At 41.0% G+C, this 288,358-nt stretch overlaps 5 protein-coding genes and 1 long non-coding RNA gene across 10 annotated transcripts in view; 3 read left to right on the plus strand and 3 right to left on the minus strand.

Annotated features, from left to right (window-relative positions):
• Positions 1-670: 670 nt before the first annotated feature.
• Positions 671-12,717, minus strand: LOC129199048 (uncharacterized). Its single transcript, XR_008574573.1, has 6 exons — positions 11,877-12,717; positions 11,575-11,697; positions 7,781-8,821; positions 1,537-1,613; positions 831-974; positions 671-745 (listed from the first exon to the last, which is right to left on the minus strand). It is a non-coding gene; the product is annotated as an uncharacterized LOC129199048 (long non-coding RNA).
• A 157-nt stretch (positions 12,718-12,874) lies between these two features.
• Positions 12,875-51,847, plus strand: PTAR1 (protein prenyltransferase alpha subunit repeat containing 1). Its single transcript, XM_054808762.1, has 7 exons — positions 12,875-12,998; positions 19,659-19,828; positions 27,217-27,283; positions 33,233-33,337; positions 37,223-37,436; positions 41,722-42,035; positions 42,606-51,847. Exons 1-7 carry the CDS (start codon positions 12,913-12,915, stop codon positions 42,952-42,954), a joined length of 1,305 nt encoding a protein of 434 aa, XP_054664737.1. The 5' UTR covers positions 12,875-12,912; the 3' UTR covers positions 42,955-51,847.
• Positions 51,848-67,137: 15,290 nt separating this feature from the next.
• On the plus strand, positions 67,138-175,632 carry APBA1 (amyloid beta precursor protein binding family A member 1). 2 transcript variants are annotated; one of them, XM_054808758.1, is made up of 13 exons: positions 67,138-67,283; positions 128,814-130,015; positions 140,916-141,017; positions 144,488-144,527; positions 148,111-148,256; positions 153,070-153,102; positions 154,196-154,282; positions 155,197-155,382; positions 158,851-159,030; positions 159,835-160,047; positions 170,066-170,185; positions 170,842-170,982; positions 172,280-175,632. In XM_054808758.1, the coding sequence occupies exons 2-13, from the start codon at positions 128,867-128,869 to the stop codon at positions 172,349-172,351; spliced, it is 2,469 nt and encodes an 822-aa protein (XP_054664733.1). In that variant the 5' UTR covers positions 67,138-67,283; positions 128,814-128,866; the 3' UTR covers positions 172,352-175,632. The 2 variants fall into 2 exon arrangements, with proteins under 2 accessions (XP_054664733.1, XP_054664734.1); XM_054808759.1 differs by lacking the exon at positions 153,070-153,102.
• A 6,065-nt stretch (positions 175,633-181,697) lies between these two features.
• On the minus strand, positions 181,698-213,259 carry ENTREP1 (endosomal transmembrane epsin interactor 1). Of its 2 annotated transcripts, XM_054808760.1 has the most exons (11): positions 212,510-213,259; positions 209,738-209,794; positions 199,638-199,748; positions 197,686-197,814; positions 196,837-196,944; positions 196,598-196,716; positions 192,123-192,252; positions 191,433-191,508; positions 186,076-186,225; positions 183,958-184,247; positions 181,698-182,860 (listed from the first exon to the last, which is right to left on the minus strand). In XM_054808760.1, the coding sequence occupies exons 1-11, from the start codon at positions 213,206-213,208 to the stop codon at positions 182,654-182,656; spliced, it is 2,076 nt and encodes a 691-aa protein (XP_054664735.1). In that variant the 5' UTR covers positions 213,209-213,259; the 3' UTR covers positions 181,698-182,653. The 2 variants fall into 2 exon arrangements, with proteins under 2 accessions (XP_054664735.1, XP_054664736.1); XM_054808761.1 differs by lacking the exon at positions 183,958-184,247.
• A 45,440-nt stretch (positions 213,260-258,699) lies between these two features.
• Positions 258,700-265,659, minus strand: LOC129199047 (riboflavin kinase-like). Of its 2 annotated transcripts, none has more exons than XM_054808766.1 (4): positions 264,050-265,659; positions 263,426-263,577; positions 262,017-262,119; positions 258,700-261,409 (listed from the first exon to the last, which is right to left on the minus strand). In XM_054808766.1, the coding sequence occupies exons 1-4, from the start codon at positions 264,054-264,056 to the stop codon at positions 261,279-261,281; spliced, it is 393 nt and encodes a 130-aa protein (XP_054664741.1). In that variant the 5' UTR covers positions 264,057-265,659; the 3' UTR covers positions 258,700-261,278. The 2 variants fall into 2 exon arrangements, with proteins under 2 accessions (XP_054664741.1, XP_054664740.1); XM_054808765.1 differs by having other exon boundaries at positions 265,331-265,648.
• A 19,329-nt stretch (positions 265,660-284,988) lies between these two features.
• Positions 284,989-288,358, plus strand: part of GCNT1 (glucosaminyl (N-acetyl) transferase 1) — a 10,987-nt gene continuing 7,617 nt past the window's right edge. Inside the window, exon 1 of one of the 2 annotated variants that reach the window (XM_054808763.1) lies at positions 284,989-285,128. The gene's annotated coding sequence lies outside the window, so the exon portion shown is untranslated. The remainder of the gene's footprint in view (positions 285,129-288,358) is intronic. The other variant, XM_054808764.1, reaches the window with a different exon arrangement.

A 288,358-nucleotide genomic window follows, 5' to 3' on the forward strand; every position in this document is an offset into this window, starting at 1 on the left:
CCTCCCAACCCGCACGCACAAGCAGAACAAGACAAGGAATTCATTCCCCACTTCCCACGGGCAGGCAGGTGTTCAGCCATCCCCAGGGTAGCAGGGCTCCATCCCATGTAATGGTGACTTGGGAAGACAAACGCCATCACACAGAAATTGATACTGTGCAAGACTCCTAGCTACCGTGCCAGGCACCCAGTTACCACTCCAGGCTCCCAGCTGCCCAGCCTCTCAGCCCACCCCCCAGTTATATATAGAACATGACATCATATGGCATGGAATATCCCTTTGGTCAGTTTGGGTCAGCTGCCCTGGCTGTGTCCCCTCCCAGCTTCTTGGGTGCCCCCCGCCTTCTCCTTAGCAGGGCAGTATGAGAAGCTGAAAAGTCCTTGACTGATTGGCAACAACTAAAATGTCAGTGTGTTATCAACATTATTCTTATCCTAAATCCAAAACACGGCACTACATCAGCTGCCAGGAAGAAAATTAACTCTCTCCCTGCGGAAACCAGGACACCTTGGCCAACACAATAAAGTTACTACTTTGTCATGTTTCAGGGACAGGGCTGTAGCATGTGTTCTTTCTTTTTTAAGCACAACAGGAAAAAAAAAGAGAAGAGAAACTGACAGGTATATTCCAAGTGTCCTCATTTATAACAGCTGTAGTCTTTCATCACAATCTGGATCTTTAAAGTATGAGTTTGCGTTAAGCTTTGTGTTACTGTTTAGCCCTTCCGTGTCTTCGTTCTTTATATCTGGAATAAAATGACTAAGAATATTCTCACAGAATTTTCATTTTATTAAAGCCAGAAAACATAGGCTTATTATTGCTTTCAATACCTGCAGGCCTTGGGCATGAGCAAGGGCTCCTGTAAAACTGTTTTGGTCTCTGTCAACATTGAGCAGAACTCATCTACAGGAGGCATTTAAATCCAGAAACACGGAACTTGTCTTCTTGTTAGCAGCAGGGCTCCCTAGGTACCTCTAAGAGCATTCAGACATTAAAATAAGGTTAGGAATAGAAAACCATTGAAAGAAAATAAAGCAGGGTACTGTGTTCGGAAAGGCAAAGAAGTTCTTGCTTCTAATATATAATCTTGCAGAAATGTTTTAACGAGCAACGTTCCTGGTCATGTTGTGAACCCATGTCACTGTAAGTCAATGAAAGAAATTGTCTACATACTGTTTGGCTAAATTATCATTAAAAAGCAGTAACAACTGAATTTTACATATAGTAACAGTACAGATATTTATCCTTGCCAGGATAACTGCCTATGACATGAAATACGGTTGTTCAAGTAAGGATACACAGCCAGAATGCAATGCCAGGCAATACTAAGCAATAGAAATGTAAAAGCTATGCTGTATATTTAATGCTGCTTCTCCATAACATTTGAGGATAAAACACTAGGCCACTGTCCAGTGAATGTATAACTTCTGAATACACGAAAAGTGACGGAAGTGTCCTTAGTTAGCCAGGTTTTTTAACTTATATTTGCTTCTGGCAACATTTTGACTGTGTATTAAAGAAACTAATCATACCTACCTGTGACTTCTTGAAAGTTGGGACTCAGAGTGCAGCAGCACTGTGTAAGAGACATTTTGAAGCAAGATGCTTTCCATCTGAAAAAAAAATAAATCCAAGTAACATTATTTTTACAACTGCAGCTCTTTATTTGGGTTGACAATCAGGCTTGATTTCTTATCTGTTTAGTGAGTGATAAGCTAGTAAGGTTGTTATACCTTGCACAAAAAAAATTTACATGCTAGTAATTCTCCATTCTAATAGCCAATCAAGAACTGGAAAATTACTTTATATATGGTGTGAACGAACTGGGAAAAAAGTCTGTTTTCTTAGTATTCTACTCATTGCCTACGGGACTACAGGTTGAAAAGTTTCAATATATGCAGAGCTACCAAGAGAATGTACATTTCACATATGTAGCTCCTCACATTTGCTTTACATGCATGCAAAACAAACTGTAAGATTTATATCGGAAGCAGTTCATTTTTGTGCACATTTGCAGAAGCTTTGCCAGCACATTTCAGATATTTTCATTCTATTGGAGCCTACTATTACAAGCACTGCTAGTCTCTTATTGAAGAGAGAATGACACCTTACATTCTTGCAGCATGAGTTAACCATGCATTTTCATGCTGAACTGTGTTTCATGAGAATACTTGAGATGAGATGCTTATACTCTATCTAAGAAGCACTGCTTACCTCCACAGACATATAATTTCAGATGCTAAATATGATTCCTATTATCTACAAAGTTTTAAATATAAAATTCTGTCAATACAAGAACTCTAAGAAATCACAAGTACTGGCATGAGCTAAAAGATTTAAGAGGTAAGATTTAAGGGTTACAGTTAAGCAGGGCCAAATATCTGAACTTCAGAGAAGGAAGAAAAAGGTGTTTCCTTTGAAAGATAAGAGTGAGACTCTCATCTATATGTTGTCCCAAAACTGGGGTTTCGTTTACCAGGTGTGCAATATGCCAATAAACACACAGAGCAGAATTATTTTATTGCATATTTGCGTAAATATGGGTGTCTGTCCCAAGACAGCACACCGAATCTACAAATCAATGGTCATTTATACACTTAATATTAATGTATTCATGTTTCTACTATTGTATTATTATGTATTATTTATCATTATATGGTTAATAAACCTTTGCCTCCTATGTAAATTAGCGTGCATGCCTAATAGTTCTTTCGAGTCGGTGGTGTAACTAGGGTTGGTGGTCCATGAGTCGGTGCGCACGGTCTCCCCTGTTGGAATTATCTTTCCCCTTAATTTCCTCCTCCTTTGGAATCCTCAGTGATTCTTCAAGGTTTGTTGGTAAAACTAGCAATATATCAGTTACACTTCTACCTTTTGACAATCACATCCTACTTGTGATAGGATAGCCCACCGAGAGCCTATGGGTCAGGATTAAAGGGAGGGCTGGGGCAGGGGACATCATAGTGGGGGTCTGCTACAGGCCACCTTACCAGGGAGACCAAACATATGAAGCTCTCTATAGGCAGATAGGAGTGGCCTCACACTCACAAGCCCTGGTCCTTATGGGGGACTTCAACCACCCCGACATCTGCTGGAGGGACAACGTAGCAGAGCGCAAGCAATCCAGGAAGTTCCTGGAATGTGTCGATGACAACTTTCTCCTCCAAGTGACAGAGAAGCCCATGAAGAGAGGTGTCACGCTGGACCTTATTCTCACCAATAAGGAGGGCCTGGTAGGGGACGTCAGCCTCAAGGGCAGCCTTGGCTGCAGTGACCACAAAATGGTGGAATTCAGGATCCTCAGGGCAGCGAGGAGGGTGTGCAGCAAGCTCACTACCCTGGCCTTCAGAAGAGCAGACTTTGGCCTCTTCAGGGATCTGCTTGGTAGAATACCATGGGACAAAGCCCTGGCAGGAAGAGGGGCCTAAGACAGCTGGCTAATATTCAAGGGTCACCTCCTCCAAGCTCAGGAGTGATGCATCCTGACAAAGAGGAAGTCAAGCAAAAACACCAAGAGGCCCCCATGGATGAACAAGGAGCTCCTGGGCAAAGCCAAACAAAAAAAGGAAGCCTACAGAGGGTGGAAGCAAGGGCAGGTAGCCTGGGAAGAATACAGAGAAACTGTCCGAGCAGCCAGGGAGCAGGTTAGGAAAGCCAAAGCCCTGACAGAAATTAGTCTGGCTGGGGATGTCAAGGACAACAAATAAAGCTTCTATAGGTATGTCAGTGATAAAAGGAGGATGAGGGAAAATGTGGGTCCCCTCCGGAATGAAATGGGTGACCTGGTTACCCAGGATATGGGGAAGGCTGAGGTGGTCAATGACTTCTTTGCCTCAGTCTTCACTGGCAAATGCTTGAGCCACACTGCCCAGGTCGCAGAAGGCAGGGACTGGGAGAAGGCAGAACCGCCCACTGTAGGAGAAGATCAGGTTCGAGAATATCTGAGGAACCTGAAGGTGCACAAGTCCATGGGACCTGATGAGATGCATCCGTGGGTCTTGAGGGAACTGGCAGATGAAGTGGCCAGGCCACTCTCCATCATATTTGAGAAGTCCTGGCAGTCTGGTGAAGTTCCCACTGACTGGAAGAGGGGAAACATAACCCCCATTTTTAAGACGGGTAGAAAGGAAGACCCAGGGAACTACAGGCCGGTCAGTCTCACCTCTGTGCCTGGCAAGATTATGGAGCAGACCCTCCTGGAGACTATGGTCAGGCACGTGGAAAATAAGGAGGTGATTGGTGACAGCCAACACGGCTTCACTAGGGGCAAATCGTGCCTGACAAACTTGGTGGCCTTCTATGATGGGGTTACAGCACTGGTGGATAAGGGAAGGGCAGCTGACGTCATCTACCTGGACTTGTGCAAAGCATTTGACACTGTCCCACACAACATCCTTGTCTCTAAATTGGAGAGACATGGATTCGATGGATGGACCACTCGGTGGATAAGGAATTGGCTGGATGGTCGCACTCAAAGAGTTGTGGTCAACAGCTCAATGTCCAAGTGGAGAATGGTGACGAGTGGTGTCCCTCAGGGGTTGGTACTGGGACTGGCACTGTTCAACATCTTTGTCGGCAACATGGACAGCGGGATCAAGTGCACCCTCAGCAAGTTTGACGACGACACTAAGCTGTGTGCTGTGGTCGACATGCTGGAGGGAAGGGATGCCATCCAGAGGGACCTTGACAGGCTGCAGAGGTGGGCCCGTGCGAACCACATGAAGTTCAACAAGGCCAAGTGCAAGGTCCTGCACGTGGGTCGGTGCAATCCCAAGCACGACTATAGGCTGGGCGAGGAATGGATTGAAAGCAGCCCTGAGGAGAAGGACTTGGGGGTATTGATTGATGAGAAGCTCAACATGAGCCGGCAGTGTGCACTTGCAGCCCAGAAAGCCAACCGTGTCCTGGGCTGCATCAAAAGAGGCGTGACCAGCAGGTTGAGGGAGGTGATCCTGCCCCTCTACTCCACTCTTGTGAGACCCCACCTGGAGTACTGTGTCCAGCTCTGGGGGCCCCAGTACAGGAGAGATATCGAGCTGTTGGAGTGAGTCCAGAGGAGGGCCACGAAGCTGATCAGAGGGCTGGAGCACCTCTCCTATGAGGACAGGCTGAGAGAGTTGGGATTGTTCAGCCTGGAGAAAAGAAGGCTCCGGGGAGATCTAATTGCAGCTTACCAGTACCCGAAGGGGCCTACAGGAAAGCTGGTGAGGGACTGTTTATCAGGGAGTGCAGTGACAGGACAAGGGGTAATGGGTTTAAGCTGAAGGAGGGTCGATTTAGATTAGATGTCAGAAAGAAATTCTTTACTGTTAGAGTGGTGAGGCACTGGAACAGGTTGCCCAGAGAGGTTGTGGATGCCCCATCCCTGGAAGTGTTTAAGACCAGGTTGGATGGGGCTTTGGGCAACGTGGTCTAGTGGAGGGTGTCCCTGCCCATGGCAGGGGGGTTGGAACTAGATGGTCTTTGAGGTCCCTTCCAACCCAAACCATTCTATGATTCTATGATTCTATGATTATCAGACACAGGTACATTATTTAGATATTTCTTGTCTGGCCTTAGACCAGCAGGGGTAGGGCTACCCAATGGACTTTTGCAGCAGCATGACAACTTGATTCACATCACATTTTACATTTGGGTTTACTGTAACATATCCAGTTCTCTGAATGCTTACTTCCTCCCATCTGTTTACCATTAAACAGCATTGAGATTGGGAAAAACACCCTAGGATGAGGAAGAAATTGAGAAAGTACACAGGTGGACTGCTAGTACCAGTTTGGACTAAGAGAACACATTCAGTAGCACTGGGATAGACTAGCATTAGGCTTTGTGGGTAAGGCAAGGATTAAGATTAAAAATACTTAACACACAAATTCAGAAGAATTTAAACTACCAGATCTTAATGAAAATAAATACAGTTTGATTTTAAGAAAAAATGTGACAATACTTAACGTATTAGGAACACTTTCACCATATTAAATAGGTATTAATAAAACACAAGTAGATGTTTTTATGAATTTAACATTTTTTTCTTAAGGTTACTCTAGAATTAAAATCAATGCAGCTTCATTTGTTAGGTAATTTCATAATATGCAACAAAAGAGAATGAATAATTCAGCATATGTGAGATGGTATTTTCTTGGCACAGAAAGTGTAAATTGCATTTACTTCTAATAAGAAAAGAATTAATTTGGAGAAACACAGACAACCTAACATCCACAAATGAAGTCCATTATACCCAAACTGTAGAAAGTATGGGATGTTTCTCAGACACCTTTTATCCAAAATTGTTCTGCACATTTCAGTGTGAGGTTTGCTTCCATTCCTTTCTCTTTCATCCACTTGAGTACCATGTTTGCACCATCCCTCAATGATGCTGTTTCCACTAGCCCACTGATGTTATTCAGGCACATGATGAACTAAGCCACAACACGACTAGTGGCCAGTCACTGGTGGGGTTCCCCACGGCTCAATTTTAGGGCCAGTTCTTTTCAATGTTTTCATAAACAACTTGAAGGTAGGACTAGAAGGTGTTGTGAGCAAGTTTGCAGATGACACCAAATTGGGAGGAGCTGTTGATTCCGTTGAGGGTGGAGAGGCCTTGCAGAGTGATCTGGACAGAATGGAGAACTGGACAATCACCAACCACATGAGGTTTAACAAGGGCAAGTGGCGGATTCTGCACCTGGGAAGGGGCAACCCTGGCTATACACACAGACTGGGCGATGAGACGCTGGAGACCAGCCATGCTGAAAGGGACTTGAGGGTCTTGGTTGACAGCAAGTTGAAGAGGAGTCAGCAGGGTGCCCAGCCTGCCAGGAAGGCCAACTGTTTCCTACTGTGCATCAAGCACAGCATTGCTAGCCGGTCTAGGGAAGTGATTGTCCCACTCTACACTGCGCTGGTGCAGCCTCACCTCGAGCACTGCGTGCAGTTTTGGGTGCCACAGTACAAAAGGGACATAAAACTATTGGAGAGTATCCAAAGGAGGTCAACCAAGATGGTGAAGGGTCTAGAGGGGAAGATGTATGAGGAGAGGCTGAAGTCCCTTGGTTTGTTCAGCCTAGAGAAGAGGAGACTGAGGGGAGACCTCATCGCGGCCTACAGCTTCCTCACAAGGGGGAGCGAAGGGGCAGGCACTGATCTCCTCCCTCTGGTGACTAGTGATAACCCGAGGGAATGGAATGAAGCTGCGACGGGGGAGATTTAGGTTGGCTATCAGGAAAAGGTTCTTCACTGAGAGGGTGGTCAGGCACTGGAACAGGCTCCCCAGGGAAGTGGCCACAGCACCGAGCTTGACTGAGTTCAAGAAGCGCCTGGATAACACTCTCAGTCATATGCTCTGATTTGGCTGGTCCTGTGTGGAACCAAGAGTTGGACTCGATGATCCTTATGGGTCCCTTCCATCTCAGGATATTCTATGATTCTACAAGTCTACATTCCTTACAATGTTTTAAAAAATTATAATAATATGTAATTTATTGCATTAAAACATAGTATTAGAATATTAAAATTTGATTCAATAATAACTTACAATAATTTTTTCATATGGATTAGTTCCTTGCAGCAAAACCAGAAGTAATGACAATATCGGAGCACCACTGCAACAATGTCACAGGAGAATTACTGAGAGGAGTCATCATTGTGCAGTTAACCAAAAGGGTTTATTAAACAATGATTAAATGATGATTACACAGCGGTCAAACGCTCTGCTACTTACGCTATGTCACATAGTTAGCTTGTATACAATATACTTTTAGATCAAATATAGAATGTCACTTACCTTGCTGTAGACATTAGATGCTGGGTAAGGGATCTTTCAGCCTTGAGGGGGAACTTGAGAGGCATCCCTACTTAAGGGGAGATCAGCCCATTGCCATGCAGGGGAGCTCGATGGGCTCCAATGGCTGCACATATTTGTAGCGTAAAATGATTGGCACGTAGTCAAACTCCCCCTTGGTCTATGTATGTGCAGGTGTGCAACTGTAGCACTTTTTAGTTCCATCTAGTTCCAGCTCAGGCAGGTATTGTGGTTTTGGCTCAGAGCATTAGTCCCTGATAAGATGAGACTCAGCACAAGTTCACAAGGTTTGCACAACAGGCCTATTTCTGTGATGCCCAAACCAAAGCACTGTTCAGTCAGTATGACTGCCGTCATGGCCAAGAAGGCCAATGGTATCCTGGGGAGCATAAAGAAGAATGTGGCCAGCAGGTCATGGGAGGTTATCCTCCCCCTCTACTCTGCCCTGGAGAGGCCACATCTGGAGTTCTGTGTCCAGTTCTGGGCTCCTTAGTTCAAGACAGGGAACTACTGGAGAGTGTCCAGTGGAGGGCTACAAGGATGATTAGGGGAGTGGAGCATCTCTCCTGTGAGGAAAGGCTGAGAGAGCTGGGTCTGTTTAGCCTGGAGAAGAGAAGACTGGGAGGGGATCTCATCAACACTTATAAATATCTAGAGGGTGGATGTCTAGAGGAAGGGGCTGGACTCTTCTCAGTGGTGCCCAGTGACGGGACAAGGGACAACAGGCACAGACTGGAACACAGGAAGTTCCATCTGAACATGAGGAAAAACTTCTTTACTCTGAGGGTGACAGAGCACTGGAACAGGCTGCCCAGAGAGGTCATGGAGTCTCCTTCTCTGGAGATATTCAGCACCTGCCTGGACGCGATCCTGTGCAACCTGCTCTAGGTGATCCTGCATTAGCAGGGGGCTTGGACTAGATGATCTCCTGAGGTCCCTTCCAACCCCCAGCATTCTGTGATTCTGTGATTGTGTGAGTGTACTCATCACAAACAGATGGTGACAATCTTTCTCTTTGGTAGCCTGAAAAGCAAATATATGCAGAACTAATATGAATATAACTCTACATATATACATTGTATTTTTTTATGTTAAAGAAACATCGCTGAAAAATCTGAAGACTGATGCTTTCTGTTTTATGAAAAAATGTGGTTTGCCTTCCTGCATCTGTATCATAGCTATCAAATTCCCATACAATCTTTATAACAGCAAAGCAAGGACAGCAGTGATGCAATTCTCCTCCTGCTGGCTGTGCATTGTGGCCTATTTAGAAAAATCATCTTACATTTGGGAAACCACTAAGATTGATATGCCCATTTTTCTGTGCATTTGTTTCCAGCCTCCCAAAGCTGAGAACAATTAGTATTAACTGTGAGGGGTTTTCACACAAAATATGATACTTAAATCAATAGCATTAAGGCAATGGGACTTGTCCATAAAGCTGTAACAAATTACAATAGGTGAGGGGCACAGAAAAAAAACAAGATCATCATGCATATTTTTCAAAGGTGGCCATGAAGATGTTAACAATTATATTTCACACCTGGTGAACTGGATCTAAATAGAAAGATTCTAACCTTTTAGTTATTTATTAATGCAAGTTTAATGTAATAGAAGTTTGTTATATCACTTTAGATAGCTACAAGGATATACTATTCTGTACTCATCACAGAAGAATTACCTCAGTGAAATAGTTTCCAAGATTTTTGGCACCTCCCCAGATGTCATAGGAATGGATTACCTAGGAAATTTCTTTTCTGCGGATAACATAAATATAATTCTCAGATTATGTGATTATGGTGTATTTTCTACAGTTTATTCTTATGCCCTATGTGAAATTTAACAAAAGAATATTTTCTGAAATAATTTATTATAATTACACCACAATTACAACAAGTAAGCATGCTTGGCTAACAACTCAATAATCACTTCTAAAAGCTAGTGTACACTATCATGTGCAATATTAATACCAATGCCTGCCTTATAAGCTTTGATGATGTATATCTAAGGTACACAATTTAATTATTTTATTATGCTATTTAAATAAGAATAGAAATTTAATATTCGATCCTCTTCAAAAACATGCATGAAGTAAAATACAGTGTATTGTCAGTTAATTGCACTATTCTAAATGTCTACTTTTGCAACTTATAAGTACATAAGTAGCTTTGTAAAAATTTTCGGTACTTTCAGAACAGAACTTTGCATTGTTATGACTGATTTTCACTTGTACCCAATACTAAAACTCAAAAACCAAACAAACAAAACCCAGCCAAAAATTAAGACTTTTAATCCATTCAGTAAATCTGGCATGATTAATGACATTTCAAAGATGTTCCTTTTAGGCCTAATTCACCAAAATCTCTTTATAGAATTCAAACTTCATATATAGCTGCAAGTATTTCATTCATTGTGTTACCTGAATGAAGTTAAATTTGCTGCTTTTAACAACTTTGAAGCAAACCTGTACACTGAACAAATTGCACAGGACAAAGTGAGAATGCAGTAAGCCTGAAAAGGTATGCCGCCACCTCTGTGAAACTGGCTTATTCCTTCTGAGCAAGGCAATTGGACAAAAATTCTAGGTTATGCCGAACATAACAATCAAAGCTATTTTGAAAAAACAATTTGGATTTTTCAGCTAAAAGTATCTCTCAGTGCCCACCAAGACTCGTAATACATTTCCTCGTATTTTTACTTATTTGACATCCAGAATGCATCAGCTTACTTCAGTAATTTCAGACACCATACATCATAAAACAGTGTCTATACAGTCTGTAAGGTGGATGAAAACCTCAAACAGCACAGCCATATAGCCCTGTTATCTGAAACCAGCATTATTTAGTCTGAATTTTTCCACTTAATATATGGGCTATTAAGAAGCGCCCATAAAATCTCCCATATCTAATTAGTTTTCTAATTTGGAGTTTAACAGACTGAAGTTTCAAATAAATCAGTGGAGGCCCACATTTGTGAAAGACTACAATCTTTTAATACAACAATCACATTTCAAGTGCCATATGAATTTAAAGGCTCTTATCTTCTCCTTATTTACACAAAAAATTTTACTGAGTTGAAGCTCAAAGCAGAATTAAAGCATCATTCATTTTCTCGACAAATGAAACAGAGCGGGCCAATTCTTCAATATTTTGAAGATGGTATTTTAGACCTATTGCATGCTATTACATCCTCTTTTTTTCTGGGCATGCACTGGAATAAAAAGAACTACTGAAAGGGAGAAAAAAAACCCAAAACTATGTGAATTCAATGTTTATACAGTTATTGTAATAAATTACTTTCTCAGAATCCTAAAGAAGCTTTGGCAAGTATGCTGCCCTGGAGCCAAATGGAGCTGTCAACACAAAGCATGCAGCATCTCTTTTGATTGCAAAGGCATTCAGTTCAGAATTCCACAATTACGGTGGCTTGCCATCTGACAGCACCAAGAGATCCTCACTTAGGTTATCTAAGTAAATTAGTCTTGTAACAAAGTAGCCAGTCTACTGGCAGAAGGTAATATTATAATGGCGCAGGGAGGGGGGGAAGTGACAGGAATTGGGAATGCAGGAAATCCTGGATTCTAGTTCCTGGGTATGTGCTCTACGTAACTTCCAATCAGAGGTATACAAGTCTAAACTTGCATTCATACTAAGTGAAAATAAAAATAAAACATGCATATAGAAAAATATTGCAGCAGGGTTAAAGAGACATTGATAAACACCAGAATATTATTACAGGAAATATATAGGAAACAACATAAAAAAGCAAGAAGTTACCTTACAGCAGTCAGTAGTGAAAAAGGTCTCCAACACATCCTTTTCAGCTTTTAACACCAAGCTTCAATCTGTGTCATTTGGGATTCCTTGCAGACATCACCTCCGTGTTTCTATTGGTCATATCTAAACGAACATGACATAATTTAACTACCAAAAAGGCAAGAGCCAACATGAAACATACATCTGCTTTAAGGTTAGTTTATTTACAAATCCAGTAAAAAATCGGCCACTTCAGCACGTGAGAACACATTTAGTGTTTCTCTAAGGGACATCCACCTTCTTGTTTGCTCTTTTATATATACCTTTGATTGAGCTCTTTTTCTCTCCAGATTCTCTCTCCTCTTTTTTTCTGAGGAATATACAGCAGGTCTACCAGGCTTTCTGGGTGATGGTGAAGGTAACAGATGATGATGACAACATTGCAAGTTTTCAAGTGAGAGATAACTAAATGATGCATCCTTAATGCTTTGTAAAACAACTTGTTTTGGAATATTAACTGAACCAGTCATGGTTCAGAATTATAATCGGCTCTTCACATCCAGCCTGCAGATAAGTGTGCTCACCTCTCTTCACAGTCAGGGGAAGCCGTACACGCATGCTTATCTTTTAAAGCTATGTGGCTTAATACCTAGCATGAGTATTACAATAACCGTATAAACTGCTACTTTCGTATATAAACTGTCACTATTGCTTTTGCTTGTTTATCTGTCAAATAAGGGAACGGAAGAAGGAAAGTAAGTGCAATCTGAGTTCCATAGGAAAACCACGGCTGAGGAGATGCTTGCCCTCAGTCAGATTTAAGCGTGTTGGAGCCACTTCAGAGGCTCCCAGCCCCGCCCGGCCTCTCTGAACTGCACCGGGAGACGCTTTGCCAGACCCCGACAGGTGAGACGCCGAAGGCGGGCTCGGCTCCGGCTGACGAGGAGGAGGATGAGGAGGTGTAAGGACCACGCCCTCCCAAATGCGGCTACCGGCCACCAGGTCGCCCCGCGTTCCCCGGCAGAAGAGGCCCGCCGACGCCTCCTCCGCCCCTGCGCTCCAGAACGAGTGTCACCCCTCGAGGAAGATCCCTCCACCTGAGCAAACGACCGGGGCCATTTTACAGCCGCCTCCTCCCCCCGCCGCCCTCAGCTCCTGGAGCCTGGCCAGGGCCCTTCCTGCGGGTGAAGCAGGACCGCCGCCGTCCCAAGCCCGCCGGGAAACAGCTGAGGCGAGCGGGAGGCCGGGCCGCTGCCGCCCCGCCCCGCCGCCCGCGCGTTACCCGCGGCTCCCCGCGGGCCGCTGACCCGGAAGCGCTCTGCCCGCCCGGCGCGGCAGGGCCGGCTGCGGAGGCGGAAGATGGCCGAGTCGCCGGAGGAGGTGGCGGTGCTGGTGCAGCGGGTGGTAAAGGACATCCGCAACGCCTTCCAGCGGAACCCCCACATGTGAGTGGGGCGGAGGCTGGGGCCGGGCCGGACCGGGAGCGCTGCCCGCCCTCAGCCCCGTGCATGCTCCTGGGCCGGCGGCGGCCCCGCTCCTTCGCCGGCGGACGGGGGTGCGGGGTCCCCGGAGGGGGCGCGGAGGGCCGCCCGGTGCGCAGCGGTGCCCGTCAGGGCCGGGTGCCGGGCCCGAGGTCAAGCCGTGAGGCACCGCGGGGACCGGGAGGGTTTTCCCACCCGCCGCAGGGGCTTCGGAGCGGCACCTCCCCGGGGCGTGCCCGTTTGCGAGCGGGAGGGCCGGCGCCGGGCGGCTTCGCTGGCATCTGTGCTTCATCGGGGCAGGTCGCTGATGCCACATGTCTTCTGTGTTCTCCTGCTGCCTCCTCTTCTGCATAACGCCGCGTACCTGCGCCGGCAGTTCGAGCAACTTCTGGGCGCCCGTGTGGCCCGTGGGGCCGGGCTGCGGCAGCACCCCTGCCGCTGGTGAGCCGTGCGGCGGCTTGTCAGCCTGCGGGCCAAAAACGCCCTCCTCAGTAAAAAGTACTTAGTTGTGGAAACCGGCAAGGACTCTTGGAAGCAATGAATATCTTTGTAAAGACAAGTCCTTAAATGAACTCTGTTTGGAGGTTTGGCAATGTTAAGCTCATAGCGTAGCCGAGCTGGCATTGACCTTTTTCCGCGGGTGGGTCAGGTGTGCCGAGCCCCGCTGAAGGCAGCGAGGTCTGTGCGTGTCTGAGCAGAGCGGTAGTGCTGGTAGAAGCAAATTCAGCATTGAAGACTATTGAATTGCACCCTCCTACCAACAGCACGGTTTCATGAATGCCACCTTCAAATCTGTATTTGTTAATTGAAGTGCCAGTTCTTTCCATTATTTGTTGTTTTGAAGGAGACAAAGTTGTTGCTATCTTGTGAGAATCAGGTTTATCTAGCAATCTGGGGGTCAGATAGTCTGCATTCTATTTCCAATTTCATTGCTCACCAGCCCTGAGACCCTGATTAAAGTACCTCCCATATTTCTGTTTCCTTCCCCATCCTTTGCTGTTTTAAGACACAAACTGTTTAGGGAAGCATCTTTCTATCTATGTCAACTCCATATTGGTTATGGCAAATGAGGTAGCACATAATGGATAACTACTTTATAATGTAAGTACGGTGTATTTGTGTCGTTCAGAAACGCTGCAGTCTCTGAGGTGGTGGCCTATTAATCTGTTCCAGAAAAGCTAAGCAACTGTGTAGGAGAATTTTACGGGCAGTTGATTTGTCTCTTCGCTTAAAAGAAAGGATTAGAATGAATGCCCTCATGCTTCTATAAATGTAGTAAGCAACTTGGGTGGGTGGCCAGGTTTTAAAATACAGCATATGGATGCTGTCTAAAGAACTGTGTTTTGCCATGAAGCTTCATTTTTAGGTCATGAGGCATAATGTGCTGTAAACAGCCAGTATCTGTGAATGAATGTTCTGATTCTTCTTAGTCCCTACTCCTTTGCTGGAATTGTTTATTGGTAACAAACATCGAGCTTGTGTTTTTGAAGAATATGCTGCTGTTGCCACTTTCTTTCATAGATGCAATCTCAGAGATGTAAGTAGGCTACAAGGGTTGTGTGCTCTGAGACTGATGCACTGTGTCATGCTTTAAGTGAGGAAGCACAACCTACTGCTAGTTTAACCCCTAACATAGAAAAAGCGGCAAGTCTGTCTGCTAGATTTCTGAACTTCAGTACCTGAAATGGGACTACGCGTGTCCAGTGTGAACTGTGAGCCATTTGGTACGATGCCTCTTTGCCTTTAGAGCACCAGGTTGCAGCCATGCTGGCCAGACATTTTTGTGTATCTCAGTGACATCTTGTCTTCCTTCCTGGTGGCCAAGACAGTCATAACCAACTGCCATCCATGACAGATGTTATCCTTTTGAATTGAGCAGCCTGTTCGTGTCATAGATCCAGGTTTGAATTCTTTTACATGGCATCTGCCTGGCTTCTCTGAAAATAAGGGATCTGCAAGGTTAATAATGTTTCTATTCACATCTCGTATTTGTGTCCCTTACTCACCTCTCTTTCAGCATTTGTTGTCCCTTGTCTTTGACTGTTTGTTCGCTTACCCGCTTTGTATCTGTCAGAATGGGTGTTTTGTTGTGGCAGGTTGGTGTTTTTGTAGGTTTTGAAGGGAGTATGATCAACACTAAAAGCATGTAAAAATAGTAGAATGCTGGATTGTTGGTTTTTTGGTGTTTTTTTTTTGCTTTAAATTAAATTAGCAGCAAAACTGTACATCTTTTTATGCCAAGCTTACTTACAACTAAATATACAACACGAAATTCCTTTTGCCTTGCCTGGCTGGTAGCTCCATTTTCTTCAGTTGGATAACTGTCAGCATGCTGGTCTTCAATTTTGTAAGGCTATAGAATTCACTGGAAAATATTTTTACCTAGTCCTACAAGCATAGGTCCTGATAAAGTCATATACATGAGCTATCCCACTAGAACTGAATAGATCACCAACAGTAAGCAGATGAATGTATACTTTCTTTTTGAACTTTGCTGTTCTTCTGCACATGAAGTTAAACAGAAATAGACTCACTTGTCAAAAAGGTACATGACTTTGGGCGTAATTGGAAAGATGAACTCTTATATGGTAGCTCAGCATTTGTGTGCAAAATCTGAGGATGCTATTTATGGTTTGCCAGGCATTGTTTATGTCACTGTAGCTCAGATAATTTTTTCTGTCTCAATTTATCACATTCGTAATGTAGTAAAAATACCACACTTTGTTAGATTTGAAACTCTGAATCAAGGTTCTTCCTGGTGTGATTGCAAATTTAACTGCAGGTGATTCAGAAAGAAACATGCTTCCCTAAGTCTTTACTATAGCCAATGTCTTGCCAATGTTCTTTTTGTTTGATTGTTTAATACCTTTGTGCAGCATTGATACTTCCAAATATACCAATAGTAAGTAAAAATAATTTGCTTGTAATACTAGTGAGAGGATTCGTAAGTGTAGAATTTTGTTATTGCAGCAGAAGTTTCCAAATCAAGTGGAGATTAATGTGAGAAGAAACAAAAGGAAACTCCTAGAGAGTAAGTGTGTCATGTTTATAGCTTCTTTAGAAACAAGTCTTGGCTAGAAGCACTTTGGATTAAAGTAATAAATTACTGTTCTTCCATTTATGAAAGAATTCGGTTGTACCACTAAGATAATGACTAATCACAACATGCAAATTAATTTATTTGAAATTCTAAAAGAGAATCATGTATATGATGCACTGCACAATAAAGAAAAAAGTTTCAGCTCTTGGATTTAGGCCCCCTTTTCCTTGCCTTTCAAATGTTGTAAATATGTTAGCCATGTAGTTGTTTCATGAGACTTATTTTAATGTAAAAATATATACTTTTCAAATGTCCATGCTCTGGATTGTCTTCCAGTATTAAAAGTTGTTTATAATTACAGAAATATTCAAGTACTCAGATCTGGTTTTATTGTTAGTAGAATCATAGTTTCACTGTCCACTGATTGTACCTCATTCAGATCTCCCAGCCATTATTTAATATCCTGTATGTAATTCTTTGGGGAGAGTTTGGGTTATTTTAAAGATGATCTTCCAGAAAAAAAAATAAGATGAGGCCCATTCACATGGGGCACCTAAAGCTGAAGACCCATCACAGTAGCATCACAAGAAATCCCTCTTGCCCTAGCAGTACTGTGGTTTTGTGAAAGAGGGAACTTTTTTGTATCATCATAGTTTTAAAAGTTTAAAGTAGGTTGGCTAGGGTTTATTTTGGGGAGGTCCATTGAATGGCTGAGTCAACAGACTGAGGCTCTTGAAGCAGGTCCTGCAATGGCTTGTCAGTACTGTTCTGCCATGACTGAGGTTTGTACATCTTCTCTGGTCTCAACACAGATTGAAGCAGCTCTGTAATGGCTGCAAACTTTATGACAACCCAGCTAAAATCTGGTTGCTTCCACAGTGTATTTTAGGAATGTGAACTAGTGTGGTATCCTGTAAATACAGAGATAATTCATACAGCTTTTGGAATGTGACTGTGGTGCTTACTTTGAGGAAAATAAATGTAAAAGCACCAAGTAACTCATAAAATTCAAGAGACAATATCAGAGAACGGGGAAACCTAGGGAAATAAATTAAATCTAACTTTCATAGTAGATGGTACTTCTGATAGTATAAAATATCGACAAACAGCAGCCTTCAATTGGTGCCTCCTTCAGCATTGTGAGCAGCTTGCACCTCTCACTTGACCTGAGCGTAGGTGTCCTGCAGTGAGTTTGGGCAATCCTGTCATATGAACAGGCATGTCTTCTGTCACATGGCTAGGGGTGGTTTGCATGACATGAATGATTCTTCAGTCACTTCCTTTTATAAGCGCTAATGCAGTGGTGCCTGCACGTGAGTCCTGCTGCAGAAGCTTTTTTGGATTACATGATGGAGCAGAGACTGCAGGCGTTCTCAAGCAGTGTCTCTTGGACTGACAGACCTGCCCCATTCCTTAGTCCTGCAGATCTGACGGACCTTCAGGAGCAGAAATAGATGGTTATTTGAATGATTTGTTTTGGCAGCAAGATAGGCACCCGCTTTAGATAAATCTCATGGTATTTTGCATTGTGAATTCTGTTCCTTCTCAAGAACTGAATGCAACATATGATTTCTGAACCACACGTAAAAAACAGTACTGAGGTGTTGGAGACAACACTTCTGCCAAATGACAAGCCCTGGTTTGTGTCTTAGTGAAAACTGAGTAGTTACCAGATAAACCATTTTTTATGTTGCACTGTATCTTGGTGAGTTTCATTATGCAGTGGTCTAGTCATCTGCTGATTTCAGCTAGCTGAGTGTGTTCTGGAGTTGGGGTGTTTCAGGCTGACTTGTCAGCTCTGGGCAAACTCTACTTGTCTGTCATTTTGGCATGTTTAAAGTAGTGTTATGAAACTTAGCTCACCTGAGTCAGACTTCTTGTAAGAAGTGAAGGTGTGGATGTATGGTTTGGGGTTTTTGGGTTGTTTTCCCTTCTCCTTGCTGTTTTCCTTTTGTGTACTGTTTGTAGGCATCAACTGGTAAATTCTTGTGGTAATTCACTGAGTTAATTAGCAAAGCTGTGGGTGACTGCATCTTGATTGCAGGTGGGGACTTGTATGGCCTTATATGCAAGGCCAGGAAAAGTTTGGCCAAGGACTAGATATAACATTCATAAAAGAAAGGAGCCAGCAGTAAATACAAACTTCAGGCTGCAAGGTACCATGTTGAAAGAAGCAGACTGTGATGTTGGTTTAGGTGTAATCTGATCAGCTCCTGAAGAGTCAGTGGAGCAGCAGGTAAGAGGATCTTGCTTTTATATCCATGGCTTGCAATTGGTGGGATAGGAAAATGCTGATTTTCCTCTCTGCTCTCAGGGATGAGTAAGGGACCTGGGTTTGTGTTTGGAGACAGAGCCAAGTGATTAGCAAATACGTTACCTTGAGTTATTTGTGACTTGTGATGTATAGAAGACTAAATCCATTTTTTGAATAAGCAAATATTTTCTTAAATAAGCACATGGTGTCGCTCTTGATTAGTAATAATCCAGTGAGGACACAGAACTAAATTTGTACACTCAGATTGTCCAGTAACTAAATTAGTTTAAGATAATTGAGTTGAGGTTGTGGGGTTGACACTTGGAGTGTATCTGTAGACCTTGTATTGAGAAAATGTAAGGTGGAGAATTCACTTTCTGTCTGAGATCACAAGAGATTTTTTTTTTCCCCTGCCTGAGCTCTGACAGTCTCCCTCCTCACAACAAAATTTTCCACTAAACAAGAGTTGGTGGAAAAATTGTGCATAATGGAAAGTATAAAATAATGTGGCTTTCTGTTGAAATCAGTGTAAATGCTTGACAACCTGCAAGGTACACTTGGGCAGCTTTGGGTCAGTCAGGTGCCTGTGCTGGTTAATGTGTTTTGTTTCCCTTGCAGTAGCAATTGTTACAGGTCCATCACATCCCCAGCACAAAGTGAGGGGTGCTTGTGTTAATTCAGCTGGATTAACTGCTTAGGTGATAATCTAAAAATACAAAGAAAGGGACCTTCTTTGTTTAGGATCTTTGAGAAAATCTAATAAAACTTTTCTGATTATCTTAAGGTGAGAAGAGCCAGAATCACCAAAATGAATCTTCCTAGAGAACATTTAAAGTGTTTTGAATTCATAATGGTTTGTCTAATCATGGGTATTACTTCCAGAGTCTTCAGCAAGTCTTAAAATATTTATGATTTTCTATAACTGTAGCATTGGGGAACTAATACAAAATTTTTGTAGTGACTCTTAACTCAAAACCACGACTGGTTTTTATATTGCATCTGAATAAATTGTACAGAGGTAAAATACATTTACTTTTTTGTACAATTTACATCTTTATTCATGCCTTAAAGCACATTTGAATCATTTATTTGCTGTGTTTATATACAGAGTAAGTTTTGCAGAGGATGTCTTTCCTCTGCATTTTATCATACCGGCACTCCAGCAACAATCAAGAAGGTGAATTGAAGATAGTGAGTGGAGGTTTTGGTAAAAACAGGGAAAAAGATGATGGACTGACTGGGTGGGAAGCATTACTAGCCTGCTCTATTGAGAAAAATAATTGCCATTTACTAGAAATAAGTTTAATTATATTTCTTTTTTTTTTTAAAGAGATGAAATTGGATTAATACCCTGCCCTGAAGCCAGATATAACCGGAGCCCTATCATCCTGGTGGAAAACAAGCTTGGTGTTGAGAGTTGGTGTGTCAAGTTTCTTTTGCCATATGTCCACAATAAACTTCTCCTCTACAGACAAAGAAAACAATGGCTGAACAAAGATGGTGAGTTACACAGTTAGAGAATAGTATTTTACGTGATTCTTAATGCACATTTTTTTTATTTACCATAGAATCATTTAGTTTGGAAAAGACCCTTAAGGTCATCGAGTCCAGCCGTTAACCCAGCACTGCCAAGTCCGCCACTAAACCATGTCCCTAAGCACCACATCTACACATCTTTTAAATATGACCAGGAATGGTCACTCAGCCACTTCCCTGGGCAGCCTGTTCAACAGGTTGACAAACCTTTCAAGTGAAGAAATTTTTCCTAATATCCAACCTAAACCTCCCCTGGCACAACTTGAGGCCATTTTCTCTTGTCCTATCACTTGTTACAAGAGACCAACACCCACATGGCTACAACCTCCTTTCAGGTAGTTGTAGAGAGTGAGAAGTTCTCCCCTCAGCCTCCCCTTCTCCAGGCTAAACAACCCCAGGTCCCTCAGCCGCTCCTCACAAGACTTGTGCTCTAGACCCTTCACCAACTTTGTTGTCCTTCTCTGGACATGCTCCAGCACCTCAATGTCCTTTTTGCAGTGAGGGGCCCAAAACTGAGCAAAGGACTTGAGGTGCAACCTCACCGGTGCCGAGTACAGGAGGATGATCACTTCCCTCATCCTGTGGCCACACTATTTCTGATACAAGCCAGGATGCTGTTGGCCTTCTTGGCCACCAGAGCACACTGCTGGCTCACATTCAGCCGGCTGTCAGCCAGGACTCCCAGATCCTTTTCTGCCGGGCAGCTTTCCAGCCACTGTTCTGCAAGCCTGTAGCGCTGCATGGGGTTGTTGTGACCCAAGTGCAGGACCCGGCACTGAGCCTTGTTGAACCTCATGCAGTTGGCCCTCAACCCATCGAGCCAGCCTGTGCAGATCCCTTTGTAGAGCCTTCCTGCCCTCAAGCAAATCAACACTTCCACACAACTTGGTATCGTCTGCAAACTTACTGAGGGTGCGCTTGGTCCCCTGGTCCCGATCATTTACCTTTTCTGAGACCACACTGGCCCTTCTTAAAGCCAGTTTAACCTGTTCTGAAAGAACTGAGTGTTATACTGGGGGGGAAGGGCAGGCTTTGGATTGTGCATCTTGGCAACCTAAACAAGTTGTAGGGTTGCTTAGTTGAAAATGTAAATCGTTTTTCCCTCATCCAAGCTGAAAGGGTTAGAGGGAGATGACTTATTCTCATGAGTGATTTAGAGAAGTGATGTTAGTCTTTACAGAACCAATTTTGTCCTGCTTTCCTGAGTCAGGAGGAAGACTGTGGTGATGTGTGGATCCAAAATAAGAAACAAGTGCAGTGTTTTTCAGACATAGGGGTACTAGAAATCATTAGTCTATACAACTTGGTAATTGTAATTTGGTTTTGGTTTGGTTTTTGGTTTGTTTTATTTGCATGAAAAATACTTCAGTATATGTTGTCTATTTTGGGGTTTTTAAAGAATTATAAACAGATGTGACATGAGAGATACTTGGCTGCTTACAAAGTGTCCTGTTCAGTGTAAGAATTAAAAAGACTAACTGTAGTTTAAGGAACTAATTTTTTTGTTCATTGTTTCAAGTCTCATCTAAATAGCAGTCAGCATAAAAAATGTTCTTACTCTAGGCTTAGCTTAGTGTGTTATTTCTGGCATTTGTTCCTGTTCTTTTTGAGGCTTCTTTCTAGTATCCTCTGTCTGCTGTGGCATTTTTAACACTTTTGTGTCCCAGAAGGAGGGATATCTTTTCTATTGAAGAACACCTAGTGACCATTCATATAATTCAGATATTTAGTATCTCACAGGGACCTGGGTTTCAGTTTGGGGCTCTTACCATATTTTTTTCTTTTTTCTGTTTGCATGAAACTAACCCAATCCATAAAACACTGGCTGTGTCCATTGTGCTTTAGAATGACTGTCTCAGACTATGTTCCCCTCCTGAAACATACCCAACAGCCACCATCCGTTGGGTTGTGCTGACTGCAGCTATAGCAAAGGCAGTCTCCTTGGTCGCTTGATGAAGTTAAGTTAAATAATTATGAAATTATATTAATTATGAATTGAGTTAAATAATTATGTTTTAAATAGTGGGATGCTAGCAGACATCTGATGGTGACTGCAGCATTTCATTGTTGTATAACTAACGTGCTATCTTGAACAGATAGGTTTTGAGAGTAGGTCTATGCAGATCAGGAAAAGAGGTCTGGTTAGTAACAAGTCACCATGCAGACAAAAACTTGTTGTTTCAAGCCAAAACACAAACTCTTGCACTGGGAGGCTGGAGAGCACTGATAGCTGTTAGCTCAAGGGCAGCTGGCGCTCATGTGTGAATGAAGTAGGGTGCCCGCACTGTGCCGTCCTGGTGCTTTGTTGCAGTGACACTGTGGCACGTGCCTATCCTGCCAGGACAGTACGGTGCGCTGGCTGCTTGGAGAGTGTCTCTGCTTCCCTCCCAGATGAAGCCTCGCAGAACCCTTTCTCTGAAAATGCAGATCATAAAACTCTGTCGGTAATTACCGGAGTGGCATGAAGTTTACATTACTGCCTGTTTGTTGAGACTTGTTTGGTTTTCTTCTTTTAAAAACAAAACTCCATTCTCTTTTGTTTCTTCAGTTACAAAAATCAGTGTAAAATGTGTGAGAAGTGATCTACAGCATTTTCATGTCTATTAAGGTTTTGTGTCATCACTGTAAAACATGATCAGGACCTCACCATTTTAATAACCTGTTTGTAAAGCAAGGCACAGCTTATATAGTTTAGTATGTTTTACCATAATTGAATTCACATTTGATAGGAAATTTTAGGAGAAAATGAACTGCAGTGGTGGAGGGAATGAAGGCGGAAGCCTTTCCCATGTGGACTTTCAGAATTGTCTCTAATGTGGCATAAGTAGGCATACTCTAGTGAGATGTCATGTTTTCTGTACCTCAAGGTATTTTCCTCCAAATTCCTTTTTGCAGACAAAAGTGCGTGCTTGGAATTTGGCCAGGTAGTTGTGTTCTTCTGAATGCAGAGAAGGGATAATTGGTTTATTACTGCTGCAAAACTCATTTGCATAGTGTATTGATGCTTGTAATAAACAGTGATTGCAAATGTAGTCTCTTGTTACCTCTTTTGTTGCTCGAATTACTGTAAGCCATTTTAAATAGAACAGAGAAGAAAAACAGAGTGCTAATTCAAGTGTCTGCTTTCAGATGTGTTGTCTGATATTTTTTTGGCAGGATCCTGGAAGAAGGAAGTGCTGTTTATTTATGGTTTCTTTTGGATACTTGAGTAAGATAGCATCTTGGAATCACAAATCATGACTACTTCTCTTCTTGTTATTCTAAAATTAGGATTTGTAAACTGGAACAATAAGTTTGTATCCTTTCTCCAATATTTTTTTAAATCATGCAGTTCATATTATTTGTATTATCACAAAATGGTTTTCAGAAATTGCTACAAACTTCTCTTTTTATGCAAAATATTGTTGTGCGTACTCCCACAATATCCTTTCCATAAATCTGTGTTTCCACTTTTACAACACTCTTCTGAAAAGTACATCTTAGTGTAATACACCTATTAAAAAATCTGGATACAGCCATCTTTAAAAAGAAAATGAGCTAAAACCAGTCATATTTATCATTTTGTACATTAAAGTCTCCCCAGCTGCAAATATGTATGCTGTGATTACCTATGATGCTATAGTTTAAAATGTATCTAGAAGAAAATAATTTTAAATTGTAAATAAAACGTTAGTTTGTTACTGACACAGAGGGAACTAGCTGGCAACTACTATCATTGTGTGCCAGATCTGTCGTAAGACTTTCTGTTGAAAAGTGGCTCAGAGGTTACTAAAATTGTCTCATTTGACATCTCTGGCTCAGAATCCACGTTTCATGAAATCTTAATCTGTTACTTGTTAATATATAAATATTAATCACAGCCCTTTTTTGAGAAAATGCTGACGCGTGTGCTTACTCTGCAGCAAAAGTCCTGGAGTGTTTCTCTAGTGCTGCTGTACCTGTTATTGCAGATCTGGATGTAGGAAATACGCTCGACTTGGGGTTTGCTTGTAACCTGGATCTTGCTGAGCTGAGAGCACTTGTAGGAGCAATGTTTGTGCCACATAGCAGACTTCTGCATTATAGGTTTACAATTGGACTTGATCTTAAGGGTTTTGCCAACCTAAATGATTCTATTCTATTGTTGCACAAAGCATCAAACAATATCGACATGAAAGAACTGAGTATTGCTTTGAAGCTTCCCTTTTGTCTGCTCTTTTACTTTGATAATGTTCAGGATACAGTGAACATCTGTAACAGGAAAATGGGCAAAATGGTAGACAAGCTTCTGTTTGTTGGGTGCGATTTGATGCCATTTCAGACCTTGACATTACCAGAATAGTCATGTTAACTGGAAATCATGACTTAGTAGGATAAACAGACTATATTCTTCTAAGTGGGATCATGTAGACTCTGAAAACTATTTCTAAAAAGTATTTAAAAGACTGAACTAGGCTGTAATAAGCTTTTGCTTAATGTGTCTTGTCAACTTTAGCATATATGGTGGTAGTACTTAGTAATTACTAAAACCATTATTGTATTTATCTCTAATTTTCTTCTTATCCTGCGCTGCAGTTTCATTTACCTTTCCCTTCTACAGCAAACACCTTTTCTTCCTGTAACAAATGAAGAAGTTCTGCGGACAGATCTCCTTTATTGCACAGTCCTGTTGGATCAATACTTACCATGGTTGAGCATTGAAGCCTTTAGATGCAGTCCACTGACATCTTGGCAAAGTGATAAGCAACCGAAAATAAAATTCACCATGGGAAGTGTCAATCAACATGGATTTGGTGCTCTGAACTCTTCATAATATGTTTCAAAAGTTACACTAAGCCAGCAATTTGCTGGCAGTCTAGATTAAATATAACTTAAAGCAAGTTTAAAATATATGTGATTCTTTTATTTAGGGCAGAAGCTAAAGTTTTTATTAAAGTTTTTTCTGTTTGGGGTTTTTCGGGGAGGGGGGTTTGGTGGTGCTTTTCTGGTTTTGTTTTTTTTTTTGTAAATAATCACCAGTTGGAGAGAAAGTTGGCTGGATGGGTTAAAAATGCAATTAACTGAATAAAGGTATTTAGCCTTCCTTTGTGTTAGCAACAAAGCTAGTACTTCCTGATATTATTTTTTCCTTGAAGACACTCAGTTGCCATGTGAATTTGACGTAAAGAAGATTTATGTTACCGTGGAAAAGTTATTATTAGCTCTTGACCTATTGCATTTTGAAAGGCAGTTTGTGTTGTTTATGACACAAAGCAATAATAGCAGAATAATTAGCATTTAATTATGTATATTCATTATATGTAAAATTGAGAGGCTTTAAAAATATAGAATCTTTTGAGAAGGTAAAATAGAAGGTCTAGGTGAAACAATGACAGCTCACAATTTTAACTATAGATCTGTGTAACTGGTGTTTTGTTAAATGTTGCTAATGACGTTTTTGAATGTGAAATTGAAGCAGTAGCTAGCAAAACACTTAGTAGGTGTTTAATTTTACATATGTGAGTAATCTTGGATATTTCAATTGGGCGATTCATCTGTCTAAAATTAAATAGGTATTGAAGTACTTTGCTGGTTCAGGGACTGGGTAAATCAAAGAAAAAGCTTTGTACATTTAGGTAGCAGCTTAGGAAGAAGTTTTGTGTGTATGAGAAATTTTCATTCCCTGGCAACACAGAGTGGTTTAAAAGTAAATCTTTAATTAAATGGAAAAAAAAAATCTCAACTAAAACCCATGAAAATAGAAAGTTAAGTTAGTTCCTTGAGCTAATTTTCAAAATATCACCATAACAGCTTAGTGCAAAATTGGCAGAGTACGCTAAAGAATCCCATCCCTCCCCTGCATTATATGATGATGTAACATGTTCTTCATAAGCAGGAATGTCATGGTAAACACAGAATTACTTTGTTGGACATAAATGAACAAGCAGTCATATAACAATATACAAAGGTATTCCACTTTTTGACCCATTTAAATATTAACATCTCTCAAAGTCTTGGTTCAAAGATACTTGAAGCCATGTTCCTTTGCATTTTGAATTAATATGTTCCATTATTTTTACATTTCATCAGTGACTTTTTAAAATTTCATTTTACGGTTGTATTAGCTGCACTAACCAGAGATCTAGTTCCATGAAAGACCCTCTTTTCCCTTTTCCTTTTTTTCCTTGAAAAGTAATAAAGTGCCTCTTATTTGCTGGAAATCACCTGGAGTACAATCTACTTAGTATGTTAAATGCAGGGTGATTAGGAGAGCATGTAGCCAAACTTATGCAGGCTTTTACTGCCAAGAAGTCATCTTTAGTTTTGAAGCAAGTTTTTTCTTACTCAACTGCAAAATTACCATGCAAATTTAAGAATTGTGATTGCAGGACAGGTTAACAGATCTGATGCTGTGTCTCTTGAGAGCAGAGGTTAAGGAAGCCAATGCAGTGACAGTCTTTAGTATCTCAAGCTTAAGATGGATCCCCACTGTTACCCTGGTGGGACTCAAACTGCTCAAGTGGTGTAGTGGAGTGCAAAGGGAAGGGATTCAGCTAGGTTAGAATGAAATTACTCTTCCATTCTCAGCAACTGTATACCTCAGTCTTGATGTTACAATGTGGTTAAAAATAAGTGTACTACATAAATCTGCAGTCTGTGCAGTGCTTAAACTTGGGGATGCAAACAAGTGTTCTGTTTGTTGTTTTTTTAGTGAACTAGTTTTAAAACCTCAGTCTGAAGCAAGGCTGTCACTTCAAAATGTGTTTAAGTGTTCTCTGTGCAGTTAGATAGTGGAGTTATTTTGTGATCTGAATTCATGGTTATGGTGTTTCATTTTCCTAGCTACAGGGGTTTTTTTTATAGTATGTGGTGGGGATTTTTTTGTAACAGTATAGTAAATGGCAGCCATCTGCAGCTCAGACTTGTACTGAAATAGTAGGGTATAATTTTAATGTTACTATCTTACTTAAAAATTGTTGGATTTTCTTTGAAGAATTCTCTGTTTATGATATATACACTGTGTCTCAAATCACTAAATACTCAAGGATTCTATGTAATCACTGTCCCTTGCTGAGGCCATACTGTCTGTTTGATTATAGCAGTACAGGTAGAGGTCAGAAATTTCCAGCTGCAATCATCTTAGATGTTAGCAAGACAGAAGTGCATTATTTTAAATTATGAAAAGGGAGCATATGGCAGATTTTTCTCCCTCTTTAAGCTAGCATTTCTTCTGGAATGAGGCAGAGCAGTGTTTTGCAGAGGTGAGCATCCATAGGTACAGCAGCCTGCAGAGGAGGGACTTTGAGGAAGGAAGGGGAGTAAGGGAGGGCAGAGAGAACAGTGCTATGTGTGTAACGTTACTAACCCTTACATGTCTTGTTCAATCGTTTCAGAGCTGATAGATATCACGTGTACCCTGCTGCTGCTGAATCCTGACTTCACTACTGCTTGGAACGTGAGGTATGTTGCACTTGGTGAATGACATAAGAAAGACCTGGGCTTTTTGTGTGAATCAGCTATGAGCTTTGCTTTAAGTAGTAATTAGTGACACCGCAAGAGCTTTTCAGCTAAGGAGTGCTGAAAGAATGTTAAAAATCTCTTTTACACTGTATGCCTTGCAGATAGTTTCAGACTGCCTTTTTTTTCTTTTTTTTTTTTTTTGGTAGTGCAGGCTAAAGATTACACTGCTGCATGTGAAGGCATGCATTTGGCCCACATTTTTGGGGGATACAAGTCCTATTGAATGCCACTCCTCCTGTCAGCTAAGGAATGCCATTTATAACCTTTAGATTGGCATATCCTTTTCACTGAATCATGTAGTGCCCAACTGATGTCTGCTGTCTGTCTTCGCTGTTTTCATTTTATCCCTCTTCGAATATTATACCTGAGTCCTTTTGAAATAACAGTTCAACTTGTAGCCATTACCAGTGCAGCCCATCAAAGCTGAATAGCCCTCAATAGATACACTGCAAAAGAAGGGAAGGAAGGCAGTTACCCTTTATTCTGGACACATTCTCCCCCACCCTGCTCCTTTCTTGCACCTGTTGGGATTAGTCTAGCTTCACCATTGGTCATACTGCAGCTCCTGCCCAGGAGTCATTGTGGAAGAGGAGCAGGAATTTACCTCCGTGCCCTTAATGGAGCCCAGAAGCAACAGTTCTTCACAACCCTGTAATGTGATAATTTTTGTGTAGATCTTGGGGCTGGAGAAATACTCTCTTTCTGCTGCCTAGGTAAGACTGGAGACAGTGTTAAAGCAATAGTTTTAGAAGGGCTGGAGGTCTGACAGAAAATTAGTGTCTAGGAGGGCTCATTAAAAATAGGCCTTTTGTAGTTAAGATGCATTATTGTAGTAGGAAAAATTAACAGAATGACCTAGAAAGATGATGTCTGCAGGTAGCTGTCAGCCCTAGATATGGTAGATGCTGTGCTTCCCCCCCCACCTCTCCCCCCTCTTTCACTGCTGGTGTAGTTCTGAAGGATTCTGCTGTGATCTGTATCTTTCTAGCATCTCGGGTCTAAGAAAGGGGGATGAAAGTGATAGCAAAGGGCTTACTGTCATGAAAATGTATAGCTTGAATAGCTTTCAAGTGATAAAATGGAATTAGGAGCGTCTATAAGTACTAGAGCTACTACAGTAATGTAATCTTGTGGTACTTAAAACTGAATTCAGGTTTTTGTTCTAGGTTTTGTGGAAATATTTTTAATGCAAATACATGATCTTTATCAGTCTTGCACTTTTTTTTTCTGCCTGATGGCTGAAAGAATTTGTGCTTATGTACATGAGAGGAGTAGTTCAAAGTTGTAAATGGAATTTAAAATATTAAGGAATGTGGATGAGGATTGTTTTCTCTTTTATGATGTTTATGGTTTACCAAAGTATACTAATTACTACAGAAGGTGGCATTACTCCCCAGATTCTTGGCCAGTGGCCTGGTTGGCAGTCTGTTTTTGAAGCTCCATTTCACATTCAGAGAGAAGCTATTGTAATATCAGGCAGCCTGTAGCTGTGGAGTTTATCACCGAGCGTGCTGTAGCCAAGGGACCAATTTGCTGAATCTGACCCTATGTTGTTTTAGGCTGCTGCTGTGAGTTTGCTCTTTTGAAGGGTAGGCACTTAATTGGCACATTTCAGCTTCTCTCCTACTCTGTAAAATTCCCACTTCAGTAAATTACAGGTCAAGATAGCCAGACATGTGGCATATACAGTCACAATAGTAGAGGACAGAGTGTGTTCTGCACAAATGCTGAAGGTAAATCATTCTGAGCTCGTATAAGCTGGGATCTAAATGTGTGGGACTTGCACTCTGCTTGCAGAGCATGATGGATCTGCCATGGGATGACTGTTTTCTTCTTGCTCAGAGGGTGTTCTTTGCAGCAGATTCATCTTCTGTTCTCCACACACAAATTAGCCGCTTTATTTTAAGTGGGAAGAAGCGTCATAGGCTCTAAGTAGCCTAAAACCTAAGATATGTAATAGCTATTTACTGAATAGCAGCCCTGCACATAGGTTCCTGTAGAATGTAATGACTTTTTAGGCTGCGATAATCCCTTTTTCCTATGTTGAATTCTCTGCTGAGAGCTTCAGAGACAGCGGTTGACTCGATAGCATTGAATTTGAAGATATAGGAAGAGGGTTGTTTGAGAGTGGGAAGAGGAAATCTCTTCCTTGGAAATGAGACAGGACTTGCCAGAGCAAGAAAACTGGAGTGGCAGTGTGGAAGGCTAATGAGCAATTGAGCTCAGCTGACAATCATAGAAGGTTGTATCTGGTTAACTGTCGTGGTTTTACCCCAGCTGGCAGCCAAGCACCATGCAGCCACTGGCTCACTCCCCCCTTGGGATGAGGGAGAGAATCAGAAGAGTGAAAGTGAGAAAACTCCTGGGTTGAGATAAAGACGGTTTAATAAGTAAAGCAAAAACTATGCACAAGCAAAGCAAGACAAGGAATTCATTCCCTACTTCCCATGGGCAGGCAGGTGTTCAGCCATCCCCAGGGCAGCAGGGATCCATCACACCTAAGAGGGACATGGGAAGACAAACACCATCACTCCAAACACTGCCACCCCCACACACACACTTCCTCTTCCTCAAGCCCCTTACAAGCTGAGCATGATGTCCTATGGTATGGAGTATCCCTTTGGTCAGTTCGGGTCAGCTGTGCTGTCTGTGTCCGCTCCCAACTTCTTGTGCACTCCCAGCCATCCCACTGGCAAGGCCATGTGAGAAGCAGAAAAGACCTTGGCTCTGTGCAAGCACTGCTAAACAACGACAGACATCTCTGTATAACAAAAACGTCTCTGTTATCAACACTGCCTCCAGCACAAATCCAAAACATAGCCCCATACTACTACTGTGAAGAAAATTAACTCTCAGCTGAAACCAGGACATTAACAAAGCATGGGAGAACATAAAACTTGAAATGTCTTACCTGCTAGGAGGAGATAGATAATCTGTCTTGACTTTGGAGCTGTTCTAAACAATTGTAATATGCCTGCAAAGGTTTGTCTTTTATTTATTTTAATTAGAAATGACTGGAAAGGTACAGAAGGACAGGGTTTATAACCTAAACCATTAACAAGAGGTAATTGTATGGTGTAGGAAGGCAGGCTGAAGAATAGATGTGTGTCACTTCTTAGAACTGAGGGAAATCTCTGTTATACTGAATGGGCAGCAAGACATCTCCTGTTAACTGAAATTATGATTATCCTGTGTTTTTAGAAGTTAAAAAGTCTTCCAAGTTAAAATGACCAAAATCTGTATGTAAGTGATTGTAAAGGATTTGTCATACGTGTTTTTGTTCTTGCCAGTATACTTGCTGATATGTACAATTCTTTGAAAGTCAAAAGACATTAGGTAACAAGATGCTGTGAAAAGTCAAACTTTTTCCTATGAGTTATCAATGACTTCAAAGGTGTCAGCAAAAACATGAGATAAGTCACGATCATTTCTGATTATCTTTTATGGGAGCTAGAATTCTGAAGGCTGAAAAATCAGCTATGGTCCACATGGCAGAAAAGCGAGCTAGAAATATATCCCAAGTTGGATGTTTGCTGATAGAGCTTGAAAGAGGTTGCTTTAGGAGTATATGATACTTTATTCATACTTGTGATTGAAGTTCCTTACTTGTGAATGGGAGGATTTCTGATTTGAAAATCTATGAAGCTAAAAACTGCTTTTCTACCACAGCAGTGAAAGTGAATCTTGTCTGTAATGTTCCTCAACTTTGCAAAAGAGTAAATTTACTTTAAGAGTAAATATGGGTGAGTCTACTTATTTACAGTTAATGCTTTAATAAAGAAAGAGCAATTTCTTCACCAGGAGTTTAGATTTTGGGAAGTAGGTGGCCTGGTAATCTAAATCTTTGTTAAATATCTACAGACATTTGTTTTGAGTGTTAGACTGATCTAGGCTGCTTTTTCATTGTCCATATGTGGTGATTTTTACCAAAATGTCACCTTTTGTGTTGCAGTAATGGGGCGATTATTATTGACATTTTCTGAATCTTGCTCTTGTCTGCTTTGCAAAAGTCAACGCACTGGCACCGAGCAGCCTGGTCAGTCTGCCGCTCCTGGCTGGTATACCTGGATTTCCTGCTGAGCACCTGCTAAAAGCATCCAGTCTGAAGCACGCTGGTATTTGATTCAGATATCAAACAAATGCTATCCCAGTAGCTGTGTTTCTGATCTCTGCAGGCAGTTGTCTACTGACTTCACTAAATATCAGGAGCGAAACTTCCTAAAGGATTTATTCAGCTGTTGGTTCAGTAGCAAAAGAAGGTTCTAGGCTAGTGCCTAGAGGTATACATCTCACCATTTTTCTTGAATTTGAAACAATGTTGCTTGCTGTTAATGTTGCCATATTGTCTTCTGACTGTGGGTATACAGTTCAGTTAAAGCAACACAAAGCCAATGTAGCACGTGGAATCAGTTTCCTACTGAAAACTTCCAAAACAGACAGAAAATGACAGTAAGTGCTTACACTAAAGGAATAAATATGTCAATTTGTTTGTGAGCGTCAGGCCATAACTTTAAAACCACATTATGTGTTCTGTGTCAGACTGAGAAGTTTTACTTTCTTGCTGGATAGCAGCTTTTCTTCAGAGTGTATTTCTTCCCTGTGCCCTTCCCCCCTCTTTTTGGTCAGAAAATCAATCATCTGCCCTTCGGCTACTGCTTGTTGGCTTGCTGAACCTGGGGTTGTTATGATGGACCATAAATTATTAAAAAAAACCCAACCAAAAAACCAAACTAAAAACCCCCCATAACCCAAACAAAAACAACAACAAAAAAACCCCCCAAAAACCCACACCAAACCCATTGCCTTTGCTTCTTGTACTCTGTTTTGAATTGTTACTTCTGGAGGTTCTGGGAAGTGCATGTTTCCTGCCTGCAAATGGTAACTTTGGAATTAGTGTATCTCTACTTCAAAGCCACCATCTACTAGATTGGAGAATAGGCTATGGAGACTAATGCCCTGGGAGTAACCAGTGTTGAGGTGATGTCTACAAACGCATTCAGGACAGGCAGTAAGAGTTAGAAAGCCAGAAAGAAAAATAGGTAGTGGGGCAGGGAATTCTGTGTAAAGAAGGCGAGAAAGATAAAGATGAACTTTCACCTTTGCTGTGTGTCGGAGGTACTCACAGAAGGGTTATGCTGGATGAACACTAAGTTTTATTAGGGCAAATTATTCTATTTTTTTTAAAACCAGTACTTGTTTTACACGTAAGTAAATTTAGCAATTTCAACCTTTCTATTAAGTTTGACAAACATTCTACACACCTTTTTCTAAATCTAGAGATCCTTGATACTGTATCTTGAGCTCTATTTAAAAACTAAAAGTGGGAGGCTCATGGCGGGAGGCTGTGTGGAAAAGTAGCTGTATCTTCAGATGTACAGAATGATCTAAGGGTTTAATGTCAAGAAGGAGTGTTTAGTTGTATATGTAACCCTATTGGCAGCCCTTGTATCAAAGAAAAATAAAAAAGTTGCTTGTGTTATTAAGATGCTTTTCGAGTGTGCAGATAAAAGCAACATTATTCTCAACAGGCATTACATATAGCTCAAACTCCTTGGCTTTCTGATTAGTCACAGAAAATGTGATGGAGAGTCACACTCAAATTGATTCGGTGATTTCTGGGTAGATTTGGGAACCAGTGGGTTGTATGTGTTCAGATTAAGATAAAGTTTTTTAATCTGGATTTATTTTTTTGGGTCTGGTTGAATAGGGTGCACACATATATAGCAGAGTGGGATGCGGTAATCCACCAAAGGCTTTTTAAATTCTTGTAGTTTGACAGTGAAGTTCCATTATGATATGAAGGAAATGCCATGCTATTTGTTATTGGGATTTGTGTTCTGTTTTCAGGTTACTACTTTTATTCATACAAATTTATTTTATCTTTTGTAGGAAAGAATTAATACTGTCTGGCACTTTAAATCCACTTAAAGATTTGCATCTTGGAAAACTGGCGTTAACCAAGTTTCCAAAGAGTCCAGAAACATGGATTCATAGGTTTGTTTCCCTTGCCTTCTGTTGCCTTCCCAAACTTAAATGTTTTTCCTAGTTCGTTTGTTTGGGTTTTTTTTCCCTGTGCTTGGATTAAGGAGAGCCATAGATGAAGGAGGACATCTAGAAATATAGTAGAATCTTTGAGCCAGTCATTGTAAAATACCGTGCTTCGGCTTTTGAAGATACCTGCCTGTATTTTATACTGAGAATTAAAATCATATGCATCCTTTTTGCTGCATATATTTTAATAAACTTTGGAGGTGGGATAAATTTTCCTAAAGGTTTATCATGTCTTGCAGCACCTAAAATTCTCAACCTGAGAATTCTGATTTCATCAATAGTAAGTATTTGAGCATTGTGGATTTTTCCCTCTTTCCCTCCTCCAACTTACTACTATTTGCTTGTCTACAGGCATTTCAGAGAAGAATCTGTACAAGCTAATCTTTATAACCAAAGTTGGGTTCTTTTCCATTCCAATACTGGTCTTTTTCTTTGGTGAATTTCTTTTTATCATTTCTAACTTAAGCAATGTCATCAAGTCACCATGACTAAATATTAAAATAACAGAGCACACTTTTGGAAAAGATAACTCCAGAATTACTCAAACACACAAAGCTAACCATCTCAGTGATGACTGAATGTACATAAAATGCCCATAGCATAGCTAAGTGAAGTATAGATCCATTGTTCAAATTTGTTTTAAAAAAAAAAATAAAAAAATCTTGATGTGTGTGATACTTTTTTGTATGATGTATTTTCACAGGATAACTCAACTCATCCTTTTATAGACAGCCTTAACAGGATTTGAATGTAACACATCAGAAAGCAGTTTGTAATGTTTGCATTTCACATGTCCAGCATTATGACAACTGTAAAGTCGATACCCCATTAGGGGATTCATACTGTGTCAAAAACATCCAAAAATTCATGTTATCAGTACGCTTGAAGATCTATTTATGAGGGAGTTGTTGGTAAATTCTTCTTTGAGTGCATGAGCTGAAAATTCTCAGTTAACCTACAATATAATACCTGGAATATTCCTAGGCGTTTTGTAATTTATAAGCATCTACTTAATTTCTGTTAATTTCTTTGTTAGTAGCATTGATATAGCAACAACACTGATTAATTTCTGCAGTGTTGGATTTTAATTTTGTTGTTCTTCAACTACTGTTCGTCATCTCCATGCTACTGACTTATCCTGCTTGATTGCTTTGTTTGAAGCGAAAGGAGTATGTAGAAATAGAGGGGAAAAAATCCTGCAGTTTTTCATGGTTTAGCCTTTCCTACACAGTAGCTAACACTGGAAAACTAAGATTTTTTTGCATGTAACTAGTGCTGAACCTGATGCTATCCATATCATTATGATGATCAATACATTTTAATGACATTAGTCAGCATGGTAGGTTCTTAATAAATATTTACATATTAATTTTTTTTGTTTCTACAACTTCTGTGCAATCTTACAGTAAGAGTATTTTAATAGTGTTATAATTTGTTCTTCTTTCTCAATTTGCCTAAACCAGAAAAGTGTATTTGAGATTGATTGTACAAATGTTTGACTTGGATGTGCTGACCGTAATTGATACATGTTAGAAAATAAGATGTGCAAAAATTTTCTTTCTGCATCAGCATAGTGACTAATCTTGTGTTTTCTGTTCTGCCATGATACCAAATTTCGAACAGAAGTGCAAAAAATAGAATAGGGCGATTATAAAATTCAGTGAAGGATATTCAATTTTTTTCTTACATATGGCAGATACACTCACTAAAGATAGGAAAATGCCTGTCATACATTTTGCCATATGGCCTTTTGCTATACATTTTGGGGCTATTAAGATAGATCTTGTGCATATACAGTCAGTATATATTGATTGCACAGTTTTCACGGAATAATCTTATGTTCATTTGTGGTAATTCCAGGAACTATAATAGTAATAGTAGAAGGAACATGCATACAGTAACAGAAGAAATTGAATTTCTTTTCTCCAAATTTATTGGAGAAAATGTTCTTGTAAAAACCTCCAAAATAATACCATAATGTTCAACAGGTACCAAAAATACATTTTTAAATTTTCTGAGGTTGTGCTTGTCTATCTTTCCTCCCGTGCAAAAAATCTAGAAAGTAGCTCAGGTTTCATTTTACAATTTTTTTCTTCTGTTGTAGCCACAGATACTGTAAAGTATGTGGGTTTTTTTCTCATGCATCTATACATATAACTTATCTGAATTCCTTATTTTATAAAACATCCTCATTTTAAGAAACTGAGATAATTTTAGGATCAAAATAATTTTTTTATGATTTTACTCAGAAGTCAATATTAATAAAGTAAGTATTTATCTTTTGTTAAAGGAATGGCTCTCGTTCTGCTTTTGAGCCTAGACATTTTTAGAATTTGCCATTTCTTGCAAATCCGACTGAAATGAAAAAAATACTAGATGGTGATGTTTGGATTAAAGACATTTTAAAAAATAAGCAAAAATGAAGTCTTCAAAATCACTACATTTCATAAAATAAAGTTGCACAACAGTCAAAGAGTATGGTTTGTTTGGCTGTACATACTTAGTTAAAACAAATGTTATGTAGGAAGCCAGTGTATTGACACTGCCTTCAGTCCACTGCTTGTGATTGCTGCTGAGAAACGCAGTAAGTTTAAAAATTGCATTCTTAATATATTATCTTTAATATTGTCTTCTAGTAGTTTAAATCTGTGTTTTAAAATAACTCAGAGGAAAAGACACAGTGTAAATTAAAAAATACCACTCAACAAGAATATTATAAATAGTTTCAAATGAGAGAAAAAACAGATGGATTACCAAATACTTTTTTAACATTGGTCAGATTATCCATTTTTTATTTTTATATATATATATGCAATTTTACATATGAATTGCAGAACAGAATTATCTTTTTAAAGAAAAATAATTTTTATTTTTATTTTATTGATTGATTTCTTTTAACCAGGAGTGACACCTTTCTGCAAGTAGAGCAGTTAATTGGTTTTGGAACCGATGAGAGGCAGTACAAAACAGAAGAACCTCTGTGTCACAGACCAGAGGATGTCCAGCTTCCCAGAGCATTCCACATGGGCCCATTGCAATTCTCTTGACACGTACTGCTATGTGGAAGTCTACACATCTGTGATCTTTTTTTGTAGAACCCTTTTGTGTAGGGTCTGCAGATGCACGTTTTCTGCAGCATTGAGGATACCTCTCAAAATACTCATTGAAAAATACTGCTAAAATACTACTAGAAGTCAGTCCACAGTAAAATTAAAAAGCCATGTAGGAATCTGTGCTTATCTCAGTCACTTCAAATCAAATATGTATAATTAGCAATAAAACATTTGGTTTGGTTATACCTATAGCCTTTGAAATAGTGAGTCTTTTGCACTTTCTGCTGGTGATGTACAGAAACTAATTGGGCTTACTGTGTGTGGTACTGACAAATGTGAAAAATACTCACAAAGCACAGTTAATTTTTTTTATTTAATAACTTTTTTCTGCCTCATTTTGGATACTTTATTTTAGTTCTATACAAGTCTCTGAAAGAGGAGCTTATTAGAAATCTCATGCAGAGAGTTCTTGCATTTTTTTCATAAATTTGCTGTTTCCTTCTGTTTCCTTTTATTGTGCTGTGAGTAACCACGACCACTTACAGTGAGCGAACAAATACAGCCAGAGTTTGGAGTGTGATCATAAAGTCATAGCTTTCACTATGGGACGAGTTCAGATGGTTATGTTTACTACTTTCTTATTCATCATCTAGTTACAGCGTAGTTTGGCTAACTGAAATATCAGAAAGGCTCGATTGATTTATATAAATGCAAAAACCATTTTTTTCTCATAAAATTTCTCTCTCACCATTAACACTGTACATCGTTTAACTAGACGATGGGTGCTGCAACAACTAATTCAGGAAAACTCCTTGCCCAGTCCTGTGACTAAAGGAAACTTGGGAGCAGCACCTGTGGAGAGAATTCACCGACTAGTGCAGGAGGAAATGAATGTCTGCTCTGAAGCTGCTGGGAGATATCCAAGCAACTACAATGCCTGGTCCCATCGCATCTGGGTTTTACAGCATTTGGGAAACCTGACTGTCAAGGTCAGTCATACAATAGTGAATAAAGTCTTAAAATTTCCTTGTCTGAAAAAAAAAAAAAAATACTGGTTTGCCAAGCAGATCCTATGACATAGATGGAAAGCACCATATTAAGTTAGCACAGGTAGCTAAGAGTGTTTTTAAAAAACAAGCAACATATTGCAGTGAGTATGTTTTGCATTTTATTTGCCAGTGTAGGCAGGTTCTGCTTTGCAGAAAAGAATTTTCTTGTCCATGTACAGAGTTCTGTGTGTCTGTTGGTACTTGTTATCAATGAACTTCTGGGACTGCGTGAGCTGAAATAAAGAAGGGGCAACTGAGAATAATTCTTCTAGCACTAATCTTGAATTTCCTAACAGAGAACGAGTTAATACATGACAGGTATTATTTTGATAATGTGATATCTTGTTTCAGTACCCTTATTCAGCTTATCTGTGGTTTCAGAATTTTGAATGATTACGTAAAGACAGCAGGAATTTCAGAGAAAGCATATTAGTGCTTGTAACTAGCTTCTTCAGCTCCAACAGTATCTTTTGACAGCATTTAAACTGAGGGCTGATCGAGCTATTTCAGCTCCAGCAGGGACATCGTACGCAGTGGCGAGTATTTCGGATCACAAGGTAGTATCTAAAACATTGAAACTTGCGGCAAACTTAATTAGTTAACATTGTATGGTTTAAAATTATGTTGGCAGCTTTGTAATGCTGTGGTTTCTGAGCTGTTAGGTGAATACCTCGTGAATATTAGGCTGCTATAGTGATACGCTTTTAATGGCAGCAGCTGCATTTTGAGGGAGAAATTTAGTGGAGGTTACTGAGTCTGTGTAGATGTTATTTTTATGTCTTATGGGCCAGTTACTGCTAAGTGATGGATGTTATTCTGCTGATGTTTCCTGTTAATTGTCACCCAAGAAACTTTAAAAATAGCTGTACGAGATTGATAGTAAACAACAAGAGTGTTCCAGGCTTCATGAAGGAGACAGCCCAAAATTTGGACTCATCTGCCTGGGAAGTTTGTATGAAAAGGTAGTTGTGTAAAAGTCAGAAGAATTACAGGATTGTGACAGATGGAAGGTTAGAAGTTAGGGATAGAGGCCTATATTAATAAGAAATGGGGTCTTTCACCTAAGTCTTTTATAGCTTTATGAAAAAGAAGGGGGGAAAAGTTACCACTGTTAATTACAACGCAAATAATTTTGTGCTTTACTCCACAGTAGTTTGAAGATCAGGATAACCCCTGAGTGTTTTTCCACTTGCTATTCCTTATTAATTTCAATAAACAGAAAGAATTGCTTTGTGATAGAAATAACTCTTCTCAGAGCTGGAGTCATTCTGGTAGGTTTATCCATTAGCAGTTGTCAATGCTTTGTGTCACAAAGCATACATGTGAAGGAACTATTTTAAATTTGTTTGATCACTCCCAAGCCTGCCATCCCGGTTCCCCTACTGGTCGTCTTTTTAGGCTGATTAGTAAAGAAGTGATAGTTTTCTCTGGTTTTGTCCAACTGGCTTTTGTTACCTCTAACAAAATTTCACTGGTGCTGCTGTTCCTCAAGCAGTGTGTTTAACCCATTGGGAAATCTCCATGTTGACTCTAGTTTGTGGTTTGTTTTTTTTTTCATGACACGACCAATGTGTCTCTTCAGATGGCGTAGCAGTAGGTGTTTGGGATGCAGAAAAATTAGGAAAAAGTGTGGAACATAAAAGATACCAAGAATCTTCAGATAAAATTTGTGTCTAGGTAACTTTAAAAGGCAGAATTAGTAATTATTTGCAAGATGTGATGTGAGTGGGGGGGGAAAGGGGAAAAAAGCTAATACAAAGGAGGACAGGGAAAAAGCAGACATTATAGATTTTCACAAAAATATACAGATTGTTTTCTCGCTTGATATTTTGTACCTTCAGTCATTTGTGTGTTTGAATATCTGAAAATAATGGTAAATTTCACCAAGATGTAAGACTGGAACTGTGCTGAAAAGATTAGCAGATGAAATGGTCACTGTGATGCTCCAGCCATTTAGTTCTTGCAAGGTTGCCTGAAATTAGAGTACCCTATATTATGGAAGGCCATGTCTGCTATAATACAAGCTTTGCCTGTAGTTTGAGGTAGCTTTTATTACAGTGTACAAGGAAATAGAGGCCCAGAAACATAATGTACATGTTGTATTATCATTGAAATAAGATTTCTCAAAACATGTTTATCATTTATGAAACTGTTGGCCTGCTTTAGAGGACTCAAGGGGGTCATAGGGTTTAGGGCTTTTTCCTTTGGCTTGGTAATCATAATGCTTCTGCAGACTGAATCTCAGTTCAAATTCTGGGAAAAAAATATAAAATACTAGAGGAGAAAGTTTTGGCTCTGTAGGAAGATTTTCTCACACTGTATACATGTTTCTTCCTTCTTACACTAGACAGTAAAAACCATTATCTTGTTTGAATATAGAAATCCCAGTTTGTTTTTCCTGCAGAATTTGAACTACATTAGCAAGTTTACATAGTGTTTGAATAGTTTCATTAATATCAATTAAGGATTTGTCAGGAAGAGATTGTTCTAAACCAATCTAATCTTTCTGGTATTGGAGTGTAGGCCCAGAGGTTGAGGCAAAGGTCACCTGTTCTGGAGTGGGATGCCAGTTCCATGGTACTCAGCTTACCACCGAAGGTAGAAGAGGGACCTTTGTGAGAAGTTGTCAAGAGTAGCAGGGGGGAGGTGTTCTCGTACAATTTCTTTTTTGCTTCTGTTTGCTTTGTGCAGGGAGTTAAAACGCATGATTACAATGTTCCCCTGTAATTTTGTAGCTTATAAACATGTCAGGTAAATGAATCAGATTATTCCAAGATCTAAGTTAGACATAATTTATGTAGTATCAGTTCCAGCTGAATAAAGACTGGTCTGATTTTTCTGATGTTGTCCTTTAGCCTTATGTTGTTTCAAATAGGCTTTTGAATTTCAATGTTCAGAAATTTAAAACAGTAAGCTCAATTCTGCTGAGAAGAGAGAAGCTGGTCTTCTGGTTTAAAGTGCAGGACTGGAGATGGGGAGTTTCAGCTCCCTTAAGAGTTCCATGTGGGGGCTGTTATTTAATAGTGCCCTTCAGTTTGCTGATCTGTTAAAGGAAGATGATGCTGGTAGCTCTTGCCAAGACCTAAAAAAGTGTGTTGAGAATCTCAGGTAGAAGATACTAGTTACACTGTTTGTATTTGCTCAAACAGTTGCACCACAAAAAAGGTGTATAACTGGCCTTGTGCATTTCCATGGTTTTCTTCATGGGAGGCTGTTCCTCTTGTGCTGCAGGAGAAAAAAAAAGACTTGTGCCTATGAAAGTTGCTTTGCATCAGCTGGGCCTGTTAAGTGGCATAGGTAGCTTAGAAAAAGAGATTAAAAGCAAGAACATACCGGTAAGGTTATATCCAAAGTCTTTAGAAGTAAATGAAAAAGGTAGTTTTGATCTTTGTTCCTCCTCTGGAGTTTAAACTCTCCAATGTGAGGTGTTAAAGCCTTTAAAGAAATACAACCATTAGTTCTAATAGAGAAAGTAAAGTAAAAGAAGCTTTGCCCAGTAGTCCAACTCACCCATATTACTGGAAATGAATTTTGAAGGTTTAAAAACATTCAGAATTTAGAGAAAATTCATAGGTGCCATCAGTGTTACAAATACAGCTGCAGTCACTGATATAAGTATTTATCACAGTTATTGTGAAAGCCTTTCTGGGAGTTTACCAGTTACCAAGTCAAGCAACTTAATTATGGACAAATAGTTTTGTATTGCACAGGCTCTAGGATTTGGAACATAATGTTAGTGGTTGACATTATTTCCTGGAAAATGACTGTGTAAATTACTTTAAATCTTTTTTTTTTTTTAAAGCAACTCAACCTACACTCTGACACGAGGCAAAATACTTCTAACTAATATCTATGTAGTTTGGTGTACTCTCTACATCTGCCTCCTCTAGTCTTTATTCCTAGCTGTTTTGAGATTTTTAAACCAATGCTTATTTCTCATCATGAGTTGTTTGGGGTTTTTTTCCCTCATGTTATGCAAAAGTTTCTGGGACACCTCTGTTTTCAGAGTTTGGAAGAAGTATAATTTCTTTTGTGCAGAGGTGCCAAGATACTCATCAGCATACAGTGGAAAAGGCTTGGTGAATATTTTATTTTTCTCTGTATGTTCTTAAACTATTACCACAGTGGGTGAAATCCCCAGAGGAAGGGTTACCTTAACACAGAAACAGTGGTGGTGAATTCCTCCTTTATACTGGTTAATAGCTGTCACCGCTTTTTGTTTCAGATTCTCCTTGATGAACTTTCATCCACTAAATATTGGGTGTCCATGCATGTTTCTGACCATAGTGGATTTCACTACCGCCAGTTTTTACTCAAGTCCTTGATAGGCAGAACTGTGACTGACAATAATGTACTGGTACTAAATCAAATGGTAAATGAGCAAAACCCTAGCCTTGAAAAGGAGGAGAGTGCAGGGGCAGAAGCCGCCTTTGTGGAGGAGCAGAGTGTGGATCTCCCCCGCTGTTTAGAGGAAGAGCTGGAGCTCTGCACTGAACTGATTGATAATTACCCTGGGCATGAAACGCTGTGGTGTCATAGGTAAGAGGACTTGGTCAAAAGAGTGTCCTTCTGATTTGTGGGTTGTTCTTTGCCTGATGTTTCCAGACAACTTGTTCTGATTTTTTTAAAAGGTACCACTCAATAAAAGATTTCTAAGCTGGTGTCTTAAGCCTTTGGAAAACATTCAAGAGCATAATCAGAGCTATTGAATGGAAAATTAGACTGGGCTTAAGTATCTTCTTGACATAAGTGCCACTTGTCCTGATAGTTTGTGCAAGAGACACAAACTACTGTTAATCATCCTCCTCGTACTTAAAATGTTTGAAGGGCAAAAGATGAGCAAAAGATAGACAGAAGATGGATCAGCTGCAGAAAACCTCTGCTTTGCCAGCTGGGTGTATGTGCCTGACTAGGTAACAGCAGATTTGCCAAAGTTACACTGGGCCCTTTTTTGTAGTGTGTGAGCAGTGACAGCAGATTTTGTGTCTGTCTGTGGGGGAATCTGGTGGGATGGCAAATGAACTGAAGCAGTTCAGCGGCAACAGCAGATTATTTTCAGTATATGACTTTTTCTTTCCTTTTTTTCCCTTCCTTCCTTTTCCTCTGAAGAAGGCGTGTGTTCTACCTTCAGCACCACCTAAGCAACAAACTTCCTCTTCTGAGTGCGGTGCTACCATCTGTGAACAACCGTGATGAAACTCTGAATAATTCCCACCACAGTCCTGCAACAAGTCACATGGTACAACCTATGGATGTCGATGGTTCAAATGAATCCAGCAGCAAACAAGGTTATACCCAAGTAACAAAACGCCTGAAGCGTGCTCCTCTGCAGGACTCTCTTGGTCCAGAGATGGAATACAGGTTCATTGATAAAGTATTAACAACCTGTAGGGATGTGGACCAAGCCAGGTTTGCTACTGCTTATAGGAAATGGTTAGTTACTTTTTTAGGTCAGTGAAAGAAGAGTTTAAAACCTTCAGGGGTTCTTCTTGTAGTGCAATACTCTCTTTTCAGACACAAGTGCATGTCTTGGTTGCAAGTGTTAGCTAACCATGTGTTTCTCACTCTTAATGGTCAGTCCTAAAGTTCATATTCAGAGTAGAAGTCTGTCATTTTATTTATTAAAGAACTGGCATACCTTTTTAGTAAGCAAATGCAGTTTGTTCTTTAATCTTTTTAAGAAATCACTCTGTGTCAGCTTCCTACTATGCCATTTTCTTATTTTTATAAACTGCTGCATTAAGGTGGACTCTGAATCATTTGGCTTAAAAAAAAAAAGTCTGAAATGCTTTCGAAGGAGAGTGGAAAAAGAATAGGAGGATCTGTTAGTATCAGCTAAACCTGTTTCCAGGTTATTCCTCTTTACTATAGTGGCATCTTCCTAATACCTTATTGGTTTCAGACAATATTTGGTGAGTGCTATTACTTTTGTATTAGCCACTTGTGTTAGGACACCAGACTGCAGTGTTTCTTTCTCAAGACTCCAGTCACATGGAGCCATGCCTTTTACTATTGTAACTGGGGTTTTGTTTGCTGATTAGTTGTCACATGAGTTTGATAGGGAAGTCTATGAAGTCAAAAATCCTGAAAAGCAGATACAGGAAAATGTGACAGAAAATAGTTCAAACACACATTCACAGTCACAGTCAGAGCTATATTTGGAAATACTTTTCTTAGAACAGACTACCTTCATTTCCTACTTGGTATTTATTTATTTATTTTATCTCAACAATCCAAAATTAATGACACTTGATACACATTTCTGAATGTATTATGTACACTACAGAATCTCAGCCTGCTAAATCACACATTGGTAACTTGTACTTAACCAAGACCATGCAAGTCCAATAGATGATGGAGTAATAAGTATTTCTTCTGACTGGTCATTGAGACTATACAATTTAAAAAAAAAAAAAGGCGGGAGCTATCTCTTCACTTTTGCTCTTTTGCAGAGCTTCAATCTTTGGTGGTTGGTTTGGTTTTTTTTCCTTTTGACTCTTCTTTAAGAGCACTTCTCCAGCCGTACTTCTCTGTTTACATAACTGTAAATTTTAAGGGAATTTGAAACACATTTCTATTCCATTGAAATCAGACGTGAATGGTTTATTTTGTCATTTCCTTAGAACTTGTCTATATAAGGGATTTTTTACACTAATGGAATTGTGCTGGTCCAAAGACCCAGGGGAAAAATATTGTACAACTGTAGAAGAAGTTTGTACAATGGCAACGTCGCCTCTGTTCGAAACAGACTATTCACTAAGGGGATTAGATTTTCAAGCTAGAGTCTTCGCCAAAATTGCTGTATATTTCTCCTGCCCAAAGTGCCTCCTGACTGTGATAAGTTTCAAGCTGCTATTTTGTTGGGCAGAGAGCAACAATGAGGGAGGAAAAAACCCAAACAGGTAGCCTGCTCAAAAGGTAACATTTGGAAAGAAAAAAGGCACTTGAAACATGTGGAATTCCAACAGTTCTAAATAATTTGATGTATGGGGGTTACTTTTGCATTTCAAAATGAAAATAGATCACCTCTGGTCTTAGTATGTTCATAACTCATTTCAGGCACAGAGTAGCTAACAGACATTTCTAAATGTATACTCTTCTGTTCACAGTAGTGAGATAAGACTGACCTAGGCTTGAGCATCTCCATGGCAAAGCTTTGCTTCAGTGGGCATCCACACCTGCCTTTCTATTGCTAGAGACATATTATGTGGCCATTTGTTTTGAGGTGCTTTGGGATGCTGTCTTTGGCGGTTTTAGTTGCAGAAGAACATGATTGATGTGTGAAGGAAGTGTGGGAATGGCTCTAAGCATAATTTTGTCAAAAGATGTTATCTCTCTGACCACTGAGAAATGGGTAGGTTCAGGTACTAACTGGAGTCTGAGCTTAAGAACTTTTACCCATCCCAGAGGAGCTGATGTTTTTTGAGTATGAAAGATGCATTAAAGCATGGTGTAGTAGCCTGGGTCAGCTTGATTAACAATATCCCATTAATGACTAGAATGAACCTGGAAAGTGTGAAGTCAGCCGGCAATCTATTAAGGATCACATTCTTGGTCCCAGATTAGTTAGTTAATAACATAGTTGTGTGTTCTGTTTCTGTGTGGCAAAAAGTACTTGTTCATGGGAAGAATATTAGTAGCAGGAGCAGACTGGGAAGTGGGAGTGTGATAAGAAATATTTCTTGAACTGTGGAAAGGAAGAGATGTTCTCTTCTTGCACTGGAACGATTGGAGTTTTTAGAAGAAAATATTTTTATTAGAATCTGACTTGAAACCTATTACATATTTCTTCCAGACTATAATCTGGAGTCTTAGTTGGCTTTCTTAGAGCTCTGTTGTGGAAGTACTGTGCTATTGAATTTGACAATCTTTCAATCATAAGCACTTAAGATCAAACAGCTGCCCTCATATTACATATGTGCAGTTCCTATTCATGTCAGCATGAGTTACGTGTGCTTGTAAGAAGACAAGATTTGGTCCTATGTAACTGAACAGAGTTGCATTGTATTTTCATACTTGGAAAACATTGAGAGCTCTGATTAGAGATGGTGCTGATATTTTTACTTGTACAAAACACTGATGGCTCTAGTATGACTCTTTAAGTGTAGGTTTTTGAAGCCTACACCCGATAGAAATACTTCCCCCCACACCTTTTTTTTTTAATCCACTGAGAATAGTTACATTTAGAAATGTTTGCAGACCAGACTCTGCCACAGAGAAAACTGAACAATAAAAGTGAAACAAGTTGTATCTTCTTCTTTGAAAGAAATGGCAACAATAAGCTGTCAAAATCAAGCTTTAATTTTTTCATGGTAACAATATAAATTATATGAAAGAAGGAAATACATGACTAAGTTACTTCAACCCATCAATGTCCTGAAGCCTCTTACATTAAATAATTGAAGAGATACTTCCAACAAATTACATTAAGCTCACAAATGTGTGATGTTCTGTAACTATGATCTTTGGAACATACCTGTCTAACCATTTGATATTACTGCAGAGTCCTATTTGGGCACTGTTTGAAAAAGAAGAGAGGCTTCAGGGCCTTGGTAGTTAACCAAGGTATAAAGGTTACTGAGTACAACTACTTTAAGTAATGTATTTTAGTCATTTTGTGTTTCAGAGGTCAGAGAATTGTAATGTAGTCAATGAACATTCTTGTGGAGAAAATGTCCAACAGAAGCTGCAGAATAAAAGGCTCTCACTCTCTGAAGTTCCTTCAAATACAAAATCAAACTTTGTACTTCTGTAAAGTCTTCATATAAAGTTCAGCATCTTTACTGATTTTTATCTTCTGCTGTAGTATGTGTCATTTGAATTGATGCAAATTCTTTTTGTTCACTTGATTAGTCTTTGTAGAAATTTCTTTGTGCTAGAAACAAAAGGTTTTGAGGAGCAAATGTAATTTGAAACTACAGAAATTAGAATAGAAGGAATCACATTCTTAAGGGGTTGAATTCTCTGCTGCTAAATACATTAACTGTTTTTTCATTGACATTCAGTTTATCTTGTGTGTTACTGTCACTGGAGCAACACATGCAGCATTAAAGATAGCTACAATAACAAACTTGTATAAAGTTATTATTGGAATGCTTTGCTATAGCTGCTCTGATTAATACTTGTTAATCTACTCATGCCTGCATATTAGTGTTTTGTTGACTTCTTACATATTCTTTATACAATCAATTTTTGTGTCATTTAAATAGGGGGAAAATAAATTGTCAGTTTATACAGTTTGATTAATTACCTTATATAGAACTTTGTTTTAAGACAAATATGCAAAGTAGTAATACAGTGAGAAAGCTTAGATTCTGTCTTATAATCAAAATTTCTGGCATTTCCAGTTTTGTGTTAGCGCTGCTTAATTAGAATGTGTAGCTAGTCTTTATGCACAGGAGTGAGATTGTTCCTAAGTAGATAATTAACAAATTTTTAAAGCAGTACTGTATAATGTGGATGAGCAGAAATGAAGGGTTTTTGAAAGGCTTGCTGCATAGCCAGACTCAACTAGCGTACTTTTTCAGAATAACATATAATAGAATGAACAAAATGTGACTACCAGGAGAATAATTTAAGTGGCAAGTCTTCAGAGATTTGATGATTAAATTTTTGGCCAAGGTTGTTAGCTTACTTTTGTTTTGCCTTCTGTGAGGGAAGAATGTTCCTTAGGTTTTTGGGGTTTTTGGGGGTTTTTTTTTGTAATTTAGTAGTAAGTGAGCTGTTGCACTTATAGCCGGGGGTGGGGGGGGACACGACACATGGACCCTCACAATTCCCGAGTTGTATCTTCTAGAGCAATTTTGGAAGAAGAAGCAGTGAAGTGAAATGTAGATGTGACTTTTAAATTGCATGTTTGTCCTGTACTCATTTGGTGACAAGAGGTCTTTACAGTTAGATCTTACTGTTTTATTAATGTCAGATATAAAGGAAAGACAGTAACTCACCTATTCTGAAATGCACTTAACATTGAAATCAGTTTCAAAGGAAGTTCAGGGTCCCTGTCTAAGATTATTTTCCCTTCCTCCCCCCCGCCCATGTGCTCAGAGGTGTGTTTCCTTCCCAACCTCTTCTCTGTTCTTCCAGCCAGCAAAGAAGAATGTAGCAAAGCATTGGTGAGGTGGCCTCATTTTGTGTTTAAATAACTCTGACTACCTCCCCAAAGTGCTCTGATTGATGTCCTTAAGTGGAGTTCATCAGGATCATTTTTTTTGGAACCTCATGCTAGGCCTGCATCCTCTTTCAGAGGTGAAAAGCAAGAGCTTTATCTATGAAGCCATCAGTTTCCCCAGGAGAGTTTAAAGGAGAAAAGGAAAAAAAAAAAAGTAAAAATCATCTTGTAGTTTGTAGTTAAAGTTGGGAAAACTACAATTAGTGTAAACTTTCATGAGTCTTCCTCTGAAGAAGCAATGTATTGCTGAAAAATGGAGGAAATATGTGCTTCCAAGAAATTCCTTGTAGAGAGTTTATGCTTTTGAATTATAGACCTGACACTTTCTAGTGGCTTTTACTCAGCGAGTAGTGTAACTTCTCAGGGCATAGTCTATTGTAGTGAATTAGGGTACATTTTTACAGTTTATAATTACTGATTTTAAAAAAAAAAAAAGCTAAACGTGTAATAACTGGCTTTTAAATTTTTTTTGTCTAGCATAGTGTTTTATATCTACCCACAAGCTAATACTGTACCTAATGATTCACACTAGACCTTACCATCTCATCTGCATCATATTGTTATTCTATGTCTTAAATTGCTGTTGCAGTCTTGTAGGAAGCTCCTGACAGTTGCTGGGTTTCTTCTCTGAGTTCCCTAGTACTATTCAGTAAGATATTAAGTATCTCACAAAGACATATGCTGTAATGATGGGGAAGCTTTTTACAGTAGCTGTGTTGATGCACTATGTATCTTAGATCTATTTTTTTAAAAAACTTTTGTTAGGAGTCTGATTACTTGCAAAAGCTTTTAGTTGTAGATAGCTGGCAGACACTTACGTACAATGCAACTATTCTGAAAAGCAGAACTCTGAACTGAAGACTAGTTTATTAAGCGTCTTTATCTGCACCATCTGGAACCTGCTGTTAATCCTACTGTATAGATGGAGGTGGGGAGAAACCACGTGGGGGGGGTGCATATTTTCTTCATGGGACAGTTTCTGAACAGAATATAATTATGGTGAAACAAAGAACTTTTCTTGGATGAGGAATTCCTGTAAATTCGTTGTGAATAAAATTATTAAATTGGTACATCATTAATACAGTAAGATTTCCTGAATGGCTGCATAGAATGAGTAGCTAATTATTTTTTTTTAATAGAGTATTGCCTGTTATTGAAAAATCACGTAAATGATACAAGGTACCAGAACTTGTTTTTACAAGACAAAATACATTTATACCTACTGTGTTCATTCCTTTTTGTTCCAGTTTTTGTGTTTTGAAGTGGCTACATTTAAAACTGGATAGTCATCTTGTAAAGTGGGCTTGGGAATATCATCTTTAAGGTTATGTAATAGAAATAGTAGATGTCTTAAATGGTTTTAAGTAGCATTAAGAGCCACGGTAGTGACAGCACTACAGTGTTTAAGTGAGCCATTAAACACTGATTTTTGTAACACCGAGGTACATGGAAAAATATTTAATTCTCATAGCTTTCATATTAGGCAGAAATACAGTTGGTTTTAAACATAGTATTTTGCAATATTTTTTTCTATGAAAAATTCTCAGACACATAGTTGTGACCATTGTAAATTTATGTAGACTTCCAATGCAGATAAATGTTAAGTTTTGTAGCAGAAAGAATAAAATGATGACAGGACAGTAAGACACTGGAAAGTAGTCTGATAAATGACCAATGTTCTACAGGACAGTGAATGTAAAGCATTGTTTGTTTTTCACTGGTCTTACTTTGTCACAGGATTAATTCCTTTCAGAGGGGGATTGTTTTTTCTTTTTTTATCAATGTGAATAAATTATCTATATTTATTCTCCCACAATAAGTGTGCATGTATGCATGGGTGGATGGATGGATGGCAGAACTGTATTTATGTAACGTCCCGTGAAAAAGGCAAAAAATAGCCATATGCAGGAGATTTTTATGTAACACTGGTGATCTGTGAAGAGAACTCTTCCATGGAAGCCCTGTCCTAAGTCTGAGTCTAGCAGGATCATTGCTAATGTCAGGGGTTTTGCTGAAAGCACTGAGACTCTGTGCTTCCCCTCTCTGGCTTAGTCTGCCTTACTTTCATGATCCTCGGGCAAATATATGCATACACAAACCAAATTATTAGTGGTGGTTTATTCCAAGTACTTGTAGGGAGTGTTTGAGACAGCGAGAGGGTTTGTGAAGTTCTGCAAGCTGGGAGAGCTGGGAGGTGCTCAGCCAGTGTCCTACCTGAGGGATACCTTTCAGGAGTCCTCCAGGAAGGAAGACAGGCATATTTTGGGTGAAGTGCTTTAGAGTCATGAGAGGCTGGGAAAAGTATGCCAGACACAAACTAGCAACTGAAATTGGTATTTGAATACAAACAACAAGTAGTCTTCAGTACTTTATTTTCAATATTTTTCTCATGTTCTTTTTATAAAAATGAATCACATAAAAAATATTTTCAAAATTACTAATAATTTTTAATGCCTTCTGATTTTGAATTATTGGATTTGAAAGCTATCCTTGAAGGGCTTAATTTTATTGGAAAATACTAGCACATTTCCTCTCTCCTAGACAAAGTAATTCATTCCAAATGTTCTAAAATGAGCATGTAAAATCACAGGGCATTACTGAAAATATAGCTCATCATCTTAAATGCAAAACTGAAAGCAAAACTGAAAGACATGTTCTGCTCATACAGGTTCAGGGTTTTTTTCATTTTATCTTAGCTGCTAGGGCACAAAGTTGTAGGGAAATTTGTAGGGAAGCCCTGAGTAGATATGTGCAATCTTGATTTACTTAATTGAGGGGGGAGTTCATTAAATCAGAAAGCTTAGTATGAGCAAGTAATAAACCCTCCAGGGTCCTTGTACAGAAATAATTTGCAGGATCTGGTTATTAGTTTGTTTCTGATCTGAGTGCTTGATTTTTACATCTGTTAAAATGAGTGACAAAATTCCCACTGACGTAGCTGACAGGATCAGGCCATGCTGTGGAGACGTAGCTTTGACATTTGTAGTGTGATGGGTTGTAAGTGACTGCTTTGTCTTTTGCAAATGGTCGTGTTTATGACTTCAAGGGAAAAAGCAGTTGGGGTAGTGTATTTTCATTAGCACTGTGGTTGAGGAGGAACTAAGGTTGTGGAATATTACAGGTTTGAAAGGACAGCTGGAGAGAAATATGGGTACTACGGGGTATCAATAGCTTCCTTTTTTTCCCCTCCTTCTTTCCTTCCTCCTTGCCCTCCTCCACCTGCTTTTTTTTTTTTTTGCCTCTTTCCTTTTTTTTTCCCCTCTTGTAGTGGAAAAAAGTTTCATACAATATACCTGTGTGCAAACCAGGGTAACACACTAGTTTGGGAGGTATTGCCTATCAATAGCATATAGGTCAATGCCTGAGTTTTATGCAAGATATTTAGGGATGAATAGTAAGCTTTTATGGGCCATGTGATAATAGATGCAATATTGAAAGGAGAAAGTCTTAATAAATAGTGAATGGCTTAAGTTTTACTGTTCTCCAAGCGTGCTATATACTTTATGGTACAACAAAAAACTGCACGTTTGCCACCTTGTCATCTCACAAATGCTTATAGCTAGGTAACAGCTGATTTCGTTTTTTAAATGCATCTACTTAATGTTGATTTGAGATATTCTACAATTATTTTTTGATATGAAGTACTAGATAATTTTCTCCACACCTTTAATCCATCTTCAGCGGAACCTAGCCAGGTATAGATTTTCATGGTTATAAATCTAGTTTTGCTGTGAAGGGAAGTTGAAATTCTGCCATATAAAATATTTGGTTTTCAGATGTCTAGTTAGAAACATAGGAGGGCATCCTAGCACTGCTTTCCAGTTGTGCACACTGAGTTTTACCTTGTTTATCTCAAATATTTTGTATTGCATGTTAATGAAACTTTTACATACCCTATTAGTACAAAATATATTTTAAAAAAAAAAAAAAGAGCACCCCATCAGTCCTAACTATTCCATGCAGATTTCTTCCAGACTTCACAGGTACAATTTTAGTGGTGGTGGTTGGTAAATAGATATCTTTTTTTTTTCCCCACTTATTTATCATCAGATTTGGTTTTATATGTATTAGTGACAGAATGGACTAAGCACAGCTGTAAGTTATTGTATTTCTGTAGAAAATGCAAAACAGTGTAAAATGGTTTTTGTTAAATGTTGGCAGTTTTTAAATAAACTTTTCGTCTCCTAAAGTGTCTGTTTTCTGTGACAACATATTTACCCTGGACTCCAATTTCATTGTTTACCAACATATTTTCCCCCCTCTTGCCCCTCTTGCCCCTCTCCGTAATGGCAGCAGATTTAATTTATGGTCTACTTAAACATCAACAGTTAAGACTGTTTCAAATGCATTCCTACATCTTTTGTTCAAGCTTAGTTTATGAACGGATGGAGATGAACAGCAGCTCTTCTGTCTAAGAAATTTCTTCCAGGCAGTAGCTGTCTGTGCTGTCTAGAGCTGCAGGACTTGGACAGCTGAATGATGCTCACGTTTCTGTTACTTCTTTAAGTTTCAGCATGATGTTCAGTGACATGCTTGCCTTTTTTATAGTGTGGAATCAACTGGAATAGCTTATGCTATTTTTTCCAGGGTCCGTACAATTTCTGTGCTGTTATAATTGAAAGGAAAACATTTTGCAGATTTTAAAAGCAGATAAATGCCCTCTTATGTTCAAAAAATACACTTTGTTTGATAATATATGAGACTACCTGAAGAAGAATCCTCAGATGACCCCTAATGTGAAGTGGCTGAAAAGATGCTTGAGGTATGCTCATTGTTTTTGTAAACTTTCTAATAATTTGAATACATATGCTTTAACACCTGGATCCACAGTACCAAGGTTTTAGATCTGCAGTTAAGCTCCTCGCATAGCACTCTACTTCATATGATGTTTTGTGCTTTCATTTATTAAAAAATTTTCATTGTTTATCGAAACTGACTTACATGTTAAGGTATCCTTCATAGACTTGAGTTAATGCTCCAGTAAATTTGCTTCCAGTCCTTGTATATAAGTGCAATCAACAGGTTTCTAAAAAGCTTTCATTATAGGCTGGTGTCCAAATAATTCTGATGTTAATACAATTTAAATACTTAATTTAACAATTTGTTAAATTATTAAATATTATTGTAAAAAATTATTAAAAGAATGTGTGGTTGGGTTTTATCATCTAAGCAATGACTACATTAAGATATTTCACTGTAACAGCATATGTAAAAATTCTTCAACTAAAGTTAGTTGTGTATTTTAGATATATTATGGTGCTTGACTGGAATCGTAGGTCAAATAATTCTCAGGTTTACTTAAATGTTTCTTGGATTTGTCTTGTCATCCTGGTATCTTGTTCATCAGATACACATGCAAAGTAATGAGCTAGCAACACATATGAAAATAAATGAAAAATGTGTTTGCATGGTCATTATCCTCTACTTGCACTTTGTAATATTTATTTGTTCTCTGGTATAGGGCTTCAAATCTTCCACTGTTTTCCAGTTCCAATAAATATAAAAGTTCTCCAGCTACTATTAAGCATATGAAGAGCACTAGAACCCCTTTGCTGAATGCCAGAGGACAGTGGTGGCATTGTCTGGGTTTTTTGAGAGCTATGGAGCATCTGGCTGTTGCCCTGCAGTCTGTTTGGGGTTGCTACACCTTTGCACAGCCAGCCATGGATTCGCTGCTTCCTTTGTAACTGAACACTTGAAGCACCTTTGAGAACTACTTTTTTGCGGTAACTAGTAAAGTCAAAAAAAGATGAAGTGGAAATGTTATGTCAAGAAATAGCTCAGCAGAGAGGGGCAAGTTGGTGGGGCACAGTGTGAAAAAAGCGCAACAGAAGCAGTTTTGTTGTTTGGCTAAGTCTTACTGTTACCTACATGAGATGTACCTGACATGCAGACATGTTGACAAGCTAGGAAAGCAGTGTCGAAGGGAAGACGGCAGCCTTCTGAGAGCAAGCATGTTTTGACATTTGAAGTGGAGCGTTCACAAAGGAAGTTTTCTATTTTACTGTGGGAAAGCTTTTTTTTTTTCTTGCTTATATTCTCAACTCTGACATGCCCTATAGTATCAGTATTTATTTTGTCAAAGTAACCTTTCCTGGTGGCTCAAAAGACACTGTGGGTAAAGATTTTTAGCTGCAGAACCCATGGGGTTTCAAAGGTCTTGCTTTCTTTCTCTTGCTTGTTTAAACACAAGTATTAATCTGCCTGGCGCCTCCATCTGACTGGAAAAAGTGATGCCACTGAAGGTGTGCACAGTGATTGCCATGGCAATTAGCAGTTACCAGTTGGAGTCAAATAGGAGGGAGGAAGATAAAGATTGGGGATTGGAACTAGGTGGTCTTTTAAGTCCCTTCCACCCCAAACCATTCTATGAAAGATCAGTCCAGCTGTTTATTGTCATTATCCACCTGAAAGCTAAGAGCATGCATGTTTAGTTAAACACATACAGGCATGAAGCAAAGTAAAACTGTAAGGCATCCCAGTTCTGCAATGTCACTTCAGGTTAGCGTATCTGTGTATGCGTGTTTAGCTGCATGGGAGGTGACTGTGTTTTCTAGCCAGGGAGATTTATCAGACCTGCGAACAAATCAGTGGAGTCATGAAAATTTAGTAGCCACTGATAGTCTGTTGACCTTAATTTCTGTATTCATTGAGGTGGCTTCACTACTGAAGGGCAAAATGACATTTTCTGAGGAAAAGGGAAATAAGAACCTTCCTCTCCGTGTGTAACTGCTGTCTACAGCGTACTGTCTGGTGCTGTTTTGCAGGTGACCAGCCCCTTTTGTACCCCTTGCTGCATACCACTGCTTTGTTCCTCCCCGTCCCCACTCCTGCATGTTCCTTCATCAGTCTGCTCCACTGACCCCTCAGGCATCCTGGATCTTTGGGTTTGCATCCTCTGATTTCCAGTTTACCTGTGGTTTCTTAATAACCCATCAATTAGTGTGACTGATGAGGTCTGTTTATTGCCTTTGTCCGTTAGTTCATCTGTTGCGTTCTGTATATTCCTGTTTATGGCTTCCCCTTTCCTTGTTATCCCTTTCAGTATTGAAGGTCCTTGACCAGACACCCTTGAGAGAGCAGAGTCTCTCTCCTTCTACGTACCCTTGCACAAACAAGTTTCCCTCTCTTTGGGAAAGTCGAAAACCTTGCTTCAGTGTAATTTATTGTAGCCCATGATGGCTTTATTCTTAACTTTCTGAAGCCTTTTCACATTAACTGGAAATGTAAAAGCTTTCAAAAAACCTTAAAAAGGAATAGATTTATTGGTTCCTACAGTCGCGCCAAACACAGCCTATTCAGTTTAGCAGTGCTTGACTTGAATTAATACAGAAATTAAAGTATGCTTCCAGCTGCTCCATCTGTGATTGCACCATCTTACAGGAAAAACTGCTTTAATTGAGGAATTGGAGAGGAGAGTGGGTGGCAGAGGTGAGAAATAATTTCTTAGGGGCTAGAGTGGAGATGGAAAGGAAACAACATGCACTATAAATAGATCAATTCCCTTGCAAGACTTCACGTCTCTCAGTGGTAGTTCTTCAATTATAACAGCCCAAACCTTGTGTGAGAAAAAAATACTTGCATTAATGAAGTGGATGCCACCTGGTTAGGAACAGGGATGCAGACTTTAAATGCTCATTGGTATGCAGCAGGGCAAAGCTGACCACACTGACTCATAGTGAGGAACTGGAAAATTAACTAGGAAAATGTCAGTTCTTTGCTATCCCTGCTACTTACGAGCACATGGGTTTGCTACTGCAGACTTACCAGCACATGGGTGAAACTCTCAGATCATCCATGGGAGACAGTAGAAAGTAGCACTGGAACAACCTGTCGATGACTCTGGACACTGAGGAGAGAGAAAGGAAGGTACATATCTTCATCCCTCTCTAATTAGAGCTTTCCATAAGGAAAGCAAAAATATAAAGCATATTTTCCCTTAAACCCAGAGGGCAAAGGAGGGGATGAGGAGAAGACTGCTGAATTATTTAGGTCTTTATGTCACATTGAATGTAAGGACGACTCACTACCCCAAAGGAGAGTAATCACACAGCATGAGAAACCTGCTTTACCACTGCAGGGAGTGCGCCAACACACATGCTTGTCGGAAGATCTCAAGCCTGATCTGTCCCTTCTGTGAAGGATAAAAGCTACTTTATGCCGAGTGTTTCTGGGAGTCTGGCTATGTCAGTGAAGTTGAGCCTTCCTTACACCTCCCTGTGTGGTAATGAGTTTGCAAGATATAGTCATACTTTTTTTTCTTTCCCTTTGTTCTTCCTGGAATATGTGTTTTTTGTCTTTTTTTTCCTCCCCCCCCACCCCCCTCCCCCGGAGTGCCAAAGGTTCAATAGGAGGAATAAGGAGTATGTCTCCACTCAGGCAAAGAAGGTAACTGTGTTTGAATATACGTGGGAGTTAGACGTGCTAAGCAGTATGGTGTGCCACAAAACAGGAGTGATTTGTTGTTTGTATTTGTGTTTTGAGGAATCTGTAGGAGAAGGACGGGATTTAATCTGTGTTCTTGTGTTTAGCACCTCGCTGCTGTGACTTTCATTCAGAAGAGTTTAAGTCACATTGTGTGTTGTGAAAGGGTTTGTTAGTTATACTAAAGCAGGTTATTAATGACCAAAGGTAATGGAAAAAGAGAAAGGAAACAAAGCTCTTCAGTCCTATAGGTATTGATCCTCAGAGTGCCAGCACTTAATAGTAAGTGTTTTGATAGTCAATATTGCCATGGGAGTCTACAAACTACCCGTGCTTGATAGTCAACATACCATCAGGGAGTCTACAATCTGCTTACTTCATATTGGAATGAATGGGATTTTGATATTTGATATACGGGATTTGATATTTTGTTTAAGGACAATGAACCTAGCTATTAGTGCTTTAATTCCACATTTTGTAGTTACATAGGTTATCAACACAGTAAGCTAAAGTCTAAAGCTGAGAAACAAACCATTAATTTTGATTCTGCTTTGAAAAACTGGAGGCCTTCGTATGCAGAACACTTAATGATATACATCACATTTTACATAGTCCTTCTAATGTTCAGCACAAAATTCCTTTTCAGTGGCAGTGCTCTGCATTGCTCAGCATGCCACTGCACCTACTAGGGACCCAAAAACCAAGGAATACTCAGTGTGCATATATTTAACAAAATGCAAATTGGTTAATGCACTGTCGCACAAAAATCCTGTGGAAGAGGCATCTGGGACACAGCTCTTTGGTGTGGCTCTTAGCACTTGAAGGAGATAAATTCAGTCTGCATGGAAAATTTTTATTCCAGATGGGGCGTTCTTTGTATTCCTATGTTTTTCCAATAATACAAGAATATATATGCATGTATATATACATTTGGGGATTTTTAGTTTCTAAATTCCACAGAAAACAGTAGATGGAAAAAGCTTAGACTAATGAGTAGCAGGAGCACTTTTTACTAAGCCTGCAATGTTGTAACTGCAGCAAAGAATCCATGGCATTTTTGTGATATACCACATATGAACCACGGTATTCAGTTTTAGTATCGATACTTTTTGTGTGAACATATTGCATATAGAAAGAACTTTTAATAGGTTAACTGTTTAAACTCCTACCTACCACAGTCTGCTTCAAAAACTGCTGGTGAAATTAATTTCTGCACATACTGTTTTCACCGCAGCCTTTACTCAGGAAGGTGTCTAACAGCAGAAGTTCTGGCTTCAAACATCATTTGCCTTTTGGTGTCACTAGTTACATCGTAACAGTTAAAATGCAAGTGGTTTACAAATAGCCGAGTTTTGCTATGCGTTAATTGTCTATGAAGCACATACTTTTCAATGTGGATCAACATAAAGCAATAATACTATAAGTCAATAAAACCAGGCTTTATTTTAATAAAAGTTAATCTGAAAAAAAAAAAGTGCTTCCTTCCGTGTTCATTCTTTTAACATACTTCAATTTATTCTTACGGTGACATATGGTAAAACCATGACAACACAAAATGACAAGAGAAGTCAAATGTCAGACTACCTTCAGCTAAAATTAAGCTAAAGTAAAAGGAAGAGAGTACACATAATCCTAGCAGTTGGCTACATCTTTACAGCAAGGCTAACATAGTTCCTTTAAAACAATGCTGTCAATATTTTAAATTTGTCTGTACTGATTTGGAAGCATGTCTGTCTCCTGTAACTCTCTTAAGAGAAAGAGAAATGTAGATCTAGGATCTTTGCTTCCTCTTGTCTTCTTTTTTGTGGAAAAAATGGTTATATGTGGACATAGATTTATGTACTGTGTTGGGTTTGCATGGCAAGGTTTTGGTAGCGGGGGGGCTACAGGGGTGGCTTCTGGGAGAAGCTGCTAGAAGCTCCCCCTGTGTCTGACAGAGCCAATGCCAGCCGGCTCCAAGACGGGCCCGCCGCTGGCCAAGGCCAAGCCAATCAGCGCCTCTGTGATAACATATTTAAGAAGAAGAAAAACACTTAGAGAGAGTGAGCTTTTGCAGCCGGAGAGAGGAGTGAGAAGATGTAAGAAACTCTGCAGACACCAAGGTCAGTGCAGATGGAGGGGGAGGAGGAGCTCCAGGTGCCACAGCAGAGATCCCCCTGCAGCCCGTGGTGAAGGCCATGGTGAGGCAGGCTGTCCCCCTGCAGCCCATGGAGGAAGGATGAGGGGGTGTAGAGATTCCACCTGCAGCCCGTGGAGGACCCCACGCCGGAGCAGGTGGAGGCACCTGAAGGAGGCTGTGGCCCGTGGGAAGCCCACGCTGGAGGAAGTTCCTGGCTGGACCTGTGGACCTGTGGAGAGGGGAGCCCACGCCAGGGCAGGTTTGCTGGCAGGACTTGTGACCCCGTGGGGGATCCCCACGCTGGAGCAGTTTGCTCCTGAAGGTCTGCACCCCGTGAGAGGGACCCCACGCTGGAGCAGGGGAACGATGAGAGGAGTCCTCCCCCTGAGGATGAAGAAGCGGCAGAAGCACCGTGAGATGAACTGACTGTAACCCCCATTCCCCGTCCCCCTGTGCCGCTGAGGGGGGGGAAGGTTGAAACCGGGAGTGAAGTCGAGCCCGGGAAGATGGGAGGGGTGGGGGGGGAGGTGTTTCAAGAGTTGATTTTATTTCTCATTCCTCTACTCTGTTTTGCCTAGTAATAAACTAGATGAATTCCCTCTCTAAGTTTGGTCTGTTTTGCTCGTGACAACAATTAGTGAGTGATCTCTCCCTGTCCTTATCTCGACCTACAAGCATTTCGTTATGCCTTTTCTCCCCTGTTTAGTGAATGAGGGGAGTGAGAGAGCGGCTCTGGTGGGCACCTGGCCTTCAGCCAGGGTCAACCCACCACATGTACCTATGTACATATTTTCAGCCAGGATGAAATTTCCTCTCCAAAGTAAACAAAGATCCCATTTCTTTAGCAAAAGCCATAAGGCTGCCTTTTACCTTAACTTGGTTCATATGCTAATGCCAGAGCATTTCTCACCCAGCTGTCCACTGACCCCTTTCACTCACTTGTACTGCCACTCCCTCCACCTCTCCAAATGACAGTTGTCCCTAAACCTGACCCAGCAATCCTACTTTGCCAAAAAAAAAAAAAAAAAAAAAAGCCAGTGGAGAGGAACTGTGCATGAAATATATCACCCTTCACATCCACTGGAATTTACATCTCGCTTGTTGCTGCCATCTACCACTTGGTGACTAGAGTTTATGCTTAGTCCTCCATTAAGGGAAGCTTTTCCAAATGGAGGGTATAAAAGGATCTTTCTATACTGAATGTAGCAGACAGATCTGAACTTGATCTAAACAAGCAGGCAGCCTTCTGGGTTTAATTTACTCTGACAAGGAGGATGCTCTATTTTCAGCACACAGAGTAACACATTTCACATTTAGAATTTGACTTATCTTTATGCTTCACCATCACCTTAAAAACTGTGTTATAACAGACTTCAGATACGTTAATAGCTCTTATAAGTTGAATGATGCAAATATTAGTGTAAACACAAATTTAGACAGACCATTGTTTTTCATTTAGTCTGTTCCTTCTGTATTCTCAGAAAACATGAAGACTATTTCAGCTTTCCACAAGGCTTTATTATCCAATTCTACTCATCACTAAATCCCACAAATATCCCTGACTTCATCTATGACAGCTTCTCTTGTGCTGGATCTACTAATTCTCATATATTTCAGTTGCTTCATATTTCAGTAAAAACTGATGACTTTTTTATTCTTGTATTTGCACCTGTGGTCTGAATGCAGGCCCACACCTGGATGATTTCCTCATGGATTTGGAGTAAGTTAGGCTGGGCTCGGCTTTTGGTTTTGCTTTTATGTATTCACTGAGCTTCAGACAAGACACTGACTCCCTCGGACATATATTACATGTCTCCAATCAGCAAGGCACAGATATCACAAATTATCATGAGACTGACACTTGGAAAGGGATCGTGCACAATTAGTGGCCACTTAAAAAAAAAAAATTAAAAAAAAATTCAATTTCACTGGCACTTCCCTTTCAAACAGCATTTAAAGGAGCGCTTCCAGTCCTGACAGGCAGCGTGGTGAGGCCTAAGGTGTAAACAGTTGCAAAGTGGTCAAACAGCAGGTATGATATAGTGTGATATATTTTTTTGCATGGGCTAGCTACAGCTGCAACATTTATGTGCTTCAAAGAAGAAACGGTAAAAGATCACACCTGGTATCTGTCACGAGCTTCATCTTGAACAAATAAGACTCACAGCGTGTTCTGAAAGCCCCCACATGCAAGTGATCTGCAGGATCCAGTAGATCACTTGCAGAAGGGCGCTTGCGCCTCTGGGGATCCTTCACTGGGAGTACCTCCTTTCGCTGTCTCTTGGACCCCTTGGGGCTACCACTGCAAGTGCCTCAGCTGAGGTTCTTCCCAATTGCTGAAATGCAAAAGCAAAGCTATCATGAAAGATAGGGGTGTCAAGTCATTAATTTAAAACCTGACATTGCAGGCAGGAGGCTATGGATTAAAAAACCAGACCTGAGCCTAATTCTAGCCCAGTTTTGCCAAGCAGTTGGGCTGCTGCCATGGCTGGTTTCTACAGCATCACATGCAGAGCTAGAAGTACCTGACTTCAGGAACTGGCCCACCAGTGAGGGTACCATTTGGCTTGTCACTGAAGTGACAAAAAAATCCCTATTGAGGAAACCAATCCAGTTGCCCAATTAATGTTAGAGCTGTTCAGTTTTTTTCACATTCTGTAGAGCAAGCACTCCTACTGTCCGTGCTCCCTGCAAGTGTCTTTGGCAAGGGGCTTTGCCCACTTCACCAACAGGTGGAATGGGCACTGACCCTGCCAAGTCCCACACTTCTTTCAGCCTTGCAGACCATGCACCGCAGCTGCCTTCTCCAAATTAGGCTTTAAACACTCATGTCCCTCTTCCTGATACACCTCAGAAGCTGCACTGTAATGGAAAGATGAAATGGAGGTGAAGCTATTGGCAAAATCACACTGCTAAAGACACACAGCCCAGAATGTCTCATTTAACTCTGCAGAGTTGCTGTTGTCATTTGGGTGGACTGACAAGGTTCTACCTCCATCTGCTACTAAGTCTTAGACGAGGAAGAGCAAGGGAGTATTGAATTGTCCCATCCATTGTGTAGATCTTATAAGCAGGTAAATTAATGTATAAAACCATCAGTGGAGCTATTCAGTGCACTTCGGCATTGTGCCTCAGAGATTGCTGAGGGAAATAATTCAGGTCTGAAAAGAAAGGCCTGGAAAATGGGAAGTCAAAGCAAGACAAGTGACATTGAAATGTCCTTGCCAATAAGCTTAACACAGAAGGTTTTATTCAGAAGGAAAATGCTTGTGTCACACAAGTTTTTGGTGAGGGCAAAGAGAAGTAATTTTCAGCAAGACCTTATTTCTTACCCTTTGCCTGAAAAAAGCCTTCATGCACCACAGGCCCAGGGAGACAATAGCAATGCCTGAGGTCCCAAACCTCCACTCCTGGTTCCAGCACAATCCTGGTTCCAAACAATCGGGATGCTGCCAGCAGGTCATCCCCTCAAAATCCCGGGTATGAAGGTAGCTGAGGAAGAGCGTAAGGTAAGGTAAATCAAGTCAGTCTTCTCCGGGCTCCCTGTGCTCCCTTTCCCACTGTTTGCACCTGCTGGCACCTGTGACCTACTACAGATCTATCAGGGTAAAACTACAAGGGCAGCTGACATGTTTAATTTAACCCTTTTATTCCCTCTGAGAGGTTCCTGATGTGTAAGTTTTGCTAGACATTCCCTTGTGCACCTGTATGAAAACTATTAAAAATCTCAGCTGGGTGTATGAAGTGCAAGATACTCTCCAAATTCATTCTGTTCAAGGCTGCTCAGAAGAAGCAGCCAAAGCAGTTTAAAGTCAGGTATTTTACACAAATAAATTATTCAATCTGATTATAAAGTAAGGTACTTTATACTCACTACCCAAATACTTCTTCCGACTGTTATATCTGAAAACCACATTTTATTTTCCATCACTGTGGTCACTAAAAGTCCTAGGAAGTTCATATCATAGTCTGAATGTACGTTATTATCTATAATACAGAGAAGGTTTTCTCAAATTTTCTTTAAACTGTTACAGCTTTTAAAAAAAAATACAGTTTTGGTTTATTTGACTGTTCTATATAAAGAGCCACTATCAGCTTTACAGCTTATCTATGCTTATGTCTCAAAAAACTGCCTAAACAGTATGAAAAAGTAACTGATTCACTAGTGAAGAGGAAGAGTGAAATGAAATTCTCTACAGTGTGTAAAAAAGGGCATAGTAAATTGAAAGTGACCTTCAAGTGGATTATACTCCCTTAGCATATTTCCAAACTTTCAAAATTGCTCCTTCAATGTTTTGCTGCTGATTTCTTAAATAGTACCACATATCAAATTATCCGTATGGCTGATCCCTGTCTGATTATTTGTTCCCTTTTATTATACATCAATCTTTCAGAATTTTTTTTTTTATATCTTTGGGATCTTATTTATTTTGCAATTAAATCTATTGCCTAGTATTCTGGAGGGCACGGTAGGTTTGCTTCATTATACCCTGAAGAGCTTTCTCCTTGCCAGCTGTCTATTTAAGGCCTCCTCATAGACGAGGTTGCATTCTTTATAATTTAAATTAATTAAATATTTAGTATATGGCCCCTCAGGCAAAGTAAATGTTTCAAAGCATAACTAGTGATACACTGTCCCTTCAGATCATTGTAACATTAGAAAAGGGACAACCTGGTTGTTTTTACAGGCTATGGGTCAGCAGGCTATGATAATTACAACCCAATGGAAGTGAAGTTTTCTATTCTAGTATATGGGATGCCTGCTCCAAAGCTTGGCCAATAAGATGATGGGAATCATCAGAAAATAAGATTTGTAGGAATCTGCATTGAACTTTCTGGAAGCAATGATTAATGCTTGAAACAGCACTAGCCGGTTTCAAGGGGTGTTGAATCCCAATTAATTAAAGGCTATATTGCTGGTGTGTCATAAGACATAATCAAAGAAAAGGAAGAAGAAGAAGCATTTACAGAATAAAGCCTTTGAGATCTTCCAGTACTCCCTTAAAGACTCCACCTATTCAAGTGAGAAAGAAAATGCCAGGCATCCTCTTTGTTCACTTGCCTAATGTGCAGGAGTGCTTGAAGATATGTTAAGGTACCATTCCCCGACAGGAAATCACGTTATGAAGGAAAACGCCTGTGGAACCTAGGCATTTGTTGTGCTGCTAATGAGTGACAGACTGCATGCAGACACCGGCAGCGAAATTTTATGGGTATGTCATGTCACATGGGAAATAAGAATAGTTGACAATAGTGTGACTTCTAGGCTTGAAAGCCATGTATCTGACTCTGTACTCCTGACTTAGCTATTTCAGACCAAGCTAATCAAGAAGATAAGCTGCTTGAGTCTAGGAGATTTTATTCATAAAACCACCTTCCTCCAGTTCGTTGATCCAGTATCAGAATTTGAAACATTTCCATTTCTGAAACCCACCTACTTCAGCACCAGTAAGCACCTCAGAAACAGCCCACGCTCTTCTAGCAGCAGATACTTCACACACCACTGGAGTCAGAGATTAATGCTTTTTGACATATAAAAGCTGTAATCCCACGCTTTCAGACAGTAAAAAGCATTCATTTCTGTCCCTTATGGTTCTTGAACTATCTGACCTTAAAACTATGTCAAGCTTGCCCGGGTCTTTTCAGCCTGCGAGAGCTGTTTTGCTGTTGGCCCAAGGTTGAAAGTAGCAAGTCACAGACCCCAAATCATTGCAGTGTCCAATTCCTGAAAATACATACAAGCTGACTAATGTGGTAAAAAGTGCCTGAGCTGCCATGGCCAAGGCTTTTATCTAGGCTAATGGATATATAAATAGAGGTGGAATGCAGACATGCTGAATCCAATTAATGTACTTTATAGAGCGTAGGGGTTTTTTTCCTGAAAAGAGAAACCTTCAGCATAACTTTTTCCCCTTTGAAATATTCAGCCCCAGCTAACGAGATATCTGTGTGAAATCTGGGCCAGGCTCTTCCCCATGAGATAGATGCTTTGCCGATACCCACACAGCAGCTAGTGCCAAATGACCCTAAAATATTGCGAGAATAAAGGCAGACTGTGGCGTTGAGCAGATTTAGAAACCCTGTACGACTCAGTCCACGGAGCCCAGAGGAGCTCTGTGTGTACGCGGGGAACCAGGGCTTTCTAAAATCTGGCAATTTCCATCTGTGTTGCTACCTTCACGGCAGCGCTGAGCGGCAGGTGTAATCACAGGCCATCCGCGAGGCAGCAAGGCTGGGCTCAGCTGGTGTGGGACTTCTGGGAAGAAAGGCCTGTTTACACCCATTGTCCCCTAAGATAAGCATGTCTTGGTCACCGGGGAGGGACTGAGCCTCAAAAGCCATGGTAACATGGGATGATGCAAATGCTTGTCTTTGACTTGAAATACCGGGTGGGGAGGGGCAGAATGATATACAATGAAAAGTTGGTTCAGTGTACATAGCACTATTTACACAGCAAGAGTGTCTGAATATGCCAGGAGATGGGTGATCTGCATTTGTTACAGAGTACCACAATGACTTAGAAAACTGTCACCCTCGCAAGGTTATCGTGTAATGTGCAGCAGATTGTGTAGATTCATCCACAGCATTACTTCATTTCACAGATGTTACAGATTAGTCTTAGTGCTCGTGATACCAGGTTTTTGGTCAAATTTTATTTACTGTTTTTAAACGTGAACTGGTCCATTTTAAAAGGGCAGTTTACATTTGTCCAGGAGGTTAGTTTCATGTAAGTGTGGTTTTGCAAAACTCAAAACTGTTTCCTCATTTTCAGAAAGAGCTAGAACAAAACTGTGTTACATAAATGAAAGCTTTACCTCAAAAGCAAACAGAGAGCTATTTCTAGCATTTTAATTGCAAACATTGAAAGAGAAAAAAAATGACTAAATAATGATGGTCAGATTGAAAACATGTAAGAGCCTGAAGGTCAATGCTAATGCAGCATACTAATACTGTTGCATTAGCAGTAGCATCTCTTCAGGTTCACGGACAACTTGTGCACCTGAAGACCTGTCATGATGGGGTAAAATGGAGCTCCGGAAGAAAAATGCATTTAGGATATGGAACTTTTCTTGGATCTATTTTAGCAGTCATGAAGACTGCTATTATTAGTCTTTCGACATTGTAAGAACGTAACGGACTAACACAGGTCGGGAGGGACCTCTAGGGGTCATCTGGTCAAGTCTCCCTCTTAAAGCAGGGCAAATTTACACCCCATCCAGGCCCAACTGCTTCATTTTTTTTTGAGAGGACGGACAGAAAGAAGGAATTTAATCACAAGTAAAGTGTTGTACCTAATGTATCTATCCAGGAATCAATAGTTTTGGAAGTCTCTCAGACTCATTCTATACACCCTAAATTGTGGTAACCTGGGGCCATACCAGGGCCGTATATCCAGGCAACAGAAAAGAAGAAGGAACAGAGATCATCTCCGGGTTTTGTTATTTTCAATACAAAAGTCACCAGGTTGGAAGACATCTCCAAGATAGGAGAGAAAAATGTCAATAAATAGAAACTATTAGCAAAGGAGGGAAAAAAAGGAAGTCTTGCAATGTATTAAAAATAGAGGAAAGGATTTTGGTAGCAGTTGTCTAAGCAACAAAAGTCACTGCATTTTCTTAACTTCTTCCCTCTTTTTCAACAATATTTTTAATAGTCTTATTTTCAAAGTCTTCATTTGTGGTGTACTGCAGCATTTTAGCTAGGATATAAAAGTACAGCTGCGCTTACAGAGTGGCTGAACCATATCGTTGTAGAGCAATAGGTGCTACCCTATTTCTAAGACCCAGAAAGTCTCTTTCAGGTTTCTTTTTGGAAGGGGAAAACCAGCATTATATTCCAAACTAATACCATGTTATAATAGTAATTAATTACAAGCCTGTATATGTACAGAAGACTTATGATAGTTTGCAGTGGGATATGCCTAAACACTTTGCAGATGTTTATCACATTCTTTGAAGAGATAAATTCACAATACTGTCAAAATGTACCAATTTAGGTTGCAAATACTACAATTTTGCATTAGTTGTTAGGCATCTTAAAGTCTCCTACCCTTTTTTAAATGGAAAACTGATATCAATCTGGCTGTGGGGAAAAAAAACGTGTATTTCTTCTGACAGTTTATTTTGGTTATGACTGTCCTGCCATATTGATTTAAATACCATAAAATGCAAGGCACTACCTTGAAGAATTTAGAATTTTGTTGCTACGTGTGGAATCACTAGAGGCAGTGAAGTACGGGAAGCAGCAGCTCGGAGAAGCAGTTACAAGTTGCAATAGCTATTATAGCCTGGGCTATAGATGCAACATAAACTAATACTATGTTTATATATGCGAACACGGGAGTAAGTAGCCCTCTTTCAGGACAGAAGCACCGGTAAGAACTTTATAGCAAGAAGATAAGCGTCCATACAGCCTGCCTGCACGCTTTGGTTAGGTGTGCAGCACCACAGCCTTTGCAGCTATTTCAGAGCCGCGGAGGATGCCCAAGGCCTTGGTACCCTCGCACCTTGCAGCTCCGCGGCGGGAGCCTGCTCCGCTCTCCTGGGGCAAGCCAAGGCTGTGGGCCCGTGTGGCAGGGAAGGTGAGAAGGGAAGGTTCGTGACCTGCTGGGCCTCCCTCGCTCTGTACTACCCACGCAAGAGCTGGCGTGCCAAGAGGGTGCTGAGCGTTTGATCGGGGGACACTTCTGCACCGCCCGAAAGCCGCGCTCCTCGCTGCCGGGCACCCTCCCGGCCGCAGCGCTCTGCCCCGCCCGAGGGGCCGCGCCGCAGCCAGCCGGGGCAGCTCAGGGCCTTACCCGCCTCGGGCCGCCATCCCCCGCCGCGGCTCCCCGTGCCGTCCGGGCCGGGGGGCTCCCGGCGGCGGAGACAGCGCGGCGCGGCCGGCGCGTGACGCGAGAGGGCGGGGCGGGGCGGCGGGAGGGGGCGGGCCGGGCGGTGCTGGCGGCGGCGGCAGGAGGAAGATGGTGGCGGCGGGAGGAGCAGCAGGCTGCCGGGCTTTCCGCCCTCCGCTGCGCTGCCGCCCCCGCCGGAGCCGCCCTGCCTGCTAAGGAGCCGGCGCGGACCCGCACCAGGTGCGGAGGGGCCGCGGCCGCGAGCGGGAGTTGGGGTTCGTCTCTCCCCCCCGCCCCCCCCCGCCGCCGTTGGGTGGCGGGGAGGCCGGCGGGCCGACGGGCGGGGTGGGTGCCCGGCCGGGGCGGGGGGGGAGGGCAACCCGCTCCCACCTTCGCGGCGCCTACCGGCAGCGGGGGGCTGCGGCCGGGGGTCTGCGGCGGGCGGCGGGCTGCGTCGCTCCGTGTGCGCCTGCATGGTGTGCGGCATCGCCGGGCGAGAGCGGCGGCCCTGCACCTGCCCCGCGCTGCGGGGAGCCGCATCGGCGCCTACGTGGATGCCTCGATTCCAGCCGCCGGCGGGCAACTGCGTGCTTTCGCTTATTTTATTGATTTAATTATTTAACGTTGGTGGGACACGCGTGGAATAATAGTGCGCGGAGCTGTGCGTACCCTAGTGCACTGGTTTGCTGGTTTTGATATTTTTTTTTTTAATTATTTTTTCCCACCCCGCATCTATTCAGTGGTGAAAAGGGAAAGGAGAAATGGGGCCGGGGGGGGAGGGGATGTGGAGATTTTGCAATCGCCGATCGAGTGGTCACGGTCGCAGCAGGACGGGGAGCGAAGCCCTTTCCTGCAGGAGGTGCTGCCGGGCTCTTTGGCCGCGTCCCGTTTTGCAAAAGGGAACCCACGGGGCCTGGATCTTCCCGTCCTCTCTGTGGGGTGCAGCGAGTTGCTTGTTCTGCTCTCCATCCCTGGGCTGGGGGGGGAGGTGACATCTGCTACCATCACGTACTGGTTTCAGGAAAGGGAAGGCGTCTTGATCTTCCCGGAAAAGCAGTCTGATAAAACGATTGCCTAAATCACAGTCGTGGTCAGTGCAGCCGCATGGGCTGCATCTGCTTTCTGGAAAAATCAGTGTTAATAGGAGCGATTTACCAAGACTCGTTTTATTGCCACGGTCGATAAATCTGCCTTTTAAGAGAGACGGGAACTTGGGCCTAGGCTTGAAAACTACATCTTCTTGCCTTCCCCTGTCGTAGCCTTTTTGGGCTGTGGAATTACAGTTTGCTTTAGAGAGCGCGTTGCAGATCCGGCTGTTTTCATAGCTGCTGAGAAACGAGAAAGCAGAGATGTTTTCCTGAGTCTGCATATATTAAGAGTGAGCTAATGTGGGTGTAGGGCAGATCGGACATGTAGCATTTTTCTTCTCTTTGACCTGCATCACGTTAGGCCAGCTGATGAGGGTACACCCAGGTGGCTGCAATTTTGTGTGTGTTCTGCTACTGTGGCCCCTGGGTCCCGACCAGTTTGCCCTGGAAAATATTCCAGTCACAGTGCTCCAGGTTCTGCTGCATTGCTGTCAAAATCTGGACCAGCTGCACCTGCCTTTGCAGCCCGTGGCTGGAACAAGCACGTGATGCCTGATTTTTCCCAAACACTGAGGGTGCCATAGAATGCGCTTATTCTCTAGTTGCTACATTTTAGTAGTATGCAGGTAGCTAAAAGTGGGGTACATTTTTACCTTTTGCTCTAAGGGGGGCGGGGGGGAGGGAAAGGGTGGACTGCCCAGAAACACTGGGAGTGAAGGAGAACAGTTACCATTGTATTCAGTGCATTTGTGTCTATTTATACTGAAGAGTTAAGTGTCCAGTAAATAATAATGGAAGACCACAGGAAACTCTGCAAAAGCAGAAAATTGAGCATGCTAATGCACCTTGGGACGGATGTTGTGGATGTCCAATGAGTGAAACGTAAACCTGAGTGAAAGACAGCTTGCCCTCATTGGACAATGTGATCTGAGATTGAGATCTATGAGCTTTTAGGCCAAACTGATTTCTACAAACTAATGGCAGTTCAAGGTTGGCTGTATGGTATGAACTGTATAATTCATTGGTCTAAGTTTTCTTGGACATTTCTAGTTGTAGCTTGAAGAGATAAATTTACCTTACATTAATGCATTGTCCTCACTTAAAATAGCAATTTTTCTGGCTACTGTGCTGTCTTCTAACAGATGCAAGGCCAGCCTTTTGGAAAGTTATTAAAATAAAGATATTCACAGATTAGCCCTTTGGTTATAAAATGCAGGAATACTGGGAAGGTGGTTTGGTACATCTAGGTAGGTAGAAAAGATAGTTTTGGTGTGTTGGAGGGGAGGGAGAGACACCAAAGCTTTTTAGTATAATTCTTTTTGGTTACTTAATAGAAAATAATTTTCATAATTTCTTGAGTTAATAAGTTTGCAATTCCTTACATGTTGGGAAGAGTGTAAATGCATTCCCATTTTTTTTTATTTGCTAAAACTGTCTTCATGTGTTTAAACTGTAGGAAGTAATTCTTTGGAAGAGATTTTGTGATACTGGATGTAGTGGCTTGGGGGATGCCAGAGATTAAAATCTTGGGGTGGTCCATCGTGCCCTTATTGCTGCGGGGCAGGGAGAGTGGATGTGGATTTTTGGAGATAAGCCTTGAACATCTTGTTTGCTCTATGTGGATGTAAAGACTCCATAATGCTTTGAAATCAGGGACTGCTAATTTTGAGCCTACAGGCTGTGTCATCTATCTAATAAGCAACACTAATCAGAAACCCGAATTCTTTGCATATGAGATTTGAATGGATTTTAACTGGACCAGGAGTTGGCTTCTGACTTCTTTGATACCATTTTAAGCCAAAGTCGTATACAGTGCTTGCACTTTTAACCTTAAAAAGCCTGCAATATGAGGATTTTGTGCATCTTTGAAACGTCGTTAACCTTTTCTTTTCATAAGCAGTGCCTACCAGCACAAGAGCTGACATGAAAGACAGGGGGGTGCAAAGAAATGGAATCTCCTGTTCACCTGCTTATTTTGTATTTTTAACAGGCCAGCGTGGGTAATCATTTGCAGTGGTTTTGTTGTTTGGCTTTAAGTTGTCTCAGTGTGCAGTAGTGTTCATGGCAGACAAAATCAGGAAAATCGAACAGTAAATCCAAAAAAGATAGCTGGGAAAATAGATGCTGTGTTGGTTCTGTGGTGTTACTGCATGTGTATGAGTTCAGGGTTAGAATCCAATCCATGTTAAAAGAAATTATAAAATGAACTTCAGAGTCATCGAATAGACAAAACAAAGGAAAAATCAAACAGAGAGCTAGAACTTGCCTCTCATGGCCTAGATACTTCAGACCAGATTCAGCATTTTTTCCATCAGCACATGAATTGTCTGCCATTGATTGTAGTTGTTCTGGGTTTATATGAGATTCTGAATTAGAAGAATCAGGCCTTTTCTCTTATGCTCAAAAAATTATTATTATTATTATATTACTAATATTGATAAAAACAACCAGAGGTTCTTCAGATAGTTTAATACATGTTGTCCGTAGGCAGTGCAGCTTGATTAATTGAAGCTTAACTTTGAACAATATCCTATTACTGTAGATTTAAGTCAAGCCTCAATGTTCCAGTAATGCATTTTTAAATGTGTTTTTCTGGTTTCACAGAAGATGAAGATTCCTGCTTAATGAGAGATCTAGTAAGCAACCCTCTGCTCATTTATTTCTAATAGATTGCATGTGATACATATTGTACAGGGGTTAAAGGTTTTTGGAAAACAGATTGATTGGTTTTGCTTCATAGTATTGATTGGTTTGATAAGCCAGCTGCTCAGAGCAGTGTGATAGTATTTTTCTGTTTCCACTGCATGACACTGTGCTGTCCCAAAAGGGCTGCGTGTTGCTTTACTGAAGGGGCCCAAGGAAACATCTTTATTTGCTGCTTTCACGTACGCGGGCATATAATGATGATAATACGTGTCCTAATTCTGAAGAAATAAATATAGGAGCAGCATGAAGGGTGCCTGACAGCTGTGGATGGCAGAGGACTTAGGTGAGGATACTGCAGGACCATTATTTTTTTTTTAAACATGTACTCTTCCCCATGCTGTCCAACATGTTCTTTGATTATCTATGTGGTCTGTCAAATCTTGCTCATAAGCCAGCAATTAAACATTACTTGCTTCTTTCGTTTTTTAACGAGCACTTCCATAAAAATTACTTTCTGTAAGAAGATGACCACCTTGTCACCAGTCTGAGGAAAATGTGAGAGTAGGGAGTGAGAGACTTCATTAAAAGTCTGTAGGTGAATGTGACAGATAAGCAGCATGTCCTTGGAATTTGGGCTGATTCCTTTTAGTGGTAATTTCTTTTTTCAACTAATTAAACTCTTCTGAACCTCTGTGGCACTCTTGTTGTGCATCAAGAGCATCCCTGCTGAATTTGATATTCAAACTTTCAGCTTTAAAAGATGAGCACAGATCAGGAAAACACCAGGACAGTAGAGCCATGGAGTCTACAAAACTTGGCCATCTGCTACCAAGATCGATTGAGCAACTACCCTAAATTAACTGACTGTTGCTTTATTTTTTCCACACTGGGGAGGTATATCCGGGGAAGAACTGCCTTTCTATATATGTGTGGTTGAGGTACTGGTTTGATATCTAGGAGATACAGGTTTAGCACCTTTGTATTGATCTGTATAAATAATTTTGTTTCTCTGCAATTATTTTCATTTTTGTACATAAAAGAAAAGGTTTCTGATCATTCCTTTTCTGGTGGTCATTCAGAATTTTTTTTTTTTCTTGTAAATATCCACTCAAAAATTGGTGGGTGTTTGGGTGGGCAAGAGCTTACGGGCTGAGTATAACAAGGTATTTTCAAACAGAAGGAGGAGGAAAAAAAATCAGAACATAATGGAAGATTTAAAACATACACGAGTATGACTTTTTTTCCCTAACATATGCTTAGGTTTTATTCATGGATTTTTATTTTTTTCAAAATTTATTCTGATATATGAGTTGCAAGTCTTGCTGACAGTGTTACTGTTGCTCTGTATTTACATAGTGTCTATTCTGATGAGACATGTTTGAAGTCTTGTTGCTTTGAAAGTCTTAAATATAACTCTTCTTTAGATTAAATAAATTTAAATTAGAAAAACATTTTTTTTTTAAAAAAATTGAGAGTAATATCTAAAAAAGCTTTCACCAGAGCAGGAGGAGGAAGCAGAGGGTAAAAGCTCTTGCTCTAGGTCTTCCCTAGGCTATGGTAGGCAGAATGCTTTAACTTACATTCTTCAAATCCAAAAAGAACAGGCAAAACCAGTAGTTTTCTATATGTTGGCTGTCTCAGGTGAATAGTGGGAGGGTGGGTACCGCCTGCATTTTTGGAAGAGGAAACGGGCACGTTTTGTGTGATGTGAGTGGGGAGCCGAGGGGTTTTTTCTTCTCTTTCCTTAACAGCTTTCTCACACCAGCTTTTTTATGATCACAGAGTAACTTGAGTTGGAAAGGATCCCTAAATGCCATCTGATCAAAGCTCCGCTCTATTCGGGCGACCAAGGCGAGGGCTGCACGTGGCGTGTTTGTAGCCCTTGGCTTAACTAAAGCGTGAAGCTCTGGACCCGGAGCGCCGCGCCGCGCCTCTCGTGGGTTTCCAGCACCAGAGTGTGCAGGGGGCTCTGCTCACCGCGCCGGCGGGATGGGGCACGGCTGCCGGAAGCGAGCCTTCCTCCCACCTGCCCTCCTCCTCCTCTGCCGGCTGAGCTGCTCGCTCTGCCGCTGCTGCTGGGGAGTGTTGGGGCGAAGAGCATCTGCCGCGCGAGGGAAACGGCGAGGACCTCCTGGTGGGTGCTGGTTTCTAAATCTGTCTTACCGTGGTCGCTCCACGCAGGAAAGGGCTGAAATACGGGTGTATTTGCTGTGTTAGCTTATCCAGTGACCTGATAATTTTTATTCTCTTAAAAAGAATATTTGAGATGATCAAAACGGAGAAAAGTAACCTCCGGAAGTTTAGAAAACGTTTTTTGTGTGTGTGTGTTAAATTATGTTGCAACAGTTGAAAAATTAGAGCACTATTTTTTAAAAATGAAAGCTTTATTAACCAGCATTCCTACTAATTACATGCTGTGCAGTTACGTTTTACCTAATGAAGAAAATCTCCCGTAGTAACTTTGTGGTGAGCTGACAGAAACTTGTGTTTAAATAAAAGAGTCAGAGTAAAATGTAATTCCATTGCATTTTCACTGGGCATCTTACATACCCTTTCTGTGAACTTTACGTGTATTTCTGATGTCCACAGCTGCTGTTGTACCTTTTGTCTTGGAGCAATAAATAGGGATGAACTCAGAGTTCTGCTCTCGCTCAAGAATTGTCTTCTCTTGCTGATAAATGATTAATGTAATCCACTTATGAGATTGCTATGACATCATTCAGATTTTGGCATGCTTAATTTTATTTCATAACAATGAGAAAATCCCAAAGTCCTTGAAAGCTTTTTCGTGGAGGACTGTGCTAGGGCTGCGAGAGGAGTGTGGGAGAGATGTTTGGGCTTGATGCCTTCTGGGCAAGGAGCTGGGCATCGGCCCGAGGGGACAGCACCGTACTTGGTAACTTTGGCTCTGCGTTAGCTTCAACATCCTGGCTTTAGACTGTTAACTACAGCCTTGTGATAATTAGTCCGATTGTTTTCGCCCTAGTTTAAAGTCTTGTCCAAGTCAGGCAGTTTTAATGGGTTGTATTTTTGCGTGGGGTACCCTTTGGACCATACCGAATTTTGGAATCAGCAGTTTTAGTTGCAGTTAAAGTGGAGTAAGTGACTTAACCCTCTGTCACATATCTTCTTATTTCTTTACCTAAGAAAACTGTAAAAACCGAATGCCTTTATTTCAGCTTAGGTCAAGCTGCTTTTGAATGCAAATTTAAAGGTGATTAAGGCTACAGAAAACACATCTATGTTTTAGGAGTTACACACATTTAATGCTTCGATACACAATACATCGAAACATGTACTGGATTCAAATCTAACTACTTCATTAAATAGAACTTGTATTTCCAGTTAGCTACGGACTTGATTATTTCTGCTTTTGCAGCCAAGGTATCTCAGCCTCCTGAACAAAATTTTTGTCTCAGGGAAAGCCAAATAAGTAAGCTGGGAGGAGAAGAGAAGAATAAATTGATTAGCATGTCTATAAGCTGCATGCATCACTACTTATTTTAGCTAAAAAGCAGTCTCAGTAATGTGTCAGGTAACTCTTTGGGTTACGTTGGCTATTGCAGGTGATGGGGAGCATCACCTGATGTCTTCTGCTGCGCTGGTTGTGAGGGTGCCTGTGTCACTGGGATCCAGTTAGCCATCGTCAACCAGGAATAACAAAACATTTTCCAGAGGAAATCTGGTTCTCTGTCAGACCCCCCTCAGGATAACTTACCCTTGATAGCCAACAGAAGCATTTTGAACTGAATGGCAAGGTGGAAATACAGTTGCATGAAAAGTAAGTATTGAAGGCACAATCCTAGCTTCAATAGAGATAATATTTGTATAGTCAGTTTTCAAAAAAGTAGTAAGTTATCTGCCCCAAAAATGGTAGCCTTTTGGTGATTCTCTAGGAATTAAAACTGCAGTGAACAGCCTTTTTATGCATGGAGCAAAGGCAATTTTTATATGTCATATTTTTGGTATGCAAAGTCATTTTTTATTGACAATACTTTTTCTTCAGCATCTGTATCCATGAATATGATGACTTATTAGGTAGAGGGCCAAAGATATTTTTGATATTTTTTTTTTCTTTCCAGTATATAACTGTGGTGCAACCTGAGCGGTTCACAACTCAATTTTGATCAGCAGTGTTAAACTATGATATGTCTTAGCTATGGTTTTGTAAGCAGTGGTATCCACAGGCACTGTGGTGCAGGTTTGTATACATGTACTAGATACGCTCTGGATAACAGAAGAGCACAAACAACACTAAGGTAAGAGCTCCTTTTTTATTAAGAAACAACACATCATTTATTTGGAAAAGGAAGACTTTTTCAGCTGCCTGTCCAAGAGTCTTGTGTTTTCAGATGGCAGAGTGTGTGATTTTAGGACCATTGGACATTGGGAACCCTGAGGGATGTGTACTGCACTTTTGTAGGTTTCTTACACCCGAAACCAGAGGGTGAAATTACCAGGAAGGATTTCATACGGTGGGGTTGAATAATTCAGGGCTTCTTGTGATGTGAGGAAGAGGAAGACAAGACACTTTTTCAGTCAGTTAAGATACTTTTAAAGTCAGTCTGGTGATTTTTATAATCATATGAACTGCAAGGACTTAATGACAGTACACGAAGAAGCTGTTATTCCATTTTCATGATATTCTGTGTCTCAGTTATTAATGTTTAGTGGGTCAAAAAATCAGACACACACCCCTTAGAGGCTAACCTCCTCCAACCAGGTGCACATCTGCTGTCGCTGTATTTACTCCACCAACAGGACTTTCCCTCTCTCCAATGTACGACAGGAATTCTGTGGCTTCCTGGCGTTTCGCAGTGTCTCACATGGTTATTACAGCGTAGTAGCATACAAAGCTTGGTGGCGTCTTTTCTGTGTTGTCTTTTCAGATGTAGTGAGGTGCTGAATAGTGGCCATACCTGATAATCCGGATAAAACTCACTGCTTTGGTGGCTCTGAGAAGAATCCAGCAAAGTCTTTGGGTGGATTTCGTTGGTCTTCACCTGGCACTAGTCGGGGAGAGAAGACAAGTTTGCAAATACAGAGTCATCAAATTTTTCAAGTATGAACTGGTGTGCCGTGAAGTCACCTGTAATCAAACTTGCCTGAGACTTTCAGTTGTGCAGAGTTCTGTGTTCACCCTGGTCGAACTAGCCCTTCCCGAAGCCTCGCAAGCGGTGTGGCAGTACAGCTTTGTAAATGGTTTCAAGATCAAGACCAAATTTTACCATTAGTTTTGACTAAAGTAGTTGGAGCAGTGGTTACACTTTGGTAGGTAAGTAATTATCAACATAGGATTTTCCTGTCATGGCTCTTTAAAAATTACATCCTGTTTGGAGGAGAGGGGAAGGGAAGAGACTGTAACTGGAGCATCCATCTGGTGCATTTTGATGACATAGCTTGTTAGTGAGTTGAGTTATCTCATACTTGCTGTAACCAAGTCAATGCCAAATACATAACAAGGACTTAGCATACAGTATAAAAAGGACCTGCTGTTGTAGCTGAATATTGTATATTCAGACTGTTATAATTTCTGAAGTTTGTTTGTTCTTGTATGCTTGTTTACTAACTGAATCTTTTGAAAACAGCTTAAGATCCCATGGCCACAGCTGTTTAAGAACAATGCTTGTGAAATATGAGCTTTTTTACCAAGAGGAAGGAATCCCTCTAAAGATCTCCACCATGCTTTTATTATCCAAAGAGCAAATCTTCTGGCTGCCATCCTGTCTAAAGAGAAAATGTATGGATCAACATGTTAAGCTTCAAGGGTGCAAATCTGGAAGCCATCTTCTGCTGAGGAGAGACTAAAGCCTTAGAGGTTTAGGCTTTTGTTCTGTTGCTCATCATTTGTGATACACTTTCCCTACCTGCAGTGAGGATTCTGAATTCTCTTTTATGGGCTCCAAGATCTGTTCTTGCTGATGTTTGTAGCTTACTAAGCACTGACAAAGAGAACTTGTGAGATTTGTGACACTTTCAGTTGTGAGGAGGCATATGAGTGTCAGAAGCAAACATGGAGTGAAAATATACCAATTTCAGTGCATTTTATGAGATGGCAGTGGTATTGTTGCCAGTTGTTGTCTGGGGACTCAGGATGGTAGCAGTGCTTTTATTTGTGTTTCCAGGATTATCTTTATGATTGCAGATTCTTCACTCTTAGCCCCAGGTACCTCAGAGGAAACCTTCCCGTGTGCTAGTTATATATTTTTTTTTTTTCCTATCCCTAAGTGTAGCATGTGAAAATTGAATTCCTTCTTCTAAGGCATAGCAGTGTCATCCTTCAGCTCCATCTGCATGTGCACCATGCTTGTGACAAGGCCTGGAAGGTAATCTCAGGTACACATTTTATTTTGCATCTGGTGTGTATCTGTTCTAGTTTTGCTGTGAGTACTGTGTATTTTAAATGCCTTTGAATTGTATGTGGTGAAGATTTAATCCTCTTCTTTTTTTTTCTCTTCCATCCCATCTGTATCTGGTGTGTAAGTTATGTCATCGTGTTTTCCACTTGTTTGTCTTTGTTCTGAGGAGGCTGATTCTTCTTCTAAATGTAGCCTCATTCATGAGTTCCCAGTGCATGTGACATATTCCCCAAGGAAGGGCAATGATGCAATAGTGGATCTGCGAGGGACCGAAGTTAGAAAAAATGCCTTTGCAAAGGATCTGATGAACCTGTGGAGGACACGTGGGGGAGAGAGTTGAGAGAGTTTGTGTCTGGGTGTGCATTTAATCTAGAAACATATGTTTCAGAAAAAACCCCCACCCTTTATCTCTTGGAAATTATAGGAGAATTGTGGACTGGGTCAATGGGAAGAGCTTAAAAATTGGCATATGCTTCACCATTGTGATAGAAAGAGCTTCACAGTCCACAGTTTGGATCTGGTGGCCCACAGCATCCAAATAAATCTTTGTCGCTTCATGCTAAAGACTTGGCAGTGGGTGGTTGCTGTTCTACATAGCTTTGATACTCCAGACTGGGGGAAAGTCTTTGCATTTTCTGTGGCTTAATGAATTTACAGTCAAAGAAATATTTTTTTCTCAATTTTATGTTTGTTTTTTTAATAATGCTGAATATCTTGTCGGGATGATATCTGTATGTTCGTGAATTAAGTTGGCATTTGGTTTTCTTGTACCACACTAACAAAGATGCTCAGTGAATTACAGAAAGACCTCATTGTGACAGGCATAGACACAGTTTCTCTTGTAATTACCTGCATACCAAGTACATGGCGTTTCTGTAGTGTTGGGCTAGCAAAGGAAATTACCCTGTTGTTGCTGCTCTGGTTGTACATTGCTTTATAGGAGGGTTTGTGTGGTTTTATTGATGCATTAGGCACAGATGCATTCCTGGGTTGCAAAAGCAAACTTTCTCTATTTTTCTTGGTAAACCTTATGCTGTCAAGAAAAGAATTACAGTAATTTTGAGCACAAATTGGGTTATTAATCTACCGTGTGAAAATTACATTTGGTTTCAACATGAATAAAACCAATTTTTTTGTTGTTGTTCAACTCTTTGAATTGAGACATGACAGAAGTCTGAGGTTAGTGGTTTTGAATGTATCTTGTGAGAAAAAGATTTTGCTCTTCTGATTTTTGACATATTGAAGAGAGACAGCAAGGGCAAGGAATACAGGGACTGAGTTAAGGGTAATGTTAGAATCGTCATAGCAAGTTTTCAGTGTTTGAGCTTAACTTACCATTGAAGCGCTTTGCTTTAAAAGAACCAATAAACTTCTGATCTCTGCCATCGCTGTGTGTCTCTTACAGTGTGGGTTGTTTGTCTTGAAATAAATAACACAAGGAAGTTCGAAGGGTAGGAATGATTCCTGCTAATTGGAGAGGGCTGAAATGTTATCTCTGTTTTGTTAATAAAGGCGAATGATCTTATTTCCTAACGGAAAAGCCTGGCAGAAGCAACATGAAATAAAGCCATGTATGGTAAGGAGGACCTAACTGTGAATGATGGGGTGAGATGCAGAACGGAGAACTAAGCTTTGGAAAAAACATCTCAACACTGAGGTCTACTGGACTGTGAAATAGTCTCCCAGGGAGTGAGGGAAGATACATTTTTGGAGAAGTAAATAGTGGTGCAAGGGCTTCAACTATACCGTAGGGAGCAATCCTCCACTGGAATAATCTCTTTCTGAGGGATTTTGACATGGCTTTGGTTTTCATCCTTGAAACTGATATAAGCAGATTTCCTTGTCTTCTTTTGTTTGTTTGTTTTGTCACCAAATGTAGTTTTCTGATATTGTTTTTTTCCATGAGAACAACATTTGGTGATGTGGTAAATTATCTTCCATTTTAGTTTTGCCCTTGAAGCAGCACTCCATTACTCATTCAATGGTCCATTGTTTTAGGTCGATAATTAGAGTTTGATTAAAATATAGTAAAGGTTCATACGTTTGATCCTTGCAAAGGAAGACCAGAAGTTGTTGGTGAGTTAGTATCACAGGTGATCATAGTGTAATTGCATATGGTCATGCTTTGTAGTGATTCTTTTTATTCCTTTGCAAGTGAGTGGAATGCTTCTAACAAGTGCACCCTGTATTGATGGGTCTATCTTTGATGTAATTCCAAACATGACCACAACTTGTGCTACTTGTCTTTCCTTCTTAAAAAATACAGGGAAAGTAAAATCTGTAGAAAAATCAACTTAAATTGTAAGGATCAGATAGATGCACAGCGCAATATAGGCGCTGGGTAAAAAGAGATTAAGAAAAATGGTAGCAAGTGCCCTCAATATAATAATGTCCAGTGTGGCAAGGGGGCTAGTTAATTTTTTTTTAAAGTGGTAAAACAAAGAAGGATGTTTGGGAGTTAAAGTTGTTGGAAGAAAATAATTCTAAATGCTAGGAGAAACTGTGATAATAATGCTGAATTAACTGAAAGACTGCTAGGGAATATGTTTGGAAATTATTTATAGGATTTGGGAGTTAATATAGACCAACAAAGAGGTTTTTTAGTCCTGATTGTTAGAATATTTTCCTTCCAGGGAGAGTATGATTTCTTGCTGAGGTGTCTTTGGTTGCCACAGCTGGCTATCAAAAGGTGATGTGTGTTTGTACAAAACTTTTACTTGTTGGAAAGATGAAGTAGATACTATGATTGCAAGATGCCTTGAGCTATTTCAGAACCCCATCTCGCTTTCCCACAGGCGGTTCAAGTGGTTCCACTGTAGCCCTGAGGATTCTCATTGTTGCTTCTCTCCAAATCTTGTTTCCCATGCTCTTAAAAATCTGGCATTGTGGAAAATACTCATTAGTAATTGAAGACTGATTAACATTATTTCTGTAGACTATTGCCGTCTCTGTAATCATCCTGAATTTTGTGATGTTCTTTATCATATACCCCCATTTACTCTCACACTGATGCCTTCAGCATGCAAAGCAGGCAGTGCCGCCTGTTGAGCAATGGCAACAATCTCCAATAAAGAAGTTTCTATAAGATGTATACAGCAGATACTCTGATGTATTTTATCTCTTCAAGATTTTTGTCCTGCTTTTGAAAGCTGTGTGAAATCCATTAATTTGCCAGACCTCTCCGGACCTTTTGACCTGGAAAAACGGTGAAGTAGAATGGAGAAGGCACTGTGGTCCCCGTGGCCATGTGCTGGGCATGGGTTGCTCTCTCTGGTGAGGTGACCCAAAAGACTGCTGCAGCGATGGTTTCTGATGTGGAAGCCAGGTCAGTGAAACAGACAAGTTACCCGCTGTACTGGTGGTCTGCCTGTCACTTGTGCTTCACGACTGCTGTACTTTTCCTGTGTTGTATTAATAGTTTGAGGAGTTTGAAGACACACCACAGCTTTGAGGAGTTTGAAGGCATGCCAGAAAAACTGCCAGGGAATTGTCAACATTTGGTTTTGGTTTTTGTTTCTAAGTGTAATGATAAATTGCTGATGTTGCTGTGTATATAACCCAGATCAGAAGTCATTGAGAGTGTGGTGGAACGGTAGGGCAGCTCAGGTGCAGAGTTTTGTGACTTCCAGGAACCTACTAAGGTATAGAATAACATTATCTTTTCGATAAATACAGAACATGTAACTAAACAACTAGTGCCTGATGCCTGGGGCTTGTTATTACGGCAATTCGCAGACTTCCATGACTTTTGGCTAAATTCAGTGAAGCTTGTGCAAAGGTTTAACTTGTATGTGTATCATGTCAAAAGTGCTACAAATATCTGGAAATGAAAAATACTTCCCAGTGCCCTTGTACTTGTTTCTTCGTAAGTAAATCTACCCCCCCCCCCAAAAAAAAAAAAAAAAGGTGACATTGCTGCTTCAGTGTTGGGGGAGTAAGGGTAGAAGTAATGAAGTGACAGTCCTCTCTGCATGTGGGAGATGACCTTTTTTGTTTAAAGTAGCACTTAGTTTATTTTGATAGTAGTTATTACCTTGCATGCTTCTGCTTACATTTTGACTAACTGCTTGCTGGAATAGCTCCTAGAAATGCCCCACAGAGATGAGCACGCTGGTGTTTTCCAGGCAATGACTAGGCTATCAGCGTGGCATTGAGGCGGCCCTGGAGAGCAGCTGAGGCTATGCTTTTGAGCCACGACATCCAAAAATCTCTGAAGTGGAAATTAGTGAAAGTGAAGGGTATTATGAACAGCGTTCTTTCTGAATTCATCTGTATCTTCCCTAAGTGGGATTTTCTTCCTGGGGAAGGCTTGCAAATCCTTAGGAATTTGAAGTAGTACATGAGTAGGAAATAGAAAATACCTGAGAGACTCAAAGATCCTTTGACTTAGTAGGTCTCACTGATCAGCTTCTAGCATAATTAGCCAAGTCCCAAACAATGATTTTTCACTTGCTCCAGAAATGTAGAAGAAACAGTATTTTTCATGAGGAAAAAACAGTCTAGGGGCATCTGATTTAAATCTTTGTAGCTCAGCTATAATCCCATCAGTGACACAAAGCTGTATTCAATTTTGTGGAGTTACATTTATTTAGAATCAACTGGAGGTCTATCCTTAGTATTTAATCCATTTGTTTGTTACTGTCAAAGGCTTACTTGAGAACTAAGCTGAGGTGGCACTGAGGAGTTGTGGACATCTCTGGAGGATATGCCCATATGCCATTTGGAAGCAATTTTGCTAAATAAGTTTCCACATTGCTGCTTTTTTTTTTTTTTTTGGTACTCTTCTTAAACAAACTGTTTAAGTAACTTTCCTCCCCCCCATTGTAAGCTGTATACCATACTCTGATCAGGCTTGCAGTCTTTTTATATTCAGAACGGCTCAGTTGATTAATGACTTTTTCAGCTTTTTGATGAGCTCAAAAGCAAAGATAACTTTTAAACTTTTGTACACTTGCTTGTAGCTGGGGAAAACATACACCCCAAAAAATCTGTAAGAGAACAAACATGCTGAATAAGTAGACTGTTTCCTATATAGTGCTCTTATCCAAATCTTTCTTCAGGCAACGTGACTTTATTACTCTTCTGTTTCTTTTCCTCATGTTGGTCATTTTGATTCTGTTCTTGCTGGAAGAATTTGCTTCTTTGGTTTTGGTTGGGGTTTTTTGGGGGGGTTTTTTATGTTAGGACACCTATTGGACAATATAGTGAAAACAAACAAACAGAACCCAACAACAACAAAAAACCCCATACCGCAAACCCAGAAACGAGTCAATTTGGACTCTGGGCAGCTGTTTCAAGCCAATTTTTGGTGTTAATAACTATTTTTTTTGTTATGAGCAACTAAAAACTGGTCTCCTCTAATGTACGGGTTTATGAAGCTTGAAGGAATTAAAAAAAAAAAAAATTGTTTCCTAGCCAGATCATATTTATGGGAAGGTAGACAGGGTGAAAAATGTATTCTAAATCAATAATTATATCGTAGTTTCCACATTAAAGACTGAGGTGGTTTAAATTGCCTGCCTTTAACAATGTGGTTGCATTTCTTTAGATGATGCACAGAACCTTCCAAAAGCTTTTAATTATTGTTTTCTTTGTTTATTTCCAAGTTTCCACACAATCTAGTCAGTGTTTCTGGCATTAATGAGCGTCGTGAGAGTTTCTCGTGTGGGATACTTCAGTCGTTTGTCCACAGTGACTCCAATCCTGAAGTAAATCAAGCAGGAGCATCATTTATCAAAGAAATGGTTGCTAAGTAGGTGGATTCTGTACACTGGGAAGGAGCTAAACTTTTGGGTAATATGATGTTTGGATGTTTTTACAGAAGCTCTTATATTAAACTTGCAGTTGATAAGGTTACAACAGACAAATGGATTATCTTCCCTTGTATGACTTGTAACTGCATTGCATACCTCCTCTACTGCCCAGGCTTCAGCACCTGGCAGGCGAAGGCGAGACGCCTTCTGATCACTGCTACACTGGTATAAAACTGTGTCAGCTCCAGGTGTTTTAAAATTTAAAGCCTTTTCAGTTTCTTATATAATTCAAAGCAGCAGGCTGTCTGGACTACTCACTTTCACTATACAGTTAGTTTATATTTGAAGATGCTTGAAAGTGAATTTAGAAAACCTGGCACAAGAGTGGCTAGCACAGCTTTTCTCAGGGAATGGGCACAATCCCTTCCCCCACCAGAGTCCAAATGGCCATTTTATGTCCTGTGCATGTCCCATGCAGAACCCTTGTGTGGCTCTAGAATATGGCTTCCTTGTGGCTTTTTGCCATGGGATTTTGGGCTGTATTTGGTAATCTGTAGCAAGTTGATTGCGTAGCATCATGGAGAGGCTGTGAAAGGGATGGGCAGGTCTTCTGGATGGCATCAGGGCCACCCTATAAGTGACAGGTGGGTGCACAGTTTTAATCATGGATGTGAAAGTACTGCTATTGGGAAGAGCTTCCAGGAGCGGATCTGGGAGCTGGCTCTGGTCCAAAGCCAGGACTGCTTAAGTGAGGAGAGTCTGGCACTGGGGATCTGTGCGATGCCCTAAAGACATCTTGCGTAGCAAAGTGCCACAGGACTGCGATTCCCCCGGTGCTTTGCAGAAGAAAACCCATAAGGAATTACACAAGCACGAGGACACATGGAACCTGATTTCCACAGGATCCGTAAGGCTTTCATAAGTCTGCCTTTCTTTTGCTGCTCTGTTGCTTTCTTGTCCCACTCCCTGTATCCTTACTACACACCTCCCAGGAAAGCCAGGAAATAGGTCAAGAAGCAGAAGAGGGTGAAGCTTAAAGGAAGTCCATTATCTTTGAGTCTCTTATAAAATAAATTTAAAATTGGCCAGTGGCTAAAAAAATTAAGGATGAGAAATAAAGAAATGTTTAATCACTTTAAAGTATTGTTCTTGGATTATTAACCTAATAAAAGAGCCTACCTTCCAGGCTGTTTAATCATAGAGGGTTTTTTCCAGCGTAATATTATGTATAGGTTGTAAATCTTACAAGCTTGTGTGGTGCTTTGTTTTCTTTTTGGTAAACGGTAACTGAAAATCAGCAACATAATATATTAAATCTTTTATGAAGCTTTAATTATGTCTATGCATTTCTGTTTGAGTAATATTAACTTGTATAAAAACATTATCTATACTTCACATACGTTATAGCCTTTCCACAAGACTACTCACGTATGGATAAAATAACATTCATCTGGTTTTTATTTTATAAGAAGTTCTTTCTTGGTTGTGGCGTTGGTGAAGGCTTGTGTTTGATTGGGTTTTTTATGGGTCTTCAAAGAGTTGATGCTATATGATGTACAGAATTTGGATTCATCTATTTAAAAATAAATTTTAAATGTTTTGCTTTTAAAAAAGAAAATTTATTTTGTAATTCTGAATACACTGTGTATCAGACCATGACTACTACTTTTTCCTTTTTTTACTTCCCTTTTTCCTTCTTGCAGACACTTGAGTTATGATTAATTGAATGAACATTTATGGAGGGACTTTATTAGAAAGCTTATATCACTTTTCTTATTTTCAGCACTTGTCATTTTGCAGTTGCAGTGATCTTTCATAAAAAGATCATGCAGTTAATAGTAATATTTTTATTTGCGCAAACCGTTTTTTACAAATACATAAGCTCTTCAGGACAGTGTTTTCTCTTACTTTAGAAGAAATGTAGAAATTTGTGATAATCAGACTTTTTCTTTTTTAAAGTGTTTTCTTTTGACATTTTTCAATAAGCATTTGAAATAATTTTGAATCCCTGCCATCAGTAGTGGTTGTGCCACTACTGCTGTACAATGAAAAATAGTGGGTTAGGGAGAGGAAAACTCATCCAGATTTGCTGGACAGTAGGCTGATATTGTGTATATCTGCCATGAAACAGAATTTAAGCCACCAAAATTAATGTATTAGCATAGCTTAGTGGAAAGTGATAGCATTTAGACTTCTTTTTGTATTTTATTTTCTGTCTTGGACATTATTATCTGAATTGACAAATGAAAATAGAACGGACATTTTTTATTCTCAGCAGCGTGATGATAACTGGGTGTGTCTCTTGCCAGCATTTTTATCCACCTCACGACAATAAGCCAGCACAATGTCTCCACGGGTATCCTTTCCCTACAATACCATGCTGTTTTCACTTTGTGTGTCTGATTACTCAGGTAGACAGACTATGAAAGAACTCTGCCATATTGGAAAGTATGCAGGTGCTATGGAGGATAGTTACTTTTTTGGGGTGTGTGGTTTTTGGGGTTTTTTTGTCAGGTTTTGTTTTGTTGGGAGTTTAATGCTAAACTTATTGAATACTGAGCTTGTCTGGATCTCAGAAGATTTTAATTTCTTTAATTTTCTAGCCTGTGTTTTGTCCTTCTACTCAATTTCCCGTTATTCTTTCCCAGTTGATAAATTTTCATTTAGAAGTTAATCGCTATTAATTCCACTTCAGCAGGAAACATACGAGTGCCAAACAATAGTTCCACTCCATCTTTGTAGGAACAGATAACCGTCTGCCTTCAAGCACGTATATATGTATATTCTGTTGCTGTTAGTGTTGCAATTCCTGTTTGATTTGAGGAATGACTCGCCGGTTTCTCGGATGCCTCTCTCAGGGGATGCTGTTCAGTGTTGTTCACAGAGGAGGTGGTACTTCATTACATCTCAGAAGTCAGGAAAGCCCTTTGGTGGTATCGCACACTGGCGCTCTCTAAGCACCGGGGTTTTTACTGCCGGAGTGCAAAGCCAGGTGTGTATGCTATGGTGGGGTTTGCTGCCTGGACCTGAGCTGAGGCATTTTGTCCCTGTTTTCTCACATCTTCCGTGGGTGAAAACTTGTTGGTTAGCAGTGGAAGAAGGCATTTTTAACCTGCTGCTCGTTATTGTGAATTAGTGTTTGTTCTGTGAAGTGCTTGCGTACTGAAGTAATGGGAGCTCTGTGTGGTGTTATAGTGAAAGAGTGATTCAGTCTGTGGGCGTTTTAAAACAGGATGCATCACATGCGTCACCTTTAGTGTTGTGCAGAACTACATGGGCCTTGCGTTAGTTCCACACGCTGCTGTCAGAGGTTGTGAACTATGGAACAAGGTTAAGTAGCTTAAGGAGATGCATGTGTTCTTTGTCAATGCTGAATCAAGAGGTTTAGTTTGAAAAGCTGGTTAAAGGTGTAAGAAGGAATCTAATCATACTAAGTTACTCTTTTTTCCTTTTTTTAAGAGTTTTAAAGATTGATTTTTGTTTTATCAATGTACGATTTTCTTAATCTTGCCTACTACATTTTTAATTCTACTTCCTGAGGGAGAATTGTTCAAAGAGTGTGACTGTTTTGATGATTTATTATTTTGGCAATGTTTTTAATTTTTTTTCCTCTGGTAAGTGTGAGGCACAAAGGTATTATTGTCCTACAAGTCTAGTCAACTTTATTGGGGTGATTTTTTTTTTTAAATTTTAAATTTAGTATTTTTCTTCTCTTTGCAGAAGGTTTCCTGGTACACTTCTGGTCTAGTTTGTTTATTTGTTTCAGTGGCAATGGGAAGCGGCTGGGTAAATTCCATTTCGTGCTTCCTGTGAGATTCATTGTAAGACATATGCAAACCACAGAGAAGAATCTAGTAACCCATTGTTGAAATCGAAACCTGCATCAAGGTGGATTTTGCAGGATTTTATCGGTAGTGCTCAACATTTTCATTAGGGGTGTGAAAAGGAGAGCAGAGAGGTGGCAGTTTGGGGGGACCCACCAGGGTGTTGGAGGACAGAAAAACCATCGCAATGAGTCTTTGGAGAGGGAGGTGCTTTTCAGCAGGGACCAGAGCACGGTGCACGGTACCGCGGTGAGGGAGCAGCTGGGTAAGTAGCAGGTCTGCGGAAACCTCCGTGGGGGTTGTAGCTAATGATAGCATAAGATGGGTTGTCAGTGGCGTATTGTTACTGAAAGGCAGTTGCCGTACTGAGAGAACAGGACTAAAGCCTGAGGAGAGGCACGCAGGGTGCCCGGTGAGGGCTCAGGTGATGTATCCTGTTTGGCACGCTGTGCTGGAGAGAGCTGGAGAGAGTTTGGAGGAGAGTACTGGAAGTCTATAGGTGGATCGGCAAGACCGGGAAGAGCGAATCCCCACTATGAAGTGGGCATTGTTTAGGCCAAAGAGAGGGTCCGTACAGGGCCCCAAAAATAGCTGCGGTAAAGAGGCAGCAGGCAGTCTGTGCTTGGTTTGGCAGGATTGGGTGTAACTAACCAGCTTCCATCGAAACGGTAGAGTCAGGTGGTATCTTGGGAAGACTTCCCCAAGAATAAGAATATCGAAACACTCAAATCTGACCAAGTAACCATGGATGCTTGGAGGCCTTTGAGAATGGGTTAAATACATGTCAGGAATGTCATCAGTGTCACTGGTGCTGACTTCAGGGACAGGGACTTTGATATCATTGTGTCAGACAGCACCTCAAGATACGTCTCAGTGATTGCAGAGGTTTTGGTATGCTGTCACATAGCTGTGCGGTTTGATTGTTTTTGTAGACACAGGGGTAAAGTCAATCCACTACCCACTGGAGGGAGCTTAAACATGCTCCCTCCCCACCCCCACCCCCCACCTCAGCTTGCTATTATAAAGAAGTAGAGAAATTTGCACAAGCCTCCATTTTCCTTTTTTTTCTCCCAGCAGTACCCTTGCTGGTTAGTTACATCCAAATTTGGAAGAAGAATAGAGATCTCAAAAATAAAGCAAGCCATTCATTTTTGATGAAGCTGATGATCAGATAATGGGAAAATTCATTGACTTTCTTCTCTGAGAAGATGACAAACTGAACACACATATATATAAATTTGGCAATCACCACCAGTTGACTAGACAGTTTTGTGTATTGGCAACTATTGCTTGTGTAGCTCTGGACTCAATGTAGATTGTTCTATTTCTTGTCTGATCAGGATTTCTTCAGGCGTTAGAATTAACTTTCTTATAGTAGTAATAGGAGGTGGTTTAGAAAACAAAGAATAGAAAGCCGTGGGGATTTGAGCTTCTTTTGAGTTGTCTGAGCAACATAATTGTTTTAATTTATGAAGCAGTAATCCCAAGTGTTCAAGGAAAGAGTACATCCATCACAATACTCATGTATATAATTTTATGGCTACCTTTATAGGTCTTGACTCCATCCATTATTTTTTCCTTTGTATTGATTAGATTTCATATGTAATCTGTAGCAGGCAAGATAAGAACCATGTATGTGTTTGAGACAATATCAGTGGCTTTGTCAAAATTGTAACCCATGATTTCCAATATATAATTTAGATGCTGAGCTGAAATCTTATGACGTATACCGAGGAAGCATCTGACAACAGAGTCTGTTTACAGTTCATGGTTTTGAGTGAGGGCTGAAAACCCAGTATAATGGCTGCTTGTTTACTGGTGTTTTAATTTGTATTCTATATTGAATGCTAGCTGTCTTGCATGTTGGTTAGAAATTGTAACGCATCTGAGTATCCTCTTTACACAGGTAATCTGTAGGTGGAACGGAAGGAGTCTGGCTTTCTTGCTTTTCAAGTAGATGTGAAATCTCAGAAAGCTCAGATCAGCTGAGCCTCTGTCTGTCAGAATCTGAAGGCTCTACACTTGTCTATACATGTGAAGTATTTTCACCTGACATGGATCCTGTGTGGTTGGTAGTCTGACAAGAAGCTTTGATTTACGGTAGAGCATGGATTGGGTTAGGACACATGAGCTGTGGTTATGGCTTGTTTCCTGCCTGTTTCCTTGTTTGCTTTGAGTGCAAGTTCTGTGATGCAATTTAAAAGGAGAGTAGATGTTTGCAAATTAATGATGTCAAAGCCACAACATCAGCCTGGAGTAGTCAGTTCTGCAGGCTGATGTTGCCGTTGCTCAGTTTTCTTGGGTGTTGTCTCTAAAACCAGCTCTGCTCTCTCTTTTTGCATACTGAGTGATTCTACCTTAGGGAAAATGTCCAAGGTAATTCCCAGAGGAAATGAAGAAATTTGAAAGAGATTGACTTCATGCGAAATACTGTCATATCTCTAAGTAATTGAGAATAGCAGTATAATTTGGTTCATGTCACAAATAGAACAGTATGCCTGAGAGAACACAAATGGAAATTGCTTATGCAGGAAGGGAGAGTGAACTGCAATATGTTGGCTCCTATTCTGCAGATACAATCCACAAATCCATTCTGCTCAGATTCTCGTGCTATGCCTGCCTCTGTAGTATTACAGAAAGCCTCAGTATAAACGAATGGGTAACTTAATTAGCTTATCTCAGCATTTCTGTATGTTGAATTTCAATCCAAACTGTACCATGGCACATCTTGCTGCCTGGTGTGGTATAAAGTTTCTAAGGCTTTCAGAGGGAACGGTGTAGTTAAATTTATGAAAGTGTTTCAAATTGGAATTAAGTTTCTTTGACAGTACAAAAGCAAAACAATAATATGTCAAATCAAAACAAAGTAAACAAGTGCTAAAAATGAGCAATCAGGAATTATTCTGCTTCAAATACAACTGTTTTCCATCTTTTTTTTTCTTTTTTTTCTTGGGTTTTTTTTTTTTTTTAGTTTTACGTGGTTAGTGACTACACAGAAGTGATCTGTACTGTCTGTGTTCAAGAAATCAAATTTTAATCTGGAAGGATTTGCATGGCTGTTCTGTCATCTTTGAAAGGTCAGGCGGATCGGGAAAGGTCCCCCTCAAATTGAAAAAGGCAAACATTGCACCCATCTTCAAAGGAAAATGTCAATCATGAAAACTACAGTCTGATTAGCCTCACTTCTATCCCTGGTAAAATGTTGGAGTGAGTCCCTTTGGAACGCATTTCTGGGCACATGAGGGAGGAGTCAGTCATCAGGAGCAGTCAGCACAGATTGACCATGGGTAGATCGTGCCTGACCCACGTGGTTGTTTTCTGTGATAAAATGACCAGGTTTGCAAACAATGGTAGAGCAGTGGATGTTACTTACCTTGACTCTAGCAAGATTTTGACTCTGTCTCCTAAAATACTCTTGTATCCAACTGGGACATTACAGTCCGGGAGGGAGGACAACCAGATGGGTAAAAAACTGGATGGTTGGGCTCAGAGGTCGTGGTTAATGGATCATGTGCTGTCTAGAGGCCAATATCAAGAGGGCCATCAGAGAGCTGTGTCCTGGGACCTGTGCTGTTCAGCATCTCCCTCACTGACCCAGAGGAGAGGACAAAAGGCACTCTATAAATTTTAGCAAATGACACCGTACTGGGGGGACCAGTCGATATGTTGCAGCGCAGAGCTGCTCTTCAGAGGAACTGAACAACAAAGGCCTGATGAAATTTCAAAAGGACAAAGGCTGAGCCCTGCTCCAGGGATGGCAGAGCCCCTGGCAGTGACACAGGATTGGACAAAAGGAGGCGGAGAACAGCTCTGCAGAGACCATGAACTACCCTGTGCCAGTGTGGTGGGTTTGACCTTGGCTGGCTGCCCACCCAGCTGCTCTCACATTCCCCCTCCTCAACAGAACAGGGAGAGAAAATAAGATGAAAAATCTCATGGGCTGAGATAAAGAATAGGAAAATCACTTACCAATTACTATCATGGGTAAAACAGACTTGACTTCAGGAAAATTAATTTAATTTTTTACCAATTTAAAATAGAGTGGGATGGTGAGAAACGAAGACAAAATGAAACCACTTTTCCCCTACCCCCTTCTTCCTAAGCTCAACTTCACTCCTTCATTCATGACTCCTCTACCTTCTCCCTGCCCTGTGCAGTGCAGGGGGATGGGGAATGGGTGTTTGCGGTTAGTTGTGGGGTCCCTTCCATGGGATACAGTCCTTCATGAATTTCTCTGTTACATGGCATGGGGCAGCCCTAGGTCTCTTCTCACAGAGGCAAACCCTGCGGCCCCCCTGCTACCAACACCTTGCCACATAAACCCGATACGGTCAGTCATGGCCACTTCCAGCCAGGTCTAAAACCCATGAAAACAATCTTTTGCGCACCAAAACCTCAGCCAGTTGGGAAAGCACATGGCGTTGCTGCTCAGACTTACTTAAGAGAGTGGCTGCTGGAAGGGAGACGAAACAAAGGAGACGTGGCTGGAGGTGCACTGTTGGAAGGAGATGACCCACACTTGTCCAACATCACTCCCAAGGGACTGCAGCTCCCAAGCACCCCAGACTGGGGTGTCCCAAGAGATCACAGGTCTTGGAGGACCCACACCAGGGCAGGGACACCCCTGACAGACTGCAGCCCATGGATGAACTCAAGCTGCAGTGGAGGAAATGAGTTAGAAGCAAGCAGCAGCAGAGGAAGGCGAGTAGGAAGCAAGAAGCAGCAGAAGGAAACCAGACAACACTGGCCCCAACCTCCTGTGTTGCCTGTTGCTTGATCATAGGAATTGGGAGGGACTAAGTGTAAGATGGTGAAAACAAGAGAAGTTGAGACTGAGAAGGGGGAGGAAAAGGTGTTGGACTGAAGTTAAGCCTGCAGAAGAGAGAGGAAAAGTACTTCCCTAAGTGTTTAACTGTTTGCTTTTTTCTCAATACCCAAATCAATAATCACAAGTTTGTGTTAATTGGCATAGGTGACATGAAGTAAAATTCCCTGAGTGAAGATCGTTTTGCCAGCGATGGTGCCATAGCTGATGTGTGCTGCAACTGCTGAAAAGCCAGTTTGTGATACACCTTTTATTAGTGGAGAACTATGTTGTATGTTGTGAAAATGTTGATCATCTAAATGCCAGTCAGTTCAGTGTAAGCTATATACAATTACACAGTGTTACTGTAGCATTTTTTGCAAAAATCTAACAAAACTGCACTGATTTAAAAAAGTCCACAAGAATAGTTCTACAGTGTTAGTACAGTCCATTGTCCAAGTGTCCTGTTTCTAGCCATGGATGCTTTGGAAAAAAAGTATAAAATCAGGGAAAGTGTCTTGTGATGCTTTCTCAACCTCATAGCATTTCAAGAACTTCCTCATTCAGAAGTACAGAGTTATCTTTTCAAAACAAAGAGAGGGAAACTTATCTAGAAATACCATCCTACAGCAATTCGGTGTGTTTTTACCAGTGTCTGATGTCTAAGATAATCCCTTACATAAAATTTTGTGTTTTAAGAAAAGCTAGGGTTGCAGGGTTTTTTGTTGCTTCCACTAGAACTCTGATTTGAAAGCCACTGCAGAACAAACTTGTTATCTCCTGTCTAGATTTTATTTTTGCCTCTTTGTCCTTTTAACAACATTATCCTTCAGTTTACAAATGTTGGGGGTTTTTACTTCCAAATTCTCAGATTTTTATTTTGTTAAGATGAAGTTCAGCTCTTCTAGACTCTTCTTGAACTAGGAAGCTTGTCCTAATTATATTCTTGTGCATTGCCTCTGTGCCTGTTTGTTGTTTCTGACTGAGATTTCAGCTGAGGTCTGAATGAGGTCTTGTGGTTCGGTTGTGAGTTTGCTTGATTTGCTGCTTGAATTCTGATCTCAATTCCTGGGAACTCCAAATGGAAGCAATCCTGGGTTCCACAAACCAAGAGAGCCCTCTGTATTGAATATATGTAACTATTTCCCTCTGGCTAATACGTGAGGGAGTGTATTTACTGCCCTCTTGGTCCTTGAAGATGTATTTACAGCATTTAAAATGGATACCTAATTTTCGAGCACTAAATCAATCTTAAGATGCACTAGTCTAGAGGGCATTAGAAGAATTTTAAAATATGCAAAAAACAAGCAGTCTAAATGATGAAATCAATGCAATTAGATATTTGATTCCTCTAAATTGTATCTTTACCTTGATTATCCTGGCCTTATAGGTTTTCATATTTCATTATGTTTATTTTTTTGCAAATTATGTACTCCTCTTCTCTTTGTGCCTAGTAGCCTTTATCTGAAATTTAAATTTTGATCCTTTGGGGTTTTTGTTGAATGTTGAACTTGTACATAAAATATAGAACAGAATGGCAAAACAACACTTGCATTCAGAAAAACAGTCCTCAGTGTATTTCTGAAGTTAGAGCCAAGGAGGAGAAAGCAAGAAACTTTGACGGCACTTTTCACAATGCTGTATTTAAGCTGTTTCACATTAAAAATATTTCAGACTAAATCCCTGCTGTTAAAGTACCTTTTCAGTCTTCCCAGGACACCTCTGAAAAGTATGTTGTGAAGACGTACTTAAAATAAGCTGGAAAAAAATAGAATTTGGTTTTGCCAATGTGTTTGTATTTACCTCATGTAGAGCTAGATGCCATGCAGGGTAAGATTCATACCTTTTTGGACTCTTGAATCAAAGGGAAGACTACAAGAACAGATCCTTCTGTGCATACACGGAGATTTGCTTGTTTGTAGCATGGGCTGTGGGGTCCATTTGCATGATTGATGTCATTGGGGCTGGAGTTTGCAGATTGAGGTTATTTTGTCACTCAGCTGCATTTAAGAAACGTGAAATGGATAGGCTTCACTTTCTAAGTTTTCCCATATGGCACGGTTGTCTAGACACTGCACTCATTTAGCCTGCTAGTGTGCCTGCAACTTTTCATCCTAAATAATTAAAATTTAAGTTGTTTTCCATACATCCATGTGCATTCAGCTCTGGGGCTGTCTGCTGAGAAAGCTGACATGTGGATGACAACCTGTTGTTTGTACCTTGAAGAGTCGTATGCCATCACTGGGGACAGCCCACAAGTTTGCCTTGTGAAATTGTAGTCTGTGTTTCAGGAAGCCAGCTGCTCGCTATGGTTCCACCAAAGTCCAGTCCCTTGGGATTACGTAGTTAACTGAGAAGCTGGTACACATACCTCACGTGGAGCATGGGGAACAAACAAGAGGAGCTGGAGACGTGTGTGTGCCTGCAAGGCTATGATGTTATTGGCATTACAGAGACGTGGTGGGACAGCTCCTATGACTGGAGTGTTGGGATGGAAGGGTACAGGCTCTTTAGGAAGGACAGGCAGGGCAGGCAAGGAGGGGGCGTCACCCTCTACGTCAGTGACCAGCTGAAGTGCATGGAGCTCCACCTGGGGATGGATGAGGAGCCCACTGAGAGTCTATGGGTCAGGATTAAAGGGAGGGCTGGGGCAGGGGACATCATAGTGGGGGTCTGCTACAGGCCACCTTACCAGGGAGACCAAGCAGATGAAGCTCTCTATAGGCAGATAGGAGTGGCCTCACACTCACAAGCCCTGGTCCTTATGGGGGACTTCAACCACCCCGACATCTGCTGGAGGGACAACACAGCAGAGCGCAAGCAATCCAGGAAGTTCCTGGAATGTGTTGATGACAACTTTCTCCTCCAAGTGACAGAGAAGCCCATGAAGAGAGGTGTCACGCTGGACCTTATTCTCACCAATAAGGAGGGCCTGGTAGGGGACGTCAGCCTCAAGGGCAGCCTTGGCTGCAGTGACCACAAAATGGTGGAATTCAGGATCCTCAGGGCAGCGAGGAGGGTGTGCAGCAAGCTCACTACCCTGGCCTTCAGAAGAGCAGACTTTGGCCTCTTCAGGGATCTGCTTGGTAGAATACCATGGGACAAAGCCCTGGCAGGAAGAGGGGCCTAAGACAGCTGGCTAATATTCAAGGGTCACCTCCTCCAAGCTCAGGAGTGATGCATCCTGACAAAGAGGAAGTCAAGCAAAAACACCAAGAGGCCCCCATGGATGAACAAGGAGCTCCTGGGCAAAGCCAAACAAAAAAAGGAAGCCTACAGAGGGTGGAAGCAAGGGCAGGTAGCCTGGGAAGAATACAGAGAAACTGTCCGAGCAGCCAGGGAGCAGGTTAGGAAAGCCAAAGCCCTGACAGAAATTAGTCTGGCCAGGGATGTCAAGGACAACAAGAAAAGCTTCTATAGGTATGTCAGTGATAAAAGGAGGACGAGGGAAAATGTGGGTTCCCCTCCGGGATGAAATGGGTGACCTGGTTACCCAGGATATGGGGAAGGCTGAGGTGGTCAATGACTTCTTTGCCTCAGTCTTCACTGGCAAATGCTTGAGCCACACTGCCCAGGTCGCAGAAGGCAGGGATTGGGAGAAGGCAGAACCGCCCACTGTAGGAGAAGATCAGGTTCGAGAATATCTGAGGAACCTGAAGGTGCACAAGTCCATGGGACCTGATGAGATGCATCCGTGGGTCTTGAGGGAACTGGCGGATGAAGTGGCCAGGCCAGTCTCCATCATATTTGAGAAGTCCTGGCAGTCTGGCGAAGTTCCCACTGACTGGAAGAGGGGAAACATAACCCCCATTTTTAAGAAGGGTAGAAAGGAAGACCTAGGGAACTACAGGCCGGTCAGTCTCACCTCTGTGCCTGGCAAGATTATGGAGCAGACCCTCCTGGAGACTATGGTCAGGCACGTGGAAAATAAGGAGGTGATTGGTGACAGCCAACACGGCTTCACTAGGGGCAAATCATGCCTGACAAACTTGGTGGCCTTCTATGATGGGGTTACAGCACTGGTGGATAAGGGAAGGGCAGCTGACGTCATCTACCTGGACTTGTGCAAAGCATTTGACACTGTCCCACACAACATCCTTGTCTCTAAATTGGAGAGACATGGATTCGATGGATGGACCACATGGTGGATAAGGAATTGGCTGGATGGTCGCACTCAAAGAGTTGTGGTCAACAGCTCAATGTCCAAGTGGAGAATGGTGACGAGTGGTGTTCCTCTGGGGTCGGTACTAGGACTGGCACTGTTCAACATCTTTGTCGGCGACATGGACAGTGGGATCGAGTGCACCCTCAGCAAGTTTGCTGATGACACCAAGCTGTGTGGTGCAGTCAGACTGGAGGGAAGGCATGCCATCCAGAGGGACCTTGGCAGGCTGCAGAGGTGGGCCCGTGCGAACCGCATGAAGTTCAACAAGGCCAAGTGCCAGGTCCTGCACGTGGGTCGGTGCAATCCCAAGCACGACTATAGGCTGGGTGAGGAATGGATTGAAAGCAGCCCTGAGGAGAAGGACTTGGGGGTATTGATTGATGAGAAGCTCAGCATGACCCGGCAGTGTGCACTTGCAGCCCAGCAAGCCAACCGTGTCCTGGGCTGCATCAAAAGCAGTGTGACCAGCAGGTTGAGGGAGGTGATTCTCTCCCTCTACTCTGCTCTTGTGAGACCCCACCTGGAGTACTGCCTCCAGCTCTGGGGGCCCCAGTACAAGAAAGACATTGAGCTGTTGGAGCGAGTCCAGAGGAGGGCCACGAAGCTGATCAGAGGGCTGGAGCACCTTTCCTATGAGGACAGGCTGAGAGAGTTGGGGTTGTTTAGCCTGGAGAAGAGAAGGCTCTGGGGAGACCTTATAGCAGCCTTCCAGTACCCGAAGGGGCCTACAGGAAAGATGGTGAGGGACTGTTTACAAGGGCATGGAGTGATAGGACAAGGCGTAATGGCCTTAAGCTGAAGGAGGGTCGATTTAGATTAGATGTCAGAAAGAAATTCTTTACTGTGAGGGTGGTGAGGCACTGGAACAGGTTGCCCAGAGAGGCTGTGGATGCCCCATCCCTGGAAGTGTTTAAGACCAGGTTGGATGGGGCTTTGGGCAATGTGGTCTAGTGGAGGGTGTCCCTGCCCATGGCAGGGGGGTTGGAACTAGCTGATCTTTAAGGTCCCTTCCAACCCAAACCTTTCTATGATTCTATAAAAATCTGATCCTTTTTTCCAGGAACAAACTCTCTTAAGCTTGCCTCCTGCACTGTCCATGGAATTAGAGAATAAATTGCTTAAAGCAGGTGATGTTAATCCTTGATAAAATTCAACAAAGTTGAATTGGGCCATTATTTTGAGGCCAGCATCTGTGAGTTTATAGGTTTTTAAATCCTATGTCTTTACAGTCTATTAAAAAACACTACATAGTTTTCAAGTGGCATTGTTAGTGCAAAACTTAGGTTTGGAAGGTTTTTGAGCCTTTACTTTTTGTTACCCCACTCTGCTGAGTTGAGTGGGCTTAATAAAATGCCATTATTGAATTCTGCCAGAAAGATTTCCCGTTTTCATGTCATTTTTTCAAGCAGTTTTTTAAAGGAAAAAGAACTGGGACTTTAAATATTTTGTAACAGGTGACAAAGCCTGCAGCCACTCTTCTAGCTCTCATTGAAGCCACTGGCAGTTTTTCTTGCAAAGTACTTTCAAGATTAGATAGGCAGCATATGTGGATTAAGGGGATCAGTCTGTGTCTTGGCCTGTGAGCCTTCTGAAGAGAATCTGGGTCTGCCCTGCGGTGGGAGTGGAACTGCCATGCTGTGAAACTGCTGAATTGCTTTCTGCCCTTAGAAGTGCTTCCCGTAATATGTAGAGACGTTTACAAGGAATCTGACCTCTTCCTGTCCATTCGCTTCAGCGAGGCTACAGCAAATGGGACTGCCCAAGCAGTCCTACGCCATATAAACTGAGAAATTCTGTGCTTTTGCTGAAAAATTTAGCATAAATTTCAAACAAAAAGCTGTTCCACTGCAGCTTGCTGCCAGCTGTTTAATACTTGGAGGACCTTACGATCTTGCATCACAAAATGGAACTGAACTCACTCCATTTGTGACACCTCTTCACTATCTTATAAGTATACCTGATTTCAAGTGCTGTCCAGTTCGATTTAAAGAAAATAAAATAATCCTATTCCTAACCTCTTGCATTTCTGTCAGGATGTACAGAGAATTTGGTGATACATTATACAGTTAAATTCACAGTCCCTATTTATAGATATTTAAATCCGTCAGCTGCAGTATGCCTGATTTAACTTGCAGTGAAAAATTCACATCACATACAATTAATGTGCTTGAGATATGCTTGATTTAATTACTGCTGTTGCATGTGCTTATGTACCAAGTAGGCATTTCTCATAAATTCTCCCAGATTATTATCTTCAGGAGATTTGTTACAGAATGACATTGTTTCTGTATGTATGAACTGAGTGTTTTAAGTAGACTGGCCTTGTTTTAAGCTTTATTTTTGTCCCTGCTACAAAAATAAAACAGATGAAGGAAATAGGGTGTAACTGTTCCCTATGCTTATAGAAATTGTGTCTTAAAAAATTTGTTTCTCTTCCTCTTCCCAACTGTATTTCATGTTGCCAGTGCTGTGTCATTTTAGGACTCCTCTGTGATGCATCTTCCAGAATTCACTACAAATAAGCACTGATTAATTTTTACTGCAGTCTAAGTAACTTGATAAATTTTTGTGTCATGCTATCTGCTTGTTGTAGATAGGGAAACTAAAGGAGAGATTTTATGTGTATGCCCACTGTCAGGAAGGGATTAGATGGAAATCAAGAATTTTTGACTGCTAGCTATGTTCTTGGAGCATCCCTTTCTGTCTCAGTACAAAAAATAATCAAAATATTACAAACTTGAAGCAGTGGCACAAGGTTTATCACAGAAATTGCTTGAGCATTGCAGCTACCTGTTTCTTTATTAGTATTAGTGGAGAAAACTGGATTCTTCAAAAACACTTTTCTAGTGGCAATTGGTAGAAATACTCCATATTTGTTAATACTTTTTTTATTTAATGATTTTTTAACCCATAATAATGTAAGTCAAACTGATTTTGATTTAGCTTGGTAGGAATGCAGTGCCTTGCTTGCATGTCAGGTTTATAGAGCAGGTACAGTCTTGTCTGTATTTGGTTTAATACTACACTGTTAGAGGAAAACAGATCATGCTGTATCCGCCAGCCTGAGGGAGGTGAGGGGGCTGCTGCTCCATGGCCCCATGTCCATCCAGTAGCAAGGCTGAGCCTGTGTTCCCAGTACGCATGCCGCACATGTGAACACCACACCTACACCTAGACACAGAGCTGGATCAGACGCAAGCACAGACAGCACCAGAGGCCTCATCCTGCTCCTCTCTTGCAGGGAAGGACTGGGTCCTCTAGTGAGTCCCATATATGTTAGGCCCAACACTGTTTAATATCTTCTTAAGTGATCTGGTTGATGGGATCAAGTACACCCTGATGAATTTTGCTGATGATACCAACCTGAGTGGGGACGTAGACACTTTGGAAGGGACAGCTGCCCTGCAGGAAGACCTGGATAGTCTGGAAGAGTGGGTTAACAAGAACCTTATGAAGTTCAGCAAGGACAAGTGTAAGGTCTTCACCTTGGGAAAACATAATTCTGGAATGCAGCACAGGTTGGGATCCAGCTCTGTGGAAATGGATTTGGGGGTTCTGGTGGACAACAAGCTCAACATGAGTGAACAGTGTGCTGCTGCGGCAAAGAAAGCCAACAGAGTGCTGGGTTGCACCAGCAGAGATAAAGAAGTCATCCCACTGAGTGCTTGTTGGGCCACACCTGGAATACTGTGTTCAGTTTTGGTCCCTGCTATAGAAAAAAGATGTGGACAGGCTGGAGAGTGTCCAGAGAAGGGCCACTACAATGATCAAAGGACTGGGAAGCCTGCCATACGAGGAAGGGCTAAGAGAACTGGGTTTGTACAGCCTTGAGAAAAGAAGGCTTAGGGGAGACCTCATCGGCATGTTTGAGTACTCAAAGGGTGGCTACAAAGAGGATGGAGACTCTCTTTTTACCAGGAGTCACATGGAAAAGACTAGGGGTAATGGGTGTGAGTTACTCCTTGGGGAGATTCCAATGAAACACAAGAGGAAAGTTTTTCACAATGAGAACAATCAGCCATTGCAGTAATATCCCCAGGGAAATGATGGATACCCCAACATTGGACGCTTTAAGATTCAGGTAGACGGGGTGCTGGGCCATCTTGTCTAAACCACGCTTTTGTCTAGATGGAGTTTTTGGCAAGAAAGGTTGGACCAGGTGATCCTTGAGGTCCCTTCCAACCTGGTAGGGTTGCACTTAGACCCCCATGCACACATGCACATCAAGTAGACAGTCCCTCACACAGGAACAAGTTAGAAAGGCATTTAATAAGAAAATAGGACAGGCTGTGCTGGTCAGGCACAGGCTATGGCCAAACAAGCATACCGACCAGCCCGCTGTTCATATACAACCAGACCTTTTTATCCCCTTTCTATCTTCCCACACTCGTTCCTCTCCAGATCACCTAAATCCATCCCTTTTCCTGTCTTTGGTTCCTCCCCTAAACTTGCTGTAATGAGTCCTGTGCAATCCTCATAATGTGTCCCATACCCCTGGACAGCAGCCCCACTTAGTCCAAAAGGTGATCCAGAGGGCTGCTCCCAGTGACTCGTCTTGGTGGATTTCACACCTGGACATGGGGGCTGATGGTCTCCTGGGTCAGCTCTGGGAGGGGCCCAGACAGGGTGTTCATTCTTCTGGAGCCTGTGGGTTGGGTTCCCATCTGCAATTGTGTGCCCCTGTGCTCCTCTGGGCTGGTGGAGATGGGTCTTGGGTGGGCTGATGGCTCCTGGGATGGGCCTGGGGGCAGCTGGGGCAGCATATTACTTGAGCTTCACCCCTGCCATTGTCTCTGTGCTGCTTCATAGGTAAGATTTTATAACCTCACTCATACATCCTATAAGAACATCAGAAATAATTGCTATGTAGATACATTTCTGTTCCTGCCAAGGTTTGACACTCCTCCCTTTAGACTGGAGACTTGAGACTTAGCTGATGTGAACTATTAAGATGTTTTTTGATTAATGAATGTTCCTAAGAGGAAATAGGTAGAGCAGCAAAATAGTATATGCAAAATAATCTATACTCCATGCAATCAAATGTATCAATTTACAATTTTATAATGATACACAATGCAGATTCTAAGGAATCATGTATGTGATTACTACTAAATTACAGTTTTCTAAGTACTCAGGTGTAAATCTATTTCCTGCCCCCATCCCCCCTGCCCAAATGGAGAGTCCAGCAGGGGATTTCCTCCAACCTCTTTGTGGACTTGAACCTGCATGTCAGCATTACTACCATCTGTAGGTGTCCACATATGTACCATTAGAAGAAATTTTCCTTTTTTTCTCAACTTGATTTGGCATTTTATCCTCTATTTAGTATTTTATTCTACATTTTTTCTGAGTTTGTGTCCAGCTTTTCATTAGCCTTGTACCTCCTTGTCTCTGCCAAAACTCCTCCCTAGTAAACAGCCCTCTCATAATTACTTTTTTGACATCAGTCCCAGTTTTGCTACATTCATACCCAAATTTCAGGCATTGTAAGCCTTATGAACAGGATTGCCTCAGTGTGGGTGGCTTGGCAGCCCAGAATTCACCTATCATTACCATCTCAGACTTTTTGGATTTGGTTTACATTTTCCAGTTACTAGGTATAATTATTCTATTTTAGTCCTAGATCTCTACCTGGATCTAATTCATCAGGTTCTTACCATGTGCTGGAGCACATGCCAGAGCAGCAGGGTAACTTGTTTTTCACACTTCTGCCATGGGCTGCCATGGTTCCTTACTTAGGGCCTTATTACTGTATGCTCCAGTTTGACTTCTTACTCACAATTTCTCCTTTACATACAATCTTTTTCTCCTTTACATACAATCATTTCTTACCGAAGTCTTTCTGTTTAATTTACTTGGAAATAAATTAGTATCTTGGTGAAACATGTAGAGCTGAATCACTTGATTTTCTTGCTTTAAGAAAGCCTATAAAAGTTTTAATGAGCAAGAAAAGCTTACTGCTGTGAAATCTACATATCACTAATGTGGATGTATAGGGTCAGAAGGTTTTTCTAGACATGAATCTAATTGATTCCTCTGTATATAGGTATGATGAATCACTTAATTCTTGATTAGATTTTTTTCTAATATTTTCTTAGGTCTCCAGATAAGGATACAAGAGATTCTACGGCCTCCAAAGTAATCAGTTTTAAAACTTCATTATCCTTAAAGATACAATGGTATGTTTGTTTTGTTTGTTTGCTTTTGGGGTTTTTTGTTTGTTTTGTTTTGTTTTGTCTCCTAAAATCTGATCTCAGTTTTTTTAGTTGTCTTTTTAGGCTGATTTCCCCCCACCCCAGGGACTAAACAAACTCATTTCCTTCGTTTTTTTTTCTCAGAGACCTTGTATTCTAAGCATCTTGTAATTAATTATTTGTTCTTCTCTGGTGCCTCTCCTAAGTCCATTATTTTTACCCTGTCACATTCAGAATCCTGCTGTTCTTACAATGCTAAACTTCATTGTTTTGTGATTGTGACACAATTATCACATCTTGATTTTCAACACTAATTTCTTCATATTTAGTCAGAATAAAATGTCCTTTCCTGGTAACCTTCTCAACTTTCTTAAGCTGCAAAGATCCTTGCATACTTCTAATAACTGTGTTGTATCACTTTCTCACCCAGTGCCTGAGTTAATGAATTCTTGTATTTTACCATCATAGGCTGTATTTTGGGTAGTTGAGATAACTGGGTAAGAAAAAATGTCTGTATTTGCTTCAAAATTTGAGAATCTGTTTCACCTATAATATTGCCTTTGTTGTTTTCTTCCCTGCTTTTCATCTTAACTTCAGTCCACTCTTCTATCTTTTCTTGAATTTCAGAATAAATGCGCTATTCCTGAAATACAATATACGATCTCATTGCTCTTTTCTCTTTGCCATGGTTGTCCTTCCTGAAGAAGCTGTCACCTTCTGTGTTACTATTCGAACTGAGTTTGGTTGCATCATAGAGTTTAATGGTGCTGGATGGGACATACTGCAGAACTTCTCAGTTGGTTTGGTATTTCGGGCATTTGTGTGGACATCGTTGGTGTTTAAGGAACTGTCTTTTGACATTCTGTCTTTGTTTCTTCCATAATCCTATTGCAATTTCCATCTGCTTCCTAGAATCTAGTTCTAAGATAAATTTACTCTTGTCTTAATCTGTAAGGGCTTTTCCCATTAGTTCCTGCAAAAACAAGTGTAATGCCTTTTTGCTGTTGCTGAGCTAGTATTCTGAACAGCTCCTCCATCTCTGCGGTTTTGGGACATCCTTCATTTGCCAAACAGGTGCTCTCAGTCGAGAAAATTAAAACCTTTCTGCAGATGCTGTTTGTGCAGCCATGTGTTCATTTCCAATTATGCATCTGCCCCTGCTTAGGTCTTTACACCTGACTAGGGGATTGAAGAGGGAGCCACCTGTGTCTTTGACTACTTCAGCAGTCTCCTGGAATCTAAATATTTCTGATCTGCTACAGCCATATCTGACAATGTCATTAGTACTAGGTGACTAGGTAGCATGGGGCAGGAGCGTCCCCAAAGGGGACAGTAGAAAGGTAATTAAACTCTTTGAAGCAAACAGTCTTTTAATATTACGGAGCAGAACGCTACAGGTTTGTTTGGAAGTCAGCACTCTCTTATTAAGAAAGTCATGCAGTATTTAAGCTTCCTAAGTCACTTTTGAAAGTGAGCCTTGGGCAGTAGCGTTCACATGGGTGCTTCTGAATGTGTCTGTGGTCTTCAGCCATGTTTCAGAGCATGACTGCAGAGGAAATTCCATTACCTTTATGTTCTCAGCCTGTGCTCTGCAGATTAATTGGGTGGTTGCTGAGCTTGCTTTTTTTGTCCACCTGCTTGAATTGCAGAGACCTGACACATTTCTGCAATGAGATATTTGCAGACAGGATCATATCCAGGGATCTGTCAATCTGTTTGGTGCAAGAGTTACTAGCATGTTACTCTGAGGTGTCCTAGAAACCATATTTTACCAACTGAAGCCTTTTGGAAGTGCTTTGTTTGTTTGTTTTTATTGTTTGTTTTTCTTCTTGCTGAAATAATGTGTAGTCACAGAATAATTACCTCTTGTTGCATAAAGAAGTGCAGAAACATAGAACTGTTTAGGAAAGGATTGGAAGGAGAAGCTCATTTCCTCTTGCAAACTGGGTAACTTATTTCTGAAAATTTAGTATACTGGCTTAACCGGACCAGGTACCACGTATTGGAATAAGGACAAGTATGTGGGTTTTAGTCAAGGAGATTGCTAGTTTGCTCCAGTTGCATGAATATATCAATGAAGTTGCACCAGTGATTCTTTACACTGTTAATGAAAAGACACTCAAAACATAACAATTTACATGAAAATAATTTTTCATAAACATGTTGGCCTTTACAAACTACAAAGTGGTTTGTAAAAAAAAAAAATGTTACAACAAAAGTCAGGTATAATACATTATTTAGTTTAATTGAGATATTCTTGAATAGCTCATCAGATTTGGACATCAGCTTGGTGTTTTCTATAATCTGATGTTCTTTACAAGAAAAACTGAACTGAAGTTAGGTTTTTGGACTTCTGTGGAATTCTATGCCTAGCTCCATAGCATGTCAAGAAACTTTTACTCAGTAGTCAGTATATTATCTCTAGCTTGAGTGTAACCTGTTAGTTTTGTCAGTATTAACTTGCTGGGACAAAAATATCATCTCTGGTATTTTCAGTAATGCCATCTATTTTTAAAAAATCCTATCAGTAAGAAATTAGTAAGTGTTTCTGTTGGTGATGATGTCTGTTTTTAGCACAGTGTATGATGCCTTCGATTCAGCAGTTTACTTAACTGATATAAAACTTTGCAGTTTTCATAGAAGGATAAATCTGGGCTTTAAATTATTATTTAATTTTGAATTCTGATAGTTCTTTCTGACCATTTGACTTCTTTTTGCAATTCCATTAAGGTAACACCATATGTTGCCATCTGAGGCACCTGAAGGTCACTAGTACCATAGAGCAGCCCAAAAGATTTTGAAAGTACTAAAGATCATGGTATTTGTGTTTTGCTTATCAAAAAATCTAGAGAAACCTTCTATTAAAAAAACACAAAGCGATTCTGCATGGAAGTACTCCCACCTATGATAAAATGGCCTGGAGGCGAGAATGTTTATGAAACTTGCAAGGACCACAGGAGTTTGTGGCTGCTCAACTATGCTGCTTTTGAATATATTATAGTAAGAAGGCACAATGGCTTTACCTTTTTCATTGTCCTACATTGGGTACAAAGGTGTCACACTTTGTGTTTGAGAGTCTTGTGACAGAGACTGTCTTCAGAGCTGAAAGTATACAAAAGTGTAAGCAAACCGTACTCTATTTAGTTTTTATTTAAAACAAGCCCTTACAGACAAAAGTATAGATAAGGATTTTGAGGATTTATATTGCTGATGTTAGTATTGTATAATAAGGTAGGTGAGGTGATTTCAGAAGGTTTTTCTAATTTATTCCTACAATGCAGTCTGTAAAATGTGTTTTTCACTGGCAAGATAGTTGGAGGATTGAAAAAAAAAACCCCAACACACCTCTCAAATCACAATTCTGTTGATATCCTTATATCATTTTTACAAATACCACCTGTGTTTACTGGTACTGAAGAAATTTAAAAGGAAAAAAAAAGAATCTTTCGAGTATTTTCCCCACCCTACTACCCTTTCCTATAATTTTAAGTCATATGCCTGGCTAGCAGTCTCAGATCTAGATGTATGTTTTTGTATGTATGTTTTTGTACCTCCCATGAGGTACAGACCTTCAGGAATGGATTGCTCCAGCAAAGGTCTCCACAGGCTGCCACTCCTGCCAGAAAAGCTGCTTCTTTCCATGGTCTGCCAGGGAATGTCTGCTCCGGCATCTGGGGCACCTCTTCCCTTCCTTCTCCACCAACCTTGGTGTCTGCAGGACTGTCTCTCACACATCTCTCGCTCTTCTCTGCCATGCAGCGTTTTTTACCCTTTCCTAACAGGTTTTCCCAGAGGTGCTGCCATCTTGGCTGCAGGGCCGGTTGGAGCCAGCTGGAACCGGCCGTGTCCAGCACAGGGCAGCCCCGCAGCTCCTGCTGCCAGCACCTGGGTACTGCAGCCCGTGCAGAGCAACTGTGGTAGTTACTTCAGGGGGGGCAAAGCGAGGCGGATTCTTTGTCTTAAAGTATGACTCAAATTTGGCAAGTGTTTGTACTGTGAAGCTTGGAGCCAGTTATGGCAACATGTAGCCTTAGGTTCGCGTAGAGGATGCGGCGTGGGTGATTGTTGGTGTTCGCCAGGAGAGAGCAGTGCAGCTTGCCTGGGACTCCAGGCACAGGCTTTTCGTGTGCTGACAGGAGAAACGCAGGCCTTCAGACAAAAAGGGTAGAAAGTGTGATTTATTGAAGAAAATACAACTAAAAACTCACCTTGGTGTGAAATCTGGGGAGGCTAAAGAGCTTGCAGATGGTCCTTCAACACCATCATCAGAGGGCTTAGGTTTGTGGTTGGCAGTGCCCCTACGGCAGCAGGTGCTACCAGTGTCTTTCCGGACATGGACTTCCCGTTCTCCCCGCTGCCTGGCTATGCTCTCACAGAAGGGACCCATCTTTCCCCATATGTGTACACACATGGGAGGAATTGCCTGGCATATGACCAAGGGAATGATTTTTTTGAGGGGAGGATGAGGTGGGACAGATATAGTTTGTTTCCACATTTCTTTAATACTGTTGAGAAGTTTGGATTCCTTCGGGCAAAACAGGCAGCAAAGCATTAGAGTCGCAGGTGCATTTTCTAAAATGCAGGAGCAGGTCTGAGGTGAGAAAGACCTGGGCGATGATGCTACAGAGCCTGATACCAGCAAAACCAACCCCTCTGGGACCTATGGGGCATGTGTAGGGGCGGGATTTGGCTGTGCTTCCCATGGCTGAGAGCCAAGGGAGCTGTCGTACTGTCGCTGCTCGGCCGCCTTTGGCTGCTGTGTTTTGTAGTCCCTCAGATGCTGTCATTCCCTGTGTGGTCTCAACCAACACCCTCTGTCTTATTTTCCTTTAATGTTTTCTGGTGGTTTAGTTCTTCACAGTATGTGTGGATTATCAATCTTGAGCTTGTTGACTCTGCTTTGTTGTGCCTTGAGTTGGACTGGTGGTGTGCTGGGTTGACCCTGGCTGAAGGCCAGGTGCCCACCAGAGCTGCTCTCTCACTCCCCTCATTCACTAAACAGGGGAGAAAAGGCATAACGAAATGCTTGTAGGTTGAGATAAGGACAGGGAGAGATCACTCACTAATTGTTGTCACGAGCAAACCAGACCAAACTTAGAGAGGGAATTAATCTAATTTATTACTAGGCAAAACAGAGTAGAGGAATGAGAAAATAAAATCAACTCTTAAAACACCTCCCCCTACCCCTCCCATCTTCCCGGGCTCAACTTCACTCCTGGCTCCAACCTTCCCCCGCCTCAGTGGCACAGGGGGACAGGGAATGGGGGTTACGGTCAGTTCATCACATGGTGTTTCTGCCGCTTCTTCATCCTCAGGGGGAGGACTCCTCTCATCGTTCCCCTGCTCCAGCATGGAGTCCCTCTCACGGGGTGCAGACCTTCAGGAGCAGACTGCTCCAGCGTGGGATCCCCCATGGAATCACAAGTCCTGCCAGCAAAACTGCCCTGGCGTGGGCTCCCCTCTTCATGGGTCCACAGGTCCGGCCAGGAACTTGCTCCAGCGTGGGCTTCCCACGGGCCGCAGCCTCCTTCAGGTGCCTCCACCTGCTCTGGCGTGGGGTCCTCCACGGGCTGCAGGTGGAATCTCTACACCCCCTCATCCTTCCTCCATGGGCTGCAGGGGGACAGCCTGCTTCACCATGGTCTTCACCACGGGCTGCAGGGGGATCTCTGCTCCGGCGCCTGGAGCTCCTCCTCCCCCTCCATCTGCACTGACCTTGGTGTCTGCAGAGTTTCTTACATCTTCTCAGTCCTCTCTCTGGCTGCAGAAGCTCTCTCTCTCTAAGTGTTTTCCTTCTTCTTAAATATGTTATCACAGAGGCGCTGATTGGCTTGGCCTTGGCCGGCAGCGGGCCCGTCTTGGAGCCGGCTGGCATTGGCTCTATCAGACACAGGGGGAGCTTCTAGCAGCTTCTCACAGAAGCCACCCCTGTAGCCCCCCCGCTACCAAAACCTTGCCACACAAACCCAACGGAGGTGGGTTTGCTGATTTTTATTTTTTGTTTTGGTTTTTTTTTTCCCATTTTTTGTAATATTCAGGTATCCTGGATGAGCCATTTAAAATGTTTGTCTGCATGCTGTTACTCCTGTAAGCTGAAAAATAAATCTATATTTTGGCTTCTCAGCATGTTTGGTTACCTGAATTATGATCGGTATTGTTATTCCCAAACCATGCGGAATTAAATATTGTAGTACAAAGAATTAATTGTTTTTCCTTTGACCCTTCAGGAAGGAAAGAGATTTTCTGTGTTCTTTTTTATAATGTAGCAGTTTTTCTGTCACTAAAGTGATTTTTTTCTGTTAGGTTTTTGCTGTTAGGTTAGGTTTATGTATTTTGTATTTTCTCTCAACTTTGCTACAGCGGTTATTTGCGTAAGATGTATCTTCCTTTGCACATGCAAAGCAATGCTCTTGTGTGTTCTGATGTATTTGGAATCGTATGCAGAGTTGGGAAACTTGCTTTGCTGCTGTTATTTAGGTCCATTTCTATACTGGATAAAAGAATTCAGGTCATAGTTTATCTGCACAGTTTTCTATTGCTGAACTTTTTCTAGCTTCCAGTGTTTCCATTTATGGTTACACACTGTCCCCTCAAGAAAAAAATCAGCCTAACGTGTTAATTTGCAATCTCCTCGATGACTTTGCACAGTGGTATAACTGATACGGAATGTTTGCTACTTGCTTCCAGACTGTCTGATTTAAATACTTGTTATTTGGTTTATATACTTTGGCATCATAACCAGGGGTGCAAAAACCTATTGCCAGATTCTCCAGTCCAGTTTGAGCTATGTGAGGAAAAGCTATTTTTACCTTTTGGAGTTTTTGTAACCTGCTTTTAAGAGGAAGGTTTTGAATGCTTACCTCTGCCTTGGAGTTTGGTGGCGGTGTGCCTGCTTCTGTCGTATTTCTCATGTTTGTGGTTGTGAGTAGTTTACAGTTAAATATGCTGGGTTTGCAAAGACATGCCCAGAGAGCAGCATGGCAGGGCACCAGGAGATTCTTCTCCGTGTGCGTGTTAGAGGTTCTGTGATATTGGAGTTCGTTTCTCTGTTGCATCTTTGCTCCATGAAATCCCTAGTTGGAAAGTTTGTAGGAAAAACTGAATGGTCTGTTCCACTTCAGTGGAACTGCTTTCGAGGAGTCAGGACATGACATCATTTGATCCATTCCCCCTCTCTGATCCATTGTGTCCTGCAGCTTTTCCTGTATGTGTTGGAGTGCTTATCTCATTGGATTAAAATAGCCTTCTGATGTCAAATGGTTTGACCAGTGCTTTCCAAATGCCTGTTATGTACTCGTTGTCTTTTGGTTTGTGCATTTGCCTTCCAGCCTGATCTAAGGTTTACACATGTATGCTTTGGTTCATGTAGATTGGACCTGCTGCCTACCTCCACTTTGGGGGTCATAATCTCTTACAGTGTGTGACGTGGTTGGTATATAGATGTTTGAACCAAATTTCATACTGAGCTTTACAATAGCTGAATGTAAGTCAAAGAGTAAAGAATTTAATTTTATACAGAACATCTTATTTTCTTTGTTACTGGAGATAATTCTGAAAATGTGACTCAGAAGGGAATAGGTCACATAAGTTTTGGAATTTAGGTTTTCTTTTGATAAATATAATTCTACAAACAATTTACATCAGAAATGTCTGTATTTGCAAGGGTCATTCCTACATATTAGCAGAAATTACAGGCAAATCTTGTGTTGACTGTTCCTGGTCTGAATACAGGTTGATACATTGGTCCATTTTTTCTTGAAAGAGGTTTACACATTTAAGAGTCCCTCTTGTCATGCAGGTAGCATATAAAAAATATCTTTCCAGTGGATGGAGAAGCCAGTCTGCAGGCTTGAAAATAGGGCTTTTGTCTCTGATAGAGAAGTAGAAGCTGCATCTTTTTAGGGAGGAATAACCCCAAGCACCAGCACAGGTTAGGGGTCGACCTGCTGGGAAGCAGCACTGCAGAGAAGGACCTGGGAGTCCTGGTGGACAACAGGCTCTCCATAAGTCAGCAATGTGCCCTTGTGGCCAAGGAGGCCAATGGTATCCTGGGGTGCATTAAGAAGAGTGTGGCCAGCAGGTCAAGGGAGGTTATCCTCCCCCTCTACTCTGCCCTGGTGAGGGCACATCTAGAATATTGTGTCCAGTTCTGGGCTCCCCAGTTCAAGAAAGACAAGGAACTACTGGAGAGAGTCCAGCGGAGGGTTACAAAGATGATTAGGGGACTTGAACATCTCTCATACGAGGAAAGGCTGAGAGAGCTGGGTCTGTTTAGCCTGGAGAAGAGAAAACTGAGAGGGGATCTCATCAACACTTATAAATATCTAAAGGCTGGATGTCTAGAGGAAGGGGCCAGACTCTTCTCAGTGGTGCCCAGCGCCAGGACAAGGGGCAATGGGCACAAACCAGAACACAGGAAGTTTTGTTTGAACATGAGAAAAAACTTCTTTATTCTGACGGTGACTGAGCACTGGAACAGGCTGCCCAGACAGATTGTGGAGTGTCCATCCTTGGAGATATGCAAAACCCACCTGGATGCGATCCTGTGCCACCTGCTCTAGGTGATCCTGCATTAGCAGGGGGTTGGACTAGATGATCTCCTGAGGTCCCTGCCAACCCCTACCATTCTGTTCTGTGATCTTCAGTATTGAACTTAGTATTAGCTCATTTTTTAGAGAATCACAGAATAGTTTGGGTTGGAAGGGACCTTTAAAGATGATCTAGTCCAACCCCCCATGTTGTCACAAGGATCACATAACCTGGGGACTTGACCTGTGAACAGTGTTACCTTGTTCATATTGCCAGATGACACACTACTGTAATCTTGGCTGACAAAAAGTGAGATCTGCTTAGCTTAAAGCAGCTCTCCGTGTGCATTTGTTAGCTCAAAACCACACACAAAAGAGAAAAAGGATTCGAACACTGCTTTAAAAAAGTAAGCGCTATTAAAAAAGAGATCATCTTTGTCAAGTCTTAAGTAATATTGACAGAAAACGCTGTCATTAGCCCTAATCTGCTTCACGGACAAGTCTTTTCTACTTTTGCCTTTTCTGGTGTTTGGTTGTTTCCTTAAGCGTTTGGTCTTTTTGCAAAGCTACTTGGGATAACTTGTGTTAAAAGCAAAGTATTTTGCTTTTGAGCATTCATCTAGTGGTGGATGTTTTTCTTTTGGAAAGGTGCGGCCTTAGATTATTTTGGCAGGACCTGGAGTGGAATTTCTGACTCCTCTTCATGCAAGAAGTACCACGGTAAGAATAAGAGATGCAACAGTTGAAACTCATGGGAAAACATTCTTGACCATGGAATGTTTTTCAAAATCCATTGATGTCCACCAGTGATTGTTAAGTCAGGATGACTCTGGCAGGTTAATGAAGAGAGTTTTGAGAGGGAGTTTTGAGTGGCACGGTTTCACCTCATGGCAAAGCATCATCAATTGTTTCAATTTCTGCCCAACGAGCCCTGCTGCTTCATTCTGCCTAAAGATATGGGAGGGGTGTGTGAGCGAGAGAGTGATGGAGGAAGTGGTGCGGTTGGTTCAGAGATTAATTTTGTCTGTTGGACATTACTGCATTTCCTTAGTTTTATGGTTCCTTGAAGCAGTTTTTCAGTGGTTCAAAGGTAAGTTTACTTACAGAAGTGCAGTGTTGAGAGGTGTTAGATCAGACCTTTTTGCAAATTACAATGTCTTATTAAGGCTTGCAGGTGTTTCTTTGAGAATTGCCCCAATGCTGCTCTGAGAGGCATCATTTTTTGCTTGTACAAGTGGAAGATTCGTTAGACTGTGCTGCAGCCTGATCTTGCCAGCACCATTAGTCATTTTAGGGCATAGTGTGAGTATGCTTAGGAGCCTGTAAAAAACCCAACAGGTAGACAGAATTGCTGTACAATTACAGGATGAATTTTTTGGCCTGTAATATGTAGGACGTTAGGCAAGATGGTTTACTGGTCCACTTGGTCCTAAGAAAAAAATCTCTGTGCATGTGTGCAGCCTAGCGCTTACCTTTCAAGAGTGACAGCATAAGAGAATTAACTCAGAATGTAGTTTTGTTCTTCAAGTAGTGAAAAGTCCCTTCTTGACAATAACTGAAGTGTTACATTGGTACAACTGGCACACTGTACTGTTGTACCCTGTGTGTTTGCTTGGCAAGGTTTTGGTAGTGGTGGGGCTACAGGGGCGCCTTCTGTGAGAAGCTGCTAGAAGCTTCCTCCATGTCTGACAGAGCCAATGCCAGCTAGCTCCATGACAGACCTGCAACTGGCCAAGGCCAAGCCCATCAGCAACAGTGGTAGTGCCTCTGGGATAACGTATTTAAGAATGGGGGGGAAACTGCTGTGGCAACAGCAGCCAGAGAGAAAGGAGTGGGCATATGTGAGAGGAACAGCCCTGCAGACACCAAGGTCAGTGCAGGAGGGGAGGAGGAGCTCCAGGTGCCGGAGCAGAGATCCCCCTGCAGCCCATGGTGAAGACCATGGTGAGGCAGGCTGTCCCCCTGCAGCCCATGGAGGTCCACAGTGGAGCAGAATCCATCTGCAGCCTGTGGAGGACCCCACACCGGAGCAGGTGGAGACACCTGAAGGAGGCTGTGACCCTGTGGGAAGCCCACGCTGGAGCAGGCTGCTGGCAGGGCCTGTGGCCCCATGGAGAGAGGAGCCCATGCTGGAGCAGGTTTGCTGGCAGGACTTGTGACCCCATGGGGGACCCACGCTGGAGCAGTCTGCTCCTGAAGGACTGCACCCCGTGCAAGGGACCCATGCTGGAGCAGTTCGTGAAGAACTGCAGCCCGTGGGAAATTGGTGGAGGACTGTCTCCTGTGGAAGGGACCCCATGCTGGAGCAGAGGAAGAGTGTGAGGAGCGGCAGAGACACTGTGTGATGAACTGACCACAACCCCCGTTCCCTGTCCCCCTGTGCTGCTGGTGGGGAGAAGGTAGAGAAATGGGGAGTGAAGTCGAGCCTGGGAAGAAGGGAGGGGGAGGTGTTTTAAGATTTGGTTTTATTTGTCATTATCCTACGCTGTTTCAATTGGCAATAAATTAATTAATTTCCCTGAGACAAGTCTGTTTTGCCTGTGATGGTAATTGGTGAGTGATCTCTCTGTCCTTATCTTGACCCACGCACCTTTCATCGTACTTTTCTCCCCATGTCCTGTTGAGGAGGGGAGTGATAGAGCAGCTTTGGTGAGCACCTAGTGTCCAGCCCAGATCAACCCACCACACCCTGGTACCTAAAAGAATCTATTAATAGCATCTTCAGCTGTGGTTACACGAAAGTTACAGTCTTTTGCTTAGGAAACATTGCATGCGTGCAAAGATATTGGAGCTGCAGTTTCACTTAACACTTACAGTTTAAAATAACAGTAATTCAGAAGTGTGTTTTTAACTGAATTAGGTTAATGTGATTCTTTGAAATTTTTCAGTGCCACCAGATAGATCTTAGCTAATGTCTAATGATCCCATACAATGTAATTCAGAATATATTCAGGAGTAAAAAATGGAATTTCTAAATACCCTTTAAAGAAGTTAGATGCCAGTTTTCCCTCTTGGTTTTTTTTCCCCAAGATTTCTTATTTTTCTTTGTAGCTTATGTAGTTTTGTTATGATTCTTAATGCATTTAAAAAAATATTTTTAAAGGTGAAAAATATCAGGACACATGCAAAGAAAACGAAAGCAAAATATGACCATGGATTTAATAATAAACAAGTGTCTTTGATTCTCATGTCTTATTTATGCAAGAGTGAGAAGTACAAACACTAATGTGAAAAGTAAAGAAGAATTTAGATTAAACAATCCAACAATATACCACTGGCAAGGTTTTAAAACTGAATGCTAAATCTTCAGCTAGATTACTTGCAGCTATTTGAATGAGAGATAATTGCAGAAGGCACTATTATGAAGCAATTCTTGCTTTGTTCATATACCTTGTGTGTTGTATTCCCCTTCTTTTCTGCTGCCCCTCCAGCCTTCCTTTTTGCCTTAAGTTCTTCTGTCTTTTGGTCCTCTGAATGTTTTTTTTCCCCAAGCTCATACTTACTTTTGTGAACAGGCAAATGATATGAACAAATGAGGAATTTGTTGGTAAGGTCAATTCTGATGTTTCAGTTATCATAGTAATGCATATTTTTCCCTTATTGAACATAAGGGAAAAATTCTTCCCTGTAAGGCTGATGGAAAACCAGAACAGGTTGCCCAGAAAGATTGTGGCATAACCCATCTGGTTTCAAGGTTTGGCCAGACAAAGCCATGACCAACATGGTCTGGTATTGGCATTAGTTCCACTTTGAGGAGTTTTGGTCTGGTTGATCTCCAGTAGTCACTTCCAATCAACGTTTTTCTGACACTATGAGTTTGTGAGACCTATCTGTGCAAGCAGGTACCAAAATATACTGGTTTCTCAAATATTTCATCTTTGTCCATAATGTTTTTGCCTTTTCTTTATCTTCCCCATCCCACTAGTGAAAAAGCACCTGAGAGAAAATATTCTCATGTGATTAAAAGAGTGAACATAAGTTAGCAATTAAGATTGATATTATCAAACAAATGTTTCTGTGGAACTCCTCTGGGGCTGTCCCAAGCTTAGCTGCAGCCTGAGTGGATCTATAGGACGAAACGTTTGGTACCAAGGATCTAATGTACAGCCTTACCCATATTTGAGGAGTGTCATAGCATGTTAGCTCTGGACTGGTCCTGTGCCTGAGTGCTCACCAGCAGATGGAACAAATTAGGTGCACTTCTGGATCTCTTTTCAGCCAACTGATTGTTGTTTGAAAGAAATCCACTATGTGATCTCCAGGTCTGCTCTGCAGTGTGTGCTGAAGTGCAGTGTGGACCATCAGAAGTTGCCCTTCAACAGTGTACTTTGGATCTAAACTAAAATGCTAATGTAGACCCACTCTGAGAAACTGGCTCTGACAAGTATAGGTGACAATGTATTCACTCTTCCAAGCTGCGGATTTTTTTTTTTGTGCTCCTCCCCTTGCTTTCCTCACCCCTTTTTTCCCAGACTTTTTTTCTGCTAGAATTGATGAGAGTCGGAAGTTCAGAGACTTTCAGAAGAGCCAAAACCCCGCTCATAGGTCTGAAAGAACAAACAGTGTTTTCCCAGGACCGACTGTGATTTTTTTAAATTGTGTGCCTGCTTGAATCAAATTTTTGAAACATTACTTCAGCTCGAAGTGACTCACTTTTAGTTCCAGAGCTTGAATGTTGTGTGTTTGAGCTCAGGATCTGCACCAGTAACTGCCTACAGAAACTGACCTGTTCGAAAGTCTTGAAACTTGGCCGTGCTAAGTGCCTACTGTTGACCTGCTGCTTTTGTACATAAACATTGTTTTATTCAGGTAACTGATTTGACATCTGTAGAAGGGTGCGGCAGAAGAACATTTTGGACTAGTTTTCAATAGCTATTCTAACAATGCCAGACTCCCAGAAGACTGTAAGGAAACTTATTTTGTGCTAATATTTTAAAAGGTAAAGTGAATGACTGGGTAATTGTAGCATGGCAGCTTAACATCAGTCCTGTGTAGGATAATGGAATGGATGTTGAGGACTGACAAACTTTGAAAACTGCAGGTCTTTCTAAATGGTTTATGCCATCGTTCAAGAGCTTAGGGTTTCATAAATGGTTTGCGCTTTTTAGGAAATCGGATTTACTGATCATCATGGGGTTTTATGACTTTTATACCACTAAAAGCTTTACTTGTCCAGAGAAGTACATGTAATTTAGTACCAACAGTAGCCATTTGCCTGACTGATTTGAAACGTAGTGTTGAATTCTGTAGTAAAACGCTAATCTTAACATAATCCTGTAGCAACGTACAGAGCCCTGAGAAATATATATTCTTTATTATTTTCATCACTTTTAAAAATCCACCTCCATATTTAAAGTTACTTCAGTGGCTTCCTACCTTCATTTTAAAGCATGTTTGCAAGAGAGAGATCACATCCTCAGTACTTTTTGTCCTGACTTAAAGAAATTAAAACCAAAATGATTCTGTAGTATAGCAAAGAAAAGGGAAATTAGTATGTGCATGCTTGTAAGGTCAGTTATGCAAAGTTAGATATTTGAAGAGAGGTCTAAACTGTTCCTTTGCCTGATGCATAGCAGAGACCAGACCAGCATGGCTTTTAATTTGAGTTAAGTAACACTAGAGAATAGAGCCTTAAATACCACACTTAGCTTGTATTTCAGAAGAGAAAAACATTCTGTTGTAGGAGGGATGATCCTTCCTTGAAAAGAAATAAAAAGATAAAGCAGAATAACTTTAAATATACCATTCCCTGGCATTACAGAATCCTTCTTATCTAGGTTTCATGGAACATTTAAGGGGCAACTTACTTTCTCTTTATAAAATGTAATAAAGCAAAATAATTAGGGCTCCCATTTCCTGGAGAGAAAGGGTCATGAGTGTCTTTGAAATACATTGCTTTAATAATAACTTCTGAGGACAAGTGAAAGCAGCCATTGACTCTCAGACTGTCTGCAAGCAAAAAGGAAGAAAATGTTGATAGATGAAGACCTAAATATTTTAATTACTTCAAGTATTGAAACATTGCAAGATCGTACTGTTCTTCTTGTAAGTTTACTCATGTGAAATGTATTTTACCTTACAACTGCCCTTTGTAGTTGCTGCTTTTCTCTGCTATAATTCCACTACTTGTATGTCTTTATAATATAAAAATATTTGATAAGGTTAAGAATGCATAATAAAAATATTTTAAATGGAATATACTCTTCTACTAAAATCTAAGTATTGCTATATAAAAAGAGAAGACAGTTATGTACTTTTACATAAATGTGAGCTATGTGAAGTTTTTTTTTAAAGTCAGTTCTGTTTGGAAGGGAGACAAAAGCACTGTGGGCGCAGGGGGAACTAATAATTTAAAAAGGACAACTACCACCCTACGTGTAATTAGAAAATCTTTTATTTATGTTTGGTTTAACTTATGACTGCATCTTTAGATGCTGTTACACTATATCCTTTTTTCTCTTTGTTTATATGTATTGCTTGACTTGGACTGGTTTGCATGGAGGTTCTAGCTGTAAATATTGCATAGGGGTGTGAAAAGTGTGCTTGCGGGACTCCCCTCAATTTTCTTTATTTTCTTCTGAACTGTCTCCTGTGTAATTGTGTTCTGGTAAGTTTGTTTTCTTAGTGGGTAGAGACTGGCAAGTGTATGGAAAGCTTTGTGGTTTTGACAGAATGCATCTGGACTTGATTTTTGTGATCTGGCAGTAGTGCGTGATCTGGTTAGCATCAACAGACATTCTTTTCTTAACCTGATGGGAACCCTGTGGCTGCAGCAAGGCATTGCTCCCATTTCACTTGCTGAGACTGTAATTTCTGAGCAAGCTGCCATTTGAGGGACAGATCTGAGGATCCTGAGCTGTGTACAGTGCAATTACTAATACTCTTCAAGTTCTGTTCTGAGCTGCAGATGTGGAGAAATGCCAGCCTTCATTAGGGTTTAATTATGTCTGGAGAACAGATTTCATGTATAGTTGCCTTGGAGCAACTAGTTCCACTAACAGAAATGTGCTTGTGCTGAAAAGTAGCTCTCAGGAAGATCTTCCTCAGTGCAGAGAAAAGAAAGCGATGCTGATGTCCTCCCTGTTTGAATAACTAACCCCTCTCTCATCAGCTCTGGGGAGGAGCACAGTGTGTATCTTGCTTCCTAAATCACTGAAAGTGCAGAAATTGTTCATGTTTCGGGCTAGAAAAAAAGTTTTCTGTTAGGGAGCCTGGAACAGGCAGACAGGTCCGGTGAGGCCAGTCAAATGCGTTTTGGTGCTGGTCTAGCCAGACAGGCCTCTTGCAGCTGAAGATCTGGTGTGTGGTGCCTAGTGGTGCAGCTACCCGGGTGCTGGCAAGTGGCCACGGCACTTCAGAAGATCGTAGCAGCGGAAGATGTGCTTGGGAATTTTTTTCTAATAACTTAGGACTATGGGAAGTAAAGGTATCACAAACTTCCATATGGTTTTGGAGAGGACTTTGGGGCTGTCTTTACACTATAGCACTGTAACAAAGTTGTAAATCTGTGAGAAAATGAAAGTGGCAAATCAGTTTTCCTTCAAGCGTTTGGAAACTCGTGAGCTGGTCTGTGAAGCTTTGGGATTTTTTTTTTTTTTTTTTGATGTGGACTGAATCAGCAGCTTGTCCTTGAAACAGAAGAAGTAAAAAGATCTGCAGGTGTTACTAGAACTTCACGGCTGGAGATGAGATTGGGCTGACTATGTGGGCTAACACGGTAACAGAAAACACTGTAGAAGAGAAAACTGCCCATGTAGGGGGGAGAAAAAAGTTAATCTGCTGTAACCTACATCTGTTTATTCCTACTTCTTCCTCCTTTGCACCTGTTGATTTGTTCCATAATTTTTGTTTCTTGTGATTCCCACTCCCCCCCCCCCCCCCGCCCCGAATTAAAGTTATACAGATACAAGCTCAAATCTATTGAAGTAGCATTTCATTCCAGGAATATTGCAGCTTGAAACCACTAAGATTTTATCTTTTTTTTGGTTTTTTTGTTTGGTGGGTTTTTGTGGGGTTTTTTTTGGTTGGTTGGGTTTTTTTACTTTGTAAGTTTTTAGCTGTGACTAAACCTTTAAAAGAAATCTCTTTGTTAGTGGGATTTCACTGTTCCTCCACAAGGTTTTGATAGCCTTTGGCTTTTCCATGCTCTTGCTTACCTAGTTTCTGTGAATGGAAGCAGATATGGGCTGTGATGTCTCACTGTCATGCAGAAAGAAGAGACAAACTATCCAATACTTAAAACCTTCTTCTCAATAATGTAATGCAGGCATACATCAGTTCCTTTAAAAGCAACTTATGGTATGGCAGCTAGAATGTGTCAATTCAGATGTTTTGAATGATGAGAAGGGGATGGAAAAGAACCGATATGCCAACCATAATCTAATACTTTGGAATTTTAGTTACCACATCTCTCCATCTTCCTCATTCTTCCCTAATCTGAATAACATTGCTACATCTTACATATTGCCTTTTTCAAACCTTTCTAGAAAAAATCATTGCCAAAACCCATGTAGTAAAGTGTAAGCCTAATAGAAATAGCAATTGAAATAAGAGCTGTTGGTTTTGAGGCTTTTATTTTTCTAGGATGAAGGCAGGGCGGGAGGGGGGATTGTAAAATCTAGTGTTTTCAGTAGCTAGGTGTTACAGTTGCCAGGAAGCGGTACATTTTTAAGTACATGTTATACTGTGAAAGGTAAGCAAGTTCTGTATGCCATCTATCCCACTTTTGCAGCTTAACACATGTATAGCTCCTTTGAAACTTGCAAAATGAAAGGAATTAAAGGAGGATCAGGTCTCTTATGCTGTCTGAGCCGTGATTGCTTTTCATGAGGGAGTATCCTTAGCTTGAAGCTCTCGGGTAATAATGAGAGCCTCAGAACAAATTCTTTTACTGATCATATTACAGAATCTAGTAAGTTGCTGGGGTTTCAACATATTTCTGTACCGTTTCAATGAATTGATCCTGTACTTCTGGTTTTATGTTTGGGAAGATAGGAAACAGAGTTTTAGATCAAGACGTGTTGCTCAGTTCTCATGGTAACTACTAGATTTGTTACAGATGCATTTAAGAAGTAAAAAAGTTATTGCTCAGGTGTCCTAGAGTCTTTTTTCCTCTCCACACATGTACTAATCTGTTACATCACCCTTTTTTTCTTTGAAACAAATGCTCCTGGAAACAGATTTCTGCAACTTGCTTCTGACAGCTGAAGGAAGCCACTTAGACTAACAGACTAACTAGCTGGACTTTACTGGCTGTTGTTTAACTTGGTTTTGCTGAAAGCCGCATATTTGCTGAAGAGCCTTTTCTCACATTCTGGCAGACCCTTCTTCTCTTGAAGTGGTCTCAACACCATCCAAATGTTTCTGTGTGCCTGACACAACCTGTGGCTTGATTGCATTAAAGAATTCAAAAACCTAGAGTTTAACTCACTTGAAACTTCGCTTCCCATAACAAAATTGATAAACTTGATTTGTCCTTCACAGTAGTATTTCAAGTTATTAAATCAGCAAAACTAAGTGACTCAAAAGTTTCAATAGATACAAAGTGTTCTCAGTTTTGATTTTGGCTGATATGTCTTCTGTCATTGCTTATATCAAAGATATGTTGCATCAAGACTGTGCAACACTGACCAAGAATACAGCTGAGTAAGATTGTCTGAACCAGAAAGGTTGGATGGAGTCTTTATGTGTAGGCAGAGGAAGAAAATCCAAGGGTTTTTTGGGCATACTAGTTCTTACTCTCTCTGTGAGTGAAACTGAAGACATTCTTAACTCACCCTGAAGATAGCCATGTCCTGCAGCTTACTGGATCATATTTTTTAGCTCTGCAGTTGTTCTGTATTACGCTATTAATGGCATCTGAAAGGAGATGGAAAGGGTATTGGGCTTGCTGTGTCAATTTAGTAGTTTTTTGGGGTTTGGGTTTGTTTGGGTTTTTTGTAGTTAGGTCTAATCCCTCTTTGTTTGAATAGGGAGAAATACATAATTTTCATTGTTATAAAAATGTCACTAGTGTAAAGATAACATCATCTGCATTCAGAATTCATCACTGGACAGTCAGCATTTTCCACTGTGCTCTCTGAGACAGTTCTACCCTTTTACACAGAGGAGAAAAAATGGTATATTGCTAACAACCATATGCCCAGATTTAGTAAAGATTCGTTTTTAATAATTGTACCTATAACAGAGATTAAAGCTAGTGTCACATTGCAATATTGATCTTAAATGTTACTGTGCTTTGACATTGCTTATATACTATTTCAATTTCTCTTTCTTCTTTGGAAATGGATTTTATTAGTAACCATGCTTTGAATACCAGAGTAGCAATTCCAGTGGTCAAAATTCTAGATTATCCAGCCACTAATTAAAGATGCAATCCATAATACACCCAGAAATAAAAACAGCAGTTACCGATCAGAGAATCACAGCAGAGTGGAAGAGAACTCCAAATTTCCTTAGCTTAGCTGTTATAGGACTTTTACTTACGATGTTTAATCATTCTGGTTGGTGAGAGCAGTCAGATTTATTCCCTCAGCCAATTACAATCTGGGGTTTGTGATTTACTTTTTTAAGCATCTTTGGTCTAGAGTGTCTAATTGTTGTACTTTACTGCAGAAGTTGCTTATGAATCCTTGTCAAGATTTTTCTCTACTGCTTTTAGTTCATCTCTTCTATTTGGGCCATAATATCAGTTAACCTTCCTCTGGCAGCAGATGGATGACTTCAGATACTCCTGGAGTCCATTGCCTCTGTTTCTTGTGTAGTCAGGGCTTCAGTGTTGAAAGGTGATGGGAATGGTCTGTTCCTTTTATGATCAGAGCACTCTTTCTCTCCAGTGCTCTAAAGCATTACCGGCCCTGTCCTCAAGGTAAGGTCCTCTGTTTCTCTCTTCTTGCTCATATTTAAACACTTAAAAGATCTGGCCTGTCTGGATTGAAGATTACTGAATGGTGTTTCTTGCTCAGGTTTAGATTTTAGTTTTGAATAAGATGGGAATTGGAAGGGGAGAAAAGTTAAATGTTTTCTGAGAGTTCATTAACTCTGGTAATTCTAGATCTGTTTACTATTAAGAAAAATTTGGGGTTATTTTATGTCAGGTGCAGGTTTCTCTCAGGTCCCTGTATTTTTCATGGGAGCAGGTATGGGCCTGGAGGAAGGAGGCCCATGGGCAGGAAATGAAGGAGCTGGGGGTTTTTATCATGTGTCTATTATCTTTGCTTCATCATTGACTGCATACTGGTCATCAGCTTTTCAGTGTGCTCAGATTCACTGGAACTGGCAATTGAATTTTTTTTTTTCAGATGTTCAGTTTAATAATTAGGATGCCTAAAGCTAATTACTCTTCTAAAAAAATTTCTCATGAATTGAAGACTTGCAAAAATGCTGCTTCTGATGTGTTTTAAACTCATAGTAAAAACAAGTAGAGGTGATTTGCATAGGCATTAAATAATTTATATTTTCAATAAGCTGTTGAATTTGTAAATGTAATAATTTATATTTTTATTCCTAAAGCACTTTTCAAATCTTATGAAAAAGTGTGAAGACATTTATCAGATAACTTGTCTTTTTTTTTTTAACTGGTCTTCTGTAATTTCATCTGTTCATGTGTTGCAGTAGATTAAATGGGAATGTGCTTTTGACAACTTGAGCAAAGGTGAAGCTGTGTTATCAAAACAAAAAGTTCAAAACCATAGAATTAAAAAAAGGAGAGTTAAAAATGCTATTGAGCAAAACCACATTATGGTCCTAGTGCTCTGTTATCTGTTATCCAGGGAGTGATGACATTTCCAGAATCCAGAAGAGAGCTGTGTGACTTGTTCAAGTTTCTTTAGTTATGATGCCAATTCTGTCAAAAGAGATATTTAGGATCTAGTGTAAACCATTTTTAAATTGGAAGCAGAAATTCAAATTAATTCGCTGAAATCATGGGGTCAGTCTGAGATGATGTGGTTAGGGAACTCTGCTGCTGACACATATTCACCCTTTCCACTACAGAATTTTGTACCCTGGTGAGAGCCAAAGCAGATTTAGAAACAGTAGGAAGCTGAAATCTGATGTATGATTTGCCTTTGAGTTACTCCTTTCCATTCCAGTGCGGCTAGTGTACTCCATTATTGTTCCTTATGGATCTCTGGTGTCAATAACATAATATTTAATTTTGTTATATATAAAGAACTTTATAACTACTTATATCTAAACAATAGATGTAATTAGGTCTTCCCAAGAATTTGTAGGTTTTGTTTGTTTTTATGCTGCACATTTTAATCCTGTGACAGTCCTGTTCTAGTAGCTCAGTGGTTCTTTGGTCATGGTTTTGCATTTTTTTCCTCAGTTGTATCCGAAATTTGACTCCTTGTGTGCTTTCAGTTGTGGGGATACCTGAATGGTAAGCCACTGAGTCTTTTGCCACAGTGCTTGATCTTTAGCTAGTTGTAGTTCTCTTGTTAGGCACAGGACTTCTTTTAGGTGCCATGGCCTGGCTGATGTTGTCAGCATGGGCTGGTGTACAGCTCTCTCTTTTTTTAGTAACAGTATTTCCTTACGTTTTGTTAGGAATCTGCGTACTCTTTTAGGCTCGTTGTGGCCAGAAAAGACTGATGCAGGTAGAAATTACCCCCTTTTGAAATTTACATTCCTTACTAGAAAACAGAAGGCTTTTTTGTTGAACACAGACAAGTGTGTGTTTTAAACTTTGCTCCACCTGAGTTCAGAAGCAGCGCTGGGACTCAGAAATGGAAGCTTCCAAGGTTATTGTGAACAGAATTGGAGTAAAAGACTTTGCAGAAAATATTAAAGGCAAATTATAGTGTTGAAACTAATGTGTTTAACTTGTTTAAAATATTACAGTGATACAAGCATTCCACAAGCACATGTAGAAAACTGTGTGCCAAGAAATTTTGTACATGCAGCTTTTCTGCTTTACAGTTACTATATTATGAGTGTTCAGAGTTGTTCAGCCTCATCAGTTCATTGATATGAACCAATGCGTGTATGCGTTTTGCAGGTGGTGGGGTGTTAATGTCACTTTCCAGGTGCTGCTTTCACTAACTGGTAAGAAACATACCTTTCACAGCTTTTTTTTGTTTAAAGCTGTTTTGAATGAGCTTACTTAGCACATGGCAGCAGAAGCAATCAGGCTTCCCAAGCAGGTTTCAGTTCAGAAAAGGGTGAGTCATGTAACACAGGGGAGGCAGGGATTCTTTCTAAGTGGACATTGCATATGCTCTGAAATTCTCAGCCATTTTATACCATAGGGGCTCTTTAAAAAAAAAAAAAAAAAGAAAAAAGAAACTATTTTCAATATGTGTCTCAAAGACATATGTTTGCTAAAAGGCTATGTTGTTTTTTTGAAAGGTAGCTTGTGTTCATATGTCTTGTCAAGATAACTGTATTTGTACAAATCAAACATTGGTGAACTGCTGGACCCTGGAAAAACATAGGTCCTTTGTGAAATTCCTCAGAGAATGTGCCAAGACAACTTGCACTCAGGGCAGGATACCTTTGCAAATTCAGTCAGAGGTCTCTCTGCTTCTAGTGTCACTTGGAGTTACAAGTAAACGTGTTCAAAGAATAGCTGTTTTTTTATGGAGGACGTGGGTAAATATGTCCAAAGTTTTTTAGGGGAGACAAAACTATTTTTGCTTACACGCTCAATTGGCATACTAACTTTTCTCTTGCAAAAGTTCTGCAAAATTAGCGGAAACAGTTATGCTTCTTCTGTGTGAAAAGATTAATTAAAAAAAAAAAAAAGTGTGTAATTACCCCTTGCAATGATACAGGCTGGGGCTGATGGGGCCAAAAAACAGCTCTGAGGCATGACCTGGGCAGTAAAAAAAGGGACAGCAGTGCCTGGGGTGGTGTGAGCAGGACATGGCCCTGAGAGCCATGGGAGGACAGGGACTGTCCCCTCTGCTCAGCACCTGCCAGACCCCACTTGGGTACTGCCTCCAGTTTGGGTCCCCAACCCAGGAATGACACTGACAAACTGGTAGGAGGGGAGGGGAGGCCACTGAGACGGTGGAGCTGGAGCCCTTGTCCTACGAGGAGAGGCTGCAGGATGGGGGGGGTGGTTCAGCTGGGAGTAGGGATGGCTTCGGGGACACCCGACAACAGCCCGGGGCATGGAGGAGACGCACCCGGGCTCTTCACAGAAGTGTGTTGTGGAAGGGTGGGTTAGAGACAGTTAAAATTCAGAGTGTCCATAAGGAAGAAATGTTTTACCCACAAGGAGAGCCCATCAGGGGAGCTGGGACCCAGACAGGCTGCGCCATCTCCAGCCTTGGAGGTTATCAAGCCCCAGCTGGAGAACGCCCTGAGCAGCCTGGTCTGAGCTCAGAGCTGGCTGTGCTTTGGGCAGGGCTTGGAGTGGAGACCTCCTGTGATCTCCTCCTGAGTTATGCTGTTATCCTATATATTATCCTATATATGACAAAAAACAGTTTGTATGTGTGTGTGTAGGTGTAATCTTGGTTCCACATGGCATACAACTTTGTCCTGAAACAGTAACAATAGTATACAGACCTATTGAGAGCATGATCTTTTATTCCAAAAGGTCAGCATTAGACTGGAAATATGATGCATAGTGCTCCTATAAAGTAAACTCTAAAAGGCATATTTGAAATTATTTAAAAAAAAAAAAAAAAAGAAAAGCTTCGTTTCTGTGTGCCTGCACAAGAAAGTAAACAATTATACATCTGGACTTGGGAAGCAAATAACAAACCAAATCGGAATCCAAACACTCGCTTGTTCACCTTTTCTTATTGCATGTATTTTCCTGAATAGCACTGGGCATGGTCTTGCTCTGAGATGATAGAATGCCCTTTGCTGGTGTTTTAAATACTTCTTTTTTAATATAAAGTAGCAGAGAAAAAGTCCTTAAACTTCAAGCTTTTTCTTTATATTGCTTGAGAAACATGGAGACATTTAATTTTTCTTCTTTACAGGCAGGAAGGTAGTTTAACCTTCAGCAAAGAGCTAGTTGCAGTAGTAATCAACCTCTGATTTCTCTATTTGGAGACAGATTCATCCATCAAGTCCTGAGTGCAAAGCTGAGTGCTTACAGAGCACTTTCCTATATATGTTTGATTACTGGAGCACAGCTGCTGTTCTGACTAATTAATGTGAGAGTATAGTACCTTTCAGATGTGTGCTGTGTCTTTATTTCCAAGGTCAGATGACCTCTCTTGCTTATATTCTCTTCTGTCTATGGCATTTTATGTAGGTTATTGATTTTTGTTTGCTTGTTGGAAATAAAGTGCTTTTTGAAGGCCTGGTGAGAAAAATCAGGCAGACCTTCTATCTGCTTGAGGGGAATTCTACTAAGAATGAAAAAATGCGTTTCTTAGTAGTCTTCCAGCTACCATGTATCAAAAGGAATTTAGTGCTTTTAACCTCCAGTTTTAGTAGGTGACTCTTTAAATTACTGTCCTAAAGACTGATTGTTAAACAGTCAAATAAATGTACTTGACTTAGATGCTTACTTTTTGTTGAAGATTATGGGTGCTTAGGTGACCTAAGGGCATTTATTCAGATCTACAATTTTATTAGTAAACTTACCTTCTCTTCTGACAATTAAAATTTATCTTTTTTTGAAAATGTCAAAATACATTTGTAAATAATATTTTATCATTTGCAACATTAAAAAGTGAAATTAAATCTAAATTTAGAGAGGAAGAAGGACAAAAGAAGAGGACCTTTTTCAGTAAAAAGCTTTAAGTAAAGCTTAAAGTTTCTTCCTCATCCCCTCAAAAGTCATAACTTTCAGGATATCACTGTTTGAAATTAACCTGAGAGCATTTTCAAAATGAGGGCAATTCCACAAGTGAAACTTTGAGTTTGCAAAAGGAAAACGTTGGGGCTCTCAGGCAGTTTTTAGCAATATTTTGTATGGTTTGTAATCTCTGTAATGTTTCTCACAGCTAGACATGTCAGCAAGGCAGTCTATCCATAGTATGCATTATGTTGTGAGCCTGTGTTAAGACTTCTAAAACAAGATCATGCATTTTCAGAACTTTCATTGTTGCAAATATTTGATACTTTATTTGAATTAATGTATAGGTAGTCTCCATGCAGTTAAATTTTGCCTTCTTTTCTAACTTAACCTAATTCAGTTAAAGATGTGGCAGGGTACACATGATTAAGGACTTCAGAAAGTTGGTTATCATTCTGTGTTTGTGTAACTTCATTTCTTTCAACTAGTACTGCCCTTCTTCTGTGGCTGACCAATAACAGTTAGGTGTGAATCAGGGGCTACTCTGAATGCAACAGATTTAAGGCCAAATTTTTACACAGTCCTCTATTTTAGCCTAATTCTGTCTATGTTCAAAGCAACGGAAATTTTGTAACTGACTTGAATGGAAGAAGGAAATCCTGCTTGGGATGGACTTTTCAAAGGGCTGTTGCCTTCACATCTTCACCCTTTTTGTGGGTTGAAAATGGAAAGTTCTCCAATATTTGTTGTTCTTGTTCACTTAAATAATATGTCATATGCTGGGAGGAGGAGAGTGTTTGATTTATTTCCTGGCACACACCTGCATACACACCTGTTTTCTGCCCATTCTTTCCTGATTTCTTGGAAGTCTTAGCTGTAAAAGCGTTGTCACTGAAGGCTTTGTAATAACATACCTTCTTTGGCTGGAAAAAACAAACTTTTTTCCCTAGTAATTTTAAAAAAGGATTAGTTTGTGTAGAACATCTTTATCTGTTCAGTTAATGTGATGTATTAGCTGTTATTTTACAACTGCGGTTTTGATGTACTGTATGATAGAGTGTACATTTTTCTCTCTTGCGATGAGGGTGAGAAAGACAGGTCTTAGGGGTTAAATACAGCATGCTAGATTAGCAAAAGCTAAGTGTGAGCTGTTTCTGACAATGAAAAGATCTGTCTGGAACAAGGGCCAAGATGTATTTTGTTTACTTTTTTTTAAGGACTCCTAAGTTTTAAAGGCTAAAACATTAGGCATGACAAAGACAGGGAGGAGTGTTCACTGAGCTGGAAGCTGCACCCGCTAGATTTGCCATGGAAGTACAGCGCAAGTAACTCCCACCTAGCCTTGCCTGCCTGTCAACTTTTCTAATAGAGGGCAACTGAAATTACTGTTGCTTTCTCATCACAGCAAGTTATTTGCACCATTCTTGCACAGAGCTCATTTGGGCAGCAAAGTGTCACCTGACCCTCCCTGTCTCAGTTCAGTAGATTTGGTTCAAGTTCCTTTTTACATTGATGTTATTTTTTTTTAATTGGTAATTGACACTTGCTGTTATAGATCCTTCAAGTTAGAAATCTTCCAACAGGTACCTTTTATTTTAGTACTTACCGATAAGTCACAGGCTAGAGCTGTATTTTACTTATGGGTTTGTGGTTTGACTTAGGGACCTAAAAGGACATAAAATGTCCTTTTCATGACACTATATTTTAAAAACATAGGTCATGGTTCAAAATAGCTGAAGCTGTTACATAAAAATGGAACCTTCTGAACTAGATAGGCCTGTTTGTTCTGTGAAACTTGTAGAAGCTAATCTGTATTCATATGAGGGTTTCCTGTTTCTGTGGCCTGCACATTTATTATTATTAGCAGACCTCTCTAGTAATTGTATTATCTTTTGAGATTTTTACTCAAAGTCAGCAAGGCTAAGATGTCTCCCTAGTGTCAATGTGGTCATGGTTATGAATATTAGTAAAGTCTTCTCCATGAAAGATGTTTGGTGCAGAAGCCATCTTAAGTGATTATAGATACATTCCATCAAGGTAATTATGTTGTTTCTAGCTGTCATGTGCTTCTCTAGTGAGAAGGAAGAGGTGCTGAGATACCCTTAAAGTGCATTTTTATTTCTAATGATTTTTTTAAAAGTGCATAGGGTGACTAGCTCAACTGAAGATACCATACTGAAGAAGTGTAGTATGCATAGCTGTCATGTATCTGAGCAACTGCAGACTCATGTGATGGGACTAAATCTGACATTTTACGTTACAGCATCCTTCCTTTGCATCGAGTTAGTGAGTGATAGGGAGAGTGGCGGAGCAAAGGTAGAATATTTCTGTCATATCTCTACCATGGTTGAGCCCCTAGCAAACACTAGCTTTTCTAACATACGTCTGGCAACGTCATTGAAATGCCACAGCAGTCCGTAGAAGCTTTTCCAAGGAGTTGCTTGGAAGTGATTCTTCCACAAAGAGTTTGTTCGTAGAAGTGAGAAGTGTAGTCCCCAAGGGGATCCTTGTTGTTTGCTGCTGTTGGAAATTATTTGCGTGGGAGATCATACTGTTGTCCTGGCTGTCGTCTGACTTCAGAGCTGAAGAAGTCAAATGTTTATCTGCTGGGGAAGGAAGGGTGCCTTTTGTTGCTTCTGTTTATTGGCTCGACTTTTTTTCAAGAGTAACGTCAGAGGGGTTTTTTTTATTTCTTTGCAGCTGTGATAGACAAAATGTCAATAGAATAAGTGACCTACCCATCAGAACTTGCCATGAACCATTTGGTTGGACCACCTGAGGGGGAGGTAAGTGAAGAGCCAGCAAATGGAGCAGTGAACGAGTCAGTGGAGGCTGACCTGGAGCACTCAGAGGTGGAAGAGGAACAGCGGTATGCAACTCGCTACCCGAGGCATACAAACAGCAGCCAAGGGGGCCTGTCCGGGCAGGAGGAGGAAGGGATGTTAGCTCGGTCAGCCAGCACTGAGAGTGGTTTCCACAATCACACGGATACTGCAGAAGGGGATGTGATAGCCACAGTGGAGGACAGTTACGACGCAGAGAGAGTTCAGGAAAATGAGGATGAGAGCGCGTATGCAGTGCAGTACAGACCTGAGTCTGAGGAGTACACAGAGAATGCTGAGGCTGAGCATGGCGAGGCCATTCATAATCGAACTTTGCCCAATCACTTACATTTCCATTCCATCGAACACGAGGAAGCCATGAATGCAGCCTACTCGGGGTATGTCTACACACATCGTCTCTTCCACCGAGGAGAGGATGAACAGTATGCTGAGCCTTATGCTGACTATGGACTGCAGGAGCATGTGTATGAGGAGATAGGAGATGCACCAGACCTCGATGTGAGGGAGGGGATCCAGCGGTATGAGCGGGAAAGGGAGGAAGCTGACAATTACCGCAAGGAGGCACTTGGTGCCCGCCTTCACCATTATGATGAACGGTCTGACGGAGAGTCTGACAGCCCTGAGAAGGAGGCAGAGTTTGCGCCGTACCCAAGAATGGATAGTTATGAACAAGAGGAGGACATTGATCAGATTGTAGCAGAGGTGAAGCAGAGTATGAGCTCCCAGAGCTTAGACAAGGAAGCTGAAGACATGCCAGAGGCGGAGCAGAGTTTGGAGCATGGTCACGCTCTTGCATGTGGGCATGAAAGTAATGGCCAGCTCACAGCTGGTTCTCGAATTACATCCAGCTCGGGAGAATCTGTACAGAGGTACAGCAAGGAAAAGAGAGATGCAATTTCACTGGCCATCAAGGATATTAAAGAGGCTATTGAGGAAGTGAAGACAAGGACCATCCGTTCTCCTTATACCCCTGATGAACCTAAGGAGCCTATCTGGGTGATGAGGCAGGACATCAGTCCAACCAGGGACTCTGACGACCAGAGGCCGCTAGATGGAGATGTGAGTATACAAAGCTTTCAGCTCTCAGGGTATGTATGTCTCGTTCTTTTAATTGTGACATACATGGCAGTGATGGAGGGTGCCTTCAGTAAAGTATGTAGTGCTTTATTTTAAATTTGTACTCTAGAGAGCGTGTAAGAGGTAAGCATGTGCATTATCAGTGGGCCAAATTTTTCTTTATGAAGCACTGCTGATGCCAGTTATACTAAACAAGAATTTGTCACATGAAGCTCTTTACTTGTTTTTTCTCTGAAACAAATGCTGATACATATTTTACTGCCATGGGATATTTTAGAATAGCTACTGAACACTTTTTCTTCTATTATATATACTTGTGTGTTTCTGTTAATTCTAGGTTTCTAAATTTCATTTTCTGTCACATAACAATCCTACCAGTTCCATCAGAAATCTGTTAGTATTGTATATTATTATATAATATTCTTTATGATGGTATCATAGATCAGATTCATCTTCCAGAAAAGTTGCAGGTTTTTTGTCCACTTGCAGGCTCTAGAAATGTGTTATGAAACTCCATATATTACATTATCACTGTAAAGTGTATTCACTCTCTAGCAACCTAAGTATTCAATGCCATTGTTTAGATTTACAGCACCAGCATTTCTGAAATTCTGTACTTTTGGCATGAGGCTTAACTTGGACCAGAATCAGTTCCCAGTTTGTGGTTCCAGCTGCCCGTATGATAATCTTTACTTGAAGTTTTATGGATTTTCTTCATTTCTAATAAAATAAAATCATAAACAACTGTTAACTGCATTAAATTTATGCCTGATACAAAAAGAGCTGGTAGGCTAAATTTACTGGCCAAAAATAGTCTATTACTTCCAAGATAACTGCACTGTGAACATCTGCTCCATCCTCTTTATTGCTGTGGAATGTTTTTTGTCACCTTTGTTTTTTTGGAAGAACACTGAAAATAGAACTTCTCATATGTTGTTTGGTGGTTTAAACTGAATTGTTGTAACATTCTAGGAATACATCAGAACTATCCAAAACACCTCAGCTTCTGCAAAGGGAGTTTGAATAGTAAAAAAAGATCACATGCCATTAGATGTATGACAGGTTTCTGATGTTTTTTATCTGCCTTCAAAATGATGAAGGCTAGTATTCCACAAATCAGAAGAGATTTTTGGAGCATAGTGTTTGAGTTGCTGAAAAAACATGCAAGCTAATTGAGATGTGTAGCTTCCAGATTTCATTTTTCCTTGAAAACTGTTGGACACACAAAGTGATGAGTATGTTTGGGTTGTTTTCTTGTTTCTTCATAGTTCCATTGAAACTTTTTTTTAAACCTATATTGCAAAAATTATTTCTGCAAATATTTTAAAAGTTATATCTGTTACAGACTTGATTAGCAGTCCCGCGGACAGCTAAAGCAATCTTCCCAGATTATTCTATATGGGAGAACAATTATTTTTAACTTCTTTAAAACTTTCCAAAAGCTGTATTTATTTCTCTCCCCTTTTTCAAGCAGATCACATTAGTCTTTGATGTACATTTTTATTCACCATATTGTCTGTATTTGTAAGTGCTGTCTTTGGGAGGATCAAAGGACTTCCTGTTGCTTCGTGATTGTCTGATTGTAACACCCCAGCACCAGAATGGTCTCAGTGACATTAGGTTGGGAATCCTGAGAGCACTGAGTCCTTCCTGAAGGTGCACCAGCTCTCCAAAATCTTGCTGCACCTTGCAGAATTTAACTCTCTAAGGTATGCTGGTGGGACTCAGCCTAGTATGTTCATATAATAAACAAACCAGATGTTTCCACTGGTCTGTATTTACATTAGGTATTGAAGTACAGAGGGGTTTCTGTTTTGCAAAAAAAGTTAATTTCTCATTTGATATTTTGCATAGCCTGTCAGATAAGAACCTGACTGAGATTTTCAGTGGTGGCCGTAATCAGAACAGTGATGTATAATGACAGTTAGTATAGCTCAGTGCAAAGATAAATGATGATTGTAGATGTGCAGACAATCTGTGTTCTTGGAAAGAGGGAGTAAATTAAGCAAATAGTTTAGAAGATCTTTAGCAGATTGAGGGGAATACATGTTGTAGAAGAAGGGACTTGGAACTGGGTAGGAATTTTGTTTTTCACTGAGGATGAGGTATGTTTTTGCTTTACTGGATGCTTTAGTTCAGATGCCAGCTCATGAACAGTCTGAACAATCTTTCTCTAACAAAGCATTCCTAGAATTCCTTAGTAGTAAATTGGACAAAATTAGGTTGTGTTGACTAAGTGACCATGAGTGATCAATTGACATAAAAATATAGTTGAAGACCGTTCATCTAAACATAGATTTTTTTTTCTGTCTCCCTTGAGAAAGAAACAGAATCTCAGACAGGAGCTTTTCAGTGTAACCAGTATGTGCCAGAAATGTTATTGTCTGATTTGTATCATTGGCCTTGAAATAAGAAGGAATTAAATAGAGTGTTTTACTTTCAGGCAGACACTCTTTTCTTCCCCTAAAAGTATCAAGGAGCTGCAGATAAGTGATGCAAAGTGGGTGCTTTTATTATGTTCAGTTATTTTGCAGGTCTACTTTGAAAATTGTCCCCACGTTTTTTAACAAAACCATTTTGCTGTTAGAGATAGAACTTACTTGAGAATATTTGTAATCATTTTGTGTTGTTAATCATATGATATTGAAACTGGTAAAAACTCTTTAGATCCAAAGAGCAGTAACTTTTTACTTAACTAGTAGCTCTCCACAAGAGAGCAATGAAGCCAGAGAGTCAGAAGAATGATTTGCAGTTGAAACTCATTAAATACGACAACCTCTTTTGCCTGTTTTCACAAGAAAGCGACTGTTACTCCTTAGTGCTGAGCATTTGGATGATACATTCACAGCAGAATGTTTGGTGGGATACCAGTTGGAAGTGCCCAGAGACTATTTTGAGAAGCCAGCAATCCAGAAATATTCAGCTAGCCTGCAGCTGGGCATAGTTTCGGACTGTTAGGAAAGACATGCAACCACTGTGATGGTAAGAAAGTTACAGATCACTGCATCCATGTAGTTTTAAGATGCCCTGTTTCCAGGTTTATTCACAGTTTAATTTACCAGGATTTTCAGTCATTCCTATGTGTTTCTCCTCAAAAGAAATGTTTGGTAGGTATATGAAAAAAGAAAATGGGCTCATGGACAATTCTCCTGTAATAAACTCCAGTAGCCCTATGATGTAGGAGGCAAATAGCAGACTTTTGTGAATAAATAAATAGTGTACTGAAGTACTTACCCTCCATTGTTAAATATTAAGCATTTTCTGTCGAGTGCCCTGTGCAGCTGGTTTAGTGATGCATGCTTTCACCTGAATAAGGGATGGTCTGCGTATCTAGTTTGTGAGGAAGGTGTTGTACTTGTATATCTTATAAAAGCTGAAAAATTCTCTCAGTGTCCTTTGAATAAATGCAGTAAGATTTTTTTTTTTAAGTTTGCCACACACACGAGAGATGAACAATTGACATACATTTCCAAAATCTGTTTACCTAAAAACTTTTTAAACCAAAGCAAGCCATCACTTGGTTGTGGCCTCATGAGGATATCTCTTTCAAATACAATAGCAGTTAGAGCTGCACATCTGCAAGAAATGTGACATCAGGAAACTGACCCGTGATGGAAAAGACTGTGGAACTGTAGTTAAGTTGTGTTTCCTGAATGTGAAATGGAGAGTATCTGTTCACATCGTACTGAATAATGTTCATAGCTGGAGACCAGACTGGAGCTTATGATATGCACATGTCTGAGAGTGGTAGAACCCTTTAGTAAAAGGTGTTCTTCCAGATGCACACATTTATCTCACTGGAAGGGAAGGCCCATATCCCATTTAGGTAGCTCTTGCCCATCATTCTTCTCTGTCAGATTCTCCACCAGAAGCCTCCTGTGAATATGCCTAGTCAGGCACGGAAACAGTGGTGTTTAAAGGTCTAAATAGAAGACATCTGCAGTGCATACACCTTGACTTAACGATGAACACATGTTCAAGTGGAAAAGGGAATAGCTTTCTGTAATACGTATCTCAGAATACAATTAAATATTCTGGGGTATAAACTGTACAGAAGGTCTAAAAAAAGGGCTTTAAAATGTCATAGAGCTTTGAGAATAGTTGCTTGCTTAGTTGTGGAAGTACAGAGGAAGCACTGAAAGGCACAAAAGCTCAGATAGATTTTTTTTTTTTCTTTTTTGGAATTTAAAGAACAGCTCTGTCCGCTTATGTCCAGAGAAGAGAAGCAGGCTGCCTGCTTCACTTCTGCCATAAGCAGGAGGAAACAGTGGGTTGTAGGGAGAAATTCTCCATTTCAGGACTAAATGCCATGAGCTTTTTCTGAGGTCCATTTAGTTACCCATGGGGATATAAATCTGAAAGCCAAGTTTTGTTGACCTGGAGGGCACGATTTGTTGCTGTGTGCCAAGACTTCAGTTTTGCAAAGCCCTCTCATCAGTGTTTACAGTCTCTGTTCCTCTGCAGATGCTTGAGGTGGTACAACGTTAAAATAAACACTAATATAAAGCCATGTACATGGATGGTTTGGATTTGTGAAGTCAAAATTCAGAGCTGAAGACAAGCCTTTCAGGTAGAACAGAACTGAGCTGCATTGTTTTCTCTATTGTTTTTGGTTATATATATTTTATTTCAACCTTTGAGTTCTCAGTTGCAGGATTTTCTCAATTCTGATTACTCCAGAAGTGAAGTGTTTTCACGGAGATGAATTTGCTTCACTTTTTCCACAGCAGGAGTAATGTATTATTAACAAGGCAATAGAGAAGTCTATTTTAAATAATTAAGCAGGTTTCAGTAATAGATGAACTAAGGGGGGGAAAGAGAAAGAAAAGAAGTGAAATAAAGATGAGTTTATATTGTTAGGATATTGTTTTCCTTTTCTGAGCAGACCTTTTAAAACTGTTGGTTGAGCACACAGAATACAGGTCATCTGTCTGTCATCTGTGTGAGAACACAGTCTTAAAATTATGCAGAAAAAACCCACCCCAAAAGCCCCACACCAAAAATAATTTAAACCCCCCCCCAACCAAAAAGCATTTTAATATCAAGGGCTGACAGCTTTATGCTGATTCATCAGTCACACAGAAGATAGCTTAAATGTATCGATTAATCTGCTTGAAGAGAAACACTCTCCGGATGAGTTATGGGCTTTTCAATTACAGTGAGCACTGGATACATAACCCCTTGAATTTATTTTTTTTGTGTCATTGTTTATTATGTTTTTTAATTATTGAAAGATCAAAGTGATTTCAAGTGACTTTTCTGTGCTATTGAAAACTAGAACAGCACTTGTTACAGCTAAAGTCTTTTGAAAACACAGGAGGGATCCACACTAATTTTCTCAGACTGACACATGAAGCTGCATTCGAACTACAAGTTCCAGTGAAAGTACAGCTAAGGAAGTCCATACCTGAGAGAGATAAACAGCCGGGACTGAAGCAGCTTCCAGGAGCCCTGCTGCACTGGCAGCCTTCCATGCAGCGTCGTGCCGCTGGACAGACCCTACCTGCATAGCGCCTGTGTGTGTGATCTGACAGGCAGTCAGAGTCCGTACAGCCTAAGATTTTATTCAAAGAGAAGTTACAGCTCAGAAGGTGTGACTGTGATACTGCATAGTTAGTGCTACTGACTGACGTGGCCAAGAGACTCTTTGAAATGGGCAAATTAAAGGGTCATCTTGCCCTAACAGACTGAGTCACATGTATTGTTTGCTCACTCAGACGTTTCTGTGTCAGATCTAAACCTCTGTGTATTCTTAGTATATTTTTACTTTGTATTGGAGACTTAGTAATATAATAGTTAACAGGTGGGGGTTTTTCTTCAAAGACTTTGACAGAGGTACACAGTTATCGTTTAGGTCAAAATCTCTGTTTTTGTAACTTCAGTGAATTTTACTGAAGAGTTACAACTCAGGGGTGCTGTGCAGACACTCATGGACAGTGTGTTTGTTTTAAAAAAGCTAGTTTATTCAGAGCTTTTGCATAGTGTAACATGTGTGAGCCGTCAGATCTCTCAAGTGGGATTGTCAGTCATTTTTCAGATAGTGGCAAGTGGCAGGAGGCTCCGTCCTTGCAGGGCATCGTTAGTTGGATCGGGGGAGATTCCCCAAACTAAGACTCCCCAAACTCTATTTGTTCTCAGGTCTTACACACAGCTGGTCTGTGATCCTACGTGGCCACTCTGGCACATGTGATCCATTGCTATAGTTTACCTGAAGCTGCATACAAACCACTTTCTATGTTAACTGTGTACATAAGACTGTCATACATGACCTTATCTGCATCTGCAGGAATAGTTTCTGTTGACTACCAGCAAGTACCTTATCCATGTACTGTTTGGTCATTTTTTGCAGCAGAAACTGTGTGTGGGAGCTGTCGGGTCAGCTAGAGTCTCTACCCAGGGTGGTAGGTAGCACCCTAAAGCCATGAGTGGTGCTTGTCACTCATCATATGTGTAGGAGGAGCCTTCTGGGGGAATCTCGGAGGCTGCCTGAAATTCTTGTTTGGAGAGATCCCATAGCTATTAGTCAAATGCTTTGTTCTGAAGTGGGCAGTTTATGCAGTTGCCTTGTCTCAAGTCAACACCTTGTATCATCTGTGCAGAAAGTGGCAAGGGGTGGTTCCTGGACCACCCAGCAAACTGATGGGTAAGTGCACTGGGTATGTGCAGAGGCAGTTACACCACAATTACAATTACGCCACAACTGCAGTACAAACTTAGGTTTCATCTTTGTGTCACAGTTATAAATTAAATTGCATAGATTATGCCACAGTAGGCGTGTCTGTGTACAGTAGTTCTGAGTTGGTTTTATTTTTTCAAACCCTCCATTTTTAACACTATATTTAAAGCAAATTTAAACAAAGACAACTGATAATGATGATTAGTTATATTGTAAGGAAATTTAGCTTTCAGCTTCATTCTTTATGGGTACTTTATGCCATCTAAAGGCCATGAACATATGTTGATGGTCTCAGTCTACATTTTAGTGAGTAGAATTTGACCTGTTCAAATCACAGTAGATATTCTGCCACAACATAGTTGTGCTAAGAGATTTACTGCCACAGTTTGTACTGTATGGGGCAGTACTGGTGAAATTATGCATCTGACTATACTTGCATGTTGGGCCTAAGTATTTCATAGTGCTTTGACCTTTGCCTAATGTGTGTGAGTACTTCTCAGAAGACTTTTTATTATGGAAATCAAATAAATTTAAAAGCCTTGCTTTATCCAGTTGTCTCCTCTGAACTAATGTACCAGTAGACTGTATTTGCCATTTTTCTGCCAAGAAACATGTAGATGTACATTAGTGTCATATAAGTAATGACCTCTTGTGAGAGTGAATCTTGCGTAGCTGAAGTATTTATTGATTTCATCCCCTCTGTCCCAGCCTTGTGTGTGGTGATGTGACCCACTAGGTTATACTCTTTTCAGATAAGCTGCTGCTAAAAACAGGTAAAACACACTGCCTTTATAAAGCAAGAGCAGGTGGTTATATCTGAAGGTGTTTCAGTGTCAGTTGTTTGTCTTCATGAGCTATTCTGTAGCCAGCTAGGTTGACCTGTATAGGTTAGATGCAACGCAATGCAACACAACCCTCTCCTGTTACAAATTCTGTTACTAAATCCCTCTGCACAATAGCAAGGAAGGTTTCTTGAGTGGAGTGGGTCACATGTTAGTTAGAGTCAAGCAACGCTAAAACTGAGATGGAGAATTTTTGGATGTACCAGATTGAGTATCGTAAGAAAAATGTAAGTAGATTTTCGAGAGGAGAAATGGGGTAACTAGTACTTTTTTGTTGCTGCATTTAAGAAAACATTTTGTAATTCCATTGATGGACCTCTCTACGTAAAATAGCATGCTTGACATGAACGTACTGTGTTTGTTCTGACAGCATTTTTGTTCAGCTTCTAAAACTTGTTTTGTTAACAGACAATGAAGCAGTCACTAAGCATTTATTTTAGACCAGTTGTAGTGTTTTGAGCAGCTATGCAAGTTGTCTATCCACTATGATGTAACAAAATATTTCTTGTTATTGCTGTGAGTTCATTCTCTCCTTGTGTATTGTATATAGTACTTCTGAAAATGTATTTTGATGCAGAAGAGTGGAGTGTTTATTCTTCAAAGACTGAACTTTTTTGTACAAATGTTTTTGACGACTGCTCTCATGTCATGTCCTGTAAGCAAACTTTATAGGATGTTTGATATTTGAGTTTGGTAGTTTGGGTTTTGGGGTTTTTTCCCCAGAAAAAAATTGAGCAGATATCCAAACAGAGCACATGCAAAGCTGTGTGATCATTTTGATGGTTGCTTAATTCTCATACTTCATAGATGAAAATAGCTGAGAAAAGGTATTTGTAGTGCTACTGGAGTAACTGTTAGTACATTTTAAATAGTGCAAAATTTCTTAATGTCAGCAACCAAATCGTTTAAATGAAATCATTTATTGTTACTTCTTTAGTGTGTGAATATGAGGAGTTTCTAGCATTTTAACAAACTTTTTTAAAGAAAAGACTTTATGCTAAAATATGATATACTTTATTTTGCTGCTTTGTTTACTATTTAAAGCTCAGTTCTACAGTATCCTGATGCCATTTTTAAGGTTGATAGTATTGTGCACCTTTTATATTTAATCCTAATACAGAAATCCTATGTAACTATTGGGAATGTGAGCAATATGAGATGCTTCCTTAAGTAAATGTGAGTTGCCATTTGTGCAGTTGAGTCACCATGGCACTGTTACTCTGGTAGTTACACAGCAAGTCAGGGGAGCCTGTATCTCTCCCACAGCCCCTGCATGAATGAACGCAGGGCAGTGAGCAATCCTTCAGTCTGATGGTGCAAGCACATGCCAGGGACCGTTTCACAGCTGCATCTCCTTTTTGCCCTGCAGTTGTAATTCAAAATATAGGGAGATGCAAGGACTGCTTTTTTACCCAGGAGATATCTGTAAAAGGAATTGCTTCTTAACTCTTTGGAAGCCTTTATTAGTTCACTATAATTCTAATATTTTATCATTAGTCAAGATAGACCTTGTAAAGGAATGAGGGTAAAGAGAAAGAGGAGAAGGGAATTTCATTTTCTTGTTTGTTCCATATCTGTGAAGCTAAGCTTGCAAAGCTTAGATTTCCCCCCCCCCCCCCCCCACTATTTCATAGAACTCAATGTTTCAGCTGGAGTAGAGGCATAGCAGGAGGGCATTCCTAGATTCGAGGTGCTGCCAGTTCAGAGCACTGGAAGTGTAGCCCTTTTCTGGTGTGACTCATTGGCTTAGAGAAAAGCCATGTCATGTAATTGTTTCTGAAACCAGAAGAGTAGTATTTGATAGTGTTGCCATCAGCAATGGACTGTTGAGCTGGCAAAGCTAGGGCCAAACTCCTGATTTCAAAGGACAGTCTAGAATGCCAGGGCTGCTGGGCTAAACACCCAGTTTGCATAGCTAAATGGTAAACCTTCCCTGGAGGATTCACAGTTTGGCATGCACATTCACATGTTTTGCAGGTATCTCGTTAAGATCTGCCTTTAAAAACGCCTGCTGGGTTGACACTTTGTACTCTCTTTCATTTTTCATTCCTTCATTAATTCCACACTCTGTGTTCTTGTGTCCTACCCCCATACCAGTCCTCCCTGCTCTGGACTTTAGATACCTCACTACAACTTTTTAGTGTCACCAGCATTCATTAGGAATTGCCTGTGGTTACAATATCTTTTCCCAAAGCATTCTTTCCTTTTACCAAGATACTTGCTGATGGATCACATAGGTGTATATATTCTGTGATCCTCCTTTGCTGTGCTGTTCCCTTTGTTTTTCTGCTATGACATTTTTGATGATCGTGAATGACTAGGACATGATTGGAAAGACAGTGTTTCCACTGCATTGTTTACAATGAAGGGAGAAAAATGAGGAAATCTGATCTAGAGAGCATATAGAATACTAAGACAATAGCATAAACTGTGAAATATTTTCTGAATTTGTGCTGTATCTAGGATGAGGAATCATAGTCATTGATTACGCTGGTATGGAGTAGTCCTTGAATATATTCATAAGTCCTTGAATACGTTAGTATTACTCTGCACAACTTATAAAAGTTGTTTTCCTAGATGATGGAATAACTTTTATGGACAACCGCTGAAGCCTACCTCTGCTCAAATTAGATTATTTTAGCACTTCTGGTTAATTATACCTGAGAGCATGTGTACTTATGGGGAAATTGCAGTCTTTTCCTCAGTCTCCCCAATTTGACAACTAAGTAAGCTTCAGCTGCATCCCTGTGTTCCAGTCATGGTCAATTCATCTGTCTCCCATCACAACTTACTTCTTAGTGACTTTATCTTTTCTTTCCTAGAATGGCAGAGCTTAGGACATTGGTCTGCATGCATTGCCTGCAGCCTTCAGTAAGCTCACAGTCATTAGCCTGCATGCAATAGGCATGTACTTGTGCAACTAGAAGTCTTGTAACTGCTAGTTGAATGCTGACAGGAAGTGTAAGTAGGTGGCCTAATACCAATATCAGATGATCCTCCATTCACCTTGCAAAAATACAGTTTTATGATGTACTTTTTGGCTGAGTATTGCTTGCCACTGAGTACAGTTTTTTATTTTCCAACTGCTTCATTTCATACGTTACTGACGAATAAACACAGGTGTTGTAAAAAAGATTCAGCTGTTCAGAATGAGTCCACTGAGATACTGATATGTCATTATGATAAAATGCAAGGGTTACAACATTTTAAAAGTGTTTGTCTTGTTTGGAGTTTTGGGTTGGGGTTTTTTTTTTTTTTCTCCCCTCTCATCTCTTATTTCCACTGCCAAATTAGAGGAAAACATGAAAGAACAATTTCTACACTGGTCACTCAGATTGTTATTCTATTTTCTTGCCATGTCTAGTCTCCATCTCCAGATTCCTCTTCACCTCGGGGTGCTGAATCGTCAAGTAGGCAACATCACCAAGATGTCTGCACTACAGCAGAGGCCTCCACTAATAAAGAGGTAGAGTGAAATCCGTTTTAAAAGCCACAGTCTTGTTCATGCTATTTATGCCTCTTTATTTTCCTTGCCCCCTTGTACCTGTGCAATCCCTTCTTTTCTTCCAAAATTGCAAGAAACTTGAAAATACGATTTGTAGATCCTTTCCCTTATGCTTGCCTGACTGTCTGACTGAATTTCTAACATAGTTAAGACTATTTATCATGCAATTTCTGACTGTGTTCAGCTGCTACTAAATTTATTTAACTGCCTGGGAGGTATTGGTTTACTAAACAGCCAACATCACGTCTATTAGAGGCAAAAGGAAGAAGCCCTTTTCTTTTTTCCATGCAGAATGTCTTCCCATAAAGAAAAGAATATTTCTCAGCCAGATGAAAATGCTTCCTTAAATAAAATTAATTAGGTCATAATTTATGCTGCTTAAATATTTTGCCATTGTCAAAACTGACCTGCCAGTGATTCACAGAGTTCAGTGCCTGACTCCTGGCTCCTCAAAATAAAGCTGAATACTTACCTTCTGGGGTTTTTTTCTTTCTTTTTTTTAAATTTTTTTCCTCACTTGGCAGCTTTTTACACTGCAGTAGTTCCACCAACACAAAATGAGAAGTGTGAGTAGAACTTTTCACAGCATGAAAAGAAAATAATTTGGCATAAAAAGTACTTGGATTAGTACAGAATGGCTGGCTCTGCAAACACAAAAATCTGCAAATATTTGGTTTATTTGCTTTTTGGTTTTTAAACTTAAAAAATCTATAAACTGTAGTCTAACAAAATACTATATGGTTACTGATAGCAATGCATGAGTTATCTTCCGCGATGAAAAAATCTGATCTACTATAACTGGAAATACTGATCAAAATTGAAACACTAATTAGTAATCCATTCTTTCTTTTTTTTTCTTTTGTTATTATCAAAGGATAAAAAAGCTTGTAACATGTATGTATTTGTGCCAGCCTATATTTGCATTTAGAAAATAATGAAAGGTTTCAAAAGACTTAAGAAACTCAGTCTAAGTTTCTTAATGTGCTAAAGCCTTTAACAATAGATTATGCCGTTATATTTTCATCTACTGTATTGTTAACTTGTTAAAGCCTTTAGCTTTCTTCAGTACAGATTTTTCACTTCATATATATCCTAACATTTAGCAGTTTTCAGATATTGATAAACGTACCCAAAGGAAGAAAACAAGACACTACTCATTTCAGGTTTTAGAATGTGTTCATGCTTAATTTCAAAGGTGATAAGCCAAATTTCAGAATAAGATGTGCCAGGCTGTTTGTTTCCCTCCAGTGAGCAATAATGCCTGCTTTAGTACTTCCAATGCAAGAACAACAGTGATAAAGCAGCCTCATAATTTTGGGGAATGACTTTTAGGTCTTAGTAAAACCGTTTTTTAAAATATAAATTTTATAAGACTTGGTGGCAACAAGATTAACAAGAGTAATGAAACATTAATGACCTTGACAGTTCATTATTCATGGTTATGTAAAATTAAAAGGTATAGGTTTCCTCCTGTTGGTAACTTTACCTTTTACATTATTCTTCCTGTGGTTTCAGTAGAATGTCTTTCAACATGGATAATGAACAAAAAAAACCCCTTAATCTTTCAACATGGGTAATGAACAAAAACCCCTTAATTTTGTGTGTGAGTTTTTTGGAATAAAAACATATATGATGACAGTTTACACCACTCTCTCCTGAAAAGTAGTTGCATTAGCTAGTCAGATTGCTGAATAGTTGCCAAATCTGTAATTACTGACTTTGTTCACTCTGTTTAAAAAAAAAAAAAAAGTATTTGGAAAGGTCATTGATACGCATGCGCTGTCTCCAGTGTGTGTTGTCCTCTAGGCCTGCCAGAGTCCAGTGGTTGAATCTCCCTCTTAGCACTACACCAGCAGCAATTACAAACAATTATTGAAGTCGGTATGGGTAGGTGGTCCAGTAAAAACATCCATCTGAAGAGATGAAAGAGCCACAGATCTGAAAAGGCATGTCAGTGCCCCCACAGCAGCTTAAATGCTTTGGCAGTGGGAGATCATTGTTTATTGACATCTTTATTTATGCTGGTACAATCTCTGATGGAGAACTTTCTTGGTTTTGCAGTACAGCTCAGTCATTTTCATAAAGAACAGCAAGTACTTAAAGGCTGCAGAGGCTCTGTGTCATGCACCTTTTGCTTTTATTTCACAAGTTGTTTTATTTTCTAGCAAGACAAGCATCGCTGGTTGGAAAATATTACTTGTTACATCCATTTTCTATTTGTTGCAGTGGAAAACACTCCATGGGGTTAGTCACTCAACCTGTCAGGGAACTGTGACCTGCCTAGTTTACCTGAGTTTTCCACTAATACACAGAACCCATCATAAAGGAAAATAATTTGGCATATATTTCAATGGATATTGTCTGGAAATATACTGGAAATTGTCTAAGATATTGTGCATTATTCTAATCATATATAGATTTCTTTTAATAAAACTATATTAACCAGTCATTGGAGGAGTTACTGCTAATGGAATCAGTTGTAGATTCATTAATGTTTTGTAATCCTGGGACTATCCAAAATTCTTATCTGCAACACATAAGATGGCAGCAGATATTTCAATATACTTTTTACCATCTATATATTGCCACGTAGAATTTTCTTTGATAAATTTTCCTATGTGTTTTATGTTACTGATTATAACAAAATGGTGAGTCTTACTCAATGAAGGTTGTAGCTTTCAGGTGTTTGAAGTGTTAGCCACAGAGTCTTTCACAAAAATTGCAGTTGGAAGTAAGGTCTTACTTTAGACTTACATATGCAAGTCAGGATTTTTTTTTATTTGTTCACCTTTTATGAAATTGAAACTACCAAATGTGGTTTTGTGCTTCATACTTTGTAAACGTAGTTGGTGATCAAGTGTTAGTGAATTCAGTTACCCCACAGAATACAGGTTGCTACCTAACCTGTTAAAATTTAGAAAACTTTTTGTAGGCTCTATTAATGTGAGGGATACATCTAACAACAGTCCTAATAAATAACATAATTTTGTTAATGAATAACTGACTGGGCTGATGGTTTCAGTCATGAATAATAACAGTATAGCATAATTTTATATATTGCTGCATGTATTTATTTGTAGTTGGAAGATCCAGTGTCTTTGAGACATGATGTATTTTCCTTCATACTTCTTGATTAGTAAAAGTAGACCACGTATTGGTAGACAGTTAATATACTATTGAACACCAACAAGTAACTGAAAACTGGGCCTAGCATGTTGCCTGATAGATACACAAACGGAATATATTGAATTTAACTCCATTAGGTGCTTAGATTTTCAAAACGCTAAATATAATAATAAATCTTAATAAATGGTGATCTTCCTTTGCTAATAACTATGACTGATTTGCTTATTTTTTTGGCATGGAGAAATTTTTAATGCATGTTTGTGTATGCTCTGTTCTGTTTGAAATCCTTTTTGTCTTAATTACAGTCCAGAAAAAGCTTGGCTTCATTTCCAACGTATGTTGAAGGTAAGATAGTTCTACAATTTCTAAATGTTTTTTCATATCTGAAAACCTCCGATATTTATAATGTATAAAATCTATTTTTATTTGCAGAATAGAAAAGCTGCTAGAGGTGGGTATACAGATTTAAATTAAATTGTATTAAATCTGGAACCTGACCTAAATCCTACTATACTCTTCCAGAAGTTCAGAAACACGGAGCTTTTGTATTTTTAGTGTTTTGTTCATAGTTTCTTTCTCAGTTCTGCTGGTTTTTTATCAGTATCACTTTAAAACTACTAATTTTTTAATGGTATTTACAAAACTACTAATTTTTTAATGGTATTTACACAACATGCGTGAAGATGTATGTCCTGTCCGAGCAGCCAGGGATCAGGTTAGGAAAGCCAAAGCCCTGATAGAAATTAGTCTGGCCAGGGATGTCAAGGACAACAAGAAAAGCTCTGGCCAGGGATGTCAAGAACAAGAAAAGCTTCTATAGGTATGTTAGTGATAAAAGGAGGACAAGGGAAAATGTGGTTCCCCTCCGGGATGAAACGGGTGACCTGGTTACCCAGGATATGGAGAAGGCTGAGGTGGTCAATGACTTCTTTGCCTCAGTCTTCACTGGCAAATGCTTGAGCCACATTGCCCAGGTCACAGAAGGCAGGGATTGGGAGAATGCAGAACCGCCCACTGTAGGAGAAGATAAGGGGAGGTTGCCCAGAGAGGCTGTGGCAGCCCCCTCCCTGGAAGTGTTTAAGACCAGGTTGGATGAGGCTTTGGGCAATGTGGTCTAGTGGAGGGTGTCCCTGCCCATGGCAGGGGGCTTGGAACTAGATGATCTTTAAGGTCCCTTCCAACCCAAACCTTTCTATGATTCTATGAATATGTGTGGACAAGGAAAACAAGTTAGGCAAGAAGGGTGTAGTGCTCTCTTCAGCACTGATTTCAGTTGGCAGGCTCAATCCAATCTCAATTGGATTAATTAGCAGAATTTAATTAATTGTTTCAATTGGCAGGCCTACCAGAGGAAATCTGCACTGCTTTACAGCTATTTGTCCTCTAATTAATTAGTGCTTCCTGTCTTAGAGTTAAGGTTGTGCTTGTAGTAGAGCTGAGTTTATTCAGAACAATGTGAAAAATCAAGTTACGTGCTGCGTGAACTGCTGTTACCTTTTGTATGAGTCTGCATCCTGTGTATGCAGGAAGACTGAATGCCATAAAACCCAATTATTTTGTTATGAGAGCATGACAGAAGCAGAAAAGTTGAAGTTTCATGGGTTTTTTCCCCCCCGACAGCAGTTGTTCCATATGCTTGATGAAATACCAGAAATACAGTTGATGTGATACATCATTTGGACTCTCTTGGAACTCCTTGGATTGCTTTACAGTGTGCTATGTTTAAACAGTTACATGATTATTCTCTTTAGACTACAAATTGATCATTGGTTTAGTCTTCAGTGTATGAGCTGCATATTATGGAGTCTGTTGCCAGAATGTCAACTAATAGAAATTTCATATATTGTTTTGAAACTAGATGAGCTTTGGAATTTTGCAGCAATGAAGGATCTCTCTTAGAATTGAAATTCTTCTCCTAGTGGTAGCCCTATCAAGGGCTGTCTTAAATAATCCTCCCCTCCTTAAAAAAAAAAAAAAAAATTGTAAACTAAAATTTTCTTAGATCTTGGTCCAGTGCAAAACTCCTTAGAAAAACAAATTTTCCATTTTTAGCCTCTAGCAATGGAAGAAAAACTTGCTAGCACCTATGCTACATTTTAGTTCAGATAATAATTCAATTGTCAGAGGTAATAAATAGACAGAGTCTTCTAAAAGTGGTGCTGTCTGTGTGTTCACCTCTGATGAAAATAGAGCACATACCTTTTTAGGTTTCTATATACTTCCTTCTGGGAGTCTTATGTATACCTTTGTCACTCTATTTTTATGATTTTTGTGTTTTGATTAGAAATTGTACTGTAAAGGGGTTTGTACCCTGTGAAGTGGTGGAAGTGGTGAAATGGCCTTGACGTATAGAGTAACAAGTAGCAACACTTAAAATGCTGTATGGTTTCAGGACTGGAAGACTGTGCAAATATCTAGTACTTCCAGATGCATAAATTTTCCTAAGGAAACATTCCATTTCTTTGGGTCATGTACTTGAGAGGGACTTGTTCATTTTGAGAATTTTCCAGATCATAGTATCTGAACAAATTCTGCACACTGGAGGTGCGCATCTTAAAATTTCTAGTCATAAATCTTGATATTTAAAGAAACCATAAAGGAGACAAGCTTGCTCATAAGATTTATACATCTACTTCTGTCTGTGTGTATAGTTTCAGTGTGATACTCATCTCCAGCTCTTTCTTCTGTTATTTTAATCTTAATAATGACTTGCATTTTTTTGGAAGCCGAAGCTACCCATGCTCGTTCTGAGTGGTTGTTAATCTCTTCTGTTATAATTAGAACAAAATTGGCATTCTGAGTAATTTTAAACTTTAAGCCCTATCACCTTGTATCTCAAGATACCCCTTGAACTAGTAAAAACTCCATTCTGATATTGTACGGTTTTTGCTTTGTTCTTAGAGGAAAAAAAGGCAGACCTATAAACAGTTTAGATTTTTTGTGATAAAATGTGGATGCTTTTACCATTAGTGTTCTTTAAGATGATTTGCATTTTCACTTGTCTTGAACATCGTTTTTCCTTGCTTGTAAGAAAATAAGAAGCTTCTTATGTTAACTAGCCTCCCTTTCAGATCATGACAATTTTAACGTGTAGCAAGGTGTTAAAATAGAAGGTTTTTACCTATACAATTTTTAGATATAATTACCAAACACTAAAACACTTACAGATCATAAATGCTGCTTTGAAAGGATTTGCATTGTTAGGCACAAACACTTCACTACCCTTTAACTTTCCACAGAAGTTCATGGGAGTCAGATCCTTACGAATCTCTGGTCTGAGAGAGTTGTTTTGCTATCAGGAGAGCCCATTCTCTGTGTATTTATCAACATTTTTAAAGTCTGTACTTTACCTCAGTATCCTCCCTGAGACTAAGAATGATTTTTAAAGGTCTGTGGCATAAAAGTACTTTGCTTAATTATGCAATCAATCTTCACGTGTTGTACCTGTAAAGCATTCCTGGGGAGGTTCCTCTGCCTGCTGTGCTAACTGCAGCTGCACGCAACTGAGCCAGAGGCAGATGGCTGTTACTAAATCACACCCTTCTCTTTCTGTTTGTGACCGTTGGTGTTAAAATTGTGAGGCTGGTTTTTGTGGGTGAGGGGCGAGCTGAGTAACTGTGTCTGTCCCTTTATAGCAGTGAAAACTCAAGAAATCATTTTGCTCCAGGGTGATCCCTGCTTGCAAAAGAATGAGCTATTGTGAGAGACAGGCTGAATTAACAATTACAGCTTTTGCTGGAGAGATATTGAGAGCATTTGCTTGGTGTTTTGTACCTATGAAGGTACTCGTTGCCATATCATTATGCTAAACTGAAGTATTTCAGAGGAGGATTTGCAGCCATCAGGTCCAGGCTCAAGTTGTCAGACTGCTGCTGTTTTGCCATGGTTCAGCATGATTTTCTTCAGTGATTGCTTTCCTGTGTTACAGTTCCTGGACCTTGCGATCCTGAAGACTTAATTGATGGAATAATTTTTGCTGCCAATTACCTTGGCTCAACTCAACTCCTTTCTGATAAAACTCCCTCCAAGAATGTGAGAATGATGCAAGCTCAGGAAGCTGTCAGCAGGATCAAGGTGAGGAGTAATTCCTACTGCTTCTCATACAGGTGCCTTAAGGTTGTGGATATTAACTTCTTACACATGCAGTAGTTTTTTCATGTGGTGTTATCTGTGGTTTCAGAAAGGTTAAATGCCTCGTCTTTCTGCAGAGGAAATAGCATTTTTAATGCTACTTTTGGAACAAGACTGATAAGGAAAAGTTACCAAATCATTTTAATTTCCTATAGTATGTACTCTAAGCCAGAATCTGAAGTGAGTGGTGCTCTAAGTTATGTATTACCTGTGTGTTGAGGGAAAACAGGTTTAGGGTGTAACTAGTAAGTACTGCAGCTGCTTCTGGCTTGGCACTTGACAGAACTGGTGCTGTGGTAATGTCTGCGGTTATTTTTGACCCTGCTGTGGATATGTTTCTCCACCATGTAACAGGTATGAGCTGATTTAAAAAGAAAAGCCTGTGATGGTACAGAGATGTATGGAAAAAAATTATTTATCCTGGAATCTGATATGTTTAGAAAACAGAAATGCCCACCAATTCCTGTATGGGCTGCGACAAGCAATGGGCATGCTGCTGTATTATAAGTTACAATGATGACATTGTCAACTGAAATTAAGGTGTATGGATGAAGTATTACAGGGTTGTAGAGGATGCTGCAATATTCCCGCTACCCATACATGGCTCGGTGGTAGGCACACAGCTTCATCTTCTGCTAATTCAGCTAACCAACAGAAGCTCATCTGAAAGTTTTCCTTAGTTTAGTATTTGTGTATTCTTCTTTTGTGTAGTTTATTTTGGATTCCAACTCAGACTCTGTGTGCAATTGTATAAAAGAGAGAGGAAGAGAGACAGCATGTTATCAGCAAAGCCAATAGCACTGTCTGTTAAGGTTGTCTGATGCTTCCTGCTGTTATTATACCTTCTAATGTTTTCCATGCCAGGTGTTCCGTTCGGTCTGTGTATGAAACAGGGAAGCTCCAACTAGAAGCATTGAGACACTTGCAGAAATTGTAATTTTGCTGGTGTTCAAATACATAAATTCTTGTAACCTCGTCTCTGAAAATCACTAACGCTCTAGCATTTTAGAGGCGGCAGGGATGTAGTCTTCCTGTTACAGATAAGTTATCTTCTCGCATCTCTGTAGAAGTTTCCACAAATGTAAGCAACTACTGAGCCTTTTGAAAAAGAATAATTTATCTGTGTTTATTGGAGACTCTGGATTCAGTGACATTTTTAAAAAAGATTTTTCACTCAGCTTTCTCAACCCTGGCAGGTCTTGGTGGGTTCTTCCCAAAGCTACAGTGGAGACTTTTCCTTACAGAGTCCACTTCTTTCCTGCTCTGGGTTCAAGTAAGGCTGTGCCTGTCTGTTTAGTAGTCCCCATATGTTCTTTCCTGACACTTGGCTGCATGGTAGAAAAGTTATCCAATTTGAATGTACAGAAAACTAATGGTAAGATAGAGAAGGGAGAGAAATAAAGGCTTCAGTGAGGCTGGATCTAGGAGGGGTTAATCACTGGAGGTTGAAAGGAAAGATTAGCATCAGCTGTCATAGGAAACTGGAATTTCAGGAGTAAAACTTGAGCCTGGAGCTGGGCAGGAAGTTTGCACCTAGGAGGTAAAGCTTGTGTGGGAGTACACAATAGACAAAGATTGAAGGGTTGTGTTAGAGAAAACCGGAACAGAATTGATTCAAAGCAGATCTGTGAGGTATAAGAGTGTACAATCATTCTCTGATACAAAATGTATTTCTTAGAACTTTAAAGCTTTTAATGAATTTCTTACTGAGGATTCTGTTATGTGTCAGCACTGCTATGCCTCAAAGCAGAAGAAATCTATTTAGCTCATTTCACTTATAAACCCCATAATTTATACATCCATATAAATCAGCAGGCATGCATATTCCTGGTTGTAGTAAATTTGTCTCAGGATGGAGGCCCAAGCAGTTCCATTGTTGACCTGGCAAAAATCCTAGCTTGTGCACGTAATTTGCCGAAATTGTATTTCAGAAAATTGTTGGCTTACTGCGACAGTTACTGCTTTTCTGCTTCTAGACGAAGCTCAGGCAATGTAAATACACCTCCCTGCACTTTAGGGTCTTTGGTTTATTAGGGTTGGGTTTGGCTGGTTCTGTTCCTGACTGCCATTAAAGCTAAACTTTTTTTAGTGAGAAATTCATTATGACAGATAGAGTTCCTGCTGCCAGATTCATCACAGCATAAGATAGCCTGGGAGTTCATCTCTGTGAAGTCCAACTAAGTTAAAACAAATACACTGCTTTGAAGGCATTGGTTGAACGTAGTTATTTCATATTTCTACTAGGAGGTACTTTTAATAATAGAAAAGGTATGTCACCATTTTCAGACTGTAGTCTCATTTTTTTCAGATAGCATAAGAAATATCTTTTCACATTTTACTTGGAGTGAATCCATAAGACTTGTAACAGTAAAAAAAAATCAACGTGTTCATGGTTACAATTCATAGCTGATCTGTGCTGTTACATCTCACATGTAAACTAACAACTTTCATTTTTATTTTTCATCAGCAGATTTGAGCTGTGTGACAGGTTTGAACATTTTTAGATAACAACTGATTTAATTATTGAATGTAATTTAAGATTGAACCCATGTGTGGAAATAGTTTAATATTGTGCACATTTTGTTTACTCAGTGTCATCTGGGTGTTCACTGAGTTGCAGTACCTTTTTTTTTTTTTTTAGAGATTAAATGGGTTGAGTATATTTAAGACATTCCTGTAGCAAAAGTGGAAGCACGCTGGTTTTTAACAATTTTTAATTTTGGAAATTGCTACTAGATACATAGTTACATTTCATTTACCTTAAATGAAAAGCCTGGACTCTATATTTAAAAAAAAAAAATTTTGCTTACATTAAGTAGTTTCTATTTTTTCTAAGAATATAGAGAGAATATTTTGATCTAAATTAGCAAAATAACACAATGATAAAGAGAATTTGTCTGATAAAGTGTCTTGCATAGAATTATCCTAATTTTTTTCCATGGACCATAATTTCTTTTGTCACATTTCTGTGCAGTGTTAATTCACTTATTAAAATTGGTTGTTCCATATCATTGCCTTAGTTTTATGAAATATTTGAAAGACATTCTTCAAGAAATTAAAATACCACTAAGACCAGATGCTTCTATTGCAAGAGCAGAATTTTCAATACATTGAATGATAGTGTATTTTTGATTAATTTTGATTCTGCATTTTAAACCTCTAGCTCAAAGATTTCCCCCCCACACACACACCTTTTCTTCTTTTTGGCCTGTGCTTTTCTTCTTTTGTGAGGTCCATCACTCTGTAGAGTTTGGGGAGGGGAGGAAATTGTCTGAAGAGGAGCTTAATTTTGGAAAGCAATTTAAATGCTCTATCTCATGAGTGTCTCCCCCTTGCCCAGTGTATGGCAGGCAGCTGTTATTCAAGATGAGTATATTATTTCTGAGTACCAATGCAAATTTATATTAATGCAATGAGGATCCTGCAATGTGAGGCAGTTCTAAGTGCTTCTGCTATAGTTTTCAATCACCAATCTATAAAATATTTCTCAGTTTGAAAAAAGTGACTAAAAGCTGGTGTGAGAATGTTTATATAAATAAATGTTTATGTAAATAGGCAGCACTGTCTAAAGTAGCTGCTTTCAGATTTGTGTAGATGAAACCTGACAGATTTAAGTTGTAAATATTAGTATAAAACCTTTGATGTGTCTTGTGATTCAGGCCTCCTGTTTGTTCTTCATAAAAGTAGTTAGCCATGAATGTCTATGAAGCCTGTAATAGTAATCCTCCTTCCCACCACAAGAACACCTATTAATTTAATTAGATAAGAGGCTGCTGCTATTGGAAGTAAAAGGATATCTGCCAGCCTGGTGAGTATTGTGTTTCTTTAGTAAGCAAGTCTGTAAGTTCAGTACACCTTGGTTTGAATTAATGATTGCAAGACTGTAAGAGTGATGCTTATTTGTGTCATTGTTGGCACAATAGTAGCACATAAGGAATCAGTTTATTGTAATGGGTTGATATATCTCTGGATGTAAATCAATTAAACTACTTAGTGACCGAAGACCTATTTTCAGATGTTTGTGGAACTGAAGTACATTCTCCACTGCCTTCTTGAAAAAATGTAGTAGTATGGACATATTTTTGTGCAGATGTTACAGGAAAACCTGTCCAGATATGCAGTCCTGACTTTGGTATGGGTATATTTGCACAGGAGGAGGAGAAAATGGAGGTGAAAGTTATCTTCTGTCATTTTGTTTTTCCAGGAAAAAGTAGCATAGTTTTAGGGAGGCTATTTTTTGAAGACTGTTTAAGTTTGAGAGCATTACAAAACTTGAATCTAAATTCTTTAGATCTGAAAAAGCTGGAATAATAATGGTTAAGATTCTTCTCTCTCCTGTTACACAGCTGTTGCTTCAAAAGAAGTAACCTCATGGTTTTTTACACTTTTGTAAATGAGGGGAAGCTCCGTTTTTTTATTTTTAAAAAATAATCAACAAACAAACAAGGAAAAAACCCGCAAAACCCCCCTTGTTTGTTGCAAGTAAAGTTTTAAATGGAAAAAAAAATCCTATTGTGTTCTTCCTGACTCTCTTGGTGTGGTTTCTTTTCATTTTTAAAGTAAGTGTGCTAAACATTTTTTTTTTAAATTTTTTTAAGCCAAAAAGAAAAGGAGGAAATTAATCTAAGCAGGGACTAATTTAGAACAGCTAGTACTTTGTGACCCCTGACATTAGCATGCAGATTCCTGCTTGACTTGGAGTCTCTGTAAGTTCTTCTCTAACTGTTCTCCTGTCTCTTTGTTCCATGCTAAGCAGATGGCCCAGAAATTAGCCAAAAGCAGGAAGAAGGTGCAGTACAAACTCCATCAGCTTGATGTTATGCCTGTTCTTTTGTTTTTCTGGGAGGGTTTTTTGCCTTTCTTTTTATTTTGTCTTTTTATTTTCTGCATCCAGCAAGCTTCTGTTTAAGATTTATTTCTGAGCCACCATACAAGTTGACATTTCTCAGAAATCAGTTGCCTGACTGGCCATTTTTTGTTGCTTATCATTAGCCGTTTCATGTTAGAAACAGAGTAAAGATTGGATTTATCAAATGGTTACAGGCAGTATCCAAAATGCATACTAAAGAAACAGGACTGACATGGCAAAGGCTTTAACTCCGTGAAACGATAGATTAAAAGTCCTTTTTTTTTATTTTATCTTTCTATGAGTGCTTTGTTTGATTCACAGATATGTCAAATTGCTGGATGCAAAAAAGAAAAAAAATGTATGTACACACAGTAATATGCTGAGATTGACTCATCTTAGTAATAACTTTTGTTTAAGGAGTTTTTAAGTATCTTTTAACAAGTCTAATTTTTTAAAAAATTACAAGCGTTTGCTTTCCGTTAACAAAATATGACTTCTAAAGTGGGTTAGTGCTTGAATAGTATGTTTTCTGACTGTCAAGGCCTTCTTACCAGAACTGCATTATGAATTGCTAAAACTATACCCACCTGTGGTACAGGTTTTTCCATTGGACTTGGCAGTCACTGTTAGCCCATATAGAAATTCCTCAGGCAAGAGATGCCATTAGGCCTTTCTATGGCTTGTGTGAAAAACCTTTAAAGTGGGATTCATAGTGTGGAGAAAATGGGAGAATTATTTTGATTTTCATGAAATCATTATATATTTCATGTTGCAGTCAGGTATAATTTTACTGAATCAGAAAAAATATCGGGGAAGCTTTTATGGGGTTAACAATTTTTCAAATAATATCCAATTCCCTTTCACATATATATATAGTTTCCATATCTTTGTGTTTAGCTTCTTCAGTCTAGTACTCTGTATCTTGCACTGCTGTTCTGGTGACTGTGTCTTAGTATGCCCTGTTTGTGAGCTAGCATTGTTAGTAGGTATGTTACCTAATGTGTTTCTTTGACTCTAATCCATTTATTTGCAGGCTCCAGAAGGTGAATCTCAACCCATGACTGAAGTGGACCTCTTCATTTCTACACAGAGAATAAAAGTACTGAATGCAGACACACAGGTATAGACAAAGAAACCTTTGTCAGTATTGTGTTAATAGGCTACTGAAATAGACTTTTGCCTACCTGCCAAAATTTGTCCTTCAAAAAGTGCTGGCTCTTGTATTTCCGTCCAGGATTTCCTGGTAAGAAATCCATGCTCAAGAACCGTGTCATACATGCAATTACTCTGGTGTGTCTGACTGTAGAAATGATTTTGCGGGTAAGCTCATTTCATGTGAGCCATGATGCGTCAAGATCTAATTGCGGCTCACCAGTACCTGAAGGGGCCTACGGAAAAGCTGGAGAGGGACTGTTTATCAGGGAGTGTAGTGACAGGACAAGGGGTAATGGGTTTAAGCTGAAGGAGGGTCGATTTAGATTAGATGTTAGAAAGAAATTCTTTACTGTTAGAGTGGTGAGGCACTGGCACAGGTTGCCCAGAGAGGCTGTGGATGCCCCATCCCTGGAAGTGTTCAAGGCCAGGCTGGATGGGGCTTTGGGCAATGTGGTCTAGTGGAGGGTGTCCCTGCCCATGGCAGGGGGGTTGGAACTAGCTGATCTTTAAGGTCCCTTCCAACCCAAACCATTCTATGATTCTAAGTATTGATTGTGCCCAGAGTAGTCCAAAACGTTTGTTTGTGATGATTTGAAGTTTGTAGTCCTTTGCACATGCACGACCAGCATATTTGAGTTCTGATACTGAAGTCTTTGTGCTTTTCCACAGAAAACACGACTTAAAGCAAAAAGCAAGTTTTACAAATTAACTTTTGGAAAGTGAAGCTCTTGTTTTCTGTTGGCATCTGCATGCACGACAGCTATTACAGACTTCACTTAACAAAGGTCTTATACTGCCATTTGTTTGTTTTCATAGTATTAGGTGTGCAATAAGAACCTCATTTAAACAGCTGCTCATGTTGTTTTTTGTATTCCCCAGGAAACCATGATGGATCATCCTCTCCGGACCATTTCTTACATTGCAGATATAGGAAATATAGTTGTTTTGATGGCTCGTAGGAGAATGCCACGATCTAACTCCCAGGATAATGTGGAAGCATCTCACCCTTCCCAAGATGGAAAGAGGCAGTACAAAATGATTTGCCATGTCTTTGAGTCTGAGGATGTAAGGAATTACTGTCTTGTAATTTTCTAGAGGTGGAAAAATAAGCAGATTTGGTGGGCTTGAATTACATTGCCAGTGGTCCTATTTGGTCATTAGCTGCAACCAAATATTTCATCTAAGCAAAGGAACTTGCCTTCTGTTTGCATGCTTGGATCTGACATTTTACTCACAAAATCGACGTTTATAGAAAAGCTTCCCATTTTTAAGTTCCTTCAATGCCTTCCAGTAACAATGAGAGGAGGATCCAGTTGCCACAGCTTACAAATACCAGCTCAGATTCTGCATGTGAGAGTCTATTACAGATGCTTATTTTATTTTCCTAGGGAAACTCTAATCCCTTGTATTGCATCAAGGAAACATTGGTAAAGGTGATTTTTTTTTTTTTTTTTTTTTGAGGTTGAGGACACTTGTGTTGGGGAGTAGTTGCTGACATCATATCAAAAAAACAGAAAAGAAAGTTAGTAATTCCAACATCCCGAAGTATGCTGAATAGAGACACAGCTGAGTAAATTTTAGTCTATGGTGCAGGTTACTAAGTTGATTTGATATCCTGTCTTTACAATCAGTGTGCATGACTTACCGATTTTATGCACTTTTTAAAGCTCAGTAACTGAAAGGTAAAATCAAATATATCAGATGGAAGTGGCTAGCTATGTAGTTGTTAGGATCATAATTGAGTCAGCCCTAATAATATTGGAAAATAAAAAAATCTCAGTTCTAAGCCCTCCAAATAGCAGAGTATTACTTGAGAGAAGTAAGGTGAAAATATAATTTTCTTATAAAATCGTCATATGTCTTCCACTCTACAGTGTATCAGCAAGGACTTTGAGATGGAAAGGTTTTCTTGAATTTTATGTAATGATGAATCTGTTCTAAACTCATGTGTGGATAAATTATCTGGTTGCAGATGAAGGTACATGTACGACCCACTGCTGAGGTTAAAAAATAAACACAAGAGCACTGATAGAAGTAATCCTCTACCAAAATTTTGACAACATAAAAAAATGTGGATTTTTTTTTTTTACCTGAAATAACATGTATGCCACTTTTGCAAAGCCTTTCAAGAAACTGATGTGAAAAGAAAAAGATTAGCCAATGGGTTTTTTTGGCTTAATATCACTTGATATGCTGCCTGCTTTGAGGCTGCTGTTCCTGTATTACTAGCCATAAGTGTGGACACTGCTAGCTGTCTTACTGGCCAGTTGAAAAAGAAAATCAGACTCTCAGATGCCAGAGGCTGAGGCTTATTTACCTTCAGCATGCAGTGGCCTGACTATGGTCCAGACTTCCTGGATGTTTCCCAGGCTGCTGTTAATACTTTGGCCAGCTGGAATCTATGCTTATTTTAAGGGATCACTCACATTAGTTTCTGTGGTTTATTTGGATCAACCCATATTTGAGTCAGATGTCACCCTCCTTATGCCACTAGATATTGGCCTGGAAAGTCCATGTCTGTAGATCCAATAAAAGCACTGCTCTGTAATGTGAAAATATGCTGAGAAATTGCAGGAGATTGTATCAGCTCTCCTTAGTCATAGTATAGTTCACGAATAGTTTGCAAAATTTATGTCAAATACCCAAAAGACTAAGAAAGAGTTAGAATGGAAACATTGTAGCACCATTAGCAGCAAGGAGATGGCAGCTTCAAAGATTTTTGTACATCCAGTGCAGCACTACAGCCTGTTTCTATTATAAAAGTCATATATGTATCATTGTTGCCTTTTCTTCTTCTGGGACAGCTGGGTGTTTAGAAGAATTTACTCAGTAACTGATGCGGAAACTGTAAGCCCTGAAGCGGGTGTTGGCCAGAATGTGTGTCTGCTTGGAATAGTCCTTTTCTAAGGTGGAGAGCACCAGATTTTCAACTGTTTGGAGCTGGATCTTCAAATGGGCTGAACCCTAGTGTTGTGTCCAAATGCTGGGAGTTGATCTCTTCTTGGAGAGAAGATACATGTGTATGAATGTAAAGTCTGCATTTATCTCCTCACCTAGGTTACTGAGCTATGGAGCTGTAGTTTTCCTGTTTTCTTGCTGTCTTGTTCTTGCTGTCAAAACTGGGTTGATCTGAGCACTGGTAAAAAACTGCCAGTCTAGATATTGGCCTTTTCAACAGCAGCAGTCATGCTATTCTCATCAGCAGGTTTAGCACTAGTTTGAGTTGCTTTAAGATACAATCAGCTTTTTATTTCAAGGTTGGGAACCTTTCCTTTATTATGGACCAAACTGGACTTTAAATACAGCTGGTAGGCTGTATAACAATACATCTCAGCAGTCTTCGTTCATCACCAGCACGCCCCCAGGCCTACCTTGTCACCTGTGGAGCACTCGTTTTTTCTTCCCTCCCTTGGCCACAGCCAGCACTGTGCTCCAAGCAACTGTTTCAGTACACGTTGTGGCCAGCTGCTGCGCACCACACAGTACTTACTGCACGTATTGCTCCGGCTTTGCACAGCAGTACTCTGCACCGTGCTGTGCTGCTTTCCTCTCCTGTCCATCACCTGTCTCATACCAACCATGGTCACTACCTCAAAGGAAGGCATCCCTCTGGGTCTGCTGTTTCCAGCTGCATCCCTCACCTTGCATGACACAGAGCTTTCCCCATGTCTGCCTTGTGCCCGATTTCTCTCCCACTGCTGCGGATGTAGAACAGCTCATGATGGGAGCAATGCAGTGTAGTGAGTGGCACGTTTGGTGGCTTTAGGTGCAGAGAAGGCTACGGGAAGCTGCAGGTGCAAGAGAGTGCACGCAAAAAGGACAGGCTGAGAAGGAAAGGGGCAAGGAACTGGCAGAGTCATGGGAGCTGGAGGGAGGGAAAGAAGAAATCTAGAGGAGAGAGGTTGAAGGAGGTAGCAGGGTGGAGAAGGAGATGTGTATGACCATTTCCAGTCCCTTCAAGGCCTGGATCTGGTCACTAGTTGCTCCCCTTTTCCTCTTTCATCTGAGACTGAGGTAGGAGCAGCCAGCGTGGACGTGATGGTTTTAAAGGGGGGTAAGAAAAGGAGGAAATACCCTCTTAAATGTGGTTGTGTGTTTTCTAGAAGACATTTTCCTTTCCACTGCTGGCTTGTCAGGGAATGGCATTGCCTCTGCTAGAAATGAGAACAGCTATCTGGGAGCTGCATGTGTGGAAGAATTGTAGGTGTGAGCTACAGTCACTGCAGCGGGTATACCTTTACATTTATATTAGTTCTTACCTGTGAAAGGATGGCTTTATTTATATTTCTCATTTATAATTGCTTTCCAAAGATGGATTCATGGCACAGGTGAATGTGTGGACATTTTGTGGGTCTTTTAAATTAATCTTTAATGCACAAATATTTTTAAAACTGGACTGTAGTAACTTCACTTGTAGGTTCATCAGCTTGACTTGATGATCCATTTTACAGTGTGAAAATGAGAAAGTGTCAGTGGACAAGACCATCAGAATGTTTCACTTTTTTGTTTTCTCTTCTCTGGGAACTGCTACAGGCACAGCTGATTGCACAGTCCATAGGTCAAGCTTTTAGTGTGGCCTACCAGGAATTTCTGAGGGCAAATGGAATCAACCCAGAAGACCTTAGCCAGAAGGAATATAGTGACTTGCTCAATACCCAGGACATGTACAATGATGACCTGATTCACTTCTCCAAATCCGAAAACTGCAAAGATGTATGTCTCATTTTTTTTCCGTAACAGCATTAAGCTGGTCTGTACCAGTTGCAGTTGGAAAACCATTAATATTTCCTATAAGTGACCTCAGTGAGCCTAGAATATCCTCCCAAGTAGGACACGCTGTCATCAGTGCTGTTTCAAAGGCAAAAAGTGAACCCAAAATTTATCAGCAGTGAAATTATTTACCATCTGGTTTGTGTTCTTTTTACCAAACAATTCTCAGACATGTTTGACATTGTATGTTAATGAAATGAATTTAAAATAGATTAACAGAGTAATTCAGTTTAACAGATTGCAGTAAACAATATAAATTTATAGAGGCATGGGTGTTTGGAAGTGGCTGATTCCAGATTTCAAAGGATTGTATTTGCTGAAAGGATTTGCAGCTTGGTTAATAAAGATGAACCAGTGCACCACTGCAACACACAGGTAGTGGTTTTCCAATCCACAGTCATAAACTCTTGCAATCTCTTCCAGTTTAGTTTTTTCTACTGAAGCCCATGGCACCAGGGTTTCTTCCTCTCCCCATTTCCTCTCCTCATATACAGAAATAACTTGTGAGGGGTGTTTTGCACTAAGCCAAATCTGTATTGTGTAGCATTGATTATTTCATGTTTGAATACAAATGAAATGTAGTAAAATGCGTGCCCTGGGTTTTTTTGCCTTTGAATTATAAACACAGGTTGCAAATAAGGAGAGGTATGCGTTGGTTGGTTATATGAATGTCTGGGAAGGTGGGTGTTCATCAGTTCCATAGGTGTGAAGAAGCGTTTTTTTGAAACACTTTTTCTTATGATACAGGTTTACATTGAAAAGCAAAAGGGAGAAATCCTAGGTGTAGTGATTGTGGAGTCTGGCTGGGGATCCATTTTGCCTACAGTTATCATAGCCAACATGATGCATGGAGGACCAGCAGAGAAGTCTGGGAAGCTGAACATAGGGGACCAGATCATGTCAATCAATGGGACCAGTTTGGTTGGTTTACCACTCTCAACGTGTCAGAGCATTATAAAGGTATGGAGAATGTTTCTGTAAGTTACACTTTACTTGTATAGACAAAGGCTCTGAAGAAATTTACTCCATAAGAGACTATTTTGTTAAGAAGGAAGATATTACCAGATAGACATCTGAAGACACTTAAAATTTTGTGTGAGAAATGGAGGCATAGATGCCTAATATTATCCTAAGCCATATTAGCTGTTTAAAAGCCTCTTATCTGGCTGAACTAGAGCTGATGCTTTTTTCTTACTGTTGATAACAACTTTTAAAACTCTTAAACTTTGAATTAAAGACATACTTACCCTCTGCAGAAATTTTGCATGAATTATTTGAAAGTGTGATGCTTCTCTTCACTTGGCTAAATGGGATATTTTAATTAGAAGAGCTTTCTTCTAGTTGTCAGAAAAGCATGCAGTCAAGGTCAACTTGAACTGAATGGTGTCTGGGGTAGCTGTAGCATACATGGGAACAGGTATTTAAACATCAGAGTTTCAAAAGCTGGAAAGATGCATTGCTAGGGAATGTTTGAGATGAAGCTATATGGACACTTTTATCGAAATAGCCCCACAGAGCTCCTGCAGATCATAACACGTAGACAGATAATGTAATGCTGGTGGTGTACTATACAGAAATCCTCCTCTGATTTCTAGGAATATGCCTGTTAAACTTATTTATTTAGGCAACTTTCTAGTAACAAGTTGTATTATGTGACATGATTTTTCTGCATCTTGTACTTTTTTAAATTGCAAAGTAAATTTTTCATTTGCAAAGTAAAAAAAAATTACAAACTAATTTTTCTGTGTGTGTGTCCACGGATTAGTTTCTTTATACTTGAACTAAAATGTATGCTATAAAGACTTCCCATTCTGGTTTCCAAAAATGTTAATGCTGAGTTCTGTTTTGTAATAGGTGCATAAGTCTGTGAATCACCCATTTTAGATTCAGTGAGTAGAAATGATAGCCTGGAAGTGTAGCATGCTAAGAACATGGCAAAAACAGTTAAATTTGTGAAGGAAGGAAAAAAAGTCATATTAAATATCTTTGTGCCAGTTGCAGTGGAACAAAACTTCCTGCAAATTTGGGCTTTTCATGTTAACCATACTTGTTTCCTATCCCACATCAGTTTTATTTCTAAAACTGTGATGAATTACGCTTCTCTAATTCAGAGGCTTTTCAGGTGGAGTTTCATTATGCTCATGTGCACTTTCTCCAAAGAGAAACAACCAGCTTTGCTGTTTCCAGCTTCTGCAGCCCTTTTCCTCACTGATACTGCTGTTGCCATAGGAACTGCCAGCCATTGTCTTTCTAAAGAGGAGATAGTCTGTATGTTTGCAGGTCTTCAGAACCATACTGTTCATATAGCACTTCTGGTTACAAGTATATATGTCACTGAATGATCTAAGCACACATTTAAATGTGGTGGAAATACCTCAGGATTTCAGATTTCTTCAGCATGCTGTAAGGACTCCTATGAACAGATGAGAATATTATGTAGATAAGAAGAATATCTTGCAAGAACTTCAAATAAGATAATTTCAGTATTATGGATGTAATCTCTGCTACTAATTGACCATAAACCAATTGCAAACTGACAGAGCTTGGAAGAAGCTTTCCATATGTGGTGGTTATTCCCTAATTGTATTACGCTACTTGTATTTTTTACAGAAGCATCTGGTGCTGGCTACTATCAGAAGCAGATTCAGGGACTGGATAAGCAAATTAAGTTGGTCAAATGACACAATTGTTTTGTTTCTGATCAGCATATATTACCAATCTGCATAATACTGAAAATTAACCACTTTTGAAATACGTGCACTTTCTGTAAAATTAGAAAAATTATTTGTTTGGAACCACATTACTTTTTTTGCAAGCAATATATGTAAACAACTTGTACATTTACCAGGGAAGTAAGAGCACAGTGATATCCACTCTTTTGAGGGCACGTAACCTGAGTGAACTCAGATGACTGAAGTTAGACACCTAAATTCCTCATAGAAATGGACAACTCCAGTGCATGACTCCTGTCCTCCTGGATTTAGAAGGCTGAGGCAAAAGCCCCTCAGACTTTTTAGTAAACATTGTACCCACAGCTTAGTACAGGTCAATTAGTCCCTGTCTTCTCTTATGTGTGTCATTGTGAAGACCTGCATATAGAAGATGAATGGCCCTTGAGCACGTGTGGTGTGCTGCTAACCTCTCACCAGAGTGGAGGAGCCCATAGTCATGGAAGAGATGGAGTTCGGACCTTCTTTCTGCTGAGAGCAGAGCAGAGCACAGCCATGGGCTTTGTCATTTTGTGTTCATGCACCTGTTCTCTTGGAGCCACTCTCAATAATGAGCCATGCTGAGCTCAACACTGTGGAAGTGAGGGCAGCTGTTTCCCCTGTGATGACTGCATCCAGGTCAAGGCACTGACAAGAAAACAGACTCTAAGGCAGTTCACCCTGGCAGGGTGCCGGTTTAGATATTCAAGTCTCTGCTGAAACAGGAGTTTGGCTGAACAGAATCAGCAGCGGTAAACTGGATGTAGAGCCTTCAGTGTATTACCTTAGCTACAGTAGGATTTTTTTTTTTAATTAACCTTTTGAAGTCAGTGTTGGACATCTGTTAGTTGCAGTGGGACCCAGATTTCAATTGTACATATAAAAGGCATTCAGAAGTAGGTACTGGAATTGGTAGGTGCTGTAGTAACTAAGGTTGAAGTTGCTGTATTCTTTATAAGGCATTGTCCTGGTTCTGGCAAGGCTAGAGTTAATTTCACAAGGAGCCAGGACAGGTGACCCAAGCTGGCCGGGGGCTATTCCATACCATGTGACGTCATGCTCACCATAAAAGGGGGCCGGTCGGGCAGGGGCGGGTTCGGCTGGCTCCGGGACAGGCTGAGCGTCCGGTCGGTCGGTCGGTCGTCGGATTGGTAAATTGTTCTTTGTTATCACCCACTGTGAATATCTGTTATCAGTACTGTTGTTGATTGTTTCCCTCTCCCTTGCTGTCCCAGTAACCTGCCCTTATCCCAACCCTCGAGGCTTTGCCGTTGTTTTTCCGTTCTCCTCCGCAGCCCGCCGGGGGAGGGGTGAGTGAGCGGTGTGTGGCACCCAGCTACCGGCTGGGGCTAAACCACGTCAGTCCTTTTTTTGGCGCCCAACGTGGGGCTCGAAGGGTTGTGATAACGACAAGTTTGAAAAAACAAAGTTGTTATAAGCATCTGTAATGTTATTGAAACAGTTGCTGGTCATAATGATGTTCTGTTTGGTCACATGGCTCTGGTTTGTAAACCCATGTTTATGTAATCCCTGCGGCGCTGTTTATCATCTCTGGGAGAGGGTTTTATGTTCTCATGTTGTTGTATTGTGTGATAATGACTTATGATAAGATATCATTGACGGTCATGAGTCTGAGCTGGTACTTGTATGTAGCATTTCTGTCAGGCCCGTACCTCGGTCAGTATCTTTCAGAACTGATTAATAATTGCACCCAATCTATGGGAAAGACAGGGGGGGATACCTTCTCTCACTCTTTCACCTCCCCTTTTCCCTTTTGGTTGGTTACAACAATTTTTGAGAATTTTGAATACCCTTGGAATGTTCAGGCCAGTATATTCCTATTGCTAGGTCTCCTGCATGCTTTCCAAGTCCTGTTCAGGGTTAGCAAAAATTGTTTCAAGAATACCACCCAAGGATCTTCCCCAAGGCTGAATGGTCAGGGCTGGCATGGCATGTGGGAGACTATGGGCGGGTATCTAGAGACCTTCTCACCCCCAATGGTTTGGAGCTTCACTCCCGAACAACTGCAAGACCCTGATAAAATGGTAGAATATTTGAAAGGAAAATGCTGTGGGGATTCTAAGGAGACACAACTTACTGCACTGTGCTGGGCCCTGGCCACAATCTATCAAACACTGCTTGAGAGTAGACAGCACCACCCAGAGGGAGAGAGCAGACCCACAGGCCCCGCAGCTGCCCAAACCCCCGCAACAGGCACCGCAGCTGCCCAAACCCCCGCAACAGGCACTGTAGCCGAGCCAAAAGATCAACCCATACCAGTATCAGTCGCCCCTATACACAAAAAGAAATACACAAGGAAATCGGTTTGTTTAGCGAAGGATGATGATGAATCGGGACCATCATGAGAACAGGAAGAAGAGCCAGAACCAGAAGTGATCACCCGATCCCTGTCCCTGAGTGAGCTGCGAGATATGCGGAAAGATTTCAGCCGCCTTCCAGGGGAGCACATTATTACCTGGCTGCTCCGCTGCTGGGATAACGGGGCCAGTAGCCTGGAACTGGAGGGCAGGGAGGCCAAGCAGCTAGGTTCCTTGTCTAGGGAAGGGGGAATTGACAAGGCAATTGGGAAGAAGGCACAGGCCCTCAGCCTCTGGAGGCGACTCCTGTCAAGTGTGAGGGAAAGGTATCCTTTCAGCGAAGATGTCGTATGTCGGCCAGGCAAGTGGACCACTATGGAGAGAGGTATCCAATATCTGAGGGAATTAGCTGTGCGGGACATGGTTTATTATGATCCGGACAATGCACAGTTGCCCACAGACCCCGATGAAGTCCAGTGTACCCGACCCATGTGGCGAAAATTTGTACGAAGTGCACCATCATCGTACGCCAACTCACTGGCAGTCATCGACTGGAAAAGTGAAGAGGCACCCACAGTGGACGAAGTGGCTGGCCGACTCCGGCAATATGAAGAGAGCCTTTCTTCCTCCCTCGTCTTGGCTGTGGAGAAACTGTCCCAGGACGTCCGGCAACTCAAAGAGGATATATCTTACTCCCCACCTGTACAGACCCGTATTGCAGCTGTTAGGAGTAAGCATTTTTCTGCTCCGGAGAGGGGATATAGAGCATACACACCACGAGATATCCTGTGGTTTTATCTGCGTGACCATGGAGAAGACATGAGGAAATGGGATGGGAAGCCTACCTCAACCCTGCGGGCACGAGTACATGAGCTACAAGGCAAGACAGCTGTAAAAAGGGACTCTTCCAGAAAGAATGCCGCTCCAGTTTCCACCCGGCAGCCCCCCAGACCAAGTGAAAGGCCCGATCGTACTTATGATCCTCTTGAAGGGACTTCTAAGTCCTTTTTGCAAGAGGTGAATAGTGACTATGATGAGCAGGATTAGAGGGGCCCTGCCTCCAGCCAGGTGGAGGAAAGGGACAATAGGGTTTATTGGACTGTGTGGATCCGATGGCCTGGCACATCGGACCCACAAGAGTACAAAGCCCTAGTGGACACTGGTGCACAGTGTACCTTACTGCCATCAAACTATGAAGGGGTGGAACCGATATCTATTTCTGGTGTGACGGGGGGATCCCAACAGTTAACTCTGTTGGAGGCTGAAGTAAGTCTAACTGGGAATGAGTGGCAGAAGCACCCCATTGTGACTGGGCCAGAGGCTCCGTGCATCCTGGGCATAGATTACCTCTGGAAAGGGTATTTCAAAGATCCAAAAGGCTACCGGTGGGCTTTTGGAATAGCTGCTTTGGAAGCGGAGGAAATTGAACCATTGTCTAGTTTGCCCGGTCTCTTGGAGGAACCTTCTGTTGTAGGGTTGCTGAGGGTTGAAGAGCAACAGGTGCCGATTGCTACCACAGCTGTGCACCGGCGGCAATACCGCACCAACAGAGACTCCCTGGTTCCCATCCACGAGCTAATTCGTCAACTGGAGGGTCAGGGAGTGATCAGCAGAACCCGCTCACCCTTTAACAGTCCCATATGGTCAGTGCGGAAGTCCAATGAAGAGCGGAGGCTGACGGTAGACTATCGTGGCCTGAATGAAGTCACACCGCCGATGAGTGCTGCTGTGCCAGACATGCTGGAACTTCTATATGAACTGGAGTCAAAGGCAGCCAAGTGGTGTGCCACAATTGATATAGCTAATGCATTTTTCTCGATCCCTTTGGCAGCAGAGTGCAGGCCACAGTTTGCCTTCACTTGGAGGGCCATCCAGTACACCTGGAATCGACTGCCCCAGGGGTGGAAACACAGCCCCACCATTTGCCATGGACTGATCCAGACTGCACTGGGACAGGGTGAAGCCCCAGAGCACCTGCAATACATTGATGACATCATTGTATGGGGCAACTCAGCAGAGGAAGTTTCTGAGAAAGGGAAGAAAATAATCCAAATCCTGCTGCAGGCTGGCTTTGCCATAAAACGAAGTAAGGTGAAGGGGCCTGCGCAGGAAATCCAGTTTTTAGGAATAAGGTGGCATGATGGGCAGCGTCAGATCCCAATGGATATTATCAACAAAATAGCAGCCATGTCTCCACCAACCAACAAAAAGGAGACACAGGCCTTCTTAGGTGTTGTGGGTTTCTGGTGAATGCACATTCCGAATTACAGTCTAATAGTAAGCCCTCTCTACCACGTAACCCGGAAGAAGAATGATTTTAAATGGGGCCCTGAGCGACGACAAGCTTTTGAACAAATTAAACAGGAAATAGTTCATGCCGTAGCTCTTGGGCCAGTCTGGGCAGGACCAGATGTAAAAAATGTGTTGTACACCGCAGCCGGGGAGAATGGCCCTACCTGGAGTCTCTGGCAGAAAGCACCAGGGGAGACTCGAGGTCGACCCCTGGGGTTTTGGAGTCGGGGATACAGAGGATCTGAGGCCCACTACACTCCAACGGAAAAGGAGATATTGGCAGCCTATGAAGGGGTTCGAGCTGCTTCAGAGGTGATTGGCACTGAAGCACAGCTCCTCCTGGCACCCCGACTGCCAGTGCTGGGCTGGATGTTCAAAGAGAGGGCTCCTTCTACACATCATGCAACCGATGCTACGTGGAGTAAGTGGGTTGCACTGATTACACAGCGGGCTCGAATAGGAAGCCCCAGTCGTCCAGGAATTCTGGAAGTGATCACAGACTGGCCAGAAGGGAAAGATTTCGGAATGTCGCCAGAGGAGGAGGTGACACGTGCTGAAGAAGCCCCACCGTATAATAAACTAACAGAAGATGAGAAACCATGTGCCCTCTTCACTGATGGGTCCTGCCGCATCGTGGGAAAGCATCGAAGGTGGAAGGCCGCTGTATGGAGTCCTACATGGTGAGTTGCAGAAGCTGCTGAAGGACAAGGTGAATCGAGCCAGTTTGCAGAGGTGAAAGCCATCCAGCTGGCTTTAGATATTGCTGAAAGAGAAAAGTGGCCAACACTGTACCTCTATACTGACTCATGGATGGTGGCCAATGCCCTGTGGGGGTGGTTACAGCAGTGGAAGCGAAACAACTGGCAACGCAGAGGCAAACCCATCTGGGCTGCCCCATTGTGGCAAGATATTGCTGCCCGGCTAGAGAAGCTAGTTGTAAAGGTACGTCATGTAGATGCCCATGTACCCAACAGTCGGGCCACAGAGGAACATCAGAACAACCAGCAGGTGGATCAGGCTGCCAAGATTGAAGTGGCTCAGGTGGATTTGGACTGGCAGCGTAAGGGTGAATTGTTCATAGCTCGGTGGGCCCATGACACCTCAGGCCATCAAGGAAGAGATGCGACATATAGATGGGCCCGTGATTGAGGGGTGGACTTGAGCATGGACGCCATCTCACAGGTCATCCATCAATGTGAAACATGCGCCGCCATCAAGCAAGCCAAGCGGGTAAAGCCTCTGTGGTATGGAGGCCGATGGTTGAAATATAAATATGGGGAAGCATGGCAAATCGACTACATCACGCTCCCACAAACCCGCCAAGGCAAGCGTTATGTTCTTACAATGGTGGAAGCAACCACTGGATGGCTGGAAACATATCCTGTGCCCCATGCCACTGCCCGGAACACCATCCTGGGTCTTGAAAAGCAAGTCTTGTGGCAACATGGCACCCCAGAGAGAACTGAGTCAGACAATGGGACTCATTTTCGGAACAACCTCATAGACACCTGGGCCAAAGAGCATGGTATTGAGTGGGTATATCACATCCCCTACCATGCACCAGCCTCTGGGAAAATTGAAAGGTACAATGGACTGCTAAAAACTACCCTGAGAGCAATGGGTGGTGGGACCCTCAAACACTGGGACACCCATTTAGCAAAGGCCACCTGGTTAGTTAACACTAGGGGATCTGCCAATCGAGCTGGCCCTGCCCAATCAAAATTTCCACGCCCAGTAGAAGGGGATAAAGTTCCTGTAGTGCGCATGAAAAATATGTTGGGTAAAACAGTTTGGGTTATCTCCGCTTCAGGCAAAGGCAAGCCCATCTGTGGGATTGCTTTTGCTCAGGGACCAGGGTGCACTTGGTGGGTGATGAGAAAAGATGGGGAAGTCCGGTGTGTACCCCAAGGGGATTTGATTTTGGGTGAAAATAGCCAATAAATCAAATTGTATGATATTAATAGCTATATACTGTATCAATGGTATGACCATAAGAATCACCCAAAACTAATGAAGGATGGACTTTGAAACTGAACAAAGTGCCATGATGATGGGAACTAGAACTGACTTCAACTGGTGCCCAGGAACTTCATTAAAAATCACATCTTTGACATCCAGACTGTGATCATGGACCACACCAGATACACCGGCCGTGAAAACTCTGGATGTAGCGTGCAACAATCCACGCACCATTGCTCCTGCTCTGAGAGACTGTAATGACAGATGGAACCCAAAAGCCATGGACTAAATGAACTTGATAGGCGATAGCCTGTAGAATTAAGGGAATGAGATCTGTGAAATAATCTGGGCATGACGTAGATGGTATGCAATAAGGGGTGGATAATGTCCTGGTTCTGGCAAGGACAGAGTTAATTTCACAAGGAGCCAGGACAGGTGAGCCAAGCTGGCCGGGGGCTATTCCATACCATGTGACGTCATGCTCACCATAAAAGGGGGCCGGTCGGGCAGGGGCGGGTTCGGTGTGGCTCTGGGACAGGCTGAGCGGTCGGTCGGATTGGTAAATTGTTCTTTGTTATCACCCACTGTGAATATCTGTTATCAGCACTGTTGTTGATTGTTCCCCTCTCCCTTGCTGTCCCAGTAACCTGCCCTTATCCCAACCCTCGAGGCTTTGCCGTTGTTTTTCCGTTCTCCTCCCCAGCCTGCCGGGGGAGGGGTGAGTGAGCAGTGTGTGGCACCCAGCTACCGGCTGGGGCTAAACCATATCAGGCATTTCTTTCTTGATGTGGATTTTACTTATGTATTTATTTATGCTAATCCTCTGTGTGAATGAAGCATTTCAGAAAAATATCTTCACAGTCTCTAAGAGCTCTGAATACCTGAAGTTGTACAAAGGGTCAGATTGCAGTTATCTGCATTTTTACATTTGAGTTTTCATGGACCCACATGATCACAGAGTCTCTGAGGCTGGCAGTCACCGCTGAAGCTGGTCTAGACCAACACTTTGGTTCAAACTAGAACAGGTTGCTTAGGGCTGTGCCCACTAGGCTTTAAATAACTCCAAGGTTGGATACTCCACAACCTCACTGGGTAATCTGTTCCAGTATTTTACCACCCTGACGGTAAAAATAAATTTTCCTCCTTCAGTGTTATGGTAGCAAGGAGTTAATGATGAATGTGATTTAACTCATTAAGAAAGGAGAACGAATGGAAGTTAGGAGCACTGCTTATACAAGCATGATATGAGCAGGACCTGCTGTTTGCTTGACAGAATTGAATATTTTCTGCAAGGAAGCCACTTATTTGTATCTTAGCTACTTATTTAAAATTTTATTTCCCATGCACAGTCATTGGCTTTTTTGGTGAGCTGTATAAACCTGTTTATTATTCTTTTTATATGTGATTTGTTTTATCAAATGAGGAAATTGCTGACAGGAAGCAAATTTTCTTAAAACAACTGTATCAGCCTCTTGGCAAGAAAAAATTGATGTTTTATCACTCATTTCACTGAATATTCTGATGCTTGTGTCTGGCATTCAGTAATCAGATTCTGTTACAATGTATACAAAGAGCTGTTTATTCAGGGCTGTTCCCATGTCAATATTTTAACACTTCTCCCCCCACACACCCCCAAAGTGCTTATGTTAAATGTTTTGCTCTGTCTTTGCCAGCATTTTTCATGGTGATTTCTTTTTGCAGGGTTTGAAGAACCAGGCCCGGGTTAAACTGAACATAGTTAGGTGTCCTCCAGTAACCACAGTCTTGATCAGGAGACCAGACCTCAGATACCAGTTGGGTTTCAGTGTGCAGAATGGAATTGTAAGTAGCTTCCACACTCTCTAGTTAAGCTTTAATATGCATGAGCCTTCTTGTCTATTTGTGGGTAAGTTTAAGTGTGGGAAGAGGGAAGCTGCCATTTTCTCCCTTACAGCAAGCATGACTTTGCACATGTGTTAACTCAGCTTTTATATCTTAGACTTAAACAGAGTTATTTTTTGTCTTTGACTTTATTTAGTTCACAACTTTAAAGTCAGCCAGAGGAACAGGAAAGCTGTTTTAGGTTAGAGAAGCAAAAATGTGTAGCAGAGGCTGCTTTCAGTCTGCATCATTCATGTCTCTAACCAAGCCATTGCATGATCCTAGAAGAAAAAAACTGTCCTTTTTTGTTGTAAGACGTCTTACAACTTTGAACATAGTTAAACTGTGGTCCTTCATACACTCTTAAATTTCCAAACGACAGCACATGCTATGTACAACACAGCCCTTTCTGACAGTTTGTTCTGTTCTTGGAAGAGAATATCCAGTAGTTATTTGTCACTCACAAATTTTACTTTGAATGAGTGATCCGTTACATTTTAGAATTTGTTGCAAGCCTCTGTGTTTAAATGCTGATTTACAGTTGACAGGCAAAAATGGGTAATCTAAAGCTTCTCTTCCGTATCTGGACTCTAATAAATTTGTCCTTTCTTTTCCAGATCTGTAGCCTTATGAGAGGAGGTATAGCAGAGCGAGGAGGTGTGCGCGTCGGCCATCGGATCATTGAAATCAATGGACAGAGTGTTGTAGCGACACCCCATGAGAAAATTGTTCACATTCTCTCAAATGCTGTTGGTGAGGTAAGAGCAGGCAATGTGTCTAAGCAATATAATTCATCACTGCTACCAGTGACAACCAGTGGAAACCAGTAAAAAGTGGTGTCCCTCAAGGGACCATATTGGAACCAATACTTTATAATATCTTCACCAACTACATAGACAAGTGGGACCGAGTGCACCTTCAGCAAGTTTGCAGATGACACTAAGCTCAGAGGTGTAGTGGATAAGCTCAAGGAAAGGGATGCCATTAAAGGGACCTTGACAGGCTTGAAAAGAGGGCCCATGTGACCCTTGTGAAGTTCAACACGGCCAAGTGCAAGGTCCTGTACATGGGTCGGAGCAATCTCCCACATCAGTACAGACTGCAGGATGGATGGATGGATTGAGAGCAGCCCTATGGAAAAGGAATTGGGTGGTGGATGAAAAATTGGACATGAGCCAGCAGTGTGCACTTGCAGCCCAGAAAGCCAGTCGTATCCTGGGCTGCATCAAAAGCAGCGTGACCAGCAGGTCGAGGGAGGTGATCCTGCCCCTCTGCTCCGCTCTCATGAGACCCCGCCTGGAGTACTGCATCCAGCTCTGGGGTCGCCCATACAAGAAAGCCATGAACCTGTTGGAGATGGTCCAGAGGAGGGCCACGAAGCTGATCAGAGGGCTGGAGCACCTCTCCTATGAGGACTGAGGCTGAGAGAGTTGGGGTTGTTCAGCCTGGAGAAGAGAAGGGTCCAGGGAGACCTTACTGCAGCCTTTCAATATTTAAAGGAGGCTTATAAGAAAGATGGAGACAGACTTTTTACCACGGCCTGTAGTGACAGGACAAGGGGCAACAGTTTTAAGCTGAAAGAGAGTAGATTTAGATTAGATATTAGGATGAAATTCTTTACTGTGAGGGTGGTGAGGCACTGGAACAGGTTGCCCAGAGAAGCTGTGGATGCCTCATCCCTAGAAGTGTTCAAGGCCAGGTTGGAACTCTTCCATAATTCTGTGATTCTACCTCTATTAGCCTCTTGCTATTCAGACCTAAAAAGTGGAAGTGAGAGCAAGCCAGCATACCATTTCTTTTATTATTTACCCATAGTTCTATGTTTTAGAAGAACCCTTATCTGAAAATATGAAGTGTTCAGAACTTTAGATGGTGCGTTGATACTAAACATGCTGTTTCATAAAATCACTGCTTGCAGTACTTTAATAAGGGTATGAAAACTCTCAGGTTTTACCTTTCCCTTCTGTCCTGTATGACCTTAGCTAGTTCCTTCACCAATGCTCTGTTGTAGTATGCATGTTAGGAACACTGATTAACTTGTCGTATTGCCTCTAGATTCATATGAAGACTATGCCAGCTGCCATGTACAGATTGTTGACTGCGCAAGAACAACCAGTTTACATCTAAAGCTGACACCTCACCGTCACAATGTGCATGGAGGATGTTTTTCCTCATTAGTGCTTGTCTCTCTAGTGCTGCATTTCTGTGTCTCTCTCTCGCCTTCACAGACACAAACACAGTGTCTCTCTCTCCTCCCTCCCTTTTTCCTTTTCTCCTCACCATTTTCCTGTATTTTGGGAAGGGGCAAAATATATCTGTGGGACTATTTTGGTTGCATCTTTTTACAAGTGAAACTTCGTGCAGTTCCATGTGCAAAACAGGAGAACAACAGCAGCATTGTTCACAGCAGGATTCACAAAGAAGATTGACTCTGCTTCATGCTACATAATCACTTTTATTTTTGTGGCTATAATTTGACAAACTGAGTAAATTAAATGTTGCCGAATGAAAGATGTCTTTACCAAACAGAAGTATAGGGTGCAAGTGTTCTCTTGGGTATCCTGCATGTGACTTTGTTTTTCTTGCCCTATTTTCCCACAGGCACTGAGCTCAGTATTAAAGGTTTATGTCTGTAGGGACAGTAGAATACCAAAAGGATAGTTTTGCCCTCAGGAAGAATTACCTGCTTATGAAGACTCACTAAATGCTGCTGTTGTAAAATGGACTATCCAAATACACACCTTTTAATTCTCCTCTGTCATCAGTTCTTCATGATAGTAGGACCCTGAAAGGTATGCTGTGAGTTGCTGAAACATGTTACACTTGCATTACTTTAAGTAATTTGGGAGGTATTTTTTACAGCTGCCTCCCCCTCTCTGCCCCCAGATTTCTAACTCTTTGTTTTCTTCTACTTTATTTTTAAATGCAAAAATGTCTTTTATAGTCCCTTGCCTATTTTAGAGGTTAAATGATGGGGGGAGGATCTTTAAATATCTACAAAAGAAATGGTGAGAGGCTTTCCTCAATAGGTACACTTTTTCTAGGCTCTTAATTCTGAATTTGGTGCACATGGCCATGTGTACCGGTGTGTATAGACATTTTTAAAATCGTGCTTGCTATTTATGAAGTTTGAATATAAGAGATCTGCAGACCATTCTAAGTAATTTTGTTCTCTGAGCCAGTTTCAACATATATTTTTGTCCAAAGACCTGTCTAATTTTGACTTTCTCCTTAGGTCATGATATAGATAACAGTGGAAGGGATGAGGTGGGAATAAACTTATTTATTTTGTTATATAATTTAACTTGTGATTTTTTTCCCTATGTATGACACTTAAAGGAGATATGTGTGTACTATATGTACTTGTATGAAGATGATAAACTGTAGGGGTGTATGAAATCTAGGATTTGATTGGCATCTAACTTGCATGCTAGAGACAAAATGGGGAAAAAGGGGTTGGGTTGGGCTTTTTTTTAAGAGTGGGGGAAAAAAAAAAAAGCAGTGGCTTTTCTTCCTGGTGAGAGGAAAATTCTCCATTCTCTGTGGTTATTTTTTATCAGAACTGTATACTGGTATTTATGCTGAAATTGAACCATGCATTTAGTCTAGGCTAATTATGTTGATTTCTTTTTGAGAAACAGTTTCTGCTGCGTTTTACTGTGATAGAAAGGTTCAGTGAGATGAAAGGCCACACACAGCCACACGCCACTTCTGCTTTACAAATGTGCTGTTGGTCACAGCCACTTGTTTCTCAGTTATTGTGGGGTGGACTGTGCAATGTAAGCGTTGTTCGCAGTCCAGTGACAATACCTAGACATTACTACGGAGATTCGTGGAAGTGCGTGTGTGTACGCGCATATGCACACTTGGTGCAGACACTGCTGAGAGCCATTGAGCACTCTTGCCAGTGGTCTGTTTTTGGCTTTCAGAAATGGTGGATATCCATGGGCCCATCAGAGGTAGAGAACAAACTTTGTATTTCAGTGGGCAGTAAATATTTAAGGGAGATAATGAAGTGGTGCATAAACTATCGTAGTAAGTGAATATGTTTTAGTGTTGAGATTAATGTATAATGACTTGATTTTACTGCAGTTCTTGTTGCTATATAATTTAATCCCAATCTCCAGAATAGCAGATTGCACAAGAGAGTGGTGTTAGTATTCCAGGTTAATACTCACCTCTGCTACCTGACTGATGCAACTAGATAGTGAATGACTTGTGAGTATATTGTTTAACTGTAGGCATCTGGTTTATGATAATTTGAACTTTCTTCCAGAACTTTCCGTATATATAGTAATATATGTAAATATGATATATAACCATGTACGATTTAGAAGATTATATGCAGTGCAGCCTTTCCATAAGTTGGCTGAGGAAACTCAGTGAACTCTTGACACGGTTATCATGCTTCTAGTTCCTGCTGTGTTTACACTCTCAGCCTCACTTGTTTCTGTGGTTCTGTCCAGCTCACGTGGTGGGGGTCTTTAACTCACTTCACTGGGAAATGAGGAAGACCTGAACATGCAAATGTATTTTGAGATGAAACAACTGTTTCTTTGAAAATCTTGCAGCAGAGATTCTGTGAAGTTACTGGCACCTGAATGCTTGAACAGTTCATGGTAAATAGGTGCTTAACATTAAGCAAGTGAATGCTTGCAGGATCAGAATCTAGCAAAAAAAATCTCAGTTTTTCCAATTACAGTGTGTGCGTAAGATTTCTAAGCTGGGAGGTCCATAGCATGTGCACACTTCCTTACTTTGTGAAGGGAAAGAGTTTCAAGAAAAAGGAGCTCTAAAAGGAAAGCTGGCAGTTCTCTAGACTGTTGCAGCAGTTTGTTAGGTTACATATGTGATTTTTTTAACAGATTCAAAGGAACAAACTGCTAGTTTACATTCCTTCTTCAGTGACAGAGCTGAATTCTTTTTCATCCTTGCTGCTTCATACAGTCTAATTAACTCTTCAGTGTTTACATTAAGGATGAAACATCCCTTATTTTTTTTTATTGGCAAGTTTCACACATTTGTTTTGAGTCTTGTTTGAATTTGAGACTCAGTGGGGATTTCCAGATTTGCTTACTTTCCTTGTTTTCTAAATGAAATATATTTGAAGACAGCAATGTGGTTGAGATCTCTTGTACATATTTAGCACAGTACCTAGACTATGAAGTTGTACTATCGTTCTGTAAAGAGGGTGAATAGAAATTATGTAAAGCGTTGGGAGAAGTATAGTATTGTATTTGTAACAATATTGTTCTTTGTAAACATTTAATGATCTCTATATAAATATAAATATATATATAAATATATGTGAGCCTGGAATGTTGATACTGCACATCTACTGAATGTAATTCCTCTGATGTTTTTTGCCACAGGTCTCTGACCTCTGTAATGAAGCTACAGTGGTTTGATGGCGGGGGCGGGGGGGGGGGGGGGGGGGGGGGGCACGCAACAGGGAGAGGAGTGGGCTTTTTTTGACGGGGAGTGGGGGGAAGGTTCCGGTCAGATATTTTGTTGTGACGTATTTACTGTGCTACATTCCTTTATTTAACAGAGCGCTAATGTCTGTAAGATTTGCAACAATAAAATACAAACCAAAAATACCTCAGACAAGGCTGAGAGTTTGCTCATACTGGTGTAGGGGTTGGCTTGCCGATACTGAATGTGTGAATGCTTGGAAGCTGTCTGAACTTCTCTTTTGCCACTTAGTCTGGAGTAATACTGCATGTGTTTCTGTAGGTGTCAACCAATGCTAGTAACTTTATTTTTAAAACAGTTTTATTTTCAGGTAATTAAAGACACTAGTGCTCCTAAATTAGGCTGATTCCTTATTTAAGGTTGCATCCCAGTTTTTACCATGTGAAATGTCACCATGCCTGACTCTTCCAAAAATATGTTATTTCAAGATGCCTTTTATGTGCCACAAATATTATTTCATTGTCTGAATAAATTTAAATACCTTTTTCTTTTTCATAAATGAGGCCTTGCTAAAAATTCCTTACACTTCCTATCATTTCTGAAACCACTGTTTTTCTTCAAAGCTCACCAGCATGGTTTATTCTGAAAGACCTAATACGATTTGAATAAATAAAAAGTAGAATTGTAATATGTCTGTCATTAGGATAAATCCTGGAACTGCCTGTGCTAAAGTTAAAAAATATTTATATAATGAGACGTTGACTATAAAAAACATGATGGTATTTGAAAGTCAACCAGCAAAGGCCAGAAAAGGAGCATTTCTTCAGGTGAGGCTTCATAGGATTTTCTGTGCTTCATAGGTTGTCATGAGTACTTTGAAACTACAGAAATGAAAACATATGCCACAGCTGATTCAGAAGAAAACTAAACGTGGGCCTTTACCCACTCAGTGGCTATTCATAGCATGAAATACAAATATTGCCAACATGGGAGAATGAAGGATTTCACCTTATTTGCTTACATGATAGACTGGAGAAATTGGAAGTCTCTGGTAAATGGTGTGACAGGCTGAGGTTGCTTTCTGCCACCCTCCATCCTGTTTATTACCGTTCTTGTTAAAGCTTCACATTCCGATTCCTGTGTTACCAACTTTTTGCATTTCAATGGCTAAACCTAATCCTGACTTCTCCTTTAGCAGTACAGATACAAATCTCACAATTTGCTATCTTCACTGGGAACATTTTCCTTGCCCTCACCTCCAGGGCTTTAATGGTTTGGATCCAGACTGGGAGGGCGAGCAGACCCCACCCCAGTGCCAGCACCCCGCAGTGCCTCGAGGGCTGGAGAGGTGTGCTGGGACTCTGTGTTGGGGACTGACGGCATCTGAGAATGGGCCTGGGAGTGTGACCTGAAGAACATTGTACATGGAGGAGTTGGTGATGCACTTGTCAGTTAACCCGAGCAGGCCCATGCCTGTGCTGTGCCGCTCTGTGCGCCTGGTACAGCATCCCCTTCAGCGATGTCCCTCGGCCACAGTGTAAATTTAGCTGGTTGATTATAAGAGAGGAGCCTGCAGGTACTTGGGGCAACACCGCTTGTGTGTCCTTGCCTTTGTTTACAAGTGCAGCAAGAATTTCTCATGTTAACATCCTTTTTGTTTGACAGTAAAAGTGACGAATGCGGTTATTTTCTTCTAATAAAATCGTGTAATAGCTCAAATGACCAAAATGGAGTAACCCTTGCATGGATGGGATCTGCACAACTTGCTGCAGCCTGATGATAGGTCTGTTTGATGCTGCACAGCTTGGGGTTCCCAGTGTCTGAAGGGATATAAAATTAGCTATACTGTCCTCTTTATAGCATTAGCTCTAATAAATAGCATTTTAAATGAGACTTTACAGAGTCTGATTGCCTTTCTTGCTGGGATGGTAACAAAAGAGCATCTCCTGGTGCAAAACTGATACGCTTTGGAGTTTTGGTTTTGGTTGTGTCAGTGAGGCAAGAATAATGTCCCTACCATGAAGTGAGGAGGTCACTGAGCCAAAAGAACACTTCTTTCAGACAGTTTGTATTTTGATTATGGTTTGCAAATTAACAACCTTCTTTTATAAAGGATAGTTTTAGTACTCTGAACACCATTTTGTACTGAAAGCCTGCTTTGTATCTGAAGATCCACATTTTATGACTGGAGCTTTTAATCTAAACCATAGTACCAATAACTTGCAAGGTTATTCAATACTGCTTTTGACCGCTGCTTCCAGAAGACTGGTGTATAATCATACCCCATAACTGCACAGATTACTGAACTTCGGGGCCAAGAAAATGTTTCTGGTTTGTAACTTCAAATAAGGTGGCATATAAAATGCCCTGATTGTGAATGTGCATCCTGGTAGACTTTCTTCCTGGCTTTTCAGCAATGTGACAACCACTGAACAGTGATTTCCACAATGAATTGTGACTAGGTTGTAAGTTGTATACAACAGTCACAGCTCGTTAGAGAAACTGTTAGATATTGATGCACTTGGTGTACAGGAATAAGGTGTGCATATACATTTAGCAAACAGAATTATGTATGAAAGGACATTGCCCATGAATCTGCATGCTGACCTTTTTGAGGGAGGGCAGCAGCCATTCTTAGGAAAGGGAAGAATTTTAGCAGCAGGTTAATTGAGAGATGTTTCTCAGACCTAGTGCAAAGTAAGTAACTACAGCACATATGGGACAGGAGCTGTGTTTCACTCTTAAAGAGGCTGATCGTTGCTGTAAACGTCAATCCTAACTACTTCTGTTTCTGTAAAACACTCTAGAAGGGACATTTTTTTCCTTCTCCAGTGCGATGTTTCTGGATACCCTCATTTTCTCTGCTACTGACCACCTGTCATGGCTGCTCTCCTGGAAGTCTCCCCTCCCTTGAAACCTATCATCTATTTTAAATGTTTATATTCCAGCTCAGCCAGGCAACATATCTATAATTTATGCTAGTTCTCATGTTTTCACAGTGGCAATTTTGTGCAGAATTTTTCCCACTGGATGATTTTACCGATGAACAAATTAAGATGGCGGAAAAAAGTCTCTCTGAATCCCAAGCCATTGGCTGACAGGTTTGCGCCTTCTCCCTCCACCACCCTGTCATTTCGGATCGTCTGCGTGGCCATGTGTATAGGGGTAGGGGGAACAACATACAATTGACTTACAGAGAAGTAAACTGAAACCGGGTACAATTTTTTTCCACTTAAATGATAAGCATCCACTTATCACTTATCCACTGATGCTTCTTCCTACCTTCTTTACCCTGTCACAGTCTGCATGTGCTCTCCCTTTCCTCCCTGTTGCATCCCATTCAGCATCTTCTGTGAATTTCCCCACTGAGTGAGGAAATGTGTACTCTGCTCCTTCTCTGGAAAGGCTTCTTCAAGCAAGACCATGGAAGCTCAGGAGATGTACTGTGGCAACAGTGGGAAGAGAGACAGTATGACAGGTTGCACTGAGTCTTGTGCCCCCCTGTTTTAGAATGAGAAGGTCTGGGACTAAGAGGGCAGCATCTCAACCACTAATAAATTCCTATGCCTCTAACTGGTGGCTTTTCCATTGGGTGAGAGTTGCAGGAGGAGCAGTGAAGGCATCTGTGTTTGAGAGAGTGCTGTTGATCAAGGGAGACTTTTTCATTAGTTCTGAAGGCTGCCTGGATGGGAAATGAGACTGGGAAGGGGTGTGAGAAGTTTGTCTTTTGAATGTATGATGGCTCATAAAGCTGGTAGGTTTGGTTTGTTGGTTTTTTTGTTTAAAAAAAAGCTGCTGTTGGGACACTGGTTCTGATGACAGAGATTTGCATAAAATTTTCCTCGAGGCATAAAAAACACTTTAGGAAATGAAAATTATTATTCTGTTGCTAAGGGCTGCACTGTTACTGGAAGTATGGTGATTAATGTTAGCCACCAGACACCTTGTAGCTCTTGAAATCTTTGCGTGTTTTAAACTTGTTGAAAGAGCAATAAGTGTGGTAAGTGTCCTTTGTATTATCTCTTGCTGAGATTCTAATTATGACTAAGAAAAAGAAATTGGCCATGCTACTGTGTCTTTCAGCGCCTGAAGATAATTAAATTAAAACTTGCTACAATGTTTGGGAATATGGTAACTTTTTTTTTTTTTTAAACTTGCAATGTTACTGGTTTAATACTTGTAGAGACACTTAACTTGCATCTTGGAAAACTATTCAGTTTGTGAGAGCATTATTTCGCAGTAGATTTGCTTCCTATCTAGAAAGTATGTCATCTTTTCTGGATTGGTATGCCACAGTCAGAGAGGTGTGTGGGGCAGGCTGTAAATTCACGGCAGCCAAGATGCGGTATTAGGTGTAGTGGCTGACGGGGCTGGGTGCTAGTGGACAAAACCAGCCCTGAATGATACATAGCAAGGACCCGTCGGTCCAGTCCATAGCCAGTACAGTTGTCAAGTCACTGGTACAGAATAGAGCGCAGCCTGGCTACAGAAATGAGCCTGCTTGGTGTTCAGGCCAGTCTCCAAGAAATAGGGGAAATCCAGTGTTTTTTACCACTGATTCAGCTACAAAATGTGCAGCTATGTTACATAAGGTACACGGAGAACAGATAGGCTCCTACCCTGACATAAAGTGCCTCAGCTTGTGCATTCTCCACATGAAGTGAGACCGGTTACCCGTAGTGCACCCTGGGCATAGAGCTGTGCCCTGGTTTTGGCAGGGACAGAGTTAATTTTCTTCCTAGCAGCTGGTGCAGTGCTGTGGTCTGGATTTAGGATGAGAACAATGTTGATGATAACACACTGATGTTGTAGGTGTTGCCCAGCAGTCAAGGGCTTTTCAGCTTCTCACACTGCCCTGCCAACAAGAAGGTGGGGGGTGCACAGGAAGTTGGGAGGGGACACAGCCAGGGCAGCTGACCCAAACTGGCCACAGGGATATTCCATACCATATGACACCATGATATTGAGACATACATACATACATACATACATACATACATACATATATATATATATGGGGTTGGCCAGCAGGCAGGGCAGCTCAGGAATTAGCTGCACATCACCTTCAGGTGGTGAGAAATCGTGCTATTCACCACTTGTTTTGTATATTCTTTTATCATTTTTATTTCCTTCCTTTCTTGTTCAGGAAAGTTGATGACTCTGAATATATATATTTTATTTTTTACCTTTTCGTCTCATGGAAGAACTGCTGTTGCCCCATTGTTTCTCTTGGTGTCCATTAAAGCATGACTAGCTAAAAAACAGGTCATGTACTGTGCAGATCACTAAGGAAAGAGCTTACCTGGCTAATAACTTGATTGATAGGTTTTATTAAGAGCTATAGTAAGCAGATAATTTACTGAAATCAGATTTTTTTCTCCTGTTATCTGAAATGTGTACCTACCTTTTGAAGCACTGTCCAATGGCTTATAATTTTAGCTCGAGTTAGTCCCATTCCACTGGGATAATGAGCAATTAACAGAATTGTGATCAACTTTTCCAAAGCATAAGCTTACCTTGCATCCTGACTTGGAACCCAGTGATCTTTGCAGACTTTTTTCCCAGTAGGGTTGCAGAGAGTTTATATAGAGAGAGTGTGAAAGGTAAGAGTTGTCAAGAGCTAACTGGAAGTACAATTTGCACTGATGGGGTGAGCATGATTTTCCTCTTCCACAACCTAATTTTGGAATGGCAATGATTAACTGGGAAAAGGAAGCTAATACTGAAGATCTGAAAGAACTGCCACTTGAGATTGTGCATGTAACAAGAGTTGGATTTTTAAATGTGATAGACTTGCACAATATGTAACAGAACTGAGGTAAAAGCTAGCATAACGAAGCAGTGGGTTCTTGTGGTGTTTTCTTTGTTCTCCAAGACAAAATGCCTAAATTTTTACTTGCTATGTTTTTACTTCTGAGAGCAAAATGTATCAATATGCCAGTGCTGCAGCAAACTCAATACCCCCAATGTAGTTCCTCTGCTAGGTAGGAAAAATAAAACACCAATTGTAGTGTAGAGATAAGCATTTAATTTTATTAAAGCTATCAACTTTAGCTAGCCGAAAGATACCACAGTTTCTACTTCTAAACAAGCTTAATTAAAACTTACTTTAAAGCTTTTTGGTTTGCAGTAGGAAAGCTACTTAATAATTTGTAAATGAAGCTTTATCATTAAAATAGCAGCAGGAACATTTAGCCATCCTGCTGAGAGACAGAAGGCTACAACTTGCCTTGCAAATAAAATTTGTATGTCTGATCCCAGCATCTGGAAATACTTGGTGTATTCCATGTTAGCAGCATACATATAGAACAGATCTTAACAAACTATCTGCAGTCAACAGCTTGAGGCAACTGGCATCTACATTTGTCTATTAATGAGCGGGTGTCAACTCACGGGCCGCTGTGGCCTAGTGGTTAAGACTGCCAAAACAACATCAGGTAGTCACCTGCACGTCTGCAAAGGATTTGAGATAGCTGCGTACATTCTTCCAGCGTGGATGTCAGCTGGAACATAACAAGGACCCCTACTAGGACATAAATTGCTATATGTGAGCAAAAAAATAAATAAATAAAAAATAAATCAGTGGAGCTACAGCAACACACACCAGACGAACACAGGCATTGACGCCGTCCCTGTTCTCCAATGAGATACAAAGCGCACACACGTATTACTTGTCCTTGCCTCTCCCTGGTAAACCAAGGCGGAGATCCCCTTCTGCCGTCTCTCTTCTGAGTAAAAAAAAAGCAGATCCATCCCACGTGGTGATAGACCAGCGAGATGCAACAAGACAGTACCATATCGCAAACAGACCAGTTGCACCTGAGCAGCCCAATAAATGCCAGCTTGCGATCTGCGTAATAGGCTTTGCAGAATGAGCTTCCCCTTAGGAGTCTGAGCATGAGTGTATATAAAAAAAAGATTATCAATACACTTTCCCACCTACTTGTCAGAGACTATTTTCCTGTGGAGTATGTCTGACAGAAGTGCTCTACTGAGGAATAAACAGGAAACAGCTCAAAGTACGGTTTCCCTGACAACGCCAATAAGACTGTGAGGCCGTTCATGTCCTGCTCTCTGGATCCTCCTCTCTGCTAGCTGATCTTCATATATGGTGAAGGTACTCAGGTCACCACAGCTCTCCAGGTGTAGCAATCCAGGATGTCGTCTGAGAGGTAACACATGGGCATTCAATGACATGCCTTGCTGGGCAGGCATCATCACCTTGGGGGGGGCGGGGGGGGGGGAGAAAAAAAAGTAAATCAGATTTGTTTTCAGGCTCTTGTTCCATTAAAAGAGTTTCTTACCCAACTAGGAAGAAGCTGGTTGTAGTACTGAGAATAAAACTCTTATTTCTCAAAGAGGCATGGGAAAAGCAATCCCAGTTGGGAAAAGAAGTGAGTGTTGTCTTCTTTTTTTTTTTTTCTTTTTAAGCTGCACAAGAATTAGCTCACCCCAAACCACGTCATGTCAGGTATGGCTTAACAGGAATCTAAATGTTGCTTCCTGCAGAAGCTACTGGACTGTAATAAGCTTCAGGCCAATGCAATAATTAAATTCTCGTAAGGAATTCTTTTTTCATCTGTTTCTGTCAAATTTGTTAAGGCTTCTGTTGCCTGTAGGCTGCTGTGGGAAATCTCATTCTATCTGCAGAGCATAAATTAAAATCTTTGATGTGTTTTGTGTGAAAACTCAAACCAAAACCAGTAGTCACAGCAAATCACTTGTACTGTGCATGAATCAACTCATCTATCAAAATGGTCTGTAAGCTACCAAAACATTTGTTTGATGAAGTCTGTAATGTCTAAAACTTCTGAATATTCATTCTATTAATGTAAGCACATATTTTCTACTTTCTGGTTTTTTTCCTTTAGTACTAGGACTTATTTTTATCCTGGGAGCTAATTACAAAAAGTTGCTTCTAGTAGATTTACATAAAAACTTCCTTGTCAGCCTCCATTCCTTGCAATTTATAATAGTAAACGCTTTGTAACATCTCTTCCCTCTCCCCTGCCACGCTCAGTATAAAACGCTGTCACGTTATTTACAGTTCATGGTTCTACCGCAGAAGACCATCTAATTCAGCTTTTAAATACACGTGTATTCTGAGAGCCTTTCTGGCTGTGTGGCTCATAGAGCAAGACACATCACAGCTGCACAGCCTCTTGCGCACTCTCTAAACAAAACTAAGTACTGAAGGAAGCTAATTGCATCCAGAAACTTTGACACACAAAGCAGAATGGCAAATATAAACCTATACTCCCAAACCAAGGCCAGCTTGGGTTTCAACATCACCCAACAAACACAAGTAATAAGACTACCTGCTCAAGGTAGGTGGCACTAGTGATAGCTTCTGCCATATGTTTCTCATCTGATTTTAAAACAGACTTGATATTTTCCACCAATTCATGTACGTCAGGACTCATGCTGCCAGAGGACTGCTCTAGGATCCACGCCACAAGCTGTTTAGTGTCTGTGTAAGACTTGTAGTCTATCAAAGATTGGGGTCTTCGCCTCAAAGCTCTTGCTCTCAAACTCTTCCACAAGGTGACAGTGCAGAGTTGTGGTTTTACTTCAGTCTGCGTGGCAGCTTCACAGCTGAGCACTGCCCCTGAAGACAGAGATCAAACAAAGCAAACAACCCACTTGGTTCACAGTACTGTTCAACAAGTGTCTCCTGAGATTTCCATCCTAATTCAGTGGTGATGCAGTGCACAGTTTAACCTTCTAAAACTTAACAGACTGGCATGGTCAAGGTGGCACACAAGGCTCGCTCTGTATTGGATTTACTCTAGAGAAAATGCCTGTAAAATAGAGTAGTACACAGCTATGATTGAGTCTCTGTCATGTGTCAAAGGGTTTGGAGAGACATTTCTGGGAAAGCTGCTTGCAGTTTTGTGTACTTTTGCTTCTGTTCCAAATAGACCTGAAATGAGTGTTGAGTGTTAATGTTAACATACAGTTATACAAAGTAGGCTAAGCATAGCTTGAAGGCCTTTACTACTCTCCTAAACTTTTGTGTAACTTTCAGTTATTACCACTCAAAAGGACTAAAGTGTCCGAAAATAATTGCTTGTCAAGCAATTACTAGCTTGGAAGCTAGTAATACTACAAAGTGGAAATCTAATGAAAAAAAAGTCCCAACATTCAAAATTACATTGCAAGGACTAAACAAGGGGCAGCAGGAAATCAATTCCACTGCCTTTGATCCAAATAAAAATCCACTGCCTTTGGTTTAAATAACTACCATCAATTTTTGGCCCTGTTAAGAAAAATAAATAAGAACACCTACAGGTTGTTCAAGAAGCACTTTAATGTTGGCTTTATGCCAAACACAGCAATACCAGGAGGAGATCCAAACTTTTCCAGCAAGAAAAGCACTAACTAACTTGAAGCAACTTCTGTTGTTGTGTTGCAGCTGAGTTCTCTTTCTGCAGCATTCATTTATTTAACTCTCAGGCCCGGTGCAGAACAGACCTAACCTCAGTTACACTGAGCCGAAAGAGCCCAAATGCTTCTGACTGATGGAGTCTCTCTACAGCAGAAACGCTCTGCTCTGCTTTCACAGCTACAAATAGGCTCTGTGTCATGTAACTATTGCTTCCGCAGCAGATACTCTGGGGTGCTGTGGTGGAAGTTGATAGGAGGAAGAGAAAAAAAACCACATGATGTAGCAGAGACATAAAAACATTCCACAAAATATTGTGTAATCCAGATAGGCAAGCTCCCAATATTCAAAATAAATGGTTGTTACTAACATGCCCCCTCCCTGCTTACGTTTTGTGAGTGCTAATATGCATCAGCAGCTCCTATGGGAATCCCAATATCCTCTAATAAAAACTGCAAGACTCTTGACTAGTGGATTTGTAAGACTGTCAACAGAATCAAGGACTCTGCATCCATACTAGCAGTTTTCCCACAGCAACTGAATTGGATCACTGACACCAAAGCAGCTGCGACACACTTCACTGGCTCTCCACTGTGAGGTGTTTTGTGTTGAGTTTTTGGGCTTTCTGATACTATAAGGAGTGAGAAAAGGGTGCAAATTTATAGGCTAATACCAAATACCCAAGCTAATTTTGCTTTAAATTGCTCACATTAACAACTGCCCTTTCAAGCTTTTAGATGCCAGTATAGGAATACACTGGGAAATCCTACATGCTCCCTCCTCCTCGTCTTCCACCATCCCTCCCTCCTCCCCCAAATCAGCAATGCCTGCTGCAGACCCTGTTCCCAGATGTGAAAGCCTAAAGACCAGCAACATTATGGTGTCAGGTGGGGAAGATTTGGCAAAGCACAAGCTGTTTGCTGCATTGTAAGTACCCTGCTGGGAGATGGTAGCCAATTTCTGCGAGAACTAGGTTCAAGGTACTGACCTTCTGATAAATGTGCTTTTAAGGAGTTATTACATAAGCGCTGACAGAGAAAAATCAAGTTACCTTGAAGAAAGCGGCAGTGCAGCCCAGGGTCACTCTTAGACCGTTTCTCCAAAGGATTGAAGGCGCTCTCAGGCATGCCGTCCGCAGGCACCAGGCTTGCATTTGAAGGTGAAAGGCTCACTCTGCTGGGAGACTCAGGAATTTCCTCACCTGAGTAACCAGGAGTAGTAAAGGTGAAGGAAAAGTAGTCAGAAAAAAAGCAGATCTGTAGAAGCTGTTATTAGAGATTATTATTGATTTTTTTTGTGTGTGTCTGTGTCTCACCCATCCCTGTCCCCCCTGCAAAGCTGTAATGATTGGACACAAAAGCCTACAGGCACATGTACGTGTGCATACACCCACACTCACCAGTAACACCGGTCTAAAGCCTACTTACACATTTGCAGAAACCTGCAAAAGTATAAACCTCACCTTAAACTACCTCACCAGAGAGAAGGGAGCTACAGCTTTCTTGAAGAGAAAACTAAATCTCACAGAGCCTGAAATCCTCCTGTATATAAGCAGTTGTACCGAGATATGACAGCATATGGTCATAGAGATCAGTCACTGCAGTTAGGTAGCTCGTAAATCAGTCACCAGTCCCTATAAGGGAATTAAAAATCTTGTTTCATGAGGTTCTTTATTAAAATAAAGATTTTTCCTGAATTGTTGTGATGTGTTTCTCTTTCCAATTAATCAAGATTCCTCCTTTTCCTTATGGTGAAATTACATGCTGTGATTCACATAACTGCCTTTTAGTAAACAGGACAGGATGAAGCAATGTATTTCTCAAGAAACCTGATTCAGTACCTCCATCTGATGGCACCTGGCATATTACAGGAAACAATGTTCTTGCTCATCTAAGAGCAAAAAACCAAAGTAAGGTAAACAGTCTCTTATTCAGAACATGGCAAATGTTCGTGCTGCCACTCTAACAGAAATGTGCCAGTAACTGGAGCATTTGAGAAAAATTAAAGCTTGGATGATATGTACTTGTTGACCATAACACCTCATCTCCTACACAAATGCAACCTAGAATCTCTAAAGAGAAGAAACAGTGACATAACCTATATAAAGCAGATACCAGCCTGGAAAGTCCGGAGGTAGGACCCAGCAATGAACACAGTGGACCAAGAATCAGGCAGGATTAAAGAATCCATCACCAATGTAAACTTTTTAACACCAGTGGACTTGTGCTTGTGGTCAGTCCCTGAGGTACAGTGCTGCTGGTACTCTGAAGAAGTTAGGGTTTTTTAAATACTAAACAGATGAATGAAGCAATTTCATGATCTTATCATAATTGTTTACAATGTTTCAGATGTCAGAGGGATAATTGGCTTAAGCTGGTGCGTACTGGAGAGGCATATACCTCATATGTGATACTGAGCAGCTGCCAAGCATCCCCAGCCATCAGTAGAAGGTTGCATGTCTTCCTACTACAGTCAGCAGGGAAAGTCCCACTTTGCTTGACAGGAGTGCTTCTGACGTGAGTATAACCATTTCAGCTGGCACAGAGAGGCTTACTGCTCCTCCTGCAGCTGGCAGCCAGGACTCTCCTGGTTCTTCTGGCAGACAGTACTACATAGCTTTAACTTCTGTTGGGAACTACACCTAGTCGGTTAGTCCTGAAAATGCAAAGGGAATCATGGCATCATACGCGAATACCCTGGCATGACAGACTACCGGCATAAACCGCAAGTTCAGCTTTTATTTATAGACTGTTACTCTGCATCACCTGAGACAGTCCATGCAGTTACTCTGCCACAATTCCAACATATGCCTTCATTTTGTATTTCCCTCCTGCTCTGGTTTAACCCCAGCATGCAGCTCAGCCCCACAGAGCTGCTCACTCACTCGCCCTTAGAGGAATGGGGAGGAAAATGGAAAGGGCAAAAGTGAGAGGACTCATCAGTTGAGATAAAGACAGTTAAATGGGGGGGGGGGTGGTGTCCGACGACGAAAGATGACAACAAAACAAACCAAAGAAGAACAAGATGCAAAACCAATCACTCACCAAGAGCTGACAGATGCCCAGCCAGTCCCTGAGCAATAGCAACCCTGGAAAACTCTCCCCAAGTATTTACTGCTGAACATGATGTTATATTATGGTATGGGACATCCCTTTGGCCAGTTGGGGTCAGCTGTCCCGGCTGCGTCCGCTCCAGCCTCTTCACTGTTGGAGCAGAGTAAGCGGAGTAACCCTAACCCTAACTCTAACCCTAACCCTGCTTAGGAAGAGCTAAAATATTGGTGCGTTGTGAACACTGTTTTGGTCACAAATCCAAACCAGCACCATATGGGCTGCTATGAAGAAAATGAACTCCATGCCAGTCAGATCGAGTGCACCTCCCCAAATACAAAGGAAGCTTTAAGCTAAGCAGATCTCACTTGGCATATTTCCTTTTCTTAAATTCATTGTCCCTAGGAAGCCTGGGCATCTAGAAGAAGCAGTGTTAGTTTTCTTTATTAACATGCTCACTTTCCTCTTTATCTGGATTTAACACCCAGGCTGAGATTTAAATGTCTTTTTACAGGCCTTTTTACCAAAAGGAAAAAAAAAAGGAAAGAAAAGAGAGAAAGGGGAAAAAAAAAATAAAAAATGGACAAACCAGTTCAAAAGATGGGGAGGAGGATACAATTTATTGCATGCATTCAGGTCTGCTTGCTTTCAAAGAAGCTTTTAAATACAAACAATACCTCAAACAATGCCTCAACACGTTTGGTTTTTTTAAACTTTCCTGACTCTCCTTCACAACACTTGCATTTTCCATAGTATTGTTTTCCTGTTTTCTGTTCTCATAATTTTAAGCAGTCACCATGATACAGCCTTATGTTTGACATCCTATTTTCATTTGTGCTTAAAGTGGCCAGAGAAAACAACAGCATTTTTATCAATAAGAAATCCTGGAGAATTAAAATTTTGCTACAACTCTTCTAATTTTTTTTCTGGTTACCATAATGGATGAGATATCAGAAGCATCTAAGTGCTTGTTTTCAAAGGTTTCAGGCAGACTGCCAGACTGTTACAGAACTTCAAAAGACTTGTTATTTGATTAAACTATGGTTTTATGTAAATAATTTTATTTTCCTGCCACCATTTAGTAGGACTATTTCAACTGATAAACCTCACACCAAAGTTCTCCTGTTGCTTGAGAAGTCGGTTGGCAGAAGAGAATCCACAGTCAAATAAAAGATTTGGGGCATCCCCCCACACCCCCAAGTGTGGTGTGAACTTTGTGTGTGACCAGGGCGTGACCAGGGCTACAAGGACTATTAGGGGATTGGACCGTGTCTCGTATGAGGACAAGCTGAACGAACTGGGTCTGTTTAGTCTGGAGAAGAGAAGACTGAGAGGGCATCTTATCAATGCTTATGAATATCTAAAGGGCAGATATGTCTAGACTTGACCTGTGAACAGTGTTACCTTGTTCATATTGCCAGATGACACACTACTGTAATCTTGGCTGACAAAAAGTGAGATCTGCTTAGCTTAAAGCAGCTCTCCGTGTGCATTCCTTAGCTCAAAACCACACACAAAAGAGAAAAAGGATTCGAACACTGCTTTAAAAAAGTAAGCGCTATTAAAAAAGACATCATCTTTGTCAAGTCTTAAGTAATATTGACAGAAAACGCTGTCATTAGCCCTAATCTGCTTCACGGACAAGTCTTTTCTACTTTTGCCTTTTCTGGTGTTTGGCTGTTTCCTTAAGCGTTTGGTCTTTTTGCAAAGCTACTTGGGATAACTTGTGTTAAAAGCAAAGTATTTTGCTTTTGAGCATTCATCTAGTGGTGGATGTTTTTCTTTTGGAAAGGTGCGGCCTTAGATTATTTTGGTAGGACCTGGAGTGGAATTTCTGACTCCTCTTCATGCAAGAAGTACCACGGTAAGAATAAGAGATGCAACAGTTGAAACTCATGGGAAAACATTCTTGACCATGGAATGTTTTTCAAAATCCATTGATGTCCACCAGTGATTGTTAAGTCAGGATGACTCTGGCAGGTTAATGAAGAGAGTTTTGAGAGGGAGTTTTGAGTGGCACAGTTTCACCTCATGGCAAAGCATCATCAGTTGTTTCAATTTCTGCCCAACGAGCCCTGCTGCTTCATTCTGCCTAAAGATATGGGAGGGGTGTGTGAGCGAGAGAGTGATGGAGGAAGTGGTGCGGTTGGTTCAGAGATTAATTTTGTCTGTTGGACATTACTGCATTTCCTTAGTTTTATGGTTCCTTGAAGCCATTTTCTTCCAAGAGCTGGGTCAATTTCAACTGATAAACCTCACACCAAAGTTCTCCTGTTGCTTGAGAAGTCGGTTGGCAGAAGAGAATCCACAGTCAAATAAAAGATTTGGGGCATCCCCCCACACCCCCAAGTGTGGTGTGAACTTTGTGTGTGACCAGGGCGTGACCAGGGCTACAAGGACTATTAGGGGATTGGACCGTGTCTCGTATGAGGACAAGCTGAACGAACTGGGTCTGTTTAGTCTGGAGAAGAGAAGACTGAGAGGGCATCTTATCAATGCTTATGAATATCTAAAGGGCAGATATGTAGAGGATAGGGCCAGACTAGATGATGGTGGGACTAGATGATCTCCTGAGGTCCCTGCCAACCCCTACTGTTCTGTGATTATGCAGATAGGCACATAGTCATCTGCTGCACAAAAGACAATCTGTCCCATAATGGCAAGTTCAAACAAAAAGTAGAACAGATTTTCACCAGGGCTGTACTGGAAAAGCTGCCTGTGACTTATCTGGGAGACAATCATGTTTAACTGCAAGCGTACATGACAACAAAGATTAGGCTGAAAAGAATTTGGAACCATTTCCATGGTTTTCTAAAACAATACTGAGCAAAGCTTGATGTGGCATCTAAGCGTAGTCTAGCTATGTCCTGTACCAGTATGCAGAAACTGTTTGGCAATTCTTCCAGTGCAGGCTGAATAACAGAGTAATTCCCACATTTAGCTCAACACAGTACATCGTTATTTTATCCTTTTCCTATTTTCAGCAGCAACAAAACGTCAACTGGCACCATCATGTATACAAAACAAATGGAAGCACTGGAAATGGACATAATTTCTTAGAAAGTATGGGCATATAATCAACAACTAACTTGTAGATTACTAAGAAGGAAATACATCTGTCTTTTTGTATCTTAAGATCAGCAACTGTTTATGCATTTTAAACATTAATCCCTGTTCCTACTGCCGCCCCCGCTTCCCCCTCCTCTACCCCCCCCCAAAAAAAAAAAATCACAATTCTGTATCTCTGGCTTGCAATATGGTGGCTCTTTCAAAGGAATAATAATGCTGCTGCTCCTACATTAAGTCATCTGGGTTAGGCAGAACTGTTCTAGAACAAATTTTAAAATGTACTTTTTACCTTGAGAGGCCTCCCTGTCACTCGCTTCCTCCGAATCAATAACAACTTCCACGACACTTATTTGTAGTGCACCTTCCTGGAATAAAATAGAAAAGTTGAAAAATCACAAGCCACTATCTTTTTTTCTGGTACTTTCTAAGAACCACAACATCCACCTTAGAAATTGAACACTTCTGCCTAACTGCACCGTGACTATGTGATACGTGTTTAATTCCACTGCAAAACCAAGACTAGTCAACGTCTAAAGTTAATGTTCATCATCCAGGTCAGCCAGTTTTATCCTGCTGAGTATGTTCTGGGAAAAAGCACCTGTTTTCTGAAAAGACCAGTGAAAAAGGATCAGTGAGCATGGCAAAACTCTGACCTGGTCTAACATGGCAGGAGTGCAGGTGCAGAAGGGATGTAAAGCAAGGAGGCAGCACAGGGATCCTCTAGAATAACCACAGTGTATTTTGTTCCTTCTCCCATGCTCAGACACAGTTTTCCAACTGGGAAAAACTTTTCAACTCTAAAGATAAGTGTCTAATTAAAATATTCAGTGAAATTCACAGCAAGCCACATTTGTAACCAAACATATTCTCCCGCTATTCTGAAATGAAAAGATACCTGACATATGTTTACTGTGCCTCACTGCAACCTTACCATTACAGTGGAAAAACAAATTACACTTTAAACTCCCGTGGGACATACCTGCTCAGAGTTATCCTGGCTCCACACATCTTCGTAAGGAGGAGGTGGGTCCAGAGGGTAGAACACTTCAACGCCTTTGATTCGCGCTCCATAAATATGGGGCAATGGAATCACATCGGAGCCAAGCATCCTGCAACAAACAACACTGAGTGACTCTGTCAGTACAGCTTTCCGGCTGCAGAAAAACATCATCAGGTATCAAACTCCACTGGCTTTCCCATGCCAGCTCAGATTTTTGGATGTCAGTCACGGCTAATGAACTCGCCAAGAGCTGCAAGAGATTCTCCCAGATGATGTCAGGAAACTGCTCCTTAGGAGGTGTCTCTTCAACATGTTCACCAGAGCTTCAAACTTCTTTGGGCAGTACTGTGCCTAGGAACCCATTTCAGTTTTACTTCACAGAGATTTAGTTTTGTTTCAAGAAATTCAAATACAGGTGGTCATTCAAAAGGTGACAGCCTAGCTCTGATTTTTGTGAATTACTAAATTCTGAATTATAACTGAAATCAAGATACTTCTGATCTCATGTTCTATGTTCAGATATAGCTGCACACAAAAAGGCAAACTCAAACTAAAGCCTATTTTTGTGATGATGCTTAGCTAAGAATATTATAGTTGATCAATTCACTAAGGCTTGTATGAGGCAAATGTTATCTCATGGTTAACCTTACTTCTCAGTTTTCAAAGGGCTCTCTGAAACCTTTGAAATTCAGCAGAAATCCCAAAGACCTTTTGCTGTATCATCTTCCTCTTAGGTGGTAGCTCTGAGAGGGAAGAAATCAGAACAGTGCCTGGAGAAACTTTTTTGCAAATGCTGTTTTTTGATAACATAAGTTTACTTTACCCCCTTAACACTGGAACAAAGTGTGGTGGTTGACAGCAAAGCTGCTGAGGGCACCTTGCCCACACAGTCTTCAGAGAAGTCTGATCCAAAGTGTCTCAGTTTTTCTCTGCTTTTTATTACATTTTAAATTGCTGATTTGGTACTGAGCAGGAACCTCAAGCAACACACAGAAGTCTACGTGTTTTGCTCTCTGGACCCATGTCAGGCTTACAGCTATCACTATTTCTCTACAAAGAGGTGTTACACAAGAGCAGGTCCTTCTTCCCAGAGTTTAGGGCTTCTCTGGGCACTGGCCAGAGGGAACAAAGATGACTGTGGAAATTATTTTCTGGCAAGCTGAGAAGAAAAGGCAGAGTGAATGGAAATCCCTACAGACGGCTGCTTACAGAGGAAAAGAATAAAACTTCCAAAAAAGAGAACTGGGGAGCAGTTTTGTGAAAGGTTCCTGTCAAGGTAATGAAGGTAATGAATGGAGAAATTTGAGGAAAAGAAAGAACAGATTTTGACAGCCGGTCATTGCTTTTTTAATCTTAAAAATGGGGGAAGTATAACATGTTAAAATAGTTTTTAATTTCAGCCTATCTCATCTGCCCCTAAAAGCTTCAGAATAATTTTGGAGTATGATGGAGACTGATGCTCCATTGACATTTCTTCTTCACATTTTTCCAGTACATTCATGCTGAGCTTACATTCAATGTAGGCCACAAATCTGTTCTTTATGTCTTAATTTTCGCTCTCTCTTTTTATGTAAGCAAGGTGAATTCTTGTGTTAGTCAAAAAAGCAAGCAGCTTTTTGAAGTGGTGATACAGGAAGGCAGGGAATAGGAGTTGAAGCTTTTTCAGGGAACCTCACTGCAAGGAGACTGCTTCAGGAGGTGGGGAGGCTCTGTACCGCTGCTGGCAAGCAGGATGCTGAAGGGGGACGGTGCACCCTCGGCCACCTCTCGCCCACCTGCTGCACTCCCACTTCAGCCCAACAGCAGCATCAGCACTTTGGCCTCCCAGAAGCTTCAATGTTTCCATAGCAGGAACACGTTCAGCGGTTAAGAAACAACTGTCAGCAGCACACGGGTCCAATTTGGGACACATACTGAATTTGAGAATACACGACTTTGTTAAGCAGCTTTGCATTTTGGCAAATGCCTCTAGTCCCCAGATGGTACTTTAAACTGGACTGGGGTAGATTTCTAAGACCCCAGGAGATTGGCTTGCTGCCCCACATGGGCTGCCTCTTCCCTTAAATTCACGCGCCTTGTAACACTTTTTTTTTTTTTATTCTTCAGGTGGGAACTCAGCTGTTCACGTTGTTGCGCCAATCCCAAAAAATAACTTAATTACTATTTCCTTGTTTATGAAATAACAAGATCAGAGGTAGGAGTTGACCAGACATTTGTAATGCTAGTTTGTTTTGCCTACCACTAAATAAGACAAATGTAAACGTTTTCCCATGAACAAATGAACAAACCAATTAATTGGCTTCGCTAGCAGTGCCTCTGGCTCTGCAGTTTAAAGGGTGGAGGAGAACGGTTCCAAACAGGTCCTTGGCACATCTTTGCCCGCCGCAATGTTTCCTTTCTCAACGGGATCTATCTGTTTTGGAGTCGCCCCAGGTGGAGCTTGCAGATGGTGGCTTGCCACCCTGAGTCCGGTTCCCGTCACCCCCCGTTTCGCGCAAATATTTTGGATGTTGGGTCCGTGGGAGCTTGGCACAGAAAGCCCGGGTGAGGGACGCAGCGTGGCGTTCAGGGTACGGAGCGGGCAGGGAGGGGAGCGAGAAGCACGAGGAGGCTGACTGAGAAAAGGCCAGGTCCCATCCCCGCAGCCCTCCTGGACACCGCGGATCCAGCCTGGGGTGAGTCACGCTTCCTCATCGGCAAAGAACGGAAATGAAGTCTGTCTGTTGCTTTAACTTCTGCACTGCTGCATAACTACCCTCAGCATCTTGAAACAAGTAGCCCGACTTCAGAAAGGTGTCATCATCACTTAAGTGTTATTATCAACGAGTTTTAACGCAGTCACAGGCAAAGTAGCTACGCAATATTAGACCATAGAAGCCTTAAATGTTGTTCAGCAGCCCCTACTGTGCTGAAAATAGACAAATACTGCCGCTGTGAAGGAGATGATAACAATCTAGAATGACATGCCAGACAAAGAATGACAGCCCCATTTTAAAGAAAGGAAACTGTGACAAGCGTATTTCAATAAATACCTAATATTCCAAAGAGATTATTAAGCACACTATTCTGTTCTCATAACTAGCTTGAACCAACGCTCACATAGGAGGTTTTTTGGAACTCAGCCCCAGTCTTTGGTGTTTTAGATGACATTTTCATTCTTAAATCTATTCCTGTGCCATGTTACCATTCTCCAGGTAATCCCAGGATCTGTAATTACCTCTGCAAAGACCACAGTCTGGAAAGTCATGCACGTTATTCCTGATGAAACAGTGAAATAAGCTAAAGGGTCCTGCACACTGCAAAAAGCAGGAGTTTTAAACAAGAGTAGAGAGATACAGTCTGCTTGAGCATCGTGATATTTTATGTATAAACATTTTGTGTTCACAGCAGAACAATGCAGCCCCACCTGAGTCATAAACTAATAAACAAAGCTAACCTGCAAGTTACCGTGAAGAGTGTACAACCACCTGCAGAACAAAGGATTACAAAACCCACAAGTCATTACTGAATTGCAAGAAATATAGACACTAGTAAGTCCCAGCACAGCAAAATAACAGTTGATGCTTAAAGACAAGCTACACGATTTTTAGCCCTATTCTTCTTCAAAACAACACAAGAACCCCATCAATTTTACATTTTCCTGTTTCATAAGACTAATTGTACCAAAGAAGGCAGCCTCCTGCAACATAAAAATTTTCTGCACTTTTTCTCTTACTTACAAGAAAATTCATACAGCTATTACTTTATCCTCCTCTGAAACCTTCTTCCCTCATCTTTGTAGTAATGAATTTAAAAAAAAAAAAAAGGTGTGTGTGGGGAGGAGTACAGTGACTTGCAACTATCCTCCTTTTCTTTCTTCTACGTGAACTCATCCTCCCATGTTCACACTCGCTCTTCCTCCATCCCGCAGCTGCCACTGCAGAGAAGTCCAGCAGTAACAACCAGGTGCAAACCCTGCCTGACCGCTCACACACCAGCTCCGAGATAAGGGTAGTGATTACCCGGCCTGGCAGTACAATTAAATCATACCCTTCAGTCAGCCCTAATTGCCAAAGAGGGAGAAGGGGAATCACCCGAGCGCGGGGCCAGGCTGCCATCCTGGGATCTCTCGCACAAGCCTTGACGAGAGGTTGTGCCTGGCTTTCCTTCTCTACCCCGACCTGCTCCTCGCAGCATCGCACAAGTTTTCAGCCATGTCAAATTGCAGTATTTCTTTTGCCTAGAAACAGTTCCTACAGAATCTAAAGTGAAAACCACAAAATTATACCACTCACCCACACTGTATGTACACTGCCTCTTAGCTCAGCAGGCGTTTTTCTTTCTTTTTTTTTTTTTCTCTAAAGTCACCAACGTTTTCCAGTTAATAACAGAGAAAATGGTCTTTAAAAAATTGAGATTATGCAGTGTATTCAAAGCCACTAAAAGAAGGAAGAGAGTGCAGACTTGTCACTTACCTGTCACTTGTTTGTGGAGTACAGGAATAAAAAGTTGCAAAATAGGAGGGAGGTGGCACAGGTGGGACAAAATCATCAGGATCCAAAATGTGATCTTGGTCTTCAATCTGAGGTTCATCCTAATCAAATGAAACTTTTGTTAAGAACCTTCTGAGATGTAAAAAAAATGCTGAACTGTGTAATCTAGTAATACTGTTAGTACCACCGTTTATAGCAGGCAACGCCTTGTGCTCACTTACTATGCAGGATCTTCTTGTTGTAAAAATCTGCAAGTAACGCAGGGCAGCCGATACCAAGCAAACTGTGGTGGTGAGAGCATTCAGGGCACAAAGAGCAAAGAGAACTTTCTGAAGAACATGAAGATTATGGAAATTAAAAGATTAAATCAAGGTATTTGTAAATGTCAAAATACTGATAATAAAAAACTAAACCAAAAACAAACACAGAAAACACAAGGATGACCATGACAAATACTTCTTAGAAACATATGTGATGAAGTCTTCAGGACAGGTAATCTCCAAGACTGTAGTAATTTGCAAAAGCTTGTTTTGCCCTATTGTGTGCCCTGACAGAGAGATCCAGAAGGGTTTAATACCACTCGGATGTGACTTATCATCCATCTATTCATCCAGAATTATAACCTTCCTCTTAACTTTTCTGTGGGAATTCCAGATGTGAGATAATCACCATTAAAGAAATGTCAAAGAACTTTCATATTTGAAGATGATGCTGTTTGGAAGTTGTATTTTAGCAGTTTGTAAGCCAAGAAAGGCTGAGAAGATCAAAAGACCAATGAAGGCATCAAATCATTATCTAAAATTTACACCATATTTACCCACGCAACCTTGTCTGAATTCAACTGTAGTTTTGGGTGCATAAAACACAGAAAGGACAAGAACCGGATATTGGATCAGCAATGCACTGGTCAAAACCCAGATTAAAAAAAAAAAACAAACGCCTGTTACAAAACCATAAAGAGCTCCTGATCAATGTGGAAGACCAGAAAATAACGGAATTTTTCACAGTAAACAGAGCAGTCACTGTGGACATTATCAAAGCAATCATGTTAAGCAGCATGTGTGGGGTACCTTGAGGAGAAGGTGAGCAGCACTGCACGACTTCACGTGGAACAGCTTCAGCACAGTCTCTTGTTCTATGCATTTGGTGAGAAGAAATTCTTCACAGCAGAGACAAATCTTGTCTTCACCCATATCCACCTTTAAAACCACAAAACTCCACTTTTTAATTTATTATCTGCTTTATGCAACATTTTTACCTGCACAATATAGACCCTATGTGTTAAACTATACCTCTGACTGCAAAGAAGAAATACAAGCTCATAAATTGAAATTTGTACAGTTTTTGGTACACCAATGATTCATGCATTATAACGCTGTATTACACATACTTCTTATTTGAAAGGAAGCATTACTGATAACCTCAAGACATTTAAATACAACTTAGTTGTAATCAAAGCTGCACTGATTACTAAGCAATTTTAGTATCCATGCTCCTTCAAATGCATAGCAGCCTGGAAATTCTTTCTTTGTGTGATGTATAAGCCACTGTATATGGAGTGTATACATTTTCTTTGATTCATGAGTATATTTTGCATGTCCATGGATGGAACAAAACCCACAACTATAATTTCAACCCAGTCAAATCAGTAATAGGTACAGCTGTACACCACTTTTTAGTAACTTTCAAACTAATGTTGTCATCTTAGTTTTCAAGTAGAAATTCAATGTTTCTTTATCAAGAGGTAATTGGGGTTTTAGCTGTCAAACTCACTAGACTCATAGTGTCCAAGGTCTTCCACCCTACAGAATAATTTATGATTTCAGGAACACCTTTCAGCTGTACTCTACACTTCCAACCACAGAGGGGTCCAAAATTCCTGAATCGTTTAACCATTTTGTCTGGAATAACATTAACAGTTCTCAGTGCTGCTTTGGTACATTGCTATTGGGTGAATCTAGATTGCCAAGTGCTTGTAATCTTGGACTCTCACTGCAATACAACTACTGGCATGTTAAGGAACCAGTAATAGCTCTCTTGAAGCAATAAATGAATGAAAATAAATATTCAAAGATCTTTCCATTAACCCTTAAAGTCCTTCAAGCTTTTACATATGATCATCTTTATCACCAAGTATCCTTCAATTTCAATTATTCCACGGTTTCTGGTTCATAAATAGATATTCTTTTACTTCTTATGACACCCATTTGAGAAAAATCTTTTGTGTTCTGTCCTTTCTTGTGAAGATTGCTTCTTCCTCAAGCAGAAGTGTTCTGGAAAGCTAGTATAATTTGATCTACCTTAATTTTTTCCCCACAATTCTTGCTGTAAGGTATCAACACAAATTGTCCTTACCAGGTGAGGCAAATCAGGAAAAATAATCCCACCCACAGATTATACTGACTGAGCTTTTTGTAGGTAGCTCCCCAGTACCCACTCAGGCTTTTTTTCAACAGTTTATCTTTGTCACATTACTATAAAAATCCTTTATGCTAGTTCTTAAATGACTATGATATTAAAATCAGTGCATAATGCTGGCAAGAGGGATTTTCTAAAGGTATATTTGGGATTCCCTTCTACTTGGCGCCATCAAATTAGCTAGAAAGCCTTGTACCAAATCAGCTGTGTCTTCAGACCCTGAAGACAGAGAGAGGCCAGCTCTCAATGAAGTCAAACAAAACCATTCCTGGACCAAGTATGCTCTTCTAATGAAGAGTAAAACTTTTCCGAACATATGCTATTGGGGTCCTCAGCTTTAGGAGCTGAACAGCTTACGAAGACTCCAACTCAAAAAACCCAAGTGTTTAGGAACAGACAATAAAAATACTGTTGTGGATTTCAGTGAATCTGTTCACAATCTGAACTGAAACAAGGCCTGAAAGAGAGAGTTTTCTTTTTTTTCCACCCCACCACACTGTGGCTGCATTACTTGCATCTCTACATTAGCATTTTGTGATCCCAGCACAGCAAGCTTACATGGCATGCCATGAAGAAATACATGTAAATCAGTATATCTGCTCACCAAATCGCATCTGGGTACACCAGCGACAAACTGAACGCCTTGACATCCTAATATAAATCCAGCCAGGTTCAGCAGAACACAGATGATAGACAGCAGAACAAATAGGTTAGCCTGGAATGGCAAAACAAAGTTAACAGCAGTGGGAACAGGATCACAAACCCGACTCAAGGGACCCTACGTCAGTGCAAATCCCAATCCCAAACGTGAAGCTGGGAACAACACTCCCTTTCTTTTCAAAACTCCCTGTGATTTCAGTGCCCCAGGGTACCTTTTCTTAACCCAGTAGATGGTTACTCCAAGCACCTTTGTCTTCTGTCTCTCCTTATTCTGCACTAGTTGTGCAGTAATAAAATACATGCGACTATTGAAAAGTACGGGCGGCTAAAGGTTTTTCTGGAGTGCAAAGTATGATTTGCAAGCCATCCGATTTCCCCTGTATGTCATATCCTTCCACCGAGTTTACATCTCAAAACACTTAGATCAGTAAGGAACCTGAAGAGGAAACATCTTAAGACAACATTAATTCTGCACAGAATTTCCAAAACTATTTTGCAGCACAAATAAACGAACAATATTTGTCCAAGTACAGTAAGGACAGAGACGCTTATGGGACTTAGGTTATATGACTTTATTTCTGTGCAATCTGTGCTTACATGAGACTTGGGATATGGAATTTAAACACATGCAAGAATTTTTCCTGTCCCAATTCATACGTACATTTTTTTTTCTGTACTTCAGGAGAGAGTACTATGGGTAAGACTACTACTTCAGAGACAAACAAAAATAACAGATTCCTCTCCTGACATGTTTAGATTTTAAGCACTGAATCCTACAAAGCAAGTATCAGGTCTTTAATGTCCAAAAGAAATCTTGTTAATAACAATTTCCTCACTCAGATTCCTTTATATCAAAATGGCCTAGATTAAAAATGCAGGAGATGACAAAAATCTGAGGAAGAGAAGGAAATCATGAGGTACGTGGGCTCATTTCTGCTCCAGATAGCTTTACAGGAGATCCAGCAACAAGGACTTCCTCAACATGCACAAAGACAGCAATCGCTTTCCAAATTAATTTAACTGATGTAGCATGGTTAGCTACCTAGGAAGCTGGACCAAAAATAAATCGGAGCTGTTGCACAAATTACGATCCCGTTTACTGAGGTTCAGGGAAAAATAATGACCCTTGAATGGACAAGAGCCAAAGAGCATTACTGTGCAAGCTCGTTCCTTAAATTACAACATCTCATTACTAGTAGGCTTTACAGAAGCTTGACCATAACATTATCACATAAGGTAGGTCTTAACCTCAAAAAATCAATAATTAAAGTAGCTATTAGTACTTCTCTGAAGAGGATTTGGACTATTTTGTGTTAGACATACTGAGAACGATCAATATTAAGAGGAACAGTATTTTCTTCTAGCTTTATAAATATCATAAAACCACAGATAAGAGGTTTTTAATGTTAGCAAGCACTTGGAGTTCAATTTGGTTTTCTGTACAAATACAGAATTTAATCATTTCTTTGAAATTAACTCCTTGCTCAGCACTCAAATGAATCAATACTATTTCATATGCTTTTATCTAGATTATCTCAGTTACCCTTTTGATTAAAACTACTTTGAGAAAAATAAAATTGGTAGACACAGGTATTTCATACAACGAAAGCTTTTCACCTGTCTTCAACACAGGGCACTGTCAACTAGAAATTAGCCGCTTTTATAAGTGAAGTAGAAGCTGTTTCAACATAAACATCTTTATAACACAAATCTCAAGACATTATGTTAAGGAAAACACAAGTATATTTGTCCTCTTTCAACTGATGAAGAAATGGAGGTCCTGAGCAAAAATATTACTTGGTTGAAGTCATAAATCAATAAAGATTTAAAAAACCCAAAATAAAAGAGGCAAATTCACATATTAGTTTTATCCTTTGGTACAGAAGGTGCAATAGAAACAATCCAGTATGCATATATATAAAAATTTATATATAAAATACAGATTTCTAATGTAATTCAAAATCTTGAATAAAACTCACACAGATTTTTCTAAAGAAACTTGTTAAAACCAAAGAAGAAAAAGGAAGTCCTGCTCAAGCAGGGACACCTACAGCAGGCTGCCAAAGACCACGTCCAGTTGGTTTTGAGTGTATCTACAGATGGAGAGTTGACAACCCCCTGGGTAACCTACACCAGTTTTTGACCATCCTCATCACAATAAAAAAGTTGTCTTTTCTGTCCAGATGGAATTTCCTATTGTGTCCAGTTATGCCCCTAGCCTCTTGTCCTGTCAACAGGCACTGCTGAAAAAGGTCTAGCTCCCTCTTCATTCCCTCCCATCAGCTGTTTATAGAGATGGAGAAGATCCCCCCCGAGCCTTCTCCAGACTGAACAGTCCCAGCCCTCTCAGCCTGTCCTCACAGGAGAGGTGCTTCAGTCCCTTCACCACCTCTGTGGCCCCTCACTGGACTGGCTCCAGTATGTCCATGTCTTTCTTGTACTGGGGAGCCCAGAACTGGACCGAGCGCTCCAGGCCCAGCCTCACCTGTGCAAGGAGAGGAGAAGGATCACCTCCCTCCACCTGCTGACAAGTCTATGCCTAGTGCAGCCCAGGATACCATTAGCCTTCTTTGTCACAAGAGCACTTTGCTGTCTCACGGTCCGCTTCTTGTCCACCAGGATCCCCAGGTTCTTCTCTGCAGAGCTGCTTTCCAGTTGTCCCCCAGAGTGTACTGGTGCCTGGGGTGACTTCCCTGCACAAGTAGGACTTTGCTTTTCCCCTTCTCTCAGCCCATTTCTACAGCCTGTCCAGGTCCCTCCAAATGGCACCATTTGGGGTATCAGCCATTCTTCCCAGTTTTGAATTGCCTGTGAACTTGCTGAGACTACATTCTGTCCCACTGCACAGACCACTCATTAAGACAGGAAGCAGTACTGGTCCCAGTATCCACCCCTAGGGCACAACACTGCTGACTGGCCTCTGGCTGGGTTTGGTGCCACTGATCACAACCCCGTGGGCCCAATCGTTCAGCCAGTTTTAAAACCCGCCTCACTGTCCACTTATCTAACATCTTGTATTGGGTCTGGCTGAGATGGAGTTAATTCTCCCCGTAGCACCTCACAGCGCTGTGCTGTGTGTTGGTGGCCAGCAAGGTGTCGATACCACACCTGTGTGTCGGCTACTGCTGAGCACCGCTGGCACACATCGAGGCTGTCTCTCCAACACTTCTCCTCCCCTCGGCAGTAGGCCGGGGGTGGGCAAGATCTTGGGAGGGGACACAGCCAGGACAGCTGGCCAAACTGACCAAAGGGATATTCCATACCATACGACTTCTGCTCAGCAATAAGAAGCTGAGAGATAGGGGGAGGAACTGAGGGGCATTCATTTTTTTACAACATTTGTCTTCCAGAGCAACCGCTACGCATACTGAAGCCCTGCTTCCCGGGAAGTGGCCAGACATCGCCTGCTGATGGGAAGTAGAGAATAATCTTTTGCTTTGCTTCTGCATGTGGTCTTTTGCTTTTGCCATATTAAACTGCCTTTATCTTGACCCACGAGTTTGGGGTTGGTTTTTTTCCATCTTAGTTTTCTCTCCTCCCTGCCTTGCTGAGGAGGGGAGCGATAGAGCGGCTTGGTGGACACCAGGCATCCAGCCAAGGTTAAACCACCACACATGTATTCTGTCAGCTTATTTTATAAGATCTATTCTCCTACAGATGCAAATTTAAACATCTTCTCCATCACTACTCACCTACAATTAACAACAGATGTTACACTTTATTGCAGTGAAAGAAGATCCCACCCACAGGTAAACCAGAAGGAAAGCACTTCTCAACTTAGAATAAACAAGCAAAGGCAAACATGCCATTTTAAAAGCCAAAACAGAGGTAACTAGTCTTAACTCCACTGATAAAAATGGAAACAACTCAAATTATTGCTTTAGTATGGTTGACATTAGATACACATGGACTGTGAACAGCTGCAGAAAGTCTTGAGGAACATTTATATGAATTAAACTATAGGAAAGCAAGGTGTATTCTAATGTTAGACACAATATTCGCTAATGCCTTGCATGGATGATCTCTTCCAGGTAAAAAAAAAAGAAATCATCATGCACTTTGAGGACTCCCCAGCGGCATAAACCTGCATGATAGGCTCTGACCCCTTTCATCCATTCTGCATAGGTAGACTGCTTGTTGTCCTGCTGCTGCTGCCATTGAAGCTAATATCAAATGCCAGAGAGGAATTGCTTTCTCTTTAATGTGCGCACACAGGACTGATGCCCAAGCAGGCACTTAAAGAATAAATGAAAGAAAAACATTTGCTCCACAACCATCAACTCTTATATCCGTTTACATCTTGCATCCTTCTAGGAAAAGGCAAGACAGTGTATTAATTTTCCGTATACACAGCAGCAATAATTAAGCATTAATTATTGGACCTTACTAATTTTCTATCAGTTGTGAAAGCTATTTATTGTACCATACAGAGATCTGCAACACAATTGTCAACAAAAAAAGCCAGGTAGAAGCAAAAGACAAGTTAATTAATTTAATGAAAAAGTCACATACTTCAAATGCAGTATTAAAACACCCTATATGAATGAGAGAAAAGCTTTTTTGGCATAAAAATAAATGATTAAAAAAAAATAGTCAAGGGACCTGACTTTGACCTGATTATAAAGGTTAAAAGCCTCTCTAAAGGCTTTTCATAGTCTCACACTTAAAAGCATATTTCTTTTTATTTGCTTAGACTGACTTTAAAACCTTTGTATGAATACCATTTATTGACTTAATGATGGAGACCTGCATGTAAGCCAAGATGTTAACATTGAGCTATTTTACTTCTACAATCCAGACAAATAGAGACTACTACAGTAATTCTCACGAAAGCCAAATTACTTTGCTTATTATGAAGCACATGGATAAGGAGAGATTATTTTTTTTGCAGGGTTAGGGTCATGATATGCAGCGTCTGTTCATGGTGCTTTATATTGTGACTAGCAGGGCTAAAATTTAAAAACGTCACTTCACTAGCATCAGAACTAAGAATTCTGGTCTAAACACTAAATTTTGGTTAAATCTATGCAAATGAGTCAAGGTGCAGATATCAAGAAGGCAGTAGCTAGCCCTAAAAATCTTTATTTTAAAGCTGCTGGGACATATTTTTCTTCTGAGAAAATTATTCAATTAAATAGTTTACTATAGATTTGTTCTTCAAAAATTTTCAAGGTTTTAAATACATACTTGAATTCCATAAACTTTTCTCTTTTCCAATGAAGATCTGTAAGTTTTTGTCATAAACCCAAAAATATTAAGACTTTGGAATTAAAAAAAAAATTATATAAAAAATTTCAAATCCTTATGTTACCATGCTGTAAAACGTAAGAATACAGATAGAATGACTCATGCCGAACATGCAAATTGGACTTTTCCAAGTCAAACCCTACAAACCTTTACATGAAAGCTGACTACATCTATGAACACAAAAGCTGGCACGCTAGCTAACAGCGAAACCATAAAGCACTTGATGTGGCTGAGAGCCAGAGCTGCATTCACTCAGCCTGCATCTGCTCTGTTAATGTCTTGACCCCATGCATTTGCAGGTAACAAACTGCTCCCCAGTACTTGCAGCTGCCATGCTTACACTTTGCCCAGCATAATAGCCTGGTGTCTTCCTGCATGCTCGCACTCCTGCCACTTTTCATGCAATCACTGCTAAATCTTCTCTTTAGCAGCAGAACCCAAGCACCAAACAGCCACCAGGGATAATGCTTACCTTGAAGTCTTTGTTACAGTTGACGAAAAACAAACAAACAAAAAACCAAAACGCAACCAGGAAGTCTCCTAAAAAGCACTCTCTACAGGACTGCAACTAATTTGTACATGACTGGAAAGGATGCTTCACTCACAGAATGCTGCTTCATTCAGCAAAGCACATATGGCTCTAGGCAACATCTGGGAATACAACATAAACTCACAGTGTGTTGCTTAGTCCAAACTGGTATGCCAGTAAGGACAGAGGCTAATATAGCAAGCATGGCCAATCAAAGGTGTGAATTGCCCTCAGTGCACACAAAATCAAACAAACAATGAGAAATTGATATATTTTCTGTATATAGTTAGTTTCCTTCATTTAAAAATAAGATTTGAAACCCTATGAAAGGAAGGAGTTTAGGAGCAGAGAGAAAGGGAATCAGCTTCTATACAAGTAGAGAGTAACATCAAAGCCAGAATGCTTGAGAGTCAATATCCAAACAACTTTGGGGGAGAAAAAAGTTTCCTTTTCCCCTTTAAACACGTTTGGCCAGGCATACACAGGAGGAAGCTTATTCTCTGGAAGAAAAATCAGCTTCAGAGCATAAGCGTTACAAGCTGACTTCCAAAGTTGATTGACAACTGATACCCAGAACAGAACAGCCTCAGACAACTAAAAGGAAGGTAAGATTTTAGAGTCAAGGCTTCTCAGCAGCTGTATTGCTGAAGACCATGTTTCTCCCTGCAAGAATGTCCTTCAAAAGCTATGATTATAATTTGATTTTGCCTTGCAGGACGTGGTCTCTGTGACCTATTATTTACCTAGTATCTTCCCACTCTGTAGTACAGCCTTGGTGGCAAAAAACAATAAATGTGGCTCTTGATTTTATTTATTAACCGGTCTTATCACAGCCATCCCTCTTCACGACTGGTTTGCTCTCACAGATGATGGTAGTGATGGTCCACTACAGCTGTATCTAATGGGTTTCCCTTCCTTTCTCCCCTCCAGGAGAAAAACATAAATGATTGACACACAGCAGCCCTCTCTGCTTTTGACACTGCAGCCTGTCCCCAGCTCCTTTCTCAGGAGACCACAGCCCTGTGCTTTCTCCAAGCGCCAGCAGCACCAGAGTCTTGCTGTCACAAGAAAAAAACCAACCAACAGTTGCGTTGTTTTTCCCCATGACCAAGGCCTCAGATTGAAGTGGCAGCCATAGAACAGCCAGGCGGTTCACAAAGAAACAAAACCCAGGGGCAGTGAGAAACCATCACCTGAAGGGCAAAGATGGACAGAAAGGTTTTGTCAGCCAAGATGCCACCCTTTTACTGGGGGAACTTGACTGCTGCCATGCGAAGAAGCTGCAGGCAAAGGTACTCCAGCAGGTTTCAGGGATTAAAATCCTGAATGCTGAAATCCTGAATCAGAGTAGCAAGCAAGTTTCTTTTAGGAAGGATTAGTATTTTTAAAGGGGGCAAAGATAAATGTGAATTGCATTATAAAATTCCTTAAATACCTCAAACTGACAATTAAACACAAAAATAATGCAGAAGAACACAGCACACAAGAAACAGCGTGACCGTGTTTTTAAGCAAACGCTACCACAAACTGCTCTGAAGACCAGCACCTCCTTGTGGACAAACTCTGTAGCACTCCCCAGTCACCATAATTCTGTTCAAGACCCAGCTCTGGGAAGAAGAGAGGGTTAAATGATGGAGCTTTACCATCCACCCTGAATTACAGCCCAATTGCTACACTTGAGACCCTTTAGTACACACTGTGATAAATTAAAATCTTGATATAATTATCCAGCTTGGGCTGAAAACAAAGCTATTTTTGAGGGGTTGGATGCATATGAAGAATTCTAGGGGGTATTTGCACAATTTGAAGAAATTATGAAACCGAACCAAGTGACTTACACATCTGGATAAAAAGAAAGATGAGAAGAGGCCCTTCCCTGTGAACAAGGGGGTATTTGTAGATTGAGACATACGTATATATGAAAAAGAATAATGACCACTTAATCCCATGAACTTTAACTGTTGAGCACAGCCCAAAGTTTCTGCATAAAGACAACTAAATGCTGACAGAAACTGCTGCAACATAAAACACGGTAATTGATACGACTCCTCAAATTTCTGGCATGATTCTAGTACAGGTACCCAGCAGGCTAAATATCTGGGTTCAATAGCAATCTTACAAAACCACCTTCACGTACAATCGATCCTTTCCACAAAGCTTAGTTGCTGCAGAAAGGCATGTCTACACCTGGTACCTGCTTGAGTTAAGGGCTGTCAGTGAGACAGCTGTGCCATCTCTGCTTCCTTCACAGCAGGGAAGCGGCCCTGTGGAGGCATGGGGGAAAAGGATTCAGTCCAAAAGTCCAGAGAGAGGAATCCACTAGAAACGTATTTACAAGAAGTAAGTGCAAAAGGCCTTGCATAAGGAGTAAAAAGGGAGGACAGTCACAGCTGGAAAAGGGATATGCTTTAACTCCGAATGCATTTTACAGTTTTAGTTATGAATGTCATAACTCCAAGTCATGGCTGTATAAGGAGTCTCAGTGCTTAGGTATTTAGGAAAACTTGCTTTTACAACTCATACAACTCCCCATAACTCTGAAGAGAAAATGTTCAAGTTACTAGAGGGTAGATATATTAGAAATTTAGCCCCAAATAAATATGCTCACAGAAACTATAAATCTGCTCTTGATAGACTGTAGTGATAGACTGTAGCTAGTTCAACGCATGATTTCCTTAGCCTCATGAACTGTTTAATGCTAATTTCCTTTTTTGCACATAGAATAGAATATTTCAGTTGAAGGGACCTACCGAAGTTAAAGCATGTTATTCAGGGCATTGTCCAAATGCCTCTTAAACAGGCTCGGGGCATCAACCACCTCTTTAGGGAGCCTGTTCCAGGGTTTGACCACCCTCTCAGTAAAGAAATGTTTCCCCAATGTCAAGTCTGATCTAATCTGTCTTTCAAAAATCAGACCTCTATACAAATAAGAAAATAAAAGATACAGGTTCATAAAAATCACATAATTATAGCGTAACTGTGGCTACAAGGGAGCTCAGGAAGACTCTAGTGTATCCTCCTGCTCCAAGCAGGGTCAGCTATGAGATCATAGCAGGCCGCTCAGGGCTTTAATCAGCCTCATCTCAGAAACTTCCCCATCTGCTGCGCAACATCCCTAGGCAATCTGCTCCAGCACTCGGCCGTCCTAAAGATCATTTGATATGAATGAAAGGATCAGGAAGAGCTTCATATTTAAGTAAAACTAGGAAGGGCCCATAAAATGTATACAAAGGAGAATATGAAAGAGTCTAAAAGCAGCAACAGACAAAAGGAAACTACAGCAACAACATGCTGTAGAAACAGCACAGAACACAGGCAATACAGAAACAGGGGACACTGTTCAAGCCTCAGGCATTTTGAGACAGATGGCATTTACATTTATTTTGATGAAAATATGGTCCTTCCAGACTGGGAGCCCCAGACACCAAACTCATCCTTCTATCCACAGAACTGGTAAAAAAATTTGGTTTGCTCTGCCTGTGCTAACCCATGCACCACTGAGAAACAGCAATTCATCCACAGCTCACACATCTGATCCCTGGTACTTCTCACTGATGACCATGCAGATCCTGAAGAAGCACTGCATAAAAACAAAGCAACTTTTTTGGCCTGGAAAAAAGTCTTCAGAAGTGACAGTATGGGGGAAAAAGGAAAAAAAAAAAAAAGACACAACAAAAAAAGCCCAAACACCTTCAAAACCTGTTTTCATATCCCATCTCCGAGACATTGAGATCCACACAGGTTCAGATTTCACTTACAAAATGGAAACAGTTTACACACCCCACACATCAATTTGCTTCTCTCAGAGCAATGTAATGTCAACTGTATCTGAAACAGTAACACTGGACATCCTGTAAGATGGCAATACTTAGGTTAGCTCTCACTAGCATAGTACAACAGAGCTACGTTTTCAGCTTTACACTTAAGCAGCACTGCTTCAGAGAGCTAAATTATTTACACTAAACCAGTGCTTTCTTATACCTACACACAAAAAGTGCTCTGTAAACAACAGTAACACTTCCTCCAGACGTGGTGCACTCTTGCCCTTAATGGGGATTCCAGCCCTGCAGAAGAGAATATGCCCTTTCACAAGCTTTGACTCCTCTTTCAATAATTATGATTCTATAATTTAAAAAAAAAAAAAAAGGTGACTCAACAGTATAGATTATTTTTTCAAGGATAAAGAAGTGATTTTTTTTTTTTAACCAATGACTATTAATCAGGATCATCTTCTGATAATTTCCTTACAAGTTTTAATCCATACTTACCAAAAGCATCATCGGCCTCTTCCATGTTGTTAAGCCTAGGATTCCAGATAAGATTACCTACAACATCAAAAAACATAGCAACTATGAACATCAGCTTCACCAAGGAGCAAACAACTGTTCACAAAATGCCATTTACGTGGTAGTTATTACTGTTCTGATGAAAGGTACTTTGGAACACTGTAACAATTCTGGGAAGATATGAAGATGCACTTTATTCCCAATTCTGGGAAGATACCAAGATGCACTTTAAAGCAAAGAATAAGAGCCTGTGCTGACGAGGTTCTTCACTCCTAAGAGCATGCTGTGAAATAACACAACCAATTTTAATCTGTTGTTTTCTTATTTTTTCCTACCAGAAAGTGTGCACGAGGACAAAAAGTTATGCCAGCCACTCTGACCTCAACAATTGACTAAAAAATTACTTTCAGCCAACTAAGTGCTTGTTTTCTGTAACATGGCTAAGCAAATCTAAAAACTGGCTATCCCTTCTCCATGCTCGGTCACCACTTCATCATTTCATTAAGTGCCTGTGATTACCCTTTCCCGCCTCTTCCCTTGTGCTGACTCTGGCTCTCTTCTGACCATTTCAGTGAACTAACTCCCAATGAACCCTACCAAAAACACTGAAGAGCACCAAAACTATTTCCCTGAACTGACTCGCTGCTTAGTTAGATGAATGCCAGGATCAGCACAAGGAAAGAAGAGAAAGTAAAAGCATCCCCTCCTGCAGCAGTAGTCCTTAGACCAAATTCGCTGAATCACAGAACTGAACCCTATGCCTCTTTACTGTAGAGGGTAAAACAATTAAGGAAAGAGAAAGCAATCCTGTAGAACTGAAGCAAATGGCATATCCACATACTCTCTCACAGTAAGGATGGGAACCCTAAAGAAAGGCAAATTGGATTTTCAACAGGTCCTGCGAATAAGTGTGTATACTTTTAATTCGTGGGACTTTGTGACTAAGCCAATTCACACCAAACTCATACTCTAAAAAGAAACAAGAACAAACAGGAAGTTGCCCACTAGCATATTTAATAAATCCCTTCTGTAACTTCATTCACTTGACATGATCGATCTGATTTAGCGTAACATGCATATATGACTTGGCCAAAACACCTACTGGTATCATCATTGGTGTTGCAAAACCACATACGTAACTCTGCAGTTTCATAACAAATTATTTTTTGAATTCTATGAGTGCAAAACGCTCACATGATTTTATAACAAAGCACATCAGTATTGATATGAATTTTTGTTTTGCCTTAAGGACAACAAGACTTACTTCATTACATTTGTTAAAGCTTCAAGGTATATGAAAAGAAAGTCTTCCTCAAAGTTTGCCTGATCTGCACTTAACCAGTGCATCATAATCAGCATGTTGCATCTAAAATGAAAAAAAAAACCAAAAACACAAACCACAAACCCAAACCCAGAAACAGCCTCAATTTCAGCTTTTAATTGCCTCTACCTTTCCAGGTTGCTTCTGGGCTAAAATTTTTACTCATGCTGTTACATCCAAAAGGCATTTTTGATAACTTTTATGACTGAATATATTATTGTTTCAGAGCCAGCATTAAAAAAGTAAACATCCTTCTTCATTATTAAAAAGACTGAATACTTCTATTTTACACGTGCAATTTTAAAATATTTTAAAAGCATAAGCGTGGTTCTGTGTGCAGGGTTCAAAGAAAGTCCATAGCTTGTATATATGTAAACTTGTTTTAATCTAGGGTAAGAAAAAAAAAAAAGATGAAAGATCACAAGAGAGATACCAAACATACACATTTGGTCCATTTCCCCCACGCACGCTTCCTTCACCCCTCCCCGTAAAGGCTGTCTATACTTTCAGGGACGAGCACTGCATTATATACACAAACAGGAACTACTTGATCCCCAAACCGCAGATCGTTGAGCACATTTCCACAGGTTGTGAACAACATTGGAAACGTAATATAAATGTTTAAACCGAGGGATCGGCTGATGCTGTCACACCAGCAGCAGGACCGGAGCATCCAGCCACAGAATATGACTTGCTCAAGGGCTTACAAACTGGGAACAATCTATCTCAATATCTCCTGCTCCTATTAACGTCTGTTTACTACTGCCTAGCTTCTGCAATACAAACTATTATATATTCTGTATTTATAAAGGTGCAGTTTAAGGCAAGGCCCAACAGGAGATAGAATAACTTCTCTCACTACTCTTTACAAAACTGTCATAAGCCCATCCATTTTTTTTCCCCCAGGAACATCGCTATTTTCTCTCTCTCACTAACAGTAACGGTATACAATGCACAAAAGCAATTTACAACATCTACGTACAGCACGACTTGAGAAAATCCGGTTTCTGATTGCACATAATAATTGAATTGGGGGGGGGGGGGGGCCTGGGTTGTTGGCTAAAATGCACACCAGGAGACAAATCCCCAAACTAGTTGTCTCTACGTTTGTTATCTTGTTGGGGTTCATACGGTCACCCCGGTAAAACCGTTAGCAAAAGCGTAACTGCTCACAACTTCCGACTAAGCGAAAGCTCGCGCTCTGCTTTTACAGCAGCGGGAGCAAACGCTTCTCTGTGACAGCAGCTCTGCCTCGGGAGGTCCCGCGTACTCCAAGCTTAACGTTAGCACGGGGCGCAGGGCCGGCGCGTTTCCCAGCGCTCGGCGGGCGCCGGGAACGGCGGCTGCCGCGCCCCCACGCCGCGCACAGCCTCCGTGCCGGCCGGGACGAGCGCGGGTGGGTGCTCGGGTGCGGGTCCGCGGCGGTGACTTACCGAAGAGCCGGCCCAGAAGGGACAAGCGTTCTTCACCTGCGGGGCGCTGCTCAGCGACAGCGCCCCGAAGTTCAGCGCCACCAGAGAGCAGCCCAGGACGATCTGCAGCAGCCCCAGCAAAAGCAGCGGTCGGGACGGCAGCAGGTCGGCGTCTGGGTCCGGCCCGGCGGATTGGTCGTCGGGGAGCGGGTCGCAGTGTTGCGGCAAGCCGGGGAGGCAGCCGCGAGAGCTCAGCGACGGCAGCGAGGGCTGGGCGGACGCGGCCGACAGCGAGCCCGCCGACGCCGCCGTGCCGGCGGTGGTGGCCGTCGCCGCGCGGGGTAGCGGGGCGAGCCCCGGGACGGGACAGCAGGAGCCCGGCAGCACCAGCGGCAGCGACATGGGGGGCGGCGGCGGTTGCAGTCCGCGGACGGCCGCTGCGGGCGCTGAGCCGCGCCGGGCCGGGCCGGGCGGAGCCGGCCCTCCGCTGCCCCTGTTCCAGCCCACCGGGGTGCTGACTTCCTGTGGCGCTCCGCTCCCTTCACCTCTGCGCTCCGCCGGGGGGGACGGCGCCGCGCCGGCCCTGGCCGTAGCCTCCAGCTGCATCTTGGGGCAAGTGTCCGCCCGCCCGCCCTGCCGCGATCCGCCTTCGGCGGGCACACCGGCCTGCCCGTCCGCGACACCGCGGGGCGATGCCGGGGCCGCCTCCGCGGCCGGCATCAAGCCCGTCGCAAGGTTCCCGTCCTGACCCTCGACTCCCGCCCCGCTGGCCCGCCGCGGCACCTCGGACTCTGCCGGCCGGAGAGCCATTCCATCCCTCCCCTCCCGCCCCGGCCCGGCCCGGCCCGGCATGGATCTCGATGCTGCTGCATGGACCGTTTTGTACTAGTCTTGGCGGGCTTTTCCCCTCCCCTCGTTAACGTGTTCCCTCCCACCCCTCCTCCCTTGCCCTTTTTCCTTTGGTCACTGGTGTTACCGAGCAGTAAGCTTGAAGTTTTAAAATAACTCTTCCTGGGAGGAGGGTGGGGGAAGCCACTGGATTGCATTTCGCATTGTTGGCGCCCTTCCCAACAAGAGGAGGAGGTTTGGCAGACAAAACGACGTGTGTGTGTATATGTGCATGTGTGCCTGCGTGCATGCACGATACCATGTTGTCTGCACAAAGATAAGGGCAGAAAAATCTCTTTAGCCGGTGAAGTTTCATTTGTTTTCTTTTTTGTCCCCCATGTTTTCTGTGGGAATAGCTTGCCTTGACCATGGTCTGTCCTTCTCTTCCACTCAACGCACTCCAAGAAGGAGGCTCAGGAATTTACTTTGGCCGTATGTGCTGCTCTCTCCAGCTCAGCCAAAAGCAATTTTATACCTGTTGGGCTTGTCTGGACATGGCTTCAAAAAATAGAGAATCTCAGATATGAAAAACAGAGCTTCTAGTACTATAGGAGAATAAGTCATGTTAAAGGTGTCATTGGCTTAGATGATAGCACTCGCTCCTCTGCAGAGAAAGGCACAGATCCAGCACTCAGAAAAGGATTTTGAAACTGTGTTACAATAATGCATAAAGTCTTATACAAAGAGAGGAAAAGATTCATCATTAGAGAGGCTGCTTTTGCAGTTACATCTTTCTGCATGTCTGTGGATTATCCACCTGAAGATTCAGGATTTAGAGCACCAAGAAAAAAATCACCTACCACCCTGGACCACCATCTTGCAATCAAGCCCTCACAAATCAACCTTTATGCCAGGGTTTATGGACCAGGGTTTGGAGCGATAGATTTTAACATCCGAGACTGCATAAGAGGGCTGCCAAAGCGCTACTGCCCTTGCATATGATTATATGTCCCTCCCAGTCTTTAACTGAGCCATTAATTAGTAAACATGTAAATTTAAACATATATGTGAGACTGAGGACTATTGTACACATGATAACTTACATGACACTTTCTATGATTTTGCCTTTTATTCATTACACAAAAATAGAATTGCAGATAATGTAAATATGCCGAAAGCTCACTAATACTGAGACCCTGGAAGATGCTATGTCCATATATTTCAGGGCTTCAGAGTAGATGCCCCAATCTTAGCTTTACAAATCCACAAAATGCAGCCAAAGATAAAAGGTGCTCTATCAAAGGACAGATCTCAGCTCTATTCAACTAGCAGCTTACTTGTAACAAGTAAAAACAGGGTATTTGCACTCCATCTAGTGAATGGGATCTTGTAAATCTTGACATTTATTTCCAATTTCTTTAAACATGCTCTTCTTCTTGACTTTCAGAAATACAAGCTGCAAAAAGCACTTATATCAGAACAAGAAGTTATTTTCAGTCTAAAGCAACAAGTTGTTACTTCGTGTTCCAAAAATGCAAACCTGCAATGTACTAACTCATGAGCTCAGAGTTCTCCGTGTTTTAGATCTGCACAGTGCTTTCTCTGTAGACTTACGCTGTCTGTTCTTAACCTGGGAAACAGAAAAAATAATTAGATCCTTTTTCATCACATGCTCCATGTCACTCCAAGTACCTGAAACTCCAAAGAATCATAGAATCATAGAGTGGTTTGGGTTGGAAGGCACCATTAAAGGTAATCTAGTCCCACACCCCGGCAATGAGCGGGGACATCTTCAACTACAGCAGATTGCTTAGAGCCCCATCCAGACTGACTTTGGATGTTTCCAGGGATGGGGCATCTACCATCTCTCTGGGCAACCTATTCCAATGTTTCACCACCCTCATCATAAAAAATTTCTTCCTTATATCTAGTCTGAATCTACCCTTTTTTAGTTTAAAACCATTATGCCTTGTCCTATTGCTGCAGGCCCTTGTAAAAATTCTGTCCTCATCATTCTTATAACGCCACTTTGAGTATTGAAAGGCCACAATGAGGTCTCCCTGGAGCCTTCTCTCTTTCAGGTTGAACAACCCCAACTCTCTCAGCCTGTCCTCATAGTGATGCCTAGCTGCTTAAGGACATAATTAACGTAACTGATGTCTAGCTGACAAAATTAACGTAAGTAACATACCACATACCCAAATTAATTGCATGAAGAACATTTTTTATCTTAGAATGATGTATACTTAGATAAGATGTAGCAGAGGAACCTTGAGCAGAGGAACACTTCTTAAAAACAAGATGTACATTCTTGAGAGTCAAAAGTCAGCTAAAGTCCTCTAATTGGTGTTCTTAGAGTAAGCTGTCTCATTATAACATGAAAACTACACCTCCAGTGCTGAATACATCCCCTCCCCAGATAAAGACCCCTACTCACCAAACATGTGTAGTGAATTTAGAAGGTACTGTATCTTTAAATTGAAACAAGAAAAGAGTTAACCAAGCTTAGGTAAGAAGGTGTGACTAATAGGCGGAACTAGCACCCCGGACTGCATAAATATACAATGTAACTGTAACCGGTGTGCTAGCTTTGTGGAGTGACCACCTAGCACCCATCTCTGCACAGATGTGGAATAAACAAATACCTCGACCCTGTGTGTGAATTGGCTTTGCATACCAGGTAAAGATCCCACATTTTGGGACAACAATAGAAGAGGTGCTCCAGTCCTCTGATCATTTTTGTGGCCCTCCTCTGGACTCACTCCACCAGCTCCATGTCTTTCCTGTGCTGAGGACCCCAGAGCTGGACGCAGTACTCCAGGTGGGGTCTCACAAGAGCAGAGTAGAGGAGCAGGATCACCTCCCTCGACCTGCTGGTCACACTGCTTTCGATGCACCCCAGGATATGACTGGCTTTCTGGGCTGCAAGTGCACATTGCCAGCTCATGCCCAGTTTTTCTTCCACCAGTACCCGCAAGTCCCTCTCTATAGGGCTGCTCTCAATCCATCCATCCTGCAGTCTGTACTGATGTTGGAGATTGCTCCACCCCAGGTGCAGGCCCTTGCACTTGGCCACATTGATCCTCATGAATTTCACATGGGCCCACTTCTCAAGCTTGTCCAGGTCCCTCTGAATGGCATCCCATCCCTCAGGCTTGTCAACAGCTCCACTCAGCTTGGTGTCATCTGCAAAACTGCTGAGGGTGCACTTGATCCCACTGTCTATGATATTGACGAAGATATTAAACAGTACTGGTCCCAGTACAGACCCATGTGGGACACCACTTGACACTGATCTCCATCTGGACATTGAGCTGTTGACCACTCTCTGAATGCAGCCATCCATGCCAATTCCGTATTCACCAAACAGTCCATCCATCAAATCCATATCTCTCCAATTTAGAGGGAAGGATGTTGTGGAGGATGCGCCAAAGGCCTTACAGAAGTCCAGAGAGATGACATCTGTAGAAGAGGAGGACTGAACCGAAACAGACACATTTTGCATGGTGGCTGAATTTGGAATCCAAACCAAGAATATCTGGGCTTATCGCTAAGATATGGTGGGACAGCTTTCCTGACTAAGTGCAGCAACAAATGGATATAAGCCCTTCAGGAAAGACAGACAGAGGAGACAAGACCAAGGCTTGCTCTCTCTCTGAAGAAGCAGCTCAGGTCTATGGGATGGGTGAGAACTTGAAGGTGAGGGTCAGAGGAGAGAACACTAACTGTGATACTGTGGTGGGGGTGTGTTAGTACTGATCATGGTAAGGAAAAGGATGAAATCTCTGAAAAATGAAGAGAAGTCTTAGCCTCATAGAAACTGACTCAGGAGAGGGATATTCCTGACATCTCCTGGAAGAGCAATGTGGCTGGATGCAAGCCATCCAGGAGATATTCTGGAGGATGTCAAGGGTAATTTCTTGACACACAGGTACTGGACGGGCCAACCAGGGCTGAATCACAGTGGGTGATGCACAGCTAGATCTGCTGTTCACTGACAAGGAAGAACTGTCCAGGGATGGGGTAATCAGTGGCTGATTTTGATTTAGTGGAGGTCAAGTTCCTGAGGCAAGGGAGGGTGGCAGGAGAGTGGCAGAGCACAGTCCCTGGGCTCTAGGAGAGAGCAGATTTTGGCTTACTGAGGGAACTGGCAAGTGAGACTTCATTGGAGTGAGCTCTGAAGAGCAAAGGAGCCCAGGAAACCTGGTCAGCCTTTAACAAGCCCTTTGCTCTAACAGAGAGAAGTATTTCTAATGCAATCACTGTTAGTAATACTACGCATTCATAGTCACTACACTCGCTTGTCAGCTGGTGCTATTTGTATCATCAACCCTAAGACATAAAAGTATGTCTAGTATAAAGCTTTGTATTAGATTTTGTGTGTTTAATACCGAGAGTCCATGGCAGTGGTGTTTATTTCTTCTTAAACATAGGGAAACACACATGTTCAAATTCAGTGAAGAATTCAACTTTATGTTATCTAATAGTTATTAATTTTATTCAATAAAAAAGCTATCGTGAAAAGAAATCTGAGAGCTGTAAGAGAATTTTCTATAATGATCTTTGGGTTTTTTTGTCTAAACACTGCATCTGAGCTGGACTTTGTCCACTTTATTAATATGCAGAGTATATTGACCTTTACAAAATCATTATGTGCTCCACAGTTGTTCCTTCATTATTTACTCAGTGCACTGGCTTTAGGACCCCATTTACTTTAAAAAAATAACCACAGTCAAAGAAAGTTGCAAAATACTTTTTAGTTAATGCAATTTTATACTTTTAAGTATCTAAATAGACAGGGAGAAAAAGAACAGTAACCTTGTGGGTTTTTTTTTAATAACCCATCATGAACCCAGCTGTCCGTGGGCATGCGACATTAGAACACAATTCACTGAAATTGTGATTTTAGAGGTAACCAATTATTTTATATGACTTTTAGTCTTAAAAAGCAATCCCTTTAACAATTATCAAAAGGTGAGATGCTATCCTGTATAGACCTACTGAAGTATCAAAAAGAAGCTTAATAGCCACCTGTAAAGATCTTATGTTAGATTTTATATAGTTCTGCATGCGTACGCTTCAAGAGTCTGCTCTGAATATCTTCCAAATCTGTTTGAAATATTTAAATATTTTACATAACTTCAATAGGGGAAACATATTAGCAGCTTTTCAAATTACTACTGTTACATCCTGTTTTCAGCATTGTGGCTTCACTGGGTCTCTGCTGAGGATTGCATTGCAAAGTAGTGACAGTAAACATAAAGGTATTATATTATCAGACCAGGAAAGCTGAATGCTGCTCCAGAAAAACAAACAAACAAACAAACAAACAAACAAAACCCAAACGAACAGACAGACAAACAAACAAAAAACCATGAAGACAGAGCACTGTGTATTTTGCAGGACCACATTCAGGACAACAGACCCGAGGTTTCTGACATGTGGAAATGCAAAAACTGATAACCAGCAAGCAACAAACCCAGGAATATGACTTCGTCTTTAAACACTAAAACATCCTTTTGAATACCTGAGCAGTTGTTTTTCATGCTGCATCACCCACATGGTAGTAAAGACATTTATCTGCAACACGTGTATGGTGGCAATGCAGGATTTTAGTTGCTACGAGTTTTCTGCAGAAGATTCTGTCAGGACCTTGATCTTTGCTGTCTCTCTTAAGAATCCCTTGAAGCCATCATCAAAAGGCACCTTCTATGTCTTACTTTATTGATCTTTTGACTCAGAAAAATCTTTCTTGAATTCATACCTCTACATAAAAACCCATGAAACCCTACATTAGCATTCTCTCTTTTCCCACCCCTTTTTGGGGGGGTAAATGGGGAAGGAAGCAAAGCAACTCAGCAGATGGTTACAGCTAAGCAATGTAATGCTTTCAGAATCATAGAATCATAAAATGGTTTGGGTTGGAAGGGACCTCAAAGACCATCTAGTTCCAACCCCCCTGCCATGGACAGGGACACCCTCCACTAGACCACGTTGCCCAAAGCCCCATCCAGCCTGGCCTTGAACACTTCCAGGGAGGGGGCATCCACAGCTTCTCTGGGCAACCTGTTCCAGTGCCTCACCACCCTCACAGTGAAGAATTTCTTTCTGACGTCTAATCTAAATCGACCCTCCTTCAGCTTAAACCCATTACCTCTTGTCCTGTCACTGCACTCCCAGATAAACAGTCCCTCACCATCTTTCCTGTAGGCCCCTTCAGGTACTGGAAGGCCGCAATTAGATCCCCGGAGCCTTCTCTTCTCCAGGCTGAACAACCCCAACTCTCTCATAGGAGACGTGCTCCAGCCCTCTGATCAGCTTTGTGGCCCTCCTCTGGACCCACTCCAACAGCTCCGTGTCCTTCTTGTACTGGGGCCCCCAGAGCTGGACGCAGTACTCCAGGTGGGGTCTCACAAGAGTGGAGTAGAGGGGCAGGATCACCTCCCTCGACCTGCTGGTCATGCCTCTTTTGACGCAGCCCAGGACACAGTTGGCTTTCTGGGCACTGCCGGCTCATATTGAGCTTCGCATCAATCACTACCCCCAAGTCCTTCTCCTTGGGGCTGCTCTTAATTCGTTCTCCCCCCCAGCCTGTAGTTGTACTTGGGATTGCCCCAATCCATGTCCAGGACCTTGCACTTGGCCTTGTTGAACTTCATGCGGTTCACACAGGCCCATGTCTCCAGCCTGTCAAGGTCCCTCTGGATGGCATCCCTTCCCTCCAGCATGTTGACCACACCACACAGCTTGGTGTCGCCAGCAAACTTGCTGAGGGTGCACTTGATCCTGCTGTCCATGTCACCAACAAAGATGTTGAAAGGTGCCGGTCCCAGTACCAACCCCTGAGGGAAAGTCACTCGTCACCGTTCTCCACTTGGAGACCTTATTTACCAGCCACCCAGATTAGAGACCCTCAAATCAGCATACCTATGAAAAACTTAGCCAAGTCACTGTCAACAGGGAAGCAAACCAAACAGGCATTTACTTTACAGAATCTCTGAGGATAAGATTTAGAACTCCTTTATAGCCATTGAGAACTTGGGGACAAGTATTGACATTGACCAGAGGAATTACAGAACTTTCCCGGGACAGAGAGGGAACCAGCTTTCTTCCTAGCATCAGAATATTTTTTCCTTATGTGAGGAAGTTTGAGCTGTCCTGCTGACATGAGGTTGACTGAATGTCAGACTTGATGGATGGTATTAACTATTTACCTAGTCAGCATCCTAAGTAAATCTTGCACTTCAGAAATGCAAAGATAGGATTTTGTCCCAATGAGTTTACAATGCAATCCAGAAAATGGCAGTGACTATTATAAGTGACTAGTAGCCAGAGTACACAGGAAAAAAGGTTACAGTGACAAGGTGCAGTTCATATGCTTTCGATATAGCTTGTGAAACTAACAATGCATGTAAAGTTCAATGAGACAGACTTGAGATGATTTTATTATGTCACATCACCTCAGTTTTGCCTCCTTGAAACTTTGGGAAACTGGACAATCTGTGAAATCTTTTCACAGGGGCTTAAAAAGGAAAAAAGTTAGTCTGAAAAATTGGATGAAAGACAACTTTATAAAAAAGATTAAATAATAATACTGTACAGAATCCATTGATAACAATTAAATTTCCTTCAATACCAATTAAAATCATACAAAGTAAATATTTCTAAAGCAAGACCAATCTCTCCAGTGACACGTTTGGATACATGCAGTAGAAAATTTCAATACATTCTTCAAGGTCCTGTCTGTCTCTGACTCAGACATAAACTTAGGGCATCTTTAAAGAGACCATGATCTCAATCACTATTCCTCTAGAAGCAAAGTTGCATTATATATAGCATATCAGCACTTTCAAGTCACTCAGAAGAGATACTTGGAATCAGCTGTATGGCTTCTTTTTCTTAGTTCCTGTAAACATCCACAAGTCAGCTCAACTTTTGTACTCCATTTTTTTTCTGTCTAGACAGAGCCTGGATACTCCAGGCTTTGGTGTGGCTATCTGATGTCCTGCAGTCTGTGGCCATCTGTTCAGCAGGGACAGAGGAGTCTCCGTTCACCAGCTATCTGCTGCAGATTGATACAGGAATCCTGGTGCTCCTGAACAAAGGGGAAGGACTTGTGGGGATGCCAGATGAAGAAGCAAAATTCAGCATAAAAATGCATGTACTGTTCACATGAAGGGAAAGAGAGGTGATGGATATTGTGGTCTGGGCCATTCTTATCTAGCCCTAAAAAAAATTAATCAAACATACTAATAAGTATTTGGAGAACTCATATCCCACATAGCTGGATGATGCATATGCAGGTTCCCTGTGGGAGAGGACCCCCCACATTGTCTTAGGGATCAATAGAGAATACTTGGACAATGGCAAGTAACTTGTTAAGGCCATAAGATAGCATGAGATAGTGCAATATTGTTATGCTTACTAATAATATTTTATTAGTAGTATCAGTACTATTAGCATTACTATTAGCATTTTATAATTATATTTTATCATTATTATAATTTATTTACTAATTAGATACTTAATAAATAGCTGATTTACCTAAGAAGAATTTTGTTGTGATGTATATGCTTGTTGGGAGGATTATAAAGAACCATGACATTGAAGTGTTGTAGTCAATAGGATCCCTCTGGCAAACCACTGTAGCTTACCAGTAAGAGTGTTTAGCGTGGCTCATGAGGTGAAATAATACTAGCAAGTGATAAGACCCGTATTATTGGGACCATTGCCATGAGGTAAAAATGTGTAGTGTGTGACACATGACAAGATTTAGGGCGAAAGTTTGTAAAGGAGAGATATGATAACCTGTGCTAGGATTACTGAATGTGTAGAGGAAAACTGAATTGGTCAGGTTTAAAAGGTGGAAAAATCAGAATAAATTGGAAGAAAGGAAAAGGCAAGTCAAGATTACATCGGTTACTTGATAGACAGGTTAAGACATGAACAAGGTAAAATCTCTTTGCTAGGAGATGAGAAAGTAAGTCTTACCCTCAGCAATGTAACCTATAAAACCAGAAACAGTCATCTGGAAGTACAAACTAAGTATTAAAAATTAGAGAGTAAGTTACAACCCCAAATCATTACTCAACAGTGATGATTGTCACTGAAAAAAACACTCCTGAAGAGAAAATAGATCATGGGGCTCTGGCCATTGCTCTCCATACAACGGAAACCCAGTCTGGGGCCACTCCTGAGAGATGGTCACAGCTGAGTGGTTCATCCTTCCCCTAGGTGGGCAGTATCAGCCACACGTGACTTGTGAAGCCCCATATCCTTGCTCAATTCCCATGGCAGGCTTTGGGGAGCTGGGGCTGGGGTGACTTGGGGTGCAGAGGATGCTGACAGTCTGCATGGCTACAATCTGCCTCTACAAGCCACCATGGCCTCCGCATTATAGAAATGCGTCACCCTTGGCCGCGTTGGGACACCTCATAACAAGTTCACTATGTATTTTTGGCCATTTCTTAGTTGTTCATGTGGAACAACTAAATATCTCTCATTGCCACCTTCCCTATTATGAATAACATATTGCTGTTCTTGTTCTGAGGAGTAGGATGAGGCCATTGGCACTGTTGGTGTTCATGTGAGTGCTCTGTGTGTTTGTCTGTGTTATTTGTGTGGGTGGCCATGTGTAAATATGCATATACATGTTGTATACACATGCTCTGTGTGCATGTGCCTGCTGGGAACACACACTCAGCCTCACTAGCAGCTGGACCTGGGGACATGGAGCTGCTGCAGCTTCACCTCTCTGGGGCTGCTGAATACATTCTGATTCCCCTGACTGATGGTTTCTTATGAAATCTGATGGTTTTTGGTAGTCCTTCCTCAGTTAGCTTCTGCATGTCAAAATCAATCTTTCATGAACCCAAATAAACATAAGAAAAGAGCATAAATGTAAATAAATATTTCTTCCTCAGCTACAATTTCCGTGAACAAACAGAATGTTTCTTACCTTACCTCTGTTTTATCATCAAAACAGTTACTAACAAATTCCTATAGCTCATAAGAAATTATCATCAAGAACACAAGTCCATCTCCATCTCATGTCCATCTTCAGATTCCTACTGTTCTTTCCAAACTGTGTATCTCAACTAATTTTGGTTTCAGCAGTACATCTTTAGGCAGTATAGAATCATAGAATGGTTATACCAGGTTTACCGAAGTCACTGTCACTGGGATCTGCCACTCAGGGCTGACGTCTGCTTATCTATAGAGATATCTTACTTTGCAGGCATAATATACAAGATGGAGCAAATTGATAGGGCCATTTCTGTATCAGTTGCCAAAATGTCCCCAACAAATACACACACACACCAGGCACACTCCATCACTTCCTGCTTCTGCTGCATTTATAAAACAGGATGCAAGAATTCATCAGTAGATTCATCAGCATGGGTGAGCATAATCTCATAATGAGATAACAAACCAGGCCAAAAGGGAGTAGAAAAGCTCATACATAATTCTGGGGTCATAAAGGGTCCCCAGCATTATTTTTGAGCTGCAATGACTTTGCAGAAGCATCACCCAGGAGAAATCTGTAGCACCTTTATCCAACACAATGATGCTACAATGCCACAATGATACTGCATCCTTTTTTAATACTACTTTCTTTAAGCAGGTTAAAGCAAGAAGGAAGAGGGATGAAAACAGTAAAGGCATAACATCTACCTGTGACTTCAAAAATGTTAAGAAAGCTTATTCAATTAGCTCCCTCAGTGATTTCATGCAATGTGCTTAGCTTCATCATGACTCTTCAGTTCATAGAATAATAGAATCATAGAATAGTTTGGGTTGGAAGGGACCTCAAAGACCATCTAGTTCCAACCCCCCTGCCATGGACAGGGACACCCTCCACTAGACCACATTGCCCAAAGCCCCATCCAACCTGGCCTTGAACACTTCCAAGGATGGGGCATCCACAACCTCTCTGGACAACCTGTTCCAGTGCCTCACCACCCTCACAGTGAAGAATTTCTTTCTGACGTCTAATCTAAATCGACCCTCCTTCAGCTTAAACCCATTACCCCTTGTCCTGTCACTACACTCCCTGTAGTGCTCCAGCCCTCTGATCAGCTTCGTGGCCTCCTCTGGACTCACTCCAACAGCTCCATGGGGCCCCCAGAGCTGGACGCAGTACTCCAGGTGGGGTCTCACAAGAGCGGAGTAGAGGGGCAGGATCACCTCCTCGACCTGCTGGTCACGTCTCTTTTGATGTAGCCCAGGACATGGTTGGCTTTCTGGGCTGCAAGCGCACACTGCCGGGTCATGTTGAGCTTCGCATCAATCAACACCCCCAAGTCCTTCTCCTCAGGGCTGCTTTCAATCTGTTCCTCACCCAGCCTGTAGTTGTGCTTGGGACTGAGCCGACCCACATGCAGGACCTGGCACTTGGCCTTGTTGAACTTCATGCGGTTCACACAGGCCCACGTCTCCAGCCTGTCAAGGTCCCTCTGGATGGCATCCCTTCTCTCCAGCGTGTCGAGCTGGTGTCATCAGCAAACTTGCTGACGGTGCACTTGATCCCACTGTCCATGTCACCAACAAAGATGTTAAACAGTGCTGGTCCCAGTAATGACCCCTGAGGAAAGCCACTCATCACTGTTCTCCACTTGGACATTGAGCCGTTGACCACAACTCTTTGGATGCAACCATCCAGCCAATTCCTTATGCACTGAGTGGTCCATCCATTGAGTCCATGTCTCTCCAATTTTGAGACAAGGATGTCGTGCGGGACAGTTCCCAGCTCATAGTCCATCAGGGCAGCAGGTTTCCCTCTGGTTTTCCCATCCCAAAACTGGGACACAGTATTTCCAAATGCAAAAGTCTCTACAAAGTAACCAGCATCCTCCTGTGAACTGGGGTGAACAGAGGCCGTGTCCTTGGTATGCTGGAAGGCTGTGTTTCAGGCAGTAACATATAGCCCAGCTGCTTCTTCCAGATCTGGAGAGCAACTCATTGCTGTGCCCCAGCTGGGTACATAGAACTCTGAATAGAGATCAAGTACACATATTCAGAAGAATATGAAAAACAACCATCATGCTGAATACACTCATTAAGAGCTACACGTATGACTAATTAATCACGATGGAAAAGAATTTCATAGAATTTCTGGCCTAGCACTGTTTCCTGATCGCTATCAAAAATAATTAAAGCATCTAAAAACATAAAAGCATTGCAGGGATTTGCTAAGCTGTCCTGGTGATGGACTCCATGCTAGCAGTGTACGAGCCACATCTGCCAGTTGCAGAAGAGAAATGGGACTGGATGCATGTCCTGCTTGAAGGAAGAACAAACAATATGTTGCTGTGCCTGGACCCCAAACAGCCAAAGCTCCCATTGGACCGCATATGGGAGGGTGAGACTGTGATGCAGCTGACTGCATCACAGTGCCTGGAGAAAGGTCACAACAAAGACCAGTTTTGACCAGACTGGTAAAATTTTGATAATTCTGTATGAAACTGAATGGCCATCGTTGGGGGACAGTGGGGAGGCGAAAGGGGTTTCAGGGTTTTTATCCTTCTTTTTATCCTTTATTCTGCTAGATAGGGTAGAAAATCTTGAAACAGTCATGGATTTTTTTTTCCCTTTTTTTTTTTTCCATATAAAAGAAAATGTGTTTTTTCAATTCTCTCGGGGGGAAAAGAAGTAGAGAAGGTAGAATTTCCTTGCTGGAGCAGCAGAATAGATGCATCTCAGATGAGGAAACTTATGTTGCTTACCATAAATTGCTTTCTTTTTACTTTTAGCTGGAGATAATTTTTTGGCATTAAAACTTTTGTGTTCCTGCTGTATGTTCTTAGACCATAGAGTCATAGAATCATAGAATGGTTTGAGTTTGAAGGGACCCCACAGATCACCTAGTTCCAACCCCCCTGCCATGGGCAGGGACACCCTCCACTAGACCATGTTGCCCAAAGCCCCATCCAGCCTGGCCTTGAGGAGCCTTCCGGGGAGGAGGCTGCCACAACTTCTCTGGGCAACCTGTTCCACTGCCTCGCCGCCCTTACAGTAAAGAATTTCTTTCTAACATCTAGTCTAAATCTAAATCTCTTTCAGTTTAAACCCATTACCCCTTGTCCTATCACTCCATGTCCTTGTAAACAGTCCCTCACCATCTTTCCTGTAGGCCCCTTCAGGCACTGGAAGGCTGCTATGAGGTCTCCCCAGAGCCTTCTCTTCTCCAGGCTGAACAAGCCCAGCTCTCTCAGCCTTTAGATGTGGGTGTATCTGAATGTCAGTACTACAGCTCCAACTCTGAAATGGTTAAGTACTGCCTGCATGAGAATATAGCTAATAGTTCAGCTGTGCAATAAGCTAAAATAAGAGATAGTTATGATCATCAGCTCTTCCATGTGATTTCCCCCCACCCAAGATCCTTCTGTCATTCAGTACATGGGCAGTTCTAACTGGGTATTTGTTCTGTTTGGTTTTTTCTTTTTTCATTTTTTTTCTTTTTTTTACCCTGATATCCAGTATGTGGCCTTACCCTTTATCCCAGTCACAAGTAGTAGAGAAATATGCATTTATTTACTTTTCATAATTTCCAACAGAATCTTCAGTGCACTTTAATGGCTTTATTTACTTCTGGAAATCTGGAGTGAAGCATCTGTTGAAATATACTGTTCCCTGATCAAGCTGCTATGCCTTACTTGCTTCTGAGTGGCTCTAAAAACATTAGGCAACAGACTTTCAGAGAACTTTGTACTGTGAGTGACACTAGGTCCTGAGATGAAGCTCACCTGTTACTTTCCTTTGGTGTAAGGGTGAGAGAAAATAATTTGGGATTGCTGCTTCTTTTTTCTTTTTCTCTTCTCTTCTCTTCTCTTCTCTTCTCTTCTCTTCTCTTCTCTTCTCTTCTCTTCTCTTCTCTTCTCCTCTCCTCTCCTCTCCTCTCCTCTCCTCTCCTCTCCTCTCCTCTCCTCTCCTCTCCTCTCCTCTCCCAGAGAAGTGGTCTGGGGGACTGATTATGAGTTTGCAACGCAGCCCATAATCAATCCTGGTGGTGTGGCTTTGTTTTGCTCAGACAATGGACTTCAAAGACAGAAGTGTTCATCTTCCACTTTCCTTGCAATATCAGGGCATCTGAACTCTGTAGGAATCTTTTTGTATTTTATAGGTTGTGGAGAATTAATGTGATGATGTTAAATTATCCTCCTTTGACTATCTTTGACTATTTCTGCTAGTATGCCCAGAGTAGTCTTTGGTCTTGGAATGAGCCCTACATGTTGCTTTCCTTGTGCCCCAATATAATGCTGAAGACAAAAGTGGGTCTTTTTTATTGTCCTATTTTATTGGGTTTTGTACTAGCTAACAGTTCTAATTTGTGGTTTATCTTCAACAGAGTCAATTTTTTTCCCTATGAGCCTAAGGCAGCAGTTCCCCTGTCCTATTTTTCTTGTGCTGTTTGACATGCAGATGTTCACTGTTGCCATAAAAACCCAATGGAATTGCATGTGCTTAAGCAGCATCAAATTTCCTTTATCAGTTTCCCAGGACACATATGTAGGCTGGAATTTTACCAGAGGATTTCAGCCCTGTTTAATTCCATGTAATGGAGTTAAGTGCAGAAGTTTTCCAGTAAGATCCCGTTGGTCTGTCAACCCAACTGTGCTCAGCTCAGAAAAGCAGTAGCATCTTTACAAGTGTTGTGGTAAATACTGTTATGGGCTTCAGAGTACAAGATTCTTGCAAGAGCTATTTAATTTCCGTTCATACCTACCATCCTCTCCTGTAGTCGAAGTCTAAATTAGAAAATCTAAGCGCTTTCAGAATATTTATACTTGTTTCTCGTTTTCATAGATATTTTTATCTTGCTAGTTGCTCTGTAATATCAGAAGCTTAACAAAATTAAATGGATGAGAAAGATCAGACAACTGGAATATAAATTCTTTGAGATATGAAACCTGTGACTTCAGAAAACTTGATTTTGTTTTGCTGTACTGCTTCACTCTATCTCCACCTTGCTACTAGTCAGATTATTGCATTGCTGGATTGTGAACTTTCTTAAATGTTCCTCGTTTCTATGTGACTTATCATTTGCATATTTGTGCACTCTGTCATTACCTGCCTGCAAGTGCTGCCTGTAGAAGATTGCTCCTGAGATAATTCTCGTGAAGAGGAGTCAGAAGCAGAAATACAAATTGTGTGGATGCAGGGATTTTTCCTTAATCAAGTCAGGGTTGGGTTTTTTTTACTGTAAGTCTGTAATCACATGTCTTTAGTTCAGGCATGTTTCAGCACCATTTTGTGTGTGGTTTGATTTTTTGTGGGCTTCAAAAAATAATAATTCTTTTTATGAACAGTCTTGTTCTGAGCTGAAAGATGGTTCTCCAGCTGTGTCATCTCCACTAGAGACTCAGATAACCTTGGAGGTATGCTGGCAGGGGGTGATTCTCCTCCTCTTTTTACACTGGCTGTCACTGAATGAAAGGGATACTGAAGTTTAAGTTCAAGATGCTTTGTTCTACACACGCGCGCTTGCGCTTCCGCTTTCTCATATAATATACAACAAGCACTTAGTAAAAAAGTAGAGGTGGTCATGGGGAGAGCAGCATAGGGAGGATAAATCCTTAAACTGTGGCACTAGCATCATCCAGGTAAAGATCAAAGTCTTTCTAGTGCTCCTTATCATACAACTCATTTACTTGGGCTAGCAAGACAGATTAACAAATGATAAATAAACTAAACTCACTATACTAGTGGACTTCAGAGGCCTCTGGTCTCTGAAAGTTATAAAAACATGTAGGGAAGAACAGAGCTCCACTTACTTTTCAAGACAGTGGAAAGCTTTTTTAAATTTAATTATATTTTTAAAACTGGATATATGATTTTGCAGACAAAATTGAGACTTCCTTTTGAAATGTTCTTGAGCTTCTCGTGCATCACTTAAAAAGAGGTGTGTAGATTTTTAACATTAAAAAGAAAGATAAGTTTGCCTGATATGACACTATTACAGGAAAGCCAAAAACTAAGTTGCCATATTTCAGTTTGACAAGTTTAGTGTAGTGCTCGTCTCATCATTAAAAGGCTAAAAAAGCTGTTACAACCCCATAGCCACCTGCAAACACTGAACTTCTGATTACCAGCTGGAGCTCAGGGACTAGCCATGGAAGCGGTATGTTTAGGCTGCCTTAGGAGGTTCACATGCCAAGCTGAGAAGCATCACAGCAGGTAGTGTTGATTTATTTTTCAGAAAGCTCAGCATGTAGAGTATTCCTGCATTGCACAAAACTTCAATGAGAAGGAAGGAAAAGGCTTGGTCAGTGGGAGTTAAATCCTTCCCTATATGGTTGTTAATTTTGGTAAGAGATTGGTTTATTTTCTAATAGACAAACCCATGGCACTTTATCCCATCCAAGAGTTTTGCAGTAGTTGACTTGGTTGCAAATTTAATTTAGAGAATTGCAGAAGGAGGTATCTTGCCCTTGGTTTCTTGATTCATGATAACACCAGCTGAAAATGAAGATCCTTTCTGATGTCTGCAATAGCTAGTAATGTTCTCCGACAGGAACAGATCTAGAGAGTGAAACAGATGATGTGGAAGACCTGGTGCTACTTGAAACATTTCAGGGATGTTACTGTGGGCTAGACCTAGTCTGGCCCTGTGGTGGCAGCTACACACATATATCCAGCAACAACAGTATCCCATATATGCTTTCCCATAATGTCTGGGCATGAGGAATCTAGAAAGATTTTTCATTGGGGGCCCATCCACTCATTTTGTCCGCACTGTTGGCACTGTCAGTGATCCAGGACAAATGTCCTTTGATTAGCCAACTCTGAGGAGACCAAAAGCAATTTCTCAAGATTAAGGGGACTGGCACAGACTCATGAAGAGGGTGCACTGGTGCATCTTGGTGTACAGAGTGTGTCCCCACAATGGGGAGAAGTAATATCAGATAAAATGACTTCTGTAAACAGGGGTTCACATTCAGGACACCATTTAGAATATGAATTTGATGGAACTGTAGATCTTTCAGTTTTAACCAATAGTGCTGATCACTCATCGTGAAACAGCAAAAAATTGCATTGCAGTACATGCAACAGGAAAGGCAGTGCTGTTTGTTACAGCTGCTAGGATATTTTTGATTTGTTGCAAAGGCTGGATAGTTACTCTGAGAGTTTTAACGTGATTTTCATGATAAGCAACTTCAGTAGTCACTTGTCTTTATATGGCTTGGCTGCTAAGTTGTCAAAGTCTGCTTAACTTATTCCAGACAGCTTCAAGATCTGCAGCATTCAGAGTTTCTCCAGCTGTTCATACTGATCCCCAAAGAGTTCCAACAGTTCTCTGACCCTCAAGGTACCAATGAGACTGAATTTTCCCAAGCCAGTAAAATTGAATTTGCACCATGAGTATGTTTTAGTTATGTTTGTTTCCCATATAGTGATTACATATCACTCTAAATTGAGAGAAAGAGTACAAAAGATTTGGGAATGGTTTACCCCTTCCTGAAGGAGAGATTTTACTAGCTGTAGGATTTGCAGAAATCCAGAAGTACAAGTGTCTTTCATTTCTGTACCATAATCTCTTGCTTTGACTTAACATCAGAATGGGGATTTTATCAAGATCCTTAGAGAAACCACTCAAAATATTCCAGATAGCATAGGGTAAGAAGTGGTGGCCGGTTGCACAACTGGGTTTCCAGTTATGCCATGTAAAAGTAGAGTGAATGCTATATGTAGTCCCTCCATTTTATTATGAATATATGTCCCAGATGAAAAAAATTTGGATAGATTTGTTAAAAATTCTGTAACATTTCTCAATCTTCTACAATTAGACACTAACTGGTTCCAAGTCAGGCAGTGATTTGATAGTAGAAGACAATGTTTCCTGAAGTATCTGCTATGTGGATACCGTGGAACTGTTTTCTCCATGGAGAGACTCCAGACCAATCACTTGACGCTCTGTGGTGACCCAATTTCCCATTTCCCCTAGCTGTCTACCCATGTTTGATCTATGAGGATGTCCATCCCCAGGATAATCATGTTTTTCTCACTTTCACTCTTCCAATTCTCTCCCCCATCCCACCCCGGGGAAGTGAATGAGCGGCTGCATGGTGCTTAGCTGCTAGCTGGGGTTAAACCACAACACTAACAGGACCTGAGATTTCATCATTCTGACATTTGGCAGAAATAATTTAGTCTTAACCACAGGATATGTGACTGTTTTGCCATTCAGTCCTATTACTGAGTCTTTCCTTCATTTAACGGAGGATCTTCCTTCATATATGTCCTTATGAATCATAGAGATTTGGGCTCCAACATCTATTAAGAAGGCAGTGGAGAACTTGTTGCTGACCAACATTTTGGGACTCGGTGGTGGGCTGCTTAGATGGCTGCCAGCCCTGCAGTGGGGCCTGGCCAGCCCTGGTCCCCAAGGTCAAGGTTGGGACCTGGAAGAGCGGGGCTGAGGCAGCTGCTGGTTGGGGCTACCGGATACTTTGCACTGGCATGTTTTCTCCTGCTCATTGTTTGAGAGTAGCTATGGAAAGACCCTGCAGCTGCAACTGCTTTAAATCTATATCTCAGCCTTTCTGGCTTCCTGCCTTATTGACAGTGGTCAGAAGTTGTTTGCTTTTTTTGGCTCACCCATGGCTTTCCTGTGGTGGTGGAGTGGCGGAGGGGCTATGGGGGTAGTGTCAGACCTTTCTTGGGTCTGTATTACTCAGACTTTAGGTGGCGCTTTTGGACCGCCATATAATGCCAGTATGGACAACACCTGCTGCAGGGCTCCTGGCCACTGGGTGTTGGCACCCACAGCTGCCACAGTCGGCAGTGCTGGAGGTTTAGGTTTTGGAACAGATTATTCTATGGGATAGAGTCCACCTGCAGTGGCGTCTTGCTACCATGGGTTATTCAGAGCAGTTTGTCCACCACCGACCTATATTCCTCTTTTTAGCAAGTCTAAGATGGCACGTTTTGATATTGCCTTATCTAATTTGCTAGCATTCTCCCAAAGCCATCCATCTTTACCTCCTCTGTCACTAGCAAGTGAGGTACAAGTCCATCTTGCTGCACAATTCAATAAACTATTCACGTGGACATAGGTTTCTCCAGGTTTCATGGCAAATCAAGCCTGTAAAACAGTTAATTCTTGAGAAGTGAAACCACAGGCAGTAATAGTAGCAGGGGCAGCTGCTGTCCTGGCAGTGCATCAGGCTCTTCTACTGTATTTGGTATTGGTATTACTCCCTGACCCTTGCCACCCTCTGAGTCAAGGAATGTATCACAGGGTGCTCAGGGGATGGGGGACAGGGTATCACAGGGCGTTCGGGGGGTGAGGGAATGGGGTCCAGATCACACCACATATTTATCTCAAATAATTTAATACACAGCAGTAATAAATTTAACTGAGGCTATTTTGTCAGTTTGGAACAGTAATTGCCATCGCTGCAGAGCTTTGGCAATGACATGGGGTTGTAATTTATTTGCTAAGTACTTATTTTGTGCTTCCAGTTGACTGTCTCTGGTATTATAGGTTTAGGTAAGTTTTCTTCCTCAGCTAGAGATTTTGCCTTGTTTGTCTCTTAACCTGTCTGCTGCTGTCTTCAGGCAACTTCTGAGTGATCGGTGTAATCTTGACTTAATTTTTTCCACGTCTTACACTATAACTAGATTGCCATAGGGTCAATATAGCTTTCCTCTCCCCATTTGATATCCCTGTATGGATTATCATATCTCTGCTTTATAAACTTTTTTCTTATGGGGCTGTGGAGAGCTGGAGACCAGCCCTGCTGCAACATCACTGGGGGTCGGAAGTGGGGTCTGGAGCAGGGGCAAGGCGGAGGCCTGGTGCAGGCAGACGGGGACAGAGAGGCTTATCAGTGCTCTTATGTCCCTGACACTTTGTCAACAGTTTTCTGTTCTGGCTGTATGAGGTATATAGAAATCAGATGATGAGTAAATGCTGCAACACCAAAAAAGCCATCTAACTTTTCCCAGATGCCCTAGACCATGTCCTTGTGGGAGGGCTGAGGACAAGCAAATGAATGTCATGTCCATGGCTGACACCATTTCCATGGGTGCTGGTCACACTGAGAATATTGCTGATGGAAGTTCAGAGATGGCCTCTGATCTGTCCTGGGCACTCTTGGCATTTCCAGTCATGAGCACCTACCTCCTCCTCCCTTCTGCCAGTGTGGGGAGCACAGGCTGGTGATTGCTGATCGACATGCTCCTCAGAGCTGAAGTGATGTCTGTCTCAGTGACAGCAGGGTGATCTGAAATGGAAACCAAAAAATATCCAGTCCCTTTCACTGTTTCTGGCTGCTGAGCAGGAAACAGGGCCTCGTGACTGGGGTCATGTTTGTGTCAGGGTGGCTCCAGATGACCACTGTGGAGGTCATGGAGCTAGGACCCACTGTGACTGCAGCCCAGCCACAGAGCCATGAACTCTGGAAGGATGAAGCACAAAAAGGTGAAACACTCTTCTTTTGTGATAGAGAGAAATGGCAGGAAGTCCTGGGGTGACTCTGCAGCAGTCCCAGGCAGACGGACCTCCACAAGGGACTACTCACTTGGACACCCAAGTCTGCATAGCAGAGGGCACTGCTGAATTCTCCTGGGCACATGGAGAAGAAGTCCTGACATTGAGCAGTGACATCCCCTCCAACCAGGGGGAAGGCCATGCTCTCCCAGTAACCCCATGTGGGACCCATGGGAACCCAGCTGTCCCCAGCTGCCTTGCCGGCCTCAGTGGCATCAAGCATAGCAAGACACCTGCTTCATTAGAGAAACAGCTGAAAATGAGAGAAGAGGGTGGCAGACTGGGGAGGGTGGGAGGCCAGTGCTGCACCCATGGAGCAGCTGGGAGCTGCCTGTGACTGGGGAGCTGAGCCAGCTGAGCTCTCCCAGCAGGAGCTGAGAGCTCAGGGCAGCCTGTGGGAGTGCTGCTCTGTCCACCACAGGGCAAAGAGTTCCCACCTCTGCACCTTCCTCTGTCTCACTTGTCACCAGCCAAAAATCCATGGGCTTGTTGGACTGCTATCCCCTGCATCAACCCTGGGCTTGTTGGACTGCTATCCCTTAACACAGGGGTCCCAGCTGTCAAGACAGGTGGCAACAAAGACGAGAATCAGGGACAAATGAAGACTGTTCTGGGCTGCTGGTGAGATCCTGAGCAGCTGGGCTATGGGGACCTGAGACAGTGACCCCAGGGGGAGAGAGGGACCACGAGTTTGTGTTGACCATTGCGCAGTCCATGGGAAGAGCTTCACCCTGGGATCAGCATCCCTGCTGGGGCCTGGGCTCTGCGTTTACCTCTCGGTCAGGAACCTCCATGGGTTTACTGGGTCCCTTCTAAGCCCCTGTCAGTAGGATGTTGTCCGTGCGTGAATGCTGGGGACATTTCTGAGTGGTAACTGCCCCAAACCAAAATAGAGTGTTTACCTTTGGTCTGAGTTTGGTGGATGTTCTCCTCTCCCAAGGACTCCAGCCCTGAGCAGCATGTGAATTCTCTTATGTATTTTCTTGAGCTAGATCACAGCAGGTGTGCATTCTTCAGACTCCTGTACTGTCTGACAAGTTACCGGGTCGGTGCTTTTAACAAACTAAGTAAAATCTTTAATAGGTGCAGTCTTCAAGGAAAAAGACAAAAAATGTATGAAATTCTATATGTGCCACATTTGAAAGCAGTTATAATAGATCCATATACAGGCATCTGTTTTCTTGGGTGCTGAGTCTGGTTTTGTAAGACAGGACTTCTGGTTAGAGCAGCCCAGAGTCATTCGACTGCATTCACAGTGCCAGTCACTCTTACAGTGATATAGGGTCAAAGGAATTATTTCCATGTTGTTTTTCTTTGCTTCGTACTGTTTGTCCTATGCATAAGGAAAACAGTGGCATTTATCAGTGTCTATATAGAAAAGATCATTATGCAGAAAAAAGAAGTCCTTGCCTTGATACCTTGGTAGGTTACATTGTGCTCCCATCTGTGTGGGCAAAGTGCATAGACCTCACATTCGTCCACTTATGAACTGAGCTTTTGGGAAGAAGAATTTTTGGGGCTACAGACACTCTTCTGCTTTTAATTCCCACTGCACAGTTCAGTTTTACTCACTTGTTTTGATATGAGCACTTCAAAACAAATGGAGATTGAAGGAAGGACTTTCGTAAGAGACTCACAGGAGTGGGTACTTCTATTTGCTGGTTATGTGAGATGCATGTAAAATTGCCCTTGTGCTTACTGAAAATTTCAGCCTTGAGACCCATTTTGAAAGAAATCTACTATATACAGACAAAAATACCACTGTTTATGTATGACTACTGAATATAGGTTAAAACATATTTGTTAGAGAGCTGAATACTAGTAAGTACTGGAAATTATTTACCACTAAGGCAAAATTAACACTCCTGATACCTGATTGAACAGCATGTCAGAAAGCAACAGTATTGCATCAGAAGTGACAAGTCTAGTTAATTGCTACTTTCTGACAACTGTAAATGAATTATAAGAGTTCTGCTACGAAATGTGTTTTGGACTGCCATAACATTACTTTTTAATTATTAATTTATAATTCAGTAAACCTCACAATTCAGGCAGCTAAATAAACTCACAAAGTAGCCAGAATGTTCTTAATGGTTTGCTAAAAATTAATTCTGAATTTTAAGTCTTAGCTGTTTACTTAAAATAAGGTATTTGAAGACATATCTTTGTGAGCTTAACAGTAGAGGATTTTTAAGAATGCTTAAGAATGTCCAGATGTGTACGTTATTGGACATCATTAAAACTATTTGAATGACCCTCACAAAATATAGTAAGTACTTCTATTGTTTCTACTACATGAAAAGGCACACATAAAGAAACATTAGCTAAAATGCTAACTGACACGCTTAAAAAGCTATGTGTTTAAAACGAGAAAGGTAGCGTGACAGGACATGTGTGTGTAGTTGACCATTCTAGACGAATGTTGTTTCAGTTCTTCTTGGTCCACTTATTTTAAAGTCTACTTTTTCCCATTAATGTTTCTGCCACCACATGTGCAGATGTTCTTCATAGAATGGAAAACGTTTTCTTCCTTTATGTGCAAATCACCTGTTAAAGGTAAATGAGCCTATCTCAAAGGAATTAGTATTATTTTCACTATGACTTGGACAAAGGCAAAGCACTCTACAAATTCTAATGTGTGTAGAGGTGCCCAGTGATCCTGCCTTCTTCCTATTCCAAGATGTACAGAGGACAAACTCAACTGAGTTTCTACAGTTTTGAGCAAAACTAAGCCCTCTCATTTCAAAGTTACAACAAAATGGAAGAGCTGACTTTATGCTTCTTAGATGGTTTTTCTATTCTAAAAATCCAAATCACAGAACAGTCTCATATAGCTGCTGTGGAAATCTATGGAATTAACCAGGATGAGAGTTTTAGTTCTTCAGCTCCGCTCTTCATTATCTGAATTGTGCTCTGTTTAATGCACAGTAGGTGGCCAGATAGGCTGTCTCTCTGCTTTTATATAAGTGTGCGGGTGTGTGTATGTGTGTGTGTGTACACAATAGCTTAAGAGGCTTAAGGACATGTGTTTCTATGGGGACACAACAAAGAACATCAGATAGCTATTTAGCTGTGAGTGGCCCTCATTTCCTATGTGTCATTACTCTTTTTGGCTTTATTTTCTTGTACCAATGTGCGCCATTTTGGCTAACAATGAATTTTTAGAAGACCTTTCATCTCCAGAAATGTAAAAGCCACAGTCATATGGAAAGCTAGCTTCTACAGGTTTTTGATCTACAGTATGGCAGTCAAGATTATTTTAGAAGTGTAGCTGGTGAATTGTATTAGTCCTTCTCTTTCACTCCTGCAATAGTCATGAACTATTTTCTTATCTTTATTGTGTCTCTTCAGACATCCAGTCATTCACTTATCTCATGAATCTCAGGGTCAATTCTATTACAACATATCATGCACATAGTCTAAACAAGAGTGGATGCTTCTTGTTGGTAAGGGGACCAAAATTCCTTCTTGAAATGATGGGTAAAACCCAGAAAGCAGCAGTACACATTTCAAGCTCCCTTATAAGTGAATCAATAACCTTTTGATCCTAGCAGAAAAGGTAAAAAATTCTCATAAAATCTGTAAAGGGCTGAATGTTGGTTTTATGCCACCAAAAATATGAGCTCAGTATTTGGTATTTCTAGGGTTTCTTCTTTCAGAATACAGGTGTTCCATGGATGTTTTAACAATTAGCTTCTACGTTCTGTCAAAGTGGAATTTCATCTTTCAGTTCGTAACATCTACATGTTGCTTGATTCCTGGACATTGATAGCTAGATTCCTTTACATTTTGTAAAGGAATTTTCATTTTTCTGTATTTATTTCCATTTAATTTTTTCAAGTGCCTGCAAACCTCTTACTACAAATATATTTATTTTTTACAAGTGACCCTTTAAAGAAGATGTATGATGTAATGGAGAGGAAAGAACTTAAGTCTGTTTTACCTCTCTGTGAAACAACAGCACCTGCTTCCCTTTAAATCTGCAGTCCATATTAAGATTTTGTAAGACCTTAGGAACTCAGCATGGCCTTCTGTGTTTCTGTAAAATCAGATTAGTAAAGTCACAGTTCAGAAGTTCCTACAATAACAAAACATATCAGAAAACCCAAGAGTACAACCTCCTGAGATTATAGGTCACAGTCTCTAAAAAATGCTATGCTGACATTTTTATTTCTCACAAAACAAGTTTATGTCAAAGGTTTGTTTATGTACTTCCCTGTCACTTAACACAAATGGTAGCTTGCGGCACCATTGAAAAAGGAAGACAGGTCTATTTTGTATGAGGAGAGAAGGAGAAACTGAGAGAAAAAAGATTAAAAGAACCAAAATTTACATTTTCTTGGGCCATACTGATAAGATGAGACAATTTCTAATAACATTTTGAAAGAATACCATCTGCGTGAGAGTGCAGATAAGCAGAGCCTTGCAGGACTTACTCACCAGTTCAACGCTTGCTGCATTGTCTTGGCAGACTTATCGATGGGCAGGGCCCTGGGTGGCCCTTGGGACACCTGGATTCCGGTTCTGACCCAGTCTCTGGCCCATTAACTAAACTTGTGCAAATTATTAGTTTTCCCATCTGTAAAAACATGATAATGCTGTCTGCCTTGTAAAGCACTTTGAGATATATAGTTGAGGAAAAACAATAAGCAAGCAGGTGTGGTTACACTTGTTGAATTACTGATTTAAGCTATATTTTTTTACAAACTGAGACCATATCCACTATTGAAAATTTACAGTGGTGCTGAGCATATGTGAGTTTTAGTGGATTTAATCTGTAAAACAGGATTAACACCCACTCTGTGTGGTATTCCCTCAAGCAGAAGAGCATTTAAAAAGAATCAGCTAAATTGGGTGAAAGCTGAGGTTCCACAGAAGATGCCAAACATGGCAGTCCTAGCTTAAAAAAAAAAAAACATGCTGTAGGCACCCTGTAACAAGAAAGCATCAATGCTTACTTAAAGAGAAACACAGAAATGTCACTATGCCATTCCTTTTCTCTGTTACTCTTTTGTGCTCTCTCTCAAAAGTGCCTGCAGGCAGAGTACCTCTGGCTGTAGTCTTGACAAATCTCCCCAGCCACTCAGAACAGGCATCCACTTAGGAGGTTTCAAAGGAAGCTGCTGCTGCAGAAAGAGGTGGTGATTTCCTTCACTGTGAACCTATTCTTAGCCGACCCTGTAGCACAGTATTGGGAGATGCTGCTGGTCTTTCAAGAGAAGCAAGAGATCTTGTTAACAAGTCTCTTGGTGTTTTTCTGCATGCCAAATTCCTCATGGGCAATTGTGGTTTATATACCTGATTTTTTCCAACACTTTTTGGCACTGTTCTTTTTTTTTTCTGTCCACTACTACTTGGTAATATTTGCTAGGAGTTCATAAATAGTTGCTATTTCGCCATGGCCAAAACTGCATTTCATTCCCACTTGAAGTGATTACTGTCTCTAAATTTGTAAAATATGACTATTGAAGGAAGCTGGTGAACTCTAGCATTTGAGTTGTTCTTTTTTTAAAGGAGAACCATTGGTTTGTGAATGACTTTGTTGTCCTCCGTTGCTATTATATGCTCAGAGCTCAAACGCTGCAGTTTTTCCTTTTTTACAACAGTTCGCATGGCACCAAATGTTCTATCTGCTGTGAAAAAGGAAACTACTGTGGTGGTAGGGAATATAACTCATACCACCATTCCTGTGATATGTGCAGACACGTCACTGACAATTATCTGCGATCTTTTTCTTTCCTCTATATTTGTTGCCTCTGATTTTAATGTAGTATATCATAGTTCCAGTATAACATGTGAAATCTTAACTGTCTTTGTCATTCTTTAATATATTTTTTGAATAATTGATAGATTTTTGTGGCAGCTTTAGAACTACGTAGCCAGATACCTTGGAGTACTGTCATGTAATTCATCACCGTTTTGACTCCAGCAGTTATGATTTTGAATGGAAGACAATGAAAGAAAGATTATTCCACTCGTTTACTGACAATTGTCTGTGATTATGGGAATCAACTGGTTAAATATAGACTACCTATATAACCAATGGTCTTGTTCACATAACATGTGTCTTCTCACTTTCTTGCCCCGGTTTTGTTTGCAATAATCATCTATTGCCTCTTCACTTGACTCTTCAAGCTAGTGCTAAAAACTGTACAGCCACTTGTCCAGCAGCTGAAGCAAGATTTTGCTGCACAGTGCTAGGAGGCACCTAACTTGTGCTTGGGCATTCCATTAACCACAAACTTTTTAATGTTCACAGTGTCTCCAGGTATAGATTTTTTTCCTCTTCTTCCTATACCTTCTAAGCTCTTGCTGCAAGATTCCACTCCTGATAGACCTATATTTACTTCAAAGACTTCACACAGCCAGCTCTTATTTCCTCTGGATGAAATTTTGGTGCCCAAATGCCCACCTGGGCTTAAAAAAACCCACAAAAACAACCCAAAACATATTAAAAGAAAAGTTGTCTGAAGACTGAGGTAGGAATGTAAATACCCTCAGATCATGAACGCAGTAATATTATTATGGTACTGACATGCACAGTCCATCTCTTTATTTACTGAATATTCATTAAAATATTTTTACAAACTAATAAGCTGTGTTTTTCTTAACTCTCAGAACAGAGAGATTAGTTTGGTAAGTGGCACAAATATTGTCTCTGTCTAAAGCATTGTGTGGGGATAGTAAATCAGGTTATCAGGCAGTGTTATAGAACACTAGATTGGGTGTTATATGTTAGTTTGTTAGGGAAAATTTATTCTAATCAAGTCTAGATATTTGAGAGAATTGGCCATTACTACTCTTTAAAGCAACAGAGGAAGCTGGGCAGAGAGTCCTGTATAATATATAAAGCCTGCAGCCATAGTGTGATTCTGTAATTCTATATGTAACTAGGGAATACCATCAGCAATGCATCTCAGCTGTGCTGTAGTTCAAGCAACACCAGTTAGTTACTTGGGTTCTTCCCAAATTTAATCTTCATGTAGTGGTCACTTGTGGGGAGGGAAGTATATATGTTTTAAAAAAAAAAAAAAGGAACTGAAAGTATTATAGGAGTTAGCTATGTTAACAGACATAATTCCTCACAACTGGAAGATTTTAATGTACAATCTTTTTTGTGTCCCTGGTTAAAAATGTTCCTTTGATTCCACATTGAAGCCTGTGGTACAGTAACATCACCAGCACTCCTGATAGATCCAAAATAGGCACCCTGGTCCATGAGTAGAGAAGTATTTCTGGGCAATACAATTTCTGTTAACCTCTCTGACTTGGATGCTGCAATAAAAACATTCAGTGAACAGAACCTCCTCAGAGATCTCAGCTCTACTAAAGACTGAGTAGTTTCGGAAGACATCGATGAAAGCTATTTCTGTGCATTTTGCTCTCATGTCATTTCACACCTTACTCAACAGTAAGTATGTTGGGGGAAAACCAGAGCATTTGTTTGTGTGTGTGTGTAGGGGGGAAAGCACTATATAAAATGTCCTTCACATGAACTCTTTCTGCTCCACTAAAGCTGAAAAAGGAACCTCTACCCTCAAAGATGCTTCTTTATGCAAACTCTCTGGAGTCACTCGTAGTTGCATGTGTACAGATGCAAATAGATTTACCCTGGCATATTATAGACCAAACTGTTATGTCAAATGTTTGCATAGCAAAATTGATATATACTGACACAAACATTACTAAAAACTCATTGCATTAAACCTCCTTTTCATTCACCCATCCATCTAGATCTGACCTTCTCAGGATGAGCTCTAGATTACAGTGACACTTAATCCTCGTTTCTTGATATGAAAAGGTCCCATGACTGGTTTACTCCCAGGCCTATAACATTACTTTACACAGGACAGGAAACTTTCCTAAGTTAGAACACCTAAGAGCCAGCAGTTGCTGTAAACAGAAATAAGACTCAACCCTGCCCTTTTTAATTTTTTTAAAATCTTTGATAAAACTCTTCTTAAATCCAGATGAAGTCAGCTGCACCCAAGGGTTAGCTTTTACTACATTTGATGTTGGATATTTCTCACACTGTTCAACACTGGGCTTTGTTCTGGTATGATTTCCCTGTTGGGCTGCACTTGTTGGGCTGTATAGACTAGTAGCAGCATTTTTAGGGAAGCATGACATTATTTCAGTGTCTGTGTATCCATGATGTTTAAAAGGAATGAATCATAGTGAATAACCAAGTTGACCATGCATTAAGAATGATACATTGGTTGCCTCAGAGAACTCTAAGAAAGCGAAAGTCCCTGCCACAAATTGGGTGCCCCTTAATCCCCTAATAAATCCTTAAATAACGTCCCCAAATATTTCTTCTTTTCCTCTTGTTGCCCCTTCACATAATTCTGGTATTACTGTAGATACTTACAATTGTTTTTACTTATTAACATTTTCACAGTTTGAAGTGGCAAAATAGAAAACTGTGATTCTACTGATAGTACTCTAGGGTCTTCACATAAAAATCTTTTGAAAGCAATGGCTTCTGAAAAACAGATAAGGAAGGAAAAGTCAGCTGTTGGAGGAGGAAGTTATTTTAGGAAAATTCAGGTAACCTGTATGTGACAAATCCTATTAATACACATATATATTGTGAACAGTAACATCAAGCAATAAAGATACATGATTAGAATAAACAACACATAATTTCAGTATATCTTTTTTTCTGAAAGAAATGGCTATGTAGTTCTAAAGCTGCCACAAAAATCTATCAATGAATACTCCTTTCCAGAAAGAGAATGGAGGGTATTATAGGAAATTAGAATGAACTCTGTTAAAAGTAAAGATACGTGTGTATGTGCACTTTGAACTAGAACACTTGGACTCTTGATGAAAGAAGTCTGCCATACCAAACATATATTAAAGAGCAACCAAGAGAATTAAGATTTCACATGTCAGCAACCATGTTGTACTGGAACTATGATATAGTAACGTCAAATCAGAGGCAAAAATATAGAGAAAAGATCCAGGGTATCTGTAGCTTCGCACAGCTGTGGAATTTGGCACAGGCATGAACTGAGGCTAGCAACCAGTAAATTTGGGAGATATTCGTAGCACCTAAACATAGGCCTCTAACTCAGGTGTGTTAATTTAGAAAGCTGATTTTTATAGGGTCCCAAGATGAGTGAGCCGAGCTGGAGAGGACCTTTCCCAGAAGTTTATAGTTAGGCCATTTTGCACCTAATCCAGAAGTCTATTGTATTTAATCCCATGTCCTATCAACAGTGTTATTCTCACACCAATAACCTGGTTCAGCTGTACTGAATTGCACTGTAACCAGCTGGCATTTGCACTGCTGTGAAATTGGAATCAGGTCCTATAAGACATTTTCCTGCATGGAAAACAAGAATCCCAAACAATCCTACAATTTACAATGCAAATATCTGTGATCAGACTATGCTATACCCCAGCAGAGTCCAGAAAATAAATCACAACTGAGGAAACAGTACTGATTGAAGGTATGTTACGTCCAAAATGAGATTAGCACAGGAAGTCTGGGCAGAATTTTGGACTGGGAACTTAAATTTTCCAGTTCAGAATTGCATTAAATTAGACTATGTGTGTTTTCTTGTCACCTATTTTCTGTGTTTATACAGAGATATCTGGGGGAAAAAAAAAAAGATATAAAAAATTCAGTCATAATACCATCAGGCCAAACCACCTAGACCTTGCAGCAACAAGATCTCTGTGACCTTTGGGAAGAGTGCCGCTGTGTCCCCCCATAACAAATTCTCCAGCAGTTTTTAATCTTTGTGCCTAAGGTTTCCAAGGACTTCTGATTTTTTTTAGTGCTGGAATAGAGTGAATGAGCAGATCACTATAGTAGCTTCAGAGTTGCAGTAAACCTTAGCTCAAGAAATGGCACGGTGTGATCACGTTCTCAGTTTCTAGAAAATAATAGGGGAGACTGAGTTGGATGTATGTCAAAGTCGTTACTTATTCTGATAAAGAAGCAAGAATCAGTGTGACATTGAGTCAGAGCCTGGCCTGAATAGGAGTTTTAAAAACCCAAACCCAAGAAAGAACATACACATAATGATAAAAACAGCTCAGTAGGTCTGAAAACGTCCTACATTTTTGCCTTTAAAAATCCAGAACAGTATAATAATAGAGTATTTTTTTCCCAAAGTCAATGCCCCATGTTTAGAATAGTTTACACTTTAGAATCACACATCATACACACATGACTTTTAAATTTACACATTTCATTTGCAACCAGAAGAGCTGCAGACTGAAAATTTTAATCAGAGGCTTATAGGATCCTCAAGTATGTTAAAGGAGTAGCAGCTACCCGTGCATTTACACACCATCCATGGTGTCACGCACGTGCGCGCGCGCGCACACGCACTCTCTTGGGTGCGCTGCTTCTTCTTCAGGGTTGACCCCAGGTTTCCCACAGCAGGGTCTCAGGTGTCGGATTTTATAGAATAACTAATTAAATTGAAAGGTGCAGCAGTAGCATCAGCCCAGGCTGGGTGCCTCCAAAGAGAGGGACCCAGAACAAAGAAATCCTGGGGCAGTTATACCCTTGGGACCCACACACCTGCCCCACGCTGTCCACGCGCCCTTTAGTGCGATGGTGATTTTTGGTCTGGGGTCTTCTAACATCTAATTGGATTCTTCTTCTGTGACCAGGCAGGCAGGGTCTTATCTTGAAGACTTGCAGTTTCTGCAGTTTTCCCCAAAGTTTGGAGCCTCCCTATCTTCTGGTTTACAGTCCTTGTGCATCTGCCCTTGCTGGTGGAACATGAAGAACTGAAGAGTCCCAGACTTGGGAAAAACACTACCAAGACATTAGTGTGATATCAAAATACTTTCCCCTACTAAAAGACTAAACACAGCACTGTACTAGCTGTTAGGAAAACTGCTGGGAAAACTACTGAGAAAAATAGCTCTATTGCGGCCTAAAGGCTTCAGCAAATCTAGCCACTCATGCTAAGTAAAGCTAAGCAAACAGCACAAATCACACTCTAGTATAATCCCAAGTAATTTATTCTAATTAAAACCTACTTATTTACTTTAAACAACTAATATCCCTCAATGAGTACAGCATGGTAGATGTTGGGGCAGAAAGAAATACAACAAACCAGTACAGCAACAAGCCATGAACTTATTTGTCCTTATTTGAGACTTGTTCTTACACAAGGAGCAATGATGGGTCAGAACAGAACGATGAAGCCTCCAAGCTGGCAATCTCCCCATGAAGGCAGACAACTTTCTCCATAATTAATTAGTTCTCCTGCAGCATTATGCAACACAACCTGTTGTACTATTCTGAGTAAAGTTTTAACTGGTAAGTGAAAGATCTTTCTATGGCTAAACCCAGTCACTTTCTGTTTTCATTTAGCATTGGTTCAAAGGCCAAGGATAAACATTTTGCCTTTCCATAACCTATTTTTTGGCAACTTCCAAGGCTGTTCTTCGGAAAGCTCTGGTTACATTACTGGAAATACCCTTGACAGGTTTCTGTAGGAAAATCTTTTGCATCACATTTGTCCATTCTTGGACCTTTTTGACATGCAAAAAAATTGACTTTTTTTTTTTTTAAATAAAGTCTAATTCCATGCCTTCTATAGGCAACAGGAGTACTCAGGTTGGGGCATTTAAGCATTTATATCTCGCTGTAAAGTTGTCAGTCATGTCAAATATTAGAAGCCCAATCGCTTGTGTATATTACCCTCTGGGGGTGACTGGCAAATATTACAGAAAACAACAAAGGCTGTTAAAGGAGCAAAGATTAAATGGAGGAGGGAAGTACTTCACTTTTAAGAAGATCTTTATTTTTAGTTGCAAATCTTTAAATGTATTTGAAACTGCATTCTTCAGCTCCTCTTGTTTTAACCTTATTGCTATTTATTTTATATATTACAATAACTCTCTCATCAGGATCAAGGTCCCTTTCAACATATACTTCAGTAGTATTTTTGGCTTATTTCTTCACACACGTAACCAGTGTTAAATTACAGCACTTAAAACTACCCAGAAATGAAATAAAACATAAGCCAGGGTAAGGTAGCTGGATGCAAAGAAGATAAATCAGAATTTGTATATATTGCATATGTAGTTCATAGACAGTCTCAATGGGAAACTCAGAATTCAGTTTTAACAATTTCTGAAGTTTTTAGAAGCAACTGACAACTGAATGGAGAATGCAGGCAGACATCAAAAACAGACGGGTATTTACTTCAGCCAAGGTTTTAGATGTAAAGTGAAAAACATTAATTAAAAGTATATGGCTGTCCAATATACCATCAATAACTCAACACTGAAAAAGTGTGCCAAATGACTAGTCTCTAAAAGGGTAAAAATCTTAGGATTTGCAGGGCAGTGGGGAGAGGAGAATGGAAAACGTGAATACTGCTCAATTCGGTAAAATTAAGACCAAACATCCAGATTTTGCAGAGTATTCCTCATATTCTTGCAGATGACATCAAGAAGGATATTCTGTAAGGATTTGTTCAGTAAGAGTCATGAAAAAATACGAAGCAAGGGAATAGTCTCTCAAAATCTGACGACAGTGAATTTTTGCATCTCACAAGAGCGAGCAAAGGTCACCAGCAAGTTAATTTGAGGGTTACTTGTACAAGCAGGCTAAAAATGCTTGTGTGCTAGCGTGGTTAGGTACATCTAGAGGCTTGAGAGAGACTTGGACTGCCCTCTATGCCCAGGGGCTTTTAGACAGACCAGGCTGCTTGGAGCAGCATGTTTTAACCTGACCTGTAGAAAATGGATCTTCAGCAGGGAAAAAAAAGCTAGTATAGACAATAGGTCAGTGAGAGAAGGAAAGGATCTAAACTCATAGGACCTTGCTACTGCAGGAAGCCTTGCAAGATATCCACGTGCTTACACAGAATAGTGCTAAGAAAAGCAGAATAAAATGCTCATTCTTCCCAAGAAGGATGAAACCTACAGGAAAATAAAAAAGATATTTAGAAGTCTTTGCAACTCTAGTTCTTCACTCCCTAAACTATGCTACCATTAATCTATTCTAAATATATAACTAATACGATAAGGCAAAGTACAGCAGCTAGTCAAGACTTTCTTAGAATAGAATCATAGAATCATTTCATTCTTCAAGAAATCTCCTTTCACCCTAAACGCACAATGAATCTGACACCTGCCTCCCCAGCAGCACGAACCCTACTGCAAAGAGCCCCAGCCCCGAGGCTGGCACCGGGCTGTGCCCCCTGCCCGACGCAGGCAGAACAGAGCGCTGGGGCTCTCTCTGCTGCCCCTGGAGGGGAGGGGATGGGGTGCAGTCCCCAACACGCACTTGGTTTGGGTTAGACGGCAGGATGAGTTAACGGGACAGACCGCACTGAATAGCACTGGCTTTTTTTTTTTTTTTTTTTTTTCTCCCCTAGGATAGGCAGCAATAATTTTGCTAAATCCCCGATTTCCAAGATTCACCGCTTTTGTATTGTATTTGCACTATTATCTGTAAAGTGTAAGACCTTGATAGCGGTCACATTACTGTGCTTCTGTAGCTACTGGTTTCACCACCTGACTGGCTGGTGGGCTTGGCTGAAAAGAGTTTCTCTCCCTCAGGGGTCAGAAATAGAAAAGATAGGGTGGCAGAATGGGGATGGGGGCAGATTTGGCTTCTGTGTTCTAGGCACCTTCCCTAACCCCAGCCCTTTCTAGAGATCCTGATTTCCACCTCTCAGGGCAAACCCTCGTTCGCCAGCTCTTCAACCAGACATCCTCACCAATGCCCAGGCAAATAAGCTGCACCTGGATCCGTTGACTCAGGTGACTGTCTCCAATCCCAGGGACCTGAGTTTCTGTCTTTCCTTCCTCCCCCACCACACTTTCTCCCTCGAGCTAGCATCTTCTGGTTCTTTTTTCTCCAGTACTTTTTCTTGGAGGTGACTCAACTATTGGGTGACCCCACGGCAGTGCCAGGCTATCTCCTGGATGCTCTCTTGCTCACTGAAAGTGACCTCAAGCTGTAACTGTCCCAATCTGTTCTCCTGCCTCTGACTTCACTGGGAGAGGCAAACACTTGGTTTGCTTGTCCTTAAAGCTCACATCAGCACCGCAGTTAGCTGTGGGTGCCAGGGCAAAGTGGAGTTGGTGAGAAGACGAAAAAGCTGGGTAATCAGCTGAGGGAGGAGAATGGTCCTATAGACATAGCTGATTAAGGATAAAGAGTCTTTTCACAATAAATGTCTGCCTCACTTGGTTTCATTAAACAAAGACCAAAAGGAGAATGAGGCATATCAAATACAAGTATTGAATGTTTTGTATAGCTTATAGACAAAGACAGCTTAACTCCTCCTAAACTCATTTGCCATTGCTTGGTCTTCTTTTCAGACCCTCAATTACTTGCTGGGCTGTGCAGTACTGCTTGCAGCAGCTAATACTTCACACATTTGCTGGCGTCTGCAGAGGCTCAGTGCTTCAGCCTGGGCTTTCATGTCCCACATTCACCCTGGCAGTGTGCAGCTTGCTTCTGTTACGTGCATTATATGAGGGACCCTGTAGCCTGTGCCTGGACACTGCAAACACTCTGGGACCAGTGTTCAGGGCAGACATGCTGTAGCCAGAACGTGATAAGGGGGAAAACTCTCCTTATCTCCTACTGTATCTGCTCCTGATTAATCTTTTGCTGCTTGCCAATGTGCATTCCAACACTAGAGGCTTTCAATATCATCTGCAACTAATATTCACAACTAGACCTGGTAAAAAATGACTAACCACTTTGTTGCCAAGTGGCCTACTTAGGCAGCCAAGTTTTGATCCACTGTGCTGTCCCTGGACCATTGCCAGTTGTTCTCACAGAGAACAGACACAGAGCTGTTAGGACATTCTGAGCTACAGGTACGCTCAGATGTGGAAGTGACTCACTTTGTTACAGACTGTCTCCTAGCCATACGGACCTAGCATCAGTGACTGAGATAGCCATGGCACAGCTAGCTCATTTAGATTTGCAGTTATAAATAATAATCGTTATTATATGATTTTTTATTATTATTCTTCCTTTTATCTCCATGCCATGTTATGCACATACCCACTTTTCTACTCAGTGCATGTCTTCTTAATAAAATGCCCACCATTTCCTCTAGTGAGAAGAGGCTCAGTATGTCTACAGTTCTCCCTCCTCTTTTTACTCAAAACATTTCCTTTCCTGTCTTTCATTTGAAATGTCAACATTTTAAACTACTTAGCAAAACCAGGCAGACTGCTTTGCAATAACAATAGCAAAGTGTAGGGATTTGCTGCTAATGGATAATTTGCTGATAATTGGGGCTAATGGATACTGTCAGTCAATCCATCGCCTTATAAAAATTGTATTTATTTGAAACTGCTGGATACGCTAACTGAAGTGCCAAGCTCAACCTGCACCCCACTTTGGTTTTATTCTATTTTTTTTTTTATTTTCAGCAAAATTAATAGCCTACTGTCTCGTAATTGCTCATTCATCAGACATCTATTTTCCCGTTGCTATGACTGCTTGGATCAAAATGTCGAGACCCACAACCTTCCCAGCAGCCTTCCTGTGAGTGGGGTACGATGCTCAAATCTCCTTGACATTTACGAGCTGAGTAACACGTTGAATAAAGTCTGTGCCAACATAGCCAAGGCCTTAGTTTTCTGCAGGCATAAAAATTCCACTTGACGCATATCAGAGCCACCCTGTTGAAGGGAAATGGTTAAGGGATAGCATTGAGGAGAGCTATTTTACACAGCTTCTCCCCAAACTTTTATTTTACTTCCCTTCCTACTCAGAGTTTGACCTCTTAGATACAGGGTAATAGTATTTTGTGGCTGGCCAGTACAAAATCTCCACGTGAATACCTCCCTAGAGCAAGTCCCCTAAATTCACATATGTCCCGGCTCTACTTGTTTGTAATCTGTTGGGATTACAGATCTGGATTTGGCTTTGAAGCACTATGCTGAAATTTACAATATTAAACATATTAAACGGAATTGTTGGCCTCATTTGCAATGAGCACGTGATTCACTAAGGCACAGTTCTGGACTGCTCCTCATTTCAAATGAGCAGTTCAGAACAATGCCCTGGTAAATTCCTGGACAACATTTATGTTTTCCTTTATTATAAAAGCTCTTAAATTTAAGAGTGTGGTGTTGAATATAGTAATGAATTTTTCAAATATCATTAATTTAAAAAATTTAAGGAGGTTAATTTTAAAAACATCTTAGAAAAAGCCAGTAGGAAATGGCCGTCCATGAGATGAAACAAACAAAAAACCTTGTAAGACAGTCAAAATCAAAGCTTTTTTCCCTTTCGTTCCAGATGCAAAAAAAGCCCCACAGTTACAGTTCTGTGAAAAGAGTAGATCAACAACCAGCAGCACAATTTAAACATCAAAAGGCCACAAAACATATCTTCAAGATGAAAAAACAAACAAACAAAAATACTGCTTTGAATAAGTTGAGTATTTTTCAGAGCTAACTTTGGGAGACTGTTTTGTTCTGTGACACATTTATATGTTCAGTTTCTCTCACCTAAATTATATTGTACCTAATTCTGAACTGAGCAGCGTTATTCCCCTTGGAAGCACCATCCTATTCTCTCTCCACAGCATCAGATAGCTAGCAGGTGCCACTCTACTACACCAGGCTCAGGCTGTATCACATTGTAACATATAAATCTCTTTTGGACAGTGGATGTACTGGATAGTGCAGATCACTAATCAGGACGTAACAATACTCAAAATTGTGGAAATAACTAGAAAGAAGCCACTGTCAAGAGCTATTAAAATGCAACTGTATAAGGACACTATAAGAAATGACAGCAATATTTTGGCATAGATTTGGGACAAAAAGAGATTGTAATTTCAATTTGCAGACTGTTTCAAATGATTGATTTTTATTTTATTTAGGATTAATACAACAGGACAGATTTTCTGTCATAATTGCAGAAATACTAAGATGAAATACAACCCAATCCCTCTAAATGACAAACTTGTAGGTGTTCTGAAATGTATCTGCAATGTTGATGTAGGAGCCAAGAAGTGGTGCAGTGTCTCTTCTTTCTCAGGACCAGAAAGCTAAATCCTACATCAGTCAGACAAATCACATAATAAATTAACCAGGTCACAGAAGGTTGCTAACATCACCTGTTTGACTGTTGCTAATGTGAACTACTTGCATATTTATTTTCTTCTTTTCAAACAGAAAATGTCTAGTTGCAGGAACTGGACAGACACGTTTTAACATTATGTAGGATGAAGCATCACCTTAGTATTTCACGGAAGAACCATATGCAATACCTGTCTTCAAAAATAACCTCATGGACACAAAGCACAAATGATTGTCAAGGTTTAGCCCCAGCCAGCAGCTAAGCACCATGCAGTCACTCGCTCACATTACCCTCCAGCAGGATGGGGGAGAGAATCAGAAGAGTGAAAGTGAGAAAACTCCTGGGTTGAGATAAAGACAGTTTAATAGATAAAGCAAAAGCTGTATGTGCAAGCAAAGCAAGACAAGGAATTCATTCCCTGCATGGGCAGGCAGGTGTTCAGCCATCTCCAGGGCAGCAGGCCTCCATCACGCGTAACAGTGACTTGGGAAGACGACTCTCATCACTCCGAATGCCACCACCCCCTTCCTTCCTCTTCTCCCTTCCCCGTATATGCTGACCATGACATCATATGGTATGGAATATCCATTTGGTCAGTTTGGGTCAGCTGTCCCGGCTGTGTCCCCTCCCAACTTCTTGTGCACCTCCAGCCATCACGCTGGCGGGGCGATGTGAGAAGCAGAAAAGGCCTTGGCTCTGTGTAAGCACTGCTCAGCAGTAGCAAAAACATTATCAACGCTGTTTCCAGCACAAATCCAAAGCATAGCCCCATGCTAGCTACTGTGAGGAAAACTAACTCTGTCTCAGCTGAAACCAGGACATTCTCTACCCCTTATTCCATACTACTTACATCATGCTCAGGTCCCACACTATCCAATACATTCTCATTAACCACCATCATCCTTCTCATCCTTTGATATAGTATGCAGATATCATTCCCTTAGTCTATGGACCACCCTGGTAAAATGTCCATAAAATGTCCACAGATGTCCATTGAGTTCATTTAGCCCATGACTTTGGGATCCATCTGTTATGGTGGTCAGTCAGGACAGCTATGAATGAAGGTGGGTATAAGAACCTGATGGATCACTCCGAAACTTTCCTTCCCACATGAGGAACTACCACAGCAACACAAACTATCAGGAGGATCAAGTGTTTGAGTACAGAGATTGAGACTGGAGATTAAGACGATGATATGGCATATATGGGACAGGATGGCAACAATTCATTGCAAACTTAAAAATGGACTCTTGGGACACAATGAGGAAGATGAGCTTGAATAGGATGGAATTTATTCAGTTGGAGAACTCTTTACAAATTCATAGATTTTCTGCTCTGCTACCTTTCTTACAGAATTACTGCAATGTATTTAGTTATTTCCTAGCATGCTGAGCTCAAGATTTTAGCCAATACATACTGTGAGAGGGGCATGGTTTCTAAAATATACTGTTTTTCTAAAGGTTTACATAAATACTTGGTAGGCTTTTAAGCAGCACTCTAGATGTATGCTGCTTAAGAGATTACATTTCTGTTCATTGTGCAGAAAGCAAATCCTTTCCCAGTGTGTATGTGTGTGCATTGTACCTGGATCCATCTTGACAGGCTGGCTTGGCGGGCCGAGGCCAATTGCATGAGGTTCAACAAGGCTCAGTGCCGGGTCCTGCACTTGGGTCACAACAACCCCATGCAGCGCTACAGGCTTGCAGAACAGTGGCTGGAAAGCTGCCCGGCAGAAAAGGATCTGGGAGTCCTGGCTGACAGCCGGCTGAATATGAGCCAGCAGTGTGCTCTGGTGGCCAAGAAGGCCAACAGCATCCTGGCTTGTATCAGAAATAGTGTGGCCACAGGATGAGGGAAGTGATCATCCTCCTGTACTCGGCACCAGTGAGGTTGCACCTCAAGTCCTGTGCTCAGTTTTGGGCCCCTCACTGCAAAAAGGACATTGAGGTGCTGGAGCGTGTCCAGAGAAGGGCAACGAAGCTGGTGAAGGGTCTAGAGCACAAGTCTTGTGAGGAGCGGCTGAGGGAACTCGGGTTGTTTAGCCTGGAGAAGGGGAGGCTGAGGGGAGACCTTCTCGCTCTCTACAACTACCTGAAAGGAGGCTGTAGCCAAGGGAGTGTCAATCTCTTCTCCCAAGTAACAAGCGATAGGGCAAGAGGAAATGGCCTCAAGTTGTGCCAGGGGAGGTTTAGGTTGGATATTAGGAAAAATTTCTTCACCAAAAGGGTTATTAAGCATTGGAACAGGTTGTCTAGGGCAGTGGTTGGGTCCCCATCCCTGGAGGTATTTAAAAGACGTGTAGATGTGGTGCTTAGGGACATGGTTTAGTGGTGGACTTGGCAATGTTAGGTTATCAGTTGGACTTGATCTTAAAGGTCTTTTCCAACCAAAATGATTCTATGATTCTGTGATTCTAATACAAACATCTATTCAAACTGCGCTTGCACACACTTATTAGGAACCATTTCAATCACTACCAAAACAGGCAGGGATAAACAAGATGGGTGTATTTATCTACATGGTGAAAGTCACTGGGATGGTGTGCCGGTAGTTTACTACGATGCAATTATAGTTGCAAAGCAATTCAAAACACAATATGTATTTAACCCAGATTTTCTTTGTTGATATAATCTGTTGCACCTGTGCTCCTCAAAGCCAACACGTTTTTCCTCATAATCTTGTAGCATGTTTCCCATTGAAACTGCATCTATGACATGATCTTATAGATTATGGTTGCGAGTGTCTTCCAAGTACCTACACTGTATTCATCATTTGTATGAAAAATATCTGAAATATTTTATATGCTATCTATCTCCAATTAATCTTAATTCTGGTGGTTGTTAAATAACATTTCATCACACACACAGGTTTTGGATTTACTGCAAAGTGAAAGTCTATAAGCACACTGTTTAAAAAGGACTTCTTTTGTCTTTTTAACTACTTTCTTGGACTACAGGGAACTGAAATAAGCAGAGAGCCTTTACAACAGAAATTTTCCATTTATCTTTTAAATGGTTCAGCACTTTCAAACTATGCCAAAGAGAATAAATAGCACTCAGTGGGTAATTTAACTTAAAGAGACACAACAGTGTGATTTTTTAGCATTACAGAAATACAATACATCATACTACAGAAAAGAATGCTCTTTACAGACCCTTGCTGTGACAGAAATTCTTTGCACAAAACCACCATGAAAGTACTATTATTTGTTGTCAGTATAGCCAGGTGACTAAGAGAGAAGACTGAGCCTTAGAACAGTTCCTTTACATTTCCAATAATAAACAGCTCTAGAACTCTTAATCACTTAGCTTTAGCTTTACAAATGAATTAAATGTGAGAAAGACTAATTTTTATGGCACAATTCCTTAGTGGATTTTTTTGGCGTTAGATAATTCTAAAGACCTCAGAATTCTTCTGTATGCAAGTTTAAAGGAGTTCTGTGGAGTCCACGTTGGATTTTGATCTTTTAATCATAGCGCCTTCAGTAAGAAATGAATTGAAAATCATCTGACAGATTAAAAAGGACAAAATAAGGACCTATATTTATCAAAAGCAATATACTGTGGAAAGGCACATGTGATCTGTCACTTCAACTCAAGTTCTTATCTGGAGGAGTTCTCCAGGAAAAACAAAAGCAGAAACAAAAAGAATGAAAAATAGATTCAAAAGGTGATGCTGAAAAGTACTATTTGCGATAGTCTGCTCTCCTACACTTGTTTGGATTAATATTACACTTTATTATTGTTAGTGGTTTATATAACATGACTCCTATCAAATTTGAAAGGCTTAATCCAAGGTACATATGAGCAGCCTTAAATCACTACAAGAAAGGGAGGTAGCAAGCATTTTGTTTATGGGTTCTCAGACTAACATCATCATTATTTTATGAAAACTTTCATATGTAGAGTAACCCTGAACGGTAAGAAAAACAACAAAAGAAAATAAAAAAACCCCACCACCACCACCACAAAAACCACCCAAACACCCTCCGCCAAAAAACAAACTCCACCAAAACCATATAAGCATTTATTTGGGAAAACAAAAACAAACAAACCCCCCACACAATCTTTTTCTTAAAATAATTTGGTTTACATTAGTGCAAGTAAGACCAGAACAAAACAAAATTTCTAAGTATGCATGCCAGAAATGAAGAGCTCTGAATTCTTCTCAAATGGCAATTCTTTTCAGAGGTGCTTTGGTTTGGGCATAACATTTCAGCCATGTTTTGAATTTATCAGCTGCAAGAGAGAAGCAGTACTGGTATCTTCTTTCCTCCCAGAAAATCAGTGCTTTTGGCAGGATTCAAATGACAGCTCAGATGAGAAGCCTTCTCCCAAGAGGCAGCAGTAAGACTGCATGATTTTATGCTGTATGGGTAGGGTGAAAACATCTGTGTTTTACAAGATGGCAGATAATTGCCTTGAAGGGGTCATCTTGAGAGCAACAACTAACTGACGCATAATATTAGAAGGACACGGTATGAGGAAAAAGATTGTGAGGAAGACTTCTTTTTTTAAGTGGCATTTTAAAAATAGTGGTCAAGGGTGCCCAAACTAGACACCTACAGAGCCATACCAATTTCATAGTGTTTTCAATTAGAACTGCCTGCTGAGAGCACACAGGGAGAACAAGAAGCAGCGTAAACTTTATAGAAGGCCGTTTGTCCAAGAGCTACTGACTTAGAGGGAATTGTTCATTAGTCACTGACACCTCTGGAGAAAGTTCATAGAAAACAGTACAACCAAGGAAACCAATAATAAATGGACACAGAACACAGCACAAAAGGACCTGAAATACTGCTTTCTATTTTATGGACTTACTGTGTCTATGTCTTTTACACTGCCCTGAAAAAAAGCTAGAGAAATTAAAATCCACAGCTGTTCAAATCCACAAATACTGATCCCATGAAGCCAATGCTGCTTCTCTGTATCCTCCTCTCTTCTTCACCACCATACTGAGAAAGATGTCCTGAGGGACACAAATACATTTAAAAACAAAAAAAATGCTTCACAAGTTTTTCTTCATCTCAAGGCCTTTTTCTATTTCCTTCTTTCCTCACCCTGTGACCCTTTCTTTGTTATTCTCATTTTTCCATGGAGTTTCCCAAGCCCTAAGCTCTTCTTCTGCTATATTTTTTTTTTCTCTTAGGCAATTCTCTCTCATTACTGTCTCATTAATAATGCTCTTTCAAAATGATCTTGTAAATTCATATGTCCTGCACAGTTTAACCGCCCACTTGCCTCTCCTGTAATCCAGTAATTTGATTTCAAAGAGAAATGTAGGCTACCAGTGCTCTTTATCCTTTCTCTTTCCAATGGAATGTACACATACAGGGAAAATTTTCCTCTTCTGTGACCCTGTTCTGAAGTTTTGCCAGAAAGAATAGGGCTGTGTTGACTACAGATTTTTCATCTACTCTCACCCTAAAAAACCACAACTGTGATTTCAAGCCTCAATTTGAAGGAATAACCAAACATACAACCTGACGAGGAACAGACAGATGTTCTGAGGGTTCAAGAGGACTTGTGAATAGAAAGACTAACAAGTTTTTTCCACTCTGACTCATTTTTTTCTACTTAGTAGGTATATGGCAATACCAAAGATGTTAGGATTAGGAATTAGGGTTTAAAAGCTCATTTCAAGTGCTGAATCGATTTAATACAGAATATTGTAATAGCAGTATTACCTTTTCAAGAACATACAGATGGATACATAAACCATCACTTCAGCAATGAAACAACAGGTGACTGAAGGTTCCGACTGGACATACATATTTGCAATGATCTAGATAAATGTATAGATATTAAGATCCAAAAATAATAGTAGACATCATATGCACATGTAACTTCTGGTCTTTCCAAGTAGCACATATTCCTACTTTTATTGGTTGTTTCCTACTGCTCAGAAATATTTAGGGAGTTGCCCAATACATGTCCAAAAACTGATTTTAACAAATCTCCTGAGACTTCATTAACTGTGAACCCAATGGAAGTTTTGTCCCCAGAAAAGTACATAACATTCTAAAGTAGGCAGCAATTACAACTTTTTTCCATTGTCCCTTTTCAGAACAGGTTTAAGCAGGAGGCAGACCTCCTTAAGCAGCAAAACATATGCACTTATTTTTTCTTTGCACGACTTTGCAGATTCATATTACACGTTCAGTCAAGTTTCAAAAAGGGAAGTGTTCTTTTATTGTTCCTCATGTATATTATCTGTTCAGCATCTAGATAAGGACTTGTCTTTTTCATGAAGCATTCAGGTTCTACACTTGTCTAACAACGATTATGCTAAACTGTTCTTCCTCATTTTTTTCTTGACTTCCTCCATCCTTGCTCACTGCGTGTGCCATGACCAAAATCCCCATCTAATTATTTTGTTGCATCCTTTATTCTCTTTCTTGTCACTTAATGTCATTTAAATTCCAAATTTATTAGGTTTTTTCCAATAAGGACCGGGGGGGGGGGGGGGGGGGGGGAATCCCTCACCTAGGTTCTCATCATTAGGAAACAACAGTGACAAATACAAATCTTACTGTATTAATTTATTGCACTGAATTTTGCCTTCCTCTTCCACTTATGAATCTTAGCACCACAGAAGAAGCAAACCAACTGCAAACTCAAGAACATATAAAAGATATTAAGCACTTGGTTGTTCTGAGCCACAAACAAGAAGCCAAAATTAGTTCCCAACCATTATAGATCGAGATCACTACCTTCAGTTATGAACCTGATTAAATAATAACTGCCATTGTTAGTAATGTTTTTAAAGCTCCAGCCCATTTAAAAACCAAAGAGGCCACAAATCTACCTAAATGTTCCTTTGGAAGAGTAGATAACATCAGTCTTCCAATCACTACACTAGCAAGTACAGCCTTCTGCTCCTTAGGTTTTGGGTTTGTGGGGTTTTTTTGGTTTGGGTCTTTTTTCTTTCTTTTTTTTTTTTAAACCTTCCTTCTCCCTTTAGAAAATACAAGCATGTGTGGGAAAAGGGTTATACCTGTATATAGAGCATAGTCATTACAAAAGACATCTGAAGGCAATCTACTTTTTAAATTTCATTTTACTTGCAGAAGCAAACTAGTAGAAAATCTGAATGCTTGGAAATCATAGTGCTGAGTGTTGAAGAAAAGCCCTGAACAACACAGGTGCTTGAGGATTTCTCTCTTATATCCATACCTCCAGTCTGGGCACTCTGCTGTTAAAAGCATGACTTCTGACAGATGCCAGTCTACACTAACCAGTCCACTACCTGTGACGTAAAAAAGCAACCCTTACCACTTATACCACCAAAATATGCTACATTTTTTCCTAATGTAACCAGTGATGCCAGGCAGCGGTTATATAAAGGTCTACATATAAACAGTTGCCAAGAGTGGAAGTACCAGAGGAACTTTTTCCTAAAAGAGGCCAGAGCCACAATAACGTGTTTTAAGATACAGGTTTGACTGTCCTTCAGCAGCAGCAAAGTCTTTGCCCTGACCTAGATAAATGTTTAACAGTTGAAGCAGAATGTAGGAGAAGAATGCAGCTCTTCCATCTGAATCCTGAAAGAAACAACCAGTTTCAAAAAGTTTTGAAAGACAGTGTATAGACAAATCAATTCACAGGTTTCAGGCTGTGAATTCTACGGCTATAGCTCCCCTAAGTTCTGACTAAAGCACAAAAGTCCCCAGAGTGATGCCAGTTTTCAGAACACACTAGGAAGGCTGAAGAACATCTCATTACTCTTTTCTGTCATCTAGCTTTTTAGGCATTCATCCCCACAAAACTTTGTGTAAGACTGAGACAACTGTCTTTGCTAGGCATGGCAAAGGAGGAAACCTGTGACAAGAAGGATAACTGTCAATTACAGTTCCTTTATTTAGTGCAGCAACATCAACTGAAATAAATACAATTATTTGTACATAATACAAAAATATAACCCTTCATAAAGTTTATACTGTGCTAGGAGTTATGTATTGTGTTTGAACAGTTGATATATAACATTTTCTCTTAAACAATGTGGACAGGTACACTTAGCCAAATGAATGTAATAGCATTTTGTCTAATTTGAAGACAAACACATGAAGAGCAGTTTATCAGTTTAGTGTATCCACATATCCAACCTCAGCTAAGATCTGAGAGCAAACTAACAGTTTTTAAGTTTTCCCTTTGCCACTGTTCTGTATATCTGTTGATAGCACAGTGGTTCTATAACCAAATGGTGAATTGAATTTTCAATAGTAGCATTTATTCATAGATACAGAAAAGCATCATCCAGACAACCAGCTTAAGGCACCATGGTTTCCACAACAGACACACGAAATTACAGGCAAAAAACAGTTTTAAAGAAGGCTATGACTGTTTAGCTACAGTACCACAATGAACAACAATCTATTCTTTAAATATATTCTTCGACAATATATTCAGTCAACTAGTGTGGCTTGTGTTTATTCTCTTTTTTAAGAAGTAAAATATAAGATTTTGACATTGTTACAATCTCAAGAATGCCTCAAATCTTTGGAAAAAAAATTCTCCCTCATCCCTCCATTTTAAAATGTAAAAAAATGCAACTGTCACTCTTGAAAGATAATTCTTTTATGGACTTTTTTAGAAATACAATTTCCAACATGTTATATAGGCAAAGTCCACAAAATTATTTTGTTCTCCTTTTAAAAAAAAGTATATCTAACTACTGATAACTGCCTCCCCACCTCCCCCCTTGTTCTGTATTCCACCTGTCTTTGCTATGAACAGCACTGGTAAACAATTCATTTAAATGAAGTCAAGTTTCTTCTGAAGTCCTACAGAGCAAACACAAGTCCTCGATTTGCTCAAGAACTCTTCCCTAATAATATCACATGATGTTATCTGAAAGCTAAAACAATACACAGTGGAACTAGCATCCCAACAGCACCTGCCACAAAGACCCAAATGGCTACCTTGTTAAAACTCTCTTATACCCTAGAGCAAAAAGTAGAATTTGAATAGGATAGGACAAGGAGTAAATTCATAAAATTGCACTACAGAAATTGTGTGTTCCAAATTGTACATGGTAGTTCAGACACAGAACTACAGTTAGGACGCATCCACAGAACAATTATGAATTTCAGAAAACGTTCCAGCCACATCAGAAGCTGACGTCAAAAGATGATGAGTGTGACAAGTCACTGCAGCTTACCTAGTTCCACTCACTGAGTAGGGGATAGAAAAATTTATCAGAGGAAAAGAGAGTAGATTTGGAATCACACATCACATACTTTAAGAGGTATTTTCCAAATTACTATGAATTCTGACAATACCCCCTCCATTTACCTATCCCTACATTTCAGAGTAGGGTCGTCTGCAATTACTCGTAATAAATAACCAATTCCCACTACAGGTTTGATATATTATTCCATGAATCCCCAAAGGTTTTCCTTTGTATATTGATCTGGTTGGTCAGCCAAACCTTGGCTCTTACCTGCACTTGGTGCAGAGAGTTGATGAGATTTTTCTGTGCCTTACAATAACGTCAATCTTGAAGTCAGACATTTAATTGCCAGTGTAGTGAATAACCCCAAGATTCTCCCCATTTTTGTATTACAAATGCAAGCAGCACATAAATGCAAAGTTGCCTTTTGTTACCTCTTTTGCCTTAAGGCCCAATGAGCGGAAGTCTTGTTATACTGTTTCTGCATCTTCTGCACCTGAACCTTTAAAGTTTATCAACTTTCACACTGTCATTAATTTCCTGAATTTCAGTGAAACACTTCCTCAGAAGTAAACTACACAGGTCATGTGTTGCCATATGTACAATCAACTATTAAGAAGTATATTTCAGACTCCAGTAACTCAATGAGCAACAGTGATTTCCTCCATTTCAAATAAACTTAAAATAAATAATTTGAATTAAAATAACAACTTCAATCACAACAGCTATGTAGCATATAAAAACTAAGAACTATAAAGAATTAATCTTGCTATTGTTATAAACATTGGCTTCCTGCACCACAGGAAATTTCTGACTCAATCAACAGCAAAATTTTCTAAGCTACTAGCTAAAATCCAGATGCAAGAAGGACATAAAACTGGGAAAAGAGGTTGGAATAACATTCTGTATGTTAAAACCAGACATTCTTCACTTAAGTGAATTCTCTATACGTTAAGGTCAGAAGAGGTCACGATTAACTTTGGTCATGCTCTGCATGTGCTCAGATCTGGGAACAGCTGGTAACTTTAGGATACAATTTACCTGTAAGTACCTAAAACAGCCTTCTATTCCTTTTGCATGACTGGGTTAATGATAAATTAATGCAAGGAAACTGAAATAATTTTGTATGGTTGGTTCCAACCTCAGTTACCTCAACAGACATACAACAAAAAAATACTTATAAAAGCAGCACAAATATAAAAGCTCCACGACAAGGGTGAAAAAAAAAAAAAGCAGCACAGGTTTGCTCAGTGGTTGTTCGCTATTTTGCCTTCTGGCAGATGAAAGAAGTTATCTTCTTTGAGTTTAAGATGTTCTGGTAAATCTAGCTGTCTTTTTGCTTCTTCAATGTCTTCCTGAATTGCTGAAATGAGTGCCTCTGAAAAAGATAAGAATAGAGATATTTAAAAGTTGGTTTGAATTCTGAATACACAATAGCAAGTGAAAAAAGGTGTACCATAGAATACCAAACAAAAAATCACAGAAGTAGAATATAATCATTACCACAAGGTTTGAAAGGCAAAAATCATTGATTTTAAAATGCCTTTTTTCTTTTTAAACATGTCAGAGTTGTGTTTTTCACCATTATAAGCATCACCCTCTCCCTGTTCCAAAAGACATTTTAGCAAAATATCAACAGTTTCATGAACCATTTCAATTCTACTAGAGCTGCATTTTAAAAATAAACAAACAGACTAGGCTGATGCTTTTACAACATGCCCATGATTTTAAAATTACTCCTCAGACAAGTGACACAACAATACAATTTTTAGTGTGATATACTGGAAGATGTGGGAGTATGTTTTTGTTTGGTTGGTTTTTTTAATTAAACTAACTTGTACATTTAGCTTATGAAAACATTTTACTGAAATTTTAATGGTTAATAGATAAAAAATCTCATTATGGAAAGAGAGACAGTGAAGACACAGTACTTGCATGAATAGGACAAGTGAGAGACTCGTTTGAGGGACACCTGCAATACTGACCTAAAGAATCAAAGTTTTTTTCTGGTCGAATATATCCAATTATGACTATACTAAGAATTTCTCCATAAAAGTCTTCTTTGAAGGTGTGGATAATGTGCGTTTCCTAAAGAAAGAGAAATAAGTTGGCATTTATGATGAACTTTGAGTGTATTTCCCTCATCATAAGGATGTACAGCTAATACCCCTAATTTAAATTCTCCCCAACACATACCAATAAAAGGGACATTTAGTTTATCATGTATAATGCAAGATTAAAAGGCTAGGACTTCTTCTTATGTTAGGAAGGAGAATTGTACTTTGCGTGGAATTAAAAATAAATTTAAAAAGCGCCATTACTCAGGAGAAATGCTTCACTACTTCTTGGAGGTAAGATTTCCAAGGTGGCAAATCACAAACAAAGCTTAATATTTTGTTGTTAAGTTGATGCATCTAAAGAACTATGAAGATTTTGATTGAATTAGTTGGCTTAAGGAGAGCTTTTACAGCCAGCTCACAGGGGAAATGAATGCTAAAATTCGAGGAGTGAGGGCCAAGACAGGGTTCCATCTTGCACTCAAAACCATTTTAAGCACATCTCCCTCTCCAACATAGGCCCACCCATAGCATATACCAGCAGAGGTATCAGGTGGAAAGCTTTTGACGATTTGTTCAGAAAAGTTATCTGCAAAAATTTCAAAAAATATACATTTGCGTAAGACAAACACATTAATGGAGTCTTTACACACCCATAACTTTAGAAGCAGAGATTCATGCCCAAATAAAAGTGTTTTAAACAATTAAAACAGAGCTCTGCAAGGCTCAGGAAAAGCACCAGCACCTGACAGCAAGAAAACCACAGCTGTCACAGCTCAGGATTTTAACTCAACTCCTCCATCCTATTATCATGTACTTTGAATATTTATTCTGTATACGAAGCCACATCACCTCATGTACAGATTCCATCATTTAAGAGAAGAATTAATATAAAATCATCACAAATTAAGATGCCCCAACATCTCTTATTTTAAATGTATATAGCTTGCAGACAACAATAGATTAGTATGTTCCAGCTCATGCTTTCATAACCAGTAAATTCAATGCATCTATCAAGCTTACGTTTAGTTAGCTATTCAGCACCATAAGCAACCACCATTTCAGAAATGCTGTTAAATTTTTATTTTGGAAGTATTTAATTAGTGATGGAATAAAAAGAAGAAAATAAACTTTGTCACCTACAGCTGCATACTCTCTGGCTACTAAGAGTGTTTTCTTTTCAGAATAAAAACATATGATATAGATACCAAATACATTTCTAAGAGCAAACAGAATTTCTAAATCTCGTTTATGGATCAAATTCCGCTTATCTTATTAAAATTCAATATCTGGCTCATTTATTATAATAAAAATCCCACACAAAGCAAAATTCTTACCACTGATTTCTTAATATTCTTATAGAAAGGATTCCATCCTATGCTCAAAACCATTTTATGCACATCTCCATTTCCAACACAGGCCCATCCATAGTATATACCAGTAGAGATATCAGATGGAAAGCTTTCAACTACTTGTTCAGAAAAGTTAGCTGCAAAAATTTTAGAAAGTGTAAAGTGTGAGTGAGTTCGTGTAAGTCAAGGACATAACAGAATCTTCAAACATTTGAAAGCCAAACTATGCCTATATACTACTTACAAACATAACACTGGTGATGATGAGAATGATGCAATGTGCCATTTGGCAAAGTAAAAAATACAAAACAGTTTCATAAAATTCAGTCCCTGTGGTAATACCAGAGTTATCACATCTTTTATGCATACCATATTTTATAGTTATACACATTCTATTCTGTGGTAATAATTAATAAATGTGTAATATATCCAGTCAGAACACATTTCACTCTTAGTATAACTATCACAGCTTTAATATGGTGAAAGATGAGAAAAAAATCAAGTTTCTTCTACACTATAAAATAGCATCTCAGAGCTATTTACTTGTCAGTAAAATAATTATTTATGAAATAAAATATGTAGAAATAAATGAAATTATGATTTAGTCACCTGTCATTTTTGTACAAGTTGCCTTTCAGAAGAATCTGTGAACTTCTGGGATTTTCTTTGAAAACTACCTATCTACAGTAAAATAAATTCCCTTCTGACTGAACTTAACCTTCTTTCAAAATTAGTATCCTACTCCTACTTCCCACATGAGTAGATCTCTTCATGCAAGACATCAAGTTGATTTGAAAGACTTTATGGTTACTGAATTTTTATCAAAGCTCACAAGCAGTAACAACTTCCCTACCCTATTTCCTAGTACCAATTCACCATTTATACACAATCAAGAGAAAAATGCAAAATTATTGACAGATGTTGTCAGAAATCCAGCACCTCAAGATTGGTCCTACAAAGTTTCCTTGTCTGCTAGGAATGGTGCAACATGACTGTTGACTTCACTGTCAAAGACAGGTCAAAATTCCCTTGGATTACACATCTGGCTGTATTTAAACAAGTGAAACAGAGATGACTAATAGGAAAACATATTTCTTTTTCGGCCAAGCCCACTTGCTCTGTTTTTCAACCTCTGCCATTACTCCACTTGAACTTCCTTCCTTACAGCTATTCCCAATGCCCGCGCCCTTTCTTGTTCTAGTCTGAGCTTTATGTGAACGGATATTTTTCCAAGCTGCCACACCACAACACCCTACATGTGATCACTTATCTACATCCTGTACACCTTCATGACGACCATTAGATGATTAAACGACCAAAAAAAAAGAAAAAACCAAGACTGAAAGAAACCACTTAACAGACTGAAGGAAAAATAACAGAAAAAAGGGTACAAGACTCTAAGCAATGTAAGGGGGGGGGGCGGGGAGGGGGGCGGGGAAGTCGAGAAAATGCTATCGCGGAACAAGGCAAGCCTATTCACAGAAAGAGCAAGTCATGCCAATAGCGCTACAGTGCGGGACAGCTGGGCGTCTCCCGAGTCCAAACGACCTCAGTCACCCGCCACCGAGCTCCCGCACCCCCATCCGGCAGGACAACCACACGCCCGTACTCCCCCTAGGCGGCGGCGGCGGCTCCGCCTCCGCAAGGCACGGCTCCGCTCAGGTGGTCTGAGCGCTACAGCCACCGGGCCCGACGCCGGCGGGTGCACTCCTGCCACCCCGCGGTCCCGGGACAAGGGCCCGGTGCGGACCACCGGCCCCGCGCGGGCTGGCCAAGGCCGAGCCGCGGCGAACGCCTCGCTGGTGGCCTTCACGGGGGGTGTCACCCTCACCCGGCCGGGGGAGGCGGAGCGACACCGCCCCGGGTCGGGCCCCCGCGCACCCCGCTCACCGGTGGGGATGCCCAGCTCCTTGGAGCCTCTGCCGAAGCCCTTCACCACCTCCCCGCGGCAGAAGTACGGCAGGTGCCTCATGGCGGACGGCGGCAACCGTTGGAACGGGCACGCGACGCCCGCGAGAGCCGCCCGCAGCTCCCAGCCCGGCGCCTCGCGGAACCGCTTCCCTCTGCGCGCTGCGCTCCCCACCACCTTGCTCTCGGCGCTACCAAAAAGAGGGGAGGAATCTGCTGAAGCGTTCCAGTTTTCAATTCATACAATTTTCTGCCTCCCCTCAAGAATGGACTTGCCCACATCGCCACTTCCACTCCACCCATGGGGGGGGGGGGAGGTGATCTGCGCATGCTCAGTCTACCACCTAGCTAGCTCTCTGGGTGTGGTGGTTGAGTGGCGGGAAGGGGTCGCGTCTGGCCGCCGCCTGGCGGCTCTGCCTGGGGCCCAGCTTCCTCCCGTCGTGTAGGGTCGCGTCGTTTCGCGGGCAGGGCGGGCCAGAGGGCGCTGGTGTGGTGGCGGCGGCCTTCCCACCCGGCCGGGCAGGGGCTGTCCCGCTGCCCGCGCTGGGTGTGAAACGGGCTTGTTGATAAACCCTCCAGCCCCCGTCGCCCCGTGTCACAGGCCGGCAGCGCGGCCTTGGGGCCGCCCGGAGGGTCGGCGTCAGCCCGGGGGCTGCGGGAGGCGAGGTGGAGCGGCGTGTCGCGACACACAGGGCCCGCTCCCGGAGGCTGAGCGCCCGGCCGCGCCGGGCAGGCCGCTTGCGGGGGCTGGGAAGGACAACGGGTGACCCGGTTTGGGAGCCGAACCAAGGGAGGTCTGCGGACGGAGGCAGGCAGTAGCGCTCAGGGCGAGCCGTAGTCGGCCGTCAGGCTCATGGCGGTGTGAGTCCTGCCGACTGACTTCAGTGGACTGCGTCCTCAGGGAGCGGCTGGATCCGGCCGGTCCGGAAGCTTTCATGCAATGAAAACTAAACAGCAAGAGCTGTGGCTGTTCAGCAGCAGCTCCTCAGGGTGACTGGCAGTTGCCACATCTTTCTCCTCTTTCCTGGAAAGCTACGTCTGGCACTCGGCGCCCACGTGTAGTAATAGTGATCGTTAGTTCCTTGGTAACTCTCGTTTTACCTTTTCTTTCAGAAAAGGTCAAATGCTTCAGAGCACATCAGACATTTGGGGAGAATACATCTTTTTGTAACATGATAGCAATGAACTATTGCTACAATTAAAGTAGTTGCTTACTTTAAAAAAACAACAACAACAAAACCCTAAACCCAACAAAACAAAAACCCCACATTTTTACTCCCCCCTGATTTGCCGTCATGCTCACATCTCCTTTTTTACCCCTGGTAGTGCAGGCATTTCCTTTGGAAAAAAAGCATCAAGACAGAAATGTTCACCCTGTGCTCACTATATATACTTAAAGGAAAGTGAAGGGTAACTCAGCAATTCCCTTCACTTCCTGTTTCCAGTTGCCCTTTATGTCCTAGCTGTGTTGATAAATCCTTTGAATGTCTTTAAGTGATTCACACACTCTTTTCTATGGTCCAGCTCAAATAAATTTAGTTTGCGTGATTTCAAAATAGTATTGTTAAGTGTGAAGAATGTCTCTAATCTGTTTAAAGTACAGAGCAGACAGCCTGCCAGCAGACAGTCTGTATCAGTGGTATAGATGCCATTTGAGTTCTGGGGTCTCATTCAGCACTGCTATGCTGCACATAAGCATATTTGTGTATAAGCACATATCTGTATCTAGAAATATCACCAAAGTCATTGAAGTGAATTTCCAATCTTTCCCCCTTTTTCTTCTAAAACACAGTTGCTACAAAAATATTTCAGGACTTATCTCTGATTCTGTTAGTTATTTTTTTAATGGGGAAAAGCAGTGTAAACACCTATGACTTGTGCTTATATCTAATTGCATTCCAAGTAAATAACTTTTTAAAATGGGAACTGTCCTGAGAAACTGCCTTATATGTCATACTATACAACAGTAAATGCTACCAGTTAGTGGAAGTTGTGGACAGAAACTATTTTATACAAGAAGGCCAAAGTTATTTTAAAAAGTGATTCTGCCTCAGACTTACCCTCTTTTTTATTTTTTTCTCTTATCCCAATTCCCCACTATCCTTTTCATGCTAACATTTAAATTCACTACTTCAGTTTAAATACCTTTGACTGACTTACAGAATCATTAGATACCTAGCTGTAACTGAGCAAGAGTGGTGATTGTATATATGTAAGAAGGAAAAGTGGAAGAGAATAGAAGTCCTAAGTATGCTATGACTGCATCTATTCTGTTCTACACTCTCCAAGCACATAAAGAATAATGTTACAAAAAGTGTTTTCAGTCATACTTCCCAATGAAAGTGTCTTGGATATTAGGTCCAAATCCCGACATTGTTACCTAGTTGCTTGACTAATGGTAGACCATTAACAGTTGACAATGTGACCCCATGGCCATTAGAATTGTTAATTTCAGCTGAAGAGCAAGAAACAAACCAAAACAAATTATATTTTCCAGAATATGTTTCTTCCTGATAGTAATGAATTATGCATCAGATTATAATTCATATTTAAGGAGGTATAAGTTTGTGTTCTTCGATTTTTGTTCAGTTTTGTTTGGTTGGTTGTTGTTTTTTTTTAAATAAATACATCTTTACAGAATAAATGTTGATGTTCTTGTGATAGCCACAAGATGGCATGCAATGTCTTCTTTTTCAGTGTCTGTAGGTTCGGGCATAAGGGTTACAACCTCAGTAACAGAGAGGACGGTGAGACATACTAACTCAAGGAAGTATTTGTTTAAGAACTACGTGGTTAGGTAATTTCACAGAAGTCTAACTGATGATTTCTATCTTATTCTGTCAAATAGTTGTAATTTTAATAATTTTTATCACTCATCATGATGGGTTGCTGTGATCCAGCTAAAAACTTAAGCTGTCCTTGATACTAGACATGTTTTTCTTTTGTTATCAATTGTACCTAGTTCATCTTGGAGAGGGTTTCTTGAATGAGTAGAATTTATTTACCTGTACTAAAATTTAGTAGACTTAGTAGACATGTTTCTTCCAAAAGTGTCATCAAATTTTAATGAAGAGCCTGTCTGCTAGCATTGCCAGCTAAGAGAAGAGCGGTTTGATAGTTCATACCTGCAATGAGAAAATGCGGGCACTATTTCAGGCAGCTAGGAAGAAAGTTCTGTTCCCTGTTTATGCTGCTTTATCTACAGCTATTGTGGTCAGTGAAAAGTGTTTAAATATTTTTCTAATATATATATATACAGCCATAGAAACCAGAATAAAGAAAACAGAGCATGTGTTATGTCATCTGTGTAGGGCCCGTGTCAGGTTACCCGATTGAATAGAAGCTTTGTGGACTCATCATGCTAACCAACATTAATACAATACAGAACATGCTCTGTTCATCTTGTTTCATAGTAAAACATATGACTTGTATCACATCACAGCCCTGTGCCAGAGTCTTTGTCTCCTGCTGCCATGCTGCGAAAGGGCTCCTTCCTAGGCATGGCTTAAGGTGAGAGCAGGAATATCCTGTTTCCTCCATGTAAGATGGAAAAATAGTAAAAAAAAAAAAATAGTAAAAAAAATAAAAAAAAAATCTGCTGGATACTGGGATATTCTAGGGCTGTCCTAGCCAAGCTGGAACTTCTGGTTACACCAGGTTCAGTGAAATATTCAGGAGGTGACTCACAGAAAAGAGTGCCATGTAGTAGAAGTAGTAGCATTTTAACCAGCTCCTTGGAAGTTTCCATTCCCAGCATGACAAAACTCTCATTGATTCAGGAGTTCAATCCAAGGACACTCTGGCACGCCTTACTTTTAGTGGGCTGAAACCAGGTGATGAAATCAGAGTACAAAGTTATATACAAAACACTCTTGCAAGAATGTCCAATAAATACACCTGCTTTTAAAGTATCTTTTCTGTATTTTAGTCTGGAATAGCAAACCACAGAAGTTAATTTTTAATTTTTTTTAACATTCTGAAGTTTTGTTCCATTTGAAAAGACTGCTTTCTTCTAGAAGAAATAACTGCAGATAAACGTGGTGGCTACCAAGACTGCATTAGATTACAGTGAAGCAACAGCTACTATCAATGTCTGCATAGTAAAGCATAGCTGATATTATCTACTGACCAGTTTCTAGTATTTATAGAAAATTCTAGCAACTATTTATAGAAAATTCTAGCAACTACCATTTGTGTGTTACTAAACAATGTGTGAGAGATTTGTTTGATTACTTAGTGGTGCAATTCAGATATTGCAGAAATATGACATAAATGTGTAGAGCTTGATGCTTTCTGAAAGCTTTTATCAATGTGTTCAAAAAATTCCCTCAGCTTTCAAATCACTGTTTCTAGTGCCTTTTCTCCACATGGAAGCTTCAACTGACTTCTTGAAAAATGCACAGCACTGCTTTCAACTAGCTTAACTGCTTTCCACTGTCACTGCACAGCATTGTATTTTGCCATGTGGACATACTTCATGGTTAGCACTTAACATTCTCTAAATTTTAAAACTGCTGTAGAACTCAAGTGTTTTTTTGGTTTTGGTTTTTTTTTTTTTTTTGCAAAGAGCCTTTAAATACATTTTACAGTCCTCCACATTTGTCCATTTTCAAAAAATAGTTTAATAGGTGTCTCAGATTAAATAACTGTGATCTAACTAGTGCTGATTAGGCTGAATCATAATTGATGGCCATCTGAATGTCAGGTGTATATCACACATATTTTTTCCAATCACTGCTGACCCAGATCAAAATGTTTGTGACCAGTCTATCACATAGTATAAAAACAATTAAAACCTTTGATTTAGATTTCTAATCTGCTACAAAATGAAAGATACGACACAGCCTGATTAATGGTTTTGTGCAATCTTCAGGAGAATCCTACCAACAGAGGCTTTGATAGTACAGGGCAAGGCGTCTCAGGCAGCTTCCACCTTGAAGATAACTAAATAAGATTCTCATATGTTTGAGAGTCTGAGTTCCAAAATACCTTACATTTCTCAACAATCATTACAGATTGCTACCAGGAATCCCACAATGAAATGTGGAAGAACAAGACTGGGGATCTCAGTGAAGTAGGTTAGGAGATGTTTACTGTATTGTCATGAGTTGTGCAATGCCTTGCAGATGAATAGATGTTAGGCAACTTGGAGGTTAGTGTCGAGCTATTTCTGATCAGTATTCCTGCAGAAATGGCATGTAAGTGGTAATAATGTGTTACAGGAGGTAGTTAGCTGTGATCTATTACGAAAGCCACAAACAACAGGATGGGCAATGGATTTTTCAGCTCATTAAATGTAACAAAACTCAGAAATAACTTAATTTCTGATTTTGGTCAATCCGAGTAATTTCTGTTTCTGATGAACTGGAAAGCAAAGAAATTAAATGCTCAAATATTTTCTGACCTAGAACTTAAGTACTACTTGGCTTTTAATTCCCACTTGTCTTGGGGAAGAACAGAAGGTAAAGTTATAAATGCTTTCAGAAAAGGGCAATCTCTCAAAGGGAAAGGCCTGTTAGAAGAGCATAAGCTTAAGTGGGAATGAGTACGGAGATAAAAAGAGCAGATATTTGATGCTTATGAGACTTCACAAGTTTGGGAACACTTTACAAAAGAAAGTAAGCCACTTTCTGTTACTGCAAGATCTGGTTTCATGATAACATTAAGAATAAAAATTTGAACGAGGGACCACTGGACTCATTCATGGAAGTTGTGTTTAGAAGTGCTGGGAAGCACAGTACCCTCAAACAGTACTCTCAAAACCACAAGATATGTATTGCCCCAGTGACAGGTTTGCTTTTTTATGTCCAGAAATACCCTGCATAGGCCCTCACCTCTATTCTCTTTAAGGAAAGCTGAAGATGCTTTCTTAATTTTTAAGCTACAAGGGAGAAAGCTTTTTCACCTATGCAATAGCGTCAGAAAGAGCAGAAGGTTAAAATGTTTGTCCTAGTGCCTGACATTGCAGGGAGGAGGTAATGAAGGAAATGGCTGCAATGTTTTTCCTTGCATGCTAATTATCAGTTTTTAAGATCATTTTCTTCTTTCTTTCCCTGGGCTCGCTGTTACAGCCTTACAAACACTAAGCAATGGCTGAGCAAACAAAAGAGATTCTGCTGAAAATTTCTCATTGTTAAAAGGAACCTGCAGTGTATAATACTCCTGCCATCACCAACATGTCATGCTGGTTTCCAAGCACACACAGGGCATGCCTGCTTTTTTGACAGCACTGCCATCTATATAAGGCAACCGCTCTTTCATTTAGCAATCTTCTTTCTGCTGCCGATTGAAGAAATAGCCTAATCATTGTTTGTGCTTGCCACTACAAAGAGACCCTTCTCCATGCACGCTATTTGACTGCAACCTGGTGTTTTTTTAAGACAGGAAATATTTGCACAACAATGAGGGAACGTGTTAGCCATAATTTCCACTCTTGGTTTTTTGCGCTACATTCCAATTGCTGTGCACACAATCGCAGCACTCCTGCAAGAGGCCTGTGCGAGACTCATCTGTGCTGTGCACAGAAGGGTTACTCCACATCAGTCTCCCGAAAGTTGCCTCGCTATGGGCAAACTACAGTCACTTGCCCTAGCTGGTAAACCTGGCCTAGTGCTGCGCTACTCATCTGCAGACTCACACCAAAGCTATGAATAGAAAAGACATGCACAAAGAAGAATCCCAGAGGTAATGCAAGACCACTTCCTCATTTCTTTTGTTTGGGGGCTAGGGGAGGGGAATAAAGCCCTAATGTTAAAAGAGGAAGAAAAAATTGTGGCCCTACCTCAAGCAATTAATTCAAAATTATTTCCTTCCAGTGATTACACAACACAGACAACAGCAATACTGATTCCATAAACACAAACACTCTAATAAACTAGACGTAGCATAAAACTGCTTTCTATTAACCATGTATAGATTTAAACAATTCAGGGCAAAATCAATCTGCATTTCCTCCAAAGCCAGCTCTTCCTCCATAAACAGGCAAATTCTTACTAGAAGCAATATTTTGAAAAAATAAACAAGAAGCATTTTTTTTTTACTTAGTTCTTCCTAAATCATATCCTATCTGATGCCAAACCAAGCATAACTCTAATATCTGCTATCTAATTGGAAAAAGCCACCAAATATGAAAGGATAAAAGTCTGTTCCTAGGGTCAGGGCTGCTAACAGGTGACTGTTATTCTATCCACGTGTTTCCTCCTCTTTTTTTGCAACCCATCATGCATCTAGGGCGTGCATTGTGTAATAAATAATTACCACCTATATCAGTAAGCAAGGTGTTAAAGAAGAAAGTAGCCCTACTGCAACACTTGGAATTGACCTGTTATATCAGATTCACTTCCTCATGTAGCTCCTTCCAACTTCTTTGAAGTTCAAGCCCTTTCACCATATTTTGTTTCTCCTTTCTCTCCAGTTTATTTGATTTCTTACTCAGCAGTGTGCAACCTACTGTGTTAATACCATAGCAAAAGTGGCAATGATGCTAAAGAGTTGGATCTGGTGACATGGGAGATGCCAAACACAGGGCTGCAAATGAGAATGTGTCCTTTGGCTTAAGCATGGTATCTAGTAGGTAAATATCCTTACTTGGAAGTTTGTAATAAATAGATTTTTGTAACTGGGATATCAGCCTTATTCCATCCACTTTCGCATCACCAATTTGTCTCACAGAACTCTTTCCAGCATGACACTTGATCTGCCTTTTTCCACAAATGAGACCTGCTGGTTTCCAGTGGATGGTTTTGGTGGATGATGGAAACTGACTGCTGGTAGTAACGTGGGAAGCTAACTCACATGCCTTACATGAGGTCTGACAGAGCTGCTCTCCAAGCTGCTGGTGGGTCATTCTGTCTTGCCCTAAGAGTAGCAAGGCTTTTATGGTCTGAATAATGCAGCTGGTATGTTTGTTGCTAAATTAACTACATTGTGGAAGCATTGTATGCTTCTCCCTCAATTCTTCCAGTTAACCTGCATCCATCAGAAATGAAAACAATGACTGTTTTGCCCATTAGGAGTTATAATTAAAAATCACTTCTTCCCCCACACACCTCAAAAAACACCCCAAAAACTTCAGGATGGTTTTGGGATATCTCTTATTCCACTTACTTTCTCAAGGGTATCCTGAGCTGCAGAGGTTCAAAACAGCCAATCCTACTCAGTATTAGATTCCTGTGGAGATGTTCTAACCAGTTTTTCTACATTATTATTATCACTACTTCCTGCACTTGGACTGCTCATTTTGCCCCACACTATGTATCTTGGCAAAGAAATAACAGCGGGAACCCATAATTTATGCTACAAAACAGGTTGAGCAGAAGATTCTCCAGAGCCTGCTTTACCTTATAGAACTAATTATCCCCACAAAATCTGGGGTTTTCACAGCCATCATCAATGTAGTATCAGATAAGTTTAATAAAGAGATTTGTATAGTCCTTTGTTGCCTAAAAAATAAATCAGAGATTGGTATAGACCATCAGGAATTTTTGCAACCTTGTACTTGTACTTGCACTTGCACTTGCACTTGTACTTGGCAACCAGAACGTACTAACCCAGAGGTATTGGAAAAGATTAACTTGTGAGTGAAAAAGGGCGGTGGGGTGGTTTGGATAATCTTCCACTTCCTTCTTTGACAGAAGAGAAGAAATAGTCTGTTTAGTTTTCAGATTGATATTTTCTCACATCAGACAAGCAACTTCAACAGTCATTAACTATCTCTAGAGGTAAAAAAGAAGGTGGCACAAAAGCATTCAAACTGTTTTGTCTGATGTTAGAGAATATAACAAAACTGAGCAAACTGACATTTTACTCTTCTTTTAAGGAGAAATCAAGCCATGGAAGAGAATCTGTACAAACATCTATTTTGAACTACGCTTTTGTTTTCATGCTAAATATGTAATGAATTTTTACTGCCCATACTGTTAACTAGAATATAAGTTTCTGAACCTGTTGCCTTTTGGAGGAACTTAATACCAAATGACTCAGAAGTTCAATATAGTCTAAAAAATCTTTGAGAAGAAGCTGTGAAATAACATGTACCAAGACCAACTGCAGTTATGCTTTTTCTAGCCTTTTGGTTCACTGCACTACTCTATTCCTGGCAGCTCACTCTCCACATCACTCCTCAACAGGCAACTCATAGTCCTCCAAAAGGTTAAGTTTAGAAACAAACAAACAAGTAAACATACATACAATCTGAGGACAATGCTCATAGATAAGGCACAAATGTGACTTCATGGGCTGGTTGGTATCCCTATATCTAGTTTCTTTTCAGTAATACATGAGCCCATGACCTTATTAATTACCACATTGGGATGAGACTTTGCATATGTAAGGTTCAGATTCACAGTTTGTGGCTTCACCCAATTCAGCGAGAACACTCAGTTATGCAAGTTTTTCTCAACATGAATGACGTTATTACATTTGGTATCTCCCATTCAGTCTCTCTGCAGCCAGATGGAAAATGTACACAGCTGAAACTGGAAGTTCAAGGAAGATCAGTACCTCTGTCATTCTGACCTTTCTGTGTAGGAATTTAATCAACTTCTCTATCTGCTGTTACTATAGTTTTCTTACAGACTTGTTCCAAGGGCATGGATTAGTGAAGTAATAGAGAAAAGGCTAACAAAAGATAATTGTTTACCTGAGTACTCAAAAATGCTCCCAAGTTGGTATAAACTTGTGTATGCAGGTTGGCTAGTTTTTGAGTGAATGTCAACACTATATTTAAACAAAGAGAATGTCAATATGGCGTTGAAGGCCCTTCCATTTCAGCCCTTAAAATGTTGCCAAATTAGACAATTACTTAAAGGTTGTCCTCCACTTTCTTGACAAGTACTTCTGCTAAATATATTTGTATCAGACATCTTCCCTGTTTATAGTTTTTGATAAGTTCACAAAATATGTGAGACTGTGAGCACATTCACAGCAGCCTCACTTGGCCAAGAACACTTGAAGGATCTTGAAGAATTTATGACCATTTCTCAGTCAATATTAGAATGCATCAAAAACAAAATTCTGGCCAATGAATATTCTTAACACTTTGATCTAACAGGTTGATTAAGCAGCAAGCCAAATTCTGATTCCAGATACCTCAGTTTAAACAGTAGATTTTTTTAAATCAGTTGAATTATAGTTTAAATAACTCTATACTTTACTTTTTCACAGTGTAAAGAAACCCCATCAGTTTTACCTATGTGGGCTAGTTGTCCATATATATGTTTTCCAGGAATATGGATTATATTCAATTCTAAATTAGTAAAAAACCTGAGTGATTTTTTATTCAGAAATTCCATAGTTAGGGTAATTATTTCCTGTGCATTAGTGGCATTATATATATAGTGATTTTTATTCAACCAACTTTTAGTCCTGACGCAATTTCTGATGAATCATGTCTGATACATAAAAGGTTCTCTAATGTGTTATTGCTTCATTAGCAGAGCCTCAGTATGTTCAGCCCTAACCGACATGATTAATATCTACCACTTCATTTTATGCCTCTTCAAAAGTAGAATGTGTAATGCAATATTTTGCTGTGGTAGCAATAAGGCATTTTCTTTTTTTCTTTGTGACTTTGCTTTTAACATAGCTGTTGCCATGCACGCATAGGAAAGAGGAGAAACAGGATGAATGATATGTGGTTAGTTCTTCATTTCTGTGAGAATACCAGGCAGGCAAGTTTCCCAGAATGGCCTATCAATACATTAAACTTCTTTATACAGAAAGTTGCAGCAGTATGTCAAAGAAACAAAACTGTCACCATGACTTCACTCTGAGCTTTAATTGAACATTTGCATGTTTGGGGCTCAGACTGTAGATTGAACATATTTTGAGATATCACACAGAAGGTGGCTACAAGAAGCAAAGGTTGCAAAAGGTTTGGACAGTCATGTCAATGACTGCAGCAATGCAATATCTACATCTATACAGAACATTTAACCAGTAAACCTCACAGCACTTCACTGAAGAAATAATTGCCCTCTTTATTTAATCAGAAACTACAGATACCAGAAAATCTATACATCAGGTACTCTTTCTTCTTGGTTTGCATTAGAAACACATTTTTGCAAAGGTGTGGCTTCAAGCTGCATTATTAGAAAGGCTTCTCTGTATTTACTTAGGTGCAGTTTTTCAGATTGAGATAGCGTCTGTTTATTTCTCATTCCTTTTCTGGTTTGGTGCTAGAAAATAACAGGCTACAGGTCTTCTCACACAACAGCTTTTTCACTTCAGATTATTGAAAGAACAGTGATTTATTTGAATGTTTTTCTCTTCTGTATCAATTTATATAGCTACACCTTGATGGTGTCTGCTTGAATAGAGATTTTTAGCATCGCATTTGCTTATGATCTTCATTTTCCTTACTTTAGACAACATGGCTAAGAAAATGCTGTCTCAGATTACTGGATGGTTTCTTGGTAATTTAAAACTAAGTCAATTGATTTCCAGTGCTGGTTTAAACACTTCTGGTGAACACCATCCTAAGATACAGAGAGCAGCCAATTGACAGATCAAACAACATTAAGAGTAAAGAGAATGTAAAATATATGGATTAAATGAAGATAGTTCAGCCTTTGTGCAGGACAAAGGAGTCTTTCTGAGGATGCAGTTCAAATCTTCATATGTGGATCTTGAAGGAAAATTGGTTTTCTTCAGGGTGGCAACAATCCTGCTTCCCAGCAGAGCTACAGAGATGACTTTTAGGCATGTGCCAGCAAGCTGGGGTACAAAACCACATAAGAATATTTGGTTTTAATATTTTTCACTACTAAGCCTTTTTACATTATAGTGCAACCCCCTGAATTTTGCTTGGAAATCAGGCTTGTTTGTTTCTTTGTGTGTGTGTTTATTTACTTTACAGACCTCTTCCTTGTATAGAGTTGTGTCACTGTTTCAGAGGTTACCAGAAGTGTAAGATCCCTCTGGATGTCTCACAAGGAAAAAGGTATGGTATTTTTAAAGTTTCATTCTTTTGAGGACTGAAAACCTATTAAGAGAACAGAGCTGCTCTTGAAGACTTACTATAGTACTGAGACCAAGAAATGAAATATTTACCTCTGCCACAAAACACCACCACCTATGAACACTACACGATAAGACTGGGCTTAGGAAAAGAGAGACCAATGGAAAAAATCTAAGACGTCCAGCAGGAATTTTGTCCCTCAGAGAGGGTCAATGGACCTGCTGAAAACGACTATGAGAAGAAAGTTGTTTTGTCATAGATATTTGAGATTACTTTAATAATTGATACATAAGTGAAACTATATGTTTATCAGACTGTACTAAGGAAAGGTACTAATTATTCTTGACCTAGAAAGTATGAAACTGTTAAAAGGTATCAGACTTGAAACTTACAAAGTTCTTACAAGAGACATCAATTTTATAGGCAGTGTTAAAGTCTTAGGGAACCTTTGGTTCAGCATCTATCTGTGACAGACATGAGACACTCAAACCTGAACAAAATGTTTACATAGAACCCAGATTTAAATTTAGAATAAAAAAAGGAGTGGTGAATTGCAGAATGTAAATCGACTACCCTGTAATTAGGACCCCACATCTACCCTCTAGGGCAGAACAATAACGGACTTCATGACCAAATCACTAACTCTTGGGAACATAAAGAAACAAGACAGATTTGGAAACTTAAGTCTGCAAAAGCAATAGGATGAGTTTGGAAGGTCGACTATGAAAGACTGTATAAAGTGTGTAATAAAATGAACATCCCAGCAGTATCCATCTTTTTGATGAAATTGCTACATTTCCAAGAACTTAGGCCATCTGCAAAAACTTGTGGACAAAGATGAAATTCCTAATAAAAATGACAGTATACTCTTACTTTACAGTGCCCCAGTACTGATTCTAGGAACTGTTCAACAGGCAGTTGTAACTAGTTGTCCTGGTTTCAGCTGAGAGGGTTAATTTTCTTCACAGTAGCTAGTATGGGGCTATGTTTTGGATTTGTGCTGGAAACAGCGTTGATAATATAGAGGTGTTTTTGTTCTATGGACCTGTTGTTGTTGAGCAGTGCTTACACAGAGCCAAGGCCTTTTCTGCTTTTCGCACCGCCCTGCCAGCGGGACGGCTGGGAGTGCACAAGGAGTTGGGAGGGGACACAGACAGGACAGGTGACCCAAACTGACCAAAGGGATATTCCATACCATATGACGTCATGCTCAGTTTAAAAGGAGCTTGGGGGAAGGGGGAGGCGGGGTGGCAGAGTTCGGAGTGACAGCATTTGTCTTCCCAAGTCACCATTACGTGTGATGGAGCCCTGCTGCCCTGGGGATGGCTGAACACCTGCCTGCCCATGGGAAGTGGGGAATGAATTCCTTGTCTTGCTTTGCTTGTGCGTGCGGGTTTTGCTTTACCTATTAAACTGTCTTTATCTAACCCAGGAGTTTTCTCACTTTAACTTTTCCAATTCTCTCCCCTATCCCAATGGGGGGAGTGAGCGAGTGGCTGTGTGGTGCTCAGCTGCACTAGTACCATGAATAAAACAGTCGTGATTTATGGTAATGTGCAGTTTATATGAATATGTGATGTCTAAAGCTTACAATAAAATCACAAACAGGCAGTAATCACATCATATACCAGGCGACAATTCGTATTATATATTCATGTGTACTAAATATACAAGTTAAAGTCAATCTTGTGTTGCAGGAATTATGCAGCTGCCACCAAGATTTTGAAAAGATTTTGAAAGCTTTATGATAAAGAAGAAACAAAGTAAAGACAAGAGGTTAATGTTGTACATATAACATCTAAAGGCACTTTAGATTCATGGTCCTAAGCTGGCATTAATTTGTTTGGATATGCTGGGGGGGGCAGAAAAAGTGTTGATACTGAATTCTTTTTTCCTCCTGTCTACAAGTAGCAATACCAGACAATATAGTGTGAAATCATATTAGCTAGATATGTTATACCAACAACCCTGAAGCCTGCAACGTCAGCAACATGCAAATAGCAAGCTTAGCACCAGGCTACCAGTTTATGTAACAACTGATGGCAAAACACTGTCATTGTAAAAATATTATAACTAAAAGATGCTGCTTGTCTGATATAGGATCACATGAGTTTAACCATTTACAGTAGAAAGAAAATACATGTTTGTCTAGCAAAACATGAACAAGAGTGACTATAAAACAGTGTATTGTGGAATAGTTCCTCACAGCTAGGACAACAGACCACCTTCAACAAAGGCAGGAAGGAGAAATGAAATGAACTTAAATGGAAAAGGAAGGGCTTGAGTAGAGCATTGCAGACACAGAGACACACAGTCCTTTCAGAAGAAGCCTGTACTTAGATCACCTTAAAGAAACTGTGAGACCAGGCTCTGAAATTCATGAAATGTTTCAAAAGTGTAGAGGAGAAATGAAATCGTCTCAGACATTACTTCACAATTCCTGGTATATACATACAGATATGTGTATGTCTGCACGTATGTGTGTATATATGTATGTGTGTATGTATTTATATTTATATACATAATAATGGTATTGATTTATTTTTACTTTGGGAGAGGGGACTTTCTAAGACAAATGACACTTTTCATAAATAAAATTTGTTAGCATCTTAGGAGGACCTTGACTGATTCTTCTTATGGTTAAAATACCAACTTCACCAGGCCACACCAGACTGATCTTTCATCACTCCTGCCAAAGCAGCCAGCAAGAATAGGAGTCATTCATTCCCGCAGCAGACAGGTTAATGCCAGGCCTGCTTCTCACCGTTTCAGTGCAACCAGCAAGTCACACTTTTTAACTGGATCAGAGTAACAAAAGTGCTTCTATTGGGTTTACTTGGCAATGTTGGGGGGGGTGAGGGCTGCAGGGGTCGCCTCTGTGAGGTCAGGGGATGCCTTGTGCTGGACACAGCTCCTTCCAGATGGCTCCAAGATGGACCCAGTGCTGCCCAAAGCTGAGCTCATCAGTGACACTGGTGGCACCTCTGTGATAATGTATTTAAGGGTAAAAAATGCTGCACAGCAGCTATGAGAGAGAGAAGTGAGAAAGACATGGGAGAATCAGCCCTGGAGACGCCAAGGCCAGTGCAGAAGGAGGAGGAGGAGGTGCTTCCAGGCACCAGAGCAGAGATTCCCCCACAGCCCGTGGAGAAGACCATGGTGAGGCAGGCTGTCCCCCTGCAGCCCATGGAGGACGATGGTAGAACAGGTATCCATCTGCAGCCCATGGAGGACCCCAAACCAGAGCAGGTGGATATACCCTGAGGGAAGGTGCAGCCAGTGGAGAACCCATGCAGGAGCTGCAGCCCAGGGGGAGAACCCACAGTGGAGCAGTCTGTTCCTGAAGGACTATACCCCATGGGAAGGACCCACGCTGGACCAATTTATGAAGGACTGTATCCCACAGAGGGACTCATGCAGGAGCAGGAGAACAGCATGAGGAGGAAGGAGTGGCAGAGCAGACCTATTATGGACTGACCACAACCCCCGTTTCTCATCCCCCTGTGCTGCTCAGAGGGGAGGAGGTAGGAGAGTCAGAAACAGAGGAGTGAAGTTGCGACTGGGAAGAAGCCAGAGGGTCTAGGGGAAAAGTGGTTTTAGATTTGTCTTTGTTTACCACCATTCTACTCTACTTTTAATTGTCAGTAAATCAAAGTAATCTTTCCCAAGCTGAGTCTGTTTTGACCATGATGATAATCGGTAAGAAATCTCCCTGTCTTTATTCCAACCTATGACCTTTACCATCTTATTTTCTCACCCTCTTCTCTTGAGGAGGCAGAGTAAGAGAGCAGCTGGGTAGCCAGCTGGCAGCAAGCCAAAGTCAAACCCACCACAGTGGTACAAATGAGAGGTCCCTAATTTATCCAGTGTATGTTTTACAGTTAATTTTGGCCACTCAAGGCTGCAATCCACTCCATTCTATTTTCGATTCTGTAATTAGTACTAACTGCCAGCCAGTGTCTTGGAAGAAGTTTATCCCAGGATGGCCTTGATCATGCAGTACCAGCATAGTTTATCCATATTAAATGTATTTTAAAGTTACCTGAAAATTTTGCCTCTCAAAAAGTATGACAATTTTGTGTAAACACACAACGGGTAAAATGAAAGCGTACTTCTAATATGTATTACACATATTCTGACAGAGAAAACATTACCTTCCCTTATTAACTTTAGGCATGAGCTATGTTCATGCCTACAAATGAATACTCACCCATATCAGAAGACACTCAGTTTCAAAGAGAAGTATGCTACAACGTGCTTCAGATATGTTTTCTTAAATGGGGTGGGGTGTCTTCCTTCTGTCAGACAATGTTTTGTGTTAAAGTGGTTTTGCCAGTTGTGATCATCTTCCTCAGACCTTTTTTTTTTTTTTCCCCCCACACACACTGTTTGCATTTCTGGCAACCCCCTCTGATTTATGCTGAGGTTCAACTTTCAGGAGTTCATTGCAATTTGAAGATTTGAATTTTTTTTTTTCCCTACTCAGGCACAGAACAAGCAGCGTGGGGAATCTAGGCAAGAATGTGAAGTGTCATAAACCTTATAACAAAAGGAAATGTTACTAGGGATGCTTACAGAAAAGACAGTATAGATTTCTGGACTGTAGCAAGTCTTTCCTCAGAGAAGGCTAATGCAGTAAAGGCACAGTCTCCATATTAAGAAACCTTCAAGCTCTAGCAAGATTCAAAACTGGGGTTAGGATCCTCTGGCTACCTGAGATTAGATATTAGGATCTAGCATCTTCCTAATATCACAAGGAACAGATATTGGGGTTACACTTATTAGACACAACAACTCAGACAAGTGATCTTTTGAAAAGTTTAGCAGAGGAGCTATTAACATTACAAAATATAGACCACTGTCTGGCTTTTCAGAAAAAGGAAACTTTTACTTCCTTAAAATGTAAAATTGAGAAGATACAAGAATGAGCAGTAAGCATTAGGTTTAAAAAATTCTCTGCAGCTCAAACTTTTGACAGAGCATAAGAAGATGAAGGTCTTTAAAAATGTTCTGTATTCTTTAGGTTTTCCAAGAAAAAGCCTCAAAGTCTGGAGGCAGCTGTCAAATGACAAATGAGATACTAATACCAATTTAGAGCAAGCATACCTATGAGACAGATGTCCTCCTAATGGAAACATATTTAAGCTGTATTCCCCTGTACCATAACTATGTCAGTTTAGCCATGCGCAGAACACTGTTCTTGAAACTTTCTCAATTATGTTGTTTGTATGCCTTCTTCTCACTGGCTTGTTGGTATTACGACAGCTATCAAATATTAATGTACAAATTGATTTCATGCAAATCAGTCAAGACTTACAAGAAAATCAATCATGTAGTTCAAATTTCCCATATTTGTGACTTGCTTTTTGTTCACTTTTGTCTATATTTTGTTACTAACTTCCACTGTTTTAGTTATTTCTTCTATCAGTAGTTCCAAAATTGTGAATGACATCTCTTTTTTTCTGTTTTACTTTATTTTGTTTCATAGCTGCCATACAGTCACATCTCTCTCACTGGTCTATCACAGAGTAGGAGGGGCAGCTTGTGGACCCTGTTACCTTTATATCCCAGCCTCAAGGTTAGAACAGTGAAAACCAGGTGCAAACCCACTTCATCCATTTTCTTTCAGAATCAGTTTACAAAAACTATCCATGAAAGGAACTGTAACTGAAACACAGTCCTTGAAATTTCACAAAGCTGCGATAAACAAATGATGAATCTTTGCCAGCATGGTCAGCCAAGGATTACAATCTCTCTAATCATGTCAGTCTACAAAGAACTCCACTTTTTACCTGTGCAAAGGTTAGAGAATAAGAGACTTCTGAACTTCAGCTGTCTACCCAAAATAAGTACTTTTAATAATGACTTTAATGCTTTTTTTTTGCTTTTTTTTGGCCTTTTTTTTTTCTCTGCAGGAAGTAGTTAGAGGGTACTTTCTGTTACTGCAGCAATATATATCAACTCTGGTGCTTTGCTTGTTTTGATCCAACACATTTCTTTGCACCCAGTTCACTCTTTTAAGAATACTTGGTGTTCAGCTCTACCGTTACTAGTTCTTGTACTGCAATGGCAATACTGCGATACTTTGCAGATGGTTTAGCGAGAGAACTGCCTGTGACTTATTGTTCTAATTTACATGCAAGACCAACAAGATACAGTCATCGGCTGTAATCATAAACCATTACTCTCCATGGGAGAAATAAGTAGGAAATCTTGCCCCCTCCCCCCAGATTTCTCACTCCTGTTGGAAACTTCTGTTACCAATCTCTACTGGGTTTACAGAGGAAAGGCCTTTATAGTATGGTGCTCCACCAGAAGTTCAGCCCTATAAATAACAGACACACTAGAAAGACCCCCTTTTTTCCCCCATCTGTCAGGAAAAAGGGAGGGCTGCCAAGAGAGCATGTAGTTATACACTACTTCTCTACCCAGAAGGTACACATATAATGAAAATTTTCTTGACAACATGACGATGCAGATTTGAGGTCTTGCAGTCCATTCCCAAACTAACCTAAGCGGCCACATGTGGAGGCAATTTCCCCTTCTCCTGGCAGCATCTCCTAGTGACAGCCTTGAAACCAAATCTTCTCATTTTCTTGTTAGCTTTCAGCCCCTTGATCCTGCTTACTGTGCATATGCATGAACCTCCTGTGGGAGCTCAAACTGAGATGAGGAAAGGACAGAAGAGTGCTTTAGGTCTGCTTCGATCTGCCAAATCATTCTGCACGCCAGATAACGCTGATGTGCAGGGACTCTTGGGGAATGCTGCAAGCACTTCAAGCTGCTGCAGGCTGCAGCACTTGAGTGTTTTAATGAGGAAGATGCTTTCTTTGAACTTCCTATTTCCTTGGAATTTAATTTTCTGTTTTCTTCTTAAGTAATTTGATAACATATTAATTGGGACGGGACAAAGTGAACCACAAACCAAAGTCTTCCTTAGACTCTGTCTAGACACGCTTTTCTTTTCACCGCTGCAAGTTTCGTACCCGGCGAGGTCTGCTCCCTTCCCTTCCCACCCCACCCCCCTCTTCCGCCTCTCGATTTTTCCACCCACTGACCCATTTAAAGCACATCTGCCCGCGAAAGGCGACCGCCGGGCAGCCCGGAGCTGGGTGGGCGCTGCGCACCCGCATCTGTAGAAGCCCTGGCACCGCTGGGTCCCCGCTCACAAACGCGCGGCTGCTAAAACCAAACCAAACCAAACCAAACCAAACCAAACCAAACCAAACCAAACCAAACCAAACCCATTCAGCGCCGTCGCCGTGGCTTCCCCCTCGCCACCGGGGTGGCACCCATAGCGGGCTGCCATGCCGCACAGTCCCGGCGGGTCTGTGGTCGTTTTGGACTATGCCCTGCGGATGTTGCCTCCTCCGGACCGGCCAGGCCGTCTCCCGGGGTGGCCTGTGGAACGGTGAGAAAGCCCTTTGTTGCCATGAGCCGCCGAGGAGTTGCCCCCGCTCCGTCCTACATAGGTTTCAACGTTACCGGCACGGCCAGGGCAAGCCTTAAGAAACGAGAAGGCTAAACGAGCAGTTGCAAAAGGGGCTGGCGACAGCTCGCCAGTGTGGTGGAGGGGGTGCGGGGCGAGCGGCTGTGAAGAAAGTCAGGCGCCGGGCGCCGCGGAGCGACGGGCCGGGCTGGCTGGTGGGTGGGTGGTGCCGGGGAAGGCGGGGGGCCGGCCGGCGGCCGGGAGCCCAGAGCCGGGCCGCGCAGGCAGGGGACGTGCAGCTCTGCGCTGCTGGGGAGCGCTGCCTGCCCCGGGGTGCCTCCCGGTCGCGACACATCGAGCCGCGCCGGACTAGAGCGGCCGCGGCCCCGCAGGTGGGTGCGGCGGGCGGGGCGGGAGCGGCGCGGCCCCGGAGCAGGCGGCGGCTAGGGCCGGGCTGTGGGCATCGCTCTTCCCGGGAGCCTGCTTCGTGCCCTGCGGAGCGGTGCAGCGCTCTTCCAGGAGCCGCGGGATCGCCGGGCAGGTGTCGCACTGGAGGGCAGGGGAGGCGCAGCTGCTGTGCCTCTCTCCTCCTTCTCCTCTTTCGGCTCCTTTTTACTTTCTTCCCCTCTTTCTCTCCTTTCCTTTCTTCCTCTTCCTCTCCCTCTCTCTTTTTTCATTTTTCTTTTATTTTTCTTTCTCTCTTTCGGTCTTTATCTCCCCTCCTACTCTCTCTTTCCTTCCCTTTCCTCTCTTTCCTTCCCTTTCCTCTCTTTCCTTCCCTTTCCTCTCTTTCCTTCCATTTCCTCTCTTCCTTTTTTTCCCTTTTCCTTTTTTTCCTTTTTCCTTTTTTTCCCTTTTCCTTTTTTTTCCCCTTTTCCTTTTTTTTCCCCTTTTCCTTTTTTTTTTCCCCTTTTCCTTTTTTCCCCCTTTTCCTTTTTTCCCCCCTTTTCCTCTTTTTTCCCCTTTTCCTTTTTTTTCCCCTTTTCCTTTTTTTCCCCTTTTCCTTTTTTTCCCCTTTTCCTTTTTTTTCCCTTTCCCCCCTCCTTCCTTTCTCCTCTCTTCTCCTTTTCTCCCCTTTCCTTTTCTCCCCTTTCCTTTTCTCCCCTTTCCTTTTCTCCCCTTTCCCACAGCAGTGCATGCAGGGGAGCCCAGGGCAGGCTGTTGGCCCCGGGGGTGCTGGGTAGATGTGAAATTTGTTAGCGAAAGTAGGGTACAGGGGACATCTGGTGCTCCTGAGGTGTTGCAGTCCTGGGGTGTGGCTTCCCCCCCGCCAGAACTGGGAAAACTTTGAAGAAAACTTTTTTTTTTTTTCCCCAGAACAGTAAAGCTGTTTAGAAGGTTGTAAATAGTTTTCTGTGACCCAAGTTGGGTGGGAGAACTCAGAAGCCTGACAGTTATGCTCTGGCACTTTGCCTCCTTTCAGTGTTGCTCAGAAGTAGATTTCCTTGTGGGAAAGAGGAGTGGCAGCAGGATGGAATTGCTGTCTTGGAGTCTGCAATTTTAAATTTCTTTTTTAATGGAATATGAGGTGGGCGACCTCAGAGCTGGCAAGAATGACAGAGTTAGAAACGGTGGTAAGAAAAGAGGAGACAAATCTAGCATTTCAGTCTACTGACTTCAACTTGAAAATTCTTGTGAAAAGTAATGCAGTATTTGTAGCTCAAGTTGGAGCTCACCTACGATGGTACGTGGCTTTTGAAAGTAGGTGTATACAAAAGAAAACACTTTTATTTTCTCTCCTCAGTGATTCTTTACTCTGCCTGTAGTAAACATCAGTTACCAGCATCATCTCTTCCCTATGAATCTGAATTGTCTGCAGTAATACAGCTTTCTTGACACCAGAAGAGCCAAAAGTTGCTTAAAAACGCCAATGAATACCTTTGCCAAGTCTGTTCTCTTTTTTTCTAACTTAAACAAAATGCACTGGGGAACATAGAAGCTGCAGATTTACAGTCTGCTTTGCTGATAATGTGGTGATTTACTGAGTAAAATCCTGCTCTCCAAATTTGTTGTCACAGTGGAAAACCCACTGCTAGTCTTATGAAAAGATTTAATTTTTTTTTCTAATCTCCTGGTTTTCCTTTGGATTCCAACATAATCCAAAAGTTCTTTGCTTACTTTGGTTCATAAGCTCCTGAAGCTTGGAAACACATAACTTTGTCAACCTAGAATTCTGTCTTAGGAAAGGTGAAAAAAGGTAATTCCACAGGAATGTAGCACGCCCAACTAGTACAACCGAAATAACTTGTGCTGTTAGGTTTACTTCATAGCTTCAGGGAAACCACTTCTTGCACTGTGAAGCATTATTATGCGGAGGATAATCATGGCACTAGTAGAGAAGCTTAATAAAACAAACAGAAACCTCATCACATCTCAGAAAACTGTGATAGGTTATCTCAGAAAGCTGTTGCACCTACCAGACAAGAACATTGCAAAGCATAACAAAAGCTGTGTGTTTGGTAACTGTGTTACCAAAATGTTCACATGAGTGGACAAATGTCCTTGAAGAGGGATCCAAGTACTCAAAAATTGACAACCTTTTCCTTCCCCCATGAGATTTAGTTGTGATTTGATAGATATTACCTTTCCTGTAACAGTCTGCCATTCTGAAACACAGCGTTGTCACAAGGCAGCAATTTGCAAAATTCTGTAGCTGGGTGCGAGGAGTGCAGTGAGTGCTCTGTTCCTTGAGAAATTACAGTTCCTATTTTAGAATAATGTGAAAAAAACAGATATGCATTTTACTTTGAAGTAGCCAATGTGTACAAATTACCTTGATGAAGACCAGGAAGTTGTACTGGGTGTTAAATTGGATGTTACTTTAAAGATTTTGTGGGTTTTTTTGTTTATGAGTGTACTTTTAAAGCAGGTTACCTTGAGGTAAAATGTATCTTTTTTGTCAGTACTAAGAGTCACAGACTGCTTGAGGTAGGAACTGGGCACTGAATTAATTTGCCATAATGACTTTCCTTAGTTGAAATTTCTTACAGTTATGGCTCTTCCTGTGGGTCCTCTAAGGATGAACATGAATGCAAATGGGAATCAGGTTTTGAACTGTTCTGAGGAAGATTTACGTGATACAGTAGTACCATAGAGTACTGGAAAGGTTGCCAAAATTTACATTTTTTCAATGCCATTTTACACACTGAGTGTACGTTCATGCGGGTTTTACTCATTTTTTAAAAGAGAAAGATTTAGTGTGTCAGATTCCAGACATTTGAACATAAGATCTCCAAATAACCCTGGGGTTTGAATTTATTTCCACACTTCTTTTTTTTTTTCCCCCTGAAAAACAGGTATCTGCTTTTAACTACTCTATTTAATCTCCATGTAGTGGTAGGTGTAGCAGTACTAGTTGTTTGTGGAGTTTTGTTTAAAGCTGCCTTCTAAGCTTTCAAGGGACTAGAAATGTGGGGTTTTTTCTCTGAAAAGGAAGTGTCTTTTTCTTTTTTATTAGTGACATTTTTAAGCAGCTCTGAGGGAAAAGCCCTGCTCTTGCAGAGTGTTGTTAATAAGCAGACAACTGCACCCATGTGGAACCCTGCTACTGCCTCTGCATGACTTTCAGAATTAAGGTCTTAGTCCCATAAAGTCTAATGGTAACCCAAGTACTCAACTTGTG

Source organism: Grus americana, chromosome Z (assembly GCF_028858705.1).
Source record: "Grus americana isolate bGruAme1 chromosome Z, bGruAme1.mat, whole genome shotgun sequence".
Classification (NCBI taxonomy): Eukaryota; Metazoa; Chordata; class Aves; order Gruiformes; family Gruidae; genus Grus; species Grus americana.

Coding starts and splice junctions, on each gene's coding strand:
- PTAR1 (XM_054808762.1), top strand. CDS start 12,913: ATGGCCGAGTCGCCGGAGGAGGTGGCGGTGCTGGTGCAGCGGGTGGTA. Junction 27,284..33,232: donor ACTACTGCTTGGAACGTGAG/GTATGTTGCACT, acceptor TATCTTTTGTAG/GAAAGAATTAATACTGTCTG. Junction 42,036..42,605: donor GAAACGCTGTGGTGTCATAG/GTAAGAGGACTT, acceptor TTTCCTCTGAAG/AAGGCGTGTGTTCTACCTTC.
- APBA1 (XM_054808758.1), top strand. CDS start 128,867: ATGAACCATTTGGTTGGACCACCTGAGGGGGAGGTAAGTGAAGAGCCA. Junction 155,383..158,850: donor ATGTCTTTGAGTCTGAGGAT/GTAAGGAATTAC, acceptor GAACTGCTACAG/GCACAGCTGATTGCACAGTC. Junction 159,031..159,834: donor AATCCGAAAACTGCAAAGAT/GTATGTCTCATT, acceptor CTTATGATACAG/GTTTACATTGAAAAGCAAAA.
- ENTREP1 (XM_054808760.1), bottom strand. CDS start 213,208: ATGCCGGCCGCGGAGGCGGCCCCGGCATCGCCCCGCGGTGTCGCGGAC. Junction 196,945..197,685: donor CTGCTCACCTTCTCCTCAAG/GTACCCCACACA, acceptor CATGTTCTTCAG/AAAGTTCTCTTTGCTCTTTG. Junction 184,248..186,075: donor GCACTGCCGCTTTCTTCAAG/GTAACTTGATTT, acceptor CTCTGTCTTCAG/GGGCAGTGCTCAGCTGTGAA.
- LOC129199047 (XM_054808765.1), bottom strand. CDS start 265,412: ATGAGGCACCTGCCGTACTTCTGCCGCGGGGAGGTGGTGAAGGGCTTC. Junction 263,578..265,330: donor GGAGCTGGGCATCCCCACCG/GTGAGCGGGGTG, acceptor AAATTTTTGCAG/CTAACTTTTCTGAACAAGTA. Junction 261,410..262,016: donor AAAAAACTTTGATTCTTTAG/GTCAGTATTGCA, acceptor TATCTTTTTCAG/AGGCACTCATTTCAGCAATT.